This window comes from Heteronotia binoei, chromosome 9, assembly GCF_032191835.1.
Source record: "Heteronotia binoei isolate CCM8104 ecotype False Entrance Well chromosome 9, APGP_CSIRO_Hbin_v1, whole genome shotgun sequence".
Lineage (NCBI taxonomy): Eukaryota > Metazoa > Chordata > Lepidosauria > Squamata > Gekkonidae > Heteronotia > Heteronotia binoei.
Window position 1 is genome coordinate 54,905,848 of NC_083231.1, and position 288,358 is coordinate 55,194,205.

Consider the following 288,358-nt stretch of genomic DNA (forward strand, 5'->3'; position numbering starts at 1 on the left):
AATAGTAGGCATGGAGAAATCAACACTGATAATAAGGCAGTTCTGTATTCAATGCAGGTGTTTTGGGCACTGTCAGATTATTGTCTTGAGCTTCATCAGCTGCAATTCAACAGTCTCTCTTTCTACTCTCCCTTTAAAATTCCTTTGTAAGATTACTACTTTTAGGTCAACAGTTGAATGTCCTGGAAGGTTAAAATGTCCCCCCTCTGGTTTTTTTAATGTTGTGGTTTCTAATGGACTTCTGTCCAAATTCTTTGTTGAAGGGACTGGCCTGTTTGTCCAGTGTAGAGAGTGGAAGGGCATTGCTGTCATGTGATGGCATAGATTACATGGGGAGGGACGGTGGCTCAGTGGTAGAGCATCTGCTTGGGAAGCAGAAGGTCCCAGGTTCAATCCCTGGCATCTCCAAAAAAGGGTCCAGGCAAATAGGTGTGGAAAACCTCAGCTTGAGACCCTGGAGAGCCGCTGCCAGTCTGAGAAGACAATACTGACTTTGATGGACCAAGGGTCTGATTCAGTAGAAGGCAGCTTCATATGTTCATATGTACATTAGAGGATGAGCAGCCATAGGAACCTGAGACAGTATGGCTGATGTTGCTGGGTCCACTGATAGTGTTGCTAGGATCTATATGAGAGTGAAGTTGGCATCTTGGTTTCTTGCAGGCCATGGTACCAGAGTCTTTGTTACTGTCCATGTGTCTCTTGCTCTTTTCTAGTACCTCACAAGCATTTGCTACTGTTAAGATGCTGTTACTTTGTGTGTGTTGTTGTTGAAGTATGCCATCAAAACTTTTTCTTGGTAGTTCAATATATGCTGATCTTAAGCATCTAGAGGCTGTGAATCAAAGCATGCATACTTAAATTGCTAAAGCTTCTTAAGTAAATGTGTTTAAGTGTTGTGGTGTAACCTTTAATTGAAACAAATGAGACTACTTTTGAGTCTACACATTGTATTTACTTTATATCCTGCCTTTCTCCTAGATGGAGACCCAAAGCAACCTACATTGCTCTTTCCTCCATTTTATACTCACAACAACCCAGTGAGGTAGATTAGAGTGTGTGATTGGTCCAAGGTCACCCAATAAGCTTCCGTGACAGAGTAGGGATTCACACTTGGGTATCCCAGATCCTAGTCCAACACTTCAACCACTGCACTAAGACACAACCTGAAAAACAACCCATTGGTTGCATCCATTCAATGTGGATATTGCTGTCTCCTAATGGAAGAGTAATTTTATGCTTTATATTGTGAAAATAAATTAAAATATATTCTTCCACCCATGCAAGTTCTGGTAGAATAATGAAAGCTGCTAGAGCCCTGACCTGGATAGCGCAAGCACGCTCAATCTTGTCAGATTTTGGAAGCTAAGCAGAGCTGACTTTGGCAACTATGTAGATGGGAGACCTTGGAATACCAGGAGTGGGAGGCAGAGGCAGGCTGTTTCAGGCCATTTCTCTGAACATCCTCCATGTCCCAGTAGGGACTGCCAAAAGTTGCCATGACTTCCAGACATACAGCCCCCACCCCACCCCAAAAAACAAAGCTGGAGAACCTGCCCATTGTGTGAACTCTTGTGCAGGCTGACACACAAGCATGTGTGGAGCAGTGCTTTTTATTTTTTTTTTGCATTTCTTTGGATCAAACCCATAGATTTTTTTTAAACTTGCAAAATGACTGTCTTCATGACAAAGCTGTAATATTTAAGCAATGAAATTATATATTTAACTGAATATACAAGTGATTAAGCTATGAAGATGTTGTAACGTGTAACAGCTTTTGCTGCTTGGCTTTGTGTTGGTTATCAGAGTTCCAAATCCATTATTTCTTTGTTACTGTTCTACTTAAAAGACTCTCCAGGTGAGTAACAGCAAAGAATAATTAATGCAAGATTACAGTTATTTTTACACAGTTATTTAACATCGCCATTCTAGAGCAACTGAAAATGGCTGCGAAATAGGGAGGTCGCACCTTCCTTCTCCTGGGAGATGGTAGAATTTAGAACCACCTGTAGTCAGTATATCATCACATGTCACTAAGGATTTTGGTACTTTCAGGAGGCATGAGTCATGGGCTGACCCAAAGCAAATTTTCATGAACTAGAGTTCTATAGCACATCATTGTAGAATGATCACTCAGGGGAACTTCAGGCAAATTCCAAGCAGCCTGCTGGACACCATTCTTACTGTTCCGAAGAAGGGAGCAGATCAGGAAGATAGGCGGGCAGGAATGGAGAAGAATAACAATGAAACCTGTCTCTCCCCCCCTGTCCCTGGTTTCTGATACAAAAGGCTTGTTAAATTTAAGCTGTAGAGCAGGGATGTCAGACATATACCTGAGGACCAGAACCTGCCCATCCAGGACTCTTAGGTGGTCTGTGAGCCACAGGTGCAAGGAAGGGAACAGAAGACTGCTCAGAGAGGAGTGGGTGGAGCAACTCTGATTGTGGCTTCAGCACTGTGGAACAGCCTCATCAGCAGTCAAGCAGTGTGGGAGCATCTGCCCAGTGCTGCATATGCTGGCAGTTCAGTCCACCCTTGTGGGTTTTCCTCTGCACTTGGGGTTTTGTAGTGAGGCCCGTGAGGTTTTGCAGTGAGGATACACCAACTTGGATGTTCGCACACTGCTTTGCAAGCTGCTGTCCTCTTTAGCACTTGGCATTACATTTTATGGCACACATGACCCAGCCCAACAAAGAGACATTTATGTCAGAGCCAACTCTCATAACAAATTGACACCTCTGCGATGGTCAATATACCTAAAAACTCAGTCCTCACAATGATAACAAAATGGTTGCTCATGGCAATCCCGTAACATCTGCAAAGATCCAATTGTGGCTCATAAAAGCTGTTCAGCAGGAAAGTCATCAGCTCATTTTGTATTTCCCGCATAGCCGTTTATGGATTGAGCCCATTCCATATGTTCGGGGGGTTAGGGAAATAGGAAAGGTTCATTTTGGATTAATCTAAGATCTATTAATTTTTATCCTCTTCTTTGAAGAAATTTAAAACAAGCATACATGGGGAGGGACGATGGCTCAGTGGTAGACCATCTGCTTGGTAAGCAGAAGGTCCCAAGTTCAATCCCTAGCATCTCCAGCTAAAAAGGGTCCAGGCAAATAGGCATGGAAAACCTCAGCTTGAGACCCTGGAGACCCACTGCCAGTCTGAGTAGACAATACTGACTTTGATGGACTGAGGGTCTGATTCAGTATAAGGCAGCTCCATATGGTCCATATGGAAAGGTAAATACGGTCAAAACCCTTGGGGAAACTTGGAGACTATTTAAAACTATAATCCTAGAAGCTCAGATAAAATACATACCACAAGTTAGGAAAGCCACAAACAGGCATAAGAAAAGGCCTGCATGGTTAAGCTGTAAAAGGTAAGAAGGACTCCTTTAAGCGGTGGAAAACCAGTCCAAATGAGATTAGTAAAAGGGAACACAGGCTGTGGCAAATCAAATGCAAGACTGTGATCAGGCAGGCAAAAAGGGACTATGAGGAGCATATTGCAAAAAACATAAAGACCAATAATAAAAATTTCTTCAAATATATTAGAAGTAGGAAACCAGCCAGAGAGGCAGTGGGGCCCTTGGATGACCATGGGGTAAAAGGATTACTGAAGGAGGATAGGGAAATGGCTGAGAAGCTGAATGAATTTTTTGCCTCCGTCTTCACTAGGAAGATGAGAACTTTTTGCCTGCCCCAGAACCACTAATTTTGGAAGGGGTGTTGAAAGACCTGAGTCAGATTGAGGTGACAAAAGAGGAGGTCCTACAACTGATAGACAAATTAAAAACTAATAAGTGACCGGGTCCAGATGGCATACATCCGAGAGTTCTGAAAGAACTCAAAGTTGAACTTGTGGATCTTTTGACAAAAATCGGTAATCTTTCATTGAAATATGCCTCCGTTCCTAAGGACTGGAAGGTAGCAAATGTCACCCCCATCTTTAAAAAGGGTTCCAGAGGAGATCCAGGAAATTACAGGCCAGTCAGTCTGACTTCAATACCGGGAAAGTTGGTAGCAACCATTTATCAAGGACAGAATGAGTAGGCACATTGATGAACACGGGTTATTGAGGAAGACTCAGCATGGGTTCTGTAAGGGAAGATCTTGCCTCACTAACCTGTTACATTTCTTTGAGGGGGTGAACAAACATGTGGACAAAGGAGACCCGATAGATGTTGTTTACCTTGACTTCCAGAAAGCTTTTGATAAAGTTCCTCATCAAAGGCTCCTTAGAAAGCTTGAGATTCATGGAGTAAAAGGACAGGTCCTCTTGTGGATCAAAAACTGGCTGAGTAATAGGAAGCAGAGAGTGAGTATAAATGGGCAGTCTTTGCAATGGAGGACAGTAAGCAGTGGGGTGCCGCAGGGCTCGGTACTGGGTCCCATGCTCTTTAACTTGTTCATAAATGATTTAGAGTTGGGAGTGAGCAGTGAAGTGGCCAAGTTTGCGGATGACACTAAATTGTTCAGGGTAGTGAGAACCAGAAAGGATTGTGAGGAACTCCAAAGGGACCTGTTGAGGCTGGGTGAGTGGGCGTCAACGTGGCAGATGCAGTTCAGTGTGGCCAAGTGCAAAGTAATGCACATTGGGGCCAAGAATCCCAGCTATAAATACAAGTTGATGGGGTGTGAACTGGCAGAGACTGACCAAGAGAGAGATCTTGGGGTCGTGGTAGATAACTCACTGAAAATGTCAAGACAGTGTGCGTTTGCAATAAAAAAAGGCCAACACCATGCTGGGAATTATTAGGAAGGGAATTGAAAACAAATCAGCCAGTATCATAATGCCCCTGTATAAATCGATGGTGCGGTCTCATTTGGAGTACTGTGTGCAGTTCTGGTCGCCACACCTCAAAAAGGATATTATAGCATTGGAGAAAGTCCAGAAAAGGGCAACTAGAATGATTAAAGGGCTGGAACACTTTCCCTATGAAGAAAGGTTGAAACGCTTGGGACTCTTTCGCTTGGAGAAACGTCGACTGCGGGGTGACATGATAGAGGTTTACAAGATAGTGCATGGGATGGAGAAAGTAGAGAAAGAGGTACTTTTCTCCATTTCTCACAATACAAGAACTCGTGGGCATTTGATGAAATTGCTGAGCAGACAGGTTAAAATGGATAAAAGGAAGTACTTCTTCACCCAAAGGGTGATTAACATGTGGAATTCACTGCCACAGGAGGTAGTGGCGGCCACAAGCATGGCCACCTTCAAGAGGGGTTTAGATAAAAATATGGAGCAGACGTCCATCAGTGGCTATTAGCCACAGTGTGTGTGTGCGTGTATGTGTATATATATATAAAAAATTTTTGGGGCCACTGTGTAACACAGTGTTGGACTGGATGGGCCATTGGCCTGATCCAACATGGCTTCTCTTATGTTCTTATGTTCTAAACATGACTAAACTGAGGCTATTGTACTTTAGTCACATTATGAGAAGACAAAAGTCACTGGAAAAGGTGACTAAAGGGAAAAATTAATACACTGGAACATTGTTTACTGGAATGTCCCTTTTTCTCAAATGTGAGATTTGTGGATTATTCCATCTCTAGATGCGTGCATCAGTTAGAGAAAAATTGGGGAGACTTTTTTTATATGGTAATAACAACATTATTTTAAGATGATAGTTTAGTTTATGCAGATTGTAATGTGGCACTACTCGAAATCTATAGGTTAAACTGAGTAGTATCATTTTAAGTTGTGGTAACAGTTACCTCAGATCTCTGAGAGCTTCAATTCTGCACTCTTGTAAAATAACTGGTTTCAGTTTTGATTCATCCAACAAGACAATGAAGCTAGGAAAAGTTGAAGGCAGCAGGAAAAGAGGAAGACCCAGCATGAGGTGGATTGACTCAATGAAGGAAGCCATTGACCTCAGTGTGCAAGACCTGAGCAAGGCTGTTAACAGTAGGACATTCATAGGGTCAACGTAAGTCAGAAGCAGCTTGACAGCACTTAGTAATTCACACACACACACTTTAAATGGGAAAGAGAGATAGTTTTCTATTTTGAAAAAGTGAGATACTTTGGTTAGGATCCAGTCAATTGGAAAGAGCTGATGGATGTGGATCTTTGCCTTAGAATAATAGAGTTGGAAGGGACTTCCAGGGTCATCTAGTACAACCCCCTGCACAATGCAGAAAATTCACAAATACCTCCCCCTAAATTCAGAGGATCAGCACTGCTGTCAGATGGCCATCTAGCCTCTCTTTAAAACCTTGAAGGAAGGAGAGCCCACCACCTCCCAAGGAAGCCTGTTCCACTGAGGAACTGCTCTAACTGTCAGGATGTTCTCCAGTAGCCTCTTCCAGTCTTGGGAAAGTTGTGCAACACTTGCAAAAGATCTGTAACTGGTTGATAGATCACACCCAAAGAGTGCTTGTGAATGATTCCTCATCCTCTTGGAGAGGAGTGACAAGTGGAGTGCCTCAAGGATCTGTCCTGGGACCTGTTTTATTTAATGTCCATAAATTATTTGGATGAAAGAATAGAGAGAATGTTTATTAAATTTGTAGATGATACTAAATTGGGAGGTGTCGCAAATACAGCAGAAGGCAGAGTCAAAATACAGGATAATCCTGATAGGCTAGAAAACTGGGCTAAAACAAAATGAATTTTAATGGGGATAAATGTAAAATTCTGCATTTAGGTAGGGGAAATTCAATGCATAATTATAAGATGGGGGAGACTTGTCTTGGCAGTGGTATGTACAAAAAGGATCTAGGGGTCTTAGTGGACCAAACACTGAACATAAGTCAGCAGTGCGATGTACTAGCTAAAAAGGCAAATGCAATCTTGGGCTGTATCAACAGAAGTATAGTGTCCAGATCAAGTGAAGTAATGGTATTGCTTTACTCTGTTCGGATTAGACCTCACCTAGAGTATTCTGTTCAGTTTTGGGTGCCACAATTTCAAAAGGATATAGACAAGCTGGAACATGTCCAGAGGAAGGCAACAAAGATGATGAGGGGTCTGGAGACGAAGTCCTACGAGGAAAGACTGAAAGGGTTGGATATGTTGGATACGGAGACAAGGCAACTGTGATATGATCATCATCTTCAAGTACTTGAAGGGCTGTCATATAGAGGATGGTGTGGAGTTGTCACCTGTTGCCTCAGAAGGTGGTTTGAGAACCAGTAGGTTGAAATTAGATCAGTAGTTTTCGACTAAACATTAGGAAGAACTTCCTGACAGAGTGGTTCCTCAGTGGAACAGGCTTCCTCGGGAGGTGGTAGACTTTCCTTCTTTGGAGACTTTTAAGCAGAGGCTAAATTGCCATCTGATAGCAATGCTGACTCTGTAAACTTAGGCAGATCATGAGAGGGAGGGTAGGAAGGGTTGCATCAGTGCTTAATTCTGCTGGTCCCTTCTTACACACCCAGGGAAATGCTGTTCACCACTTTGGGTCAATTAGCAATTTTTCTCCAAGCCAGTTTTGCAGGGATCCTGAAGAGTTTTTTCCTTTTTCTTTTGCCATCTTCTGGGCTTGGAGCAGGGATCACTGGGTGTGTGTGTAGGAGAGAGGTATTTGCGAATTTCCTAAATTGTGCAGGGGGTTGGTTTAGATGACCCTAGAGGTACCTTCCAATTCTATGATTCCATGAGCCAGAATAAGGCTTCAAAACTGGCTTTGATCCAAGCTGGTATTGTTTTCATGATTTTAAAAATGCAGAGATGCCTGGATTCAGTGAACCATTCAACAACTTCTGTGCAACCAAGAGCCCTTGGGACATCAGTCTCTCAAACAGCTGCCCCTGAGCCACATGGCAAACTCATTTTGAAGTTAAGTGCTTCAAAAGCAATGTCTGACATAGAATAGAAACCAGATTGTCAAATGAAAAATTAGATATTCTAGATTCCAGCCCAGGATATTCCAGTAAGAATTGAAAAGACTTTATAATTCTTTTGGGGGAGATACAGAAATACTCTGTGGGCTTTTGGCCATCTGTTCCACTGATTGTGAACATCCTTTCTACGTTGTGCATTAAAGATGTCCTTGCAGGAAGTAATTTAAAGAAAGTGGCAAAAAGAAATTTTGCTTTGAATGCTTTATTGAGTACTAATTAAAAGAACATTTACAGAATGATAGAAATGAAAGCACGTAATAGCAATTATTCATTTTTAAATTATGTATGGCAAACCAGAGTCTCCCTTCTAAATGTAAACAAGGTTTCCTATGAAATGAATTGAATTAGTGCACAATGAAAAGAGTGAATAACTTCCAAAATGATTTCAGTAACAGATCCAATAAAAGGCAAGGTGGTGGGATGGAAAGCTTTTGTTCTACATGGAGCTCATCTTCATGCTGCCATGTAGAAGAAATGAGTTTGTTTCTTTCTGTGCATTTATTCCATCCATTCAGCAGGTCTGTTAAAAAAATCTCGTGAATAATGGTGTTTGTTTCTGGAATTTTTGGAATGTTGCAGCTATTATCCTAGTTAATGGTGAAAAACAGAAATCTGTGGATGGCTCAGGCTAGTCCAGTCTCATCAGCTCTCAGAAGCTCAGCAGGGTCAGCCCTGCTTAGTTTTTGGATGGGGGACCACCAAGGAAGTTCAGTGTTGCTACACAGAGTCAGTCTTGCTTGAAAACCCTACAGATTCACCATAAGTCACTTGCAGCTTGACAGCGCTTTCCACTACCACCAACAAAATCTGGAATACATTGTAATAATTAAAAGTTAAGTGGAAGGAAAATAGTTGAGAGTTTCTTATAGTTGGTCTTAAGCATGCTTATTCCATTACCTCCCGCTGAGTGTAGTGGGACAGAGATGAAACAGTTGTGTCATTCTAACCAGTTTCCCCTTTCTTGGCCTATTGACTTCAGTGGACTTAAGAAATCCCAATGAAAGTTCACTGGTCAGAAGTCTGAGAGCCCTTCAGATGTTACTTCCAGTCCCTGTGAGACACTTTATGTACAGCTTACTTGCATATAAATTGTCATTCACACATGTGCCAGGAAAGACACAATTGGCTCTTTTTAGTCACAAAGTGCAGAGAAATGTTTGAAGTGCATCAATTTGGATAATAGTGCTGAATGATTTTCTGTGCCACTTCCTGGGCTGTAAAATATATTTTTGACCAGCTTGTCCACCAGGCTCTGTGTGTGGTTTTGTTCATGAGTTCTACATTTAAGCTGCTTTTATGCGGTTGTTAAGTATGGAACAGCATGTTTTTCTAATGATCTGTAATAGGGAAAAGGGTCCCTCTGTGAAGGTTTGCTGACAACATAATTTATCTATTTAATAAGGTTCAGACATTTGGAAATAAAGAATAGTAAAAGCAAGTTTTCACTAAGTTTTAGCTGTATGGGTGTAGAGGAGATTTCCTCCAAAATACAATTATTAGTATAAATATAGAGGATTTACCTTTGTTAAAACACTTGCAGGTTTGCACCTGGAATATGGCAAAAACAATTCTCAAAGGGACTTTTTCCTAAACAAAGTATGAAATAATGACTAGACGTAGGCTTTAGGAAACATGGCCACCTCTTGAATTCTAGACGGAACCAGATTCTGCAGAGGTTTTTGCACAAAACTTGGTCATTAATGATTTCACTCAGTCTCATGTGTGGAAGAGTTTTACAAAGTCAGAACTGTGGTTGTCTTAGATACAGTTCCCCTGTGCTGCCTGTTTTGGATTTAATTATATACACTGTATTGGGCATGATAATATATTCTGGCAGTGTCTAACAACTCTGTGTCAATCAACTTCCATTGCCTTGTGTATGTATGCAGTTTATTTTGGGACCTGCAGTGTCCACTTCAATTTTCTCTTTTTTATTTCTTAAAGATAATGACAACTTCAGCTACTGCTTTATCATCTATACTGTGCAGTTGTAATGGGCAGTAATATTTGTTTATCCTGTCCCTCTCTCCAAATGAGGCTGGAGGAGACTAACAAGCATAGCAATACAATAACAATAATAAAGCCACAATTTAAATAAAACCCAATTAAAAACTCAGCACACAGCAAACTAATTCTTTGGGCATAAACCTCTCTCCTCTGCAACATTGATGGTGGAGTCCACCAAAATTATAACAGTAGTGGGATGCCTGGTGGAGTAATTATGTTGCATGCCTTGTGGAACACAGACAAGTCCTGTGGGGCATGAGTCTCCTCAGGCAAAGCATTCCACTAGTCAGGGCCAGGATGGGAAAAGGTCCTTCCCTTTCTCATGCTCAAATGGGTGAATCAGGATCTAGGTACCACAAAAATCCTATGCATGGCAGAACGAAGAAACAGCAGGGGGTCATAATGGGAGAGACAGTCCTTTAGATAAGATGGTCCTAGCCTATTCAGGGCTTTAAAATTCATTACCAGCACCTTGAATCTAACCTGGAAGCCAGTGCAGTTGCCACAAAATGGGCTGGATGTACTAGGTCAACAGCCTGGCAGCTGTATTCTGAACAACCTGACATTTCTGAAGTAGTGTTGCAGCTGGCAAAAACAGATTAGGCTTATAGTCTGGAGCTTTTGGAACAACTATTTAGTGCACTTTTGTTGGATAGCATGCTTATTGGGCAAGCATGGTGCATTTTGATTCCGTTCTTACAGCTGGGTCTTCTTGGTGTATTAGAAAGAATCTCTCACAGTCTATCTGGAATCAATTCTGTTTGCACATGTATGGGGTTGTTCTGTCTTATTAACTATTCCTATTGGGAAAATTCTTCCTTCCTTGCCATGATCACATGGTTTTCTGATTGAAAAATTGCATTTGACTATATGCAATATGGGGACTATAGAAGTGTGGAATTACACATGGAGCGTGCTTTGGTTACGGTTCTCTTCTCTTTGCAACAGCATCCAGTGTTGAAGCCACAAGCCATCCTTCAGTTTAAAAGAGTGGGTTTCTCTCCCTGGTAGTGAGAATTTGTTGTGGTTAGAAACGACCACTAAGGCTCCAGTGGTGTGCCTGGACTATTTTTGTATAGTCATCTGCCCTCCACAGATCTCCACCATATTTTGCAATGGCTTGGACAACACAGGTCCCTGTATTGTCTGCCACTCTTAGTACTATTAAGTCTAGCTGTTAACAGATTGCAGACATCTTCCACAATAACCTTTTATTTGGGAATACAATGCAATTTCATATGCTTTTGAATGGAGAGGGGTTGGGAAAGAACATTGTTTCCTACTATTAAATGACTGCTAATTTAATCCACATCAGTTGGCTGAACCAGAGACACTGTAAATGATGCATGTTTATATTTGTCTCTTCTTTCAAGTAATATGCCCTCTGAAAAGCCAAGAGCAGTATACAAACCATTTGGGGATTGGTGAATGATTTTTATATGTAAATAATTACCTGTCCATCTTCATGTCATTACACTTGGTGTCAAGGGAAAAACATTTGGTTTCCCTGGGTGTAACAAAAGTGTTCCAGTCATGGCTCCTCATCATGTTAGCAGAAAGTAAAAGGATTTTGACACCAAGTTTCCTGCATGTGTGTATGCACACATCTTTATTGCTAAGTGGTGTCTTCTTTGCTTTAATGGGATTGTACCAATGCAAATTGTCCATAGGTCCCGCTCCAATGGCAGCTGCTCAGAAATGCACTGCTGGCTCTTTCTGAAGGTACCCTGGAACTAAAAGCTCCATGGTTGGCAAAGAGCCCGCTGTAGAAACAGAACTGGCTAATGCATATTAGATGATGGTTAGACAGCTGCTGCATGGGATCTGAAAGGCTTCTAGGGATGCTGCACAGCTGAGTTAGCTCAGACTGTGAGGCAGTAACTAAATGTTTATAGTGCACTGTCTACTAATTGTTGGTCTTTCCCTGTAATGGGTTGGACCCTAAGCACTGCAAATGAAGAGGAGTTTGTTGAAGAATCTTTTCTCCTTATTGTGGGCCCCTTATGTGCTTCAAAAAGCTGCTTCTGGGGGAACTTTGAGACCAGAAGGGGAGTGAGCAGAAATGGCCACTTACTGTTTTTTTCAGGGTTTATTTGCTTCATAGTCTAGAATCTTATTACACTAGGACTGAACACTCAAAGTGAAAGGGATAGTGGCAAATATTGGAAAGAGTATCTGTTGCCTCTGGAAGTCAGCCCTACTTGCTCAGTTCACAGTGCTTAACAGCCAAACCATTAGGGAGTTTGAAGGAAACGGCAACATTGATCTTTGTTCTTCATTGTGTCCTTGAAGCAGTCTTACAGATGCAACTGCACTGGCACAGATGATAACCTTGTCATCTAGATTGTCAAAGAGTTTTCTATACTTCATTTGTTTCTCTACTTGTTTCAGTTTTTCAAGTTAACTAATTAATTAACTTACCTGTATGCTTTTCAGTGATCAATACACAGAAAAAAGAATCTATATTCTTTTACATACAGGAGGCAAATAGTTCTTTTTTGTTAATCAGATAGTTGTGGGATTTAAGTGGAATCAATACAAAGACATCAGTATATTTCATACAGTTGTGAGATAAGTAATTCAAAATTATAGGCTGTGGAGCCCAAGAGTCTAAGGTTATCCACTCCGCAAGGACAAGCAGGGCCATTTTCCACAGGGAAGGCAAGACATCCCAGGATACAGACATGAAAGCAGCCACTTGGTTCTCTGAGCATCACTGAAACATCGTACTGTGATATTAGTGAACAGGAGGGACACACAGGTGGGTGAAACAGTGCTGTGCAGTCATTATATAATATTGCCCACCCCTTCCACTATTGATAAAGCTTGCTAATCTGCATCATGTTGCAAAACAGGATTGTTTTTATCTTGTAATTTCTAACTCTGTACCTGAAGAATCTTTTCTCCTTACTGTGGATTGCTTATGTGCTTCAAAAAGCTGCTTCTGGGGAAACGTTTGAGACCAGAAGGGGAGTGAGCAGAAATGGCCACTTTCTGCTTTTTCAGGGTTCATTTGCTTCATAGTCTAGAACCTTATTTGCTTCATATGTTTTTGTAGAAGTGATGGTTTACCCTACTTTGTTCTTGGTTCCCTTTACCAGAACTGGGTGCCATAATGCATGTCTTAAATGTGTGTCCACACATCCCAGCCAGCTTCCAGTCCCCCTGAGATATGCAGCACAGTCACTTCAGCCTTTTCCACAGAGCCAGCTCTGGGTTTTTAAGGTGGAGGAATAGCAGACAGTGCCCAGGACCCGCATCCTGCCCATGCATCCTTCTCCTGATGCAGGCCCTCCCACTGCCCTTGTTTGGTTGTCTAACTCCTGTCCTCAACAGGACTGGTTGGTGGTTGTAGCTCTCTGAGTGCTCCTGCTGTAGCCACCAGAAATGTCAACACTGTGCACCACAGGCATGCCCTTTGCTAATGATGCTTGATAGCTGTGAGCACAGGTTGAAAGTCTTTGAAAGCAAATGGACAAGTGGCAGGGGAGGTGCAAGGGCATGTGTACACAGGGGTGTCACTGGACCCCCATCAGAAGCCCCATGCCCTGACAGCTGCCCTACCTCAGCTCTGCCCTTCTATTATGTAAGATTGGGGAAATAGCCCCTGGAACATGGTAGTCTAGTGCTGAGTGGCACAACTGCATCTGGAAAGGACCTGTTTTCCCAAGTTAGCTCAGTGGTTAACAGGTCTGGCAGTAAACATGTCTAGAATGTATCCGAAGTAGCTGAAGGGTTGTTTCATACATGTGACTTTATCACTTGTCTACCATATAATTAAATGAACTCTTGAATTTGTGGATGAGCCATCACAGATAACACGGTTTGCATTGCCCAGTTATAACTATGAAAATTCTACTTTTTCAAGGAAAAATGTCCATTTGGCATCTGTCCATTTGACATCTGAAACACTTGATCAACTCCTGTTTGTTGTATCTTTGGCTGAATGGCTTGTATTTTTGCGACTTCTTCCAGCACTCCAGGAACTCACTCTGATACTAGCTAGCCACACTCTATGCCCCACCAAACCCAGCTAAGTATCCTACACATAATGCACAGAGGCCTTAATATCATGGCCTGAAATATATGCACCCCTCATAAACATCTGATGAAGCGCTGTGGAGAACTCTAAAGCTTGTGCAATATATTATTGCTATTTTATTTTGGTTGGTCTGAATAAAAAGGATTATGAAGTTTGGTTTTGTACTTTCCATTGGAGAGTTCACAGATTTGGCTGAGAAATTCACTCAATACACATGCATGAGAACCAGTCCTCTATTACCAAATGCTGATAACTGAAAATTCAACCATTTATGATATTTAAAATGAAGCAAGATACTAAGTATGCAGAATAGTGACCTGATTCTATTTATCACATACCTTTCTGTAGTCACCAGGTGGCAGTGTATCAAAAAAAGGAGCCGTTATCACTTGTTAGTGACTGCCATTTCGTCTGGTATTCAGACTATGAGCATGATCCAGCCAATAATAAGCACCTTTCAGTCCCATTAAAATGAACAAATCTATGCTGTAAGAGTTTATCTTTAAGATAATTATGCTCATAGCATTAAAGGGTCATAAAACAGGGTAACTGACCAGGTAGGAGAAAGGGGCAAAAATACAGGTCTAAAGGCTTTTAAATGCACAAAATATTTAAAAATCTTGGACATATATTCCATAATTTTCCTCCCCAGGAAAAAATCTACAGCAATCACATGGCCTCCAAACAGCAGCATTGTGTGAGCAAAACAGTTCCAGCCTCCCACTCAACACAGCCCTCTTGATCCTAAGCCCTCTTGGGCAACAGCTTTACAAAGCCTGTGCCACATACAGCAAAGGTGATTATGGCTGATAGAATGGAGTCAAACCAATCTCATCTGTTGGCATGTGTGATGAGAGGGTGCCAAATTATTTGAGTGTGTATTCTGTCACAAGCTACCATGTGCTGCCTAAGCAGTTCAACATATTTGGCAGCCCCATAATATGTAGGCTAGGGATGCTGGCCTAAGTTCATGTAACACCATGGCAAAAAGGGTTATAAAAATGAGGAGGGCTACTGACTGCTTCTTTTTTCTCTGCTCTCAGCAATGGCAGCTATGCACCCTCCTAGCATGCCTAGATCTAGACCTTATTGAGTGTCATGGCCCCCAGCAACCAGCTCAGTGACTCAGTTTTGGAGTCCTCCAGGGAAGAGCCTGAGGAACCAAGGCCCCCAGCTAAGGAGTAGCAGCAGGACCAGGGAGAACCTAATATGGCCAGGGTGCCTGCTGACAATAGTCTAGCAGCACTAGAAGCCATCCTGCCTGAGTGTGCAATGGAGACCTTGCCATCAGCCCATGAAATAGTCACCAGGGCTCTGCTGGACAGGCCTTAGGCCCATAACCCACAAGGGGATGCTCTCACTCTTCAGGGACAATGGCGGCAGACAGCCTGGGCCATGGTGGCCCAAAGGAGACACAATTCTTGACTGGCTGCACACAATCCCCCTCCAGAGCCAGAGAATGAGAACAATAATTCTGGCCAAAGCACAGTGCAGCTGCAGGCGCTCAATACCTGCCAGTAGGTCAGCTTAGCCTGATTACTTCCCAGCTGATTCAAGCTGAGGCTTGGGAATAGGGATGGGCATGAGCTTGGATGATGAAAGTTCACGAATTTTAGCCAGTTTGTGGTTCACAAAGTAATGTTTGTGAACTGAAGAACTGCCATGAACTTTCATAAGTTTTGATGCAGTTCATGATCGTTCATGAAGAGCATGAACTTCACAAAAACAGCTGAGTGGCATAGAGCTATTTGGTTTAAGTGGCTCCTCATGACTTTTTTCAGGGAGTAGAAAGCAGGGTTTAAAATGGCTCTGAGACACTTAAACCAAACAGCTGAATGGTAAGCTATTTGGAAAGCCACACTTTCTGCTCCCCATAGCTTTTCACCGAAAGTGGCTCTGAGCCATTTAAACCAAACAGTTTTGCGGTGATCCCCACCGCTGTTCGGAGACCACCACTTTCTGCTTCCTGTAAAAGGCCACTCAAAGCAAAAAACTTTAAATGGCTCACAAACTGATTCAGTTTGTGAACTGGTGTATTGCTACAAAAATGCATTTTGCACCTATCCCTACTTGGGAAAGCTGCCTTGCTGGATCAATCACTTCACTAGGTACACACCTGTGGACCAGTTCCTGTCTCCCAGTGCCTGTTGACACTTCCAATCCTTGTTCTGTAGACCTGAGTGCACTGCTTTGAAGGATACCTGACTGGGGCAGCCTGCAGACTGCAGGACACTGAGGGCCAAGCTACCTGTTACATTTTCCACATGGATGCTGAAGGGACTTGCAGAAGGATGCCAATTACAAGTTCCCCATGGGAACTTTGTTTAGTAGTGCTGCAGGAGACCAATTCTGGTTGGAACCATGGTACAGAGGGAAGATACACTCCCCCCTCCCATGCACACTATTTCCCTAACCTGAAATGGTGCCAGAAATGTTATTTTGCCTCTTAGAGGAATGCACATGCAAGCATTCAGTGCATGTGCAGTACTTCAACAGGGCACATACTGCCTCCTTCCCTCTATGCCACAGTCAGGCTCCCACAGAGCTTCGATGGGGAACTTATGAATGAGGTATGTTGCACATATGGCAACCAAATAGAACTCAGTCTGCTTCTGACCACCATTTCATAACATTTTTGTTATCGTTGTTGTAAAATGGCTATTAGCTGCTTTGGGGACCAATTTTTAGCACAGAATTAGGATCAAGGTACGATTTTAATTATGAGTCAATTCAACAAGTATGCTACAGAACATTACTGCTGCTAAGTTTACACTTTGGAATTAGTACACTCCCAATTGTACCCATACATTTCCTCCTTGAAAACCAGAGAATAACAAGATTAGAAAAGATCAGGCACTCAAGTTTAAATGAAGGAAGCTGCTTTCTCATAAACCACAGCTGTGTCCCAACTTCTCTTCCACAAGGATCTCTGATTCCAAGGACAACAGGAACTGAGGGAGGAGGGTTTGCAAGAACTGATTAATTTTATCTGAGACTCCTTATGTGCGAGGGTTATCTCTAAGGGCACAATTAATTGCAATGGCTAATTCAGCTCATTAAAATGTAAATCATCTTTATGTCATTAGATTATGTAAAAGAAAGCCCACTGAGACTAATAGAAGGATTGCCCATTGGACTTTTAAAAATAAGTTATACAAGGAATTAAATAATAGCAACTGTTCCTAATGTGAAAAATGAACATATATTTCCTATACCTAAATGTTTCACAAGATGGATGGATGTGCTTACATAGCACAGGAGCCCCCATTACATGGGCCTGCAAACCACGTACCTCTGTGCACCAAAACATTATGGAATAGGGTCCAAAGATCTGCTTAAGTTCACACAACAGGCTTGCATTGGAATGTTTTGCAATTTTTTACCTGGCTTCCACTCCTACGCTCAGTCAAAACTCTCTTCAGTCCAAAGCAATTTGTCATATAGCAGAGAAAAGAGGCTGTTCAAAATGTCTTTAGCAGAGCTTTCTTTTTTTGGATAGGGGGGGGGGCATGCAGAATGGAGTTCCAGAACCTCTTTGTGGAAACAAAACCCTTAAAAATGTTTACAAGTTCATGAGGGGCACCAATATGTTTCCCTTTCGTTTCCCTTTTGAGAATTTCAGCACCTCTTTCTCCAGAAAAAAAAGCCCTGGATCTTAGAATCATAGAATCGCAGAGTTGGAAGGGGCCATATAGGCCATCTAGTCCAATCCCCTGCTCAATGCAAAATCATTGATCTTGCAGTCATTTCTGCTGGGGGGCTGGTCCATCCATAGCTCCACAAACATGCTACTTTGAAAGTTAACATCTCTTTGCACTGCAGACAATACAGAACAATTTGATCCCTCCTCCACAGTGCCTACAGCCTACTATCATCTGAATATGGATTACAGGAGCTTTGCAGGGGTCAATATTTCTACCTCAAAACTTAATGTTGAGCTGGGTGTCTATTGAGTATAATTGACACCAGTATGATTCACTATGGTACATAAAGTCAAAAATTAGTTTTATCAGTAGTATCAAAAGTTCAGGAAAATTTATGTGAGTGGCAAAAAAGATTATAGGTGGTGGTGAGAGTGTTTGGGAATTTTGTTATGTTTACAGAAAGATAATTTGACAAATTCCAAAAGTAGAACTTTGGTATCTGAACTTCAGTTGGAATAGATGAGAGTCAGTTTTCTGCCACTGAATCCCTGAGGCATCTTACAAGAATATCACTTCTCACTATAAACAAAAGCAGTCAGGAGGAACAAAACTGAAGGTCACAAAGAGTGGGAGCAGTGAATGATATACAGGCACAACAATGCACAAATGGAAATATAAACAGGCTTAGTATGGCTCAGCTCATGCAAGATCTAATGAAACATCTACCATGTTCCTCCCTCTATATTGCAGTGCCCAGACATTGATTATACACACCTCACGCAGGCAAAAACATAAGTGAGGATACAATAAGTTTTATGTAATGCAACTGACTACTGCAGTCTTTCTCTTGCATTTCCACTTGCAGATGTGACGTTAGTTTTGCGAGTACAGAAAAGGAATTCATGTAAAGTTTTATTTTTCCTGTTTACATTTAGCTCTGTGTTGTTTGAATTAGAATATTGGAAGATATAATTAAATTAGTTACTGAATTGAGCTTGAATTAATACATACCATGCTCTGTGTCTATAGGAAGAAGAGACAGGAAAGAAAAAATTAAGAATTGCTCAAGTCTATATACAATGATGGTATTGACAGAAAAGGGCTTTGTACTCTGTAACGTAATACTGAAGACAAGGCTATAATACAGTAAGCTGCAAGAAATTCCTCACAAGTCATACAGCAAAACAAATGCAACCTCCCTTATTTTTTTTTGTACTTAAATTCTATATCTCATTTTTCTTTAGCTTTCTTTGTTCATGGGGGAGTCTTTAAATGGTCCCTGAACCTAAAAAACAAAGATTCCCCAAAGAGTATCTGTACATTAGATACTGTTACACAGAGGATGGTAAAGAAATTTTATTTAAATAAAATTTAAAAACTCATAGAGATTAAAATTTTGGATACATATGAGAAGGGATTAGTAACTTGATTTCAACATCTCACCAGTAAACCCAGTGGCATAATAGAATTAAATCTCAGGGGATTTGAGTTAACTAGCAAAAAGAGAGCTAACAGTTTTTATTTTGATTTAAGCACGATGCTAGTTAATACAAAAGGACCCACCAGTGGGACTTTGCGCTTGTGCAGTGTCTTATTTAAATGTGCCTGCTACCTAGGCAAAAGCAAAGATCACATTAGATCAGCCCAAAGCTTGAGACAAATAATTAACTTTTTTTGAGGGTGTTAAGATAGAGGCACGTGTAGTTCCATGATTTGTTTGTGTTTTAATCAAATGCAGCTACAGTTCTGCAATTTAAAGGGAGGTGGTGGTGGGGAAGGAGGAAGGAATTATTTTCTGCTCCCACATTATGTGGGGGGAGAAATCTCCCCTTTCTGCTCTTACCCTGTATGGATAAAAGCAGACTCAGCATATGTATGTCTGGGGAGAGAATACATCAACAAGATCTATCTATTGAATTAGTAAAGTTGAGAGAGAGGCTAGAGGAAGCAGACTATGAATTTAGTTCCAAATAAGTATGGTTTGGACTGCAGCCTAAATCAAGCAAACTGCCATGGGCTCCAGAAACTATAAGAGGCTCTGGCTTGCACTACAGTCTTGCAACAAAAATGGGATGGCTTTCATCAAAATTTGATCAACTTCGAAACAGTTTGCAAGCTTTCTTGACATAAAGATAAAATGAATTTTCTGTCCAATTTTATCTTTCACAGATTTGCACACTTAAGGAGTGCAGTCAGATGGCCTGTTTATCCCGCAGTGGCAGTGTTTCTTTTTGTTCTGGGGTGGTTTGATCAAACACCCTGGAGTGGCTCTCTCTAACCTTGCACCTGCTTCACTTGCAGGCAGAGAGGGATGTTCTACTTCCCTCTGGCATACCACCTTCAGGGTTGTGGCAGGACAACCAGCAGTAAGGACCATATTGCAGTTCATTGGCAACGGCAAGGCCTCCTGTTCCCAGAGCCTCACACACACCTGCGGAAAGCCAGTGGTGGCTCTTCAGAGCAGCTGTGGAGGGGGAAAGTGTCTGAGGCACTCGTGGCACATTGGTGGTTACTGCTGCTGCCTCCCTCTGCCACTTTATACTACCGTCACTTTAGTTCAGGAAAGAGATGGGCATTGTGACAGCTCTGGAGGGAGGAGGGGGCTTTCTCCATTTCAACTGAGGACAAACACGTGCTGAAAGGGGTGAATGGAGTGGGAGTGAAGGCGACAATGAAAGGGGTGGAGTGGGAGGGGAGGGGACAATGAAACACACAAGTAGTGCCTAAGAAGCTTGTGGCGCATATCCACTTATCACACATCAGTAACTTTAAAAAATGGTGGCAAAACAGGAAGTGAGCAATCTGACTTCCCACAAGACTTCACAAGAGAACGATCAGACTTCCACAGAAACACTGTGAAACCAGCAGGATCAGTAAATATAGTAAATCAGTAAATATCTCCGGTGTCAGAAAAGTGGGGGGTGAGCATGTGAACCAACAGCTGCAGGATGGAATACAGACATTGCTGTCTGATCATGCAATTAAAATCCATTCAGGAGGAGCAATGACAGTGCATCAAACAGCTCGTCTTATTGCAGCCTAGGTGTTCTCAAAGTATTTGAAATATGTATGGGAGATCCAGTAATATTTGTTACAGGACAGGATAGAGCCATCAGTATTTGAGTGATGTTAATAAAGGATATTCAAAATTAGAGCCCCCTTCCCTGAGCTCAACAGAGCTTGCACCAGCTTTCTGTTTAGTTCAGTCCGTTCATTTTCTTGTTATAACAGAGGGATACCATATCAAGCTTTTTATCTAACCTCAAAAATAACTGCAAATAAAATATAAAAAGCATAAAAATACCATGATCACTCAGATAGATAAGGAAGCTAGAGATCATTATGTAAGGTGGTCTCTTTGACAATAACTTTTGATTTGCTCTTCATTGTTTCTGCTGACAAGGCATTGAAGGCAGACTTAGAAATCCAATTTAAAGGCGGAAAGAAGCCCAAACTGAAATATAAGACATCTTGGTAGTGTGTCCAGCACTATTTTAAGGCTTAGTGGGGTGAACCAAAACCCATTTAAATTATATATGACTGAGTAATCTTTCAAAGAAAGAGCAAATTCCAGTATTTAACAAGGAACAAAGCACGGATTTATAGGCAGTTTATTATTTAAGAAAGCCCTAATGGAAAGCATGCACATATTCTCTTTGGACTTTGTCCTGCTTTGTTACAAGTTGTCACACATTCTTTGTTCTAGGTTTATGTCATAAAGCAGTAGTTTTGTGAACCAAGAGTTCAGTCTTGAAACATAAACCATTTGGCCATTTCCACACAGGTTATTTGCCCTTGTTTTGATGCTGCTGAGAAGTATTTTTTCTAATATCTAACTCACACTGTAAAAGATATATATCACAAGAATTATATTAGCATGGTGAGACATTCATAAAATGTATACTGTTGCTATTTGGACCACATATACCCAGATATGGAAATGTTTGAAGACTGACATTATATAAGAAGTACTCAATTCACTCCAATAAATTCATTTGCTTAACTTGCTGGTTCTTGTGCTTTGTTATATCCTCTATGGTGCAAGCAAGATATGACTGTGCTAATTATGCTTGCAAGCCAATGCTGAAAACTCTGTTGAAACTCATTTGGCTCAAGGCTGCCACACTCTTGTGCAGCTACCCCATAGAACTGGCTAAATGGACTACAGGATACGTAGCTCTTTTGATCTACTTCCAGAGAGCAGAGCCAGATCTAGGGGGCAGCAGAAGGGGGTGCTTGCCCCGGGCGCCACCAGAGGGGGGTGCCAAAGTGGGTATGGAGTCCATTCTATTCTATGGGCCAATAAGGTAGAAAGGGCCCATAAGGGGGTGCCATTTTTTAATTTTGCCCCCCCCCCAAAAAAAACCCCAAATGTAGATCTGGTCCTGACAGATAGTTAGCTACTACTTAGAATAATAATGCAATTTTTATGTGTTACATTGTGACAGTTTGATTCTATCCAGATTCTGAGCTGATCTAGATTTCTGCTGATCCAATGTTGCTGTTTGAATGAGTCCCATTATGGCAAAAACATGGAAATATGTCAGAATAATGTATCCTTCTAAAATTTCTCAGCAAGATCCCCCGAGCTGAGCTAAACTGTACAGATAATCCAGTTTTATGTAACTTCTCCACACACAGAGGTTTGTGAAATGACTTCAAAAAGTCCTTGGGAAATGTTGCATCCTACGGATATCTCCTTCAGAACAAAAATATCCTGAATTTAAGATCCTTATAACTATTTTTAAAGACTTCTCTCATTAGGAAACTAATGTACTTTAAAATACATTGCTACCATGTCGTTATCTGTAAGCCCCACTGAAATGAACATTGCTTACTTCCAATAAACCTACAAGCAGGTTCCCAGTAATAGAGCACCAGTCCAACTTTGTCACAAAACATTTTACTGCAACAGATGCTGTGTTCTAAAGCCAGCAGCCATAATAAAAAAGGGCCTGTAATGAAAGTGTACACCACCACTGCTCTTTCACTGAAGCTATTCACAAAGACCCTGGCAAGCAAGGGAAGGTGGGTTAGTTATTATAGGAACACTTCGCTCAGCCAAGCGTGGATCCTTCCTTTGTCCCAGGAAGACTTCTGACCGAAGGGCCCCTTCTTTCAGAGGGAAGGCTTCCGATTTGGATGAGCAGAATGGTAGGATGCAAGCCATGATTCCTGTGACTTGACTTTAATACAGCATTAATAGTGGTGGGTAAAGCAGTAAATGCATATTGTATTTATAGTCACAGGTTATGGTTGCATTGTACCCAACACTGATGCACATGAAACTTCCCTGCTGCCACTTGATATATGACGGTAATAGTCTAGTTGTAGAGAAGCCACAGAGAGATGCCCAAGCACATACAACCAGAGCTCTCAGGAAGAAAGCTAGAAAAGGCCATCAGGCACGAATTTTAAGCCCCACACAAATTGTAATTTCTGCATGCAGGGTTTTTGTTTGGGGGATGGGGGAAGAATAGGTAAAGGAGAGGGGTGAATGTGTTGTAAACAGATAAGCAGAAACTAGAAAAAATAACACCACAAAACCAAGCTCACACAATACACGTCAGTTCTGTTGCTATTAAATAAATCTCCACAGCAGACTCATCTTTTCTCTCACACCTCAGCTTGCTCAATGTAAACGCAGCTCTGAGAAAACATCCAGCTCCTAAAGGAATTCCGTGCACATTAAGCATTTCCAGATACATGGAAGTGTGAGTAAAAACAAGATAAATCCCAATATTCTTCCACTAACCCAGCCATTTTGTATATTTTCTCAGCAGTGACCTCCACATTTGTACTGATTAAATCAAAGTGCAGAGTACTGCCATTGAGAGACTGACGGCACTTGTTTCCAGACAGTTTTGTTTAGGTCTGCAGCGATTGCAGCTTGATAAAAAAAAAATTACATTTATTTCCTTAATGATTATGGAATAAGCAGGATGTGGCACATTTCTCCAGTGATGTTGTGATTCCATATGACCCAGGCACTTTCCTGTCAAACATCTGTGATTTAGGGAAAACTCATGTGTGTATTAGTGGAACTGGCAACGTTGTGAATGTTTCCTGCTTGGGATTATCACAATAGATTTGCTGTCTGTGTTCTGCACAACCAACAAGAAAAGATTTTCTTTGAAACCACTCTGCCTGTTAAAAAAGGAAAAAGGAAATGGCAGATTGTGGACATGGGGAGGTCAGGCACATTCATTTTTCTTCAGTTTGGGTTGGACCCCATGAATATTTTCTACTGTTATCAGAACAGATCCAAGTATTTTTACAAACACTGCAGTATCTGAGGTCTCCCCGCACTATCTAAGTTAAGGGAATCAATCAAAGAACAAAACTGTCTGCCTGGAGACAGTGAATGACTGGATGAAGGTAGATATTATTTCCTTCATTCATACTCTGTCTTGAAACTTAATCCATTCAAGATGGAAATGCTGTGGGTATGGAATAAGGCTGATCCACCTGCTGGGGTAAGACTGCTCATAAAAGAGCAAGTTCACATCTTGGGTGTGCTCCTAGGTGCCATGTTGTGTTTGAATAGGCAGGTGGCTGAAATTGCCTAGGATACCTTTTTCCAGCTAAGGCTAGTCCACTAGCTGCAATAATTTCTGAAGAAAGTGGATAGAGTTCCAGTAACTACCGGCCTTTTAAACACCAAGGTTAGAAAGCTAATCCTCTACATGGGACTGTTCTCAAATATGTTTTCAAGATTTCCATTGGTGTAAAACTCAGTTGCAACCAGAAAGTGCTGAAATAAGAACATAAGAGAAGCCAGGTTGGATCAGGCCAATGGCCCATCCAGTCCAACACTCTGTGTCACACAGTGACCAAAAAAAAAGGAGGTTCATAAATGGGGCTAGAAGCCCTTCCACTTTGCCCCTCCCCCAAGCACCAAGAATACAGAGCATCACTGCCCCAGACAGTTCCAACAATATGCTGTGGCTAATAGCCACTGATGGACCTCTGCTCCATATTTGTATCCAAACCCCTCTTGAAGCAGGCTACGCTTGTAGCCGCCACCACATCCTGTGGCAGTGAATTCCACATGTTAATCACCCGTTTGGTGAAAAAGTACTTCTTTTATCTGTTCTAAATCATCATCTATATTTCTCTTAGCCATGCATGGGCTGATCTGTGAATATGGATTGGGCCCACAGTGATAGAAAGGAGATTTTCCTCCTAACTTGGGGGACTTCCCAGTTATGCAGAAAAATCTAAAAACAAAATACACTTGGGAGTTAAATTTCCCCCAACAAAAATGTTTTCTGCGTATGAGCCTGGCCAAGCTCCATATGACACAAAGAAGAACCTGGCCCAGCCTCATAGACATGAGGCTGATGGGGTCATCCATCCCAGCTCTGTATGAGGTAGAGTGCTTGGCCTGAATGAGCCCTGTGTCAGGTGAGGCAGACAGTAGCATCCAGTCAACTCAACATGAGACAAGGCAGATGGTTGCATCCAGGCGAGGCAGACACAGCGGCATCCAGCCAAGCCAAGGTGACGGAGGCAGTGCTCAGTCTGTGTGAGAGAAGTGAAGCAGTGCTTGTCCAGCCAGAGGTGGGGTAAGTAGTACCTGGCCAACTGGTTAGGAAGGCTGCCTCTTTCTTTTTCCTTTTATTCCCTGTTTGAGAGGGAAGAGCAGGTTAAATGGCTTGCCTCTTCCTATCTCCTTCCCTCCTTTGGGGGCATGGCTGAGGGAAGGGCCCTTTCACAGGGTTTTTCCACTACCAGTCCAGTTCTGCTCACAGGGTGCTTCTGAGGATAAAATGGAAGGGAGGAGAATGAAGTTAGATACTTTAAGTCCTCATTGTGAACTAAGGTAGGCTATAAATGAAGTAAATAAATAATATAGTTGAAAATGCAGGGGCAAATAAAGGTTGGTAGGTAGGAACCAGAAAAGGTTGTGGATACGAGACTTCTGAGGTGGAAGGGGAAAGGAAATAGTCGGGAAACTTGAGATAGGGGGAAATGGATACTCTGTCTCAACTCCTTGCAGGTTTCCACTGTGCAACTGGGTCTGCCTTGGCAATGAGGGCTGCATAACTGGGTCATACTTTCCTGGGAAGGGTAAGGTGAAAAACTGACAATGGGGAAAAGATAAAATGTAGGTTGGTTGGTGAATAGGAAGGATAGGAGGCATGAAAGGGGGATAAGCCATGGAAGCTTTCAAGGAAGGGAAAAAAGGAAATAGTAGGGGTGAAGAAAATTCACTGCCATGCATCCTTGCTGGTTACCACTTGTATGTTCTAAATCTGAAGGTTTAGAATATAACAGATCTGAATATACTTATATATGGTGGTTGCAGCTATGAACAGACAAGACCAATCTTTCTACAAACCTGAAAAATGCCCCAGGTTTGCAGAAAAATCTGATGTCTTAAAGAAAAAGTACAATGTGGAGTTTAAAAAACCCCAAATGATAAAAGGGGAATGCCTGTAGCTTTTAAAAAGAGGTTCCTTCTGTGGCTGTAACTAGGCAACCACAGCATTCCAGGCTAGGTTTCTGTGAGTAAAAGGCAGTGGAGAGGGAACAGGGCCCTTTCCTTTGTGGGAGGAATCACTGGGGAGCCAAGCCTGGCTAGAGTTGCTGGCTTAGGGTTAGGAAATTCTTTAAGATTTGGGGTGTAGTGTGGGGAGGGGGTGGTTTGTGGAAAGGAAGGGATTTCAATCAGAAATAACGTCATAGAGTCCAAGGGGTCAGATCTCTGTCATCTGGAGATCAGCTTTAATTCTGACTGGGAGATCTTCAGATCCCACCTGGAGCTTGGCAAGCCTAGGTCTGACAACAACTTCTGGGTCTGCGTGACTCAATAAGGCCTTGCTGCTTGCTACTGTTCAACAGCAGCCACCCTATTAAAGCAAATGTTGTGTAGAGGTTAACGCTTCAGAGTGGGGTCTGAGAGACCCAGGTTTGAATCCACATCTTGCCATGGAAGTTCATTGGGTGATTTTGAGCTAGTCACATACTTTCAGCCTAACCTACATCCCAGGTTTGTTGTGAGAATAAAAAACAAAGAACAATGTAAGCTGCTTTTATCCCCGCTGTGGAGAAGGGTGGGATATAAATAAATATACTGAAGATGGCAGGCAGATAAAAGGTAGACTGGTTAATGGCAGAATGAGGCTGGGAGAGGATATGTGGGTTGCAAGGAGGAGTGAAAGAGGAAATAGTGTAGGGAACGGGATACATGGGAAAGTGAGGTGCCACCCCACAAGGCTTTGTGGTACAGGCTGCTGGGGATGGAAAAGGGAAAGCTGAAGACAGAGTGGCTGATAAAAATATGTTGATTTTTGGGTGTGAAGGAGAGAAAAGAAAGAGAGGAGAGGCTATGGGGGCTTTCAAGAAAAGGGGGAAAAAACATGCTGGGAAGGGGCAAGTCTTTGTTGGTTCCTGCTTGTATGTTATACATTATCTCCCAATTAGTTTCCAGGCTCAACATAATGTGCAGATTTTGAATTTTAAAGCCCTAAATAGTTTGAGCCCAGAGTAACTGAAGGACCTCTTCCACATGTATCAGCCCAGGTCTAGATATCCATGCCTTCCTGCATGAACCAGCATTTTGTAAAGCTTGTGTGTGTGTGTGTGTTTATGAATGTGGGTGAGGCTTTCTAGGCCGCTGCCCTAAGGTTATGGAACTTCCTATTCTATCACAGGAGGGAAGATAGTTCCTTTTTCCAGCGTGCCTTCAAACTAGACTGAACAAGGGAGTGGTGTCAGTTACTGATATACCGAGTCTTTTGGTTGTTTCTGTTATGATTTTATCTGAGCTTTTTATATTTTATTTTGTTATTTAGTTGCCTTGAAAATAGATTGTGTGGCCTATGAATTGCCAAACAAACAAATAAATAAATCTATTAAGCAGATAGGTTTATCACTTGTGTTACAAAGTACAGAGGAGGACAACCAAGACTATTAGGGGGTTGGAGCACCTTCCCTATGAAGAAAGGCTGAAGAATCTGAGACTTTTCAGTTTACAAAAGAGATGACTAAGTGGGGACATGACAGTTTATACAATTATACATGGGATGGAGAGTTGGCAAGGAGAACTTTTTCTCCCTCTCCCAAAATACTAGAACTCAAGGGTATCCAATGAAGTTGATGGTCAGTAGGTTCAGTACAGACAAAAGGAAATACTTCTTTACACAGAGAGTGATTAAAATGTGGACTTTGCTGCCAGAGGATGCAATGATGATGGCCACAGGAATAAACAGCTTTAAAGGGGCATTAGATAGATTCATGGACGATAAGTCTATCAGTGGCAACTGAGGGCAACCTTCACATTCAGAAGCACTAAACCCCTGAATTCCAGATCCAGGAAGCTACATCAGGGGAAGGCTTCAGCCTCTCTGCCCTGTTGCTGGCCACCCAGAGGAACTGGTTGGCCACTGTGTGAAACAGTATGTTGGACAAGATGAGCCATTGGTGTGATCCAGCAGGGCCCTTATGTTGTTATGACATCCGAGAAATATGCCTTTGTCCTGTTCCTATAATTCAGCTTTAGGTGCAGAAACAAAGGGCTTGCAATAGACTAAAAGGCATCTTATTCTTAGAAAACTGGACATGCTTAAGATACAACTGTCAGGGGTTGCATTGGATTACAGCACACCCAAATGGCCTGCTGTAAGATACTGTACAAGGAGGCTGAAAGAGTCTATCATATATAAGAAGTAAAAATTGGAATCTTTGTGTTCAGAGGCATCGGGGGGCAAATTTTAAAAAGCCATTCTAAGTCATGTCCCACTTGTGAGTTGTCCCAGATTCATCTGGCTGGCCATTGTACAGATCTTTGGTTGATCAAGCAAAGACAATTACATTCTTATCTGTCCCCTGCACAGCATTTATACACGCTGATGAATACTGCTAACAATGAGATCCGATTCTGGTTTGATGATGGCACAAAGGCATATTCATTGTGTGGATGCTTAAAACTGTTCCTGTATATTCTGATATAATACAAACTGGCATTCTGTAACTTGGTAACAGATGATTTAAAATGAAGCGATGCAAGCTCAGTCATTCCCCTAAAGTGTACCCAGAATCAATAGTGAATCTGGACTCATGACAGAGAGATACTTTCTGGTGAAGACTGGATGCTATGAAGGGGGGGGGGGAGTGTGGAAGTTATCTATCTCCTGCACATCACTGACAAGTCACTTTTCTTCCTCCCTCTTGGCACCACTAGTCACAGAGTTTGTATTCTTCTAGAGGAGATGGTGTCATGCAAAAAAAGCCAAAGACATTTCAGGGAAACAAAGGCTGAAATACTGTGCTCAGCAGATAAACTACAGTCCAAGGGTTGCTGCCATACTTTGTTTGTGGGGGAGCGTATATCACACTAAATGCTTCTGATGTATTATCTACAATCAAATGCTAGGATTAGCATTATAACTGCTAGCGTTATAGCAGTTCAGCTCCCTCTGTCTTCAGCCTGCACCATATCCTACCTTTCTGCCTTGCATGTTGGAGGAAAGGACAATTTCAAAATGAGCACAATGATTTCTACCTGAATGGCGGTGGCAAGACCACTGCTGGTGAAAAGGCAGGTCAGGGTGCAAGGAGATGTGCTTGTTGGAGAATTGCTTCTCATGTACTCTTCTTTTCCTGCCAACTAGTCATTCTTCAAACAGCAGCCTCTTAGTTCTATCCAGTGGCAAACTGAGACACAGGGCTTTCAGAACAGTTTAAGAGTTGGGGTAGAATGGTGATTTGCTATTCAAAGAAGAATTAAAAAAAAAACTGTTGGACTGGCCTGAAGAAGCTGTTTAGATCCCAGCCACTGTCTTAGAGTAGAATTTCAAAGTACATTGACTCTGCTGCTCTCTAACATGGTGAATATAAACCAAAGGAAGTTAGAAATGCCTAACTCCATGCCAGTGCCCAGCATGTCTGAAAGGGCTGTCAAACTAGCTGGGATTAATCTGGCTATTTCTGAAACTGTTGTATGCATAGTGAATGTGTTACATCACACTTTAAATGTAACTGGGAAATTATTTTAACACCACCAATATGGGGACACTACAGTGTCCAGTGCAGACAGAAAGCTAGTTTTGATTTATTTAATTTATTAAGTTCAATTTCTATCTTGCCTGCCCTCTCCGCAAGCGGACTCAGGGCAGCTAACAATCAATACTATAATACAATTTAAAACCAATAAAATACAATTTAAAACATTTTGTGGTGCTATATAACTTTGGTATGGTGGGATCTTTCTTTTTGCTGTTAGTGATCATATAATGTTCGTAACTTCTCAGCAACGTGAGGTGGCAGTTTTTCCCGGTTAGGTGTTGAAGGTCTGTCGGAACAATTTGGTTTTGCAGACCCTGCAGAATTGAGAAAGGTCCTGCGGGGCCTTTATGGCCTCCAGGAGGGCATTCCACATTTCTGGAGTTGCCACCGAGAAGGCCCTAGCCCATGTGGAACACAGCCTGGCTTCCTTTAGTCCAGGTTTTGTGTCCCTGAATGCAGTGCTGTCTGGGGAACATGATTGAATTGTACCCAGAATTTAAAAATTGTGCTGAATTAAAAAGTGTGACTGAATTGAAAATTATACTGAAAGGTAATAAGACAAGGAAGTATCTTAGTAGTTACTGTCACTTTATGTGGCAATTATGAACTTTCTTATAGTGATTTATAATGTCTTTGCAGAAGACTGTATTCAATTTTCCAGAAAGGAAATTTAGGAGTGATCTCCTAGCCATGGAATGATGGGATTTGTCTATGCGAAAAATGTTTCATCCAAGTAGATACCAATACTATTCTAATACAATATTAATACTCTAGTCCTTTTTGGCATCTGTTGACTCTACCCCATACACCATTGAAAATTCATTTCTCCTTTTGTTGAAAATGTAGCAAAGATGCCTGTACTCCTCTCCTCATTCTATGCTCCTCCTACCCTACCCTACTTTTCATTCTGAAACAGTCTTTGCTTGTTTTAGGATTTTTAGTTAATTCTAATTATGGCATTATATTACCATTGCTGCCTGAATACTGACCCACTAGTATTAAGAGAAACATTAACATTTATCTTCAGGAAAACAAGGACCAGAGTATCAAAGGGAACAAAATCCAGTGAGTCTTAAAATGTTCTATTGTTGCAGCTATCCTGTACTGAAACTTTTTTTTTTTTGCTTGCTGCTTCCATTTGTAAGCACTTTCTCTGGCAGTCTCAAAGAGCCAGTGTTTGTCAAAGAATTATGTAGGATACATCACATTTGTTTTTGATCATTAGCACATGGCTCAATTAGATCATGCACTACAAGCTATGGAAATCCACATTTAAATCCCTTCTGTTTCATAAACGCTTGGTCAAGAAAGCGATCTTATACATGCCAGCTTAGAAGCCCCATATTATGCAATGGGGCATGCTCCCAAGGCAGTGTTTTTACGATTGCAGGCTTAAATTGTACAGTGTTCAATAGTACCTGCTCCCAAGTAAAGGGGAACAAGACAGTCATTAGCTTGAGCTTCCTGTTTCTAAGAAGTGAAATACAACATACCACAGATCTGCTGTAAAGACAAATATGGTAATTACTGTAATCGACTGTAGTAATTATCTACAGAGGTTGTAACAAAAGCTAAGTGAGATGTAACAGTATCATAAAGTTTATAATTTCACAGTGGTGTAATTGTACACGAAAGTCAAGTAAATCTCCCTCTAAAGACCTCGTCTCCTTTTAAGTATTGTAACTTCCCAGCTGGGGAGCATATATTCTCTTTATGTGGTTTGGATTATTATTTGCTTAACTATACTGTTACATCACACTTACCTCACTGTGCAGGCACCAATGCTTAGTATGGGCTTCTCTTTCTAGGGTTTTCATAAATAAACCATGCCAATATGGGCTCCATTAATCACTTAAAAGGAAGGAAGAGATCTTAACTATAGAAGCTAGTTGAAGTTCTAGTCCACTAATGGCTTTGTACAATGATTTAATAAAATTTGTAAAGTGCTTTGGCTTCCTTGAGGCTGAGAGGCTTTATTAAAAATGTAAGATTCTTATCATTATGCATATGCATAGACTGGAAGATTAGAAATCACAGTTCCAACCATGCTGCACTGAAATTGAAAAGGTCAAAACCTCATCATCAGATTCTTTCTGTTTTAAGCACCTGAAGTGCAGCTTTTTCCAGTAACCACTTTTAAAATGCAGAATAGGCATGTTTAGCTATCTAAAAACACAAATAGCTTAAAGCACAAATTAAAGCTGTCCTACATCTGGGTGGTTCTGTAACAAATTGTCAATAGAATACAAAAGGAAACAGTAGGGCTTTATGCCCAGGTGGTGTCCACACACTCTCAGAGCCTGTCTTCTAGGCAAGTATGTTTTTACTACTCAGTAAGTACCATGCCCAGGGAACACACCATCTAATCCATAAAATCATAATAGGCTAACTAAGTACTCCATACCTATTGCTGCTTGGCTAGCATTCTGCACCAGTGCTTTGCAGATATTCTATCAGAAAGCAACTGTCCCTTCATTAGGCAGGTTTGCATGCTAACTTTTCTGGATGCTCAGCATTCAGCAGCTCTCCTCCTAACTGAGGAAGTGGGGACACCCCCCTGCCACAGCTTTGCTGCCTTGTCTCCCAGCAGCGGAGTTTGCCCTTTTCTGCTGTCACATGGGGAGGGGGTGTGTTAACAGCAGCTTGAGGGAGCCGCCAGAGCAGGGCTGCAGCAGCCTCAGAAGCAGCACCACGAGCACAAGGCAGGGAGCTGTCCTCTCCCCCTCCCTGCTTCTCTGCACTTGTTCTTCCCAGCCTCAACTTTAACGGGGGAGTCAACGGATTTGCTTCTTGCCGGACGCAGTGACTATAAGCACCTGATTCCAAGCTGCAGGGAAGAATGCAGCTGGGAAACGAATAACGACAGAGAGGCTGTGGTCACTGTGACTTGACCGAGCTACAGGCGTGCCTGCTGGGCAGAGATCTCTTTGCACTCAGGAAAACCAAGATCAGCGACACTGGCTTGGCTCGCTGAGGAGGCGAAGCGACCGAGAGGAGCATGGGGCCCGGACCAGTTGCTCTGGGGGCAAGAAAGGCAGGTACGAGGCAAGGGGGGTGGCTGATGCCACTCTGGCTATGCTTGTGGACAGCAGGAGGCTGCCTGGGACAGGTGTATAAGCTCAGCCTGGCAGTGGACGAAGGCTTGCCGGCAGATACTCTGGTGGGGGACATCAGCGCCGGGCTTCAGCCAGGCCGGGCGCACCCGGGCGGCTTCTTTCTCTCCGAAGGAAGCGGCGAGTCAGCAGTGCTGGCGGATTTCCACGTGCAGACCGACACTGGCATCATCCGCACGGCCCGGCCGCTGGACCGCGAGCGCCGGGCGCACTACAGCTTCGTGGCGGCCACGCTGCAGGGCGAAATGGTGCAGGTGGAGATCACGGTGGCGGACGTGAACGACCACGCGCCTCGCTTCCCCCGCGCCTCGGTGTGCCTGGCCATCTCCGAGCTCAGCCCGCCCGGCAGCGTCTTCCGCCTGCCGGCAGCCCGCGACCCGGACGCCGGCAGCTTCGGCACTCAGGGCTACTCCTTGCTGCCGGGGGGGGAGGAGGAGGCCGGAGAAGAGGGGCCCTGGTTCCAGCTGCGCTACGGGGTCCCCCCCGACACGCTGGATTTGGCGCTCCTGCGAAGACTCGACCGGGAGCGAGCGGACACCTACCGGCTCGTGGTGGAGGCGTGGGACGGCGGGAGCCCCCGGCGCAGCGGCCGCCTGCGGGTGGAGATCCAGGTGCTGGACGAGAACGACAACGCGCCGGCCTTCGAGCAGAGCGAGTACCGCGCCCGCGTGCCGGAGGACGCCCCGGCTGGCAGCGCCGTGTGCCGCCTGCTGGCCACCGACCCGGACTTGGGCGTCAACGGCCAGGTCCGCTACAGCCTCAGCCGCCGCCAGGGCGACCCGTCGGCCGCCTCCTTCTTCGAGGTGGACGAGCGCACCGGCTTGCTCCGCCTGCTGCGGCCGCTGGACCGCGAGGCCCGCCCGCTCCACCGCCTGGCCGTGGAGGCCCGCGACGGCGGCGCCCAGCCCGAAGTGGCCACCGCGCTGGTCGCCGTCGAGGTGCTGGACGTGAACGACAACAGGCCGGCCATCCACCTGCTCTACCTCACCGAGGCCGGCGCCAGCGTCTCCGAGGGAGCCCGGCCCGGCGACTACGTGGCCCGCGTGTCCGTGTCGGACGCCGACGAAGCCGAGGGCGGCGTGGCGTTGAGCCTGCAGGGCGGCGACGGCGCCTTCTCCCTGCGGCCCTCGGGCGACGACGTCTTTTTCCTGTGCGTGGAGGGCGCCTTGGACAGGGAGAGCCGCGACGCTTACGAGCTCCGCCTGCTGGCCGTCGACTCGGGCTCCCCGCCCCTCTCCTCGCAGCGGGCCCTGCTGCTCCGCGTGGCCGACCTTAACGACCAGGCGCCCGCCTTCGCGCAACCTCACTACAGCGCCGCGGTCTCGGAAGCCGCCTCGCCTGGCACTCTGGTGCTCCGCCTCAGCGCCTCGGACGCCGACGAGGCCGACTCGCGCAACGCCCAAGTGCGCTACAGCCTGGCCCCCCAGCAGGCGCCGGCCGCGCTCTTCCGCCTCGACCCGCTCAGCGGCGTCCTCAGCGTGCGGGGAGGCCTCGACCACGAGCGCCAGGCCAGGCTGGAGCTGCTGGTGTGGGCCCGGGACTTGGGCGAGCCGCCTCTCTCCGCCTCGTGCCAGGTGAGCGTCAGCGTGGAGGATGCCAACGACAACGAGCCCGTCTTCCAGCAGCAGGTCTACAACGCCAGCGTGGCCGAGCACTCCAAGCCTGGCCTTTGTCTTTTGCAGGTAACTCGGGCAGGAAGAGGGGCGCTCTAGCAGAAACCCAGGCCTAACCTCGGCTCGCCGTGACCTGCCTGCCCCAACCTAACCCGATCTCCTCAGCTCTGGGAAGCTACACAGGGTCAGCTAGGGATGCCAGCCTCCCGTGGAATTACAGCTTATCTCCATACTACAGAGATCAGTTCCCCTGGAGAAAAACGGCTGCTTTGGAGAGTGCATTCTATGACCCTGAGGTCCCCGTCCTTCTCAGGACCCATCCCCATATCTCCAGAAGTTTCCCAAGCGGAATCTGGCAACTCCACTCCTCCCCCAAATCTCCGCAAGTAGCTTGGAGAGATCTGGCAACTGTAGGGTTGGCCATGGTTAGTAATTAGATTGGAGACCACCAAGGTAGTCCAATGCTATGCAGAGGCAGGCAATGGCAAACCACCTCCAAGCATCTTTTGTTTTGAAAACCCTACAGGGTTGCCATAACTCGTCTGCAAGTTGTCACCACCTTTCACTACCAACTTTGGCTCAGGAGGGCAGACAGGGTGGGTAGGCACCATACAGAAAGAACAATGCTCCCTATTTGAAATAGTAGGAATTTGAGGGGATACCGTTTTTTAAATATTTGTAGTGTGGTACTGTCACAAACATTCCTATAATTCTTCAATGAATTAAAATAATCACATGGCACCCCATGCACACAGGAAATGTAGCCCATCCTTATCCATGGCAGCCAGGCATGTACCATACCATTGCATAGCAGCTTTTTTGCTTGGCACTGCAGACCTGTATTTTGGATTGCATGCAGTCAGATGTGTGAAGCACAATCATGTGCGTGGCAGTAGATACACACAGTTGGCCAGTGTTGGCTGAGACACAACATACAACAATATAATGTAGCCACTAAGACTACATAAGCAGCTGAAATGGTGAAGCCACTAAAGGGTGAATCATTTTGAAATGCTGGGTTTTTGATGCATCATGGGTAGATTGTGAACTGGCACTTGACTACCGTACTTCTTGGGAACAATCCTTCCCCCCCCTCCCCCCAAGCGGTGAACTGTGTTGGTGGTGGAAAGTGCCGTCAACTCACATCTGTCTTATGGCAACCCAATAAGAGTTTTCAAGGCAAGAGGTGTTCAGAGATGGTTTGCCATTGTTCATCTCTGCATCATTCCTCTGGCCTTCCTTGGTAGTCTCCTAACCAGGACCAATCTTGCTTAGCTTTTGAGATCTAATGTAATCAGGCTAGTCTGGGCCATTGAGGTCAGGACTGTCAGCCACATTACCACAGGCTTATAGCATGTTGGAGTGTTTAAGTCACTGTCTTTCTGCACTCAGTCTGTATTCATCAATTTATTTACCTCAGTTGTTTTCCAGATGCCATCTTTGAGAATTTAAATGAGAAAAGGCAATTTATTATGTATACAGATTCTTTTAATAATGTTAGAGGAGGAAGGAAGAGAAGTGGAATACTTTCCAAGAACCAAAGTTTATATTGTGTTGCACATGTGATATTTACTTAGCCTTTTCTGTTGATGTTAGTTGTCTATGGCGATCCTGGAGGAAGAATTCATTTCTCCATATTTTTTCCCCACACAAATTTAGGGGAGGTAGCCATTTGTATTTTTTTTTTGGCATTTTAACTCTTTTACCATCTCTAAGCCTGTAATTATTTCCAAAACTATTTTTTCAAATGCAGTAGCATTTTACATGTCAGGCAATGTTCTCTCTAATTTCCCCCCCTGCTGAGTGGAGCAATTCGCATCCTAAGTGGAATATAACTGCTGGGCAGTGCAGGACCCTGTCAGCTCCAGATTGCTGCTGAGCGAGGCTTTCAGTTGGTCATGCACACAACTTAGAGGGAACATTGATGGCAGGATGCTGAAACTAAATTGTTTGAATATGAACAAGTACCCAAATAGTACACCTCTTCCTAATGCATGCCTCAGAAATTCTGTGGCCCTGCCTCTGCCTATTTTGTGTGTGTGTGTGTGTGTGTGTGCAGGGAGGTATCAGCCTATGGATAGATAGAATGTCTTGCATCCACAACCTCGTTTGACATTTACAATCCATATTGTTATGTCAGATAATAGAAATGTAAACAGGCCAGTAGGTAAGAAACTCTGCACAATTCCAGATTTTGAGGTAGGGCAAAGATGTCAGCTGTCACTTTCTGCCATCAGTCATATGTATAAACAAACTTCATGAAGTTTGGAAGATGACAAACTTTTATACAGCTGATTAAGGGATTTATTACTACGTTCTTTTTAATAGTGTTAGCAGCTTCAGTAGTATTGGAGCTCTTTGATCCTTCTCCAGAACAGCTGTCCAAATTGTGAATGGTGAGAAAGTAGATCACAGGGCACTTGATAAGTAACATCTAAAAACTGGATGGAGCAGGTATAGTTGATTGGATAGACTCCAGACAAGTGGAGTTATTACCACAGCAGAGAGTCTGGCCAGGAACGCACTTTAAAGGGAGTATTTAATCAGTGGAAGAAAGCTGCTGTTGTGTGTGAAAGGTCTGAGTAATTTCTGTGAGTGTAGCCATGCACTTGCTAGTTTTATGTAACTTGAGAGGTCCAGATATTTACCTGGTATGTACCAACAGATATGCAGCAATTCAGTTATTAAAGTTTGTAATTAGCCCTGGAGCTCTGGTGTGCTGCTCTCTTGCTATGTTAATTTTGAGTTTGCTTGATAGAATGCCTCATGCATATTCCAGTGCACTGCCTTGAAGCTAGCAGTTCTGGGTGAAAGGCAGACCTGAGAAATGGTCTGTTTAACCTTTTCATGCAAATATCTATGGAAAGGAGTTGCTGTGTGTGTTGCTCTTTATTGTTGGGAACTTTTTCTTTGCACTAAGTACCCACATTTACCATATTAATTTAAATCTTGCTTCTTGTCCTGTCCTCAGTGGATCTGGTGAACCAGAAAGAAAGTTTCCTTCTAGCATCTGAAAATTGTCAATATAACCTACTACTCTGCTAGGTAAAGACTGAAGCCAGAGCTCTTCACAACCTACAGTCTTTGTACTGAAGCGTCAGCTTCCTTGTCTGATGTATCACTTTTTTGTCCTGGGATCAGCCACGGACACCCTATATTATGTGACAGGAGAGAACAGCATATGACTTTGGTGCTGCATAGCTGCAGGGCTCCCCAACCATTTTGAACCTGCAGGCACCTTTGGGATTCTGACATAGCATAGTGGGCTCAGCCACAAAACAGCAGCCACAAAATGGTTGCTGCAGGAGGCAAAATCCAGCTACAAAATGATTGTCCCAGCATAACTTTAATCACACATCGAAGATCTTTATACTGTCGTAGCAGCTGTTGCTAAAGCAACATTTTAAAAATCTACATAGCCAATGAAACCTGCAGTAGGTAATCAGAAGCCTTTCTGGACAAAGCCCCACCTGGCCTTGCCCACTTTCTAAAAACACTTGGCAATGCCAGAAAATGTGTTGGCAGGACCCACGGTGCCCACAGGCTGTTGTGTTGTGAACCTCTGTTGTGAACCTCTGTTCATTAGTATACGTTTCCTATTTATACTGCGTGTTTCTTTGCTCTGTCCCTGAGATGTTTCTTCCTTGGTTTCCCTGAGCAATAAATAAATACTTATGGATCATGGCACTACTTATTTTGCATGACAGTGGCATTGCAGTAATGAATAAAATTGCAACATCAGGCAGAGCTCTGCAGAACATGATTTAATATACCCAGTTTGACAGCTCATTTGAATGAAATTAACTTTGTTAAAATCTGGCATGTTAGGAGTGCAGTCTCACGTATTTGGCATATAGCTGAAGCGAGAGCAACTGAAATAAAGAATGAGAGAAGCTGGAAATTCTCCTCTTGTGTGCTATTTGTTAGAGCAGTGTTTGTCTGCATCATATATCAATTAGACAAGAATCTCCTTATCTCAGTGTAGTGCAAGTTTCTTGTCTTTCTTGCAACATTTTGGTTCTTTGTGGTTACAGTAAATGTTGATAGTTTATGATTTTGAATTAATTGCCCTTGACCATTGTCTTTGATAAAGTAGTAGTTTCCCTTTCCACCCCTTGCCAATCATATTGGCTACACTGCTGATATCCCTGGCATTGTATGTGGGACTTTTCAGGAGAGTGTTAAAGTGGTCTGAGCTCTGTTTAGTAGACCAAATGCAGAAGATGGCTATACAGGATGAGCAGTCAGAACCCTGGGATTTAGTATGGGAAATGCCATAGGGCCTGTACTGCTTTATCTCCTATGGGAGATCCCATTACTGAGATCATTTGCAGCTTTGTAGCTGGGTGTCATCCATATGCTGATGACACCCAGCTGTATGTTATGTCAAATAAGCTAACAGATGCTGCTGTCTTGGTTCCGGACCAATGCTTGAATGCTTGGTCAAGTGGATAAGGGAAATAACCTGAATTCTAACAAAACAGAGGTGGTACTGGTCTAGGAGGATGGTGTGTTGTTGTCTTCTCTTGATCCAGTACAGCTTTCTTTGAAGGGTTGTTGGAGAAGCAAACTAATATGATGAAATCTTTCTGCTGAACATGACTTGGAAGCTTGTGGCTTACTTGTGGACCAATGGTCTAACCCATGTATTGAGGCTTCATTAATAAAGCATGCTCTGCATGGGGTTACACTTGAAGATAGTCTGGAAATGTGAACTGAAGCAAAATGCACCAGCCCTATTTTCTATCTGAGGCGGTTCTGTGGGAGCATATTACCCCCATTCTGAGATATCTCCAGTGAAGACAGGGAGAAAAGTGGTTTTTTTTTCCTCAAGAGGAGCAGGAGAAGCAGATAAGAAAAGGTCCTCATGCTGTTGTTTTCTCATCCATAGCGAAGGAGCATGCACATATCAACTTATCTTTTGCAGGCAACAGAGAAGCTGCTGCAGTAAATTTGAGGTAAAGGATAAGAAAGTCATTAATTATAGCCACACTGGAGGAAGGGCAGAGAATTACTTGGGTGGAGAGTGACTGGCCATTGCTGCGTGATCTTCCACCTCTCCGTGCTATAATGGGCTCGATAGTTCATTATTAATTATTGGTGCTTTCAGTGTTATAAAGATTTACTTGCTATGCAAATATGTAGGTAGTCTTATGACTGTATGGGACTGTTTCTGTCTAAGTAATAAGCTTTCTTTTGTTTGCTGCAAAATTTATTTTCCCCCCTGACTCTTAGATTGCCAAAATTATGCTACCAAAGTAGCACAGGATGCAGCAGCTTACAGTCCTCTCTTAATTACTGGGAGTATTTGCACATCCAAGTAAACCTGCTTATGATTGCTCCCTTGCATTTGTCAAGTCACTTAGTGTATTTACGTAACTTGCAGGAGAGTGCCCTTAGTGTTTGTAGCCTAAAGCGTTTTCGTTTTTAATTCCGTAAATATGTACAGTTTTATGTACTGCATAATTTATACATTATGTAATATGTGGTTAAAACAGTAAAATAAGTTTAAATTGTTTGGGAAGTAAGTAGTTCATATATTTCCAACCCTCTCCCTTTTCTGTTTTCCCCCTATGACTTTAAAATTTCTTGAAACTTTACAAGTCTAGTTCAACAGTTTACTTTTGTCACTTGGGACTTACATACCCAAACGGCTGCCTGTCCCTGCATGTACCCTCATGGTGATTCTGTTCCATCTGCCTGTGCTTTCTGTCTGTATCCCCTCTGTGGAGAAACGCCATCTGAGTTAATGTTGGTGCTTGGTTGGAGGGGAACATGAAACTACTAAAGCAGGCTTTGGGGCCTAGCCTTCCCTTCATCCCCCCCCCCTTCCAGAGTTAAACCAGCGCCTCTAGGGGGAAAGCCTCCTAGAGGGGCAGGAAGTTCTTTAGCCTTCCCCTCATTCCCTCCTCCCTTCTGGAGTTAAACCAGCAACTCTAGGGGGAAAGCCTCCTAGAGGGGCAGGAAGTTCTTTTGTTCTTTTTATTTGAGTTAGGCGGGAAAGGGGCAGTTCTCGGCTGGCGCTCAAGGAGAGAGGTTGCCAGTCTGTGGGCTCCTGCCTGTGGGATAGGCGGAGTGGCCCCCAGGCAGTAATTCACAAGGTAGGGCAAGTTTACACCAGGGACAAAAGGATGCGTTTAAATCCACCTTTTATTTGTCCTTTTTGTTGCTGTTCAGGTGCTGTGCTAAACTTTTACATGTAACTGTTTTTGTTTTTATTTTTTTCTTTCTCTTATTAAACATTTTTACTGTTTTGAATGCTGGCAGTCAAACTCTGTACCACATAGATCCCCAACCGCTTAGACCACGCTGCTTTATGAAGGGGGCCCTGGGGAAGGGGGAAGGCATGCAGTTGGATAAGGTGCCAGTCCTCCAGGGGTTCCCCGAAGAAGGGCTGTGGTCTCTGTGATACCCAAGTACAGGGTGGCAGAGGACCTTGAGGCCTGGCCTCATAGCTGGAGAGGGGGATTGGGAGTCCTGTTCCTCTCAATCTGAACCCCTAGACTGAGCAGGTGGTGGCAGCGAGCCCAAGTGGCCGGAGGAGAAATAGCTCCCTCCAGGAGTTGGCAACTCAATAGGGAGTTGACGGGACCGGGTCTGAAGGCAGAATCCGGCCGGTTCCGTCACACCCTCCCTTGCTAGGGTGAGATTAGCTGCTACCCAGGCAGAGCCCTTTGCAGTTGCTGTTCCCCTTCTTTGGAACAGGCTCCTAGAGGAGATAAGGAAGGATCCTAACTTGTTGGTGTCTCAGAAAGACTGCAAACCCAGACTAATTAGCAGGGCTTTGAGTCACCAGTTGAAACATATCAATGTTCTGTATTGTTGTCCATTCAATAATATGTTAGCTTTATTGGTTTAATTTTGTTTTAAATGTTGAGGATTTTAATTTTTTTTTGGGGGGGGGGGTTGCTTTGGGTTCCAGCAATGTTAGGAGAAAGCCAGGTCTAGAATGTTATTATTAAGGAAAACATTGTGAACATTGAATCTGTAGTTCTTTCAGTAGGTAAAACTGTGTTCTAGAACTGTTAATAGATTGCAGTATTTTTGAATATTGTTTTATGTGGTATTGAATATTACTTTAGAAAGCAACCAAACAATTTAGTTTTAAACAAAATTTCCCCACCTGCCTCTTTAATTGTGGTGTTCTCTGCAATCTGTTTAAGTCTTCACTTCAGAATTCCATTTCATAATATAGCAATATCTATATACCAACTCTATTATAGTGCTTGTGTCAGCATTTTTCTGGCAATCAGTTTTTAAAATGAGGCTAGTAATAAAACAGTTAAGTTTCTGTGGTCTGCCCTTGCTGGAAATTAGTTATGAGGAGAGAGTCATTTGGGTACAATTGAAATAAAGCTGTGGCTGTTCTATTTTCCATAATAATTTATACCACACCATCAATATTCCCTGTGCCTTACTGGATCACAAGCAAAAGACAGAGCGCTATGTCAAGAAGCTTACAGGCTAGTAGAATTATCTAGCTCTGTGGCAGGCCACTAGGCACGCAGAACAAATAGCGGACCAGGTAAGGATATTTCTCCCCATTTACATCAAAAGATATCCAGCTTTGTCAGTAGGACTTGGATGTGATCAGTGGGATCTTCACAAAGTTATATTTCCCAGTGTTTTTTAGAGGAAAGCTAGGACAGTATAATTGGTTTCAAACTGATTTAACTGTAAGTTGTTAGCATCCTTTGGTTGCACCAGAGGGAAAATAGAAAGATTTGCATGATGTTCAGTGGCAAAAAAATAGTGCACTTGTGAGGATGCTGGCATGCTGGCAAACAAAATGGAGGGAGAGATAAAGGTTGACCTTGTCAGATAAATTAAGAGCAAGTCAAGCCCTAGTGGTACTGCCAACCTCAGGGGCTCACTTGAGACCTGGCTATTGCCTTCAGGACACAGGAAGAAGTTATAGGCATGCCATACCCCCCCAGCTTCTCTCATGCCATCTGCCCCAGCATTGTTGCCAGCATTTCAGAGGTTCACCTCAGTTGCTTGGGTGAAAAATGGCCTTGTGTAGATAGCAAAATAGTCTAGCAAGCAGGTGTTTGGCATGCATTGTAGGGTTGCTTACCTAAATTCTTAAGATTTGGCTTATCAGTAATTAATTTTATTTATTTTCTTTTATCCCATCCTTTCTCCCCAGTGGGGACCCAAAGCAGTTTCCATTGTTCCCCTCACCTCAACTTTATCCTCAAAACAACCACATGAGGTAGGCTAGGCTTTGTGCCTGGTTCAAAGTCATCCAGCAAGCTTCCATTACAAGGGCCAAACTAGACATGACAACATCCTTGTTTTTCCCATGGATCACAATTGGACCCTTGCAGCATTTTTAAATGGTCCCCTGCCTTTATTGCTTTAAAACAGAAGTGCCCACCTACTAGCGGACATGAGGATGCTATCATGTCTAGTTTGGCCTACAGTGGGAATTCGAACCTGGGTCTCCAGATCCCAGTCTGACACTCCAAACACTACACCACACTGTTTTTTATGAGGAAATGTGTACATGGGGAGGGAAATAAATGAGTAGGAATCTCTCCTCCAAGATACTGTGAAGCCTTGGGCACCTTTATCCTTAATCCAGCCTGTGCATTGTTATGAAAAGCTTATGGATATATACGGTAGGAGAGATTCATGGGATATATGAAATATCTGGGCCACCCTTAGTAAAAATTCTATAGATTCTTTGAGTGTAGCATAACATATATGTGCAATAATATTTTATTGTATCTCTGGAATATTGGATTTAACTCTTGTCAGTACATTAAGAATATAGGAATAGAAATATATTTTTACTGCCTATTGGAGCCCCCCCCCTTCATTTCCCCAGTGTTTGAAAAATATGGAGTGTTGTAGACTTCTTTCTTTATTTCATCCCAGAATTCCACTGAATCAGTCTGGTGCCACAAAATCATTACACTCTATGTTAATAATGTTCATCTGATTAATCACAAAATACCTGTTCCTTGCAAATTCTGGTATAAATCCTCACCCGCAGAAGAAGCCATTGATTCCAGTGGGGGTGGGGGAAGTGCTCTGCTGATTGTTCATTCCACGCTGTGTTGCTTGATGCCCTAATTTACATTTTACTGAATTCCCTGGTCCATGACTTGAATTAAAGTTCAGTCAGTTGGCTGCGGCAATATGACCTTCACAGGTCATTTTGTTTTCTGCTTACAAGCCAATCTTTTCTTGTCACTGTATTCCTGATAAACATTCATTTTTGAAGTGGCAATGAGAAAACAGCCAAATATGTCTCATTAGCATATTTTTCCTGAGGTTGAAATGCCTTTCAGATTTAAATAAATATTCAATGCATATGCCGTTACCTTTTGTGGATTTTAAAATGTATTTATAAAGACTTTGTGTCCATTATTTCAGCTTAGGGATGCTTACACTTAGACTAGTAGTGGCTCCTAGACTTTTCAGGAATTTACCGTTGTGGAATTTCACCTGTGTAAATAGGGGCAATGCACATATTGTCTAGCTTTGGAAAGCATGAGCCCATACCCAGAAGCAATCTGGACTTCTGATTAAGTGTACCAGCACTAGAAAATGCATTATCCTGTTTGCACAAAATGGCGTTATTGGGAAGGTCGCAGGTAATATGAACTTTTTTTTTATGCATCAAGCATCAAGATGGTAACACCTGAAATAGTTGCCTAATGAAAGCAATTATTGATTAATCACATTTTTTTTGTTCCAGATATGTTTTCTAAGAAATACAGTGAATTTATAACAGAGCAACTGTGATACCATTATAACAGTGTACAATGTAACAATCAGTTTAAAAGGTAGCACACACCTGTCACTGATTTCTTGACCTGTAAACAAAACCTGTAAAGTAGTTTCATTTATAGGGATGTCCTAGAAAGGAGTCTTTGTAAGACATTTAGAAGCCACAAAAACTACTCAGAATATGTCTTTTCATTGGACATACTTAGAGTGTAAGTTTATGTGTTAATGCACACACAAGTTACATATTTAGGTTTAATATTACTTATTTCTAATAGTAATGTTGCCAAAGAGTGCTGGAGAGGCTAAATTGGACAAGTGCTATTCATATACTCTGATTCTGTACTGATCCACAGTTTGGCTGAGATTAGGTTTTTATCTTCCATGTGATGTCCTCTAATTGTCCTCTTTCCAGGTTATTTCTGTCTTCAGTCTCCTCCCAACTTGATTTACTACAGAACAAAGTGAGTCCACTGGCACTTTTAAGACCAACAAAGTTTTATTCTGGGAATAAACTTTCATGTGCATGCACACTTTATTGAAACAAATCACCTATTGGAATGTATCATAGGACACTTCAAGGAATTCTTTTTTTGTATGTTCTCTCATGGAGAGATGTTTTTTCTAGTGCTGCTGTTGTCTGAGATATCATTAGGAAAGATATTTGTTCTAGTGCTGCTACTGGCTGAGATTAGGTGGGCAGCAACAAGGAGTTTTCAGTAACATTCTGTACCCTCTTAATAGAACACCTTGCCTAAGAAAACTCACCAGGCTTGTATGCTTGTTCTTGTTCAGAAGGTGGTTAAGATCTTACTGTTTAGACTGTTTTATTGTTTTGAGTTTTTATCTTGGTTATATTACTTGATCTTGTCTTGAAAATATTTTTAATATTGACTTGAAAGTATTTTTTATATTGTAAGTTGCCTCAACAGTCCTTGCAATTTTAGTAGTCAGGAGACAACTTCCGTTCAATAGAATGAATGCCAGTTTGTTACTTTTCCACTCTAATGCTTGGTAATTCTCATGCTGCCCTTCCTGTCACTCTTCAGTCCCTTGTGGAATAGACTGATAAAATGACTTGGGAAGTTATCATTTGCATTTGTTAAAGTACTTCAACATTGTGACATGTTTCCTCTTCTGAATAACCTTTGAAATGTTATGAGACCGAGTCAAAAGGAGTGTGTTTATCCTGTGCTGGTAACTACCCATTCTAATGAAGCGTGCGGTGATATGACAGCTTTTGGATGAAGGCAGCTATAAAACATATTGTATGGTGCATGGATTTCAGTAATTGATTTAGTTCATTCTAAGAATCATAAACTCTGTGGTAGAATAGAGGCACTGCATAAGTACAACAAAAAAGCTACTAAAGCTGACCTAGTATGTAAGAAGGGGACTGGAAAAATATTTCGAATTCTGAGAAGCTAGTATCACACTTCTAGGGGTTCAGCTCTGGAGTCTTGACATCATTGCCTTTTTAACAATAATTTTTAGGTACTAATGTTACTGTTGTTGTTTTCCCCAGCCTGGGCAACAAGAAACCTGGAATTTTGCTAGGATTGTGCAGAAATGAGAGTGTTTAAATTTAAGTGGTCAGTCCAAGGATAGCAGTATGATAATGTGCAGGGTTGTATCTTGTGCAAGTATTTAATGACATATACCTTCTGAAAATGTCTTTAAACACTATTTTAAAAAGCTATTTTTTATAAAGCTGTACCGGATTAGATTCAAGAACTCCTCATATAATGGTAAAGAAACTAGATCCAACCCCTTTGTGTTTTGGGGAAAAGATGTAATTGCCTTCTATAATATCTTACTTTTTTATTTTGCTATGCATTTTTGGGTGTAGAACTTATATATGCAATGGGAATTTGTGGTGATGATATTGATGAAGCTTCTGGCTGAGCTGCTTGGCTGTGGTATGAGAGCTGGCAAATGAATCTCTTTCCAACTGTGGATGAATGATTCCCTTTCTAAGGATCTTGGCCAACACTGTTTGAGCTGGTCATACTTTTCAGAAAGGTAGGACAGTCAGAAGGGGCTAAGAAAGGCAGTTCAGGGAAAAAAAATGGAAAGCAGGATTTAGTGGCTTAGGAAGGCAGCATCCTGAGGGAAGGGTAGCCTTTGAAATGAACGGTGAGAATCAGGGTTGTAGACTTTCCATTTGGGGGGGGGAGGGGCTGGGCCAGAGGTATTTATATGCTAGGTTCTTAAAAGAACTGGGGGCCCAGTGATATCATAGGGAGGAGCCAGTGACATCACAGGGAGGGGGCTCCATTATCACTATCTATGAAGGTAGGGGCATGGAAATTTAGGGAGAGGCTTCCCAGAAATTTAGGGGGATTTGGGAACTCCTAGGAACACCCCTAACAATGCCCCTGGGCTGGGCCAAACTCAGGAATAGGGGTTATAGTGGTATCTCAGCCATCTTGGTGTAGTGGTTAAGTACACGGACTGTTATCTGGGAGAATCGGGTTTGATTCCCCACTCCACTTGAACCTGCTGGAATGGCCTTGGGTTAACCATAGCTCTGGCAGAGGTTGTCCTTGAAAGGGCAACTGCTGTGAGAGTCCCCTCAGCCCCACCCACCTCACAGGGTATGTGTTGTAGGGAAGGAAGATAAAGGAGATTGTGAGCCGCTCTGAGACTCTGAGATTTGGAATGGAGGGTGGGATATAAATCCAATATCATCTTCTCTTCCTTCTCCTGCTGTGTCCTATTTTTGAAATTCACTTTTAGAATAGTCACTTTAACATATATGCATATATACATACCATGTGCATAGGACAAACTAATGGTCACAAATATGATAGTAGGAAAGGCAACACAGAGTGGAATGACAGTCTGTGGAAGTAGCAGAAGCTCCAAGAACACATCTGCTACCTCCACAAGCTGTCATTCCACTCTGGGGCCTGTCACTCCAGTCCCTTAAGATTCCATTTGAAATGAGCAGTGCCTAGAGTAGTGTGGAAATCGGGTTCCATATTTCAGCTGTATAACTAATGAAGAATTGTTTTGAAATGTCTTGTATACCCGGGAAGGACATATTGGCTGTTGAAATTTCTCTGGGACATCCTCTGCCTTCTCTTTGGACTTTAGGAGGTCTTTTGGACACAATTATATGAAGGAAAACAGAGAAGTTGCCTATTGGATTCATTTTTACTATTGAAGAATGTTTCTTAAATTGTGATATTTATTTCTTACTACTTGTATCCAGTGTTCCCTCTAAGATGAGTTAGTGTGAGATAGCTCACAGTTTTTTAGCCTCTGGCTCACACATTTTGTCTTAGATCAGGAAAAATGGCCCCAAAGCAAACAAATTTATGCAGTAGCTCACAACTTTAATGTCAGTAGCTCACAAAATAGAATTTTTGCTCATGAGACTTTACAGCTTAGAGGGAGTATTGCTTGTATCTGAATTGTGACCACCAATTCTATTTCATTTTTTAAAAAAATTTTTTTTATTGTTATATATTCCAACACCAATCCACCTCTGTGAGAGTCCCAGGCCATAGATACATTATAATATTCCATAAATTTATAACTATTAACATTTCATCCAAATACAACTCCATCACTCTATTTAAACATCTTATCCATTCATTTTCTTATTAACCAACCAATCGTCTTAAATTGTTTAAACTTTTCCAAATATCTCACCATCTTCCTAAACCACCCCTCCTCCTGTTCCCTAACCTTTAATCCATTCATTCTTCGTATCTTTATCGTTAAATACTCCAAAATAATTATATAATTCATTTTATCCCTCCAGTGATTAATTGTCAATTCCTCAGCTTCTTTCCAATTCCTTGCTATCACTTGTCTTGCTGCTACTAACATCAAATTAATCCATTTACTATCCTCTTTTGATCTTAATCCCACACCATCCAAATTAATAATTGCCATTGCTTTAGATATACTTATTTTCCATCCCATAATCTTTGTCATCTCTATGCCAACCTGCAACCAGAATTTTTTCACTAAGGGACAGTCCCACCACATGTGACTGAAAGTTCCAATTTCTCCACATTTCCTCCAACAATTTTTACTCCCTGATTTAGAGATATAATACATCTTAATGGGTGTATAATACCATTTCTGTATCATCTTCAATCCCTGCTCCTGCACTAACCTAGATGTTGTAACAAAGGGAGGTAATCTAAACATCCTCTCCCAATCTTCATTTAAAATTTTATCTCCAATATCTGTTTCCCAATGTTCCTTCAAAAATTCTCTCGGGGGTTTCCCTGTACCTAATAAAATCTTATACAATTTTGAAACTATTTTTGACTTATCTTCGCTATACTCTTTCACCAAGTTTTCAAAGGGAGTATTAATTCTTTTACCAATATTTTTAAGTTCTTCCTCCTTCAGCAATGAGGAGATTTGACTTTTTAACAACCAAGAAATGAGGAATTGGGTTAAAGATATGGAGATTGGGATGATTAAGATTACTGATCATGCCCCTGTTTCAGCCTTTTTGCAAATAGGTCATTGTAATAGATCTTATAATTGGAAGTTTAATCCATGGTTAGTGGCAGATGAAGAAAGTAAGTGTAATATTAAAAATGCAATGGAAAGATATTTTGAGGATAATAGGAAATCAGATACTTCATTAACAATAATATGGGAAGCAATGAAAGCCACTATTAGAGGTGTGTGTATACAGAATTTGGTGAGATTGAAGAAAGGTAAAGATAGGAAAATTAAAGAAGTAGAAGAAGAAGTTAGAGTATTGGAGGAGAAATTTAGGAAATCTAAGAAGAAGGAGGATAAAGAACAAGTAGTTAGGAAAAGGGAAGAGTTGAATGTATTGGATGTTAATAGGACTACATTAAAATTATGGTATAACAGACAGAAGTATTATGAGTTTGAAGGGAAAGGAGGAAGAATTTTAGCAAATAAAATTAAGAATGTTCAGGTTAGGAAAAATATTAAGGCAATCAGGAACGATATAGGGTTTTTGGAAACTGAACCTAAAATGATACTGGAGAATTTTATAGAATTTTATAATAAATTGTACGCAAACAAAGGGATTAAAAAGGAAGATATAGAAAAATTCTGTGAGGGGTTGGAATTTTTAGAATTAAGTGAAGATAGTAGGAAAGAATTAGATAAGGATATAACGGAAGAAGAAGTTAAGGTGGCTATAGATTCTATGAATATGCAATCTGCACCTGGACTGGATGGTTTTAATGCGGTATTTTATAAGCATTTTAAGGATATATTGGTGCCTCATGTGACTGAATTGTTTCAAGGAATTTTGGATGGATCTCCTACACCGCCTACATGGTTGGAGTCGAGATTGGTGTTAATTCCGAAACCTGGGAAAGATCAGACTTTAAGGGATTCTTATAGGCCAATTTCAATTACCAATATGGATTATCGAATATTTGCAAAGGTTATGGCAATGAGATTTAAAAAATGTATAGCGCAATTGATAGGGAAAGAGCAATTTGGGTTTATGCCTCAAAAGTATTTAGTAGAGGCAGTTAGGAAGGCAGTTAGGAAGGTAAAAATAAGGATTTGCCGCTTACGCTTTTGGCGTTGGATATTTATAAGGCCTTTGATTCTGTGGATTGGACATACATGAAGTTCATATTTCAAAAGTATAGGATTGGGGAGAAATTTCAAAATATGATTGAGGCAATATATTCTAAATCTAAGGCGTTGATAGGAGTTGGTGGATCAGTAGAGGGTTATGTTCAGGTAATGAGTGGTACGAAGCAGGGATGCCCTTTATCCCCTATGTTATTTATTTTAGCATTGGAACCGTTAGTGAATAAATTAAAAAAGGACAAAAGAATTATAGGCTTTGAAGTTCCAGGGAAAGGGAAAATAGATGGGAATCTCTTAACAATGTATGCAGATGACATGATGGTGACAATTAAGGATGTGGAGCCCGCAGTGGCACCTTTAAAAAAGATACTACAGGAATTTGAGGAAGTGTCAGGGTTAAAAGGGAATTTTTAAAAATCTTTGATGATGTGTGTTAATGTAAAACCAGGGTTACAATTAGCAGCTTCAAAAATTTTGGGTATTCCCATAGCAAATAAAATGGTGAAATATTTAGGGGTTAATATTCCTAGGAATATTAAAAAAATATTTGAGTATAATTATAAAAGAATCTGGAGTGGAATTCAAGTTAAAATGAGAGACTGGAGGAAGAGGAAAGAGTCAATTAGTACAAGGAATGCTATGGTTAAAATGTTTCTAGTTCCTAGGTTGACTTATTTATTTTATGTATTGCCTTGGCATATACCAGAATACGTACTGAAGAGATGGCAAGGAGATATAGATAGATTTGTTTTTGCATCAAAGAAACCAAGGACAGCTAATAGGTATAGATATTATGGTATTAAAGATGGGGGATGGGGGATTCCCAATATAATTTACTATTATGATGCATATCAATTAAGGCACTTAATGATTTGGTTGGAGGGAGAATTAGGAGAAGAGCTGAACGGGATAGAAAAGGAAAATTTAGAGGTAGTAGGAGGAAAGGAAAGTTTATTTGAGAGAACGAAAAGGAGGAAGAAGATAGGTGATAAATTATCAACCTTTATGGGGCCCAGTAGGGTATGGGGGAAGTGGAAAAAAGAACTCGCTCCGGAGATATCATCTATTACTAAAATGTGGTATTATGATAAATTTGCTCCATTAAGGGGATCGCTGTCAAAGGAAGTAGGAGATAAACTGAAGAGGATTACGATTCGAGAATTGAAAGAGGTTTGGGGTACTGATGGGGTGAAGAAAGAGGAGTATAATATTTTGAATAATACCAATTCTATTTCATTATCTGTATTTACTATGATTATATTTCAGAGGACTGATGTCTACTGGTACTTGTGAATTTTGAGCATTTTTTGATAGTCTACCATTGTGGTTTTTTTTTTTGCACATTTTACATGCTTGGAGTCCTTATTGTTTGGCCAAGGCCAAGTGTTAGCATGGCCAAGATGAGGAGAAAGGGATCCATTTTTGCAGGACAATCCTTGCAAAGAGGGAAAGCAGAACAATGCTGGATTATCAATTTCATCTGCTACAGGCTAACCTGGGATATCTTCCAGAGGCACAGAAGGCGCACACACAGAAGGGAGTGTAGGGGTTCATGGGTTTCACAGTACCTTGGAGACTGTCCCCACCTGCAAGTGACTGGATTGTTCTGGAGAGCAAAGAAGGAGAATCTACATTGCTACTGGAAACTGCTGCACCAGCTTCCTCTGGAGGGTGCAGGTTTAACAAATCTCATATTTGTGTTCCTCCTTCCTGACGGAGGAATGTGGTTAAGCTAGCAGCAGGTACCATATGCAGACAGGCGAAGAATCAGTTGTCCCTTTTTTACTCTTCAGACAAAATCTCTATGCCCAGATAACCATTGTTTTGGTTTTCATTTAGAAGTAATGCAAGTTAGTTCTTTGACCTTCCACAGATTACTTTGCAGAATCAGCATATGATCCCCTGTTGGCTTCAGTGACCCTGCTGTTCGTCTGTAGTGGGAGTTCCTCTAAGAACTATTGCATTTTTAAAATCTTCCACCTTTCAGCTGTTTTTTTTTTTCATTTTTCAGAGTATGTCAAGATGGGCCTTCATATCTTTCATTGGGACAAGATGTCCTTGGAGCAGCCCTACATTACTACAAGATTAATTTTGTTTTTGTTGATCTAAGTCTTCTTTCTTCTGTTTTTGTTGTCTTAAACTTTGCATCAGTTGAAGGAATGGCATGTGACAGACTTTAAAAGGATGCTGCATCTTTTCCTCAGGAACCTGAGATACCCATATGTCATATCATTGCAGCTGTGACAGAAAGGTCCTACATTAGTAATTCAGACGAAATAGGTCAGCCATTCCCACCCAGCATGGGAGTTACTGCTGTTGGGCATCCCATCCTAAGATGTACTGCCCCTGAGCTTGAGAAAGGAGCATTTGACTTACCATTGAAGGTTTCTTCTACTCTGAGGAAAGAAGAGAATATTCTTTTATCCTAATTAAGTCTGAGTAGATAATACTGACTAATGGACCAAGGACCTGATTCAGTATATGGCAGCATCACATTCTTCATAGAAGGAAAGAGACCTTGGGGTCATAGTGGACAGTTCAATTAAAATGTCAACATGATTTGTTGTATTTGTGAAAAAGTAAACTGTATGATGGGAATTATTAGGAAAAACATGGAAAATAAAACAGGCAATATTGTATTGCCCTTGTCTATGTTGTGGCCTCATCTGAAATATAGTTTGTGGTTCTGGATGTCATATCTCAAAAAGGATATTGTGAAGCTGGAAAAAGTACAGATGAGGGTAACCAAGATGATTAAGGGGTTGGAGCACCTTTTCTATAAGGAAAGTCTGAAGAATCTGGAATATTTCATTTTAGAAAAGAGACAACTAAGGGAGGGCACGATAGAGGTTTTTAAAATTATGCACGGGGCAGAGAGAATGGATACTGGAACTCAGGTGCATCCATTTATGTTAACTGGCAGTAGATTCAAGATGGACAAAAGGAAGTACTATTTTCTCAACATGTGGAGTGATTCTTTCTTATGATCATAGGTGTAGATGGCTTTATTGAATAATGAGACTGTTGTCTATTTTTAATGTACTATAAGAAGTGTAATTTAACTATTGAAGGAGGAAGAGCTTGAAGTTACCTTCCAATTGGAAGTTCTTAGAATTATTGGAGTGTGTAAGTAATGTAACAAGGCAGAGATTTTGTGGAAAGCTCCATTGGAGAAAGGAATGTAGAATGGTCCTTTGCTGGAAGAAACTTCGAAGCAGGATATGAAGCTGGCCTCCTGTACCATTGGAACTCTACTACTGAAACTGAATTATTATGGACTTAGATTTGTGTTGAGAATGTTCCATTTTGAAATGTACAAGTGTTATTATTGGTTTTACCTATAAAGTTGTTATTGTAGTGCATTATAATTGTAGTAATTGTGTCACTATAACCTTTGTAGGTTGTTTACTGGTTACAGTCTGAATTTGGTCTGATGTGTGTGGGAACTGAACATAGAACTCATACCTGACTGCTAGGCAGGATATAGAGTAGGCTTCCTGAACCCATCCAGGGCACTCCATGGAGTATAAATAGGGCATCTTTAGGACAACTTCTTCTTGCATCTTCGTGCTTCTTGCATCTTCTGCATATGCAATAGTAGTACCAGTTTACACTGCAGGGTTGTTGCAAGGATTGGAGAGCAGATGTATGACATTTGAAATTTGCTATTTTAATATCGTTAGTATTTATTCACCCCACCTTTTCCCCCAAGAGGGCTTACACAATTCCTCCTTTTTATCCTTACAACAAGCCTGTGAGGTGGGTTAGGCCGGACACGTCTGTCTTTCCATGGTCACTCAGCAGGTCACCAAGGCAGTCAAGATTCAATTTGTGTATCCTTCATTTGACACTATGATTCCACTAATGCATTATTATGGGTTTAAAAAACATATACTGCTTTTTAAAAAAAAGTCATGTGCAGGGAACACGTGAACGCTAATTGCTATTATTGATTACCTAGAATGTGAAAATCATAGTTTTCAGGGTACTGAAATCCAGTGTTTTACTCACTTATTCCATGAAGTCAATTTCCCCATTTTTTAAATTTCATATTATATAATTTGAGATTTGCATTATACCCACTTGCGTATATAAATACTATCTGTATAGTCACCATAACAGTTTGTAGTGATGAACTGGTGTTTACTATTGTTGGCTAATCTCAGCCTAAGCACTGGTATCATCTCCCCGCCCCCAATATTAAACTAAAATCCTAAAATAATAAACTAGAGTTAAGGTAATTTTTTGTTATTTCATTGAAATATACTTGGTGGAAAAAATTAAAAACATAAAATGAAATCTGACATTATTTGTTACTCCTGTCACACTTTTCAGAGAACAAAATGCTTTTTAGTTTTATTAGACATTCAGAGCTTTTAAATGACAGGACAGAACCATACAGTAATTCACAAGATATTTTTTTTACCATGGAAACAAAGTTGATAACACTTGAATTTTAGAAGCAGGTGCCTAAGATGATCTTTTCAATGTCAATTGAATATTTTGCTGACTATGTGGCTTTTCATGTGTGGTTGGAAAATACATTTCGAAGAGAAGTGAGAAGGAAAAGGAGCTTATAAAGTGAATAAGAGGAAGTATAACCAGTGATGAATCCTCTGTAGTTAACAATGGGAAAAAGCCAAACATCTGGAATGACTGGAATCTTGTAGCCTGTCAAATTCCTAATTGACACTGATAGTATTTAAAGGCACAGGATCACAAAGGCTTTGCTTAGAGGCAGTAGCAATCGGGAAACAGCTATGAGCATTGGAGTCCTTCCCAGGGCCATCTAAGTAGCAAGTAGTTCAAATACAGAAGCAGACAGGCTGAGCAAGGTTTATCAGACCAACAACAAATGTTATATCTAGCACAGGTACAGCAAAGTGATTTTTGACACATAGGGGTATCCTCAGGTGAACCTGTTTGCCATGGCCGAGTCCAAAAATGCACCAGTTTTCTGTTCCCTAGTAGGCAGCAACCTGACTTCCCTGGGGGATGCATTCCAGATCCCTTGGTTAGGCACACTTTTATGCATTTTCTTCCTTCCGTTTCCTAAGTGAAGTTATAGGGAAGATGGTGGCCAAGTGGATGGATGGCATCCTAATAGCTCCCTTCTGGTTCCATCATATCTTGTTCTGAGAGCTATTACACTAAGCGGGTGCAGACTACAAACTGTTCTCTCCCACCCCAGATCAGATGCACAATCCATTGCTGCACCGTGATATAACACAGCTGCAGGATTTGGCCTTAGAGCGCGTCTTTCAGGGAGTAAGAGATCATTCTTCAGGCCTGTAAACTGCCCCTCCCTGCAATATTAAACCTGCAATCCTAAAATAATAATAAAGGTGCTGACCAATGTTTTCCCCTACAGACTGTATTATCCATCAGTGGTTGTTGCCTTTGGTATTGACCAGACCAATGAAATCACCCTTTGAGCCTCAAGCCTCCTGCTCCTTAGCTTTAGTCTCAATAAAGGTAGCATTCTTAGTGGCCATTTCATCAGCCAGAAGAGTGAGAGACCCACCCCACCTCATCTGGTGAGTAGCTTGCTAATGGTCCCAAATGTGGGGTGCATGAGAAGATGGAAGATGAAAACAGAATTGCACTTACCTGTAACTCTTGTTCATTTATGTCTTCTGTGTTGACATACATTCCCTCCCTCTTACCCCACCATGAGCTCTCACAGGGCTTGTTGTGCCATAGAAAGGGGAGCTGACGGCTCAGCTGGAACTGAAGGAAGGGAGGTTCCTGCCTGCAGAGAACATGGTGCATTGGGTGGGAATCCTGTGCATGAGCCGACTCCAAAAAGGGGCTGGGTGCCCCTTCTTTGAGTCTTTTAGCTAGAAAGAAAATATCTGTGGTGAGCCTGTGCAGGCGCCGTTTCAATGTGTGTTTGTAAAGATGTCAATGAACAACAGTTACAGGTAAATGCAACTCTGTTTTCTTACTTTGTGAATGATGTGTTTTAATTTAGTACAGATAAGCATTGTATAACTTGTGAATAGTTATCTTAGGACTGCTTCATGAATAACACTTTTAAACTACATCTTCCCAACATATACCTGCATATACTGAATGAAGTTTGAGTCCAGTGGCACTTTTAAGGCCAGAATAAAACTTTGTTGATCTCAAAGGTGCCACTGAACTCAAACTTTGTTCTTCTGCTTCAGATCAACACAACTGCCCAGTGCCCACCTGAAAATATCTGCATATACTGGTTATATGAGAAAGTTGCATGTGTTCTCTGTGGTCTCATGTATTTGGGGCAGCATGTTGAAATGGTACAATTGCACTTTTATTGTGACTGGCATGTTGTTGTTGTACAGTTTTACATACATGAACAGGAAATGTAATCTTCATAGTCTGAGTTTATGGGAAGTAGAACCATTTTATTTCCTCAGTTAGAAAGAACAGCCTGCTTTCTTCAAGGCGATAACGAGGGATGGGCATGGACTGGGAAAATGGTGGTTCATGGTTTATGAACCTCCACAAACTTTTTGGTTTGCTGAACTGGTTTGTGGTTTATTAGTTTTGTAACTGAGTATCCAAAATATGCTCCTGGGTACCCTTTCCAATATCCAGTAGTTTGCTTCTCCCAATTTGCTGCCACTGGGAGCAAACTATTCCCCTTTTTGCCATCTACCCCCTGGATTAGCACCTTTTCAGGGTGTTGGAGTCCCTATTCTTTCACTGCTCACATTTTCTGGCCCTTTGCCAGCACTGGCAGGAACCCTGCAACCACTGTTAAATTCACTAAATCCCCTTTTCCTTGTTCCATTGCATCAAATCCCACCTTCTCAGCATGATGGGGTGTGAACTGAGTATCTAAAAGATGCTCCAGGGCCCCCTCTCCAATATCCAGGGGTCTGCTTCCTGGCTCCCCCTTCACTACTGTTGCAAGCAAGCCTCACCTTTTCTCCTCTCCCAGCAAAAACACCATCCCAGGGTGCTGGAGTCCCTGCTCTTTCACTGCTTTCGTCTTCCGGCCTTCCTCTACCACCTCCAAGGGTCAACCAGCAGGCATAATCTCCACAACGCCATCAAATCCACCGTACTCCCTTTTCCTTGTTGACAGTTTCTTTCCCCTGTGTCAAGCTCCCCATTCTTTCCTTGCAGAAACTGCCATGGCTCTTGCAAGTGAACTCAGAAGATGAGCTCATTGGAGAGTGACACCACTGTGGTGGTATGACCCATTGTTGCCGCACCAGCATGGCCCACAAACTGAATTGAATGAATAAAAAACCAGGCCAGTTTGTGGGTGATTTGCATACAATGTAATTGTCCAAATCATGCTTTGCAATCCAATGAACTGGCATAGTTCATCATGAAATTCAGTTCATAATTTGGTTCATGCTCATCGCTAGTGATAATAAGCTGTTGGCATTCCCCATGGTGCAGAGTGGTAAAGCTGCAGTACTGCAGTCCAAGCTCTCTGCTCACGACCTGAGTTTGATCCCGACGGAAGCTGGGTTAAGGGTAGCCGGCTCAAAGTTGACTCAGCCTTCCATCCTTCCAAGGTCGGTAAAATGAATACCCAGCTTGCTGGGGGGGAAGTGTAGATGACTGGGGAAGGCAGTGGCAAACCACACTGCAAAAAGTCTGCTGTGAAAATGTCGTGATGGGATGTCACCCCAGAGTTGGAAATGACTGGTGCTTGCACCTTTACCTTTTTATTCCCCATGGAGAGAATGATGAATTGTATTGCCTGTAAGTAATGCAGAATATATTGTAATGGTTAGTAGCATCACAAAGTTTTTATGTTCTCAGGGTCTGTTTGTTTGTTTATTAAGCTTCTAGCCCTTCCTCCCCCACAAGCAGGCTCAGGGTGGGTTACAAAAAAACATAGATATACAATCCAGTTTATAGAACTTCTCAACCAAACATTAAACAACAGTAAAAAACCCTCAATAAATAACAGTCTCATCAGTAACATCAATAAACAAACAATACTAACAGTTGATGGCATTGTCCAACTTGCAAATGAAGGAGTACTTAGCCTTGCAACTTCGTCTTTTTAAACTTTCATGTTATTCTTGTATACTGACTTCAAATTGGGCCTCTTCTTTGCTTGGCCATCCAAGTGTTCTCTGACTTTTTGTCTGTTGGGAACTTTGCCATGTAAACATTGTAGATCGTAAAAATGTTGAAGTCCTTTGTTCTCGCTGTAAGACAGACAGATATTGGTGCAACTCTGGACTAAATTAAGACCACAAGTTTTGAAAACAACTTCCTCTTAAGAAACAGTTTTGTGTGTGTGTGTTTTAAAATTTGATTCCTATCAGAGCTTCTCATTTTAAAAATGGCTGAGGACGTGCAGTCGTGGATTTTCTTGTCTCTTCTGTTTCCTCCCTTTGGGCCAAGCAAAACATTTTAAAAATGTAAACCAGACTATGCTCATTCTTAAAATTTCTGCTGCCTACACAGCAAACTTCTTACATAAAGGTCAGGACATTTTTAGACCTAAGTTGCTTCTCTTTGAAGTTTGGCTTATTTTAAGCATGAAACCGTTAATAGTATCACAACTACTTTTTATATTCATAACGAGCAAATATATGAGTTTCCAGCCTTGACAGATGTATTAGTATCCTGCAGTGACCTTGGAGGTGCTTCAAGTGTGATTTCCTTCCTTCTTACAGAGAATTGGATTGTCATGCTTGTGTCTGCTCCATTTCCAGTGCTGGTATTTACATCTGGCATACTGAAAAGGGTGATGGGAAGGGCAGTTTTTTAAAACCTTAAGACATGCTTGAGACAAACAACTGTTGTATATGCTTTATTGTTTTACCAGTATAAACAAATGCATATGGTTCAATGTAATTTCTAAAGAGCTGGATGTACAGTTCCATTTTCAGAAACTATTTAAAGCTGTTATACGTAGTTTACTCTACATTCTGTGCATCCATTGCTTTGAAGGAGTGAATAAACCTGAAAAAAGTTAGCTAAACTTTCCCCCGTCATATGAATAGAATTGTTCATAGTCTTCACTGTTGCTTAACTAAGCTTTGAATATCCAAAGATTTGGAATGTGTGCTGCAGCAGAGTGGACTGATAATGGCAAGCTCTAGGTGTGCCAGTGCTGACTTTAAAACTTCATGATGGATCTAGTGTCATGTGATTTAACTAGATTTTTTTAGTGGTGGGCAGGGAGGAGCATTGAGGGGGGATGTTGGGCTGTTGCCCACTGACAATGAGTGGAATCCTAGGGAACTTTTCTGTTAATGGCATAGCATTCCGTGCCCATGCAAGAACCCGTTACTCTGGCAGAAGCTCCCAGATCCCTGCATCTGTAGTGTCTGTGATGTATTGGGGAGAAGGAGTTGGGAAGCCTCAAAACTGGGATGGTGGTGAATTCCATCCAAGAAGTATTATCGTTCAGGAAAGATTGTACCAAAGGAACTTTGGAAAAACATGTAGCAAAAATAGAAAGCCTTGGAGAACAAAATGAAGCCAAGCAAAGGCTAATAGAGTTTTGCCAAGAGAACAAGCTGGTCATAGCGAACACCCTCTTCCAACAACCTAAAAGGCGACTCTACATGTTAACTTCACCTGATGGGCAACACAGAAATCAGATTGATTATATACTCTGCAGTCAAAGATGCATAAGCTCCTTACAGTCAGCACAAACAAGACCTGGAGCTGACTGCTGCTCAGATCATGACTTAAACCGAAGAAAACTCGGGAAACCTTTAGGCCATTCAGGTTTGACCTTGATCACATCCCTTATGAATATACAGTGAAGGTGAAGAATAGGTTTAAGGAACTAGAGTTGATAGACAGAGTGCCTAAAGAACTATGGACGGAGGTTCGTGACATTGTACAGAAGGCAGCAATCAGCACCATCCCAAAGAAAAAGAAATGCAAGAAAGCAAAGTGGCTGTCTGATGAGGCTTTACAAATAGCTGAGGAAAGAAGGAAAGTGAAAGGCAAAGGTGAAAAGGAAAGATTCACCCAACTGAATGCCGATTTCCAGAGAACAACAAGGAGAGATAAGGAGGTCTTACTGAAGGAACAATGCAAAACAATAGAGGAAAATAATAGAATAGGAAGGACAAGAGATCTCTTCAAGAAAATTGGAGAAATCAAAGGAACGTTTTGTGCAAAGATGGCCATGATAAAAAATGGTAGGGACCTAACAGAAGCAGAAGAGATCAGGAAGAGGTGGTAAGAATACATAGAAGAATTATACAATAAGGATCTCAGTGTCCTGGACAACCATGACAGTGAAATTGATGACCTTGAGCCAGACATCCTGGAGTGTGAAGTCAAATGGGCTTTAGAAAGCATCACTAATAACAAAGCCAGCGGAGATAATGATATCCCAGTTGAGCTATTCAGAGTCCTAAAAGATGATGCTGTTAAAGTGATCCTACAAGCTAGGCTTCATCAGTATGTAGATCAGGAACTACTAGAAGTTCAAGCTGGGTTTCGGAGAGGTAGAGGAACTAGAGATCAAATTGCCAACATTTGATGGATTATGGAGAAAGCACGGGAGTATCAGAAAAACATCTATATCTTCTTCGTGGTCTCTGTGCCTCACACTCATGGGATAGTGCGCCTGCGCCGATCCCCGAATCGGTATCTGAAAAAGCCCGGGATTTTTCCGCGCTCGGCGCCAATGAGCATGCGCAAGCGACCCACTGCGCATGCCCACCAGCGCCCGCGCGGCAATCCCGCCAGTTCCTTTCTGACCGCTGCGCTGAGAGGTTTACCTTTCCGTTTCCCCGGTCGGTGAGAAGTTTTTTGGCTTCGCCTTTTCTTCTCGTTCTAGCCCGTTTACCGTTGTTCTTTAGTAGTTAGTTGTAGTTCATAGTTGTTAGTTAGTTAGTTTAAAAAAAAAAAAAAAAAAAGCGTTTTGTGTTCGCCCGCCGGACGGCCCTTCGGGGCGCTTCGCCCGCGCTTTTCCCCCACTCCTCTTTTTCTCTCTCAGATTGTTCTGGGGAGTTTTTTTGCGGCTACTTTCTATGGAAAGTCGCTGGGGGTTTTTCAAACGCTGTCGTGCGTGTGGGAAGAAGATCGCCCCTCCAGACGGTCATTCCCTGTGTCTACTGTGCCTGGGAGAGGCCCACCGAGTAGACTCGTGTCCGCATTGTCTCCGCTTTTCGAAGCAGACGAGGAAGAACCGGGCGGCTCGATTATCTGCGGCATTGATCGAATCGGCGCTTACACCCCATCGACCGATGGAGGTATCGGCACCGAAGTCGTCCGAAACCCCGGCCCTGGAGCTCGCATCGGCCGATGCGGCTCCGATACGGACTTTGGACTTGCCGGAAGAGCGTGGCTCCACGAAACGTTCCCTTGAGGGCTCGGTGGATACGCCCGCTAAAAAGCGCCAGGAGGACTCGGGGACCCGACCTCCGAAAAAGGCGAAGTCGAAGGAGAAGCGAAAGCGACCCCGCACTCCTTCCCCATCGGGCGGTGCGTCGACATCGACATCGACAAAACCTCCGAAAAAACCTCGGACGCCTCCGCGCCGTAGCCCAGCCCAGCAGCGCCTGTCGGCGTCGGAACAAGAGCCGGAAATCGACTTAACCCAACGGTCTTCGTCTTCGGGCTCCCGTCGTCGCTCCGAAAGCGAATCGACCTCGGAGGTTGATGCGTCGGCACCGGTGATCGACCCACCATTCAAGCCCCGAGTCAGGCGAGACACATTCTATCATCCTCAACGCTTCCCGATACCACCGTGGGAGCAACGCAGGTGGCAGCCTCCCTACTCCCGGTACGAGACCTGTCGTTGGTACCCGGACGACTACCACGATTGGGAGCAAGCATCCCAATTTTCATCGGTGTCGAGGGTATCCCATCGGTCTCGGAAGGCCTCTGCGTCGGCGTCGGTTCCCCCGGATCGACAGTTGGTTCCGGTAGATGTGGATCGAAGACCACCGATCCTTCCACCGCGAGAATCGACCCCGATGCTCTCGGAGCACTCCACACACAAGGACTCCTCGTCGTCGGAGTCGGAGAGTGAAGTTCAGGGATTGGAGCCTTCACCGGGTTCCCAGACGGCCGAGGATCTCCCGATCTCGCCGTCGGAGGATCTGAAGTCCTATGGGGACCTTGTGAAGCGGATTGCCGCCACCCTCAAGCTGCCTGTGACGCAACCGGAGCCAGTAGTGGACGACAATGTGTTCGATATAATGCAAAGGAACACATCCACTGCGGTTGCCCTGCCAGTGACCAAGGTGATCCTCCAGGTGGTCAAAGAGCCTTGGGCGCGACCCTCCTCGACGCCAGTCTCATCGAAACGGCTGGACCATATGTATAGGGTCCAAGAGACTGGGGCTGAGTTCTTGTTCACCCATCCGCGCCCGAACTCGGTGGTCATCTCCTCCTCTTCGAAGGCAAGGAAGGTCCACTCCTCCCCACCGGACAAAGAAGGGAGGAAGATTGATGGAATGGGCCGCAAGGTCTACTCCGCGGGGGCACTCGGCATAAAGGTGTCTAACTATGCCGCCTGCATGGCTAGATATCAGTATGCCGTGTGGGAACAACTTTCCCCCTTCCTTTCCTCGTTAACTGAGGAAAAGAGGGCTGCTGCAACCAGGCTACAAAAAGAAGGTCTCGCTGTGGCCAGACAACAACTGGCCGCAGCAAAACATATGGTTGAAGCCTCGGCCAAACAGATTACGTCTGCAGTCTGTATCCGACGGCACTCCTGGCTCAGGTCTACCACGCTCCACCAGGACACTAAGACCTTCATCGAAGATCTGCCGTTTGAGGGTGACGGGCTCTTCAGCACCACAACTGACTCGGCGCTGCAAGGGTTCGACAAGAGTGTCAAAACCTCTAAGAACTTGGGTGTCCAATCTGCTCCTAAGGCTTCCAAATCCAAGCAATGGTCCAAACCCTGGACCAAGAAGCCTTATCAGAAGTTCTCTCCGGAGCAATGGCGTCCTCGCCCTGCCCAGTCCGAGCGATCACCATACTCGGGTAACGGCAGGAACCGTTATGGATCACAACCGTCCAGCAAGTCGAAGGGGGTTCGCTCCCAGAAGCAGGGGGTTTGACTTCTTCCAAGCACGCGTCGTCGTCCCCGTTGGGAATTCATCCATCCGCCTACGCCCTTTCCTGCCTGCCTGGGAGTTGATCTCCACAGACAGGTGGGCTCTGTCCATCATAGAAGAGGGCTACAAAATAGAGTTTGTTCAGACTCCAAACCAGTCCGTGGTAGTCACCACTCCCCCTTCCCCACCTCTGCTGGCGGAGGTGAACAACCTCCTACAGAAACAAGCCATAGAGGTAGTTCCACCGGAGGCCAGGACGGGAGGCTTCTACTCCCGGTACTTTCTGGTTCCCAAAAGGGACGGGGGCCTAAGGCCTATCATGGACCTTCGGAGTCTGAACAAATTTATTCTGTACCAGAAGTTCAGAATGGCTACGCTGCAAACAATCCTGCCCCTCATCAATCAGGGAGACTGGATGGCGACCCTGGACCTCAAGGATGCTTATTTTCATGTCAGCATCCATCCCGCGTTCAGGCGTTTCCTACGGTTTGCAGTGGGTGCTCGTCACTTCCAATTCAGGGCCCTGCCGTTTGGACTGTCTACTGCTCCTCGGGTGTTCACGAAGCTGATGAGTGTGGTGGCTGCCCATCTTCGTCTGCAGGGAGTCGTTGTCTTCCCATACATCGACGACTGGCTTCTTGTGGCGAAGTCGAGGGAGAGTCTAACAACCCACATCGCTACCACTCTCCGTCTTCTTGGCACCCTGGGGCTGCAAGTCAACCTGGAGAAATCCCATCTCACTCCCTCAAAGACAGTTCAATTCATAGGGGCTCTGTTGGACACTCAACAACATCGAGCATTCCTCCCTTCGCAGAGAGCGAAGGACATCATCAATCTGGTGCAGCTACTTCAAAGGCGGCGGTGGGGCACGGCTCAGCAGCTCCAGCGGATGCTGGGGTTGATGGCCGCGACGACAAGCGTGCTACGTTTCGCAAGACTGCACATGAGAGGCCTACAGATTTGGTTCTTGCGCCACTTTCGGCCTCTCAGAGACTCACCTCGAAAGAGGTTCACCATTCCACCCGGGACTCTCCGCTCCCTGCAATGGTGGGGAACAGAGAGCAACATCCGTCAAGGGGCCCCTTTTCATCTGCCGACCCCTACAGTAACCATCGCTACCGATGCCTCCATGTGGGGGTGGGGAGCCCACCTGGAGGAGCTGTGTGTGGGAGGCAAGTGGCCACCGAAACTGAGCCGGTGCCATATAAACTACCTAGAACTGCTAGCAGTTCACTTTGCCCTTCGATCGTTCCGTCCACTGCTGGTGGGACAGACTGTGGCATTGCTTACGGACAACACCACTGCCCTGTGCTATATAAACAGACAGGGGGGGACAGTGTCTCGCAGGCTATGCTCACTGGCGATGGATCTCTGGGAGGAGTGTCTCCAGTGGGACATTTTTGTAAAAGCTACACATCTGCCGGGGGTCCTCAACGTACAGGCGGACTCTCTCAGCAGGGGTGGAGCCTCCCCACACGAATGGGAACTGCAATGGAGGTTCCTAGAGCCGGTGTTCCAACTCTGGGGCTACCCACAGCTGGATGCTTTCGCCACAGCGCAGAACAAGAAGTGCCCATTGTTCTGTGCCAGGGGAGGTGCGGATCCGGCTTCCTTGGGAGACGGACTTCTACTTCGGTGGGAGGGCTGGTTCCTGTACATGTTCCCGCCCTTACCTTTGCTAACGAGGGTGGTCCACAAGTTAGTGCAGGAGAAGCCACGTTGCATTCTGGTGACCCCGTGGTGGCCCCGTCAGGGCTGGTTCTCGATTCTGCTCCAGCAGTCGAGGGGGACCTTTTACCAGTTCCCGGCAGAACCGGACCTGTTGTCGGCCCAGGGAGGGCACGTGCTCCATCACAACGTGCCGCACCTGAAGCTGACAGCGTGGTTCATCGACCACTAGACTTCTCCACCAGGGTTCAACAAGTGCTCCAGAGTAGCAGGAAACCTTCCACCCGTGCCTCTTACGAGAGGAAGTGGAAAAAGTTCAGTGACTTTGTGGTTGACTCTCCAATGTCACCTGACACTGTTGGGCTGCCCACAGTTTTTGAGTTTCTTTTGTCCTTGGTGGATGAGGGGCTGGTATTCTCATCCATTAAGGTCTATTTAGCAGCTATTTCTGCTTTTCATGATTCAGTTGAGGGTTACTCTGTCTTTGCTCACCCGCAGTCCAAGAGATTTATGAAGGGATTGTTCCGCCTTCATCCCCCGTCTAGATCCCCTCCACAGCTGTGGGATTTGACTTTGGTCCTGGACAAGTTGACTCGTCGCCCCTTTGAGCCTATGGCGACATGTTCCCTGCAACTTTTGTCTTGGAAGACTGCATTTTTAGTTGCCATCACTTCGGCACGCCGTGCAGGGGAGCTCACGGCGATGCGGTGTGACTACCCATACCTTGCCTTTAGAGAGGCTGGGGTCTCTCTGGCCCCAGACATTACTTTTCTCCCGAAAGTGGTTTCCCAGTTTCACCTCAACTTAGAGGTTTGGTTGCCCACCTTTTACCCTAGCCCTTCCTCGGATGAGGAACGCAGACTGCACGCGTTAGATGTTAAGCGTGCCCTCCTGTTTTATCTAAACCGTTCACGGGGTTTTCGTAAGGACAATCAACTTTTTGTTTCCTACTCTGCCCCAAAGTTAGGGTCCAAAATTTCTTCTCAGAGACTGTCCAAATGGCTCACTGAGACGATCAGACTTTGTTATTTGTTGGCTAAGAAGCCTCTACCTGGACCTGTTCGTGGACACTCCACAAGGGCGATGGCCACGTCGGTGGCATTCCTGAAGGGTGTGTCCCTTTCCGATGTCTGCAAGGCGGCTACCTGGTCTTCTCCGCATGCCTTCATGAAGCACTACGCGCTGGACGTGCATGCTCAGCAGAGGACTCGGTTGGGAGCTGCGGTGTTGCAAGCTGTTTCTTCAGGCTGACCGTCTTCCCGCTTCCAGGTATGCTTTGCTTGCTAATCTCCCATGAGTGTGAGGCACAGAGACCACGAAGAAGATAGACAGGTTGCTTACCTGTAACTGTAGATCTTCGAGTGGTCATCTGTGCATTCACACTACCCGCCCTCCTTCCCCGCTGCTGACGGTCTCTCTTCAGTAAAGGGGCTTTCAGCGGTCAGGGAGGAACTGGCGGGATTGCCGCGCGGGCGCTGGTGGGCATGCGCAGTGGGTCGCTTGCGCATGCTCATTGGCGCCGAGCGCGGAAAAATCCCGGGCTTTTTCAGATACCGATTCGGGGATCGGCGCAGGCGCACTATCCCATGAGTGTGAATGCACAGATGACCACTCGAAGATCTACAGTTACAGGTAAGCAACCTGTCTTTCTGCTTCATTGACTATGCTAAAGCCTTTGATTGTGTGGATCACAATAAACCGTGGCAAGTCCTTAAAGAGATGGGAGTACCAGACCACCTCAAATGCCTCCTGAGAAACCTGTATAAGGGTCAAGAAGCAACTGTCAGAATGGGATATGGAACAACTGATTGGTTTAGAATAGGAAAAGGAGTTCGACAAGGATGTATATTGTCACCCTGCTTATTTAATTTATATGCAAAGTACATCATGTGGAATGCTGGCCTGGATGAAGCACAAGCCGGAATTAAGATTGCCGGGAAAAACATCAACAACCTCAGATATGCAGGTGACACTACTCTAATGGCAGAAAGTGAGGAGGACCTAAAGAACCTCTTGTTGAGAGTGAAAGAGGAGTGCACAAAAGTAAGCTTGAAACTCAACATCAAAAAAACTAAGATCATGGCATCTGGCCCCATCACACCTTGGCAAATAGAAGGGAAAGACATGGAAGTAGTGACAGACTTCACATTTCTGGGATACAAGAGCAGTGCAGATGGTGACATTAAAAGACGTTTGCTCCTTGGGAGGACAGCTATGGCGAACCTGGGCAGTATAATAAAAAGAAGAAACATCACCCTGCCAACAAAAGTCAGTATAGTCAAAGCGTGGTATTCCCAGTAGTAATGTATGGCTGGGGGGGTGGTGGGGGGTGGGCTCCCTCTGGGAATCCTACCCCCCCAGGGAAAGTGCATGCGCAATACATAGCCTCTCCTCTCCCGGTGTAGTGAACGCCGCGTGGTTACTGTCTGGCTATGCCTGGCAGATGGTCACTGCAATGGCCTCTCCTGCATTACTGCATCCGTAGCAACACCTTCTCGCTGGTCCCCCCCCGTTTTCACAGAGTTTGCTACGTCATGGTGCGACCGAATTGTCCGGTGGTATAACCGGATGGGCAGGCTGGGCCCACCAACTTCGTCAGCCTAAGAGAAGGAAAACTCTAACATCAAACCCGGGCAGATAGAGCTCGTTAATGTAACACCTACCACCTGGAGGACTCACTGCCGGCGTCCCGGCTTACTGGGCCATGGCAGATGACCCCCAGGTGAAAGGGTGGAGCCAGTACCGCGCACACTGCGCTTCACCTAAAAAATTCCTCTGCGCAGGCCTGAAGGGCATATCCACACACACAACCCACAACGCATCAAGTCCTGCAGCGATAGGCAAGGGGCGAAACGGCAGGTGGAAGGTGCCACTGGAAGCCGCAGTCCCGATCCTGCATGTAGGCGGTTCAGGATATTGGTCGCCTGATGCTAACCCGGAGACGAAAGCATCTTTCGGCAGCACCCTGAACGACCAAGCAGCCTTATCTAGGGACAGCACTGCTTGCTCCACACGGAGAGGGGCCTAGAAAAGGTGGCCTAAACAAAGCTCGTCTCCCCCACCCCAGTTGGCTAGCCGCGGTCAACGGGCATCCTTACTTGCGGTCGAAAAATAACAACAAAGAAAAGGCATGCACCTGCCTCACAAAGTGTGCAAAGACTAAAGCTTGCGTGTTGGAACATCAGAACCATGCTTGACACAGTAGGCAGTGGTCGCCCTGAACGACGCTCTGCTCTAGTTGCCCACGAACTTCTCAGGTTGAATATCGACATAGCAGCTCTCAGTGAGGTCCGTTTCCCTGAGGAAGGTAGTCTTCAAGAACACGGTGCTGGCTATACCCTCTACTGGTCGGGTAAGTCAAAGGCTGAGAGCCGCCTTTCTGGCGTTGGCTTCATGGTCAGGAACTCCATTGCCTCCAAACTCGAAAACCTGCCAACAGGTCACTCAGATCGCATCATGTCCATGCGCCTCCCACTTCAAAACAAGCAGCATGCAACACTCTTCAGTGTGTATGCCCCAACCCTTCAAGCAGATCCTGCAGAAAAGAACAAGTTCTATGCTGATCTACGCAACCTCGTACGGAAGACCCCTACAGAGGACAAGGTGATCATCCTTGGCGACTTCAATGCCAGAGTAGGTAAAGACTCGGAAGCCTGGAAAGGAGTACTTGGCAAACACGGCATTGGCAACTGCAATGACAACGGGCGCCTCCTGCTAGAATTCTGCATGGAGCACCAGCTCACCATCACCAACACTATCTTCCAGCAGAAGAACAGTCTGAAGACAACCTGGATGCACCCACGGTCCAAGCATTGGCACCTTATCGACTACATTCTGGTGCGCCAGAGAGACCTTCGAGATGTCTTACACACCCGAGTAATGCCCAGCGCAGAATGTCATACGGATCATCGTCTTGTACGCTGCAATCTCCGTCTTCACTTTAAACCCACACCCAGGAGAGGAGGTATCCCTCGGAGGAAGTTTCAGGTTGGCAGCCTCCAGTCAGCCGAAGTTAAAGCTGCCTTCCAGGCAAAACTCCAGTCAAGAATTGAGGACCTCAGTTGCCCCACAGACCCTTCTCCAGAAGCACTCTGGGAACACCTAAAAACTACCGTCCTGCAGATCTCTGAAGAACTCCTCGGGTTCTCCACAAGGAAGAACAAGGACTGGTTTGATGAGAACAATCAAGAGATCCAAGAATTACTGGCAAAAAAGAGATCTGCCTACCAAGCACATCTTGCTCAGCCCTCCTGTCCTGGGAAAAAAGCAACCTTTCGCGCTGCATGTAGCAACCTCCAGCGCAAGCTTCGAGACATTCAGAATGAGTGGTGGACCAAGCTTGCAGAGAGAACCCAGCTGTGTGCAGACACTGGTGATTTAAGAGGGTTCTACGAAGCCCTGAAGGCAGTATATGGTCCATCATATCAGGCTCAGAGTCCCTTGCATAGTGCAGACGGCCAAGTGCTCCTCACAGACAAGGCATCCATACTGAACCGACGGGGGCGGCCCGTCCGGTTCCGCGGATCCCTCGGTTTCGGTCGGTTCCGGTACCTCCGGCGCCCGCATCACGGATGTTGGGATCGCGTCCTCTAGGCGGTCTCCGTTAGGCTCCTCGCTGGATATAGCCTCGTCCGTGTCCGTGGGGGCCTCCGGCAGGGTGCGGCGCCTCAACTGATCAATGTGCCGCCGTAGTACCTGGCCCCCCTCCGTTGATATGTCGTAGTGGCGGGACCCGGTTACCCTCAGTACCCGCCCCGCCACCCAATCGGGGCCCCTTGCATAGTTTCGGGCGAAAACTGGGTCGCCCGCGAAGAAGCCCCGGGCGGCGTCTCGGACTTCGGGGCTCCCGCGGGTGTCTGAAGCCCGGTCGGGATGCAGCCGGTCCAGCCGGGTTATGAGTTTGCGTCCCATGAGGAGCTCAGCCGGGCTGACTCCTGTGACCGGGTTAGGGGTGATCCGATTATCGAAGAGGAACGCGGCCAGCCTGTGGTCCCAGTCCCCCTGTACAATTCGGCCGAGGGCCTCCTTTGTTGTGCGGACCATCCGCTCCGCCTGGCCGTTGGTGGCCGGATGGAAGGGAGCCGACCTTATGTGCCTGATCAGGTATCTTTGCAGGAACGCCTGGAAGTCGGCTGAGGTGAAGGCGGCCCCGTTATCAGAGACTATGGTGTCCGGGATGCCATGTGTGCATAGGACCCTGTGCAGAGCTCTGATCGCGGCTGTGGACGAGGTGGACCCTACGGGGATGACCTCCAGCCATTTGGTGTAGGAGTCCACTATTATGATGAAGGTCTGCCCCTGGAATGGGCCCGCAAAGTCGATATGGAGTCTCGACCATGGTTTCCGGGTGGACTCCCACCTAGTGACGGGGGCGCTGGGCGGCTCGGGCCGGGATTCCTGGCAGGTCTGGCACCCGCGGACCCAGCCCTCGATCTCCCCGTCCATTCCCGGCCACCAGACGTAGCTCCTGGCCAGAGCCTTCATTCGCACTATGCCGGGATGAGTCTCGTGTAGGGATTCTAGAACACGCTTTTGGAGCAGAGGTGGAATCACTACCCTACTGCCCCAAAGTATGCAGCCCTTGTGTGCGGCTAATTCCTCCCTCCTCGCCTTGTAAGGCTTGAATTCTTCCCCCATGTTTCCCTCTGGCCACCCCCTCACCACCCAGTCGAGCACCCGTGCCAGTGTCTTGTGTTTCTGGGTGGCCTTGGCCACCTCCGTTGCATGGAGGGGCGGCTCTGGGAGGCTCTCTATCATCATGACCTGGTGTGCGGGTGCGGGGTCCGGACCCGTCTCCGGAAGCGGCAAACGGCTAAGCGCATCCGCGTGTCCCATAGCCTTGCCGGCCCTATGAACCAGTGTGTACGTGTATGAGTTGAGGAATTGGTTCCACCTCAACACGCGCTGTGAGAGTATTTGGGGGGTTTGTCGGTCTGGGGCCAGTAGACCTAAGAGGGGCTTGTGGTCCGTGGCAATGGTGAACCTTCTCCCATATAGATACTCGTGGAACTTTCGGACCCCTGCCACGATTGCCAGGGCCTCTTTATCTATCTGCGCGTAGTTGCGCTCGGCTGAAGTGAGCGTGCGGGAGTAATATGCGACCGGTACCTCCCTCCCGTCCGGAAGCTGGTGCCCCAGGACTGCTCCCACCCCATACGGCGACGCATCGCAGGCCAGGATGACGGGGAGGGCCTCGTCAAAATGGTGGAGCACCGCATTGGACACCAGGACATCCTTGACCGCCTGAAACGCCGCGGCCTGTCGTTTGCCCCAAACCCAAGGGGCTTTTTTGTCCAGCAGCCGGTGGAGGGGCTCCGCCAGGGCTGCCTTGTGGGGGAGGAAGGAGTGGTAAAAGTTGAGCACCCCCAAGAAGCTTTGGAGCTCCGCTTTACAAGTGGGAGCCGGGGCTTGCACGATGGCTCGGGTCTTTTCTTCCGTGGGGTGGATTCCTGCTGCGTCAACGGCGAACCCCAGAAACTCTACCCGTGGAACCCCCAGCAAGCATTTCTCTCTCTTGACCTTGAGCCCCGCCGCCTGGAACCGGCGGAGCACCTCTCGAAGGCGGTTGCCGAATTCATCGGGGTCCGGGGCGGCGACTAGAACGTCGTCGAAAAACGGCTGGACTCCTGGGATCCCTTTAAGGAGAGCGTCCATTAGGCTCTGGAAAATCCCCGGAGCGACGCTAACCCCAAACTGAAGCCTCTTTACCCGGAAAGCCCCCCTGTGGGTCACGATCGTTTGGGCCTCCGCCGTTTTATTGTCTACTGGGAGCTGCTGGTAGGCCTGGGCCAGGTCTAGCTTCCCAAATATCCTAGCCCCCGCTAGGGCGGCCAGGACATGGCTCACCACCGGCACTGGATAGGGGTTGTCCTGTAGTGCCTTGTTTATGGTGCATTTATAATCGGCACAGATCCGCACCTCCCCGTTTGGCTTGATGGGGGTAACGATGGGGGTTTCCCAGGTGGCGTAGTCCACCGGCTCCAGGACGCCTTGTGCCGTGAGGCGGTCTAACTCTGCCTCGATCTTAGGTTTCAAGGCGAACGGAACCCTCCTGGCCTTGAGCCGAATCGGTCTGACCGTGGGGTCTAGGGGCAGGGAGATGGGCGGCCCCCGGTAGCTCCCTAGGGACCCATCGAATACCTCGGGGAATTCCTTGCAAATCTCCCCGAACCCCCGGGGCGTTATGGTCTGGCCCACCCCCTCCACGCGGATTCCCAAGGGTTTGAACCAGGCCAGACCTAGCAGGGTGGCCAGCTGGCGCTTAACCACCAGGATGTCCAGCGGGCCGTGGAAGGACCCCCGCTCGACTTGTACCCGCGCCCACCCCGCAATTTGCACCGGGTTCTTCTGGAAGTCCCGGAGTATGAAGTCTGCCGGCCGAAGTTGCAGCCGCTGGCGGGGACACAGTTCTCTTAGGGTTTCTTCCGCAATAAGGGAAATGGAGGACCCTGAGTCCACCTCCATTTGGCAGGGGTTCCCCTCTATAAGGACCGCCACTTTGATTTTATCGGGGGAATCGTGGGGCAAGTTCAGTACCTGTAGGGACGTGGAGTCTACCGCGTGGGACTCCGCGGACTCGTGGTACGTGGTCGGCTTCCTGCGGTTGGGCTTGGCTCGGCAAGCCCTGGCAATGTGGCCGGTCTTTCCGCAGCTCCTGCAGTCCCAGGTCCGGTATTGGCAGTCTCTCCGCTCGTGGGGGCCGCCGCAGCTGGCGCACTTGGTGGCCGGGGCTCTCTCCGACGCTGGTGGTCGGTCGGTCGCTCGGGGGCGTTGGGTCGCTCTGTTGGGTGGCCCGGCTGGGCGGCGTAGCTGATGGGCTTCCTCCTCCTCGGGGCCGTCTTGGTCCAGCTCTCCGTGGTGGGCAGCTTCCATCTTGGCCCGGGGAAACGTTCGTGCGGTTCGTTCCCATGCCACCGCTTCGCTGAAGGCGGCCTGGAGAGTAAGCTCTTCTTTGGCGAAGAGCTTCTGCTGGAGCCTCTCGTCGCGGAGGCCCCACGTGAATCTGTCTGCCAGGGCTTCCTCCAGTTGGGGGAGGTTGCAGTTCCCGGCGAGTTTACGGAGGGCCGCCAGGTAGTCTGCGGCGGACTCGCCCGCGATCTGGTCCCGTTTGTGGAACAGGAACCTGCGAGCCACCCGCGAAGGCTGTGGTGAGAAGTGTCCCGTGAGGAGTCGGATGATCTCGTCGTAGGATTTCTCTGCCAGACGGGCGGGTGCCGAGAGACCCTTGGCGATCTCGAACGTGGCAGGCCCGCAGACGCTCATGAGAACGTCCCTCTTCGCTCCGGCGTCAGTGATCTTGTTGGCCCGGAGGTAGAACTCGACCCGCTCCGCGTAGGACTCCCATCCCTCTGGATTGGTTGGGTCGAAGGGCTCGAGGTAGCCGGTGATTCCGCTTTGGTTGGCCATGATGGCGGCGACAGTCGCTTGTTGCCCAGATCTCCGTCGTAGCCGCTGCGGCTAGGATCCCATCCTCGTCGCCAGTGTAACGTACTCGAAGCGGAGACGAGAGTAGGGCAACATGGTTTATTAGGAGCACGTTGCAAGAGAGCGAACACGCGGGCCGGGTCCCGCTTATGTACAATCCCGGGTACAGCCTACTGGGTTGGTTGGGCCAATCCAGCCCCGTTGAACTTCCCGCCTCAGCTGGAGATATGCGGGGACAGGCTCCCGGCGCTGGGGCTCCTGGGACTGCCCAGTTGCCCCCCCCCGTCGGGTCGCATGACATTTCTTGATACACTACACCGGTGGTCGGAGTATTTTCAGGTTCTCCTCAGTGCCAACCGCGTAGTTCAAGATTCAGCAATCCACCTCACCCCACTTCAACCGGTGAAAACAGAGTTGGATGAGATCCCCACCCTAGAAGAGACTGTTAAAGCCATCAAGCAACTGAAAAGTGGCAAGGCAGCAGGAGTTGATGGAATTCCACCAGAGATCTGGAAGCATGGGGGCACAGTACTACATAGCTCACTTCACAAAGTACTTGTCACCTGCTGGGAACAAGGCAAATTACCACAGGACTTTCGCGATGCAATCATCATCACCCTATACAAGAACAAAGGGGAAAAGTCAGACTGCTCCAACTACCGGGGGATAACCCTGCTCTCCATCGCAGGCAAAATCCTTGCCAGAATACTCCTGAACAGACTGGTGCCCACCATTGCAGAAGAACTCCTCCCAGAGAGCCAGTGCGGCTTCAGAGCTAACAGGAGCACCACCGACATGGTATTTGTTCTCAGGCAGCTCCAAGAGAAATGCAGGGAACAGAACAAGGGTCTGTATGTGACTTTTGTCGACCTTACCAAAGCTTTCGATACCGTTAGCAGGAAAGGCCTGTGGCAAATCTTGGAACGTTTAGGATGTCCCCCAAGGTTCCTCAGCATGATCATCCAGCTACACGAAGACCAGCGAGGCCAAGTCAGACACTGCAACGACCTCTCGGAGCCCTTCCCAATAGGCACAGGTGTAAAGCAAGGCTGCGTTCTCGCGCCAACTCTCTTTACGATCTTCTTTAGCATGATTCTTCAAAGAGCCGCAGTAGATCTAGATGATGACGATGGTGTCTACATCCGCTATCGCACCGATGGCAGCCTGTTCAACCTGAGGCGACTAAAGGCACACTCCAAGACAATGGAAAAACTCATCCGAGAGCTACTGTTTGCTGATGATGCTGCACTCGTCTCCCACTCGGTATCAGCTCTGCAGCATATGACGTCCTGCTTTGCAGAGGCTACCAAGCTATTCGGCCTAGAAGTTAGTCTGAAGAAGACAGAAGTTCTCCACCAGCCTGCACCCCAGGAAGATTATCACCCTCCCTGCATCACTGTGGGTGAATCAGTTCTGAAGACAGTCCAGCAGTTCAGCTACCTGGGGTGCATCATCTCCTCAGATGCCAAGATCGACAAGGAGATTGACAACAGGGTGGCAAAGGCAAACCGTGCATTTGGCCGACTGCACAAAAGAGTGTGGAGCAACAAGCATCTGAAAAAAGGCACAAAGATCAATGTTTACAAAGCGGTTGTGATGACAACCCTCATCTATGGCTCCGAATCGTGGGTTTTATACCGTCATCACCTGCGACTCCTTGAGCGCTTTCATCAGCGCTGCCTTCGCACCATCCTCAACATCCACTGGAGTGACTTTGTGACCAACACTGAAGTCCTCAAGCAGGCAGAGGTTACCAGCATCGAGGCACTGCTGTTGAAGACGCAGCTGCGCTGGGCAGGGCATATTTCTAGGATGGAAAACCACCGCCTTCCCAAGATTGCCCTGTATGGCGAACTCTCCACCGGCCATCGAAATAGAGGGGCACCAAAGAAGAGGTACAAGGACTCCTTGAAGAAATCCCTTAGCACCTGTCACATCAACCATCACCAGTGGTCTGACCTAGCCTCAGATCGCAAAGCATGGAGGCACACCATCCACCAGGCTGTCTCTTCCTTTGAGAACACACGCATAGCTGGTCTTGAGGACAAAAGGAGATTGAGGAAGAATCGCACTGCTACAGGACCGGCCCTAAATCAGACTTTTCCCTGCAGCCGCTGTGGCCGGACCTGCCTGTCCCACATTGGTCTTGTCAGCCACCAGCGAGCCTGCAGCAAACGTGGACTGTTGCACCCTTCTTGAATCTTCGTTCGCGAAGCCAAGCCGAGAGAGAGAGAGAGAAATGTATGGCTGTGAGAGCTGGACCATAAGGAAGGCCGAGTGCAGAAGAATATATGGTTTTGAGATGTGCTGCTGGAGAAGACTCTTGAGAGTCCCTTGGACTGCAAGAAGATCAAATCCGTCAGTCCTAAGGGAAATGAACACAGACTGTTCCCTGGAATGTCAGATGCTGAAGCTGAAGCTCATACTTTGGCCACCAAATGACAAGGGAGCACTCACTGGAGAAGATCCTGATTCTGGGAAAGACAGAAGTCAAAAGAAGAAGGGGACAGCAAAAGATGAGATGGCTGGACAGCGTTACTAATGTAACAAACATGAATTTGAGCAGACTTCGGAGGATGGTGGAAGACAGGAGGGCCTGGCGTGACTTTGTCCATGGGGTCACAAAGAGTCGGACTCAACTGTGCAACTGAACAACAAAAATATTCAATCACACAATTCTAAAGACTTAAAGAGCACTTAAGTTTTCTTAAGAAGGGGTGCTGATTTCTGCTGAATCCCTTTTCCAATTATAGAGCCTCACTTTTGCTGTTTCCAGTGGTCTGCCTGAACATCTAAGTTTCAGGGTGCTTGAGGGGGCTATGGAAGGGGGGGCAATTGGTGAAAACTGATCCTTAAGAAAACCTAAATGCCCTTCAGTTTTTTAAAGTGTGAGGTTGAGAACAGGCTTGACTTCACTGGGCAAGGCACTTCCTCCTTGGAATGCCCTTTTCCGCAAGGACTTGTGGAACCCTATCCAGGGCTGGCTTGCCCACTAGGCAAACTAGGCAGCTGCCTAGGGTTCCAGGAGGGGGAGCGCCAAACTGGGCTCCCTCCTGGTGCCCAAGACAAATGCCTGAATTTACCATTCCCCCCTGTCGCCACCGCTAGCCCCCTCCCGTCTGTCGTGTTCCGCCCGTCCCCCCCACGTGATCAGTCTTCCATGACGCTGTTGTGGGTTTTTCTGTTTTTTTTTTTTTGGCGGGGGTGGATTTCCATAAAAATTCTCAAGAGTTCATTTAACTTATACTCTCCACTGTTCAGTGGAGTCTTTCATTGCTATAAGGGAAGGAGAATGAGACATGGAGGTGCTCGGCCCCCTTCCAGTCTGTATCCCATCCCGATGGTGGCAGGTAGTGGGGTCAGTTTGAATTACTCGCCTCTGTCATTGGTATTATGCAATGCCAGGTCCATAAATAAGACCTCAATCCTCAGAGAGTTTTTGCTCGAGCAGGACATGGGCCTGGCTTGTGTGACTGGGACCTGGGTGCGAGACAGAGAGATGGTAGCTCTCTCTCAAATGGCTCCCCCAGGATACTCAATCTTTCACCAATCACAGACTAGCGGGCGGGGGGGGGGAGTGGTGGCCTTTTCATATGAGAGGCTTACTCCTTTCGGGCTCTCCTGGCCCCAGAGATCAATGGTTGAAGTTTTTATGCTGTCAGCCGCCCTGAGCCTGCTATGGTGGGGAGAGCGGAATATAAATTAAATATTATTATTATTATTATTATTATTATTATTATTGCTGCTGTTGTTGTTCTCTGTATTGATGTTCAGGCCCTTTGAGCCTCTTGCCACATGCAACTTGCCCTTACTCTCCTATAAGGCAGTCACTGCAATCCAAAGGTTAGGAGAACTCAGGGCTTTGCAGTTTTCCCTCCCTTTCACGTTTCACCCTAATAAGGTTGTTCTCCACCCTAGTATGAAATTCCTCCTGAAGGTTTGTCCATCTTTTACATTTCCCAGTACTTAGTTCTGCCAGTATTTTCCCCTCCCCTGCATCGGACAAGGAATGAACCCTATACACATTAGAAATTTGCAGGCCACTAATTTTTTGTTTAGACTGTCCCGCATCATTGTGTAAGGAGGACGGCCTGCTGATCTGCTTCACTGGTCCCCCTACAAGAACCTGGCAGCCTCCTCTCACAATGGGTTGTCAAAGCCATTCAATTGGTGTACTCCATCTCCAGGATCGATTGTCCACTACATCTCAGGGTTCACTCAGTCAGGTCTCATTCTGCCTCCACAGCCTTTCTTGTCTATGTCCCCTTAGACAGCATCTGCAAGGCAGCCACCTTGTCCCAGCCCATTGACTATGTAGCACTATGTAGTCAAGCACTGTGTAGTCAATGTCAGTTCCTGACAGGATGCAGCTGTGGGGAAAGTGGTCTTTCAGCCCTTATTTTGCTTAGGATTGCCCTCCCATCTCCTACTGATAAGTCAGCTTGTTATTCCTCCCTGTGGGACAGAAGCCATGAAGATGAAAAAGAAGTTGCCTATAACTTTTGTTAATTGAGTGGTCTTCTGTGCAGGCATACATCCTTCCTTCCTTTCCCTGCTGTGGGATCCTAGTGCTCTTGAGGTGAGAAGGGATTGGGGAAGGAGTGTTCACCGCACTTCATCACATGTCAGTTGGGCAGGAAGAAGCCAGCCTGTGGGGAGAGAGGGTGAGTGCTCCAAAGTTTCTAGAAAGCTTTTAGAAAAAGAACTTCATGGCAGACCTATGTAAGTGTAATCCCATGTGTGCCTGCACAGAGAACCACTTGATGAACAGTGATTACAGGAGGTAAGTGCAACCTTGTTTTCTCTTTAACATCATAAAAGTAGAACCCAGAATGGGCAGCTCCCTTTACATTCCTCAGTAATCTTTAAACCAGAGCTTGAGCAACAGTCCTTCCTTATTACCTGATCTCTGTGGTCTAAGCCTGCCTTTGATCTTCCCAGCAGCTCCCAAAGGATGCTGTCCCAGGTCCTGATGAGAACAAACCCTGTGTGTTCCTTACCATTGCCTGTCTGAAGTCTAGCATGCTCTGCACCCCATTTTCAGTCACAACTATAGATAGTCCACAAGTCTTTGCTTATTGTCCTCAAAGGCAACAGGCAGTGGCTTTCCTGTAGTTGTAGTGATGGAGAAGAGACTAGTAAGAATTCATTAGAACTGTGTAATAATGCATCATAGTGTAAAATATTTTCTAATTTGAATAGCATTTGTGTTGTATTTAAAAATTCAGTTCAGTAGAAAGTCATTCTAAGACAGAAGGCTACTTGTTGAGACAATGGAGAGCAGAGGACTGACATAGACAGCTGTGTTTCTGTGGTACTGAGAAGCCTGAGGAGGACTAAAATTGGACAGCATGCATCATTTGAGGAGATGTCTGTCTGAGGCGTAAACTATAGTTGCCAGTAAACATGTCTAATAGAAGCAAAATGTTATTTGTAACAGTGTAAAGAAAGTAATGAAGAAAAATGAAAGGAAATCTAATCTAATTTTCTTGAAATGCAGAAAGAAGATTTACGAATGGAAAAAAACATGAGAAAAGAAAGACGTTATATTCCTAAAAACAGCATAAAAGAATGGGTTCATGCTGTTGTAACTTCCTTGGTCTTTTGGTTTGATTTTACACAGATAATTTCCTTCTAAACTGTGTTTCAGCTTTTTTTTTATGCCATGGCTCAAAACCAAAACATTTATGCAGAACAAAATATATTTGGTCAGTATTTTTGTTTGTTCCCTTTGATGACTTTTGAGGCAAGGCTCCACTTTCTGGGATAACGTTTTTGTTTATTCGTTTTCTTTTTTAAAGCTGCCTTTGAAGTCCCAGGCTCTAGTATAGTTCTTACGTCACTACAACTTTATAATGGGTTTATGCTGCTACTAAACTGCTTGGACATTCTATTTTCATTATAACGTACCAAAACAAGAGAGCACCATGCATTTTCTCAATTAAAAGCTATGGTTTAAATCTGCATGTCATTAATTAGGTGTTGCTTAAAATCTTTATTTATGTCAGTAGTTTTCAAAAAGCATTTAAGGGGTGTTTTCACACTTAAAAGTTGCAGCAAGGGACTAACTTGTATTCATAACAGCAGCTTGAAACACACTGGTTGCTGCCCCTTACTGCTTTCAGTGAGAGTGGCTATCTTGGGTTCATTCTATGGATATTCTGGCATGATGAGAAAAGCATTCAAGTAAACGAGTTCTAATGTTGGTAATAGTGACCCATACTAAATATAGGCCATCATTGCTGATTTGAGTTGGCATGACCATTGACATTCAGTGGGCTGTATATTAATAGCATTCTGCCCATACTCACCTACTCTGAGGTGAACCGACAGCAATCCATCTTGAGCTAACCTAAGCCTGGATTGGCTTTTTAAGGTCAAACTCAGCACAGTCTCTCATGACATTTAAGAAAATTGTGGTAGGATGCTGCTGTGGGGCAATCCACACATTAATTGAACAACATCAGGCATACTGGTAACAGGTTAGAAGATTGTGGCTGTCTGCCCCTGTCTTTTTCTAACAAAATGGGATAATTTGCAATCTTGTCTGAGTTGGCATGGCCTGTGTACTTCCAGAGCTTTTCTCTGTGTGTCTTCAACATACCACAGCCAAAAGAGGGAAAGGGCTAAGTGTGCCTGTATCTTCCTCCTGCCTGCCGAAGGCTCCCTCCTGTCTCCAAGGTCAAGCCTGTCCTTCTTGGACAGAGAGAGGTCAAGCATGTCCTCCTTGGCTCACATCCTGGGCCCTTATGAGTTCATCCTTTAGGGATGCCCCCATCTCCTGTTTCCTGCAGGGATGGAAGCTTGCAGAAGAAGTGATGGGAAGATATGGCTTTCTGCCAGCCAATCCACCCTTGCAACTGACATGGTGTGATTGTGGCTACCTTTCACCTGGCTGGGTACCCTGCTACCCTGGCCTTCCTAGGCAGTGGGTGAACATACCCAAGACTTGGCTGCCAGGCAGGGTGTTTCCCAGTATCTGAACCTGCCATGTCAGACAAGGGACTGTAGCCAATGGAATTGAGGACACTGTGTCTTGTCTCATCCTGCTTGGATTCCTGGTTAAGTTGGGTGTGTTGTTTGCTGTCTCGTGAGACACAAGGCTCTTGTGCCTTTACAAGTTGCATTGACAAGACCACAGCACTTTAAGTAGAAATGTCCCTGCCACTGTATGCCCATGGGAGAGACATCTCTGCTGATCAAAGAACTGTCAGTCAACTTGCCATACAGCAGGAGTTAGGCCAGAACAAGAAAACTGCAAATCCCACAGTGAGCATCTAGAGGCACACTTCTTGTCACCATCACTACTGGTTATATTGTAGTCTTGGCAGGTAGCATTATGCTGGGAATAGAGTCCATCTTGGCCTCTCTGTCTATTACTAACTGGAGAGCCAGTTTGGTGTAGTGGTTTAGTGTGCAGACTCTTATCTGGGAGAACCGGGTTTGATTCCCCACTCCTCCACTTGCACCTGCTGGAATAGCCTTGGGTTAGCCATAGCTATCGCAGGAGTTGTCCTTGAAAAGGCAGCTGCTGTGAGAGCTCTCTCAGCCCCACCCACCTCACAGGGTGTCTGTTGTGAGGGGAGAAGATATAGGAGATTGTAAGCCATTCTGAGTCTCTGATTTAGAGAGAAGGGCGGGGTATAATTCTGCAGTTGTCTTCTTCTTACATGGCTGCCTGCCATGAGCCTAAAGAGATTCACCAAGTTAAGTTACACAGTAGCAGTAAAGATCTAATGGATCAAAAAATATACACATGGAACTCTAGACAAGAAAACCCTGGCAGGTCTGCAACTCTTCGTTTTACTTAAGTATGGGAAGGGGTCCCCTGGACATGTTTACCCTTACATCAATTATTATATTGCTGAATTTGTCTGTATGATACCCAAACACACCCATGTCTTGGATTAAACATAGTAGGCACTATTTGGATCTGTTTTTTTCTTTATTAACATAGAAGACTACAGTAATTTAAGGGGACGTCTAGATTGTGAATTTGTAGTAGTCAAATTGACTGATCCTTTTGCTTCAGTGGTTATATGATTAAAGACATACCCTGAGTATTTAATATGCATGGTTGTAAACATTTTAAACTGGTGGGATTAAAATGGAATTTTTGTAGTTGCCAAAAAAAGTATGGCAATTTTCTAGAACAAGATGATCCTGTTTTCCTTTGTTTCCGTATGAAAATAATTTAGCATGAGCAAAAAAGGAAGAGAAGAATTATCTGGCAAACACATGTTGCAATGTAAAGCTGGATAAATAATTTCATTTTGTTTAAGCCATAACAAAATAACTGATTTCAAAGAACCAGTCATAAATAAAAACAAACATTTATCATAAAAGCAATCCACCACATGTGTTGATACAAAATCTTGATGTACTCACGCCACTGCAATGTAAAGCATTGTTGGTAGTCACTGAAGTGTCAGTTCCAAGGGATGTGTGAGATGCCATATGAAGTAAGACAGGTAAACATTTTGCTTTGGACCATCATGTATAAGTGGCTTAGGCAAACCTTTGAACAAGAAAGATTCACCATCCTCACATTTGGACAGTACTAATTCCAGTCATAATGTTTATTTATTGAAAGGGAAGAACGTCCAAGTTGCAGACTATGTTGTTAGGGTGTAAGGAAATATGTATAAAACAGTGGAACAAATTCACTAGTTAAAAATGTGGCACAAACTGGATATTTGGAAGGAATGCCAAACTATAGAAAAATGACCAATTTATTAGGACTAAAAGTCATGGTTAGATTTTGATTTAAACAAAATAATTTCCACAGGATTTGACCATGGACCTGCAATAATTACCTCAGAATGTAATCTCAGGTTTTGGTAATCCTAAAAACTTTAGTGTGTCAGAAAATCTCAGTCATTTTTGTGTGTAGATGATGGAGCTTCACCAAGTTGCACTGAGCCATCTCAGCTCTGTCAGCTTTTTGCTATCAAAGGTATAGGCAGAGATATCTGAATTCCTGGTCTTTACCAGCACAGACTGAACAAGCTAGGTCCCAGAGTGGAATGATGCCCCCTGGGAATAGCAGAAGTGCCCTGGGCCTGAAATGACAAATCCCAAAGTGGAATGATGGCCCAGGAATAGAAACATTCTGGGACTGGAATGACAGGTCCAAGGGTGGAATGACAACCCTTGTGATTGAAATCAGTTCTCTGCAGCGGTACTCACAGTACGCAGAGTGAAATGATGGTCCCTGAGGCTGAAATCATTGTAAGGTATTTCATTGCACTCTCAGGTTTGTGAGTACAGATAACTGATTTCAATCACAAGGGCTGTTATTTCACCCTTGGACCTGTCATTCCAGTCCCAGAACACTTCTTCTACCCTCAGGTACTGTCATTAAAGACTCAAAAGATATGTGCCTCCCAGGGCACTGTCATTTAATTCTGGGGGATGTCATTCACTTCTCAGGGCTGCCATTCCAGTCCCAAAACACTCATGCTGCTCTTAGGAACCAGCATTCCACTCTGCAGACCACCATTCCAGTCCCAGAACAGTCTGTTTGAGATCTTTTAAAAACCCATTCCTCATTTTCATTTCAGTTTTTTTTGTGTTGAGATGTGTATTTCAGTGGAATTCATGCAAGTCGGCTGTCATTACCGCCTCTTATTGTAGCCAATAAGCCACCAAGCCATTCCCATTGTTTCCTGTGGACATTTTTTCTTCGTTTTTGTACATCCTACAGCAAAACCACCAGATCCTCCCAAGTACATGAGAGCAGATGTTGTGTGCAGATACCAATCCGTGAGAGAAAAGCTGGAGAGAGGGAAGGAAGGCAGAGAGGAGGGGTAAAGGGGAGCTAGAAGGAGGCAATCTCTCCCTTACCTTCAGCTGATACCTCCAGGCTTCCTCCTTCACTTGAAGAAGCTGCCACTGCAGATGGCCCCACCAGCAGCTCTCATTGATTGGCAGGTAACCACCTAAGCGTACTCATGATGCCAGCTGTGCATGTTGGCTTTGGTGATACAGAAATGACAGACCATTCACACTACATAGTTCTAGCAGGACTGTGCCACAAGAAGACTGGAGATCCATTCTAGTCTTGTATAAAAGTAACTTTTGCTTGATTGTCTTTGTCCTGATAGAATGTATTACTCAAGATATCAGAACTATCTGATTTTGGCTGCTAGTATTTGATATCAGCTGTTTTTTTGGCACTCCTGCATTAGAAGAACCTCTTGCTGGAAACAACTGATGATCTTTTATTTGTGTGCCCTCACAATAATTTCCTTAGAACTAGGATCCTGTTTTGTTTCTATTCCTTTGAATTAAAGTTTTGCCAAAATCAGTTGATTGGAGGACAAAAAAGAAGTAAGGAGCTGCAATGGAACGGGCAATGATCTAGCTAGGGTTGCCAAGTCCAATTAAAGAAAAATCTGGGGACTTTGGGGGCGGAGCCAGGAGACTTTGGGGGTGGAGCCAGGAGACCTTGGGGGTGGAGCCAGGAACAAGGATGTGACAAGCATAATTGAACTCCAAGGGAGTTCTGGCCATCACATTTAAAGGGACAGCTCACCTTTTTAAATGCCTTTCTTCCATAGGAAATAATTAAGGATAGGGGCACCATCTTTTGGGGCTCATAGAATTGGACCCTCTGGTCCAATCGTTTTGAAACTTGGGGGGTATTTTGGGGAGAGGCACTAGATGCTATACTAAAAATTTGGTGCCTCTACCTCAAAAAATAGCCCCCCCAGAGCCCTCAATACCCACGGATCAATTCCCTATTATTCCCTATGGGAATTGTTCTCCATAGGGAATAATAGAGTGCCTAGTAGACATTTCCCTCCCCCCCCCACGCTTTCTAAAGGAAGGGGGAGGGCCTCCATACCAGGGAATTCCCCCCTCCCTGCCCCCTCCCTCTCTCACACACACAAACAAACACTTACCGCACTTGGTCTTCTTCCCTCTGCCTGCTCTGAAAACGAAAGCAAAGAAAGGGCGGGGCTGTTCTCCGAAGCCCTTCCTGTTTCCTCCTTCCTGCCCAGCCTTAAAGGGGCAGAAATTTTACAAACTGCTCAGGACTCAGGAGCTCTACACCAACATGAACGCTTCAGGTATGTTCTCCCCCCCGCTCCACCCCCCACCCCCCCGCTTCCTGATTTCTGGAGACCGGGGGATGAAGCTGGGAACCCAGAAGTCTCCCGGAAAAGCGGGGGGATTGGGAAGCCTAGATCTAGCTTTAGTTTAGGAGAACTGCATTCTGAAATGAATGACTTTGTTCAGATGGTATTAGTTCAGGGGATGACCATTCATTCCTACTCATCATGTATACAGGCATATACTCTGCGTTAGTGCAAATAGGTTATTTTGTACAATAAATACAAACAGTGGTGAGCTCCAAGCTTTTAAAATTGTGTTTGCTTGTCACAACAAATGTTATTTCAATCCTGAGTATTCACATTCATGAGTAGCAGATAAGGACAAAACAACTCTCCCAAGAATGCTAGTGGGAAAATCAGTAGTGATCCAAGTTTTAGAAAAATTTCTTGTGCAGTGCAGGTGGTGCCTTAAATATCATATTATACAGAAAGTACATGTTAGGTATGTAAAAAATATGTTGAAAACAATGCATGCAATTGGGAATAATTTTTATACAATGGTATGATGATTTATCTAGTAAAAAGTTCCATCCTCTTGTGGAATATTTAATGGAACTGTATAAAAAGTTGTACAATTGTATTTGATGGTTTGTGAGATTCACATAGCATTCTGAACTATAAATACTTATTGTTATTTGAGGCCTGTACATCTGAAGATGGGGAAGATGTTGTTTTGTTGGAAGTCCAGAGTTCTCCTGTGTACCTCTTTGTCATGCAGCAGGCCATTCAGTTGGGCCAGCCTTCATCTCCCCATTCTCCATTTACACTGTGGAAGGGCCTTTAGGTTGTACTGTTGAGCCACACTGGGAACATAGCCAGTATATGTTATTGGTGTAAGGCAAATACCCTGATTGTACCCTCTTTGTGCTAGAGTTGTTAATAAATTTACTGGCACTGTTTGAAAAACAAAGTCCTGTCTAGAATGAATTTATTGGAAGTCTGGCTTAAATGTTCAAATACTGATGTTTTTGTTATGAAAATGTTTATATGCTTCCCTAGAATACATAGTTACTACTTTTTATTTGAATTGTTGGAATAATTATAGTTATGGTTTTAGGAATATTAGTCTACCCATTTAGCCCATTTTGGAACAGATTTGTTGTCAAATATGTACCCATATATCCTGAACATTCCCCTCTGTCTAAAGTTAAACCTGGATACAAGAAGCAGACTTTGCATTCTAGGAACTATATCTGTGTTTATTTTGTTGTAGAATTCGAAATATTTGGGATCTATTTTGTGATCCATTTATGTTTGGATCAGAAAAGCTGCCACCTTCTCCTTTTCCCTCAGGTATCTGTACAACGGTGGAAGCTACCCAAATCTAACTGTGTAGGCTGATGGGATAACATACAAATATAATAGCTCTGCAGCCCCCACTCCCCCCGCAGTGATATAAAATTCCAGTTCAAACACTTTATGCCATTGAAATAACCAAAGGACCATGCTTTATTAGAGAATTTGGTCCACTGTCTTCCGGAGTTCTGCAGCTGTAGCGTGTCCAACTGCTTTCATCTGGGAAGCCCCAGAGCAAACAGTTCAGGTTTTGCAGTGAAAGAAGAAACCACACGTACACTCTTGTTGTAAAACTAGATACCTCACTGTGAAATCATGGCTCGGATGTTCCTGAGAAATTTAACAGCTGCTTTTTCCGGTTTAAGAAATTTCTCATGCCACTGTAGTGCTTGTTGGTTTCCGCTCCCATGTGACTGAACCAAATGATTCCTATTTATTCTGAGTATTTTATCTGTATGATAAATGGTTATTCCATTGCACTTCCATTGCAAACCTGTACAAAGTTACTTCAGTGTTGACCCACCGAAATTAATCGATTGAGACTGGAGTAATGCTGTACAATATTGCACTTCTAGAATAGGAAGCACTGTTTTCCTAAGCATTAGTTCCCCAAATGGAATTTAAAAAATAAAATTGTGGACAAAAAGGCTTTAACTATTTAATTGTGAATGTGGATTTTTGTTTAGGTGCTGCATGGCAGACATCGTTATAATCACAATGAAATTTTTTATACATCGTTATACATCAGCAGACATCGTTATAATCGCAATTAAATCTTTATACATTCCTTTGTAGCAGATAAGCAGTGTTGTTAAGTTCCTAGGCTAGTATATTTCTGATGTGCATTTTTTTTACACAGCAGCAGTTTGCTTTGTGAATAGACAAAGCATTGCTGGCAATTAGAAGGTCTGGTCATTGTGTTTTATGCCTGGTATATCCACAAGTTCTGTACATAGAGGCATTCAAGAGTAAAATGAGATATTTCAGAAAGTAGCAGAAATAGGCATATGAAGTAGTGTGCATGGAATCTGTTACACAGAGATTTGTAAAGACTTGCAGCCATAACTTAGGTAAGTGAAGTGTACAGGTTTATTCCATAAGCGGCCAGAACTTTTCTGGTTTAACACAGTAATACTGCCAAGCAGATAAGTTGTCTCTTTAACAGTGGGGATTGCTGTGTCAGAAACAACAAATGATTTTGTCCGTGTGCATGAAAGAATGTGCTCTCTCCCCCCCTGCAAGTACACACACATAGGGTCTCAGTTTGTGTGGTTCTTGTGCATACTGAAGTTGACATGTTCTTTCCCCAAGTTTTTTGTTTCCTTTGGGTTAAAAATCCTCAACTACCTCAAAACTTTTCAGACACGATTATAGCTCCAAATTAGTTTGAAAAGAAAGGGGAAAGATCAACCTGTCTTTGAACCTGCAGGTGGTAGCTACACAAGTCATTCATATTTTCTCCAGTTCCACTGATTCCAGATTAAGCATTAATAGCTTTTCTTTATGGGTTCCACCTAGTCCTATATATGGGAGTGCTTCTGCATAGTGTTACAGAATCCCCATTATGGAAAGGAGGGAGGGGGGGAAGCAGTTAAAGGAAAACAAAACTGTATTATCCCCATTAAGGAAAGAAGGGGGTGGGACAGTTAAAGCTAAGCAAAACTTTTTTATCATGATCAAATAGAACTGCTTTATCTTTACACTCACATACACACAAACTCATAAGAAAGCATACAGTATGAGCAAGGCAAAATTTCAGATATGTATTTATTTTGTTCGACTTTTATCCCACCCTCACAAGCAGGCTCAGGGCGGGAACAGATCTTTCAAAAGAGAGTATTTAGCACTAAATGAAGTAATTAAACACCATTTCTTATCTTGCAGCAAGATAAGAAGTGGTGTTTAATTACTTCATTTGGTGCTAAATTCTTGCTTAAGTGTATTTGATGTGTACATCTTTGAACTTTGGACTGTTTGAAGCATGGACAGTGACATCTTCAACCGAGTTAAACCCTTGAGTCAGTGTCAAATGGAGTTGCATTCTTCTAAGCCCATTAACTTCAATGGATTCTTAGGATGTCAGTGTCCAAAGTGTAAAAATAGACACTCAGACTTCAGTGGTCTTGAAAGAGTGTTTCTCTGCTTGGGCTGCACTGGAAGTCACTTTCAGATTGTAAATGCCTGTGATTTATTGTTAAGATTTTTTTTCATTCTTTACAAAAGTAATCTACAACTTTTAATCTGAACTAGTTTGCTTTTGTATTCTTTGTCAAGTCACTTAAAAGTGTTATTTTCTTAATGCATTAATCTTCAGAATATTAACAATAGTTGAATCTTCAGTTCTATCTTGATTAAAACCATATGTTGTGCTCATCACTATTCTATTTGACACTATTCTATTTGACACAAGAAAGAAATGATGACATGGCTTGTCTTGCTATATTAAAGATGTCAAATGATTAGAAGTAATTAAGGGCTCAGATCAAAGTCTTATCCAAACTGGAAATAAAAGTTAATTTTGTGGTCAATTGAATAAAATCAGCTTTCTGAGACTAAAACCTTCAACATATTAAATGACATTTAATCATTTTCAGTGAATGCACAGTCTCCAGTTTGTTAGCAATTTATAATAGAGCATACACAAGCAATTACATGTACCATTTTTTGTCAGTTTGGGGGCTTAGATTAATGGTCTTTCAGTCCTAGAACCTTTAATGGTTGGAAGAGTCTCCATTATGCAAGGAATGTTCCACCCAGTGGAAGAGCTCCGGGTTGGGAAGTACCTGGAAGCCACTGATAAACCTGTCCTCCATGAATTTGCCACTGTGTGACACAGAGTGTTGGACTGGATGGACCATTGACCTGATCCAACATGGCTTCTCTTATGTTCTTATGAAACTATCTAATCCCCTTTAAAGCTGCTTATTCCGATAGCCATCACTATATATATATCCTGCCGGTGAATCCCATATTTTAATCACTCTCTGTGTAAAAAAGTATTTCCTTTTGTCCGTCCTGAATCTACTGCCCATTACCTTCATTTGATGCCCTCAAGTTCTAGTATTTTGGGCAAGGGAGAAACATTTCTGTTTGTCACCTCTCTCCACACTATGCATAATTTTATAAACCTTTGTCATGTCCTCTCTTTAGTTGTCTCTTTTCTAAAGTGAAGAGTCTCAGGCTCGTCAGCCTTTCCTGATAGAAAAAGGTGCTCCAATTCCCTAACCATCTTTGTTGTCCTCCTCTGTACTATTTCCAGGTCTGCAGTGTACTTTTTGAGATATGTGAACCGAAGCTGTACACAGTATTCCAAATGAGGCGGCTCGGCGGTACTGATGCTGTTAGACCTATCGGCTGTGTTCGATACGGTCGACCATCAGTTGCTAGCCCACCGTCTTGCCGACGCGGGGATTCAGGGGCTAGCCTTACAGTGGCTTTCCTCTTTCCTATGCAGTCGGGGACAAAGGGTATCAATTGGGGGAGAGTCGTCCCAGAGATACCTGCTTAATTGTGGTGGGGCGGTTCTATCCTCAGTGCTGTTAAACATCTACATGCGACCCCTTGCCCAGATTGTCCAGAGGTATGGGCTGGGTTGCCATCAGAACGCTGATGATACCCAGCTCTATCTACTGATGGACGGCCAACCTGACAGTGTCCCAGAAAGCCTAGATAGGCGTTGAAAGCCGTGACTGGTTGGCTTAAGCTGAGCTGACTGAAGCTGAACCCGACGAAGACAGAGGTCATTTGCCTGAGTTGCACCAGCCTGGGCAGAGAACTCCCCCTACCAACTTTGGATGGGGTGCCACTGACAATGGTGCCCAAGGTCAGAAGCTTGGAGGTGCTATTGGAGGCCTCCCTGACGATGGAGGCCCAGATAGCAGCAACTGCGAAATCCGCCTTTTTAAATTTTAGGCGGGCGAAATAGTTGGTTCCTTTCTGTGACCGTGGCAACCTGGCAACTGTGATTCATGCAACCGTCACCTCGAGATTGGGCTACTGTAATGCCCTCTACTGGGGGCTGCCTTTGTCACGAACCCAAAAACTTCAGCTAGTGCAGAATGCGGCTGCTAGGTTGCTATTGGGGCGGCCCAAGTGAGAGCACATACAGCCAGTGCTGCAGGAACTGCACTGGCTACCAATAGTGTACCGGATTAGTTACAAAGTGTTGGTTATTACCTTTAAAGGCCTATATGGCCGAGGACCCGTTTACCTGAGGGACCATCTGTCCCTACATGTTCCCCAGAGAGTGCTGTCTGGATCTCAACATCTAGTGATCCCTGGGCTGAAGGAGGTGAGACTGTTGACCACCAGGGATCGGGCCTTTTCAGTGGCAGCCCCCTCCTGGTGGAATCAATTGCCAGAAGAGGTTAGGGCCTTTCAAGACCTCACTCAGTTCTGCAAGGCCTGTAAGACCACTCTCTTCTGGCAAGCCTTCAGTCGACCATAGGAGAATTCTGGAACAACTGTCATCCAGAGAATATGAGTAACATCAAATTTGTTAGCACCAACTGTATATTGTTTTTAACGTATATTGTCTAATGGTTTTATTGAATTTATGATTGCGATCATAGTATACTATGATCTGATGTAAGCCGCCCTGAGCCTGCCTTGACGGGGAGTGCAGGGTATAAATCGAATTAAACATAAATAGCACAAATATGAGACTACACCATAGATCTATACAGAGGCATTATAATATTAGTTATTTTATGTTCAATCACGTTTCTAATCATTCTTGACTTAGAGTTTGCCTTTTTCACAGCTGCATCACACTAGGTTACTTCCATAAAATATAGATGTCACAGAACTTGGATCTTCAGTCAGAAGCCAGGGAAAAGTCCTTTGAGAAGAGGATATGAAACGGAACTTTCTTTTCATGCTCATGCCAGTCAATGGTTTTAAAAATTCTAAGAGAACACAAGATGCACATTGCTGGATCAGATCATTAAGTCCAACTTCCTAGAGGGCTCATAAACAGGGCATATATAGACTGAGATTTTCTTCTGATGCTACTTCCTAGTATTGGTAATTCAGAAGTTTACTGAATCTGGTCACGGAAGTTCTCTTTCAGCCTCATAGCCAGTAGCCACTGATGGTCCTAGCCTCCATTAGCCACTTTTACAACTATTTATTCTAGTGGCTATTACTACCCTAATCATCTGGCAGTAAATTCCATAATTATCACTTAGCAGAAAAAGTACTTGCTTTGATTCATTCTGAATCTGTTACCTGTAAACTTCATTAGGTTGAACCTGAGGTCTAGTTAGTATTATGGGAGAGTGAGGTAAAGAATTCCCTCTGTCCACTTACTTCATCCCATTCATAATTTTATAAGCCTCCAACATCCCCTCCCCATTTGTCTTTTTTTCCTAAGCAGAACTGTTCCAAACTCTTTACCCTTTCCTCATAGGCATGCTGCTCTGACCCCTTAATCAGCCTGAGCTGGGGCAGCTTAAGTCTGGAGCAGGTGGCTGTGGAGTTTGATTTAAACTGAACTTTGTGATCAGGCTCAGCTGCAATCATTTATGGAAGCTTGCACTTGCAAGTTAACAGAATATCCATTGGAGAATTGTCTGACATATTTTGCAAATGGTAGTGCTTATGTCATGATCAGACTGTTACACGGAAGACACCCCAATGAATGCAGTATAAAAATAACAGTTCATGCCAAGTGTTGAATGCTTCAGTGCATTAAATAAAGGGTCTTTTTGCTTTAGTGTTCTTTCTTTCCGGGCGTTATGAACTCAAGTATGAACTCTGGCTGATGCAGACTGTTGAATACTAACTACTGTTATTCTGTCCTGTCCGAGGCTGGTCAGCATTAGTCATCATGCAACCTTTTCAGAAGTCCATGAAACTGCTGAATTTCTGCCAAAAATATGATTCTGAGTTAGACCATTGGTCTGCCAAGGTCAGTGTTTTCTGCTGTGACTAGCAGTGGCTTTCCAGGATGTCAGACAGAGGTATTTCATATTACCTACTATGTGATCCTTTAAGTGGGGGTGCTAGTGGTTGAATGTGAGAACTTCTGTATGCAAAGGAGATACTGTACCACCGAGCCACAGCCTCTCCCATTGACTTTAGATGTATATACCAGTATGTGAAAAGGATTCACGCTAACTATGAAATACTTAAAATACTGAAATGAGTGTGGATGAATGAACTGAAGTCTCTGGGCAGGGATAGAAGAAAAGGAGTGTAGAATTGGTATTTGGATAGAAGGAAGTGAGAAATTGGGTCCTGTTAGCATCTGTCAAGAAGAAGCTGTTTGGTTAATACATTTTTCAAGGTGGTAATCTGCAGTCTTTTAGGAATCATCAGCACAAATTTTAAAAACATAGCTTTTGGACTTGGTGGAATTTTAGTTTCCATTCCTTGCTCAAAAAGAGCTAGTGTTGTCTTTTTGAAGCTCCTAGCCCCATGGCACAGAGTGGTAAAGCTGCAGTACTGCAATCGGAGCCCTCTGCCCACGACCTGAGTTTGATCCCAGTGGAAACTGGTTCAGGTAGCCGGCTGCAGGTTGACTCAGCCTTCCATCCTTCTGAGGTCGGTAAAATGAGTACCCAGCTTGCTGGAGGGAAAGTGTAGATGACTGGGGAAGGCAATGGCAAGCCACCCTGTAAAAAGTGCCATGAAAGTGTTGTGAAAGCAACGTCACCCCAGAGTCGAAAACAACAGGTGCTTGCACAGGGGACTACCTTTACCTTTTCGTCTGCTCACATGGTCAAAGAGTTTGTTCTACCACATAGTTCTACCACATGGTCAGAGAGTTTGTTGTAAGGGGTTTGCAGTAGCAGCAAGTAGCTTTGGGTGTTTTAAAAATTGTTGCTAACCTCCAAGTAGATAAATGCCACTTATATGTCCTTCTTTATTTCTGCCAAGTTATAGACGTAAGGTAGTCTTGTTGCTTTGTTTCTTTGGAAGAATAACTCAACAAAATAAAGGAGCTATATGTCTTAATCAGACATTGTTTTAAACAGAAATAAAGATATAGAGAGAGTAGATACAGAAGGTATTCAGTTATCCACCAGATGGAATCAGCTGAGATGGAAGTGATCAGGAATATACAGCTTATGATTTATAAGTACAATAAGGTCAAGTTGGTAATGCTATTTTGGCAGTTTTATTTACTTATAGATTTTTCTTTTAGTTACCACTTACCTGAAGGGTCTTGTGGTGACTTACATTAAAACCAATAAGGTAAAAAACAACATAAGAACAAATATAAAATATTGACATTAAAATTTGTCTATCAACATACCATTATTAAAACAGCCCAAACACACAGTTACCTTCCAAAAGCCAGCCTAAACAATTCAGCTTTGCATGTCCTGCAAAAACTAAACAAGTCCAGGAGGGCATGGGTGTCATCCAAGAGTGCATTTCATAGGGTAGGGGCCACAACTGTGAAAGCCCTTCCTCTGGTGACAGTTAACTGAGCCATCCTTGGGCCAGGCACCTGCGAGAGGTCCCTAGATGATGACTGAAGGGACTGTTGTAACGGGAGATGTGCTCCCATAGGTATCAGGATCCCAGTCTGTTGGGGGATCTGAAGGTTAACATCAACACCTTGAATTGACTCAGGAGACTGAGTCAGTAACCTGGTGGCTGCGTTCTGGACCATCTGTGGTTTCTGAAGCATTTTCAAAGGTAGCCTTACATAGATTGAATAGCAGTAGTCCATTCTGGAGGAGACTGTTGCATGGATCATTGTGGCAAGGCCTGACCCAGAAAAATAAAGAGTCAACTGACAGACCTGGTGTAGGTGAAAAAAATACTGACCACACTACCAAGATGGGGAGAAAAGAGTGAAAGACCCTTGCTCCATTCAGCTTTGCTCCAGATCTACTGAGCACTGAATCCACCTGCTATAAACTTGCATCATTCAGAATGCTTCTACATTTAAAACTATGCTCCTCACTTTTTGCAGAGTTTTACTTCTATATTTGAAAAGAAGGAAGGCCCAGGCAAGAATTCCTGCCCCCCGTATGGCAGTGCACACATTGCTGCTATGCGCCGCCTCTTTCACCTGCTTGGGACCCAGGCAGCTGAAGGGGATGGTGGGGCACCTCTCCGCCATTTGGAGGCTGCCTTCCTTTGCCACCACCTCTTTTGCCTGCCTGGGATCCTGGCAGGCCCGGTGCTAGGGCCTCAGGGACCCCAGGCCAGCACCTTCCCTGTGCCCCCAACTGCGCCTGCCCTGCCGCTGCACCCCTGCCCACAGGGAGAACAGGCGCAGCAGTGTGGAAGGAGGGGTGGACAGGCTCTGGCTGAGCCAGGCCTGTGCAGTGCTCTCTCAGAGGCACAAAGCACCTCTGAGAATGCATTGCGGAAGCATTCTCCTCTAAGTCATGCTCAGAGAAGCCGCGCTGATGCCCCTGGCTGCGTTCACCTTGAAGGGGCAGATTCTCCTCTGAGTTGGGCCTGCCTTGCAAGGGAAGCCCGGCTCAGAGAAGCTGCACCGATGCCCCGCCTGGCTGCCTTCACTTTGAAGGTGAAAGCAGCTGGGCAGGGCACATTCTCCTCTGAGCTGGCTTTCCTTGTGAGGGAAGCTGTGCTTGGAGGAAAGCACATGTCAGTGCAGTTCTGAGCAGCGCACCTAGTGACTTCCTGAATCAGTTCTCTTGCAAGTGAAAGATGGATGGGGCTTTGGGGAGGAGTTTTAACGCTCAGAGGGAAAGTTCTGCAGTTACAAACTTAGATCCACATGTTCAGGAAAACTCCTTTTCAAAAGTACTCTTGAGAACTGCAGGCAACTGTATATCGTTTTTACTGTACATTGTTTTTAATATTCGATGTGGTTTTTAAATGTTGTTAGCTGCCCTGAGCCCATTGGGGGAGGGCAGGTTATAAATTTGATAAATACATAAATAAACTCCAGGATTAAGGCATTTTTGTTGCCCATTCAAAAAAATAAATGTAGAAGACTTAAGAAAATGCAAAGCAAGACAGAAGTGACAGTGATATACAATGTAAACGATTACTTTTAAATACACACAGACAGGATTTTCTGCCAAGTGTAGAAACAGCCAAAGAGAAATGGAAGGAGGAAGGTAGACAGACAGAGGCTGCAATCACACATATTAAATAATGCAGTTTCAATCCAGTTTCAAAGCACTTTCCATCTGGATTTTGCCAGTTCACACAGTAAAATCCAGTTAGAAAGTTCACTGGAAGTGGATTGAAAATAGGGTTGCAAATCCCCAGGTGGGGGCAGGGAATCCCCCAGTCTGGTGTCCCTCCCCCCACATTAGGGTCATCAGAAAGTGTGGTTGGGAGGGAAATGTCTGTTAGGTACTCCATTATTCCCTGTGCAGACCAATTCCCATAGGGTATAATGGAGAATTGATCTGTTGGTATCTGGGGCTCTAGGAGTTGTTTTTGAGGCAGAGGCACCAAACTTGCAGAATAGCATCTGGTGCTTCTCCTCAAAAAATGTCCAATTTTTAAAGAGATTCGACCAGGGGGTCCAATTCTCTGAGCCCCCCAAAAGATGCCCCTATCTTTCATTATTTCCAATGGAGGGAAGGCATTTAAAAGGTGTGTGATCCCCTTAAATATGATGGCCAGAACTCCCTTTGCAGTTCAATTATGCTTGTTTGTCACATCTTTGCTCCTGGCCCCACCCCGAGGCCTCCTGGCTCCACCTCCAAAGTCTCCTGACTCCATTCCCAAAGTCTCCAGATATTTCTTGAATTGGACTTGGCAATCCTAATTGAAAGTGTGTTATTTATAGTGTGTGATCATAGCCAGAACGAAATAAAAAGACAGAAATACAAAGATACAGAGAAAGAATGAGAGAAAGAACAGAATGGAGGTAAAAAAAATAGGGGGGGAGTGAGACCAGGGGTCATGTTGTAGAAGAGGTGTCAGAGCTCATTAGCACAACTCATCTGCATAACTCTTTCCATATGCCACACACCCCTACATCTCCAGAAGGTGTACTAAATTATATCAGCTCAGCATCTACTTTAACATGCTTCTTGAATTATAATTTTCATCTTACTCCCATCATGCTTTTAAAATTACCTTCTCCTATGTGGCCACAGTGGCATGATGAAGATTTCTATCTGTCTGCTTTATATGTTTTAGTTCTTTCCCCATTTTTTTGGGTGGGGGGGGGATATTAGAAAGTTTGTCAAATCTTGAGTTCAGCGAAATTCTCACAGGGGGCTTGAACAATGGAGCCCAGAAGCAAGTATTTGAGGGGCAGGGGTTAAAATAAAGAGCACAATAAAATTTAGAGGTTCTGTAAGCTCCTGCCCAAAATGAGACCTGTGAGAGAAGTAAAAAGGAGAAGGAAGATGGAATGAAAGACAGAGACAGAGAAAGAATGAAGTGAGAGTTATGTTAAAGTTTGAGAGAAAGGAATAAAATAAAGGGGAAGGAAGGAAGGGGGACAGGGAGACAGAGAAGTGACAGGAACACAGGCAAGCAGGCAGAAAGGTAGGTAGCCATTAGAAGCCTGCCTTTCACCCCTTCCCACTTGCAGGTGGGGGGGAGTGAAAGGGAGCCTTTAAATGGCTTCCCCTCTCTTAAAGCAAGCAGCCCACTGTAGCCTAATTTGAATAGCTAGAGTGAAGACTATTTGCAGGTGGAAAGGGGGAGTGAGTATAGAGAATATAGAGAGCCTGTTTGTCTGCTCTGCTGAACTGCCTCTCCCCCTGTTGTGATGGAACATTCCTTTTCTGTTGAAGAGATTTAACTGTTTTCTGTCAGAGTTTGCTTCCATGTATATAATTATTAAATGATGTTCAATGTTACTTAAACAAGTATGTGTGCCACATGATATTAGTTGACACTGGATTCAACTACAGACTGTGCTGTAAACGAAGAGGTGGAATACTGCCCCATAAGGAGGATTTTCTGGCATATTTATGAATATAAATACCTCACCTTCCAAACAGTAGGGCAGGGGGAGCATCCTGGGTGAGTGCAGCTTTGGCAGGCAGTGTTCATTGGAGGTGGCAGAATGGTAACAGCATTGTTTTGGGGCAGGGAGATGGACTGAGGAAAGGCAGTAGTAATCAGTAAGGCTTCAGGAGAACCTCTCAGCAGACAACTGTCTTCGTTAGAGGTCAGAGGCTGACTGATGGGGTTCTGGTCTCACAGGCTGGCAGTAGGCAGGTCACAGCAATGACAGGAGGGAGTGGTGACAGACAGAGTGCAAGGCCATTCTTGTGGTAGCCACAACTTCCAATAAAAATTGAGGATCGAGCCAGCCCTGATAGCAGTCCTCTATGAGTGTTCCTGGAGGAACAAGGAGAACCAACTAAGGGCAGTGCTCCTTACTCTCAAGTAGGCAAGGCAATCCATCAGGACCAAATGGTCCAATGTATCGGAGGTTGCTGATAGATCCAGAAGGATCAACAGGGCTGGCGTACCTTTTGTATACTTGTGTACTAAATATTTTTTTAAAATCATTTCAAACTGACAATGTGATATGTATATATTTATTGAGATATTTTTGTGGTATGTGCATATTTATGAATCATTCAAATAGTTTTCTTGTCTCCCACACACACAAAAATTACTTGATTTGATGGAACCTTATGGAAAAGTTTCTGAATCTATTGTGGAAGACGATTAACAGCACAATCCTAAACAGAGGATCCTTTTAAGATTTGAGGATTGCACTGCAATAATCTGTGATACTCTTTCATAGGTCAGATTCTTTACTAACTTTACTATCATTTTGTTTTGAAACAAAAATCTTCAATGTGTCAATAGATGCACTGTTGCTGTTTCTTTTTTAAGCAGTGTATTTAAAACAATGTATTTGGGAATTAATATAATTTGCATATTGCTGTGATTTTCTGGTTTTGGCCAAAGAATTTAATTTATTGTTCCTACAATTTCAGTGATACAGATATTGTTTCAAAATGTCCTGCTAAAGTTGCACAAACATCAATCCTTATTGTTTCAAAGCATTCTTGTTACTTTCTAGGAAATATATTCTAGACAGTAGTGAAAGTATGGCTTCTTCCTAATACAGTTACACTTGATAATAAATAACTTTGCTGACAAATCTTTCAGAGACTTCCCTTGTGCCGCTGGATAATTACCATAATCCACTGCTTGGCAGTGGGTTCTTCTATACTTGCCAATCCTACGTGATACTTGGCAGCTCTGTTGAGCAGTCGCCACGGTGGCGTGGTCAATAAACTACTATCTTTAGTGCTTGCTTGTACTTGAGCTGGCTTGTCTGTTGTCATTCTTCCATTAATGAAGCTTTTAATTCTGTGGCTGTCTTATTCAGTACATGTTTCTTGTTGTCTTTCTTGTTCAGAGTTTATAGACAGGCTTCGTTAACTCGTATCAGCAAATAGTAATGGAGCTCAGATAATTTAATGTTTGCATACATAGCCAAAGGGCATGCTCATCCTTCCCCCACTCCCTAGGGTACATGAATGTGTATTTAATCATAAGTGTAGCATTTGTGTGTAGCTCCATTTATTGGGAAGTGAAATTGTGTAAATCGTCAAAGCAGTCTTGCATTACGCTAACACCAGTAGTTACTAACAGCAACAACTTCTAATGTATTTTCAGTCTGATTTTTGTTTTAGGAAAAAAGTGAATGCAGTAAATTTTTGAAAAGGAAATTTGTATCCTGAAGTTCCAAATCTTACAGCTTCATGAGACAGCTCACAATCATAAAAGTAAAATACAATATATTTATATATAACCCATCTCAGTTAAAAGTCTAGGTGAAAATAATGTTTTAGCTTGGTGCCAGGCTAGAACAAAGCAAGGCTAAGGTCCTGGCAATCCTCCACTAGAATGGAGTTCCATAAGCAGGGCTGCTTTGGAGAAGTCCTCTTTCTTCTGGCTTCCCATCTTCCTACAGCTGATGAATGCATACAGATGAGACCTGTCTGGAAGATCTTAATTAATGGGCAAGAAAGATGGGAGAAAATGAACCTGTAAGCATCCTGGCCTACAGACTGTTAGGCACTTTAAAGGTAATACATAGAAGTTGTAGTTGGCCTTGGAAGCAAATAGGAATCCAGTGAAGTTCTTTCACAACGGCATGATGTGATCTGAGTGCAGTGTTTTGTACCAGTTGAAGTTTCCAAACACCACCATGATTCCACTTTGATACATGATCTTTTGTTCTACAAACTGAACAAAGTTCTGGTCAACTGCATTGTATCAGTCTGACTCCTACTTTGTCATAGTGCATATTTTCAGCTCCAAAAATGTTCAGAAAGGTAGGAAAATACCATGCATTTGGATGAAAGTGTGCAATAATGATAGGGAGAAGATTTCCAAACCTTCCTTAATTGTTCTGAAATTGACAGAAGTGAAAAGCATGTTGCACATACACTGCTGGTATTGGAGGAATGTACTTCCTTTAGCTGAGCCATTACGATATTACCACTGGCTTTATTCTGTGGGTCATTAATAAAGGAGGTGCATTCAAAGGGACTAGTTGAGAGAATGATTTTTTTTTACAGCAGTACTTGTCAAGTTGCAATCGTTGCATTATGCTGTGTGCCTTTTTTACTTTTTTTATTTCAGAAATAGAATCCGATAGTTTGAACCAGTTGGTTACCCTGAAATCAGATAATCTTATTTGCTCTGAATAAACTATTTTTCACTTGTGCTGTAGAAGTGCCACACTTACAGGCTGTATTAAAGGCACACTGTGAAAAACTTGCCTTTGGTGTAAGCATAAGCAGATCAGGCTTTGTGTGTTACAGGAAGCTTCACATGGATGAGTTCGATTTACAAACAATTAAAATATGGCTTTGTGACACAATCAATGTTTTTTTCATTCCCTATGTGGCTATGAAGAGCAGTTATATCCTGGAAACCAGGCTGACTGCTGTCATGGTCTTTGACAGAACGTGCGTGATGTCTGGGCAGGGCAAATGTAGGTAAAGTTTGTCACAGAGAAAGTGGCAAAGAAAATGGATCTATATGATTACAAGATGTCTTGAAAGAAATATCATCCTTTGCCAACTGGGTTATTTATATTGGGAAAATGGGAGAGCCTTTTAAAAAGCAGTTTGCATAAATGAGACAATCTGTGAAGTTGGCAGCGTGTTAAATTTTCCATACACCCCGGCAAAAAAGATTAACCAAAGCAATATGTGTTTTATAATACTCTTGCCTTCTTTGTGTAATTATGGTTGTGATTTACAGACTGTGTGCTTTTACAACTCATCTGCTTTTATTGTGGGTTACTAAACTTTGTTCTCTTTTTCACTTTCAAATGCTAATCATATTACAAAGAGTGATTGTGTCAGGGAGGTTCAGATTTGTAACACCTAGTTAAGCCACTTTTTAAAAAGACATTGCTATTATCTGTATAGGATCAGGTTGGTACCACAACAGCAGGATGTACATTTAAAATGGAGAACAGTTGTTCTCAGTGGGTTGGATCCAGTCATTTTGTTTTGCTAATGGGAGAATGTTCGTATGATGCAAGCATTCCACCAGTAGAAGAACCGTGCTTTCCTGTTGCCAGACTCCTTACATAGTGGACTGCTTTTTGTATTGGAGGAAGGCACCACTTTTAGAGGAATAAAATGTTAATTTCAGCTCTTTTCCATAGTACTCATCATATCAGCTGCACGAAATACTGAGTTTCATATAGCATTGCTAGAAGAGTTACATTTCCTTAGACATTCCTTTGCAACCGGGTATCAGCTATTCGCCTTTACTAGCAAGCTTCAGTATTTAACAGGATTTGGTGTTTTTGTATCTATGTAATTTAGATATTTTTGATGGAATTTATAGAGTTTGAGTAATGATGTGTGACTTGAATTGTTAGTATGTAAGAAAAAGTGGCATTTTCAAGTGAAGACATTTTTGAAGTAACGTATTCTTTTGATATGTCATCCAGATTCTTTCTACTTTCTAAACTCTGTTATGTTTTAAACATACAATCTAACCCCTCCCCCCTGCACCATCACTTGATCTACATGTGTTAATATTGTATTAATGTTTGTTGGATTGCAGTAATATTTCAGTTTATTTTGTGTCCCTGTTCAGTGCCACATTTTTAGCACTTTCAGCCTAGATAAACCAAAAATACGGGGTTGGATTCAAAGGCTTCCTTTTGTGTTAGGGAAAATGTTTTCTGCTTGTGGATACATTTTTTTGTACTTCATGCTAGGATGCCCAAAACTTCTTGAACAAGCAGAATAATAACAAACACTATAGAATCAGTTATAACACTTCATAAATGCTTGTGCCAGGATTCCCAACCTTTTTGCATCTCTTTTGTGTTTAAAACAATTTTATTAATTTGTAATATATTGTTATATTAATCTTTAAGAAAAATTAATACAAACAATACATCACTTTTCCTCCCTCCCCTTTTGTTTTTTTTCCTGAATAAACAATTTTATTAGTAACATATGGTAGCAAAACTATATCTACAACTTATAAAAACTTAAAAAAGAACAAATTTTTCTACCCCATATCTTACTTTTCCCCCACCCCTCCCCCCGTTACTTGACCCCCGCCAGTGTTATTTACTTAAAGAAAACAAATATTAAAGGTACCCTTGTTAGAAAAACCCCCCAAAAGTTATATTCTTATTTTAAAAAAACTTAATCATTATCAAAGATTGTCCAATGTCCTTTTATTTTCCACTCTTTTTCTACGTATCTTCTGAACTTCTTCCACTCCAATTTAAAAAGTTCCAAATCATAGTCTCTTAATTTTCTTGTTAATTTGTCCATTTCACTCCATGACATAACTTTTGTAATCCAATCCCATTTCTCTGGTATTTTTTCTTGCTTCCACGGCTGCGCATACAATGTCCTAGCAGCTGAGAGCAAGTACCATATTAAAGTTCTGTCTTCTTTTGGAAATTTTTCCATTTGTAATCCCAGCAGAAAAGTCTCTGCCACTTTATTGAATTCATATCCCAAAATCTTAGAAATCTCTTGCTGAATCATTTGCCAAAACATTTTAGCCCTTTCACAAGTCCACCACATATGGTAGAAAGAACCTTCGTGCTTTTTACATTTCCAACACCTATCTGGCATCTTGTTGTTCATCTTTGCTAATTTTTTTGGAGTCATATACCATCTATACATCATCTTAAAACAGTTTTCTTTAATACTTTGACATGTTGCGAGTTTCATAGAATTCTTCCACAAATATTCCCAAGATTCCATCTTTATTTCTTTATTTACATTAATTGCCCATTTTATCATTTGAGATTTCACTACTTCATCTTCTGTAGATCATTGTAAGAGTAATTTGTATACTTTTGAAATTAATTTCTCATTATCTCCAAGCAGAACTCTTTCCATTTCTGTTTGCTCTTTCCTTATTCCTTCAGTTCTGATATCATTCTCCACCAAACTTTTTATTTGTTGCATTTGAAACCAATCATATTTGTAACTCAGTTCTTCTGCAGTTTTCAGTTCTATTTTTCCACTTTGCATTTTTAGTAACTGATTATATGATAGCCGTTTTTCTTTGGCTGTTTTAGCCGTTATCTTTATCACTTCAGCTGGCACTATCCACAAAGGATAGTGCCAACCTTTTTGCATCTCAACCTTTGAAATTTTGAGAGAGGTGGTGACTGCTGTCTCCAGATGGCTGCCACAGGAGACAGAGCCAAACCCAACATAGGTTCTGCAGGAGGTGGAACATTTTCTACACTGTGCCACCAAAAAGTTTTTTAGAAAGTTAATCATTGTTATAGCACTATAGATTTATAGTACAATGATGATCTATTGGAGGGACGGTGGCTCAGTGGCAGAGCATCTGCTTGGGAAGCAGAAGGTCCCAGGTTCAATCCCCGGCATCTCCAAAAAAGGGTCCAGGCAAATAGGTGTGAAAAACCTCAGCTTGAGACCCTGGAGAGCCGCTGCCAGTCTGAGAAGACAATACTGACATTGATGGACCAAGGGTTTGATTCTGTATAAGGCAGCTTCATATGTTCATATGTTTTTAGGAATATGGGTTGAGTCCAGACTAGCATTTTAAGCCGCCCTGGAGTCAGCAGGCAAGTGGACAAAAAACAGTGCATCCAAATACACACATCTGCTTCCTGTCCTGCCCCCACCCTCAACCCATCCCTACCTGCAGGCTGGCTGGCTCAAAAAGATGGCCGGGAAGCACCCTGGAAGTGCCTGGGGAGTGGCAGAGGGGCACATGAGCACTCTGGAAGCTCCTCTGGGGCACCTGTGGCCCGTCCCTTCTCCAACAATAGACCATGCACCATCTGGACACTCCAGGGCACTCCTGTTTCTGCCGGCTCACTTCCAGGTCAGCACGCTGCTGTCCTGAGCCAGTGGTCTGGACACAGCTATGGAGTCACTTTTTAATCCTTTCTGTTTTGATCAAAGAGAAATTTGAGAAGAGGAGGGCAGGAAGGGAGAGTCTGCAGATTTCGCTCTGGAGGTGCTGAGGGGCAGGCAATGTCTTCTCAAACCTTCCTATCCTCCTATCAGAACACTGCTTGTGGCCTGTAGCACAAAACAACAATAAGGGATGAAGTTACAAAAGGGTGCACCAAAGATAAATGGAAAAGTAATTTCTCTTTTAAAGCAGAAGAAAGAGAATACGAGGAAATCAGTGGCTATATCTTTTTTTTTTTAAAAGTGAACTTTGAAACAAGGAATTCCCTTCCACATAAGAATATTATTTTTTCATTTATTATTTACTCTTGTGTTTCTTTGTTTACTAACTTATGGTCTGTTCTCCTTCCTGTGCAGCCCACATGTACAAATGCGCATACTCACAAATATATACTTTTGCATGTGTTTTCTGCAGCTAGAATGTTTGAAAAATGTATATCTAATAGTGAAGTGTATCCTGATCTGTGGATACTTCAACCTGCAAAGCAGGGCCATGCAGGGCTTTTGTTGTAAAAAAAGCCCAGCAGGGACTCATTTGCATATTAGGCCACACCCCCTGATGCCAGCCAACTGGAACTGTGTTCCTGCTCAAAAACACCTGGGACCATTTATGCAGAAGTAACAAACTTAGTGGGCTTCTGTTGCTGAAAAATCTGAAAACTTTTTTTAAAAAGGCAGGATGGAGGTTAAATCTTCCAAAAGACAAGTTGCTGGCAGACTCTAGGCAAGCAGGGAAAAAGTTGCTACGGAGAAGGAGCTTAGAGAACCTAAGGAAAAGAGGAGCTTAGAGAACCTCAACTCAGTTCCTGTTGAGAGAGATGCCTGGAGGCTGAGTCCCTTCTAATTAATGTCTTCCCCCCTCCCCACCCCGTCCCTTCCCAGCAGGAGATGTGATGCCAGGGAAGATAGAAGGGAATGGGGGTGGGAAAGTACCACCTTTCCAAGGGCCTCAGAGATAGTGACATGGCTGCACTGTGGATGGGGGAAGAGGAACTGGTGGTACAGCAGGGAGGAGGAGCTATGTGTGAGGGTAAGAGCAAGTGGCCTTGCTAGACAGAGGGATCAAAGTAAGTGATGGGGGAGAAGAAGAGAGATAAGGCAAGAGAAAGAAGTACAGTAGCATAGTCTGTGTGGGGGAGAAGGAATAACAGGCTTGAATGAAATGGAAAAAAGAGACAGAGAGAGTAGACAGAAAGTAAGGGAAGGAGTGGGGAGATGGTTGCCCCTGCAAGTTTATTTATTTATTGCAAATTTATATTCCACCCTCCCTGCAAGGAGGCTCAGGGTGGATTACAAACAAATAATTAAGACATTCAGCTTCAAAGTAGTATGCAGATTGATAAATAGTTGACATTAAAATAAAATAATTTAAAAACAAATTGCACCATTTGTTATGTGCAGTCTCCAAAACTGGTGCCACTGGACTCTGAAGTTTGTTTAATCTGGGTCTCATAGAAGTGATGTCTTCAGCAGGGCGGCCAACTGTTTTATTGGATGCTGTCCACCTCAGCTAAAGGCCTGGTGGAATAGCTCCATTTTACAGGTGAATGGTAAAAGATCCTGCGCGGCCCTGATCTCATGTGGGAGCATGTTCCTCCAGGCCAGGGCCCTCAGGACCTTCTACCACTGCTGGCAGATCACTACTTGTTAAGGAAAATGGAGATAAAGATGTAAAGCTGATGGGGCAGAAAGAAAAAGGTAGGTGAGTGGGAGAGAAAAGAGGAGAGACTGAAAGGGAGGAGGGAAAGCTAAAGATGAGGGGGGCAGATAAAGGTTGGTTGTCAAGTGGAAGGGAGAAAAGGGAGATGCTATAGAGCAGGGGTGGGGAACCTTTTTTCTGTCAAGGGCCATATGGATATTTATAACATCATTCGCAGGCCATAAAAAATTATCAACTTAAAAAACAGTGCTCCGCCAAGGGAGAATGATTCAGGCCAGTAAAATTAATGCAAATAATTGTTTTTTTCTATTAGAAGTCATGTAGGAAGAGCCTAATCTGGCACACAAATGCACACACCTGGCCCGCCGCCCTACGCAAATGCATAGGTCCAGGGCTTTTTTGCAGAAAAAGCCCAGCAGGAACTCAGTAGCATATTAGACCACATTCCCTAGCATATTAGGTCACACACTCATTTGCATATTAGGCCACACCATCTGGGATAATTAAGTGCAAACTGAACTGTGACAGTAACTTTTCCAGGCCCTGCAGCAATTCTGGCCAGCCAGCCAGGCCCCAGGGAGGCTGCCATACAGTACATCTGCCTTGCCTGGCCCTGGGAAGGCTGCTGCACAGCATGGCTGGGCCCCACAATCCTCGCTGGCCAGCCAGGCCCCAGAGAGGCTGCCACATGGCTTGGTTCGCCCAGCAATCCCCGAGGGCCACACCAAGTGACCTCAAGGGCTGCATACGACCCTCGGGACGGAAGTTCCCCAACCCTGCTATAGAGGATGACAGGGGAGGGAAAGAGGAAACAGTATGGGGAGGAGATATGAGAGAAAAGCCCTTCATGAATCCTCATGGGTCTGCTTTGTGTTTGTGTAATTTATTTGGGTCACAGAATCTGGGAACTTGAGAACTCTAGCAATATTTTTAAAATTAATCAAAGAAAAGCATAAAATTGTTTCTGAATGATCAGATGGTTGTGTGGATTTTGTAATGCTGTTATAAGAGTCCTGAAGACTGAAAATAAGACTAGGTTCTCAGCATTTGCTTAAATATGAATCTTTATGATGTTCTAATTCAAGGGGGTTGTTTTGCATCACAATTTAGTTTTTTTTTTAAAAAGAATGATATGTTCCAACAGCATCTGTTAGAATGTACCAGGAATCACCATATACTTTATAGTCAGTACAAGTGGACACGTTTCAGAACATACTTTTTATAATTCATACACGATTAGCTACAGTGTGTTATGTATTGCTCTCTCAATGTAATAATGGCATTAGGTCCTTTAAGCAAAACCTTGTAATTGTCATAATTAACTTAAACAGCCCTACTGGAGTGTATGATGTGGTGGCTGTAAAAAAAAATTGTTCTGACATGAATGTGAAAAATAGGAACGTCAAGGAAGAATACACTAATAATGAGAATCGTATGTTGCTTAACATTTTTACTTGCAATGTTTTGTAAATATGCAGCAGTGCTCAACTGAAATGGAAGAGAAATTTGGGTTGTTTTTAATAAACCTAACAGCTGGGAATCATTTCTATTAAATTCTATGGGATTTGCTCCTAAGCCACTCTGCATAGGCTTTCAGCCTTGCACACATTTTAAATTGATGACAGATTATCCAAAGATGGGAGTTGCAAAGATTTGCTTTACGATGGTAAAAGCAACAGACAGAGGGCACCAACGTAATTAGAGGGCAGGCAGCTGACTATATTCACTGCTGAGTTTACAAGGTAGAGTTGAGTTTCCTCAGAGTCATATGACATCGTTATCCTAACTAGGGTGTTGTAGTTGTTGTTTTCACGGAACCCCAAAGGGTTATTTTTTTCTACCACAGTTTGGACAAGTAATTTTTTTTAGAAAACTCCATTGCAGTGTTAAATGTTTAGCTGGTTGTGATTCTTAGCTCCATTGTTTTCTCAAGGTGTGTGTAGAGAAGGACTGACATGAACATATAGGTATCAGGCTTCAACTGGCACAAAATTAGATGAAGTTAAATTCTTTTCCATATTTTGAAAACTGTTACAGCTGTGGAAAGGACCCTCTCTCTTCCCCTTTCCTTTTAATGACAGAAGCCAGGTTTTGAAGGCTGGCAGAACTGTTGTGGTTGTTTAGCAATGGCCAATTAGGCAATTCATTTCTTAAAGCTATAGGTGCTGCCATTTATTTCTTAAAGCCATAGATGCTACTTCTATTTATTAGGGGGGCTTTTAACCACTACCCCCAATGTATGCGTTCTTTAGATTTCTTTTTGCAAAATTTGAACTTTTCTTAGGTTTGTAGAAAGATCTGCTTTGTTCGTGATTACACTACAGACTTGGCAAGATCTGGCTGTGCCTCTTATTACACCATTTCATTTTGTAATGGGAATTTTTGATCAGACATCCCACCTGAACCAGCTTCACAATGCACTTGCCCCCATGGTCAATCATTCAGATTGTTGCGGCATCCGTTTTTCTTTCACCCATGCACATAAATGTGTATGAAAAGCTCTAGCTTTTTTTTGACAGCTCCACAATCCTCTGCCAAGTACTCCAACCCCTCTCAGCCTCCTTCCCTTTGTCTTTCTTCCTTGGAATACATGGAGAAGATTAAAGTGTAGATTTAAATGAGTAGTCATATGAACATATGAAGCTGCCTTATACTGAATCAGATCTTTGGTCCATCAAAGTCAGTATTGTCTTCTCAGACTGGCAGCGGCTCTTCAGGGTCTCAAGCTGAGGTTTTTCACACCTATTTGCTTGGACCCTTTTTTGGAGATGCCAGGGATTGAACCTGGGACCTTCTGCTTCCCAAGCAGATGCTCTACCACTGAGCCACCGTCCCTCCCCTGACTTGTCTCCATTGACTTCAGTACATTTACCTTTGTGTCAATCATGGGATGCTCTCCAACAGCAACTCTGGCACAGAAACCGGAGAGAGGGGGGGGGTTGAGGGGGGAGGTTTGCAGCTGAAAAACAGCTCCCCTGGGGGACACCCAATCCAGAATGCTACTTGGCTGCAGTGATTGACAGCACCGGGGCAGTTAGGTGCTTATGTGCGCATCACTACCTGATCCAAAAGAAAAAAAAGGAAGCAGAAATGGAAGGTTCAGACTTCCCTTATGGCTTGAGTTCACAAGAGGGGAGTTCAAACAGTTGGAAATGCAGTATGAAAGTGCTGGCATCCCTACAGACCGGACTTTCTCCAGTGTCCATTAACTCCACTCCAGAGATGGGGCAGAAAGGGCTTGTGGGAATAACATTGTCATCACTAAATTCAATTCTCAACGTGGCCAGATCTGTAAATACTTTAATCCAGAGACTATGGCTGCAGTTGCACGAACAGTTTGATCCAATATTGTTATGGTACACTTGTGGATTTAAAAGGCATGATCAGGCTCTTTGAATCCACAAGTGTACCATGATGATATTGGTTCATACTGCTCGTGGGACTGTAGCCCTAGTCCCTGGATTTAAATATTAACAGATCTGGCCATGTTGAGAATTAAATTTATTGATGATGATGTTATCTCTTCCCAGAAACAAATTGAATGGGTGTGGGCAAAGTCATAATTTGCCTACGCAACAAAAATTTTTTGGTTGGCCCCAAAAGAGAGAGAGAGAGAGAGAATCCAAGAGAGAATGCAGAACAGCCAGTTCAGTCACAAAGAAACCATGTGGTCTCCCTTGAACTTTGCTGTTCTTACAGCCCCATGACCTGCTTCCATCGTTAAAGTGCATTTTGTATGCATTGATCCATTTTCAAAGTCCAAGTGGACTGCCTTGATAGTGTTATACTACAGCTATTGCTGTAAAATGTTACAGTTCAATTTTTTTATGCATAATTTATATCAGTCTAAAGTACTTAAACAGAGGTTTGCCAAATTGGCACTTGATATCTGTAGCCTCACATACTGTAACATGCATTAAGAGCCTCCAAATGTGTAGCCCATATGTAAGACTGTCCAAATGTGTAGCCCATAGTATGGATGACAAAGTACTATGTTTATTTGGCAGACTTAAGGTGATCTTTCTGTTATGGTATTTTAAGAGTTTTAATGGAAGGATACATGTAACTAGCAATGTAATTTGAGAGTGAGTATTTCTTTCTATGTTCTTTTTTCTTCTCTTCACCTTGCAATTTAATACTCCTGTCCCTACTCAAACTGTTCATATGAGGAGTATGTGGCAGATTTCTCAGCCTCCCACAGCTCACTGGACTGTAAAATGTTCTGTTCTATCACCCATTTAGTGTCTCTGTGATCCTTCCTTTATGAGGATTCCGACATCTTTATTTCCTCTTGTTTTGAACACAATAATTCATTGTTGGGGTATGTGCTCTTGGTTGTTTAACATGAGATTTACTGTCCCTTAACACACTTTAATTGCTGTGTTGTACTGAACAAAATTCTTGCCGTCCTTATGTGAAGTGAGGTATTCCAGTAATAATGAGGCATCATGATTGCGACATTAAAGGGCTTAGTAGTTTGGAGTTAATTAACTCAAAATATAAGGGCACAGTTTAGTTGGTATTTCTCCTTGGCTAACTTTGTGTATTTCAGTTCTTTAGATATCAGGTTTTTGAATTTTATGTTTTGTGTTTCATCATTCTTGTGATGAAGAATTCTGTAATGCTTTTGTGTGATTGTTTTGTCCCATGTTTCCATTATATTCAGGGATCATTTCATAGAAAAAGAGATGCCGGAGCTCATAACTCATTTGCATATGCCACACATCCCTGACGTCATTGGAAGGTGTACTAAATTATATCAGTTCAGTATCTACCTTAAAATACTCCTTGAATTATAATTGTCATAATAAAACCTTACTTCCATCATACTTTTTAAATTACTTTCTCCTATGTAGCTACAGTGGTATGATGAAGATTTCCATCTGTCTGCTTTATGTGTTTTGGTTATTTTCCCATTTTGTGGGGGGAAATATTAGAAAGTTTGTCAAATCTTAAAGTTTAGCAAAATTCTCACAGGACATTTGAACAATGGAGCCCAGAAGCAAGGTTTTTTTTGTGGGGGGGGGCAAGAAGGAAAAAGTGCAATAAAATTTAGAGCACAAGTGTCAAACTCATTTGCTATGAAGGCCAGATCTGACATATATGAGACCTTGTTGGGCTGGGCATGAGTGTCATAAAATGCCAGATAGCAGAGATATAAACTTTATAAAGGACATAAGCTTTCCCTCCCACCCTTCCTCCCCAAGGGAAGAGCCAATGGAGAAAATAGAGGTTTTCCTCTGTAGCTCCTGTGCAGTTGAGCATGCCTTGCGAAGCAAGCTGTTATACAGGAGGCAAAAGAAAGAAGGAAGCAGATGACAGCCAGTTGCTTGGGGGCCCATTTTGGCTCCTGAGCCACATGTTTGAGAACCCCGATTTAGAGGTTCTAGAGCTCCGCTCCTGTGAGCTCCTGCCCAAACTGAGGCCTCATTATACTCTCCCAGGGAATGAGGCTTTCAGTAGTTGCTGGCCATAGGGTTACTTGGCAAGTTAGATCTTGGCAAGATTTATTATGCAGGTCAGGCCTTAGAATGAGCACAAGCTTGTTAGAGTGCATCTTCATATCTGATAAGGTGTACTGAAGTTGGAAAAGCCAGCTCTCTTTTAACTCACATTACATCTTTTCCAAATTGTGAATGGTTTGCTCCTCAAAAGGCTGAAGTAAGTGCATCTCAGTGGTATGCTGTAACTTGCTCTCAAAACGTTTCCTAAATAAAATTACTTGCATTTGCCCTGGATTAGATGTGCTGTTTTTACAGGAGAGTCACAGAATGTTATTGGAGTATAGTATGGTCTCAGTTGCTTGACCAAAGGATGTTTAAGATTACATGAGAGGGCTTAGTCTGCTAGTTCTCTGCTAAACCTTAAGATCCAAGAGGCCTTGCTTCCATATTGCTTAAGATCTACCAGGGGGAACCTGAAAGGTCTTACAGGGGGCATGTAATTTCCCCTCCCCTATTATTTCCTTTTTCCCTTCCCTGAAAGCCCCATAAACCTCTCCTCTTTTCCTGCTTCCTTAGGGTTGGCAAGTCCAATTCAAGAAATATCTGGGGACTTTGGGGGTGAAGCCAGGAGATGTTGGGAGTGGAGCCAGGAGATACTGGAGGTGGAGCTAGAAGCAAGGGTGTGACAAGCATAATTGAACTCCAAAGGGAGTTCTGGCCATCACATTTAAAGGGACCACACAACTTTCAAATTCCCTCCATTGGAAATAATGAAGGATAGTGGCACCTTCTTTGGGGGCTCATAGAATTGGATGCCCTGGTCGAATCTTTTTGAAACTTGGAGGGTGTTTTGAGGAGAGGCACTGGATGCTGTGCTGCAAATTTGGTGCATCTACCTCAAAAAAACATGCCCCCGGAGTCCCAGATACCCATGGATCAATTCTCCATTATACCCTGTGGGAATCAGTCTCCATAGGGAATAATGGAGCACCCAGCAGACATTCCTCCCCATTTTCTGATGACCCTGAGAGTGCATTTGTTCCTTAAAATTTCTTGGGGTTTTTTAATGCCAACTTTTAAGAGTTCAGATTTTCAGCAGACTGGAGGCTTTTTTCAGGTTTGTACGAAGATCTGACATGTGTTCATGGCTCCAGTCTCTGAATTTAATAATCCACAGATTTTGGTAATATTGATGTGAAACTAAAATACAGATGACAATTTACTCTGTTTCTCCTTTTAAACTGAGACACTAGGTTTGTTGAATATGTGGTTTGGAGGTTGTTATGGACTTGGGGAGGGCCAATATACTAGCTCTCAGTGCAGATAAGACTAAGGTATTGCTGGTTGGCAGCATAGCTAGCCAGAGATTGAGGTTTTCAACTATCATGATTGGGGTTGCTCCTGCCTTGAAAGACCAGGTTCATATTTTGCAGTGTTAGTCTGTCCATGTCTACCGTTGGAGACTTGGATTTTGGCTATGACATGCATGTAACTAATTTTTGTTGGTTTGCCAGCTGTGGCTTCTTTGAAAAAAAGTCTGGCCATAGTGATCCATGCTCTGATCACATTTAGAATAATTTGCTGTTATAATGCCTTTGATGTGGGGCTGTTTTTATAGATTGTTTGGCCAGAAACTTCAGTTTGGGCAGAATGCAGCTGCAGAAATGCTAGCTAAAGCAGCATTGTTTGAAACACATCTGGTCAGTCCTGGAAGAACTTCCCTGGCTTCCATTTTGTTTCTTGGCACTGCTCAAAGGGCACATTGTTGCCTTTTAAAGTCCTAAGTGGTCTGGGAGCAGGTTGACCAGTCTGTTCCCATGTCTGAAATTCTCATGTTTGGAGTATTTGTCTCTGCCTAATCATGAAGACCTTCAGTGGAAGCCCTACCTTCTATAGAAAGGTAGGTGGCTACCAAGGGACAGAGTCTCCTTCAGTCATATCAATTGGTTTCTTCAGTTTTCAGCACCCCATGAAGATGTTTCCCTTTTCATGGGTGTGTGACAAGACACAAAGGAAACTATTATTATGTGTGTGCTTTTATTTCTTGTTCTTTTAAGCATTATATATCTGTATAGCTGTTTAACTTCTTGATGATTTCAGCTATTGTTATAGCTGTTATTAATTTTATGGTATTTTCTGTATTTTAGTTTTTTATGAGCTGCTATATAAACATGAGGGAATTTCTGGAAATATAAAATATGTTACTGAATCATATTGCCAGTATCATAACTGTTGAAATTAGTGATAATTACCATTTCAAAATGGAGGATGTAGATCGATTATTTTGTAGACCTGATTATCACATATGTTTTCTGTTTTTTGTGATATCAAAGCACATTTATCAGTGACTAGCTATCCATATTAATTTTGAAGTAGCTTTTTGTGCACATAGGTGCAGTCCTAAGAACACTTTCCTGGGAGTAAGCCCTAGTGAATAAAATGGGACTTACTCCCAAGTAGGCCTTTTTAGGAATGCTGCTACACTTACTTGTGTTTGTGCCTTTTATGACAAGGAATTACCTTATTTGTAAAATATTAAACATTATAATTTCATAACCTTTTCCCCTAGTAGAATATTTTTGGCAATGATTTTGAATGCATAAACCAGTCGTAGTATGCATATATTAGCTTTATGGTGGGTCATCACATGTTGTGCTGAGACTTGGGATGGGATCACATGAGAGATTTTGCATGATGGTATCTCGGCTAGGAAAAAGCCAGTTCTCTTTGATTCATGCCATGGCATTCACACAGCCCCCGCCCTGCTGTCAGGAGAGGCACGGACTGCACGTGTGCAGGAGGAGCATTCAGACTGCTCATGTGGTGTGGGTGCAGTGCACACCTGGCTATTCAGACAGTGAGGAAATGCACCCTACATACGTTTTAGAAGTTTGCTACAGGGAAGTATCTAGCAGCTATTTAATCTGGTCCCAGCCCATCCTAAAACAAGGTAGGTACGAATGGGACTTGTAACTGCACATGTTAAATCTGGATGATATGTGACTAGGTTGGACCAAATTTCTCACCACAGTTAATATAATATGGGTTTCCACTGATGGACAGGGGAGGATAAAAAAGGCCTCTTTGACTACCCCAAAAGGCTATTCTGGGAATCATAGGACCTCCCTGGACAAATGCCATGTGGACCAGGAGCCGTAGTAAGGAGGGGAATTGACTGAGATTGAGTAGAAAAGCTAGCTAGATATATATGCATAATATTATATAGAAATGTTATGTATATAGTTAATGTGGCATCTTTTCATCCTCACATTGGTTCTGTGAAAGAGGTGTTCCTTTCAGAAGAGAAATATTTCTCATCCATTGGCCGAGTCCCTTAATGGCCATCTGGAGAGTCATACTGAATAAGAAAACAGATTTTCTAGACTGAATGGCTCTCAGGGAATGTTAGGAAAGGTAGATAGTATATATCTCTATGTGCTTTTTAAAACACTAGCAAAATAACACAGAATTCAACTTTGATGCACAGCAGAAGGTGCTTTCCAGGGAATGTTTATTTAGCTTATTTTGTTTATTTGTAATTACAGTTCTAGTACCACTTTGAGTCAGCTCGCAGAATTGATCTCCATGCACTGATAGTGTCAATCTTAACTAGAACTGCATCCTGTTTAAACTGGCAATTGCATTGACTGGCACATCCTCTTCATATTATATGGCTTGTCAGTGCTCACTGTGACATATGTGGAAAGCTGGCATACCAGGATAAAGGTTTAGCCTGGGCTTTGTCTGGCATACTGTCTAATGGAAAGGGGTGTGATGGAGGATTAGTTAATGAATTTCAAAGATTTATGAGAAAAACAACAGAAACCTGTTCCATGCACACAAGTCTGTGCCACACACTTCCATTTTTCAGGTTGGATTTTGATTGATCTACAAGATAAGAATGGCAGAACACTTTGTATGCTAAAAATGCCTAAGGAATGATCCTTAAAAGTTTGATGGTTAAATGATTTGCTATTAATGTGTTCCATCTCCAGTTTGTTTATAAATTGCTTTGACATACTTTTAACTACATGTGCCTAAGCTTCTTTAGGCACTAAGTATTTTAAGGGATAAAGATTACTGGGTGCAAGAGGAGCTCATTGTGTGCCTTGTAGAATAATTAGACACTGCGTCTCTAGTTGTACTGTCATGGTCCTTTTCTTGTGCTGGCCCAATCATGCCATCGTTTGGAATCTACTTGGTTCAAACAGATTCAGGCCACATAAACATTTTTTATGCACTCATGCATTCATTCATCTTTTAAAAATCCGTCTGTTCTTTGTTGGATCACATTTTAAGGTAATTGGGGTGTCTGAAATTATGAGTGCCTGTTCTTTTTATGTGGATGGAAGGCTATTCAAGTGAGACAAGACTTTTGTGTAGGATTTCCAGCCTCCCACTGGGGGCAGTCCCTCCCTCTCCGATTTCAGGGTTTCCAACCCACTGGCACAGAATTGGCTGGCTCCTGAAGAGCTCCATTGGAACACAGTGTGCCCAGAACAATTATGTTACCTGGAAGTGATGTAATCACACTGGGTACGTTGTGTGGGGACACTCTAGCATTTTGGTTTAAAAAACTCCTATGATGCCATAGTCCTCCCACTAGCAGCAAGGCAAGACCTGGCAACCTTGTTTTTTTGTGTGTATGATGACCCATGCCCATGTAACCAGAACTTGATTGATTCAAAGTCTCATCCAAAGCAACATGCAAAACTTTTATCTACAGCTGTAGTTAGGGATAGACTCTCAGTTCTGCCAGCACTGAATGGCATGTTTCACCACTAAAATACTAATAGTGTTCAATGTCATTTTCAAAAGTTGATCATGTTACTCTTGTAAATTAAATTACAAGAATCCATTTTATCTGGACAAAAAAACAATGCTTGTTTGGGATGTGTCAATTTGAATAGGGGAAGACCTAACATATATATATTTTTTCTTGTGCCATTTTCAGGTCAAGGCAACCGACAGAGATTCAGGCCATTTTGGTCTTATCGAGTATTTTCTGTATAATGGATTCCATAACTATGAAAAATCAAAAGCATTCCAGATAGACCCAAGCAGTGGCTACATATGCGTGTCTCAGGACATTGACAGGGAAGAAGATCTTTCTACTTATGACCTTTTAGTGAAAGCTACGGATGGGGTATGTTTTACTCTTGGATTATTCCTCTCTGGTTCTTTTTTCAGATGTAAAGGCTGAGTGTATATTTAGATGGTATTAGAGTTTATTTGCAGGTCTTATATGGCTTTGTTTTAGAAAACAGTAAGAGAACTAATAAAACAAAACCCAGATAACTGATGTGGGTATATCTATTAGCCCATGCAAATTGTCAGCCTGTTCTGAAATCTTTAGCACAGAAATAGACACACAGACTTGGTCCAGCAGCCATATATCTGTGATGCTGTCAGAGAGCTGCAGCTAATTTGAACATCAGTCCGCTAGCAGTTAAGATCATTTTACTTACTTAATTGTATTTAACAATTGTAATTACAACATGTTAACATAATTTTCATGGCGTGTGTCCTTTTTATTATCAACTAAGAAGGCATCATGTTGCTCACTTGAGGAAATGTACATTATTAAGAGCACGAATAGATCGTTCCTGTCATGCACTCCCAGCTGTGGGAAGTTTAAGAGTTAAGGGTATATTAAGCATATATGTGTGTCTGGACTTCATTACCATTGATGTTGATATTTTCCATGAAATCATCTTGATTGTTTGTGAACCCATTTATGCTGCTGATCAACTACATCTGGCAATAATGATTTTTTAAGATCAGTTGTATTCCGTGAGGATATTTCCCCTTTATTTTTTAACCTGCTACATATTAATTTCATGATGTTTGCTTTCATTTTAGGCTGTGACTTAAAGTACCCATGTAGTACATTCAAGGGCTGTACTTACAAACCCAGAGGTTTCCCTCCTCACTGTAGCATCTCTGTAAACAGAACTGCAAGCTGCTGCTCCAAGTCGCTTTCATTGCATCCATCAGATCTTCTTCGTGGTCTCTGTGCAGTCCCACACATGGGTCTTGCCGCAGGCAACGGATCCGTACCTCGGAGCTCCAATAGCTCGTTTATAACGTCTTTTGGCGCGCTTTCCTCCCGCCCTGGGGAGCAGGCAGCGACTGCGCATGCCTGGAGCGGGGGGAGAGCGCCTATTCCACTCAGTTTCTTCCCTTCCGCCGCCCGGACAACACCTACCTCGTTGCGTTCCTCCTCTGGCTCGTCTCTTGGTATCGTACTACTCCTCCCTTTTCTTCACTATTTACTCTATTTTTTCCTTCTTCGTCCCATTAATATAAAAAAAAAAAAAAAAAAAAAAGGTTACCCGATTCTGCGCTTCAGCCTTTTTTCTTTCTACCCCCCCCCCCCTCTTCTCGTCTCTCCCTTCCCTCCTTCCCCTGTCCGGAACGAATGGAAGGGAAAATCACCTTTAAAAGGTGCAGGCAGTGTGGTTCTAAAATTCCGTCCTCGGACGGTCATTCACTCTGCCTTTTTTGCTTGGGGGAATCCCACAGAACCGATAACTGCCACCACTGTGCTTGCTTCGGCAAGCAGGCGCGCAAGAACAGAGCAGCCCGCCTTCGTAGTTTCCTCATGGAATCCTCTCTACGCGCAGTGTCTACTTCAGATCCGCCGCCTCCCCCACTGAGAGCGGGAGATTCGGCAACTTCGGCCCTTCCTACCGTACCTAGGAAGCATAAGTCCGATAAAAAGGCTTCTAAGCACTGTGAGGGTCACAAGGCGCCCAAACAGACTCGTCATGGCGAATCGAGCCTGTCGAAGCCACACCACTCGGGCCCGAAAACCTCCAGCCCGACCACTTCGGCGCCTAAGAAGCATCACGACCCGTCGGCTTCTACCTCCGTGCATACTTCCGCCTTTGCTACGGCTGCGCAATCGTCCGCATCGACCGCCCAAACGGCCTCCGCGCAATCGAATCCGATTCTACCTATTGAACTCTCGGCTCCTTCCGATGTTATCTCGGAAATGCCTCGCCTCACTCAACCCTCTATCGAAGTGATTCCGATTGGCTCGAGATCGCCCTCGGTTCACAGCCTTCCTCCTGATGATATCCTCGACACCGAGGCTCCACTTCTCGGACCCGAATCCTTCCTCGACGTCACAACGCCAGTGCAGAAGGACATTACGACTCCATTGCTTAAAGACACGGCAGCACCACTGCTAAAGGAGTCCTCGACACAAGTTTCCTCTCATCGGCTCCGACCTGGATCCCCACGGGCCCGCTCTCGCTCGCGGTCTCCGCTTCGTCCGAGATCTCCGTTCAGAGATCGTCCCTACTCTCCGCATCGATCTCCGCGTCGTCACGACTACCAGGACCCTCGCCGTGATCGCTCCCGGTCCCGGTATGGTGACTACCTCCGTGACTACCCACGAGACCGTTCTCCTTCTCGGTCTCCATCACCTCGACTTCACTCGCGCTACCATCGGTACCTGCGTTCACCATCGCACCACAGCTATAGGCATCTCTCCGACTTCGATCCCGAGCCTCTCCCCAGAGATGTTTATATGCCTCGACTCAGGGATTATTATTCACCCGGAACCCGCGACTACTACCGTTCACGCGACCAACGATCTCCTTATTACCGCCACCTGTCACCAGATTGCTACGATGATTACCAACACTACTACTCTCCCCGAGAAGAACCAAACCCTCGCACCCGAGATGATGCGGCAGCCCTTCGGACCCGAGACGTCTTCGACTCCCAGACTGCACCTGTGCAGCCTCCCGTGATTCCTCGAAACCGAGATTCTTCCAGAACAGCATCCGCATCGGTTTCCAAGCCACCGGCTTCGCCACTCAAGCGTCCCCGGGACCCTTCACCTGTTGAACCCAAGTCTCCACAACGTCCCCTCTCGGCTTCGGATAGAGACACTTCTGATCATTCCGACTCCGAGGAGGCCCCTGCCTCACCCTCATCCGACCAGCCTCCTAGGCTTTCACCATCCGACAGTTCTAAGGCCTACCTGAATCTCATTACAACCATGGCTTCCGCACTAAACATCCCTATGTTCTCCGACTCACCAAAAGTTTCGGACGTGGTCCACGACCTAGTCCGCGCAGATTTTCCAGATAGCTCCACGCTTCCTATGCTCCCTGTACACCTTGAAGGCCTCCAGGAAGCCTGGGAGAAGCCGGCTTCGATCCCTACACTTTCTCGCCGCCTGGATTCTCTTTATAGGGTGCACGTAGCTGACTGCAAATTCCTCGCATCTCACCCGGCACCCAACTCTGTCGTTGTTCATTCCGCCACCAAGACCAAACAATCTCGCCACCCCGTTCCTCCGGACCGGGAGGGTCGAAAATTGGACACTCTGGCTAAGAAAATCTACAGTTTTTCTTCAACCAACTCCAAGTTGAACAATTATTTAGCCTACTTTGCGGCTTACTCCTTCAACTTGGCTAACCAGATTACCCCTCATATTGCATCCATGCCTGACTCATCTCAGAAGACTGTGTCGTCTCTCGTCTCTGAGCTCTCCCGTGTCAATAAACAACAAATCAACTCTATCCGCCATGCGGTCTCCTGTTCTTCTCGAATTTTTGCAACTTCGGTGGCTTTACGTCGCCACGCCTGGCTGCGCTCTACCAACTTGCAGCCGGACATCAAACAGCGTATAGAAGACCTTCCCTTCGACGGTCTGGGACTCTTCCATGCGTCCACGGACGAGGTCCTTGCATCCGTCGATGACGGCCGCAAAAGAGCCAAACGACTTGGTGTCACACAACCAACCTCACTGCCCTCTAATAGGCAGAGACCGTGGAAGCCATCCTTCCAACGCCGCCAGCGGTCTCCCAAGTCTCAAGATTTCTGGAAAAGGAAACCTCTCCCAAAGCAACCTTTTCATCAGAGGCCACGGGCCCAACCTTCTAAGAAACAATCTCAGACAGGCAAGCAGTCTCTTTGACTCCCCCATCAGGCATACCAGACTATCCCCTTTTTACCCGAGTTGGAGTTCCATCACCACCGACTCTTGGGTCCTCACCATCGTGCGTCTAGGTTACGCAATAGAGTTCGTTTCGCCACCACACCACCACCACTTCATAGCCACACCTCCATCTGCTCTCTTGCAGCAGGAAATTCTGAACTTGCTCCAGAAGAATGCCATAGAACCCGTTCCTCCTCAACATCGAGGCACGGGATTCTACTCAAGATACTTCCTGGTCCCCAAACGCGATGGAGGAAAGCGCCCTATCCTAGATCTTCGGAAGCTGAACAATTTCATCGAATGCAGGAAGTTCAGAATGATCTCCCTACACACCATCCTGCCTCTTATTCCCAGGAACTCCTGGATGGCTTCCCTAGATCTTCAGGACGCTTACTTCCACGTGACTATCCGACCTCATCATCGGAAGTATTTAAGATTCGCTATGGGGCAAGACCACTTCCAGTACGTATCCCTGCCCTTTGGCCTCTCCACCGCACCAAGGGTATTCACCAAGTGTATGGCGGTGGTGGCAGCGGCTCTCAGACTCCGAGACATCACAGTCTTCCCATATATAGACGACTGGCTTCTCATAGCACCGACTCAGCATCGTTTGCAGACCAATATCAGCACAACGCTCTCCCTCCTCGATTCCCTGGGCCTTCGTGTGAACACATCCAAATCCCATCTCGAGCCCACGCAGGACATCAAGTTTATAGGAGCTCTCCTTCGCACCTCTCTCCACCGTGCTTTCCTTCCAGAGGATCGAGCAATCACCATCATCACCTTAGCCAGGTCAATTCAACGACAGCCCTGCCAGTCTGCATTCACAATACAACGCCTGCTGGGCCTCATGGCCGCCACGACTTCTGTCATCCACTTTGCCAAGCTACGGATGCGACATCTACAGCTCTGGTTTGTGAGAGCCTACCATCCTCTGTTGCAACCGCAGAGCACCCTACTCACGGTTCCCCAGAGAGCTCTCTCATCCCTTACCTGGTGGACGGTACCCAGCAATCTTCTCGCGGGCATGCCGTTCCTACCGATGCCTCCAGTAGCTGTTGTGACAACAGATGCCTCAAAGTGGGGATGGGGAGCCCACTTACAGGACAAGACCGTCAGAGGCCTTTGGACGCCCTCCGAGAGGGCCATGCACATAAACTGCTTAGAACTGATTGCCGTACACAGGGCCCTCTTATCCTTTCTTCCCCTGATCAACGGGAGCCATGTCCAGATCTCAACGGACAACATGGCAACTGTCTATTACATCAACAAGCAAGGGGGAACCAAGTCTCTCAGACTTTGCCGTATAGCCATCGTGCTCTGGGAATGGTGTCTGGAGCACAACATCCATTTGACCGCCGTTCACCTCCCAGGCGTAGACAATGTTCTGGCCGACTCTCTGAGCAGGTTTCGTCTGGACGACCACGAGTGGTCCCTCAATCCAACCTACCTCCGACGCATTTTCAGATGCTTCGGAACACCCATGGTGGATGCCTTTGCTTCACGGGACAATGCCAAATGCCCACGCTATTTCTCCAGAAGGGAGAACGACGCCTTCCTACACAGATGGACGGGCCCCCTCCACTACATCTTCCCACCAACCCCCCTACTGACTCGGGTTCTGACGAAGATCACACGAGACGGCACGGACTGCATCCTGGTAGCCCCCTGGTGGCCACGGCAACCATGGTTCATGAGACTTCTCCAGTTATCTCATCACACCTACCGTCGCCTTCCTCTCGTGAGCGACCTCTTGTCCCAAGCCAATGGTCAGATATTGCACCACAATCCTCAAGTACTGGCCCTAACGGCCTGGAGAATTCGACCTCCCACCTCTCCGCAGAGGTAGCCCACGTTATTCTAAACGCTAGGAAGCCCTCCACAAGGCTTTCGTACCAAAGGAAATGGAAACGCTTCTGTTCATTCGCGACTGCTAACCATCTACTCCCAGAATCAGTACCTCTCAATATGATCCTGGAGTATTTACTTTCCCTACAGAAATCAGGACTCTGTTACTCATCCTTGAAAGTTCATCTCTCTGCCATCTCTGCGTTCCACAACCCGGTAGACGGCAAAACAGTTTTTTCTCATTCCTTGTCCAAGTCTTTTCTCAAGGGCATGTTGCACCTCAATCCACCCGTTAAACCCCTTGTCCCAACTTGGAGTTTATCCCTAGTTCTTTCCTCGCTTATGAAAGCACCATTTGAACCTATGGCTACCATAGACCTCAGTCTCCTCTCCTGGAAGACAGCATTGCTGATTGCCCTTACCTCTGGAAAACGGGCAAGTGACTTATGCGCCTTCCGCCACGACCCTCCCTACACCATTTTTCACAAGGAAAAGGTTGTCCTCAGACCGGACCCTGCGTTCCTTCCTAAGGTTGTCTCCCAGTTCCACTTATCGACTGCGACCTCTCTGCCGACCTTTTTTCCAAACCCAACAGATCACGGACAACGGGCCCTGCATTCGCTGGATGCAAGAAGGGCTTTATCCTTCTACCTTGATCGTACACGGCCTTTCCGTAAGGACCCTAATCTATTTGTGGCATACGGAAACCCCTGCAGGGGACTCAAAATCTCTACCCAGAGACTATCTAAATGGGTAGTTAGCGCCATTAGGCTGTGCTACGAACTGGCTAAGCAGCCTCTGCCCGAAGGCCTTAAGGCTCACTCTACCAGAGCGGTCTCGACGTCTTCGGCTTTTTTGCACGGCGTCTCCCTAGAGGACATCTGTGCTGCTGCATCGTGGTCCTCTCCCTCCACGTTCGTCTCCCATTATGCGTTGGACGTTCGTGCAAGACGTGACGCCTCCTTCGGCCAAGCGGTCCTCAGATCCATCTTTCACTGAAATGGGGTGAGTGTATCCGCTTATGTCTCTATGTCATACAATCTTTGCCTTAGGCCATGTGACTAACCTTTTTCTTCTCCAGCACCCTCCTCCAGGACACTTAGCTGGCTAGTCACCCATGTGTGGGACTGCACAGAGACCACGAAGAAGATAAACAGGTTGCTTACCTGTAACTGATGATCTTCGAGTGGTCATCTGTGCAGTCACACACGCCCACCCAGCCTTCCCCGCTGCTGGCTTTTGGTACTTCTTGTCTTACCTTTTTAGTCTCTCTGCCAGTGGCGGCTGGAAGAAACTGAGTGGAATAGGCGCTCTCCCCCCGCTCCAGGCATGCGCAGTCGCTGCCTGCTCCCCAGGGCGGGAGGAAAGCGCGCCAAAAGACGTTATAAACGAGCTATTGGAGCTCCGAGGTACGGATCCGTTGCCTGCGGCAAGACCCATGTGTGTGACTGCACAGATGACCACTCGAAGATCATCAGTTACAGGTAAGCAACCTGTTTTTTCAGGGGGTGATCTCTGGAAATCTGAGGGCTCCTTCTTGAAAGGTCAGCCATTCAGTCCTGTAAGAAAAAGTAGTGTGGTCCGCAGTATAGTATTGGTAGCAAACCCTGTGTTCTACACCAAACACTGGGCAGATGTCTCACCAAGTTCAGATGCTATTACCAAACCATAGTTTGGCTGTTAGATTTGTACTTCAGGCTCACACACTTTGCATCTGTCCTCTTTTGTGCTCCAGTTCCCTACTTGCTTTTATGGTAGTGATTCTGTGTTGTTTGAATTGGGCAAACCTCTCTCTCTTCATTATTAGGACTAATTTCACTTATTTTTCTGTGACCTTGATTGAAGGCCAAACTATATGATACACATGAATCCTGAGTTGCAGTCACATCTTCCAAAGTGCTCTGTTGCTTGATGTGCCTGGGAATGCTGTGTGTGTGAAGGGGGTAGAGTAGGGGTTCTCAACTTCATTCTGTTTTCCCAAGTAGAAATGGCTGCAGGTGGCACTGTTTGTCCTGCTGTGGGGCTCCATGTAACTGAGGAAAAAGGTTCATGAGAGGAAGCTGACACACCCCTCCTTCCCCCTGTGCAGAACTCCTGAGCTGTATCACAGTGGAGCCCATGGTCGGGTGATATATATCATGTAGTTCTTCTCTCAGTCTCATATTATTTTTTCTTTATGAAGTAACTTTTGCCTGTAAATAAATATGGTTAAAAAAGGATAGCAGAGAACAGATAATCGTTGAGTCCTCTCATTTTCTTATCACATGGATTGAATTTTGTAAGTACTGTAATGCAGCAGTAATTTGAAAATTAAAGAAGTTAAAAGGTCAACTGTGCTCAGTTTAACAACCTGATTAAAATGTTAAATAAGAATTATGGGACAATACACTGATAACTCTGGATTTGATGTATTCAGCCTTATTCAGGCTATACTTTTTTTAAAGGAATTTAATTATTTGATAATTAAAGTTAAGTTCTTTGAGTTCCCAAGTGTACAGTTTAAAGGAATCACAACAAAAATTAATCAGATTAAAAGACGCTCTCTTTCATACTGTAGCATAATAGCTCTTGTCAGTTTTGAACAAAGCAAAATTTAATGGCAGAATTCTACTGCTGTAATTCAGGGGGTGATTGTGGAAATTTGGAAGATTTGTAACTGTCTTGACATTTTTGATTGAAGGAAGGATCACTGTTCTGAAAAGGTATCATAAATTAGTCATGCTAGAATGTTGCTTTTCTCAGAGGAAGGTTTTGAATGCTATTTAAGAGGTGTGTTTGCTTTCCCATTTGTTATACAAATTGGGTGCCAGACGAAAGGAAAAAACAGCAGGTACAGTAATCTGAGCTCAATAGCAATTTATCATAGTCACAACTCCATAACTTTCTAAGAACACAAGACCTTGCCTTCAGAATTCAAACAGGAAGCATTTGTTATTGTTCTGGCATGTACTCCATTCTATTTTTTTATAGCTCTATCAGTCAGCAAAATTATCAAATAAAAGTTACTTGAGCTTTAGAAACAAAATTATAGAAGTAATATTCTCAGAGCAGCAAAGCAAAACTTGCAATTGCAGAACTTAAATATGTTATAACGAATTCAGTTTTCTCACAAAGTGAAGCATACCTAAATTGATCTTAATATTTTGGAAAATCTATCATATTTCTCCTACCTTTCAGTGCTAAGGATGATTGTTACGAGACTAGAAATAGCAGCTGTTGGTTCCTGTAACTAGAGATCTTAAAATTACCCCTGCCAAGTTAAGTTTGTACTGTGTAAAAAATAAAAGTTTCACATGCTGAATGCTGACAGAGAGTCTTGTGGCACCTTAAAGACCAACTACAGGTGTCAGCCTTTAGGCAGGGCCTGGGGATCCCCTGGAATTACAGCTCAACTCAAGACTACAGAGATCAGTTCCCCTGAAGATAAATGGATGCTTTGGAGGGTGGACTCTGTGGCACTCTACTCCACTGAGGTCCCTGTCCTCCCAAGGCTCCATCCCCAAATCTCCAGACTTCCCAACCTGGATCTTGCAGCCCTACACCCAGGGTTCATTTTGTAGAAATATAGCTGGTGGAGCTCATTAGCATAACTCATTAGCATGTGCCCCCCACCATCCAAAAGCTAGATTTCCAGCGGATCCAAGCAGGCCTCGCTCACCTGGGGCTCTCCTTGGCCACCCCCTCAGTCAAAAGGCCAGCAAGCCCCCCCATTGTCCAAAATCACATAAGAAGTGGAGAAAGGGTGGCACAGGCTTCTCCAGGGGTTAACAAGGGCTGTTTGGGGTGTGGTAAAGTTCCTGGTGGCTGGCTGGCTGCCTGCTCTCCTAATCCAGGGATTGTTATGCAGCTGCACCAACTATTCAGTGGACAAGGTAGGTAGGTGGGGAGGAGGGGGGCATTATTGTGGCTTTTGTGTGAGCCAGAACTCACTTCATCAGAACCATATCTCTTAGTATGAACCTAGCTATGATCACGCACTAAATAATCCACTTTCAGTGTACTTTCCAATTGGATTTTATTGTGTGAACTGGCAAAATCCAGTCAGAAAGTTCATCAGAAGTTGGTTGAAAGTGCATTATTTATTATGTGTGATCACAGCCCCTGTGTGGTATCTTTGCTCAATAGTTCTTTGTTGATACAATTGTCCGGTTTACCAGAGGAAATTGGGAGGGTGCCCTCTTAAGTATTTATACATTTATGAGATTTATATCCTGCCTCTTTGCCCAGTCAGGGCTACTGATACAGCCAGGTTAGCTTTCAGAAGGTATTGTGAAACCATCCTGTTTCAAAGGCCTGGTTGGTTGAGTGGATTGAGTGTGTGTTTTGCATGTGTATGCTGTTGGTCAACGCCTTAGCTGTCTGGTGAATTTTGGCCCATCTTTCTGCTGTTTGGCATGCAGATATTGGAGAGTATGCTTTGGCTACATACATTCTGGAGCACATATGACATTGACCCTGCTCTGTTAGGCCACCTTGGGTCCCCTTTTGGGCTAGACAGTAAGTTTAAGCATTTTAAATAATATAAATTAAGACTCATGAAATTTTCATCAGTCTGATTGAGTGAAAGCTCATGAATGCTTATGCAACAGTAAAGTTGCTAGTCTTTAAGGTTGTCAGGGTCTCTAATTCTTATAACTAATAAATGTAACATACTAACCGTATGGACTCTTGGTACTAACCCAAAGCTCTTTCCTGTAATGTAGTTACTGTGCATATCAAAAGAGACAGCAATTGGTGTGTAAACATTGTTGATGCTACCAAGGAACAAAAGAATGCAGCCGTTAGTAGATAACTCGGCCACAAGGCAACTTCTCAGGGAAAGCCCTGTGTGAAAGTTTGCACCTCCAACCCCTTGATGTTATGGGAATGGGAGCTTTGTTTAGAAAGTCTTTGATGTAGAATCTTTAAGAATAGTTACCGCCTAGTTCCAGGCATCAGTCTCAATCTCTGTATCCAGCTAGAAGTTTCCAATAAAGTATCATTTTGTTTCAAATGAATACTGACTTGAGATTCCATCGCCTGACATTTTGAGACTGATACCTGAAAGACAGGGTTTATCTGAACCGGCCACTTTGAAGTCAAATAGCTGAAAAAGTTCCGGGGAATGGAGAACCTCCAGGGGAACCGAAAACTCCCCTGTGGCACGTCCTTGGACCGAGACGAGCTACGGAACTCGAGTCCCCCTCCTACATTCAGACGCTATTCATCAGCCCTAAGCAGTGGAAGCCGAGAACCTCCAAAGCCCTGATGGATGCTGCCCCGGCCCGCCGCGAGAATCTTCTCACCCGACCGGCGACGGGAGCTACTGGGGAAGACGTTGACGCTTCCCAAGTAAGCCTGCCCAACTCAGAGGAGGAAGAGGTCGAAGAAGGCCCCGGGGAGGAGGGTGAGAATGCCCAACTTGAAGAGAGAATCCTGGGGAAGGTGAAAACCCCGATGAAGGGGTTGGCTAGAGATCTCCGCGGGGAGATCAAAAGCAACACCGACGCGATAGCCAGGGAGGTGGGGTGACAGATCGACCGTCTGCAGGCCCTGTGGGAGCTAGAGCGATGGCAACTCTGAGGACCGGATCTGCCTGGTCGCCAACCTCTAGCAGGTCTGGCGTCGCCGGTACCTGCGCTGCCGGCCCCTCCTCCTCCTCCGGGGGGTCCCGCACCTTGGGAACAGGGGAAAACCAGAGAACTAGATCACAGGTACGACGGAGATCCCGAAGAAGTGGAATACTTCACCATCCAAGCCACCAGCTATATGCACTACTGGGGGAACACTTTTCCCGACGAGGCGAGCCGAGTGGACTACCTGGGATCGAAGCTGACGGGAGCGGCCAGGAGATGGTACGTTAGCCTGTATGAGACCCGGGATCCCAAGTTGGGAAGTGTACATGGGTTCCTGCAAGCAATGCTACGCCAATACGAGGACCCCCTCCGAGAGACGCAGGCCCTCACGGTGTTGAAAGAATTGAAGCAAGGGAATAAGTCCATGAGAGAGTACATGGCCGAGTTCCGGACCCACAGCGTGAGAGTGAGGGGCTGGAACAAAGCGATGAAGATCGAAGCCTACCAGGGCGGCCTCTGGTCTAATCGGCTCGACTGGGCGCTCCACCAGGCCCGCCCGACCACCTTGGTAGGATGGATGCAGCTCGCGGAGAGGTAGAAACCAACTTGGAGCGAGTGGCCCTAAAACGGACGCAAGAGGGAGGAAAAGGGGGGCGTGAGTCTCGGTCGGGGGTAAAGACTGAGTCCAAGAAGACTACACCACCCAGCAGTGTCACCAAGGGGCCCTCACCCCACAAGTGCTACCAGTGCGGGGACCCCAGGCACTTGGTAGGAGATTGCCCCGAGAAACCTAGAGCCGTCCCCTTTACCCCGAAGACGGTGGCACCCAAGCCAAAGAAAACATCGGGAAAATTGAGGGACCCCAGTCGGGGCAACACTGCACTATCGGCGGTGCTTGATGAGGATTTTACCAGGGGGAACGAGTCGGAGGAAGAGGCGGAGCCGGCGGGAAACGGGGACCACCTGCCCTGAGCGGTGCCAGAAGGTAGGTCGAAGCCGCACCAGCACCACTGCGGGTGAGAATATCCGGAGAACTGTTTCTGGTCCCTTTGACTTTGTTAAACCCCAACTCCAAGAGGTTTATGCACACCCAGGCACTAATTGACTCAGGGTGCACCAGGGAAATTATCACCCCGAGATTAGTTGAAGCATTAGGATTAGCACGAACCCCCCTGCCCCACCCACTCCAATTCGAGCAAATGGACAGGACAGTAATGAAAGGGGAGCCGTGCGTGGAAGAAACCCAATTTTTTCCAGTGGAGATTAAGGAACACTGGGATATGGAAGTGTTCATAATCGCCCCCTCCTCTTTGTTCGACGTGGTGGTGGGGGTGGGTTGTGTCAGAGTTAGGTTTCTTTAAGAAACAAAACTGCTGAGTAAGTGTTATGTAACACATGCTATACAGGCTAATGCAAGTCACAAGAGTAACAGGTGCAGCTTGTTTAGCAATCGATGGGGATTGGCTGGCTGCACTATATCAGGAAAGGTCTACCTCTCAGCTATGGTCGGGTGATACAAGGAGAGAAGAAACTGTGCGTGAGAGAGGAGCAACATCTAGACTATCTGATGGGTACTCTGAAGGATTGGATAAGACTGGCTTTTGATGTAATGTATGGACTGGCTTATTGACTATTCTAACTGGAAACTGAATTTGTACTGTTAACTCGGCTGAACTGATAACTGTGCATGAACCTTGGACTGCCTAACACTGCTTCTATCTTCTTTGCCCAAATATATTTGTTTGACTGGCTGCTTGGAGTTTTGTCTTTCCTGCACAGCTACTGGAGTTGCACATATCAGGTTACTCAGACTGGTACTTCCCACACACACTGTCAGGTTGGCTGGCAAAAAACCAACTGAACATCCAGTGGGCAGAGCAAACCATAGACTTTGATAGCAAAAAGTGCACCCACCACCACTGGTCATTAGAATGGGGGCCCTCACCTCCACCTAAGAACGAGAGACTGTGTTTAACGATAGAAGAGGTGCGGTCCATCCCCAAAGAATACCGAGATTTATGTAGAGCGTTTAGAGAGGAAGAAGCAAACGAACTTCCACCCCATAGGAGCACAGACTGTGCCATAGAACTCATTTCAGGCCAGGAATTACCCAAGGCAAAACTCTACTCAATGGGATGGGCGGAAAAGGAGGAACTGAGGAAGTTCCTAGATAAGAACTTAAAGCGGGGATTCATTAGACCAGCAACCGCACCCCAGAAAGAAGGACGGGGGGCTTAGACTTTGTACGGATTTTCACGGAATAAACGCCATCTCCATGTCAAACGCATACCTAATCCCCCTGATCAAAGACTTATTAAGCACGGTGTCAGAGGGGTCCATTTTTACCAAACTAGATTTGAGAGATGCATACTTCCGAGTCAGAATTAAGGAGGGAGATGAATGGAAAACTGCATTCAATGCACCCATGGGACAATTTAGTGATGCCGTTTGGGGTGCAAGGTGCACCAGGGGTATTTATGAACTTTATCAATGAAGTACTGAGGGAGTACCTGTACAAAGGGATGGTGGTGTACCTGGATGACATCATTATCTATTCGAAAGATCTACCCTCCCACATAAAGTTGGTGAGGAAAGTACTCAACACATTGCTAGAGCACAAACTATATGCCAAACTGTTGAAGTGCGAATTTCACCAAAAGGAGCTCGATTACTTGGCATTTAGAGTCTCGGGGAAGGGGCTAGCCATGGACCCGGTCAAAATACAAGCCGTGCTAGACTGGGAACCCCTGAGAACACGTAAACAACTCCAATCATTTCTCAGGTTCGCAAATTTCTACAGGGGGTTCATAGAAGGTTTTGCTAAAGTCATGCTACCCTTGACCGACCTATTGAAAACCAAGGGGAAGGGTCCGGAGGCGAGTAAACCAGGGACCAAACTGCCGTGGTCCCCCAAATGTCAACAAGCGTTCGACAAACTAAAACAATTGTTCACGAGCAAGCCCGTCCTGGTGCACCCAAATGAACTCAAACCCTTCGTGGTGCAATGTGACGCCTCCGATGTAGCCGTTGGAGCAATATTGATGCAAAAAGATAATGAAGGCAGATTAAAACCATGCACGTACATTTCCAAAAAGTTCTCTAACGAACAGCGCAATTGGTCAGTCTGGGACAAGGAAGCGTTTGCTGTGACGTTCGCATTGAAATCTTGGCGCTCTTGGCTAGAGGGGGCGCGAGTGCCGTTTGAAATTTAGATGGATCACAGAAACCTAGAGGCACTAACTGGGCGCCGAAAATTAACCGCCAAACAAATCCGGTGGGCGGGTTTTTTTGCCAAATTTGATTTGACGCTAAAACACATACCAGGCTCCAAGAACTTTCTAGCAGACGCACTCTCCCGGCTACCGCAGCACGAGAGTCAAAGAGAGGAAACTATAGACTCCCTCATCCCTCTCTCAGCAATAGCAGGGGGGGTAACCACATGATCAGGAAAAAAAACCGGTTCCCCAGAACCATGGTGGGGGGGCAGTAAACTGATCACCGAAACAGAACAAGAGGGAGAAGACCGCCCGGAAGGACTCTCAAAAGGAGAAGGGGTTTTTTGGTGTCATGAGGGGAAACTGTACGTCCCGAAAACCCTCCGCCAAGAAGTACTGCAGCACTGCCACAACAGTAAACTAGCAGGGCATTTCGGCTATGTAAAGACGCTGCATTTAGTAAATAGATAATTCTGGTGGCCCCAAATGAAAAAAGATGTTTCTGAATTTGTAATTCCCATGCCCCATGTGCATTATGGCCAAAAAGAGGGGAGGGAAAACTCCGGGTCTACTTCGCCCCACTCCTACTGCAGAGAGACCATGGACAGTGGTATCAATGGACTTTATAGTCGAGTTATCGGTCTCACAGTGATTCTGGTGGTGGTGGACACTTTCTCCAAACAGGCTTACTTTATTCCGTGCAAACAAATGCCCACCGCCAAGAAACTGGCCCGCTTATTTTTCCAACATATTGTTAGACTACACTCATTCCCCGATAAGGTCATTAGTGACCGCGGCTCGCAGTTCATCGCCAACTTCTGACGGGAGTTCTGTAAAGTGGCGGGCATAAAACAAGGACTAAGTTCCGCCTACCATCCCCAAATGGACGGACAGACAGAGCGTGTGAATGGGTTTCTTGAACAATACTTATGGTGTTATGTGAATTATCAACAGACAAATTGGGTGGAGCTACTCCCCTTTGCAGAATACGGGTACAATAACAGTGTACATAGCTCTACCAAGACCTCGGCATTTCAAATTGTGAATGGCTACGAGGGAAAGCCATTCCCATTGCTACCAACTTCGGAGGGAACAGCACCACCTGTCTCGAGCCAGCAATGGTGTGAACAGCGCCACCTGTCTCGAGCCAGCAATGGTGGGAAACTTTAGCCAAAGGGTGGAGAGTGATCCAGAAAAACCTGGAAACAGCTAAACAAGACTATAAAAAACACTTTGATAAAAAACACTCGCCTGAATGGGATTTCAAAGTGGGAGACACCGTGTTTCTATCCAAGAGGACGGGGAAGATGGACCCAAAACTGTGACCAGAATCGGGGATGGCAACTTCTCAGGGAAAGGAGATAAGCTGAAGCTCTGTGTGAAAGTTTGCACCTCCAACCCCTTGATGTTATGGGAATGGGAGCTTTGTTTAGAAAGTCTTTGATGTAGAATCTTTAAGAATAGTTACCGCCTAGTTCCAGGCATCAGTCTCAATCTCTGTATCCAGCTATGAGTTTCCAATAAAGTATCATTTTGTTTCAAATGAATACTGCCTTGAGATTCCATCGCCTAACAAAGGTGCCACGAGATTAATTTCTGTTGTTTTTTTCCACAGCAGACTCACAGACCTACCCCACATATGTTATGCCTTTGTTTTCACTCTTGTGTGAATATATTTATTTGAACGCTTCTATCCTGCCTTTGAACACTAGCATACCCTCAGGACAGCTTACAATATATACAACCACCAGTACAAAAGTCTACAGAAATACTGAAATAACATAGTGTAAGTGGGTATAATAATAACAACAGGCATTTAGCAATTTCAAATGTCCAGAGTTCTCAGTTATATTTACCAGCAATCAAGTATGGTAGACTGGCCTCCACGCTCATCTGTGTGCCAGGGGTGATTGTTCGTATCCCACTTGCCGGGGGAGGATCTGCTCAACAAGACATGAGAATCTCACATCTTTATTCCCATCACAGGAGAAAAGAGCAGAGATCTGTCATATCATTTGCTGTGTTTTGGAGCAGTCATTGGTATCTTTTGCTTGCTTGAAAGTGCATCCTTCCATTTCCTGACACCATAGCGGGGAGAAAGGGCCTCTCATTATTTTGAGCTTTAAATCAAACAAGCCTAATGTGTAATATATTCTGGAGTTATGTCTGTTATAGTTAATAAAGTGATCTGCTGCAATAGACCTGGGAAGTATTTCTAGCACAAAGGCAGGTTCTGTATATATTAATGCAAATATAATGAAGTACTTTTCTTAGCTAAGATGGATGGGAAAGATAATGCATTTGGAAATGCCCATAAGGGCATAGGACACAAATCCACGTATTAGGCAGACTTTGTGATCCAAAGCAGCACACTTGCAATTTCTGGCATTAGTCATCCTTTTTTCACACCATTTTCCTTCAATCAAGGGAGCATTGTGCTATTGTTTCTCTCTCAAAATCCCTTTCAATACAAAACAAGCTTTGCTACAAAATTCACCGCTGACTTCAGCTATAACATGTACAGAATAAAGTTTATTTTACACAATTCACTTTATTTTCTCTAGACATTTAATGATGATGCTTTGTGAGTATGTCATGACAAGCTCAGTGCCAGCCAGGATAGACAAATGTGGCTGTATGAGCAAATGCAGGAAAAATAAAAGGCTCATTGAGAGATAATGTTGATGATGTCTTGACACCAGGACAATCCATTCTCACAAAATGGAAACAATACACAAAAGATCCTGTGTAGTTTCCAGGGTGATACTACTTTAGAGAGCAAATTTTGCTTGGAGCATTATACTGGAGTGCCAGGGAAGGACTTCATGGCTCTTGACCTGCCAAATGTTAGAAGCTGTCTAACTTCAGTTGTGGAGATTACTATTCATTGTCTGCTGCCATAGTAGACTGTTGCATTCCACAGAGTTCCCATTTTCATATATTGATCCATTCTGGCGTATCTGTCTAGTTAACTGTATGTATGTTTGCCTCAATGCAATAGATTTCCTTTAGTGGACATTGGAATTAACAGGTTCTGTACTTAAACTGAATGTACACATCCTACATTTCATACCAAAGTATGTACTGCAAATGCACCAGATCTTTACCACTTATACCTCCCACACCTTTATATACTTTTATACAACTTTGCTTTCTTTGGTATAGTGGTTAAGTTGGCGGACTCTTATCTGGGAGAACTGGGCTTGATTCCCCACTCCTCCACTTGCAGCTGCTGGAATGGCCTTGGGTCATAGCTCTTGTAGGAGTTGTCCTTGAAATAGCAGCTTCTGGGAGAACTCTCTCACCCCTTCCCACCTCACAGGGTCTCAGTTGGGGGGCAGGAAGATAAAGGAGATTGTGAGCCACTCTGAGATTTGGAGTGGAGGGTGGGATATAAATCCAATATCATCATTGTAAGCCAAAATGCCCTCAAAACGAGGTTGGGGAATTGTCAGGTGGGCACCTGGCTCACTCAGGATCTTTTTACCTGTGTATACAAGATTCCATATCCAGAAAGTAATGCTTAAAAATATTAGGGACTCTAATTAAGTGAAAACAATTAAAATTTATTCTAGAAAATATAGGCATACATACAAGACAATGTGCTCATGAAACATACATACAGTCCTAGGAAAAATAGAGAGAAATATAGAGACAACACATGGGTAGACAAACAGGGTGATATTTAACTATCGTAGTCTTCAAGAAGGCTCCAATGCCGACGTAAGAGGACGGGGGAGATGGACCCAAAACTGTGACCAGAATCGGGGATGGATCTAGACAGCGGAACTGGGGTACTGCTAGATGCACACATGTGGGGAGCTGTGTCACAGGTTATATAGACTACCTTGAGCCCTTAGGGGATGGGAGGTACAGGGGTGGATGACAGGTGGTCAGCTGGTACATGACCTCAGAAAAGGGGAGGCTCTGCAGTGACCATAAGGGCTGGACTTCTGCAGTAGCCAATAGCAAGTTAATTTGTGGCACCTAATTGGGTGCTTGCTCTTGACCAATGGACTTGCTTGGATCCTGGATACCTGAGTGAACTTTCAGGTTGAAATGGACCAAGGGGAGGCTCCAAAATGACAGTTGGGGAGAAGAATAGAGAGATTACTTGGGTGGGGAGATGCTTAGGACTTTTACACTTATCTGAAAGGGTGACAATAGAGAGTCAAATCATGCCTAGGTAACACCCAGTTTGTACAAAGGAACTTGGCTATGGCTGAAGATGATCTTCCTCTTCTTTAGTCTTCTTCCTGGCACCAGTCTTTGTCCTGAGTTTTGTTGGATAAAGGCTTGAGTGGTCTGGCAGGATCCACGCCTAAGATATGCTTGATTGCCTTATGCAGAAGTTGAAGCAGCTGTTGGATATGGAGTCAGGAAAACAAGATGGATTCTGGTGGTGTTAGCCTTTGGTTCATGGAAACAGGCTGGAAACTGCCTGTACAGTTCATGGTGACGTGGCTTCTTCCACTGCAGCGGCCAAGACTGGGCACAAAAGGAGCAGCTGAAAGCTCATCTGTAGTTCTGGCTAACACCCATCCAGAGATGTAGAATGCTGCTCCAAAGCTGAGGCTTATAGTATCCACATAAGCCTTAGAAACCGTGGGCAAAGTCCACTTCTTAGAGCAGATGTGTGCGAGTCAAAACTCCAAGCACCCTGGCAACCATATTGGTGATCACGATTCCATGTATATGAAAAGTAGGGGGCTTTTCCTTGCATCATCATCTTTTTTGCAAAGTTGTGCAAACTAGTAGAGCATTTTAATTACAATTTTCCAATTCTTCAGAAAAGCAAGCTGTAATGAAATACTGCCATTTATTCATATACTGTTAATTAATGAAATTCCATGATTATACTTGGGATTGCACCTCAGGAGAGGTTATGAAAAGTACTTGTGTTCTCATTTGTAAGTAGATGTGTTCTATATGAAGTAGTGGCTACCTTTTTGTGTCAAAGAACTTGGTACAGCTAAAATTAATTTAATATTAATTATTGCCTCCTCTCACAGACAATCAGGACTTTTCATACTTTCTCTAAAACAAAAGTTAGTGTATTCTAAAATCTTCTATCCTAGCAGTTTGATGTAGTGGTTAAGTTCTGGAGAACTGAGTTTGATTCCCCACTCTTCCATATGCAACTGCTGGAGTGAACTTGGGTCAGTCATAACTCTGCCAGAGCTGTTTTGTCAAGAGCAGTTTGTCAGAGCTCTCTCAGCCCCACAGGGTGTCTGTTGTGGGGAGGGGAAGGGAAAGGACATTGTAGGCTGCTCTGAGATTCCTTCAGATTGTAAGCTCTTCTCCTCCTCCTCCACCTCCTCTTCCCCCTCCTTCTCCTCCTCCTCCTCCAAATGACTTGAGCCTGTCAGAATATCCTTCAGTCCATTCTGCTTGGCAAATGCTGAACCTTCTTATTGAGTGACAGTCTGAGAAGGGGTTGGGGTATTGTTTTTCCAATATCTCTACTATGTATGTGGGTAAGGAGTATGTACATGTCCTAACTGGCATTCTGCATAAGAGATTTTTAAATAACACAGGTTATAGCATACTGTTATCCAGAGAGCCTTTAAATTCCAAGTTTCCTCTTAGGCCAACTTAGGTTATCTAAGTGTCCAGCAAATATGTAAAATTTATATTTATGTATTTATTGTTTCATTACAATTATGGCTTACAGTTTGTTTTGGTTTATTTAAAAGGGTGGGCTAAGCGCCCAAGCTTTTCTTCGCATTGAGATAGAAGACATTAATGATAATCACCCTGTCTTCAACCCAGAAACTTACATGACAAGCATCAGCAATCATATGCAGCCAGGAACTGAAGTCATTAATGTTGTTGCTACAGACAAGGATTCTGGGATATATGGAGCTGTAACTTATGAACTGGTACCAGGTGACTTCTCTTCCCTGTTCACAGTGGATACAACAACAGGTATGATACAAGTACCTGTGACATGAGTTTTTAACCACAGAAGATTATTACAGGATCCCAAAATGTAAAAATTAATTGCTGTATCTATAAAATGTCATTCTTTTAGTCCAGGTGCCCTTAAATGACTTTTCTGGATTTTTAAAATGAAAACACAATGTCTGTTAACTGTCCAAGGTTTTCTGTCCTTTCATCACAAGGCTGTCCTGATGGAAGAAGGATCCTAGTATAGCCTTCAACCAGACATGCTTATTTTGAGGGTGTCTTCTATATTTGTGGAATTTCAGATAGTTCAGCAATTGATTCACCACACAGGTTTGCAGATCACGTGCTGCTTTATAAGAATGCAAATTTGGATGTATATGGTCAAATATGCAAACTATTCTATATAGGAGTATTGAAAGAGACCAAATTAATAGGAGCTTAATGTTTACACTTAACAACTGAATATCCTTCAGAAAGCTTATTAGTTTTTTGTAAGAAGCTGGTCTTATCTTTGTAGCTTAGTTTTTCAAAGAAGACCATGGTGTATGTTTTTTCTTTTTTAGTGGGATCAAATCCAGTTGGTTTTTGTTTCTGACTAACAAAACATCATTTAAAACAGTCTGCAGAGGACTGCAGAGGTAAATCTGTGGAAATTGGTAGTAGTGATTTTATCTACCATTACCTTGGAATCACCACTCTCTTCTTCATAATTTTTGGAAGAGAGAGAATGAATATAAAAAAGAAAACATAGAGAACATGTTTATCAGTAAGAATGGGCATGAACTAAAGTTCATCATGAATTTTGGCCAGTTCATAGTTTATGAAGCAATGTTTGTGAACTGGAGAGTTACCATGAGCATCCATGAATTTTGATGCAGTTCAGGGCAGTTAGTGAAGAGCAGAAAATAGGGCTCCCAACCATTTTATCCCCTGCTTTCTGTTCACTGCGAAAAGCAACAGCAAGCAGAAAGCAGGAGGTAAAATGACTTGGGGCCATTTAACCCTCTCCATTCTTCTTGTTGTCAAAAGCTTTCTGCTTGCTGCTGCTTTTGGCAGGGAACAGAAAGCAGGGGTTTAAATGGCTCACAAAATGATGTGAACTGGTTCAGTTTGAGAACTAGTGTATTGGTTTGTGGTTCAGACATGAATCTCAAACTTCAGAAATGCAGTTCATGCTCATCCCTATTTATCATGAGACTGTCATTTCTCCTTTAAAAATATATCAGTCTTGTGGGATGTGTAATCAAAACCCAATTGCAGAAGAGATTTCTGCTTCACAGTGTAAGTGCTCTTTTATAGCTACCAAACTCTTAAGAAGAGTCTCTTTTCAAAGGAACACATTTTTCAGTTTAAAAAATAACTTCCTAAATGCAGTAAGCTATGTTTTTTTCTTGGTTTCATGAAGATGTGTGCAGTTGCACAATTTATCAGTTTGTATGCAGTGACATTTTGAAGTTTGATAGGCTTGATAAGTGAGGCCTGGAGATCTCCCACTTGATCTCCAGCTGGCAGAGATCAGCTCCCCCAGAGAAAATGGCAGCTTTGAAGGGTTTATTATATTGCATTGTACCATACTGAAGGCCTCTCTGCTCCCCATACCCTGCTGTCTTCCAAATCCACCCCCAAAGTCTCCAGGTATTTTCCAACACAGACCCGGCAACCCTACTTTATCAGTACAATCCAGTCCCCTCTGTTCCCCTTTGAAGTCAGCATTGTTATGTCTACTGATGCAGGTGGTGATGGTTATGCTGGTTGCTGCCTTATCAACTGTTTTCTTTTGAATGAAGTGAATTTCCAGAAGAACACTTGTTGGAAATCACGATTATTTATTTATTGCACTTGTATCCCACCCTCCCCAAACGGGCTCAGGGTGGGATGATGGTGGTTTCTTTTTGTGGTATCCTATTGACAACAGAAAACAGGTTCTTTCCTATGTTTTTAATGCAATATGTAAATAGATTTTTTGAGCTGTCAGCTTGTTTTTTGTGAGAAGTGTAATCTTGACATTGATCTTATATAAAAGCACACAAAAATATGAAGAACACTTAGATTTTAATTCAGCAAAGGTGTTTTGAATGATTACAATGTTCAACTTTGAAGCAAAACTTCTCCAATAAAATTGTTAATTATGAGGAAATGCCTGAATGTGGGCCTTGACCATATAACTAGCATTTTGCCTTTTGTCATATAAGGACACAGCTCAGTTTAAGCTTCTCCAGTCATTTCAGTACAGCTTAGTTAACAGCAGGACTTGGTGGGTTGAGCTGTGAAGTATTTTGAACATGAGGTAATATTTCTGATCCTTCATGGTTTACCTCATGGCATTAATTACACTGGCTTATATCATTAACTGTTTAGCAAAGACGGACTTTAAAATGCAGGAGATGTGTTGTGGCACGGAATTTGACAAATGGCGGCAATAACACAACATAAATTAAATTGTGTATTTTCTTTAAGTTTTAAAAATGCAAAGGTATATTTGATTCTTAATGTTTTTTCATTTCATACTTTATTACAGGAAGAATTACTCCTTTTAATTTTTAAACTACATGTGACTTTTTTAATGGTATATAATAAAACAAAATGGATACACACATGAAAGGGTTCATATGAGTAAAGACAGATTGGAAGACTGGAATAGTTTGTTTTGGAACATTTTGAAACCACATCCTTTTGAAGAAAACCTCTTCATTACTTTTTTTGTTCAATCTGCATAAGTAATTGATAGCACATTGAGGCCATTGGAAGTAAGTGGGACTAGGTTAATGCATTTGGCTTTGACCTTTTGAGAATTAGTTGCTTATTCAGTAACAGGAATTCGATTGGTGGCTTGAGTCTAGCCACTAATGGATCAGAGTCTCTGTCAAAGAAGTGCCACAGAATTTAACATAAGGAAGATTGATGTATGTTCAGGTATGGAGTAGGTTGGGAACAATTCAGGTTTGAAACTGCTCAATTGGGAATTTGCAGTAGAAGTTTCTGGACCTAATCCAAAGCTCTCAGTCAGTGAGAATTATTTAGTAACCTAGCCAGAAGCAGACATTTGGTGAATGGGTTCAGCTGCCAAGGAAATTCTGCAGTCTTGGGCAAAGATCTTTGCTAAATTTTTGTTCATTGTTGTGTCTTTAGTGCAGTCCCATATGAGACTGCACACATGCAGGGACAGCCGCAGAGACTATTCTTGTGAGCTTTCAGCATTTCTAGAGATGTTGAAGCACTCCCCTCCACCCAAGCCAAGAGTGGGGAATTTTCCCATCCAAATGGTCACATGTCAGAGGAAGGGAAAGTGCTCCTACTTTGGTTCTCTCTTTCCATCATGGAGAAAGGACGTTTGTTCTTCCAGCAAACAGTGAGTGTCTTTTTCTTCACAGTGAATTCTTCATCTGAAAATTTTAAAAGGAAATAAAAATGCCATTGTTTTAAAAAAGTGCATCCTAAAAATGGCAGAAAATGATGAACACGAGGATTGCCTGTTTTGCTTGGGCAAGGGCCATAACACCTATAACTGCTCAGCATGCCATCTTCTTACACCTAAGATAAGACAAGACTCTTTATGGGAGAAATCCCTTACTGTGACTTATAAACCCACTGAAAAGTCATCTAAGTAGACCCACGCACCTTAAGTGGCCTCAGTCCCTGCAACTCTGCCCAAACCCACTGAGCATGCTCCAATGCTTCAGAGGGCTGCCTCAGAGCCTCCAGCCAAAAAGGCCAAGAAAAAGTCAAGTCACACAGTCTCTAAGTCTCCAGCAAGATCTAAGTCACCTCAGTGCCAAGCATTGAAGTCTCCAGATCAGGCACCCTTACCTTGACGCCAGTCATTGTCACCATCCTTGCCATTAATCATCCTTGTTACCTTGACACTAGAGTTCAGGCTCTCCGTGACCTCAAGGATTACTATCCCTTTGGGTCCAGAAAATAGTCACCTCAATGCTGGATATCATGGTTACCTCAATGTCATTCTCCAACCTTGGCTCTTCCCTTTCCTCAATGCCAATCTCAATCTCTTTAGTGTCATAATCCAAGTTGACATTGAGCTTTACCCACCCAAGCCAGGGACCACCAAGAAGTCTTGACGACTCATCTTTTTTGGGCCTCGCAGACTTTTCAGTCATTGGATGATGATGTAATGGAAGTCTCATCCCCAGTGTGTTCAGCCTCTTAATAACGAGGTCATGGTGTTTGTCCTGATCAGCCCTGCTGTGGTACTCCACTTACCCCACCAGGCTTCTGACAAACCTCATGGGGCTTCTTTCCCCAGATGTTCATACTGGTCTGGCAATGGGATCCAAGGCAACAACAAGTACTATGGCAACCTCCTTTTCATCCACAGAGCCAGCAGCATAAGGGGCACTGACGCCATTCTGGGTCTACTTCTAAAAACTCATCCTTTCTTGCTCATGGCCCTCAGGGATTGGATTTGGAGGAGGCAGAAGGGCAATCTGATGAGGACTCAGATTTCTCCCATATGCCATCACCAGACACTGCCTTGGGTTATCCTGATCCAGTTTCCTCTACTGAGCACTTAAATGTCTATTGTGAGCAACTGATTTGAATGGCCAAGGCTCTGGATATTGATTTTTCTCTCAGACCCAAGGCAAGTGGCATTTCCTGTTATAAAGGGAATTTTAGATATAGCTACAAACGTATCAGAGCTCAACAAAAAAGATTAAAAATTATATAAAATCAAACAGAAAGCTTGTGAGTTCCTCTTCCAACACCCACTGACAAATTCCATAGTGGCAGAAATCCTCCTTTCCAGGCAGTGGTCAGGTACCCATTTGTTTCCTGTGGAAAGGGAAGGCAGGAAACTTGATATTTTGGGGGGGGGGGAGGGATTACTCTTCAGGGGCCCCAGAGCTTAGAGTATTCAACTTCACAGCTAACATGGAAAGGTATCAAATGGCCCAACTTATGGAAAACTTCTAGAGGACAAAAGATGGTAGGAAAAGTCCTGCATGCTAAGGGCCTTGGTTTGGGGAAACAATTCAGTGCATCCTGCCATGTCATGGATTGCTGCAGTAGGACCTCAGCAATAGTGCTGAGAGTTTGGCCTATCCTTTGAGGTTAAAATACTCTTGAGTGACCAAACTGACTCTATCCTGGATAATAGGATCAGGAAAAATAGGTTCACGGCAAAGTCCCTAGGGATTACGCACCACTCATGGTGGCCTTCAAGCCAAGATATTTCCTGAGACATTTACAGCAAAGTCAGCCATACAAAGCCTACAGGTATCAGCAGCCCATTACCAGGGTCAATCTTCCTTTAGAACCGGTCCGTTTGCCTGTCAAAATGTTCTTAAAGCAGGCAGAAGGGCAAACAAAGGGGTCATTCCTCTGGGGACCTTTCCCCAAGAGGGAAAATTTCAGCATGACTAGGTTCTATGGTTCTTTTGGGTAGCAGGGTTTTGCAGTTTATTGTTAAATGCGAAAATGTCTTTTAGGACAAATGGCTGTTGCCTGTAATGAAGTTTGGTTACTTCTTAGAGTTCAAATCAAAGCCTGACTAACTTGCTCCACAGTCGGACAAAGGGTCTTCACCACAGAGTTGGGCAAAGAGGTATTAGAGCTGTGCTCAGAAGGGGCAGCAAATCCAAAGAAGGAAGCAGGAAAGAGCCAGTTGCTTACAGGCAAGGTATGAGCCCTGCAGGGGCCAAGACACCCCTGTTCTAGGTATTCTCTGATCTACAGAAAGAGGGAGGCAAGAGACCAATCCTGGACTTTAGATCCCTTAAACATTTCAAAATTTGGAAGTTTGTAATGTTGCCCTTGACACATCTACTTCCTCTACTGAGTGCTAACATGTGGTTTGTGGTCCTTGACCTCAAGGATGCATATTTTCATACAATAGTTCACAAAAAAATGGAGGAGATTCCTTAGATTTTGTTGTAACAGCTCTCATTTGAACAATATGTTGCCTTTTGTGTTGACCACAGTACCTAGGGTAATTTACTAAATGCGTGGCCATAGCAGTACTCTATTTAACACTCGGTGGCTGCTGCATCTCTCCATACCTGGATGACTGGCTCTTTGTGGATTCCTCCTATAACACTCTGAAGAGCTGCCTCTCATTGGCAAAAGTTTCTCTGCCTGTGGTAGGTGGCATGAAAGACACTGCCAAGCACATCAACCTTTTGGAGTTAAAGGCCTCTTTTGCATCTGATCGTGCTAGTCCCACCGACAAGTTAACAGCAAAATATGACATCTCAAAACAGTGAGGAACAACTCCTCTCTCCATTTGCAAAGAGGCTACATGGATTTAAGGAGTGGGCAGCACAGCATCAGGTCACTCTCTTGTCAATTCATGTAGCAGGCCAAGGTAACATCATGGGAGATACTTTGAGCAAAGATACCTTAAAAAGCCTCAAATGGCCCTTGAACGACAGATGCCTAAGGCTGTGTGGTGGAATTATAGAAAAGACAGGACAGCTCTGTCGAGGTCTGAATTGAATTATGGCTCTGTGTTTGATTCTATTCTCCATAAGGCTTTGCATCTCTCTCAAGCCTAGCCTGTTCTGTCAGTACAGTCTGCTCTAGAAGAATTGTTGACTTCTTTTAGTTTTACCCTCTAAGATGAACAACAGTTACAGGTAAATGCAATCCTGTTTTCTGCTGTTGAAGTTGGGTTGAGGCTGGAACTTTCTGCATCAAAATCAAGTTCTCTGTCACTGAACTCTGATTCTTTCCCTTTCTGGAACTAAGACAATGGCTCTACTACAACTATTTTAATCCACACCCCCTCCAGCCTAGAAATAGCAGCTCTCCAGCAGCCCTGGCCTCACTCAATGCACAGCAGCCAAGAAGGTCAGAGCGCCTGCTCCTGTTGCAACGCCACTGAGGATGTTCTCCGCAGCCGAGAACGAAACGTCTGGAAGAAAAACTTTCTCCAGTAGAACACGGCACTTGAGCCCGAAATATTCTACAAACCCCAATGATGTTACCAGCTGTGAAAACCTGAAATCTTTAATAACTATTTTAAACTTAGCGTACCTTGATTTAGGCCTTTGATGGAGGTGATTGGCCCATACTGAAGCTGAACAGAGGAGGAGTGTTTGTCATTGAAAAGACTACCAGTCTAGAACCATTCGGGCAGAATTAATCTATGGTGTTGCCATGGTTGTTTGTCTGTATTATACACCCCTCCAGTATTTAACTGCTGACTTCCAACTAGGCCATGTTTGATGTAACAGTTGCTTCTGGGCCAGATCCCTAGTTCTCTGTGTCTCAGTTGGTCTTAGCTCCTAAAATATATAGTTTCCCTTACTCTACCTTGTTTCTGTACCTTGATACCAGTTTAGCTCTTCACAGCTCTAGTGGTTTTGGTTGATGACCCCCTGCTTGAATGTAGGCAAAGGTTATGCTTCTCTGTTGCTCCTCAAGGATCTGTCTGCAGCCTTTAACACAGTAGCTATATCATCCTACTGAGGTATTTGGAGGCAGAAACAGATATCAAAAGGATGTGCCTTGGCCTAGTTTGAATTGTTCTATATGAATCGGACTCAGGGTTGACACTGGAGATCAGCTATCTTCAGTTTGGAAGTTATCTTGTGGAGTTCTTTGGGTTGCAATCATCTCTCATGTTATTCAACCTCTTTTATTTATTTATTTAAAGCCTTTAGGAGAAATGATTTGCAGTTTTGGAATTGGATATCATCAATATGTAGATGACACCCAGCTTTACATCTCTCTATCAAAATCCCCAGGACCAATGGAGGTCCTGAGCTGTTGCCTGCTGTGGTCAAGTGACTGAAAGTCAGTAAATTGAAACTAAACCCAGATAAGAAGGAAATGAGTCTGGTAAGGAAGGCAGATGTCTTGAAGAAACTTAATCTTTCCCACTTTCAATGTGATTCAGCTAACACTTAATGTCTCAGTTAAGAATGTTCGGGTTATACTAGATCCATCATTACTGCTTTCTCTCAACTCAGTCTAGCCTGTAAAATGGTCCCCTACCTTGACTTGGCTGATCTATTAACCTGGATCCTTGCCACAGTGTGACAGACTGTCAAGGGTTAATGCCTCAGTTAATGTCTGAGAACCTTTGAGTGACAGGCTACTCAAAGAATTCTGTGGAGAGTATCAGTTATGAAATGATAGATGGGAATTGACAGTGGAAAAAGAGAGAGTTAATCACTGACTGAGGATCAGGAAGGAGGCTAAGAAGGAGTGGGTGGATCAATGAGGATCCTCATCCAAGCTGAAAGGGAAAATTACTTTTAGTTAAAAGAAGTAATTTCTGACCAGTGAAAAGAGAGATAGGTCTTGAAAAAGGACTGATAGCTCTTGAAAGAGGATTTTGGGAGCTGTGTTGTATGTTCTTGCCTTCTAATGTCAGTGAAACTCAGAAACCTACGCTTGAAAGTTAAAGCAGAAACTGAAAAGTATGACTCTTATCAAAGTTTTAAAGACCTTGTTGTATAGAAGAAGTGCTTACTTCTGGGCAGCAAATTATCTGCAGTTAGCATAATTACAAAGTTACCAATGTTCCCTCTAAGCTGAGTTAGTGTGAGCTAGCTCACAGATTTTTAGCCTCCAGCTCACACATTTTTGTTTTAGCTCAGGAAGGATGACCACAGAGCACACTAATTTATACACACAACTTTAATGCCAGTAGCTTACAACTTTAATGTCAGTACCTCATAAAGTAGAATTTTTCCTCACAAGACTCTGTGACTTAGAGGGAACATTGAAAGTTACCTCAGTTTTTATCATCTGTTCATTTTATACGTCATACCCCTGATTCCACCTGAACTTTCCTCCTCTATGTTAAATAAAACATTTTGTTTATTTTAAACTTCCAAAAGCCTCTCATGTGCCATTACAGGTGGAAGATAAGAAGCTGATTTTTGTCTGTTTCATCACTAGCATTAAAATATATAATAAAGTGACAGAGTAGGACAGTCATAGTCAAACAGGTAACAGGAAAATAGATATAGGGACTGCTCAGCAAGAAAGAAGAAAGAAAAGGGAAACCCCTGTGTGTAAGGAAGGGAAGATGGTGAGATCTCCAAACATGGTAATATCTAGACTACACTACTGTAATGTACTCTAAGTAGGTCTTCCTGCAAAGTCAATTTGGAGAGTCCAGTTAATTCAAAACACTGCAGCTAGGCTGTTATTGAGAGCTAAGTGAAACTTGCATATGACTCCCATTCTACAGTCATTCCATTGGCTGCCCATAAATTACTGGATTTGGATAATTGACATTACAATCCCAGGAGACAACAGAATAGAAAAGAAAGAACAGGAGAGGACCATGAAATACCAAGGCCTACAAATAGAATTAGAGTGCCTTTGAGGGAAGAAGGATACCATAGTGTCAGTTGTCACTGGAGCCCTTGGAGCACTTCCTGTGACCATTCATAATAATAATAACAAACAACTTCTTGGCAGTCAGCTCAACATTCAGACCATTCTTGGGCCTTCTGTTATAAAGCTAAACTGTGCGGTTCCAATGCTTCTCCAAGGTAGTGTTTCTGGGCGTTCACCAGCTTCTTAACTGGTATGAGTGGTTCGGCAATGCAGTAGCAGATTTGGGCCCATGAGAACATGAGGCCTGCTGTGTCAAGCAAGAAGTCTTCTAGTACAGCATCCTGTTGATAACAATGGTCAGTCATATACTTCTGGGAAGCCCATAAGTACAGCTTGAAGGCAACAGCTTCCCTTATATAGGTTGTTTATGTCTTAGGTTGCTTGTGTCTCACTTGCTCAGTTTTCTCAAGAGATTGTTGCTTGGTACACAAACTTGTTCATAACAAATACTTGTAGTATTTTTACATAATTCTTAGGACATCAATCAGATAACGTAAGTGTATGGTTGCCAGGTCTGTGTTGGAAAATACCTGGAGACTTTGGGGGTGGAGCCAGAAAAGGATGAGGTTTGGGGAGGAGAGGGGCCTCAGCATGGTATAGTGCCATAAAGTCCACCCTTCAAAGCAACCATTTTCTTCAGGGGAGCTGATCTCTGCCAGCTGGAGATGAGTTGTAAAAGCAGATCTCCAGGTCCCACCTGGAGGCTGGCAACTGTGCAAATGATTAGCCAAAAAATAAACCCCACACCCACTCCACTTTCTGAAAGGTTCCTGGGTATTAGCATTGACCTGCCTCAGTAAGTTTGTTCAGCTGCCAGATTTGAAGGTGAGTTTGGGTGATGAACTATGCATACCTTTTTAGCCATCTGGCTGCTGTCTGAGTTGACACAAATTGTGTTTGTTGGGAGCCATCTGGACATAGTTGTTGCAGATAGTTAACCTCTAATTTTTTGCTTCCTTCTGATTTTTCTTCGCTTGTTAAAGTTGTGTTCTACCGTTGGTATTTACTAATTAGGAGAGCCCTGCTCTAGAGAAAGAAATGCCTTTTAATAAATGTAGTGAAAAGTTTCTCCTCCACCCTTCTCACCAACAAATGGATGCTTAACTACCAGTAGTTAAAACATATGCTGAATATTGAAAGCATCAATTGCTTATCAGGAAATCAGAAGCTGAATAAAAGTGGAGACATCTGCTTGCGAAAACAAATTCAACCTTATATGCCTATAAAGTGATGCTGTGTGGTGAAGAATCAGGAAGCACAGGGACAATTGAAATCAGTGTTCTTAGGAAGGTAACAGAAGGTTGGCAGTGGCTCCAGACCAGCTATGCTACACTTAGGTGGAACATACTGTAGACTAGTTTCTTCTGGAGATTGTACACCATTACGACTTGGGCACCCATTCCTTTAATGCTTTGCATTACTTGCCTTCTATGTCAAGAGGAAGCTGCTGACCAATAAGGTACATACTGATCTAAGACCCACATTCTGATTGCTGGTGATTTGTTGGCATACCTCCTGTGGGAAGATGTGGACTGGGGTTTCTTGGGTTCTTCAAAGGTTAGTTAACTTGGTACAGCTGTCAGCATGTTACTTAGAGATAAGCTGATTTGCATCTAGGTAAATGTAGGCCTGCATCTGAGATAATTCACTGGATGTGAGAATCTGCCTTAGTTCCACTGTACATTTCCCTCCAGAATGCTAACAAAGAAGCAGCAGCTACCATGGGGTGAAACTACTTTACTATACAGTAATTGCTGGAAAAAAGTCTGTGCTAGTGTAACTCTAATGATTAAGCATAGAGTCGACTTTGTTAGACTGGATTAAAAATCAGAATAAAATTCTGAAGTTTTGAGCAAAAATATGCAAACATATTATTTTAACAAGTCTAATTTGTGCAGTGCTATATGTCCCAATGGAATCCCAAAGTTTTGGGTTTTCATAATATGTTTGTGAATCTAGTAAGACTACTCCTCCAAATTATGTATGTCATATATGGTGGTTTTATTGGATAATTTGTTTTGGTTTTCGTTCATTTGGTCATGATGTAAATGATGATGGTCTATAAAAGCCTAAAGTTGTCAGAGGGAAAGCAAGAGAGCATTGACACCCTTTCTCTGAGCCTGGATCTAACTCCAGCTGAGAGCCCCTTCCTCTCGCTTCTAAATGCTGCCAATGAGACCTGTATGGGGAGGGAGGCACACCCATGGAACCACTGGATTTTCATGTCATTTGTTTTGGATTTTTATTCCTTTGAACCTCTCGCTGAACCAATTTGTCCTGGGAAATGGTTGAAAAATAAATACCTAGCTAAAATGAGAGGGGTATTTGGCACAAACCCCACCATTATGCCCTTTGTATTCAGAGACTCTTTCTTGAGTTTTACTGTTTAGGCTAAAGAAAAAACTTTGAGAGAGTGGGATCATGTTCTGTGCAGGTGTGCCCAAAGAAAGGAAAGGCATATGCCATGGTAGGTAGGAAGTGCATTCCAATGAAAGCTCACGGTAGTAGGCAAGATGAAAACATGCTCCTTTTGGAAAGTCTACCAAGCTTTATTGCTGTTCCCTATCCCCATCCCTGATTGACAGGATGAAAACACTGCAAGCCAAATCCTGGTGCTTATTAGTTGATTATTTCTTCTCATGTATTTTTATTTAATCTAATAATAATTAAAACTGCAAATAGCATTATTTGGAGTTTCCACTTGCCACTTCATGTCACATCCTGGAGAAGGCGAGAGGTCATAAGTGTTGCTTAGCAAGCTGAAGTTGGTCATATTATCTCAAGAAAAGCCAAATATGTCATCTTTGGAATATTGTTCTATGGTCTATGTAATCATAAAATGCCATCAGCATACTAAGGAATTGGGGAAGGGGCAATAAAGCCATTTGTTCAAAATGTATCTGGCGACAGCAATAGATTTTCAGTCCATTACTCCAGAGCTACAATAGAGGTTTTTTTCACAATGAAAAACAAAGACCCACTGTTCTTTAAAAAGATATTTTAAAATATAGTCTAAAGTGATCAAAAGGCAGTTTGTTTTTACAATGGTTTGGCATTGTCATAGGAAATTTCGCTAGAGCACCTTTGATTTTTGGTGTTTTATCTGTTTTCCACTCTTCTGGTTAAGAATGCTTTATCCCAAATTAGTCATTCAGCTGGTGAAACAGCTCTAGCATAGTAAAATCAGATGTTTTAATTCTCCTTTGTTCCAAAGCTGACTTTCCTCTCCAGAGAGTATGTAAGAGAGAGTGATCATGTGTGTGCAATAAAGGCAGCCAGATTCCAGAGCACACTCCACTTTTGCTGCTAGTGCTTCTTGGACCATTGTGGAATTTTCTTGCCTTCTGTTGCTTTGCAGCGTCTGCTGAAAATCTAGCCTTGGCAACGGCACAGAAGAAACTTCTAAACATTTCTGTATGCAAGTGAGACCATACTTGTATCGGTTTCACTGAACGATTAAATTGTTTATGTGGCTCTCTCTATGAAACAGAAAAAGATTAAGTATAGAATCTAATATATAATGAAGGTAATAATAAAATAGAAATAATGATACCTTAATTTTATTTGAATTAAAAGGGAAAAAAACTTCATGACAAGGAGGAACATTTATTCCAAGATACCAATCAGTTTTGAAGAAGGCAAGGTGGATATTGAATGGTTTTAATTATGCCCTTTGTAATCTCCAGAGCAGTCAGGGTGCTCTTTTAAAAAAATAATTTTAATGTATTTTAGATGTATTGCTTTTGGGAGCTGTACAAATGGAATGCTTCTAATTTTGGCCTGTAGTTAATTGTATCGTTTACAAAAAATGTTTTCATTGATTTTGATAACTTTTCCCCCCTAATTGACTAACTGTAGCTAAATAATATGCTAGTTCTCTAAAACTAAATTGCTTCTGAACTAATTACTCCAGATGAGGAAATATGTGGACCGAGAGCTATTCTAATCCCATGGAGGGAATAGTAGGGGAACTGGATACACATCCCTGCTCAGACATGGAGTTGCTGTGTGGTTTGAGAGAAGCCACCCCGTGGTTTGATTAGCCTATCAACCAAATGGAAAGAGGAGTAACTCTATTTCACAAGTCATTGTTAGGTTGAACAAAAGCGAGGCTGAGTTTGCACAGCAGATTCTGTTATATGGCTGGAAGGCTGCCTGGAGCTTGAGCAGTTGTCAAGGCTTTGGGCGGGCGGGCGGGCAGGCAGGCAGAGACATCCATTTTATGGTGGCTGGCAGAGATATCCAGTGGTCCTTGACCATTATAAGAAGGTGTTTTGCGGCTAAACTTCTTGTTTGATGTAAAGTTGGTTGAAACAAATTACAAGGAATTCACAATAGTTTTATTTACTTTCTAGCCCTTCTTTCTTACTGAGATTCAAGGTGGATTGCAAAGTATAAAACAATGCAGTCATGTAACATTCATTTACCAAAGCAATAGACCTTGAATTACAGAATTAGAAAACAATGCAAGCTCAAACCAGTATAAGTTATGATATACCATCATCTATGTAGAGAATAGATTACAAAAATAGGCAAACAAGAAAGTAATGTGATAAAGAGGGCAACAGACTGTAATCTGTTCCCTTTATAAAAATGACCTCTTAAACATTTCCGTTTTATGTGTTCTGTGGAATTATAGAAGTCTTCCTAAAATCTTCCTAAAGATGAGGAGTCTTCCTAAAATCTTCCCAGGCAGGTCATTCATAATGATGATGACAACAGCAGCCGCAGCAGCTGCTGGTGCTGCTGTGGGACTTCTGATTTGGATCATTGATACTGCAATCCCAGGAAACAGCAGAATAGAAAAGAAAGAACAGAAGAAGATCATGAAATACCAAGACCTATGGATAGAGTTAGAGGTTCTCTGGAAGAAAAAGATTGCCATTGTGCCAGTTATTGGAGCCCTTGGAGCAGTGCCTAGAAATCTCAAGAAACACCTGGACATTCTGGGCACTGAGCATATAACACCAGTTCAGCTCCAGAAGATAGTGTTGCTTGAAACCGCAATAATCCTTCAAAGATACAACTGCAATTCTGAAGCACTTGGCTAGATCTTGAACTGCAGAATGACATCTACCAGTCAAATGTATGACTGTGACAATTCACAATAGTAATTTAAAAGTTACTAGAACTCCATTCCCTTTCACACTTTTGCTAGTAACTACTGAAGCAAGTTTAGAAAATATCACAGCTGAGCCAGGGAAAATCCAGAAGGTTGGTGGAAACATAATGATGTCATTCAATAGCTCAATTTAAATCTGCAGCAATGGGGGCTCTATGCAGAAGCGAATTTAGTTGACCTTAGCCAGACTTTTCTGTCTCAACTAGTCCAACATTGAGATGATAATGCTGCCTTACCTTAGACGGCTAGTTTCAGTAGTACAGCGAGACAGATGAAAAGAACATTCAGAGTTCAAATTTGTGTACTTAGTAAACTCCACAGAGTTAGAATGCATAGGATTGGGCTACTTGGAAGGTATAAGACTGAAGCTGCTTCCCAGTTTCTTATTTATGGATCTAAAAGTTCTATACCACAAAATAATCTTTAGACCAAGGGTGTCAAACTCATTTGTTAGGAGGGCCGTATCTGACATAAATGGGACTTTGTGTGGCCAAGCCATGCATGTTCTAAAATGTAATGCCAGATAGCAGCGATATAGACTTTATAGAGGACACAGGCCAACACAATTAAATACATCAGTTTTTAACTTAAAATACAAACATGCGTAAAACTCTTGTGATATTTTGTTTAAAATGGAAAGGGGGATGGATAGTGAGATTTTGTAATGCAGTTTTAAAAATAAAACTTCCAGAAAAAGCACAAAAATCACTGCAGAAACTTTGAAAAAACTTAAAAAATGAAATGCTCTCTGCCTGGGAAAACATGAAATAGCAAGGCTTTGCAAGCCTCTCCCCCACCACCGGAACTACTCAGGTTAGCAATGGCTCTCCTTTGTCATATCCCCCTTTGGTTGTGGGTTCCCAACTTAAAGTACTCACTAGGCACTAGTTTTACTCCACTGAGAAGAGACAAAGCTGGCTCAAGGCATCAATGCTTGGGTTGCAACGACACAACTCCAGAAAGCTTCAGCTGGCCAGAGGAACACTGGGAAGCTCCTCTCCATTGAAACACATAGACAAAATTGCAAAGAAAACGTGGAGTGGATTTTCCATTCACCTCTGCTCTGTCCAGAAGCCAGAGTGGGAAATCCATTCCACATTTTCTTTGTAACTTTGCTCTCAGCTTTAGCCTCTGCAAAGAGAAGGCAGGAGCTGGCAATGTCATCGCAACCTTTGGACCTTTGCAGCGTGAGGTCGGGAAGGGGAGAAGAAAGCCCTGTGGGCCTGATCGAAACCCTGGGCAGGCCGGTTTGACCTGTGGGTCGCATGTTTGACACCCCTGCTTTAGACCCTCAGAAACAGCACTTTTCTCTTGGATTTCTCATTCTGTCAGTTTCCATGTAGATAGTGATCAGTAGAAGAAAACTTCTGTTGAAGACACAACCATTTGATTTTATTACTTTTTAAAAACTGATTATTTTAGAAAGTCGTATTAATGTTCTGTCTGGGAAAGACAGAAGGCAAAAGAAGGAGGGGACAGCAAAAGATGAGATGGCTGGACAGCATTACTGATGTAACAAACACGAATTTGAGCAGACTTCGGAGGTTGGTGGAAGACAGGAGGGCTTGGCGTGACTTTGTCCATAGGGTCGCAAAGAGTCAGACTTGACTGTACGACTGAACAACAACATTAACGTTAATAATAAATGTTGTTGACCTACAATAGCATTTTACAAATGTCTGTCTATATAGCTTTCTTTGTCTGAAGAGCTCTTACAACTCATTACAAAAAACCCAAAAATCCAAAGTATCATTAAGCAATCATTAGGATACTTAAAGGTTGCACTTAAATTTAAAGCTTGTCTGCATGAGGCAGAAGTATCGGTGTTCTCTTTAGTTACATTTTTCTCTTTTGCAGGAATTATTTATCTGATATCAGCTCTCAGTAATGTGGAACATAGCAGTGTACTGCTGGCTGTCTCTGCCCGAGATGGAGGTGGTCTTTGTTCAGTTGTTAATGCAGTTGTGACTGTGAGGATCCTCCAGACTGCCATGGCTCCTGCTGTATTTGAGCGATCACGCTATACATTTTCCATCCCTGAAGATATCCCTGAAGGCAGTGCTGTAGGAACAGTCAAAGCAAGGGAGCCTTTGAGTAAGTGTCCTTGGAATTTATTTATTTTTATTTATTTTATTCGATTTATATCCCGCCCTACCCCACCGAATTCATTCAGACAGATTCCAGAACCCCAGATTGCTATGAGTTGCAAACATATGCAGCTGATACAGCTATAGTTATTTAAGCTCTTTGCTTGACAAACAAGCAGAAATCAAAATAATTAATACTAAGCCTTAAGCCAATCCAATAGCTGTTAATTGAAGGGAATGAGAGCATTTTCTCAAGTGTGTTTTGATGCAATGTTTCCTTACAGTTTCTTGGCATTAAAATCACATAAACAGGGTTTTTTTTCTAGTTACAACTATTAGAAGCTTATAGGAAGTGTTGGGTGCAATCCACATGCACTGTTAGGGGATTCCAATTCATGTCTCCTGCACAATAAGATCACATTTTAAAATGGTTAAAACCAGCCCCCCATTAACATACATATCATTAAAATAATTAAAAACACAGTTAAAATACAAACAAAGACATAAAAATGAACAAAACACTGGGCAGGAAGGAGGAATCATGGATGAAATGGTAAATGAAACAAAACAGTCTTCAACAACTGGTGGAAAATGGTAACAAAAGGGGACAGATGTATCTCCCTGGGAGAGAGTTTCAGAGTTTTGTTGCTATGACTGAGAAGGCACTCTTCCACATGTCATAATCTTAGAAGGTGGGTGCACCAAAGACAGGCCTCCAAAGATAATCATCATGGTTGGAGGTACACGATCCTTCAGAAATGTTGGTCCCAAATAATATGGGGCTTTGAAGGTCAACACCAGCACCTTGACTTGTGCTCAGAAGAAAATTGAGAGCCAATGAAAGTGGGCCAAGATTATAATGACATGGTTCCTATGACACACACCAGTCAACATGGTGGCTGCAGTGTTCTGTACCAGTTGAAGTTTCTGAACATTTCTCAAGGGCAGCACCACATAGAGCATATTTCCAAAGATTTATCAAAGGCAGCCCACATAGAGTAATCTAATCTAGACTAGTCAGGGCTAGATCTTTTCTGCCCAGGGAAGGCTGCAGCTGGCTAACCAGTCAGAGCTGGAGAAAGCCACTCCTAGCTACAGTTATCACCTACTTATCTACTAGTAGGCCTAAACCCATTTTCACTGGCCCAAGAGCATCCCCAGACTACAGACCTGTTCCTTCAAGGGGAGTGCAACCCATTCCAGAATGGGTGATACCTTAGATCCTGGGTCAGACCTTCCGTCCATCAGTAGCACTTCTGTCTTGTCAGGATTAAGCTTCAGTTTATTAGCCAACATCCACTCCAGAATCACCTCAGGCACTGGTTCAAGGGGTTTTCAGCCTCCATGGGATAAGCTGAAAGTGTGAGATTTATAATATCTATAAGTAGAATACTGTTTATAAAGTTTCCCCCATGACAATTTGTTTTGAATGGTGGCATTTATGAAACCTTTGCAAAAACATTTTCAATGGTTCTGTCATTAAAAATATTGGTGAGGAAATGGGCATGCTCAGGGGTTTTTTTGTAGCAGTAACTCCTTTGCATATTAGACTAAACACCCCTGATGTAGCCAGTCCTCTAAAAGCTTACAGGGATTTTAGTAAAGGGTCTACTGTAAGTTCCAGGAGGATTGGCTACATCAGGGTTTGTGGCCTAATATGCAAAGGAGTTACTGCTACAAAAAAAGCCCTGGGCATGCTAGTAGGCAAGTTGTATGGGCAGTTAAGGCTGTAATACATATATGCTTTTTTCTGAAGATTTGTTTTGTGGGGGCACTGCTGAATCGTTTAAAATTTGTAAAGCATAGTGGGGTTTTCAGCATAAGAATAGAGGATATCTTTTGTGAGCGAACTTCAGTCTGTGGAAGAGACTTAAATAGTTTAATTAATAAATAATTATGGATACAAAATTATTTCTTTTAGCACTGTAGAGGCAAGTATATTAACCACATAATATTTTACTAAGATTGTAGAATGTGGACTAACACTAGTCCATGTGGGTTTCATTATTAACATTCCATGTTTTCCTATAAAACATTCTTTTCCTTATCCTTGAGAAGCTCTGCCTGCCTTCTCCAGACTCTAGATATGTTATAACCTCTTAGTTGTACACTGGATTCAGGCTTTGATCATTTGGTTCTCACAGTAGCTACACTGAGGAATTAAAATTGCATGGAATATTTTTGTTTCCTTAGTGTAGAATTCTTCAGTTTAAAATGACCTAGCGGGTGAAAAGTTCCAGTATATTCTGTATGAGAGAAATGATGCTTGTTTCTTCACAAAGTGTTAATTCACAGCTTTGGGGGGAAAATATAGATCTAAAAAATGGGTTAACATTTAAGTAGGCTCTGTAGAGTGCCCGTTTCTGTGGTGCACTCCAGAGATACCAGCAAGGAAACTGAGAGCTTAGGCAGCAAACATCTGCAAGAGCGGTCTGAGTTGTTCAGCTTAGTTAGTACTGCCATGTCATATATGTTACAGATGTTCAAAAGTATATTCTGTTAAGTGGAGCCTCTAAACAACCAGATGCCTGACTTTGGTTGTGCTTTGTCTCTCTTACAGATTTCTTGGAAACAATTTCATACAGAATTTCTTCGGGCGATCCCTATGGAAGATTCTCCATTGACCCTCAGTATGGCATTATCCGCACCAAAAAATTCCTTGACCATGAAACCGATTGCCACACAGTTCTTACAGTGCAATCACAGCTGGGAAGCTTCCCTGTCTACAGCAATGCGCAGGTCAACATAACTGTGATAGATGTCAATGACAACCCTCCGGTGTTTGTTATGGAATCTGATATTATACATATATCACATAGCACAATATCTGGCACAGCTCTGTACTTAGCTCATGCAGAAGACAAAGACAGTGGGCTAAACGGAATGATCAGATACACAATTGTGAGCAATCAATCAGGTATTTTTACCATTGATCCGGTTCTTGGAGTGCTGTATCTTGCCAAGTCTCTGGATACCAATAAGCCGAAAGAGTACACAATACGCATTGCAGCTGAAGATCATGGAAGTCCTCCTTTGAGTTCTTTGATGGTCCTGACTGTGATTGTTGATGAACAGAAGGCACGCCCCACCTTGAGTTTTGAAAATTTGGTCTATCACGTGGATGTCAGAGAGACATGTTCCATAGGTGCCATAATTCTTCAAATACAAGCCCAGACATTAGATCCACAATATACCCCTGGGGCATTTGTGTATTCTTTAGAGCATAACACAGATTCTGCTTTGTTTAGAATTGACCCCAAAACAGGAAACATTTACCTACGAAATGCCTTAGACTATGAACTAACTCAGTCACACAGTTTTAGAGCTTATGTTACTAGCCCAATGGATAAGCCAGGGCAAAATGCAAGTACATCAGTAATTGTTAGCGTCGTTGATGAAAATGACAATTCTCCTGTGTTCATGCGTGATGTCTATTTTTTTGAAATTGAAGAAAGTTCATTACCCCAAGGTGTGGTTGGCATACTCACAGCAGTTGACAAGGACTCTGGGAGAAACGGACAGCTCTCCTATTTCCTCTTATCTGGTGGCAAATATTTCAAGATCAATTCCAACACAGGTAAAATATTTTACAATCTCCCCATGTTGTTTATGAAAAGTATAGTCTCTTCCTAAACAGAAGTGATTGAAATATATCTCTTTTGTAAAAAAATGTGTTGCAACTCCAGATTTAGAACTGAAAGCAGTGAGGTAAAGAGATACACAAAGAAAGAAACAGCCTGACTGACTTTTCTTTATTAGTTGACTTTAACTGTTTTATTTAGTCAAGGGTGATTTTCCTCTGCTAAGGTTGGGGTTGTAAATGCCGTTAGAATAGAAGTACTGTGATATGAAGTTTGACCAGAGCGATCCCCACCTGACAGACTGAACCCTAAATGCAGCTATTGCAGGTAAGACTTAAGGTAAACAGTGTGTGTGGGGGGAACCCTTTATTAACTTCCTTGGGTGGAATTAAGATGTTCACTAAAGAGCTTGAAATTATGCCCAAGTGCTGGGCTTGTGTTACAGTATTGCAGAGAGCAGCTATCAGCCAAGGTTTTATTCTTCAGATAAATCTTTAGCGTTTTGTCAACCTTCGGAATCTCACAGTATAAATATAAGCTCCTTTGGGGAATTCCAGTTCTTTAGCTAGCTTTCCACGGAAACTGGGATTGAGACAACATAGGGTGCTTCTTTCACACATGCCAAATAATTCCATTTCAATCCACTTCAGCAACTGTTTGCTAGTGGAATTTACCATTTTACACTGCAAAATCCAGTTGCAAAGTACATTGAAAGTGCATTATTGAGTATGTGTAAAAGTGCTAATAGTTTTTTAGCCTGTTTATACTCAAAGCCAAGCTTTCAGACTGTATAGGAGCTGATAGTTTGACAGATTTATCTCTCCACTTCCACATGAAAGGCTCCTTTAGCCATCTGTCACACCCTCATACAGTGAATTGACAAGATATATAAAAGATTTATAAATAATCAGACCAGTAGATCACATGCAGTGTTCCTATTTTTTTTAACATATGGCTACAATTAAGCTGGGATTAATTTCAAACAAAATGTGTTTGATTCTACTAGTCTTAACTCTGTACAATAAGATATGTAGTTACAAACAACCCACAAAAACATTTAAAAGTAGTACCAGTGGAGACCCTCTAAACTCCTGCAGAACTGCAGAGTCTGGTGACAAAGAGTAGCCCTGTCTTTTCGTATGTTAGTTAAGATATATAAAACCCATCTGGACAATTTACTTTAGACCCTTTGATTGTATTATCAATTAATACCTTTCATGTCAACAACATCTCTTTGAATCCATTCGTTGGACTTCTGTAGATTCCTCTAGAGCCAGTTTGGTGTAGTGGTTAAGTGTGCGGACTCTTATCTGGGAGAACCAGGTTTGATTCCCCACTCTTCCACTTGCACCTTCAGGAATGGCCTTGGGTCAGCCATAGCTCTTGCAGAGGTTTTCCTTGAAAGGGCAGCTTCTGGGAGAGTCCTCTCAGCCCCACCCACCTCATAGGGTGTCTGTTGGGGGAGAGAAGACATAGGAGATTGTAAGCCATTCTGAGTCTCTGATTCAGGGAGAAGGGTGGGATATAAATCTGCAATTCTTCTTCTTTGCACTCTCCTTTCTTTATACATTCAGATGCCCTGTAGTACCTGGTTATGAGTCTTCCTGGTCCTTTTGCCTCTTTTTCAGCTTGTTGTCATATTCTCCCACTGATGACTGTACTTCAGTTTTTGCTCTGGATTTGCTACTAGTAGGTGTAAAAATTAACCTGACTATATTTATACTTAATGTTTGCTCCTTTCAACTGTGCTATAGATATAGCTAAAATTGCCTTTGTGGCCCTAGGCATTAGTTGAGGACATCACTGCCAATATCAGTGCAATCCTATAATTTTTGCCATGACCTTAAGGGAATATAATTCTGTTTAGGGTTACAATGTGGAACTTTGATTCTGCCTAGAATTTCCACAAGCACAAGAGGATGATTTTCACCAATTCTGTCCTTCAGCAGCTCAGAATACCCCCAAACTGAAATTCTGCTTCTAGATGACTGGAGGCTCCAGGATAGCTAGGAGGGAGAAATCAAAGATCTTCTACAGGAGAGAGAAAACAATGAAAATCTGGTATTCCTAGAAATTCTAGGGGGTATCCTGTGTGTAATACTACAATTGTAAATAGAACATAGCCATTTGAAGAGGTGAAAACTATGAAATCAAATGCCTTATCTAAGATAAACAAAGCCAGCTATTTTAACAAGGTAAAATAAAATGCTTGAAATTCAGCAAAAAGGAATGTGGAATGAAAATCAAGCACAAGTGATGAAGACAGCTGGCAAGAGAGGCATTGCATTTTACAGATGTGGAACCTGAGACTGTATACTACACAAAAGTGGTAGTATTTACCATCTGGAGAATGAGTGAAGAAAAATGGCTACTAAAGATGGGTCTGGGGAGACAATGGAGATATCAAAGCAATTTACTGCAGTTCCATTGCAACAGTTTTTTTAAAGAGATACCCATAAAACTGGGATGAAGTCCAAATGCTCAAGCAAGTTTTTGCAACTCTATGGAAGATCTTTTGTCTTATAGAAAAGGGAGGAAAATGCTTGCTCTAGTAGTCTCCAAAGAGGCTGAGAGGTCCCTAGTATGTGATAAGTCAGTCAGCTGGCCAAAATCTGAAATAATGTTCACTATTTTCTTCCATTGGCAGTGAAGGGAGAGCATTTTGGCTTCTTTAGAATGGCCATCTGGCTTTAAGGTTATGGGGGTTTTGGTATGTGACATAAAGTTGCTTGGAGTACACTGAGATTATTATAACCTCAGAAATGCAAAAGTCAGTGCTGACTGATGGGTTCTTGCAAGTATATCTGTAGTACACATACCAAATGGCAGAAGTAGTTAATGGAGTGTGTTCTGTGCAGCTGATTAAAGTGCTTCCCCTTGCTTGTTCTGCAGGTGAAATTATAAACTGGGTAGCATTAGACTACGAGCAACAAGCTCACCACCAACTTGTTGTACTCGTGACTGACCATGGTGCTCCTCAACTTAATGCCACAGTAGCGGCCTATATTTCAGTTACTGACCTTAATGATAACCATCCCTGCTTCCCTCAGTTTTCTGCCGGAACAGAGTTCAGCATCAAGGTGTGTAGTTATTGCTTCTCACCATTTTTTGTTTCTGGCTTTAAAAGGCACCTCTGTTTCATATGTGAATCTTGTTAATGTGGAATAGCATGGCAGAGAGAATATTTAATGGAATGTACAATCCATCCAGTGTAGCTATTGCATTGACATTACAGCAAAAGACCTGTCATGGCCTACAGCCACCATTTATTTGTTTTGAGCACCATCTTGTGGTGACATGATTGAACTGGGAGTAAAAATATGGGTAGAATTTAGCATGTAATTAAAGAAGTTTCACAGGGTAGCTGCGTTCCATCTACAGTAAAGTGGTTAGATTTGAGTTCAGTAGCACCTTATAGACCAGCAAGAGTCTAACAATGGGAGCTTTGCCTCCTGAAATCTTATACCCTGAAACTCTTGTTGGCCCTTAAGGTGCTACTGAACTCAAATGGAATAATTAAGGAAATATGTGATCAACTAGTCAATGAACATAATACTCTTTTACTTATCTTGTGATTGGCAATCATAGCCATGTTATTAAACAGAGGTAACATTCTCCTCCTCATTATCATTGTTGTCCTCTTTCCTTTATAACATCCAGCCTTATGAATAAAGCTTGCCCAGTGTGCTGTTTTGTTTGTTTTTGGATTTTACCATGGGCTAGTGTGGCTACTTACATTTTTTGTCCATATATTCTAAACTGTATTTCATGCCATGGTTAATGTTGAAAACTCAGATTTATGTATGTGTTTTTCGTGGAGACAGGAATACTTTTGACTCCCACCTGAGTCAAATAGCAAACGTCAGGGTTTAAGTCTGTAGGCAATCTGGATATTTTTGATTGAACCGTCTAGAGTATCAGGAGTGGCAATGCTAATTGAAACATCTGTTATCTGAAATAATTAAAAGTATTGGTATATTTATTTAAGATGGGGTCCCCAACATGGTACCTGTGGGCAATGGCTGCCTGCCAAGTATTTTTAGAAAGTGGGTGTGGCTACTTGGGACTGTTGTCCAGCAGATGAATGGTTTCAGCCACTGGTGCCACCACAGGATTCTCTTTTGCTTCTCTTTCCCAGTGTACCATTTCCCCCCCCCCCCTCTCTTGGGTATTCTCCCGGTACATGGCTCTGCCTCCTCCAGTAGCTATTTTGTGGCAGCTGCCAGCTACCTCCTGTGGCAGCCATTTTATGTTTGTGCCCACCACCCTGTGCCAGAACTCCAAAGATGCCCACAGGGTTCAAAAGTTTGGGGGGCCCTGCTTGAAGAAAGAACATAGATTTTTTTGGGGGGGGGGAATTGTACGTTGATTGTAATCTATTAGAATGAATCTGTTTTCTGAAATTCTGTTTTGTGCAAACTTAGCTATTAACTGGTATGGAAGGTCAGTAGAAAAGATGAAGAGTCCAGTAGCACCTTAATGACTAACAAATTTTGTGGCAAAGTATGAGCTATCGTGAGTCCCAGCTCACTTCTTCAGTATGAGAAGTGTCTCACAACAGCTTATACCTGGCCACAAATTTTGCTAGTCTTTAAGATGCTACTGGACTTTTGCCCTTTTCTGCTGCTACAGACCAGTCACAAAATACCTACTGGAGGAGGCAGAGCCAACACAGCTATGCATCTTGTTGGAAGATCAAGTTTGAGAAGTGGCCAAAAAGGGCTATGGTACAGAGAAACTGTAGAAAGAAAGCTGCTTTGTATCTATGGTTGGGGTCCTTCAGCAGACCACAGCTCAGCCCCAGGTAGCATTTATGTTTTATCTGCTTCCTTTATGCTATGAATTTAATTTTGAAGATTTGGAAATTTGGAAAGTTCAGTTGTAAACAAATTGTTTGCCATTAGGTACTGGAAGGGCAACCAGCAGGAACACTAGTTGCCACCATACATGCCAGGGATCTTGATTCCGGAAACAATGGGATGGTGTCATATTCATTGTCATCAGGTAAGAATTCCTAACTTGTCAAATGCAAAGAGAGTAATCAAGTGCAATGTATAGGATAAACGGAGCAGTAATTGTCTCATTGTTCGTACTTGTGCTCAATAAAGCATGGTTACAGTTTTGGCTTCTGTTCCAAACCCTTCAGCATGTGAAGGGGGAGCTCACAGTTTCCATTGTATTTGGTATGCTGTTCATTTATTATGAAGTAGATTCCATGCCTTCAATCCGTAGTATATGGGGGAGGGAATGTGTCATAAAATGTCCAGTTTTCCAACTTTTCCTTTAATTTCAGCGGCTGGAACCATGTGCCTGTCATGTACGATCTATACAACCTTGCCTTTTGAAGGTCACTCCTGTATCATTGGACCCTCGCACTTAAGGGTTTCATCCCATTCTCCGCCCCACCCTTACAGAATCATCAAAGGAAGATAGCAGTTCAGCCAAGAGATAAATGGGGATCATGATGGTGACACTAAAGTATATTGGTGCAGTTTAGGATTTTGTTAATTATAGATAAACGTTTTTTATATCCCACTGGGAAAATGATCCTGCCTTTCCCATGACTGGTTTGAAATCTGTGTGTAGCTATTTGTCTGCATTTGCGACATGGATCAAAAGATAATCCGAACAAACAACGAAGCTTGTGTCTTAAAGATCATGTTTCATCCTTAGTTTGATGGAATATTTGCCTGATACTGTTCTGCAGCAAAGTTATGTTTATCTTTATTCTTGCTATGTGAAAAATGTCATAGAAATAGGATGTGAATGGGGCATTTGAAGGCCTGGTTTTAGTTTATCTGAACTTCCTTTCCAAGCTTGCAGGTCCAGTATATGTATTTCCTTGCAGCTGATATGATGCAGTCATACACTATGTACATTTTATTCAGGAGGGGTCTAAAATGACAGTTATTTGAACTTTATAAACCTTAATCAAGAGAACAAAAGAAGCAAGCTTTTTAAAGAAAAGCTATCATCCTATGATACCATAAAGACTAGCACATTTACTCCCACATCACTCAGGGAGCTTACTCCCAGTAAAATGCCCATAGGATTGCAGCTTCAGTCTTTGAAACAAGATTTATTTATTTGCTGCATCAGACAGTCACAGCTGCTTTACTGGAATTCATTTTTGGAGAGCTATGTAGAGGATTTACATCTGAATGCCATAACAGTATTTTGTATGCACTACATTATTGGAGAAAGTTGTCATTATTGGAAAAAGCTGTCATTCATAGCATATTAAATATCTAGTAATTAGCATTTTTTAAATTGAAAATTGACTAGATTGTGCCTGGATAAGCTAAATGTTATCATTTACATAGGAAGAGCTCAAATCATGTTCCACAGTCAGTTTATACTTGTATTTTTAGTGAAAGAACTCACACTGAACTATCAGAACTCAAAATTACTGTTTTCCTTGAGGAGGGGAAGGGAGTGAATAGAAATTATTACACAGAGTTGTAGCCTTCTCTAGCTTCACACACACTTGAGAAAATGGTTAGTGTGCTGGACTAGCACATAGGAGGCCCAAGTTCAAATCCCCACTCAGTCTTGACGTTCACTAGGTATCTTGGGCATGTCATTGTCTTCTAGTTCAGGGGTGGCCATTGGTAGCTCTCCAGATGTTTTTTGCCTACAACTCCCATCAGTCCCAGCCAGAGTTGTTGTGATGATGGATTGTGGAAGGCAGAGCAATATTATCCTGAGCTCCTTGGGAAAAGGTTAGGATAAAAATGGAACTGATAGAATATAGCTTTGTGAGATTCGTATGTCAACCCTTGAGGGGGAATAAAGTCACTGATTCTTTTTGGTGTGGTCTAAGAAAATGCAGTTGGAGTAGGAGTCAAGGTAGATGCAGCTTTTGATTTATTTGTTTACATCATAGAAAAATACCCCACCAAACTTCATATATGTATATCTAATCTCTCTCAAAAAATACACATGACTGTGCTCTAGGCTGCTTACTATGACCGTTTGCACAGTGACAAGTTCTGAGGTATACTGTTCGGATGCTGAAATTAAATATTCAGGTGAAATTGTTTGCAGAATCTGGCTGGATGATGAAGCAAACAAACTTTTTTACAAGGAAGAGTAGGGGAGTTGGAACTTAGAAATAGAGGCATGTCCATATGTTATAGACAAATGGCTTCCCATGCAGTTGCAAGTTCTGTATTCTGTATTAGGCAAGTCAGTCAGCTCAGTCTTAAAAATTACCTTTTGCTGCAGTGATGCATGCTGTGATTTGTCTCCCTGTCTTATAATTCTAATCCTTAGCTCTGCGCATTGGCTGATAGAGAAGGACCATCTTACTCTATGGAACTTGACAGCCATTCACTTAAATCCTTATACCTTATTGTTACAACTGGAAAACAAACATTTTCTTCCTAAGTAGAATTATACCTTTCTAATTCTACTTAGAATAGCACTGAAAGTGGTTGCACCTGTAGCTCTATAGGTTCCAAAACCCCATATGAGTGCCACGTAAAGAGGATGGAATGGATTTCTTGTCTTTGCCTCTGTTCCATGTACTTGCAAGGGCAAACATTAACTAGCTGTTTGCAAACTGAGAATCAATTTTGCTGTTGCACTGGAACTGATACCCATCTAGGATTGTCACCTTCCAAGTGATCTTGGAAGGTGACAATTACAAGTGATCTTCAGGCAACAGAGATCAGTTCTCCTGAAAAAAATGACCACTTGAGAAGGTGGCTTCTGTGGCATTATATCCCATTGAAGTCCGCCCCCCCCCCCACCAAATCCAGCGCTCTTCAGGCTCCACTCCCAAAATCTCCAGGCATCTCTCAACCCATAGATTGCAACTCAAGACTCATCTGACAAGCTGTGTGAAGTCTTTACTGTTGATAAGAGACAGAAAGTATATGACAAAACTGTTTCAGATAAACTTTTTTTCTGGCAATGACATTCAGGACCAAACTATGTGCTAGGGGATTTCTGATTGATTTCTTTGCTTTACAAAAACAAACAAAAATGCAGCTACCAATTTGATTGGGAAAGACCTTGGTCATTACACCTCCCCAGTCTTTTTCCTTGTGCTGCTTTCTCAGTTGGTGCTTCTCAGTCCCCCACTACCGTTTCCCCTGTGGGACAGGGAGAATCACCTTCTGATTCTCTTTCTACTAGGGATAGAGAGGAAGGGGTAATTTAGATGAGGAAAACAGCAGTGAGGAAAAATTTGAACACTCTCACCCACATTGTTGTTTTGCCAATTAAATTATCAACCCTTCCCCCCCATCCCTAGTCCAGCTACTTTTAGTGTAAGAAGAGGAATAAAGATAGATTCAGGTGGGTAGCCATGTTAGTCTGAAGCAGCAGAACAAAGTTTGAGTCCAGCAGCACCTTTAAGACCAACAAAGTTTCATTCAGGCTGTAAGCTTTCTTGTGCAATCTCACTTCTTCAGAGACAGCCTGTGTCTGAAGAAGTGTGCTTGCACATGAAAGCTTATAGTTTGAATGAAATTTTGTTGGTCTTAAAAATGCCACTGGATTCAAAGAGAAAGAAGGAAGGGGGAAGGAGTCGATATGGCTCTCCTGTTGAAATGTTCACCATTCAGACATGGAGGCTTTGTTTGCTGGCTCCCATTTCTCATTATTAAGTGCTGATCTTCTGAAAGCATTGTTGCTTGGCACAATAGAGAGTAGTTTTGTGTGGTAGATGACATCAGTAGCCTAAACTCCACATTTAAGAAAGTGTCATATAATAGTGCGTAAAACGAAATTGTTCCGTTAACCATATTTCAGCTTGATGATTGTTTTTGCTCCCTGGTTGACCGTTTTCTTTTTGAAATAATTTTAAAGCAAAGTCAGGAAAAGCCGTCTGTATGTGGGTGCTGCGCCTAGTTTTCACTCAACATTTTATATTCTTGCTTCACAGTACATAATGCACAAATGGGTATTTATTTCTGTAGCTTAAAACAATTGGTGTACAGGTTAAGGGAAGAGATATTTTTCATGGTATTTTGTGCATGCCATCTTTTCCAGTGGTGGGATTCAAATAAATTAACAACAGGTTCTATGTCGTAATGACCATTTTAACTATACCAAAAGATATACCGAAAGGCAGTTTAATAATTCACGCATTAAATTATGGAGTTTACTGTGCTAATCCAATGATAATTACACTAGGGTTTGTAGAATCTTTCGGGCTCAAGTGCCGTGTTCTACTGGAGAAAGTATTTCTTCCAAAAAAACTTTCTCCAGTAGAACACGGCACTTGAGCCCGAAAGATGCTACAAACCCTAATGATGATGCCAGCCATGAAAACCTGAAATCTTTGATAATTACACTCTTTCCCCATATGTGAGTTCAAGAATGACTCGGGGATGCAAACAAAACAGAAGTGTTGTAGAACAAACGGAAGAGTGTGGAATCAAACAGGGCATGGGGCAAACACAAAAGTGTGGAACCTGTTGCCAGAGGAGGACTGTGGCTCAGCGGTAGAGCCTCAGATTGGCTTGCAGAAGGTCCCAGGTTCAATCCCTGGCATTTCCAATGAAATGGGTTGAGAAGGACATTGACCTGAGATCCTGGCTCAGTGTTAGAGCATCCGCTTCACATGCAGAAGGCCCCCGGTTCAGTCCCTGCTATCTCCAGTTCAAAGGACAGCTGGGAAAGACGTCTTTCTAGCTGGCACCCTCTCAGTAGTCACAGATGTACTGCATTAGATGGGCCAAAGTTCTGACTCTGTATCAAGAAATATCATACATTACACCCTGACATGGGCAGCTCAGGCAAGCCTGATCTCATCAGATATCAAAAGATAAGCAGGATCAACTGCAGTTAGTACCTGGATGGGAGATTCCCTTGGAATACCAGCAGGTGGGAAGACAAGCTGGATTCAGCCACCTCTCTGAATATCCTCCAGAGATACACGCACGCACGCACACACACACACATACACAGAGACTCAGGGTTGAGGGGGGGCATGATCTATCTAGGTCACCCAGCCCTACGTTTTGCATTATAACCTAACCTGCCATAAAATTAATCAAACTGAAAGAAAAGACAACTTAAAACTTTCTGAGTAGGGTTGCCAAGTCCAATTTAAGAAATATCTGGGGACTTTGGGGGTGGAGCCAGGAGACTTTGGGGGTGGAGCCAGGAGTCATTGGGGTAGAGCCAAGATCAAGGCTGTGACAAGCATAATTGAACTCCAAAGGGAGTTCTGGCCATCACATTTAAAGGGGCAGCACACCTTTTCAATGCCTTACTTTTATAGGAAATAATGAAGGATAGGGGCACCTTCTTTTGGGGCTCATAGAATTGGACCCCCTGGTCCAATCTTTTTGAAACTTGGGGAGTACTTTGGGGAGAGGCACTAGATGCTATACTGAAAATTTGGGGCCTCTACCTCAAAAAACAGCCCCCCCAGAGCCCCAGATATCCACAGATCAATTCTCCGTGATTTTCTATGGGAATAAATCTCCCTAGGGAATAACAGAGTTCCCAGCAGACATTCCCCCCCCCCGCTTTCTGACGACCCTGAAGTGGGGGGAGGGCCTCCAAACCAGGGGATCCCTGCCCCCACCTGGGGATTGGCAACCCTATTTCTGAGCCATAGGAGGAAATTGCAATTCAGTTTGGGGCCATGACTGCGAATTGAGAGGGCGTCATCTTTTCTCGACAGCACCAACAACAGCTAACAAATTGTCAGGATTGGGGGGTGAGGAGAGAGCTGGGGAAGCCAAAATACTATTTTCTATATCACCCTGGGAAGTGCCAGTATATTATGAACATGAATCTACAAGCCTTGCATGGAGCCCTTCAGTGATATACTGGCACTTCCCAGGGTGATATAGAAAATAATTAATATCAACTAACATTTTAAAGAAAATATAACAAACGAAAAAAAAAACCCAAAAGGAACCTTCTGAAGGGAAAGAGCTTCGTCCACTTTTGAGAAGTTCTCCAAGCCGTGGCAGCGAAGCCTCGGTCTCCCTGGAAATCAGCTGCAGACTCTGAGGACGGCGAAGGCGATGCACGCACACGGCACGCTGCTTTTAGAAGGCACACAGAAGCCCCACCCCCTGCAAGCACGCCAAAAGCACCCTAGATTGCCTGCTCTCTCCTCTGGAGCCTGGAGGGGGGGAAATGTCCCCGGCAGCCACTCCGCGATGCCTTCTCTGTGGGGTAAACCTTCACCTTTTCTGTGGGGTAAACGATCTTGCCGCAACGGGCACAGCTGGGGTCATGGCTGCTGGAGCGGAGGGACTGCGCCGCGCTGGTGGAGTGGAAGGGAAAGGGAGGAAGTGAAGAAGGCAGCCTGGCAGCGGCGAGAAAAATCAGTGTGAGCACCTGCAGGGGTTAAATGGCTGCCAGAGCGGAGGAGCTGCTGCTGCCGCCGCGCTGCTGGAGTGGAAGGGGAAGGAAGCAAAGAAGGCAGCTGTGACAGCAAGAAAAATGTGAGCACCTGCAAGGAGGCGAAGGGAAGCAGGCGCCCGGCCAACAACCGGTTCTGTAGAACCAATAGCAAATTAGGTATGGGTTCTACAGAACCGGTGCTAACCGGCTGAATGCCACCTCTGATCTTTTCCCCTTTTGAATATTTAGAACAGATGTGTTATGCTTAAAGGAGAAATGGCTAGAATAAAACATTAAAAAATGGGGAAACCCTAAGCACAACTTGACTCTGGCTTTTCTATACAACAAGCTCCAGTGAAATGGATGTATCTCAGATGGAAATGTAAACTGAATAGCAACCAAATCCAGTGGTAGGAAGGGTCACACTGAATTTGGAGCTGTCTGAGAGGCACCTACACACAGTGGACTTGCAGGGTAGGGTGAAGCAGCTCTTACAACTTCCTTGCTTATAGGAACTCCTTTTTTATGTGGTGTATGAGCAGTTAACAACTAAGCCCAAAGCAAACAAACTGGAACTCATGAGACTGACTGAGGATTATCAATAGCAGTTTACTTTATAATCCTAGTTAAATAATTGCTCCTTGGGCTGAAAAATTAGTGTTACCTTTAAGAGGTGGAGCTCTCTCTAAGGCTTAGAAAATAACCACAGAGTCATGTGGGTTAACTTTGTACATTCTGGCTGCTGTGGCAGTTGAGGGAGGTTGAGCACAACAAATGGAAGAGTAGGGTTTGGGTAGAAAATCACTCATGAGCATTTGACCAGATATTTTTTATATTCCACTTTCCTTAATGTTCAGTTCTATTAATGGTAACATATCTTTTCTAGGAGAAAGTTTAGGTCACTTTCAGATTGACAGCAGTAGTGGTGAGTTAAGAACTACTGAATCTCTTTTATATAATTGGAAGTCAACCTACAGAATGGTAGTCACTGCAGCTGATCAGGGAATCCCTTCGCTTCAAGGACAATTGGACATCAATGTTGAGGTACTGGCTTAAGAAAGTATTCTGTTTGGTCTACAGTGAATGTCTTCAGCAAGAGGCAGAACCAAGACGTCTAGAGCCCCTTCCCTCCCTCTAGTTTAAATGTCTCTCTGCAGAGTGGTTGTGAAAACAGGAAATGTATTATTGGACTTTAAATACATGAGACATTAACTGTGGCCTGAATAGTTATACCTTCTGCTCCATTATGAGGAAGTGATGGGAAGAGGAGAAAAGCTATAAACCTTTTAAGTGTAGAGGAGAATGCAACATGGAAATTTAGCTGAGATGCAAAGGTTAACTGTTTTTATTGTCTGTATCCTGTTGCTTCTTTATCTGCTAGTGCTGACCTGATTAGAGATTTTTTTTTTAAAGGAGAGACCCTAAATAGGGAGTTCAGGATCCACCAAACAGTTCCACAGAACGCACCCATTTTACATCACAATTCTTGGTTTACCGCCTGATGGGCAAACCACAAAGATATGCAAATGTTTAATACATGCATTTTTGTAGCTAGTTTATTTTTGCCACATTCCAAGCCATATATTTTGGTCAGTTATAATTTAATAGCCTCTGTTCACTGAAGACTTACTCATTTCTCAGTGGCCTATTCGTGAAAAGAGCATTAATGGCTGGAAATGGCAGCACCTGTAGCTTACTTCCAGAGAGTGTTAAATTCTACCCCTGGATGAAATAGCATTTATGGCTTGACAGGATATCAGAGTCTGTTAAAGAATTTTGAACCTTTTACAGTTTGTCACTTTTGGTTTCCTTGTAAGTTGGTGTATCCCTATTTCTAGAATATTGTTTCCCCATTTATGGGCTGCCCTTCAAGCCCTTTGTTGAAGACTGAGTACTGCTGATATCTCAGGCACTGGAGCAATAGGTAAATTCTTCCCCAGCTCAGTTTGGAATTTAATTAAACAAGCCTACATATATATTAAAAGAAATCAGTCTGTTTGTTTTTTCCAAGCCCAGTTCTGAGATTCAGTAACCCTGTTGTGCTTCTGATGACATCACTGGGAGTACTGCAGGACTTCCCCATAGCCAGGTTGGTAGATATGTGGAGGGGTGGGGGGAACAGTTTTTCTCAACTTGGTTTACAATCTAAGTTGAATTCTCAGTCATTAATGCTTGACTCAGATTGGGTTATAAACCAAAGTTTGTAATGTGAACCTGGTTAATTATGAAGTTTAGTTACATCACTTATGCATTGCCACTAAGACAGTCATTTTAGTTAGTTTTAAATAATTATCTAGTTTTTCCCTGTGTGGCTGCTGGAAGCATTTCAGGCTGTCAAAAAGATCCTTACTGCAGCAATTCCTGCTGTGATTTAATAACCCTTCCACAGAATTGATTGGCAAATTAATCTGTTTATAGTATGTGTTGTGCTTACAGCTCAAGAGCTCTTTGGGTTACTAGGCCACTGCCCATTTGTAATTAGAGAACAGACATAGACCAGAATCCTCTTGGGAATGCAAACAATTGTGATTTCTGTTCATTTCTTGCAGGATATGAACATTCATAGAAGTGTATATGCTCAGACTATGAATAATTGATGCCCTTTAAATTACAAAAAATGCCAATGCAGTAGAACTTAAAAAAAATTCTTTTGTTTCAGGTGATTCCACTTCCTAAAGCAAGTTCTGCTTCTTTCCAAAACATCAGACATTTTGTCATACCAGAAAATTTTAGGCCTGCACAGACACTGGGCTCTCTAAGACGTCCTGGTCAACATCTGTATACCAGTGAAAAGCAGCGTTATAGCATTTCTGAAGAAGACTCTGATGTTCCATTTGAAGTCGACAGCTCCTGTGGGGATCTTCTTCTTTCCAAAGAAATAGATTATGAAGCAGCATCTCGCTACTTCTTCAGAGTGGTTGTAAATGATGATCAAAACAGTCTTCCACAAAACAGTACTATTTTTGTCAGTATTGATATTGAAGATCAAAATGACCACTCACCTTCTTTCCAGAATGACTTTATTGTTATTGGTGTAGAGGAAAACGTGCCTGTTGGCACTTTGGTATATACATTTAACGCAAGAGATGGGGACGGCAGTTTTCTGAACAGCAACGTACGATATTCTTTACACAGGAATAACTTCAGTGAAAATCCATTTCTCATCCATCCTTTTTATGGTAGCTTAATCACAGACATCCCCCTAGACCGTGAGATGGTGCAATCTGTTATCCTGACAGTTGTGGCAGCTGATCAAGCTGTAAACTTTACTGACCGCAGACAAGATTCACTGACTGCCAAAATAATCATTTTGGATGTCAATGACAACCACCCTACCTTTCTTTCATCACCTCTCTCCTACATCAGAGAAGATGCAGAGATAGGCTCCCCAGTACACTCCATAGTTGCTCATGATCCAGACCAAGGAAGGAATGGACAGATCACATATTATCTTCTCTCGAGTAATGAAGACCACATGTTTTCACTGGACAGATCTTCAGGTAAAGTCAAATTGGCTTCAGTGAAATTTCAGTCAGAATTATCTTAATCTAAGCTTTTTAATAAGACAATAACTGCACATACAGCAAGAATGATATAGAAAGAGGTCTTTTCAACACACCAAATATTTTCTTCCCTAGACTATTTCTATTTGGGGTAACAGCATGTTGAGGGCATGTATGGCAGAAGCTCTTTCTGCTTGTGCGCAGTCCAGCCTACAGTGAGCTCAGCATGTGCCATAGAAAGGGAGAAGAAACTGCAAATTACATGTGATTGTGTCAAATAACAAGGTCCCTACAGACCTCTGCTCTGAACTCCATGATGTGGCAGTCAAACCTTAATAAACGCTGAGGTGAGGCCGATACATAAAGACTGTTCATAACACGTGTCGATCCATGGTTATGGACAGTTAACAGTAGCTTGATGTGATGTCCAAATTGACATTTTGCTGGTTTGTGTCAGCAAATCAGAATTGGAAACCGTAGTTTGACTCATGTTTGTGCTAATTATGACATTCTGTGCCATCTGAATCGACAAGCGGAATTTACATTAGTCATTCCACCTCCAGAAGGCACTGCATCAGAAGAGAAAAGTGTTGAGTATATAAGTAATGGTGATTCCCTAAGCATGACCTTTTCAGTGCTGTTATCTGCCTGCAAGCAAATTCTTCCTGTTGGTAGAGTTTGAGAATGGTTCAGGGTACAGGAATAAAGAAAGACAAACAAAACCAGTGAAACACACTTACTTTTGCAACAAAATAAATAGCAGCTGCAAGTATTTTAATGACAAGCATCCAGCTGAAAACCACATTAATTCTAATCTGCCTGCAAACCCAATATCATGCTCCTGTCTCAGTGTTGGAGCCTCACCTCCAAGCTCAGTTGTAAAGTGTGTGAAAAATCACATGCATTCTCAATTTGGCATACAGCAATTGCTTCTCCAGGTAGTCTGGTGGTATTCTCAGAAAGTTGCTACTGAATTAGAATTCCCAAGGGTAAAGCTTTAGCTCATAAAATAAAGAGTTATCCTTGAGCATTTGGCATCTCAAACCAAATGTTTGGCCTCCAAATTACAGTTATCACAAACCGTAGTTTGGCATTACTTGTGATCCAAGCCATGGTAATATTGTAATGACAGAAGCTGCACTGGAATAAATCAATGTCCATGTGTTGATTCTTCCTCTTTACAATAGGACTGCTAACAATCACTTTTGCTTTGGACTGTGAAAACCAAGAGTATTACAACTTGACCATTGTGGCTGTGGATGGTGGCACTCCAGCACTGTCTGCAACTCAAATTCTGACGATAATTGTTCTTGATGTAAATGATGAGCCACCAGTGTTTACAAAAAATCAATATCAGGCTTCCATCTATGAAAATAAAGATCCAGGAGAAGTTGTCATTAAAATGAAAGCTACAGATAAAGATTCAGGTAATCAGCTCTCTCCCACCCCATCCCCCCAAAAGATGTTCTTGTCATATGGAAAATGTGATACTCTCCTGTCTCCTTTTTGATACAAACTCCTAATTTTCGACTCAAATTCTTTGTCTAGATTTTTTTTACATACGGAACTCCTGCCAGAGTTCAGTTGTAGTTTGTTCACGCAGGTGGTCTAAATTCATACAGAAGTGGTTTTGATTACATTTGTGCATCTATATCTACAACATTAGACTTAAAAAAATGAGTAAAAAGCTCTGAAGATATCCTGGTCTGTTCCTTTTCTGCTATGTATGCAACATTAACTGATCACAGATTTTTGCACACAACAACAGATGGTAGGTGCTGGTTCTGGATAAGGCTCACTGCACATTCCTCTGTAGAACCGATGGCTGGATGTGGATTGGTAAATGTAGCAAGCAGATTACACTGAGAAAGTCCTCCTCGGCCACTTTTTCAGAAGCAGTTTGCCACAAAGGACATTGTACTGATTATTGCAAATACGCAATAATCTGATTTGGCCAGAGTGAGGCACTGTAATCCCAGACATTTTTCATCAACAAATGAACTGATACAAAGGCTTACTTAAAATTTATTTTTCTAGTTAAAAGCTAAGGTTAAGAACAAAAGGAGAATGGTGTGAGCTCACAATATTTTCACACTCTTAGGCTGAAGAAAAAATTATATGGTTTTAGGGGAATTCAATTCTAGAAGGGATTATACAACTCTGCTCTGGTAAGACCTCACCTGGAGTATTGTGTTCAGTTTTGGGCACCACATTTTAAGAAGGATATAGACAAGCTGTCTATAATGCAGAGGAGGGTGACAAAGATGGTGAGGGGTCTGGAGATCAAGTTCTATGAAGAAAAGCTGAAGGAGCTGAGCATGTTTAGCCTGGAGAGGAGGTGGCTGAGAAGTGATATGATCACCATCTTCAAGTACTTGAAGGGCTGTCATACAGAGGATGATGTGGAATTGTTTTCTGTGGCCCCAGAAGGTAGGACCAGAACCAATGGGTTGAAATTAAAACAAAAGAGTTTCCGGCTCAACATTAGGAAGAACTTCCTGATCATTAGAGCTGTTCCTCAGTGGAACAGTCTTTCTCGGGAGGTGGTGGGCTCTCCTTCCTTGGAGGTTTTAAAACAGAGGCTAGGTGGCCATCTGACAGCAGTGAGATTGTGCAAGAGATTTTCCAATACTACATTTTCTCCTGAAGTGATGCTTTGGGGTTAATTCCCACTGAAGAATATGCATAGAAACATATGTTGCAATCATTGTCCACATGAATTTCAATATATTTGGACTGTAACTTTATACATACCCATAGGCAGGGAAATACTAAGCTAGTAATACCTGAAATAGAGCTGCTGAGCTGTCCCCCAGTCTTAATATGCTGTATGGCTTTTATATTCATTTTTATATCAGCAGTATGAACAGAGCTACTTAAAAGATAGACCAGAATACAAAATTATGTGCTGCATAGGTTGGGAGGCAATGCCCCCCTCCCAAAAAAGCCAAGCCTCTCATGATTCCCAACAAATTATTCCCAAAACTGAAACAATTAAGAATCTGTTTCTTCAGCACAGAGAAAGGTTCATTTTCAGGCCGAAACTGCATGTGATGTTACCCAGATGGCCTGTATGTGTATGTATCTTGGCTATAGAAGCATCCCTTTTAACATGTCCAGAACCCATATTCATGTGCGCCTAGGGCACATTACTGGAAACGTTTGCCAAGTTGTATGCCAGGGTCCAAGATTTGAGCTAATGCCTCATATGGGTGTACAGATTCTTAGAAATGGGTTCAAAGTTGAAAGTTTCTGTAGAAAAAAACGACTAGCAAGAGGAATTAGCAAAAATGATACAAAGTTAGAAAAACACCCACACACTAAATAAATGTTCTATAAATCCTAGCATCTACTAAATGCTAACCTAAGCAAAGTTAGAAAAATGGGCTGGGTAAGGAGGGAGTGAACATATGAGCCTGAGGGTGGGTGAAATCCAGTAAGATTCATTGGAAGAAATGAAAAAGCAGCGGTGGAAAAGTGGAACATGGTCTTTCGATGTGCCTGCATTGGAGTGCAGGTCTGATGCACATCCCTGATACATACTTCCACAAGGGGATTGTAGCCATTTACTGGAGCCCAGTGGCTAGAACAAAGTGCTGGGAGATCTGAGGCTATCAGTAGAGGTGCTTAGTATGGCTCTTTGGATCATGGCTATCATATTATACAAATAGTGGACCCCAGTCATTCCCAGTTTAAAAGAATTATTACAGTGGTATATGACAGGTATACAGCCTGCTGTCTATTGTTTTTGGCGGGGGGGGGGGGTTGTGGCAGAAGAGACTGACCAAATTGAAATATTGAATATTTGAAAAGGACAGAAATATATAGTGTTGTGGGCATTACGGAGAAAGTGACTAAAGAGAATTTGTCAACCCTTTCCCAAATCCTAGAGCTTAGTGGCAGCACACAAAAACGATGGGCCTTTATAGTTAGGACAGAGAAAATGAAGTCCTTCATGTAGCACCTGATTAAATTCACTGACCCAGAGTGTTTAGAGTGATTTGGCCATTTCCCACTGTAGCTAAATGAAATCTCCATGAGACAGTATTCCCCTGAATGCCAGGAGCCATGGAAAAGCCAGAGGGAGAGGCCTTGGCTTCTATGCCCCTCCTGGAGCATCTGGCAGCCACTGTGCAAAATGAGATGCTGGGATGCATTGATCAGGTTGAGCAGGCTCTTCTTGCATTCTTATATAATATGCAGTAACCTAAGATGTGCATTCACTGTTCTTTGTTCATAATGTAGGATTAAATTCATTTTAGTTAATAGCATCAGTTATTTTGCTGTGTAGCACATTATGAAAATGATGCCATGCTTTCCTCAAGAGAGCATTTGAGTGCAAGAAATATGGGAGCAATTTATTCCAAAGCAATAAAGGATGAGAGTAGGAAATAAGATTCCCACAACATACAGAAGGCATACAGCTGTATAAAGAAACCAACAGCTGCTAAAGTTCCTAAGTGGCTTTTTCTCCTGCAACTCTCAGGTGTGATAATGATCTCACACGATAACCAAGCAGTTTGAAATACAATATGAACTGTGTAGCTGTGGCTCCCTCTGCTCTTAGTAAAGGCTATGCTGGGGGGAGGCAGAAATATCGTATGGGCTCTTATTGGCAGAAGGAGACCTTCTTAAACAGTTAGAGCCTTGGGTGAACAAAATAGTTTTCAGTCAGTGATGCCACCTCATGGTGAGATTCTTGTGTAACTAGGGCTGAGCAAAGGCTTGCGCAGAGGGGGTCAGAGGGTTCAACAAACACTGTTGGTGTGGGTCACCAGCATAAAAATGGGGTCGATCCCTTGTGGGACCAGTTTCCACCCTAAGTACTTTTAGGATGAAGTTTGTGTTTCCATTTTTAGTCTGTTGTTGCTTTTTCGCTTGTGGGCAACATAAAAAAAATGATGCAGTATGTTCAGAATGACTTGAACAGCTATACATCTGTTCTTATATTAATACCATCTTATTCTTTTATATATACATTGCAGCTCAGCAGCACCTTAGAAACCAATAAGATTTTGGGGATCGGGGGTATGAGCTTTCAAGAGTCAAAGCTCCCTTCAGCAGATATGATTTGGAGTGGAAATCTCTGAGGTCCCAGTAAGAAAGTGAAAGGGGTGCTGCAAGAAGGATTTCAGAACTGCCCCCCAAGCATTTCCTCTCTGCTCCAGTCAAACTGATTACAATGTACACTGTATACTGCACCTCTGCATCCTGAGTCCCTCCTTTGCAACACCCCTCCCACTTTCTGAATGGGATATAAGGACTCAGAGATCTCCATTTTGACTTGATGAAGAGAGCTTTGACTCTAGAAAGCTCATATCCCCCAAATCTTGTTGATCTCTAAGGTGTTAGGGGACTCAAGTCTAGCTGTTCTGCTACAGACTAATGTGGCTACTCCTGAAATTATTCTTCTGTGTTTATTAGACAGTGGACTTGTGTGTAGGTGTTCTCAAGATTTGTACATTTATCAAAACATTGATTTACTGGTGTTGATTACTAAATTTTGCAATGGTCCTTCTCAGACGTCATAGCTTTTCCTTCATATGTAAATCTGTGTCACAACCTGTACATTTTCGTTGCCTTCTTGAGAACCTTGAGACTACTTCTGCAAATACAGGATGCCTTTGATTTTCAGCTCCTGTTGATATCTAGAGTTTCAAGAAGTCTTTTAATGTAATGTAGTATTTTGAGAGAGAGAGAAATCCTACTGGGTGTATGCAAACTCTTGGACAGTCCTGAAAATGCTTTTTAGATCTTCTTTAGAGTTTTTAAGTCCTTCCCCTAAAGCTGCCCTGAGCCTGCATAATAGAACAGAAATTATTTACATGATTAAATAACATGCAGGAAACACTACAGAGATAATTATGAATCTATTTCTATTTCTCTATGAATTTATTTCTAGACTCCTTTGTGTGAAACATTTACTCAAGGAGCTAGCTAATAAACCAGTATGAGATGTTACTGATTTCTGCTTTGTATTTTAAGGAACCAATTCTCTGCTTCAGTATGAAATTCTTCCGGGACCTGGGCATGGGATTTTTCAGATAAACTCTGATACCGGTGAGATTACATCAGCCATTTCACTTGATAGGGAGACACAAGATACCTTCACTATTAAAGGTAAAAATAATTGGAATGTGACATGGAAAGCTTCATGTTATGTAGGCATCTAACTATGCTGGACATGATCCCGTGGACATTGAGTCAGTTTAATGGATGTTGTATAAATTGTGCATGTGATTGAAGTGTTACTTTTTTCATTGGGATTTTATTGGAAAGAAATTCACTGTGTCTTACACTCATTGTCCTCAAATTCAGTGGAAAAAGAACAGTGTAGTATTTTCAAAAATATGTGCTTATGTTTTGTCTTAGGAGGAATCTAGCATTACCAGGTCTGTGTTGGAAAATACCTGGAGATTTTAGGGGTGGATCCAGGAAAGGGCAGGGTTTGGGGAAGGAAGGGGCCTCAGTATGGTACAATGCCATAGAGTCTGCCCATCAAAGCAGCCATTTTCTCCAGGGAGCTGATCTCTGCCAGCTGGAGATCAGTTGTAAAAGCTGGAAATCTCCAGGCCCCATCTGGAAGCTGGCAACCCTAACTCAGGAATATCATATTTAGTTAGCTGTTCTGATATTACAGTTTAGCAGTCAAACTACCTGAATGTGGTATTAAAAATTAGCTCTGTTATGTGCCTCTCTACTCAGTGCTGGCTCGAGACAGTGGAAGCCCTGTTTTATTCAGCACAGCATCAGTTGTCATCAGAATACTGGATGAAAATGACCATTCTCCGAAGTTCCTCCTTCCTGCTTCTGAGATCCAGATTCTGGAGAATCAAGACCCTTCAGTAATATCATCTATACTGGCTGTGGATATGGATGCTACCAATAATGGAGCTGTGCGATGTCACATCATTGGTAAAGTACAGTGCTTTCTAATGACAAACATTTCAAAACAAATGTTTATTCTTTGCAATTACATTTATGGCCCACTGTTCTCACTGAGGTTCAAGGCAGAAATCCAAAGCTATTTTATTTAGCTTTATTTTTTTTTTAAACATTCCATTTATGTTACAAGTTGTGTTCTTTGGCCCATTTTACGCATTTGTTAAAGCCTTGTGCTTAACTGTGCAATCCTAAACAAAATTGCACCCTCTAAAACCATTATTTGTCCGTTTAGGATTACACTGGAAATCACTGTGTCCTGCAATACAGGAAATAAACTTGTGCTTGCTGGAGTTATATTAGGTCAGTGTACCCAGAGTGAAACTGTAGCATCTCTCTTTCAAGCAAATAGGGTCCTGTCTGTAAAAATGTTGCTAACTAGTGCAGCCAGTATGACTTGCACTATGAGAAATTCTGAGCCACATAATTCCTTTCCTTTTACCATTTTTTTTATCAATCCTCTTGTCCAAAGAGGTATTAGTGTAAAGGGATGTTTTTTGATATGTACTGTATTTTAGATGATAGATTTCTGCTACCCACCCTGTTCTGTTCCGGATTCAAATGTGTGTGTCTGTGTTTTAATCTTTGGTCTACTAAGAGAATATTTTGGAGATTTTGGATCTCATTAAATGAAAAAAATGGCAGTGGCTCATAGGGTGTGGCACACTTTATTCACCTCCTCTCCAAATTCAGGCCATTTTTCAGCAGTCCCAAAACAGAAGTTTTTTCATACAGAATATTCCCCAGTCCAACCTCTAGCCTCTGCTGGACATTAGACCGCAGTTGTTGAGAGATATATCTTTCTCTGCTTAAAACCCTGGAAACAGTTGCCAGTTCAGAGGAGACAATTATTAAACAATGGTCCACTGGTCTGATTTGGTAAAAGACAACTTCATATGTTCATATCCCTTTTTTGTTCATACACACCTTTGCCGCAGAAATTTTCTGCTTCGCTTTTTTAAAATTAAAAAATCCTATATTCTGACTTCCCATAATTGCTTCACAATCTTTGTTCATTTTTTAAAACAAATAACATTAATACTTCAGCCCAACTCATGTAGATGGGAATGAGCAAAATACCTCTATGCCTTTTTTGCAGTTAATGTAGATTTGGACTGTTTCACTGATGCTGGCAAATACTGTCTTGCTCAGAAGCACAATTACAACAGATTTTACAAGGTGAATTTGGGGAGGATGGAGGGAAGACATCCATCTGGCACAAGGGTTGCTTTGTAAATTGATGCTTTGCATTTACTGTCATCACTGTCCACAAACTTAAATGAAAACCAGGTTTTTATTCTCATAAAAGTTGGGGATCCAGGTACCCTAAGGCACATTGTTTAAAAAAACTGGATTATATTGCTGCTTTTAGCTGAGTTGGCCTACAGAGAGAGTTTCAGAATTGTAACTAGTCCACTGACCTTTATTTTTTGCTTCATTTTAAAAGATGGAAATGTTAGGGGATACTTTGCTTTGAATGAAACTTCTGGAGCCCTCTCCACCACTTGTGCCTTGGACAGAGAAACTGTCAGCAACTTTACTCTCATCATTGAGTGCTTTGACTTGGGCAATCCACAGAAAAGTTCCATGACCCACGTACAGCTCACCGTCCTTGATGAAAATGACAACAGTCCTTTGTTTTCAAGGAACCACTATCAAACCTCTGTGAGAGAAGACTTTGGAGAAGGATCAGCAGTTCTTGAACTGCAAGCTGTTGATGGAGATGAGGGCCCAAATGGAGAGGTTCGATACTCTATCATGGATGATACCCTTGGAACATTTACCATTAACCGGATTACTGGCACAGTAACTACGGCAAAACCACTGGACCGGGAGAAAAAATCTCACTATATATTCAGAGTGGTGGCAACTGACTCAGGAATCCTGGGACCAAGAAGCAGCAGTGTTACTGTCACTGTGCTAATTGAGGATGTCAATGATAATAGCCCTTTTTTCCTACAGAATCCTGTCAAAGCTTCTGTGCCTTTTCAGACATCTGTGAATCAGACCATAGCTACTGTGAAGGCCAGTGACCTAGACTTAGGTTTGAATGGTGCTGTGAATTTTATGTTTGAAACACCAGAAACCATGCTTCAGGTGGACCCAAATACAGGTGAAATCTTTCTTCAAGAACCTATACCTCATGAGGGTTTTGTTACCTACCTCCTCATATTGGCCTCTGATCAAGGAGTTCCAGCTAGAACAGCTACTGCTGTTTTGGCCATCACTTCTGAAACATTAACAGAGACTATTTCACTCTGTCACAGTCAGTATGAAGTAACCATGCCTGAAAACACTGAAAAAGGTAGGTAGCCTGTTATAATTTGTGCTTACTACACAGTTTTGCTATCATGAATTCTTATACAAAATAAAGCAGCCTATTACTTTGGGGATTTTGAACCTGAATGTCTTTTGAAAATAGCTTAATAGCCATTATGATGTTGGCAAGGTGCGATCTGCTAGCTTTCTTGGTTTTTGAATTTTCAAAGATATACTGTACCACAAATTAGGAAAGGAAATTTGACACTACACCACAGTCTCATCTTTCTGTTCTGCTAATTCATTATTCTTCATAGATAGCCATTATAAGCTTTGTAATTAGAATTCAGCAAGATGACCAAAATGTTGATGCATACTCTTTTAATGGATTTGCCAGAGGAACAAAATTTGAAGTTTAACAAATTGATGTAGTCGCTCCAGGCACACTTGAGGTTGGTTGAATATTACAGTGATTTCTTAAACCTTTTCAAGCCCACTGATTTCAGTGGACTTAGAAAGGTGCAATTATGCCTATAATGGAACAGGAGGTTTTATGTACAGTGGGAAACATACATATGTGTGCTATAATATGTAATTTTCAGTCATTTAAAATCAAAGTTATACAGATATAATAAAGAGGAGGAACCATGACTCAGTGGTAGATCATTTGCCTGGCATATAGATGGTCCCAGGTTCAGTCCTTAGCATCTGCAGTTAAAGGATTTGGCAGTAGGTGATGTACAAGATGGTGAGACCCTGGAGAGCTACTGCGAGACTAAGTAGACAGTACTGACTTTGATGGATTCCGTGTAAGGCAGGTTCATGTTTTCAAGATTCTAAGCTTCCTGTTGAACATAAACTATGTAAAAATATACCATGGTCAAACCCTATTATTTGGAAATAAGTTCTACAAAGCAGCAGGAGTTGCATCCAGATAATGAACATTAGGGTTCAACTGGACAATTCTAAGACTGGGAGATTAGTTTTTATTGTCATTCCATGAACAACATCTATGAACAAAGGAAAACTTTCTTGTGTGATCTTATCTATAAATGTTACAGTCCTTTTTATTATATATTTTTATTTTAATTACCCCAAACAGAAAGAGATTAAAATATAATAGCAGTGGTGGCAGGTTCACAAATATGCCTTTATAAAATATGTCCACGCACAATTGTTATCTATATAGCATATATTCAAATGTTGCTAAAGTAGTAAAGTCCTAGGTCTATTGGATTACTGGAGGTGTGCATGTATTTTTCCAGTGCTGTAATGTAAGTCTTTTAGGAACAGTAAGAGCATGGATAGTCCATTTTAGTTGACCATTAGTTAGTCTCCAGGAGATGGGCAAATAGTTTAAATGTTCATAAGCCTTCTCAGAGATGAATGAATACTGTAATACAAAATTGATATGAGTAATTACTTCTGACAATTTAACTAGAAGCAAAGAAATATTTATTTTTGTCTTTTATTTTTTCCTGTTGTTTTGGGGTAGAAACAGGTTTGTGGTGGGGTTACAACCCTGTGGTGCCTCCATTTTACCCTATGGGAATCAGTCTCCATAGGGAATAATGGAGTGCCCAGCAGATGCTTCCCTCCCCCCTGCACTTTCTGATGACCCTGAAATGGGGGAAGGGCCTCCAAACCAGAGGATCCCCTGCCCCCAAAAGGGGATTGGCAGCCATAAACCTGACATATTATTATGAAAAATATATTTATATAGTTAGCATGAAGACAGACAATTTAATGAAAATATACCACAGATCAAATAGCAAACAAAACAAAAAAGCTAACTTTGTCTACCTAGCTTTGTCAGGAGCTATGTTAGGTGGCGAAGGCCTCTAATGTGCGCCCTACTGTCTCAACAATTACAAAGCATAGTAGGAGTAGGTTAAAGTTGTCAGGCTCAAGTCCTCACTCCAAAAATGCTCCAAAATGAATCCCAACAGACTAACAGTTTTTGCTTTGTTTCAGATAAACCTTTTTCCAGGGAATATTTTGGTTTTGTTGTCATTCCAAAAGGAATTTGGCTGATGCTCTGTTCCTTTAATTTTTGATGCCTCTTCTCAGTCAGTATGGAGTATCCAATTCAATATATTTTCTCACCTGGACAGTTATGCTAATCTCATATCATTTACTTCATGGATGTCATAGCCATTGCTAACATTTAGCTCACATTAATCACTGGACAGACATATGGAGTACTCAATAGAGAGAAAAAGCAATGTGAACCTTGGTGGATGGTGATATTTTGTATTTATATTTGAGTGCAATATTGTAAGAATTTAAACACAAGAATTTCAGTAAATTTATTTTATATATTTAGTTATTGACACGGTGAGATGTTCAGTTTCCAGATTTGCAGTCTATTTTCCTTTGGTCCCATTTAACTCTCTAATCCCATTTGGGGCAGGGGATCCTCTGGTTTAGGCTCTCCCCCCACTTTAGTGTCCAATAGGCCCTCCATTATACCCCATGGAGACTGATTCCAATAGGCCAGGGGTGGCCAACGGTAGCTCTCCAGATGTTTTTGCCTACAACTCCCATCAGCCCCAGCCAGCATAGCCAATGGCTGGGGCTGATGGGAGTTGTAAGCAAAAAACATCTGGAGAGCTACCATTGGCCACCCCTTCAATAGGCTATAATGAAGAATCAGTGGGTCTTGGGGGGGGCTGTTTTTTTGTGGGTAGAGGTACCACATTTTCAGCATAGCATCTGGTGCCTCTTCTCAACCCCCCCCCCCCAAAGTTTCAAAAAGATTGGACCAAAGGGTCCAATTCTGATTCATGAAAGCTAATGATGGAATAAATGGTGGTCTTCATGATGCTACTACACTCCTGTTTTGCTTTGGAAAATCTGCTCTTTTCTCATAGGCATGGAATCCAGCCCATAATTTGCTGAAGATTGGTCTAAGTTTTCCGATGTAGATGTTGCTAAGGTAACTCTGATCACTGATCAGAATAATGGTACTTGTGATTCAGTAATACGTACAGCTGTTTCACACCTCTCGGTTCCACCTTTTACTTCTGAATGGATTCCCATCATTCATGTATTCTGCTTGTAATTTCCTCTCAACATCTGAGCCTTTGCAAAGGGCATCATGTGTATTTCCTACATAAATGTTATTGCTTATGTGGCTAGCTTAGAAGCAAATAGCAAGGCAATTAACATTTCCTTTGTTGTTAAAAAAGAAATTATAGCGTAAAGTACTAAACATGGATTGTTTTGAACTAGCAGGAAAGCCAAACTAGAAGGATGGTACATTCCATCTCCAAAATGAAAGTCTGTTTGTATTTACAAGATGTTTCCTGTAATATAATAAAATCTCATTTGGAAAAGGTCAATGTACAGTAACCTGAATCTATCACAACTGATTAAAATCAATTTCCATGTTGCAAAATTGGTTTCACAACTGGCAGGCTAATTCTTGACAAAATGTTGTTAAAAATATATCATGCTAAATATTTTTTAAACTTGTGACTGTTAAATATGCTATGCTTGGTCAGGATAATGTCTTGCGTTTAATTTATTCTTCCTGCCTGTATTGCAAACTGTGTTTGTTGTGTCTGTTTCTGTGACAGACCAACTTTCTTCTGGACAGTTGTATGCTTTCTCTGATATTAATAGCAAACTGTGCATATCTTCATGATGCATCACCAAGTGCTAGTTTTTACCACACTGAAAAAGTGTATCCTGATGAAAATGTTGACACCCTCTTGCAGTATGGCATGGGACATCTGCTCTTTGAGAAAAATTACTCACAGGCTTATGATTCTTTTGGATCCTAGCTGACATTTTGTTTTTCTTTACCTAATAGTCCTCCTGGAAAAGAACATTTTTTTCCCTCACCTTTCTAATTACTTGAGAATTCTTTCATGATGCCCTCATTAAGCATTGATATCCCCAGTTCTTTCTGCCATTCATTGTAACAAATGTATTCTAAATCCTCTGTAATCTTTGTTTTTGAATTCTACAGTTTTCCAAAATATGGACTGCTGGTGTTCAGTGAGCAGTTTTATGAATGTGCTGGATGGCTGAGCTGCTAAGCACTGTTTTAGAGAACCGGGGGGGGGGAGAACCCTCCTCTTTTTACTTGCATGTAATCATGCGCTTACTCATCCCCTCATGCTCAGAATCAGTTAGTTACTTTTGATATAATGCTAGCCCCAGTTGCTTGTAACATCTGAACTGACAAACTATGGCTGACAGTTGTAGTTCAGAACATGGGTGTCCACAGGGAAGGTAAGGGGGTGCTTAACCCTGAAATGTAAATGTGCTGATTTTTAATGTACTTTGACTCATACAAACTTCCAACTAGAGGTGTGTTGTGATCTTTGAGCAATCCCCCCCCCCCCCCCAATCAGCAGTAATTTCTGCAGGTATTCTTGGTTTGGAGAACAAAGTGTAGTTTGCCAACTGAGATATAAGGGCACTAAATTGGAAGTCACTAGCTGTAACATCCTAAGCAGCGCCACCTGTCTAAACCTATTGACTTGAATACTTAAGATGGCACTGTAATTGACTCTGATATCGCCAGTTCTTTCTGCCGCTCACTGTAACAAATGTGTGGGGAAGGAGCACATGATTTGTTCATGGGATGCCAAACCCTAGTTTGCAGTTACATTTGATCTATACTAAATCACAGTTATAACAGTGCATAAAGTTCTCCAAACAGAAGGTGAATTCCTAAATTTTCAAAGTTTGACCTCACATGGAACAGGTTAAGATAAGCTCTTTTGAAGTTTTAGTTATGGCAGGTTTTTTTTCTTTTTTGTGCTTGTAGGCACTTCTGTTTTCACCCTTCCTGCTTATGACCATGGCTTGCTGGGAAAGAATTTAAAGTACACCCTCATCAGTGAGCATGAAGACATTTTCTCCATCCATCCCATCACGGGTAAATCAACCTATTTATTTGCAGCTGTTCTAAAACCGTTTGAGGCGTTAGCAGAATATTTTCCACATTGGAATTGTGATTGCTTTTGTACAAACATTGTACAAACATTATCTCAGTGGTTAGTGTTAGTTTATTTAAGCAACAGTAGAAGCTAGCCTTTGTTCTCTGACCAAAATGTGTTGCTACAAAATTAGACTTTCATAGGATTGATTTTTCTCCAAAACTGTCTGAAGATTCAGGACCTGAGTCACACTCCCATAGCGATAATGGTGACCAAGCAAACAGTGTAGTAAAACTGAGATAAAAGAGCCTGATGCTTAATTTGACATAGTTTTGCACAGGAGTTATCTGGCTTAAAAAAGAAAAAGAAAATTAACACAAACTTGCTTGTCTTTTGCTGCATTTACCATCCATTAAATGCCACATTTTAGTATCCAGGCGTCCTTCCTTCTATTCTCTATGCAAAATGGTAATAAAAACGTACTGAAGAAATTCTATCAAAAGGCTATATGTATATGCAGAAAGAGCACTCTTGACTCCTTATTTGTTTAAAATAATGATTACAGTGTAGTGAACTCACATGTGTTTGCATTATTCAGTTACTTTGTTATGGGCAAGAAAAATGGGTTTTTATGTGTGTGTGTGCATATGTACCAACATGCATAAAGGGAGTTCAGGAGCCATTGTGCTGCTCCCACCACTGGTGTACATCCAGAGGTACTGGCTCTGTCCCCCGTTAGCCTTGTCCTTATGCACATGCAAGGTCCATCTTTGTGACTGGTATTTGATGGGAGGGAGCTTTGACTCTCAAAAGCTTGTAGCTGGAAAATCTTGTTGATCTCTAAAGTACTACTGGACTGTGATAGCCCTGTGATAAACTATGTTTGAAAAGCATCATGTGTACAGGGTCTCAGTGTGTAGGATTTCTGTGTATGCACACATATGTGCCCACTGCTGAACAAACACACTTAGAGCAGGGCTGGGCCAGCATGCTCTGATGTCATGTAGGGCAGGGATGGGGCCAGTGTGCCTGCTCCTACCCATCTCTGCAGATTGGTTCTGTATCCAGATCTTTCAAATTTTAAGTGAACACATGTCACATAGCTGTCAACCCTCCCAATATCTGCAGCCATGTTGTCAGTGCAGCTGAACTTTTTACACCTCTCTGTCACTTCCCAAAATGTTTCCTCCATGGAAGTGTTTCCTCTCACAGTCTTGCACAATCCTTGTTTAAGGCTACTTCTATAAAATTTGTAGTCCAGTTCCCCCAGATTTAATGGAAGTTCATCTTACCACTGTGCTGCTCTCAGTGTTAATGCTTCCCTAGTCCTCCAGAGGAAGAGAATTGTATCTGAAAGACTAAGACACAGTATGTGCAACATGTAAGCTTAACTTAGCAAATTCTGGATTTAGAGACCACAAGTGAACTTCCCAGCTCCCAGATGTTAGCCAAATTGCCCTCAAGTGAGGTACAGGAATTAATTTAGGTGGGCAAAGATGGCAAAATTATCAGGGTCAACAACCTGTGTATACCAGAGTGGTTTTTCCAAGAGCCCAATCCCAATAATGAGGAGATGGTAAACTTAAATGGGTATTTATTAGGAAAATAGTTCAAACATTCAGAAAAATAAAAATCACACCCACAAACACAGTCGTAGGAATAATAGCAGGAAAACTGGATAGAGAAACACATGAGGACAAAACACAGACAGGGTACATACTTTACCTCTCTTGAAGGCTGAAGAAGGAATGGTCCAGTAGTGAAGACTATAAGGGGGAGGCAGAGATGACAAGCATCACTTGCCATAATAGGGCCCAATTAGGTAAATAAATAAATAATAAATAATTTTTTTATTTATACCCCGCCCTCCCCGCCGAGGCAGGTAATTGGGGATGGCTCAGGCAGCAAAATGGGGATACTGTAAGAGACACACCTGAGTGGTCAAGCACATGGCTTTTTATAACCAGATTCATATCCCCAGCCAATGATATCACATAACCCCTGACATAGAGGTCAGATGACCTGTGACATTGCTACATGTGACCCCTGATGTCATTGTGGGGGCAGGCTCCCAGGGAAGTTTGGAAAAAGGGTTAAGGGTATTGATGGAATTACCTTATCTAAACAAAGAAGCATAGGTGGGGAATTTAGAGTCAAATTGCTATCTTTTTGTAACACCATAGCAAATTCAATTTGGATGGCCTGCATGACAGGATTAAGTCTTGGGCAAGTTGGCTACTTCTTTATGTCCAGTGATCTCCTCAGTTGTTGACAGGAACAGTCTTTTGTTACATGTGCGGACGTAACACCAAGTCCTTTGTTAACTGCCTTGACACACCTGGAGTATGTGGTGTTCTTGCCTGGCTCTCATGTTGTCCAGCAGGAACAAGATGGTTGTTGTTTAGGATCTCCTCCATCATGGCTTCTGGTGAAGGCTGCTCTTGGGCGCTGTCTTCTGCTGCGTGACTTGGCAGCTTCTTGGGGAAGCCTGATCTGGAGTCCTTCTATACAGGGGAATGCTCACAGTCACAGCAATACCAGGAACAGGCAGGGAGCTGGCTGGAGACTGGTAAGGAACAATGCTGCATGATCCACACAGAGTAATAGTCCGTATGGGAGGTGACATAAATGCTTAAAGTCAAACAGGATTCACTGCCTGTAGACAGTAGGCAAGTGGGTATTGGGTATTAATGTCCATACTGGGTTAGTTCTTACACCAAATATTTTCTGATTACCACTGAATATTTGTAGAAGCGGTTTGCTTGTGCTTGCAGTGGCACAGGTCCATAACATAAGTCCATAACAACTAAGATTCCAGGGAGTCTGGTCAGAGCCAGAGTAAACACAGTCCATTAAAGATGGAAGAGGGGGCTCAGGCTTACACAGAGTTCTCTTTAAATCCTACAATAATATATCTCATTTTCTCTCTATTAAATAACATGGAACCTGGAAAATATAACAATGTGAGAAGTTCACAACAGATTTTCAAAAAGTAAACCACAACAAAAATACACAACTTGGCAGCACCAAAAAGATAAATTCTTTTTCACATCAGCCAAAGATTACTTCCCAGCCTCTTCTGACTCTTAATTGATAACTCTTGAAACTCAAGTCATTTTTATTTGATTTCTCTGAAATTCAGACACCTCCTTTTTCAGCTGTTTTACAGTAACAAACCTAAAACTTTATAACTGATTATTAAGCAGCTTTTATTCCAGAGAATTTATGATATGATAAACTGTTGGAACTGTTTTTGTGTAAAATGTAAAACAACCCTGTCATTGAAGGATATTGTAGTCTATCATGATTTATTGTAGCTACCAAATAGAAAAATACAACTAGGAGTCTACACCAAACTAGGGGAAGCAGCTATTCCATTTTCTCTGTTTTTGCTTCCTCCCCTCCCTCCCCCCACCCCTTGTCTCAGTTTCTCTCTGTGTTGTTTTTTTTCGCATTCATTCTTTCTCCCCCATCTCCACTGTTTCTTTTTGGGTTGAGCAGGGAAAAAATGTCTACAAAGGACACATTCATGGTGTTTCTGTGGAAAATCATTATACTGAAGGGGAATCCTGGCCCTGTGGTGATTATTGGGCTCCCACACATTGCTCGGACTGGGCACCACCCCTGCCCTTTGCCTGCACACCCAAGATGAAAGCTTTGAGAAGGCCCCTCCCTTCTAAATGCGCTGAGTCCTCATCTGAGAATGACTCACCTGGCAAAGCACTGCTGCAGGACTCATTGTGGGATAGCGTGGCTTCTGAGATCTTCTCTACTTGGCTCTTCTTGATTCCATGCAGTCAGAGTACATGACCTAGTCACCCAGTGCAGCCCCCACACTTGAAGTCAGGCAATGCTGAGTGCCCTTCTCTGTTCCCTTAAGATGTCCCAGTACTGCTGGGTCCTGCTGATGCAGGCATCCTGAACACTGAATCCCACTATTGGGAAGTGCTGCAATCCAGCACACCCAAAGAGGAAGGCCACAGATTGGTTGGAAGAATTAGGAGCCAAAACCAGGAAGATCTGTGCCCTTATCTGAGTTTATAAGATGAGCTGGCTCACTATCGAACAGCTAAAACAGCCCTTTAGTACTCAATCAAGTAAGCAAGCTGAAGAAGCAGAAAGATGTGATCAAATTTAAAGGGAAGAGTTGGCTCCCAACAACCAGCTGAGCCATAGGAGCACATGGCCGGTCACGCATCTGAGTGGCCTTTAAATCTCAATGAAAGGAAGCAAGCCAAAAAGGCAAGGAATATCTGATTGAATTTAAAGGGACAAGCCAGCTGCTAACAAAAAGCTGAGATGCAGGAGCACATGGTCCACTTATCAGCTGGAAAGCCCTTTAAACCCCAAGGAAGGAAGGCTAACAACAGGTATTGCTTTAAATCCCAAGGAAGGAAGCATTCCTAGAGTGCTTCTGATTCAAAAATGAAGAGAGGGCGAACTAGCCAGGGTGCAGGTTTAAATACCCACTGGGGCTCCACACACCCCATCGTCTCTAGCCACAGTTACGGTAGCAGCTGCCTAATTGCTGCTGCTAGCCCTACCCCTACCAGCCTGTAGGCAGCACAAACTTGTAACCAAGCTTCATTCTGCTTGCCTGCCCACCTTCCAGACTTCAATGGATGTCTTCTGGTGAGTCGGGACCGTATTTCTCTGTCCCCAACCCCATAACTCTCTCTTTTCCATCCAAACACCCACTCTTCCTCTCTGATTCTCCCTCTTCTAATGCATGTCAGTTTCTGGCAATCTCTGTCACCCACAACTCTTGCTGTCACTCTTTCTTGATCTGCCTTGCAATGCTTCTGTCTCTCTCTCTCACTCACACATACTCTGTCTCTTTTACCTTCTCTCTTTTTTGTTCTATCCCCCAATGTCTTCTGTCTGACACATACATGTTCATTTTCTCTTTCTTTTTGTCTTGCTCAGTCCTTTCATGCAGCCACCTTCCCCCCACCCCACAACCAACCCATCAGTGTGTGAATGGAGCAAGCAGCTTACACTGAGGCAGTTGAGGGGGTGGTGGTAGCAGTGCCCGCCCGTCTGTCTGTCTGTGCCTTCCATTCTTCCTGGCCTTATCCCCATCCCCTGCTCTGCCCAGGCTTCTCTCCCTGGTCACTCTAGCCCCTGTCTGTCTTCCAGCTCCCCAAGCTTTAGGGAATGGCATGGGGCGGGGGGAGGCAGTGCCTGCTCTCAGCAGGAGCTTGCCCGTTTCCAACCTCTTCCATGTGCTAAAAGGCAGGTGAATATGGGGCAGTGTAGTGATGTCTGCTGTTGCAGCTGATGTTCCTGTTTTGGGGGAAATTTAATCCCCTTCATTCATTTTTTTTAGAGTTTTCTATGTTGTTTTTTTAAAAAACCTGGATATTCCCCAAGTTTGTAGAAAGATATCCCTTGTGTAAATGTTGCTCTAATCCTCAGATGTAAGTATCCACAGATGATATATGATTGCATAGCCTCTATATGCATAACTAACAAGAGAGAGTACAGTTCTAGACCTGAAAGGGGAAGGGGGGCTCCAGTATCAAAATTAATGTTCACGTGCAAAAATACATGCTGTATAGTAGCCCATCAGGGAGAACGAAGTTGTACAGTATACTATGTTCACAGTACCATCATAACATGAAAAGTGTTTTAGTCTTGTCCATGAGAAGGAAAACAACTCCAAATATTGTGAGTGAACATTCAAGAATACATTTCTACACACTCCTGTTATATGTTCTCAAATATGGAAGATTTTTTATGTTGCAAGTTTTACTGACTGCTACCTTGAATCTCTAAGATGTTGGTGTACTATGCCATCTTTTCCAGCCATGTCAGACATGTAGAAATCTGTTTCTGTATAGGTGTCTGTTTTTCCAAGTTCCCAGTCAATTTCTTATCTAAATCCTCTCCAATCTTCCATTGGCTGAGGGATGTGCATCAACTATTGGCCCATCAACCACCATTCAGGGTTTGTTGCATTCCATTGGCTGAGAATTGAGGCACTGCTTTGCAGAAGAGAGTAAGAAAGTTCCCTCAGTTGGCTGATAGAGGGAGGAATGAAATAGTCACAGAAAGCCTTCCCAAATTGGCTGAGGGCTCCTCCTCCTCTGGGGAGCCAAACAGCCAGAAAGACATAGACAAAAAAAAAGGCATGCCTTCCCAGTAGAACAATGATATTTTATTCTAGATAGAGAGAGAGGAAGAGAGAGAATGTGGTGTCCTATGTTTAAGCTTGGGCCACTGGGGAAGCTGCCTTTTTATTCCCTCAGTACCTGTTGCTAGCCAACCAACTTGGTTCTGTCAGTAAAAGGTGTGGGGGGAGAGGCTCATTCAAGGCCTATTTTGGCCTTTGAAGGAGAACTCATTGGGGCCACTTCTGACTATGGTTGCCAGTTCCATGTTGGGAAATTCCTGGAGATTTTGTGGAGGAGTCTATGGAAGCCACACTTTGAGGAGAGATAGGAGATGCCCCAGCTGGGACCCAATCTCCAAAGCAGGTATTTTATCCAGGATGAGGAGAGAAATCTGTTGTCTGGAGTTGAGTCGTGATACCATGAGATCTTTAGCCTCCACCTGGAGGTTTCCTACCTTGGGCCTGGTAGCACCTTCTGGGTGACTTAATGCCATCTGACTGACATGACTTAAATAGGCTCCTGTTCAGCAGTGACCCCCCTATGACAGCCACTGTGAGGTGACAGTCTGGGGTCTTGCTGTGGAAGCTGACTGGGTGATTTTAGACCACTTTCAGGTAATCTACGTCACAAGGTTGTTATGCTGATCAAAAGGGGGAGAGAAAATTGATGTAAGTTGCTTTGGTTGCCACTGCAGAGAAAGACTACCTTTTTCTTATGTGGAAGCTGCAGGGAGGGAGGAGATAGAAAGCTGAAGTCAGAGGGGCAGATAAGGGTAGGTTATTGGTTATAGCTGTCTTCTCAACATACCTTGCCTCCCTCTATCTTTCCCTTCTCTCCCTGCCTGCCCCTGCCAAAGCCATGACACTCACCCACAGCAAATTTCTAGTACCTGTTATATTTGTCCCCACAACAACATTACTAGTAGTCTATAAGTCATTTGAGATTGCTGATTTGATTCACTGTACTTTTCATGGAAAAAAAACTATTAAGACATAAATGATGATCACTCTGGTAGAATGACTGGTAACTTCCCTTTAATTCTCCAATTTAGTTTGCGATTTTTTTATATATAGTATTAAACCTCAACAAAATTACAAATATTCAAGTGAAGAGGGTTTAAATGTTCTAAATATATTTGTGGAAAATGCATTGTAATATAAAGTATGTCTTTTCAAAAGTTCTCATATAAACTATCCACAGTCTAGATTTTATTAGTAAAGTTTCTGTGTGCTAAGTGAATACCATCTGATTGCTGAAAAGTTTAAAAACATAACTTCCTTTTGGATCTGGAAACAGATTATACTGCTTAGTTAAACCTCAAGTATGTTTTTTAATAATCAATTATTGTATTGACATGACTGTCTTATTTAATCAAGCACACATTTGGAAACATTTACCTAAGATGTTTTCAGCAACTGTGTTGCTAATTGAAAAGAATCAAGATATCCACATGCTGGAAAACTTTATTATCTAATACATCATACCCATTTTTAATCTCCAAGGTACCTCAGGGTAAAATATGTGGTTCTCCCTTCCCCATTTTATCCTCATAAAATCTATGAGTAGGCTGAGAGCATGTGACTGGCTGAGTGGAGATTTGGACTCAAGTCTCCCAAATCCTAGCCTAGCACACTAATTGCTACATAATATAAATAGAGCCCTGCTGGATCAGGCCAATAGTCCATCTAGTCCAGCATCCTGTCTTACAGGGTGACCAACCAGTTCCTCTGGATGGCCAACAACAAGACATAGAGGCCAGTGTGCATCACCAACGTTGAACATAATTTGCCATATTGTCACCCAGTCAGCCTTGGTTTTCACCATCCTGAATAATTCTGTGTCCTTTGCAAACTTGGCCACTACACTATTCTGACTCTCACTGTGTTGGCAGAATAAGGTATAAATTTCACTTCATTCATAACTACCAAAGGATTTCTTCATCTTCGGTTGTTTTATTATTCTTTTAAATTATTTTGAGATATGATAGGAGAAACCTAGGGTTGCCAGTTCCAACTCAGGAAATATCTGGGGACTTTTGGGATGGAGCCAAGTTGTGATAAACATGATTGGAGTTCTGGCCACCACATTTAAAGGGACTGCGTTCCTTTTAAATGCCTTCCCTCCATTCCTTCTTTTGGGGCTCATAGAATTGGACCCCCCAATCTTTTTGAAACTTGGGGAGAGGGATTGAGGAGAGGCAGCAGATGATCTGCTGAAAATTTGATGCCTCTACCTAAAAAAAGAGTCCCCCCTGAGCCCCAGACACTCACGAATTGATTCTCCATTATATCCTATGGGAACCTATCTCCATAGTGTATAATGGAGTGCCCAGCAGATATTTCTTCTGCCCACACACCCTGCTTTTAGATAACCTGAAGCAGGTGGAGGGTCTCCAAACCAGGGGATCTCCTGCACCAACTGGGGATTGGCAACCCTAAAGTTTCTGAGTGTTCATTGTTTTTGATGAAATGCTTTCAGCCTGGAACTAGACCAGCAATCCATATTCCCCTTTATCAATATCCCTTCTTACTCTGCTGTCTCAGTACCATTTAAGTGTAAGAAGTATAACCAGAGTACCAGCAGCTACACTATGAGAAAGTTACTCCATCCCTGGCTGTTGTCTAGGAATTCTTTGCATTGATGCACCTGTACTCTCATATCATCATATGAATGGGTTTTTAAAAATTCAGAAAGGGAAAGACAGCCATTGCAGTTTTAAGTTGTCAGCACATTGTAGTAACAACTCTTAGGACTCTTAAAGTCAACTGGGGCAGTTCTTCATGGTTTACCTACGAGCTGGAATTCTAAACCATGGTTCATTTCCTAGTATAGAATCACAGTTTGTAGGAAAGAGACAGTATGGAGGTATACTGGACAAAATGGAGGTATACTGGAGACTTACAGAATTAAAACACCTTCCATTTGTATTGGGAAGAGGCAGAGAGAGCTTTAATTACATTCAGGTTCATTACCAGTGGACAGTTGTTTGTGATGTCTGAATGCATGGCTAGTTTTCTATGTGGAGAGATTTTATTGGTATAAAGTATGTCACACACATACCCCGTGAAATTAGGCCTGCCAATCCCCAGGTCCCAGCGGGGTTTCTTCCGCTTTCCCAGGCTCCTTCCCGCCCCGAGTCAGCTGGCCGGCGGGGGGAAGCCCCGCCCCCAGAGGACCATGTGCCTTTCTACCTCTGGAGGCTTCAGGCTCCGATTGAAAGGCTTCCTCTTGGAATGGGGTGTCTGTGTTACTTTGAAGAAGTTGGCAGCAACTCGTGAGTAGAGAGGCTAATCCCTCGCTTTGGAGTTGCCAGAAACGGGGAGGGGGGGAGGGGGAGAGGGAGGGAAATGTCTGCTGAGCACTTCATTATTCCCTAAGTGGAGATCGATTCTCATAGGGTATAATGGGGAATTGATCTGGAGGTTTCGGGGGCTCTGGGGGAGCTGTTTTTTGAGGTAGAGGCACCAAATTTTCAGTATAGTATCTAGTGTCTCTTCCCAAAGTACCCCCCAAGCTTCAAAACGATTGGACCAGGGGGTCCAATTTTATGAGCCCCAAAAGAAGGTGCCCCTATCCTTCATTATTTCCTATGGAAGGAAGACATTTTAAAAGGTGTGCTGTCCCTTTAAATGTGATGGCCAGAACTCCCTTGGAGTTCAATTATGCTTGTCACACCCTTGTTCCTGGCTCCACCCTCAAAGTCTCCTGGCTCCACCCCCAAAGTCCCCAGATATTTCTTGAATTGGACTTGGCAACCCTACGTGAAATGTGTCACACACACACTCACACACACCGTGAAATATGGATTTCTGCCAATTAACCTCCATTTACTTCATTTTTCCACTTCCTTCCCCAGTGCATTCTTAGAATTGTAGTCAGACTGGTGCTTGCACAGGGGTCTACCTTTACCGTTTTTTTCTGAAGTACTAGGTTTGAGTCCAGTAGCAGTGGAGACCAACAGGATTTTCAGGGTATAAGCTTTTGAGAGTCAAAGGCACACTTTGTCAGATATGAATTGTAATTTCCAAAACATTTGACATTAAGAAGTGCAGTTCCCAGAATGCTCTGGGGAGGCAAAGAGAGAGCACCTGATGTATTCGCGCAATGTAGCTTCAAGAATACCTGCCATTAATTCCAGCTGTTAGGGGAACTTTAATTCCCTGAGTGAACTGAAGGGAACCAGGTAGAATTTGAGGAATAAAGGAAGATGGAGAAGGCACTTCAGGAATTTTTCTCTCCTTTAGGCTGCCTCATGCTGCCACTGCATAATTTCCCATTAGTAGGATATATAAAGTTGAGTTTGTCAAAGAGATGAGGGGAGAATTTTTCTCTGGCTCAATTCCATCCAGGTCAGAAAGGTACTTGGCAGCTAGGAAGCTTGCCTTATACTCTAGCCAAAGTAGTACATACTTTGATACCATTTTCTAGATCTTGTGGCTAAGAAGGAAGCAGTCATAAGGCTATAAACTCCAGAGTCTAAACTTAATGTTTGGAAGTTAAGGAGATGGCAGAAGAACTGAGGTTAGTAGCTATACATCAGTGATTGTGCAGAATTATTCCACTCTAAGTCAGTTGGTTTCATTGGAGTTGGACTGGAGTAACTGTATGGAATCACACATGCTGATGCTAGCTATACAACTTTGATGCTATGGTGCTAACCAACAAGACTTTGCAAGTTCATAGATTAAGAAAATTGACAGTGCTAATGAATTAATTTATTGAAATGCACCTACCAACATGGAGACCTCTGGAGTAAACTCATTACGTTGATAAAGGTGGAGACAAAATGAAGGCTACTGGGGTAGTAACGATTCAGGAAGGTAAGAGTATGCCATCAGCCATCATCTAAAGCTCTTGCAGCAGCTGATCTTTGGCTGCTGTGCTTCTTGCTTTAGTCTAATAGGGAACAGATGTTCTCCCACTCTTGCATAGATTGTTTTTTTGCCAGATTGCCATTATGGTTTTAATTTATGCACACTGATTTGGAGTGTGATCAGTGTGAGGAAATGAATTCTAGATTTACAGTTTTGTTGGTTTACTATGCAAAAAGTAGCACCATGTTTCTTAACATTTAACTACCTTTGTGGGGGGGTTTGTTTCATTAAAATATATAGGTGTAATCACAGTAGAGAAACCAGAATTTCTTGACTATGAAGTCAGGCAAAAGTTACATTTTACAATCGTAGCTGACAATGGCCTGAGCTCAGTGCTGTGTGGAATGACAGTATTGATAGAAGACATGAATGATAATGCACCTCAATTTCAACAAAGCTGTTTCACAGCATCAGTGTGGGAAGGCCAACTCTACAGCACATACATCATGCAGGTAACTTCAAATATGTGTTTAAACTATGTTTTTCCAGTTAGGGATAGTCATACTTTATTTGGACATTTTCATGAACTTGATCTATTTGAAAAAAAAAAGAAAATAGAAAAACATTACATTGAGGACTACTTAGTCCAGTGGTTTCTATCTAGAGGCTAAATTCAAATCCTGTGTTTTTAATTAATATTTTAGTGCGCTATAAATAAATTGACATATTTTGTTTAATCCATTTTAACGTTGTTCTATTTCCAACTTTGTGGTACCCAATTCAGTTGTTATGTTATGTATTCCCAGTTTTTGTTGTATTCCTTTTGCATGCAAATTGGGAGGGATGGTGGCTCAGTGGTAGAGCATCTGCTTGGGAAGCAGAAGGTCCCAGGTTCAATCCCTGGCATCTCCAAAAAAGGGTCCAGGCAAATAGGTGTGAAAAACCTCAGCTTGAGACCCTGGAGAGCCGCTGTCAGTCTGAGAAGACAATACTGACTTTGATGGACCAAGTGTCTGATTCAGTATAAGGCAGCTTCATATGTTCAAATTCAAATCTGGGAGCTCTCTATGTGCCATAAGATAAGCTGCTAAATGGGCTACCACAACAGCCTTTGGTCAAGTACAAACTGTAATACAGACAGAGTATATCAGTTGGTAATTCAGTAGCCCATTTATGTTCCAGAATGTAAATTTCACCATTTTAGGATAAGCATGAATTTTGTTCCCATTCAGATCTATGCAACAGACCCTGACAGTGGAATAAATGGAGAACTTAAATATTCAATTTTTTCTGGCAACACAAATGAAGCATTTCTCATTGATTCAGCACAAGGAATTATATCAGCCAACATAGTCCTTGATCGGGAAGGCATTTCATCATACAGGTTTGTTTATAATCAATACATCTAATTCTTGGCATGGCCTTGAGGCCATGAACAGACCAGACAGATCTTTCTACAAATCTGAGGAAAGCCTCTGGCTTGCAGAAATATCTGTAATCTTAAAATAATACACTGGGGAAGTTAACCCAACCCCTCAAATAAAAGAAGCAGTTCCCATAGCTTTAAGAAACAAATGCCCTCTGTTGTCATTGGCAGTCAACAACAACAACAGTTTTGCCAGTGTTCAGGTCTTGGTTTTTGTCAGTAAAAGGTGAGCAGAGGAAGAAGGGCCAGGCTTGGCAGCAACAACTGAGCAACTTGTATGACCCACCCAGGCCTGGCTGCTTGCTGCTCTTCAACAGCAGCTGACCCATGAAAACCAGTGTGGTGTAGTGTTCAAAGTTTCAGATTAGGTTGTGGGGGGCTCAGATTCCATTCACTGCTCTGCTGTGGAAATTCATGGATGACTTGGGGACAGACACATATTCTCAACCCAGTCTACTTAATGGGGTTGTTATGAAAATAAAGCTGTTTTGGGTGCCTGTTGTGGACATAAAGCTGTTTTGGGTGCCCATTGTGTGGGAAGACAGCAGGAAAAAGGTAGAGGATATGGGGGCTGCCAGGAGGAGGAAAAGAGGGAATAGTGCAGGGAGCGGGTTAAAGAAGAAAGTGAGATTCCCACCCCCACAACAAGTTGTAGATTCCCCTCTGCACAACTAGGACCAGCTCAGCAGTTTTCCCGAGCCACACAGCAGCAGTGTTGAATGGCTATTTAAAAAAAAATAAAGCAGAGTCTGAGATCAGAACACAGCTGCAGAGTGAAGGAATGGCACCTGGCTGCCCTTCAGTTGTTTTTCATGCTGAAACAGCATGAGGAACAGTGATTTTCCTTTTTTTGCTGCTATAATGAGGGAATACCCCCCACATGCTGTTTTGGTACAGAAGATGGCTAGGGAAAGACAGGAGCCTTTCCTCCCCACCTGGTGGTATTCAGGATCCAACTCTTTAAAAAATACTGTCTGATTTGGCCCTTACCCCTCCAGTTTTGTGAAGCCAAAGGAAATTTAGACCAAGCAGGCCCATCTGAATCTTTCCACCATAATTACTTTGTTTTCATTTTCCACTTCACATACTCTTTTAGGTTTAGGCATCCCACAATGTTAATATTTTTAAATTTTTCATCTGCAGTGACTTGTTTAAAACTTCACAGTTTCCCTCCAAAACACCAAGACTTGGAGATGTATCTATGAGAGAGTGAGTGTGCACACATGTGCATATGTGTCAAGGTTTTTCCCATTCCAGAGTATCCCTGTCCTTCCCAAACAAGCTGAAGATAATTTATCTGCACTATGTTCAGTGGCTCCACACTTGTCCAGTGCTTTTTTGTAGTTACTTGCAAATTAAGCTTTCCCAGGAATTCCCATGGAGCATGATACTTGCCCCTAGCTGCCAGGATTCCAGTCAGAAGGGGTTCCAAAATCCATCACTAAGGAAGAGGGAAGACCATGCTGTAACCCTAGGAAAGTGGCAAAAGATGTTTTATAAATGGCTGTTGAAACAATTTGGCAAAATGATTTTTTTTAAAATTGACACTTCTGTAGTTGTTTATTTTGTATGTATCACTGTAGACTACAGTATAAAACCAAACCATGCTTTGGTATACAGGCAAGCTTGAGATTTGTATGTCAAGTCATCCCATAATGTACTACAATCCTCACCTCCCACTTTCTGTTTTGCAGCAATTGATCATTAAATCCGGCATTCTATTGGATTGATTCATGGTTCCCAAACCAGGAGTTCAGGAAAATATACCTCCTATGAACCGTTATGGAGGTTCATGAAGTTTGAGGTGGGTTCGTGTGGGCTCTGAAGGCATTTAAATACCTATAAAGGCCTTCAGAGCTCACTCGGAATTCAGTCAGGCTGGCCTGACCCAGCAGTGGGCTCCGAGAGCATTTAAACGCCTCCAGAGCTCACTCAGGATGAGGCTGAACTTCTGAACCTGACAAACCGTGAACCTTCAACAAATCTCCATTTTCCTGGTTTATACCCTTCCCTACTGGAAATCATGGAGCTTTAGTTAAGTGAAGAACAACAAACCACAGTTTCCTGGTTTAGGTATAATAGCTGGCTGTGGGTTAGATCCTTTGGAGTGTAAGCAGCAAATATCTTTATGTGCTCCATAAAGCCATGCAACTTAGCAGTGGGTGCTGCGGTTAGGAGGAAGAACTGGGAGATATAAGTCTCAGACTGATTCCTCAGTAGCAGTTGCTCCACACGTGGGCTTCTGCTTGAGCCAGCTCAAGTGATCAGTTCCCCATCATTTGCTGCACAGGTGCCTTTTAATCTGCGGCTACCTCCCATTCGCCTTGCAGCCACCAGATCTGTTTTTTTGGCAATGCGGTCACCGCAAGGGAGATGGGAGGTAGCCATGGATCAAAAGGCTCCCTCACAGCAACTGGTGGGGAATTGATCACTTGAGCTGGCTCAAGCAGAAACCTGGAGGCAGAGCAATTGCTGGTGATGAATCACTTTCTGTCTTTCTCTCCCACCAATGCCACTTCTCCATTGGCACAAGGACAACATGGAGATTTTACTGGACTTCACCTCCTCACTCCATCTCCCCAGGCTGTGTGGTTTTTTTAAATTGATAACCACCAGGTTTTGGGAGGTCTCAGAGGGTTTGTGAAGGAATGGGGAAGCAGAGAAGATCAGTAATCAGAAGCACATTCTTCTTGTACTTCATGGGCTCCAAAAGTATTGTTTACCTGTAGAAGGAAGATATCTGCTGAAATCAGGAGAACTGTCTCCACACAGAGGGGCATCAGAGTTTTTTCTTTACCTACCACAGAGGTTTGTCCTCTCACCTGAATTTTTAGTACCCAAAATGCTGTTTATGAAATTTGAGGATCCCTACAGAATGCCTTTTCATTCAGTATTTGGTCTCAGGTACATCCAGTGCTGCGATGAATATGAGAATTGTTGCATCCTGGCCATACTTTCAACTTTTTTGAACAGGACTTCAGAATTGTTTCATTTAATTATCCTTGTTGCAAACTGCATGTACAGAAATATACAAGTGGGTGGCCTGTGACACTTGTGGGTGGAGAATTCCTTCTTCCCTTATTGTGTTCCAGGCTCCACCACCCATCTTAAGCCTGGCATTGACAACAACATTGAATTATTATTTTTAAATGGTTCCTTGACTACTCAATCAGTAGACTATTACATTTAAAGTAACAACCATTCACAATAGAGGATTCACTTTTTCAAAACTTAAATTAACTGTTATTTCACCTCAGCAGTATACTGGTCTGAAATGTTAAGGCCCTTAAAATAGGGGCTTCAGAGGGGAAGTGCTGACAGAAGTTTAATTTAAATGTCTTGGTTGAGATGTTTTTATGGCGTTTTCTTTTTCACTGAAACCTAAGGAACCGATTATTTTAGTAAATATTTCCATATGTACCTTACTGATATACATTCTAGACAAAATATGAAATTATGTGTGTTTACAAACTCAAATGCAAGTCTGTAATTCAAGTAATATGTTCTGACAATTTTTGAGCCACAAAAACTTAGAGCAGAACTGGTGTGGTAGATGAATGGCAGTGGATTCTGTAGATTAAATTTCAGTTTATTGTGCCCAGCTCTCTTGTGCAAATAATAATAATGCCATTTGTCACTTTTGAAAGGAAGTTGCTGTGTCAAATATGAAGAAGATGAATTCTGCGTATTGGTTTAATAAGTGTATATTCTGGCATCCCAAGTTTTGAAGTAAATTATAATGAAATTCATAATAAAAGACAGGCTTCTAAAGGCAAAGGAAAAATACCGCTTATTAATTTAAACCTGTTTACAGTATGTAAAACATCCAACATCCATGAAGTATCAGTGTCAGTCCCTAGTCTTGCTCTCCCTGCCACCCTTTTTATCAGTTTATGGTTCACAAACTCTGTCTTTTCCCAGAACTATATTCATGATGATGAATTAATATTATTGGTATTTATCTTGACATTCTGAAGCAATTTAATTGGATTGCTTTATTCTTTTATGTGTAACTTTGCAAAAAGCATTCTTAACAGATCCAGAGTGCTTTTCTTTAAAGAGAGGTAACTGTTTACTGTTCACAGCCAGGCAGGCATTCCAATCCAGTGATCATCCAGACTCTCTGTCCACATCTTAATGCAGAGATTGGACGCATGTCCACATCAGACTACTATGGGTATTACTAATCGAAAACTCACTTTGGAGTGTGGATAATTCTGGAGTGAGTCCATTGAATATTTCTTAAAGGTGACAAGAGTGCAATACCTGTAGCTGTTTTGTATAAAAAATATTAAGCATTTTGAGAATATTGATAAAAGAACAATAGGGCAAGATCCATTTTAGCAGAACAATGCTCGTGAAACAAGTGTTCCTGCCTCTCCCCTTCAAGGCTGTCCTGAGCCTCTTTTACCCCCAAAAATCATGTTCTTGAGGAGAGGAAAGTTTGCAGAGAGAGGAGATGATTTCCCTTCCTCTTTTCCCATGGGAGAAAATGTGTTCTGTTAGTGAAAAACATAGCTAGGATCCACCCTACAGAAATATATAGATATTTTATTTCTGGAAGATGTTAACATGATGACCTTGTTGTGGCTAATTTTTAATAGGTTGGTTTTACAAGCTGCTGATGGGGGAGCTCCCAGGCTATCAGCTACGAGCACAATAGAAATACAAGTAGTGGATGTCAATGATAATGTTCCAACTCTCCAGCCACTAGGCACAGTGGAACTCCCTGAAAGTAAGTGGGGTGACTGCTAGGCTGTAATATACATTTTTGAAATGGCAATGGCTGTTCAAAAGTAGTACTTAATTGGGCATTACATGCAGAGAATGCTTCATTTTCTGGTGTTTGTTTTTGTAGCCTTTCCAGACCCATGGAAAGATTGTACACTGGGTCACAGAACCAGATGGAGGAATAGCCACAGAAGTCGGGGGCAGGGTAGCTGAAATAGTTCCTTCTTCTTCCACAAGGGCAGTTCCACTGAGGATAGGGGAAGCGGTCTCTCCTCATCCCCTTGTTCTTCCTCATTCCAGTTTACTGCCTCACATACCTCTTCCTCTGTATAGCTCCTACAACGCCAAGATTAATAATTGGGGGGTGGGGGGAGGGCTGAAAGAACTTCTGGAAAGGAGAGAGAGAAACATAAGAAAATGTCATAGATACTGCCCATTAAATGCTTAATATTCTTGTGGTATATTTATGCTAACTGTTTATAGAAGCCTTTGAAGTCACAAGTATTGGTTAAAATATACTGCTACAAGAGTCAGATGTCAAACGCCTGAGATTTAGTTTTTGTTTCCATTTTGGGAAAATAAATGCAATTCATAAGCCAGTACTCCCTTATTAAATGTTGCTATTCTGGTTTTGTTTACAGAAGTAACACTGATGTTATGAAAATAAAATAACGATAAGGAATCCACTGAAGACAGTAGAACTAAATAGGGATGCTAGAGATCTTCTTCGTGGTCTCTGTGCAGTCCCACACATGGGTCTTGCCGCAGGCAACGGATCCATTCCTCGGAGCTCCAATAGCTCGTTTATAACGTCTTTTGGCGCGCTTTCCTCCCGCTCTGGGGAGCAGGCAGCGACCGCGCATGCCTGGAGCGGGGGGAGAGCGCCCCTTCCACTCAGTTTCTTTCCTACCGCCGCCCGGACAACACCTCCCTCGCTGCGTTCCTCCTTAGCTCGTCTGTTACTTCATCCGCTTCTTTCCTCCTTCACTGGTATCGTATTTCTATCTCTTATATCTTCTCTTTCGTCCCAAAAAAAAAAACAAAAAAAAAACAAAAAAAAAACCCCGTTCTGCGCTTTCTTTCCCCTTTTCTCCCTTCCCCCCCCTCCCTTGTCCGGGGCGCATGGAAGGGAAAGTTACCTTCAAAAAGTGCACGCGCTGTGGGACCAAAATCCCTACTACAGACGGCCACAGCCACTGCCTTTTTTGCTTGGGGGAATCTCACCGAGTCGACTCCTGCCCTCATTGTGCGAATTTCGGAAAGCAGGCCCGAAAAAACCGCGCGGCAAGGCTCCGGAGTTTCCTGATCGAGTTGTCCTTAAGGGCTATGCCCACATCGGGCTCGCCGCCTCCCCAACAACAAGCGGGAGATTCGGCTTCTACGGACGTGTCTCTCGCTAAACAGAAACACAAGTCCGATAAAAAATCTTCGAAGCACGCCGAGACCGGCCATAAGGCTTCGAAGAAATCGCGCCACCTGGAACCCACGGGTCCGGCGCACAAAAAGTCTCGTCATCCCGGATCGGCCGATTCGGGCCCGAGGAAACTCCACGCGCACTTGGCTCCCAAGAAGCCTCAGCCTCCAATTTCGACATCGACCTCCATGGATCCTGTGACTCCAACTCAGCCTGCTCTTCCGCTTGAGTTGACGACTCCGTCGGACGTCATCACCGACATGCCCCAACTGACGCCTCACACATCTACAGCAGTTGAGGTCATACCGGTCCACTCTCGTTCGCCCTCGGTGCACAGCGTGGTCCCGACCGACTTCCTTGAACCCGATCTTACTAGTGAGTCTACCCAGACCTACCTGAAACCCCCGCTTCGAATCGGATCCTTCCGCGATATCGGGATTTCTCCCCTGTATAAGGACCTCCGAGACGTCGGGATTTCTCCCCTGTACAAGGACTCGGCCGTTCAGGCCTCAAACAAGGGGCGCTCTCGCTCACCCTCACGTCGACTACGATCCCGGTCACCGCTCAAGGCTCGCTCCAGATCACCGCGCCGGCGCCGAGACTCCGACTCCTCTGATTATTATCGGGACTATTATGCCCCCAGATACGACCGGCACCACTCTCGCTTTCATCGTCCTTCTCGTTCTCCTTCTCTTGAGGGCTCAGGTTATTCCCCGTACCAATACGAGGACTCTCCTAGACCCCGTGATCGACTCCGTGACTTTTCTCGACGACTCCGCGATTCTCCACGCCGTGATTACTCCCGGGATCGGACCCGACAGCCACGCCCCCGCGGCTTCGACCATGACCTCTCTTCTCCACCCCGTGACCAAGATCGGACCCGTGAACATGCCTATCCTCGGGATCGGATCCGAGAGCCGGACTACTCTCGCTATTCCCCTCGACTCCGCGAAAGGCTTCGGGAATCTGTTCGTCACTCTGATCTACAGCGACCCCGGGACCACTACCAGACAGAGGACGCTAGACCGCGCACTCCATCAGCCTCGGCCGCGATTGCTCCTCCGGTCTCCACTCCTACAGACCAACCTGCTCAGACGATGAAATCTCAACCTGTTCCTTCGGACCCGATCCGACCCCCGCACTCTCCCTCGGGTGAGGATTCCCACTCCGACCCGGAATCGTCAGCATCCTCAGACTCCGAGGACCGTCCTGACTCGGTAGCCTCGGATTCGGTACCACAGCCCCGACTATCTCCATCTGATGCGTCCAAGGCCTATCTCCACCTAATTACAACCATGGCCGAAGCCCTCAACATTACTCTTCCGTCGGACTCACCTAAGGTCTCTGACCTTGTACACGACCTCGTGCAAACGGACTTTCCACCGGGCTCGCTTCTTCCCATGCTCCCGGTACACCTCGAAGGCCTCCGCGAAACCTGGGACAAACCTGCCTCGGTTCCACCTACCGCGAAACGCTTTGACTCTCTCTACAGAGTTCACGCTCCTGAGGCTAAATTTCTTGCTTCTCATCCGGCGCCCAACTCCATTATCGTGCACTCAGCCACTAAGGCTAAACCATCCAGACATCCGACACCTCCTGACCGTGAAGGCAGGAAATTGGACACCCTGGCAAGAAAAATTTTCGGCCTTGCCTCTACAAATTCTAAACTAAACAATTATTTAGCCTACTTTTCAGCCTATGTCTACAACTTGGCTAACCAATTTACGCCTCTTATTTCCGCCCTTCCTGAACCCTCCCAAAGAACGGCCTCCGGCTTGGTATCAGAGCTATCTAGAGTGTCCAAGCAACAGATCAACACCATACGCCATGCTGTTTCTTGCTCGTCCAGGGTTTTTGCATCCTCTGTTGCCTTACGACGCCACGCCTGGCTGAGGTCCACAAATCTACAACCGGACATTAAACAAAAAATAGAAGACCTTCCCTTCGATGGCCTCGGCCTTTTCCATGCTTCTACTGACGAAGTCTTAGCCTCGGTGGATGATGGCCGCAAACGTGCCAAGCGCTTGGGAGTTTCCCAACCGTTTTCCCAGCGTCCCAACCGTGCAAAGCCCTGGAGACCATCATTTCAAAGACGCCAAGGGTCACCTAAGCGTACCGACTTCTGGAAGAGGAAGACTGGCCAGCAGAAACCGCAGTTTCAACAAAGACCGCGGTCACAACAGGCCAAAAAACCCTCCCTTCCTTCTAAACAGTCTCTTTGACTCCCCCGTACCGCTCTTCAACACACGTCTGTCACCGTTCCTTCCGACTTGGAACTCGATAACAACCGACTCCTGGGTGCTGACCATCGTGCGTCTAGGTTACGCAATCGAGTTCATTTCTCCACCTCGCCACCACTATTTCACAGCTACCCCCCCCTCTCCCCTCCTCCGTCAGGAGATCCTGGACTTGCTCCACAAGGAAGCCATAGAGCCCGTTCCCCCCCTCCATCGGGGGACAGGCTTCTATTCAAGATACTTCCTTGTTCCCAAGAGGGATGGAGGAAGGCGTCCCATTCTAGATCTAAGGAAGCTCAACAAGCACATCGCATACAGGAAGTTCAGAATGATCTCCCTGCAGTCCATTCTGCCTCTTATCCCCAGGAATTCCTGGATGGCTTCCCTAGACCTTCAGGACGCTTACTTCCATGTGACAATCCGACCTCAACATCGGAAGTATCTACGATTTGCCATGGGCCGGGACCACTACCAATATGTGTCCCTACCTTTCGGCCTCTCCACTGCGCCCCGCGTGTTCACCAAGTGCATGGCGGTTGTGGCAGCTGCACTTCGCACTCGGAACATTCCAGTCTTCCCGTACATCGACGACTGGCTCCTGGTGGCCCCGACACAACAGCAATTGGAGCACAACCTCGACACAGCTCTCACTCTTCTGAGCTCCCTGGGTCTCCGCGTGAATACATCAAAGTCGCACCTCACACCTACCCAGGACCTCAAGTTTATAGGCGCCCTTCTCTGCAGCTCCCTGCATCGAGCTTTTCTCCCAGAGGATCGGGCATGCACTATTATTGCCCTAGCCAAGGCAGTTCAACAGCAACCCCGTCAGTCTGCGTTCACAATCCAACGCCTGCTGGGCCTTATGGCTGCAACGACATCTGTCCTTCGATTTGCCAGACTGCGAATGCGACAACTGCAGATCTGGTTTGTTCGAGCCTACAACCCTCAAACGCAACCGCAAGCTGCTCTGCTCACTATCCCACAGAGAGCGCTTCTATCTCTCACGTGGTGGACTGTGCCCAACAATCTACTAGAGGGCAAGCCGTTTCTACCGACTTCCCCTACGACCACTATAACAACAGATGCCTCCAAGTGGGGATGGGGAGCCCACCTAGAGGACAAAACTGTCAGAGGGCTTTGGACGACCACCGAGAGACTCATGCACATAAACTGCTTAGAACTGATCGCGGTGCACAGAGCTCTTCAATCATTTCTCCCATTAATAAAGGGCCAGCATGTCCAGATCTCTACGGACAACATGGCGACTGTTTATTATATAAACAAGCAAGGGGGCACCAGATCCCTCCGTCTCTGTCGTATAGCCGTACTGCTCTGGGAATGGTGTGTCAAACACAACATATTTATGACTGCCATTCATCTCCCCGGTGTGGAGAATACCTTGGCCGATTCCCTCAGCAGGTTTCGGATAGACGACCACGAATGGTCCATCACTCCGACCTACCTTCGCAGCATCTTCCGCTGCTTCGGAACACCCGAGGTGGACGCCTTTGCATCCAGGAACAATGCCAAGTGTCCTCAGTTTTATTGCAGGAGGGGCAACGACGCCTTTCTGCACGATTGGACAGGTCCCCTTCACTACTTCTTTCCACCGACCCCCCTTCTGACACGTGTGTTGGTGAAAATAACTCAGGATGGCACAGACTGCATCCTCATTGCGCCATGGTGGCCTCGGCAACCGTGGTTCACGAGGCTGCTTCAACTGTCACGCCACACTTACTGCCGGCTTCCTCCTGCGGGCGACCTCCTCTCTCAAGCCAACGGTCAGGTTCTTCATCACAACCCTCGGGTCCTGGCCCTGACCGCCTGGAGAATACGGCCACCTTCCTCTCTACAGAAGTAGCCAATGTCATCCTCAACGCAAGAAAGCCTTCCACCAGACTTTCTTATCAGCGTAAATGGAAGCGCTTCTGTTCCTTTGCAACATCTTCTCAACTGCAGCCGGAAACGGCTCCACTTCCCCTAATTCTGGACTACCTACTTTCCCTACAGAAATCCGGACTCTGTTATTCCTCTGTGAAGGTTCACCTTTCTGCGGTTTCTGCTTTCCACAAGCCGATCGATGGCAAGACTGTGTTCTCCCATCCCTTATCAAAGTCCTTTCTCAAGGGCTTGTTGCACCTCAACCCACCGGTTAAACCATTTGTTCCGACATGGAGTTTATCGTTAGTCCTTTCCTGCTTGATGAAAGCCCCTTTTGAGCCTATGGCTACCATAGACCTCAATCTCCTTTCCTGGAAGACAGCATTACTCGTAGCCCTCACCTCGGGCAAACGGGCAAGTGACTTATGCGCTTTCCGCTACGATCCTCCCTACACCATTTTCCACAAGGACAAAGTTGTTTTGCGACCGGACCCTGCGTTCCTGCCTAAGGTTGTCTCCCAGTTCCACTTATCAACCTCAACTTCTCTACCAACGTTCTTCTCCAACCCATCCGACCAGGGACAACGAGCCCTGCATTCCTTGGACGTTAGAAGGGCGTTATCCTTCTACCTTGATCGTACACAACCTTTCCGTAAGGACCCTAATCTGTTTGTGGCCTACGGAAACCCCCACAGGGGTCTTAAAATTTCTACCCAACGTCTGTCAAAGTGGGTAGTCAGTGCCATCAGGTTGTGCTACGAACTGGCTAAGCAGCCTTTGCCCGACGGCCTTAAGGGCCACTCTACTAGAGCGGTCTCCACGTCTTCGGCCTTTCTACAAGGCGTGTCTCTAGAGGACATTTGTGCGGCTGCATCCTGGTCCTCTCCATCCACGTTCGTCTCCCACTATGCGATGGACGTTCGTGCGAGACGTGACGCCTCCTTCGGCCAAGCGGTCCTCAGATCCATCTTCCTCTGAAGCCAGGGGTGAGTGCATCCGCTTCCATCTTTACACTGCAGACCACGTCACATGATGGTTGATTGCGTGATTGCATGTGATTTGATTTTTCCTGTGACTAACCTTTTTCTTTACCAGCACCCTCCTCCAGTCCATCCAGCTGGCTAGTCACCCATGTGTGGGACTGCACAGAGACCACGAAGAAGATAAACAGGTTGCTTACCTGTAACTGATGATCTTCGAGTGGTCATCTGTGCAGTCACACACGCCCACCCAGCCTTCCCCGCTGCTGGCCTCTTGTGATTCTTCCGTAAACTTACAGTGTCATTGCCGGCGGCGGCTGGAAGAAACTGAGTGGAAGGGGCGCTCTCCCCCCGCTCCAGGCATGCGCGGTCGCTGCCTGCTCCCCAGAGCGGGAGGAAAGCGCGCCAAAAGACGTTATAAACGAGCTATTGGAGCTCCGAGGAATGGATCCGTTGCCTGCGGCAAGACCCATGTGTGTGACTGCACAGATGACCACTCGAAGATCATCAGTTACAGGTAAGCAACCTGTTTATCCTTCTGTTTCTAGAAATGAAATCTCTTTGGGGTCTATCTTTAGTGACATGATAGTTGCTGCATAATGGCTCTTCCCTCTACACTCAGCAATTCTGGAAGTAATCAAATAGAACAGGGGTGGTCAATGGCATGGCCGATGGCTGGGGCTGATGGGAGTTGGCCACCCCTGAAATAGAAGAAATCTACATTGGGTTGAATTTTAGCAGTGCCCACATAAAAGGCTGGTTTAAGTATGTGTTTTTTTCCTATTGCTCCTTCCCATAGCCTCTGAACCTTAAAATGCTGGTTCTGAAGGTTGTGGGATTTGTAGAAATGAAAAGCCACACCTTCACTGAGGAGGTGAAAGCAATCTGGGTTACTCCTCTCTGCTTGTTCCATCAGTGGAGCCCTTTTGATCTAATCAGTTTTGTGGTTTGCAGTGAGAGAGGTTGCAAAAATGTTGTAAGCCATGCAGGCAACCATACTTATCACAGATTAAAATATTTTAATGTCATATTTTACTGTCATATTTTAATGTCAAATCTAGACTTCATAAAAATAGAATATGTATAAAAGGCTTGCATTTTATAAAACATGCAAAAAGAGCCATGGCTAGGGTCTCACCTTTGAATATGTCTCTTGCAGATACTCCACTTGGCTTCTTTGTGATTCAAGTACTGGCAGATGATATGGACCTGGGCCCACCTCTTCACTACAGTTTTGCTGAGGGTGGTAATCCTGGAAGGAAATTTGCCATTGACAAGTACAAGGGAATAATCACATTGGTGCAGGCATTAGACTTTGAAGAAATTGCTCAGCTTGAACTGTTGATCAGAGTTTCAGATTCTGTGCATCAAACCACAGAAAAACTTTTAGTCCTTATATCTGATATAAATGATAATCCACCAGTATTTACTCAGGATGCATATCAGGTAAGAACAAAAATATTGCCTTGGAAGCTTTTATATGTAATACTTCTGTCGTGTGTGCTTGAACTACTTTAATCTGTTTTCATTTCAGGTGGTGATACCAGAACTCACAGCTATAAATGATTCTCTCTTAACTGTGTGTGCCACAGACAGAGATTCAGGGAATAATGGAAAGATATCCTACAGAATTCTCTCATCCTCTGATGCATTTTCTGTTGATCCAAAAAATGGTGAGTCTGCATGCATTTGGTATGGAATGTGCATTATGGATTGTATGATTGTACATCCACATAGCCACATGTAATTACAGTAGTCACTGGAGAAAGTCAAACTGTAGATTTCAGCTAGAATAGACATGAAACACAGGTAGAAAAACCAGCCATGTTAAAGCTAAAAGACAATGATATTGGAAATCTTTTACCTTCAGGCTGCCTGCAAAGCACAGTGACAGACTTCCATGCTGTCCCTATTCCATGAAAAATGGCAAAAGTTTAAAATTAGACTTCTCTTTTAGAATGCTGTTCAGCACAAATTCTTGGAATTAGTGAATGGATTTTGTGGAAGGGATTGTTGCTGATCCTGAAAGTCAAAGTACCTTTAGGAATGGCATTAGATATGGCACAATGGAATTATCAGAATCCCATCCCCAGTTATGAACTCTTGTTTCATGTGTGCAGGAGTTTGCAAAAAAAGGGGAGGGTCAGGTCTGCCAGTTCTCCTTTTCCTCTGCAGCCAACTGTACTGTTCTTCCAGAAGATTACCTTATCTGCAGGAACTTTTTTTGGTTGCTGTGGAAAATATCAGAAAAGATTGCTTAAAACATTCTTGGTAGCTTGGAAAACCTTATTCTACTAAAATGTATAACAAACATCTCTGCCATGTTTGTTTGTTTTTTAATTTACACATAGTAGCCTATATTTTCAGGTTTGAAATGTTTTCAAATTGACAGGTGTTCCTTCCTCTTCACAGAGCACAGGAACAAAATAAACTGAAGCATGTTTCATCAGTTCATTTATCCATTCATTTAATTCCACCGTTCTCCCCAAATGGGGACCCTATGTGGCTCACTACAAAAACTAAAGTACAATTATACAAAACAAATGAACAAGAGAATGGAAGAGGGAAGGCTTCTAAAATGTAGAGTACTACTTCTGTCTTCCTCCCTCCCAGGAAATATTTCTGCCAGCTCTAGCCTATATCTTCAGGCTAAGATGAAGAGTTACTGGAAGTTTGTTACACCATAATGTATTTTTTGCTTTGTTGTAGGATCCCTATTTTTGACTAAGCCAGTGATGTACCAGGACAAAAATCCAATTATTCAACTCCTAGTGGAAGCAATTGACCATGGAAATCCTCCTTTGACTGCGGTTACTTCAGTGATTGTACATATACAGGATGTGAATAATTATGCTCCTCAGTTTACAATGGCAGCATATAATCTCAGTGTAAGAGAAAATCTGTCAATTGGAGAAAAACTGCTCACATTTTCTGCTCTTGATAATGACATGACACATGAAAATAGCTACATTGAATATTCCATTATTGGTGGTAATGGGAGTAACAAATTTCTTGTGGAAATGTTTGTCATTGGACCACAATCTCCAAATAAAGTGGTTGGGAATCTTGTGTTGAGAAGCCTTCTAGACAGAGAGAAAATGTCATTTTACCAATTATTAATTCTTGCATCTGACCGTGGAACTCCTCTTCTAAACTCCACAGCTACTGTATCCATCACAGTTTTAGATGTTAATGACAATCCACCTATATTTACCAGCTTGGAATACCATGTTCATGTTAGAGAAAATACCCCAGTAGGAAGTCATATTACTGTGGTTTCAGCAAGTGATTATGATGCTGGATCTAATGCAGAGGTCACTTACAGTATTGCCTCTGGAAATGAAAAGGAACATTTTCGATTAGATGGGAAAACTGGCTCCCTTGATCTGGTCCAACCTCTAGATTATGAAGAAACAGTGACATTCAGTTTGACTATTCAAGCCTCTGATGGAGGAGCTGGTCTAAAAAATATGGCTTTTGCTACTGTTTTTGTCAATGTTCTTGATGATAATGATTATGCACCAGTATTTGTGCTCCCCAACCTGGATTGCAGAGTACATGAAAATCTGCCCCCTTTTTCTTTTGTATGCACAATTTCTGCACTAGATTTTGATACTGGCCCCTATGGTCATCTTTCTTATGCCATCCAATCATCATGTTTGTCTGGCCATGGAACTTCTGTTGATGATGACATGTTTCTCATAGATCCTCTGACTGGGGCTGTCTGTACTAAACAAGTCCTTGACTTTGAACATCAGAATAAATATTGTTTTGTAGCTCAGGCAAGAGACAAGAGTGATGCCACAGCAACTGTTACAGTTCGGGTGACAGTTGAAGGAACAGATGAATTTGACCCAGTTTTTAGCCATGACCAATATTTTTTCAGTTTTCCTGAAAGGAATGAAGCAGGGCAGCTGGTCGGCAGAGTGTCAGCATCAGATTATGACAGAGGATTGGACGGTGTTGTTCATTACAGTCTGCTAACAGCATCCCCTTTCTTTTCTGTGAACCAAAGCAATGGGGCTGTCTATTTGACTAAATCTTTTCACAGGAAAAGGAGCAGCATAAAGAGAAAAGAAGGCACCCTTGAACTGCTTATAAAAGCTCATAGCCCCAAACTGGACTCTAAATTTAGCATATGCACAGTTCTGGTGAACATTTCTGATACTCCAGAGAGCTCTTCCCTGTTGGCACCACACACCTTGACCATTGGTATTGCTGCCTTTACTGTACTGTTCCTGTTTCTTGTCATCAGCTTTGCCATGCTTATTGTGAGATACAGACAAAAAGATGCAGTGAACTCCTGTGAGAAAAAAGAGATCCCATGCTGTTCAGCAACAGATTTGAATGCAGATAATGAAAGCAGTGCCCCTGAAGCTGCTCAGAATACTCCAATTCCTGCAGCAAGTACCCTTCCCATGAGCTCCATAGCTGAATGGCTAAGTTTGGTAGGCATTAGAGAAAAGAAGGATATGGCCAATCCATGCAGGCATTCAGACTCCAGTGGCCATGGTTCTGCAGAAGGCGAAACAGCAGAAGATGAGGAAATACAGAGGATTAATGAGCATCCTTGCAGAAAGAGTTCTGGCTCAGCTTTAAGTGACCGAGGCTCACGGATACCAGACTCAGGAATTCCCAGGGACTCTGATCAGCTTTCATGTCAGTCTGGAGAGACAGATGTGGTTGCTGTGAGTCAAAGTGCAGAGACTATTCCACTCTTCAGAGATGGAAGTGGAGGAGAGGAAATAAATTGCAACACAAGGTATACTAGCAATAACATGTCATTACTTCAGAACATGAGGATAAAGGAAATGGACGTCATGACAGACATCACACGAGATTGTAGCTTTATACTTGATCGCCAGAACTCCCATTATGGATCTCTTGCTACACTAGTAGACTCTGATGAGGATCTTAGAGGTAGTTATAACTGGGATTACTTGCTGAATTGGGAACCCAGTTTTAAACCTCTTGCATCTGTGTTCAGTGATATTGCAGAACTGACAGACGAAAGCATGAAAACATACAGCTTACCTAAGAAGAAATCTTTCATTTTCCCCCCTCCCTTGATTACTTCTGTAGCCCAGCCTGGTTTAAAGACAGTCCCCCCACGAATGCCAACTCTACTGCCTGGTCAGGTGTTTAAAAACTGTCCCCACTCACCCCTCCTCCATAATCTAAGATATCCTCCATCAGCCATGACTCCAAGTTTTTCTCCTTCTCTATCCCTGCTTACAGTGCAGACCCCTGTGGCATCCCCACTGACTTCACACCCTAGCCTCAAGGGGATGTGCCTAAGTCGGCTAACATGTGAACTTTCAACAGAAGAAGAAATTCAAGTGTAGGTTTTTCATTGGTACACAACATTAGTTGAACATTTGGCAAAAAGTGTTTGCCATGCTTTTTAATGAGCACAGCATGCCTTGTCTATGTATGTAAATATTTTTATTTTTATGATCTAAAAAGGATTATTTAGCTAAATGTTCTACCTGTCTAGCTTCACATTTTACCATTTGTTTATTACCTTTGTGGTATTCTTTTTTGAAATGCTCGGATTTCTACTGCGAAAAAGTAAATTCTGCATGCTCTTCTCACCAAGGGGAATCCCAGCTGAGGGATAAAAAACTTTCACATTTATGCTTGCTCTTAAAAAACTGGTGAATTGAGTGGTGGTGGTAGTGTTGGTGGAATTTGTTGGATGCCCATGGTCTCCAGGGAGCCAGTAGTTGACACATATGGCTGGTTGCTGCCCTTCAGGCAAGTATAATGATATTTTATCTCCTCCGCTAAACTACTCCTGTCCTTTTGGTTAAGCACACTTCAGCTGGAGCAAAACCGAGCCGTTACATTATATTCAATGCATGCAGAATCATAGACAGGCACACATTTTTGTGTGGTACACATTCATTGTATCAGATCAGCGTATATAGGCCAGTACTTTTTAGATTTTCTTTTGCTTTGATGTATACATAAACACCTTTGCACCTTTTTTTCTTGATAGGAGTGAATATTAAACCAAACAAGCCTAATGGGGAACATTAATTTATGAACTGTATATTTGCTTAATATGTATGCATATAACAAAATATAACCAAAATGTATGGTCATGACAATAACTGATATAATTGCTTAACTAAGTAATGTAACAGTTTTTGAAATATAATTTTTATATATTTTTCTACTGTGAAGCCTTAATTTTTATTCTCATCTTTTCAATATACTAAGGTGAGGTACTCAGGATAAGCAGGGCTAGGGCTTTGTCTGAATCTTCCTCCAGTGGGAGAAATATAACAGAGGCAGAGATTAATCTAATACTGGCAAGTAAGGTGCCTGAGTTTGGAAAACTTGTTTGGCTTACAGTACAATCCTAACATTTTCTTGGGAGTAAGCCAAATTGAATAGATCTGAATAGGATTCTGAGTAGAAGTGTTTAGGATCGCTTCCTTAAATACTATAACCTGTGTTTTGTTCCACCTAGGGTTTAGCCCTAAATTGTGTCAATAGTATTTAAACTAGTAATATATGGATTATTTAGCTTATTTGGTAGCTATCAAAAAAAAAAAAGAATTGCTGCACAGCTTGGAAGCGTTCTGATTGTTCCTGCAGACAATACTTGTCTTTCCAAGCATAGGACACCTCTGCGTTGGAGAAAGGCAGTGATCTCACCAGTGGTATCTAAAAAGGGACTTTGAATACCACTGTTTGCTCTGAGGAGGGGCTGTGGCATAGTGGCCAAGCATCTGATTTGAATGAAGAGGGTCAATGGTGCAATCCCCAGCATCTCCACTTAACAGGATCTCAGGTAGTAGTTGATATGAATGACTTCTTCCTGATACCCTGGAGAGCTGCTGCCAGTTAAAGCAGGCAATACTGACATTGATGGACCAGTGACCTGACTCAATATATGGCAGCTTCTTGTATTAATGTATTTACAACAAAGGCAGCCTTATGCAGGGAAGATCTCTCATATAGTCAGCTTTTATCATAGCTGAGGCTAAAACTGATTACTGATCAAAATTGATTACTAATCATCAGTTGGAACATATTCTTAGGAAGTTGTGTTATTCCTATTCATACAGTTCTCCAAGGCATATTTGTCATGAATTAGTGGGTGATTCATCTCATGTTCTTTCAGTTTCACAGGGTTGCCATATTACCATCAAAAATTCTACTGCATACCATTATTCTCACATTGTAACCTGTGGTATCAAAAACTACCAGCATGAAATTTTTAAAAAGAGGGAGAGACAGAGACAAAAGTCCATGAACTGGCGGAGACTGACCAAGAGAAAGATCTTGGGGTCATGGTAGATAACTCACTGAAAAGGTCGAGACAGTGTGCAACTGCAATAAAAAAGGCCAACGCCATGCTGGGAATTATTAGAAAAGGAATTGAAAACAAATCAGCCAGTATCATAATGCCCCTTTATAAATCGACTGTGCGGCCTCATTTGGAATACTGTGTACAATTCTGGTCACCGCACCTCAAAAAAGATAGCACTGGAAAAAGTGCAGAAAAGGGCAACTAGAATGATTAAAGGGTTGGAACACTTTCCCTATGAAGAAAGGTTAAAACGCTTGAGGCTCTTTAGCTTGGAGAAATGTTGACTGAGGAGTGACATGGTAGAAGTTTTCAAGATTATTCATGGGATAGAGAAGGCAGAAAAAGTACTTTTCTCCCTTTCTCACAACATGAGAATTCGGGGACTTTCAAAGAAATTGCTGAGCAGTCACGTTAGAACTGATAAAAGGAAGTACTTTACCCAAAGGATGATTAACACATGGAATTCACTGCCACAGGAGGTGATGGCGGCTGCAAGCATAGACAGCTTCAAGAGGGGATTGGATAAACATATGGAGCAGAGGTCCATCAGTGGCTATCACCACAGAGTATTGTTGGAACTCTCTGTCTGGGGCAGTATACTCTGTATTGTTGTCCTGGCACCACTGATGGACCTCCTGATGGCACCTGGTTTTTTGGCCACTGTGTGACACAGTGTTGGACTGGATGGGCCATTGACCTGATCCAACATGGCTTTTCTTATGTTCATTGAGGCAAGCCATCCTGAGCTCCTTGGAAGACAAGCGGTGTATATATAATGAATGAATATACCTTCAACTTCATGGCTGGGTTCAGACTGGCATTTTGAGCCAAGATACAGGCGGACCAAAACAGCATGACTAAACGTGTGTGTCTGCCTCCCGTCCTGCTCCTGTCCCCGGGCTGTCTAATTCGTGCCACAAAAAGCTACCACTTTGGATACCAGCCCATTATCAGCAAACTCGCTACTGGTTCAAAAGGCTGAATAGTGGAAACTGGTGAAGCTCTTATGTGTAACTCAAGCTTGCCTCTCATGTTGCTTTGGTGGAAAATGTATCCCCTGCTAATATCTAGAGTAAAGGTGCTTAGTAAAATCTAATTTTCAACCTCCATCATTGTTATCTCAGAATAGGAGCAAAGCCAGGCTGTAGGGAATTTTTAATGTAGTTCTCTCTGTTGTGTACCATATTCTGCTGTCAATGCTATTGTAGGTCTTCTAAGGAGCAGGGGTAGCATGCAGGTTTTCCACTTATGCTTATACTACAACAAAATGGCACCTCCTCAATAGTAACTGGCAAGTCCTTTGTTGCCTCTGGTGGGGTCTCCTTGCTCTTGGATCAAGTTGTTGTTAACCAGTGCCTTTTTGAAAGCATTAGCTCTGCTGATTCCTCTTTTGCCAAATACATGCAGAGGATAATTAGGCTTAGGAAATATTGTTATGCTCACGGTTTTTGTTACATTTTTCTTTTTAATATATGTATTTACTAATTCCATGTCCAAAACTGTGAACTACGTTAAGCAGATGTATTTCAGTCTCATGTGTGGCTGAGCTGGAGGAAAAATGTGAATACACAATGAAAGAGTCTGCAGTAAATCATACGTCAGCTCTTTTCACCTCACTTTTTTATTCTCTGTGTAAACAATGTAATTTGTTTAAATTATTGTGAGTTTAGTTTTCAGTTGCCTCAAAAGTCCATTGTTCTTTACAGATCAGTATACACTAGCAAAGAAGGAACACAACTTGTTAGTGGAAAAATATATTAAGCCCAAAGTGCTAAAGCTATAAAATAAGACAGTTGTTTCTCCTAGAATCTTGGCAACCTGCCACTCAAAATTTGACTTGCTTACAGCCAATGCATACATTTGTTTAATTCAGGACCAAATTCATATCAAAATGCCATATATCAGCAATCATTTTTGAATTGGCACCATAGCAGGTTCTTGCACAAAGAAAAAGCTCCTGGCCCCAATCCAGGAAAACTTAATTGCATTTAAATCCCAGTGATCCAACAGGATTTAGTTAAGATACACTGTCTCTGTATCAGGCTCTTTGTTGTAGGAATTCCAAAGGAGGGGTAGTAGTAGGAAACACCTTAAAAGTATTCAGATGGATCCTGTGAACTGTGAATGGAAGGCACTCATAGAAGTGGATCTTACCCTGCTTTCCCTTCTCCCTAAAATACCTTAAAAGCCAATGATGAAAGTTGAGAAGTTGTAGACCACATGCCACTCACAAAGTACAGGAGACTACAGTGAAGAGGGAACTGGAAAAGTTTGCAGCTGCTTCTTGTGTCAGCAAAAAACTTGCTGGCCTGTGTGTCCTCCACCATTGGAAGGAAGGAGGTGGGACAGTTTGGGCACTTTGTCTGTAATGCACCCCCCACCCCCGCTTTGGCTTTTTGGAGGTCTTGGAGAAATGCTTGGTTGCTTGGTGAGGGGGTGCATGAAATAATGGGGGGAAATCTGCACCCACCGATGCAACAAGCTCTCTTACTTTGTTATGTGGATTTAGAATTCAGTGTTAGAATATTACTCTGTTGAATAATGATGTAGTATGTAGTGATGGCCTACAGCACATTTCATAGTTACTGGACAAAATTGGTTACATTTATTAAAATTATTTATACCCCACCTTTCCACAGGACTCAACCCCAAAACATAACAGAGAACCTAATGTGCCATCAACTCAGTTGTTAAACATTTTCAGCACCACAGCTATAAACAAAACACAAAGTAAGCAGAAGTCAAACAATATGGCATTATAAGAAAATTAGTCAGGAAGACATTTCATTAAAAAGAATAAGACTGTGGACGATACTATAAATATGTATTATTTGTTTCTGTGTGTTCTTCTGCCTATGTAATACCATTTCTTGCATTGTTTAATATGTGTTGTTTAATACTTTTCAAACTTTAAAATCCTAGTATTATTGCATTGTTTATTATGTATGTCTTCATCCTCTTGATTGTACTAACTGGAATGAGTTTCTGGCTTCTACCACAGTAGTATTCACTTCTGATCCTCATCAGCTGGTATTGGTGATAAATTTTGGCAAGATCACTAAGTTTTCAAGATAGTGGAGGAGAATTGGTTCTTTTTATCCTTAACCTTGACATGAGACCATGTGACCAAGTGCACATCCCCAACTGCACTGGCATGCATTTCAGGCATTGTATCTCCACTTCCTCAGTATTCCTTAGGCCCACAACATGCTGTGCAATGCCGTATGAGCTGTACAGCATTGCATGGGGCTGCTTACAGAGCTGTATGGGGCTGCTTACAGCAGAGGTGGCCAACGGTAGCTCGCCAGATGTTTTTGCCTACAACTCCCATCAGCCCCAGTCAGCATGGCCAATGGCTGGGGCTGACGGGAATTGTAGGCAAAAAAGTCTGGCGAGCTACCGTTGGCCACCCCTGGCTTACAGTATGGGGTAGCTTCTCACACTGACTGTTCACCAGTAGTTGCTCTTAACAGAAGTAACACTCACTGGACTAGGGCCTGCACATTTCTTATTGCCTTTAAAGGAATAGGGCATGTTTCTGTAAATTCATTTAGTTAGTATGTTGCAAAAAAGAGAGAATATATATTAAACCCTATCTTATACAGCTGGCTTCGCTCTCCTTAAGTCTTGCTCAACACCCTGTTTTTGGAATGCTTATTCCAGCTTTGAGGATACTGTCAGCCCAAAATAGAGAATATGTCTTCTAAACTGATAAATGTCTTCAGTGATTTTTCGTAAGAGTATCCTAATACATAAAAACACGCTGTGATATAGGCTTACATCTTCACTGTGAATTTATTGTTTTATTTCAATATTTTTAATTACTAAATGATTGTGTTTCTCCAAGATCTTTCCCCAATGTTTTAACTTAGAAAACTGAATATTCTTCTGGCTTGAACAAGTTCTGCCAGGAGAAACAGCTTGCAGCAGGAATTGGATTCATTCCATATGCTGCACCTGGAAGAAATGGTGTACCAGTGATATAATTGGCAGCAATGAATCAGTTCTCTTCAAAGTGATGGATATAAAACAGCAGGAAACATGTTGCCAAAGAGACATCGGGAACCTGGAATCTTGCATAGAAATGTGTGCATTCTTGGAAAAGAGTAGTTCTTTCACGATACATAGAATAAGTACTGTGTTTTCTTGTGTTTAGGGAAATCTCTCTCTTTTTAAATGCAGGCCATCAACCAAGAATGACAGGTAGAAGGAGATCAATTACAATTTTTGTCTGATACATTTGAGGGGTTTTATACACTTCCATTATCAACATATCAAATTCCCAAAGTGGCCCCATCTGTGGATACTTAAATGTCATGGACAGATGTCAGATGTTTCTATATATCTCAGAAAAGCCCCAGGCATGCAGAAAAATCTAAAAGAAAAAGACAAAAATGACACATGGGGGGTAATCCCCCTCAAAAATAGTAGAATTAGAGCTTGTAGCACCAAGAAAAGAATGCTCTTGGGCCATTGCTAGGCAACGATGGCAGTATTGCCACCCTTGGTACCTGTCAGTATAAGGCAGGGGTGGGGGCAGAGCCCTCTCCAGAGTTATTTTGACCTTGGAGGGAGGACTCATCACAGCCAGGCACAGTAGCAACCATTTAACCGCTTGCTGTCACCTGACTTGTATAATTACCCAGGTCTAGCTGATTGCTACCGTTTGACAGCAGCTGCACCAAGAAATCTGATATGGTTGTAGTGGTTAGAGTTGTGGGCTAGGATTTGGGAAATCCAAGGTCAAATCCCTATTATGTCATGGAAGGTCACTCAATGACTTGGGGTCAGTTATGCATTCTCAGCCTAACCTACCTTACAGGATTGGTGTGAGGATAAAATGGAGAATGCTGTAAACAGATTTGGGTCCCTACTTCGGAGCAAGGTGGGGTATAAATAAAAGAAATGATATAGCTGAAGATGGAGGAGAAGGATAAAAGGTTGGTGGGAAGGAAGGAAAACAAGAAGCATGGAAAGGTTCCCAAGGAGTTGTTGGAAAGAGGAAATAGTGTGGGAAAGGGATACAAGGAGAGTGAGGTACCTCTCACAGTATCTGGAACCAAGCAGAGTTTTCCCAGGAAGAGGCTTCTGAGGAGGGAAGGCTGAAGAGTGGAGAGAGATAGTGGTAGCTTGGCTAGTTGGTGGGAAGGAGTGAAGGAAACAGAAAAAGAAGACAGGTTATTGGAGCTTTCAGGGAAGGGAAAGAGGAGATAGTGGGGGAGGGGAGAAATGAGATGCCTCCCTCATCTCCCTGTGGGTCCCTACTTATTAATATATCTAATTCTCAATAGAGCTCATCTGTAGATACTTAAATCTGAAGACTGAGTCTATGCTCCAAGAATAAAGGTCTCTACAAATCTCGGAAAGACCCCAGGCTTGCAGAAAAATCGGAAATCTTAAAAATGTATTGGGAATGGGTTAAAATCCCCAGAATTATGAAAGGAATACCTGTAACTTTCAAAAAACAGATGCATTCAATGGCCATTCTGGGGCAACTGTGATAGTATTGCCAGCCTTCAAGCCTTGGTTTCCAACAGTAAAGGGGAGATGAAGGGGCAGAGCTCTTCCAGGGCTGTTTTGACCCATGAGGGAGTACTCATCATGATAAGGCACAATAGCAACCGCTGAACAACTTGCTGCCAACTGACTTGCATAACTCAATCAGGATGAGCTGCTTCCTACAGTTGAAGAAGCAAAAACAGAACACAATACCAAAAACCACCACGTCCACATCATAAAGTTTAAACTCTTATGTTCATTTCCAAAATAGTTTCAGAAGCTTAGTGAAAAACAGCCAGTTTCTGTTACCTAGACATATGTTTAAATTCATATATTATTGTAAAATACGTTCTATTTTACCACCATATCAAGATTCCAAACAAGAATACTTACAGAAAGTTTACATACAAAAAGTTCCATTTACAAATATTCCTCTCCTCTGTAGATTCCAATATTAATATAAATACCTATTCAGTCAGTACAGCAGAGAAACAAGAGTACAAAAGTTAATTCAGCCATCAATATACCCATTCTGGATAGTTCAAGACGTTTCAATGCATGTCTTCTTTGGTTACTGACTGCTAAATGGAACCCAATTTAAATTCTTTTTCACACAGAGTTCACAGTTTTGCAGATGAATCAGTTAGGTTCTCCCAGAAGGGAAGGAAGGAGAGAAATCAATTGGGATGAATCAATTGGGTTTGCCCAGGGGGAGGGAAGGAGGGAAAGTTTGAATCCTCCTGGAGAGAAGTGAACTGTCTCAAGGAACTCTCCTGGGACCCGTTTTGTTTAATATCTTTGTTAATGATTTGGATAAAGGAATAGAGGTAATGCTTATTAATTTTGCTGGTGATACTAAATTGGGAGAGGTAGCAAATACAGTAGAAGACAAAGTCAAGATACAGGGTGATCTTGACAGGCTGGAAAACTAGGCTAAAACAAAATGAATTTTAACTGGAATAAATGTAACATTCTGCATTTAGGTAGGAAAAATCAAATGCATCATTATAGAATGGGGGAGACTTGTCTTGGCAGTAGTATGTGTGAAAAGGATCTAGGAATCTTAGTGGACTATACACTAAACATGAGTCAAGAGTGTGATATAGTAGCTAAAAAAACTAAAGCAATTTTGGGCTGTATCAACAGAAGTTGATCACCCAAAGTCATGGTATCGCTTTGCTTTTGCTCTGGTTAGACCTTACCTAGAGTATTGTGTTCAGTTTTGGGCACCACAATTAAAGAATGAAATAGACAAGCTGGAACATGTCCAGAGGAGGGCATGAAGATGATGAAGGTCTGGAGACAAAAGTCCTATGAAGAAAGGCTGGAGGATCTGAGTATGTTTAGCCTGAAGAGGAGACAACTGAAAGGTGATATGATCATCATCTTCAAGTACTCAAAAAGCTGTCATAAAGAGGATGGTGAAAAGTTTTCTGTTGTCTCAGAAGATTGGACCAGAACCAGTGGGTTGAAATTAAATTAGAAGAGTTTTTGACTAAGCATTAGGAAGAACTTCTTGACAGAGCGGTTCCTCAGTGGAACAGTCTTCCTTGAGAGGTGGTGGCTTCTCCTTTGGAGATTTTTAAACATGGGCTAGACGACCATCTGATAGCAATGCTGATTCTGTGAACTTAGGTGGAAGGTATTTGTGAAATCTTTGTGGTCTCTGTGCATCACACTTGTGGGATACTGCGCCTGCGCCGGTCCCCGATCGGTATCTGTAAAAAGCCCAGGATTTTTCCACGGTCAGCGCCACTGGGCATGCGCGGGCGTCCTATCGCGCATGCTCACTGGCGCCATTGCGGTAATCCCGCCAGTTCCTTTCTGACCGCTGCGCGGAGAGGTTGCGTTTTTCGTGTTCCCGGTCGGTAAGCTTTGGCCTTTGCCTTTCTTATTCTGTATATAGCCTGTTTGTTGTTTTCGTTAGTGTAGTAGTTAGTTAATTAGTTAGATAGTTTTTTAAAAAAAACTCTTTCTGTGTGTGTAGTTTTGGCAGATCGCCCTCCGGGGCCTTCCCCCCGCTGTCTTCCCCAGTTTTTCCCCTCAGAGGACTCTGAGTGGGTTTTTCCAGCGACGGTTGTCTATGGACAGTCGCTGGGGGTTTTTTAAGCGGTGCCGGGTCTGCGGGAAGAAGATCGCCCCCCCAGACGGCCATTCCCTGTGTTTTCTCTGCTTGGGTGAAGCGCTCCGTGTGGAGGCCTGCCCACACTGTCTCCGCTTCTCCAAGCAAACGCGGAAGAACAGAGCGGCGAGACTGTCGGCGGCGTTGACCGAGTCAGCACTCTGTCCTCCGAAGTCAGTGGCGGGCTCATCGGCATCGACACCGAAAATGGCGGGCGCTCAGGCCCCGACGGTCTCATCGGCCGATGTGACCCAGATGGTGCCGGAAATGCCGTTAGAGCGAAGTTCCACAAAACAATCCCTTGAGGGATTGGTGGACGTGCCTCCGAAGAAGCGTCGGGAGGACTCGGGGCGAGAGTCCACCTCCAAAAAGGCTAAGGCTAAGGAGAAGCGCAGAAGGCCACGCTCTCCATCGCTGGCGCCCGACGCTTCACCACTGGTCGCGACTGAGCCGCCGAGGAAGATCCTGGCTTCTCCACGCCGCAGCCCGTCGACGCCAAAGGGTAGCTCCCATCGGCCTCACCTTTCTGCATCGGAGCCAGAGATCAAGTTAACCCAGCAATCGCCATCGGCGGGATCCCATCGGCAAAGCGGCGAATCGGCTGAGGAGCTAGAGGCAGCAGCATCGGCCGACACTCCTAGATCGACAGGGTCAAGGACCAGGAGGGAGCTGGAACCACCGGTCGAGCCCCGTCGCTTCCCACCTCTCCCCCCGTGGGAGCAGCATCGATGGCAGTCACCGTATGCCTACGTACCAATGGTACCACCCGAGGGAATTCCCGGACTGGGAGCAGCAATCTGAAATGTCCGGTTTCTCTCGAATGTCACACTGATTGAGAAGAGCATCAGTGTCGGTTCCACCGGAGAGGTGTAACCTGCCTTCGGCCGAGCCCCAGCATCGACCATCACCTCCGGTCCAGTCGCCACCGAGGGAATCGACGCCGGTTCTGTCAGAGCCCTCGGATCGACGGGAGTCCTCATCGTCGGGATCGGAGAGCGACGTCCAGGGAAGAACCTGGGAACCTTCACCAGACTCCAATACGGCCGAAGATCTTCCGGTCTCACCATCGGAGGATCTGAAATCTTATGCTGAGATGGTGAAGAGGATGGCTGCCACCATTTCCCTTCCTGTCTCTCAACCTCGGCCAGTCGTGGACGACAACGTCTTCGACATAATGCAGTGTGACACGTCCACGGCAGCAGCCCTTCCAGTTACCAGGGTCATTCTGCAAGCGGTGAAGGAGCCTGGAAGAAGCTGTCGTAGGCACCGGTGTCTTCGAGAAAGCTGGACCACATGTACAGGGTCCAGGAGACGGGGGCTGAGTTCCTCTTTACGCACCCAAAGCCGAACTCGGTCATCGTGTCGTCTTACTCCAAGTCACGTAAGGTGCATTCCGCTCCTCCGGACAAGGAAGGAAAGAAGCTAGACGGTATGGGGAGGAAGATCTACTCTGCAGGAGCCCTGGGGGTGAAGGTATCCAACTATGCAGCCTGCATGGCGAGATACCAATACGCCATGTGGGAGCAGCTCACCCCTCCCCTTTCCTCCCTCAATGAGGACAAGAAGGCGACAGCGAAGAAGCTACAGAAGGAGGGCCTTGCTGTGGCCAAGCGGCAGCTGGCCGCAGCAAAACATATGGTGGACGTGTCGGCTACAGCCATCACGTCTGCCGTATGCATCCGCAGGCATTCTTGGCTGAGATCTACAGCATTGCAGCAGGACACTAAGGCGCTCGTAGAAGACCTGCCTTTCGAGGGGGACGGCCTGTTCAGCTCTACAACAGATAACGCCTTACAGGAGTTCGACAAGAACTTAAAAACCTCCAGAAACCTGGGGGTGCAGGCACCCTCCAAACAGCCCAGAGCCAGACAGTGGAACAAGCCTTGGGCCAAGAAGTCCTATCACAAATCTCCCTCTGAACAGCAGTGGCGTCCTCGCTCGTCTCAACCCGATACGCCGGCCTATGCGGGGAATAACAGGAGCAGCTATGGCACCCAACCTACTGGCAAGTCCAAGGGTGCCCGCCCCACAAAGCAGGGACTTTGACTTTTTTTACCCCACGCATCATCGCCCCCACCAATTTATCAGCTATTCGCCTCCTCCCCTTCCTGCCTTCCTGGGAGCTGGTCTCATCAGACAGGTGGGCTCTTTCCATCATAAAAGAGGGCTACAAAATAGAGTTTGCGCAGATTCCAGAACAGTCCGTGGTAATCAGCCCCCCTCCCCACCTCTGCTGGCAGAGGTGACCAACCTACAGAAACAAGCCATAGAGAAGGTGCCAGGGGAGGACAGGACGGGTGGGTTCTATTCCCGCTACTTCCTGGTTCCCAAAAGGGACGGGGGATTGAGACCTATTATGGACCTTCGGAATCTGAACAAATTCATCCTGTACCAAAAGTTCAGGATGTCCACGCTGCAATCGATCCTGCCCCTCATCAAACAAGGGGACTGGATGGCAACCTTAGACCTCAAGGATGCCTACTTTCACATCAGCATCCACCCAGCGTTCAGACGCTTTCTCAGGTTTGCAGTGGGCTCCCAGCACTTCCAGTTCACAGCCCTTCCATTCGGCCTGTCCACAGCACCTCGGGTGTTTACAAAAATGATGAGCGTAGTGGCTGCCCATCTTCGGCTCCAGGGGGTGGTCGTCTTCCCGTACATAGACGACTGGCTTCTGGTGGCGAGGTCAAGGGAAAGCCTGTCAACCCACATCGACATCACTCTACGCCTTCTCGACACCCTGGGGCTGCAGGTCAACCTGGAAAAATCGCAGCTCGCTCCATCAAGGACTGTGCAATTCATAGGAGCGGTGCTGGATATGAATCATCACCGGGCATTTCTACCTGCCCAGAGGGCAGAGGACATTGTGAACATGGTGCAGTTACTCCAGAGGCGAGGGTGGGGCACAGCGCAGCAGCTCCAGCGGATGCTGGGGCTGATGGCGGCGACGACAAGCGTGCTACTTTTTGCGAAACTGAGGATGAGAGGCCTACAGCTGTGGTTTCTTCGTCAGTTTCGCCCAACCAGAGACTCACCTCGAAAGAGGTTCACCATTCCACCAAAGACGCTCCAAACACTGCAGTGGTGGGTGTCGAAAGACAACATCTGCCAGGGAGCACCCTTCCACCTTCCGGATCCCGCGGTGACCATCACCACGGACGCTTCCCTGTGGGGCTGGGGGGGCCCACATGGGGGGCCTGTGTGTGGGGGGCCAGTGGCCCCCAAAGCTGACTCTGTATCACATAAACTATCTAGAGCTGCTGGCGGTACACTTTGCCCTTCGATCTTTCCGCCCAGTGGTGGCTGGGAAGACAGTGGCACTGCTCATGGACAATACCACTGCCTTGAGCTACATCAACAGGCAGGGTAGGACAGTGTCCCGTTGGCTCTGTGCATTGGCAATGGACCTGTGGTCGGAGTGCCTCCAGTACGACATATTCGTGAAGGCGGCACATCTTCCGGGGGTCCTCAATATTCAGGCAGACTCCCTCAGCAGGGGGGGGCGTCCCCGCACGAGTGGGAGCTGCAGTGGCGCTTCCTAGAGCCGGTGTTTCAGCGTTGGGGGTACCCACAGGTGGACGCCTTTGCCATAGCAGAAAACACAAAGTGTCCCATGTTCTGCTCCGGGGGGGGGGAGGCAGACCCAGCATCCCTGGGAGACGAGCTCCTGATTCCCTGGGTGGGCCGGTTCCTCTACATGTTCCCGCCCCTTCCACTGCTGACAAGGGTAGTCAACAAGATAGCAAGGGAGGGACCACGCTGCATTCTGGTGACCCCCTGGTGGCCCCGCCAGAACTGGTTCTCGATCCTGATCCAGCTGTCGGGGGGCAAGTTCTATCAGTTCCCAGTGGAGCCGGACCTCCTGTCGTCTCAGGGGGGGCATGTGCTACCCCACAACGTGCCACACCTGAAGCTGACAGCATGGTTGATAGACCAGTAATGTTCTCCAACAGGGTACAGATGGTCCTCCTGAATAGCAGAAAACCCTCCACGCGTGCTTCCTACGATAGGAAGTGGAGGAAGTTTTCAAGCTCTGTGGCTGACCGAGGGGTCCCACCAAATGAGGTGGGCCTCCCGGCGATTTTTGATTTTTTATTGTCCTTAGTGGATGCGGGCTTGGCCTTCTCCTCTGTTAAGGTCTACCTAGCGGCAATATCTGCCTTTCACAACCCTGTGGGGGGATACTCAGTATTTGCCCATCCTCAATCTAAAAAGTTTCTGAAGGGGTTGTTTAGGCTGCACCCACCATCGAGATCACCCCCACAATTGTGGGACTTGACGCTGGTGCTGGACATGTTAACAAGGCGTCCCTTTGAGCCAATGGCCACGTGTTCCCTGCAGCTTCTATCTTGGAAGACTGCCTTTTTGGTGGCCATCACCTCTGCACGCCGCGTGGGGGAACTCACGGCGATGCGTTGTGATTACCTGTATCTAGTTTTCAGAGAGACCGGGGTCTCAATGGCCCCGGACATTAGTTTCCTCCCCAAGGTGGTCTCCCAATTCCACCTCAACCTGGAGGTCTGGTTGCCAACCTTCTACCCTAACCCTTCCTCAGAGGAGGAGCGTAGGCTGCACGCCCTGGATGTCAAGCGTGCCTTACTTTTTTACTTAAAACGTTCAGGGGTTTTTCGTAAGGACCAGCAGCTGTTCGTTTCCTACACTGCTCCCAAGCTGGGCTCCAGGATTTCATCCCAAAGGTTCTCCAACTGGCTGACAGAGACGATTAAGTTTTGTTACCTGCTGGCGAAGAGGCCGCTACCTGGACCTGTCCGTGGACATTCCACAAGAGCGATGGCGACGTCAGTGGCGTTCCTGAGGGGTGTGTCTCTGGCGGATGTCTGCAAGGCTGCTACCTGGTCTTCTCTGCATGCCTTTATGAAGCACTACGCGTTGGACGTGCATGCTCAGTAGAGGACCCGGTTGGGGAATGCGGTGCTACAAACTGTTGCTTCCAGTTGACCGTCTCCCTCCTCCAGGTATGTCTTGCTTGCTAATCTCCCACAAGTGTGATGCACAGAGACCACGAAGAAGATAGACAGGTTGCTTACCTGTAACTGTAGATCTTCGAGTGGTCATCTGTGCATTCACACTACCCGCCCTCCTTCCCCACTGCTGACGGTCTCCCTCCAGTAGGAGCTTCCAGTGGCCAGGAAGGAACTGGCGGGATTACCGCGATGGCGCCGGTGAGCATGCGCGATAGGACGTCCGCGCATGCCCAGTGGCACTGACCGTGGAAAAATCCCGGGCTTTTTACAGATACCGGTCGGGGACCGGTGCAGGCGCAGTATCCCACAAGTGTGAATGCACAGATGACCACTCGAAGATCTACAGTTACAGGTAAGCAACCTGTCTTTTCCAGCATTGTGTAAGGAGTTCGACTAAATTACCCTGGAGGTCCCTTCCAAACCTATGATTCTATGAATACAGGCACAGTAACAGTAAGCAGTGTTCCCTCTAAGCTGAGTTAGTGTGAGCTAGCCCACAGTTTTTTTAGCCTCTGGCTGACACATATTTATCTTATTTATTTATTTCCATATATTTATAGGCCGCCCTTTCCCATAGTGGGCTCAGGGCGGCTTCCAACATAATAAAACAAAACAGTTTAAGAACAATTAAAACAGTTAAAAATTAAGACAATTAAGCCACAGCTCACATTAATTAAGCTAAGGTGGCATGGATGGTGTGAACAGATCAATTAGGCATACTTGTCTCAACCTAGATGTTCAAAAATCTCAGCTATATTGATTTTAAACAATCAGTGCAGGGGTGGCTGGTTTAAATGATAAGGATGTCTGTCTCCCTCAGCCATAGGCCCAGTGGAACAGCTCTGTCTTACAGGCCCTCCGGAATGGTAGCAAGTCTGGAAGGGCCCGAACCTCCACAGGGAACTGATTCCACCAGGTCAGGGCCAGGGCCAAAAAAGCCCTGGCCCTGGTCAAGGCAAGCTGGACGTCCCTTTGGCCAGGGATGGTCAGAAGATGGGTGGCCAATTGTAATGACCTCCCGGGCTCATATGTGGAGAGATGGTCCCACAGGTATGGCTTTAAATGCAAGGCTTTAAATGTCAATACTAAAACCCTGAAGTGGATCTGGTACTCAACTGGTAACCATTGCAGACTGTGCAGCATCGGCCAACTGCTCGCCCATACAGGCGATTCAGACAGCAATCGTACTGCCTCCTCCTGCACCAGCTGGAACTTCCAGATCAGCCTCAAGGGCAAGCCTGCGTAGAGCAAGTTACAGTAGTCTAGCCTGGAAGTGACTGTTGCATGGATCACTGTAGCTAAGTCCCGAGGGGCCAGATAGGGCGCTAGTTGTTTGGCCTGCTGAAGAGGGTAAAAGGAGATCGTGACCTGGGCCTCCATAGAAAGGGTGGCATCCAATATCACACCCAAGCTCCTCACCTTCTGAGCTGGTATATGCACCATCCAGAGTGGGGAGCCAGATGCCCGATCTTAGCACCCCCACTCCCTGACCCAAGTACAGGACCTCCGTCTTGGTTGGATTAAGCTTCAGCCAGCTCAGTTGCAGCCAAAAAGCTTAGCTTAGCTCAAAAAGGATGGCCCCAGAGCAAACTAATTTATGCAGCAGCCAAATCGCTCACTCACAACTTGAATACCAGTAGAGTAGCTCACAACTTCAATGCCAGAATTCATGGAGTAGAATTTTTGCTCACAAGACTCCACAGCTTAGGGGGACTATTGAAAGTAAGTTGGAAGAAAGCAGGAAATAGGGAAAGGCTACGTAAACTTTCAGAAAGGGAAACGAAATGTTGGAAGGGAAAATGAGATGCCCCTGCAAGTCATTGCAGGTGCCCCAGTTTTAGTGTATCTGTTTTACATCTCCAAAATCCATGGGTTGGATCCTAAGTGCCAACAGCAGTTCCTCCAGCAGAATGTTTTTCTTTGCAGAGTAGGGAAAGGTGATTTTTGTCAGTTTTTTTCATCACGTGGCCTCCCAGTTCACACACGAGCACAATTTCTTTGCCTCAAAATATAAAGATTCCAAACAGTATTTTCTAAAAAGCCATGTTTAATGAACAGAAAATAATTATTCTACAGCTCACTCAGTTCAGTGGAGGGGTCCTTCTACAACTTCTTTGGCTTTTGAATGAAATTTTTAGTGATGCATGTTGTTCTTTGAGAGTCCAGATGAGAGAACATCGTTATAAATCAGCTTTGAGTGAGCCTTTAGTTTGCTAGATTTGTTACCCCATATGACTACGCAGAAAAGTCTTTTTTCATATATAATTGGAAAATTGCATTCTTTTCTTAATTCCAGTAACTTAATCCTTCTCTTCTTTGGTCTTCAGACCTTGCTTATTTTTGCTTCCAACTCCTTCATTTCCTTTTCTGTCTCTTCTAATCTGTCATTCAGCTGTCCTTTATAGCTGATGCCACAGAGGTAATTTGCCTCTTATTATAGTCTTTAAATGAGTCCCATACACTGTGATTGCTTTTCTGTTCCAAAAAGCTCATCAGTTCTGATTCAGGTATATATTTCTTGCCTGAATTCCAATGTTTAGTATCCTCTGGGATGACTAAAAACTGATTATTAGTGTGTGAAAATATATGGAAATTTCTATTTTAGTACAGAACCAAAATCATCTGCTTGAATTCTTTTGAAACATTTATTACACAGTTTTTTAAATAAAAAAAAGGTTACAAGAATTTTAAAGTGGTGAATGCAAAGCTGTGAGTGCTAAGTAATACTCTTTAACTTCTTTTTACTTTCCCAACAGACATCAGGCATAATTTGATCTTGAGGTGGATGGCATTTGGCAAATGGGGCTTAATTCAGCTGCCTTATGTATTTAATGTATGAAGCTGAAGAGTTTGATGCATACTACAGAAAACACTTTTTGCAGCTGTCTTCCTCATTGTGCTGGGGTGGAGGATCTCATCAGTAATGTAAAGCTTAGTGCCCCTTGTAAACAACTTTGTTTACTACTTCCTACAGTTGGGATGCACTTTAGTCCCAGTGCTTACTAATCGGAACCAAAACTTCCACTCCCCCCCCCCCCATTAGTACATGTGAAAAGGATCTAGAGGTCTTAGACCATGCATTAAACATGAGTCAGCAGTGTGATGTAGCTAAATGTGATTTTGGACTGCATCAACAGAAATACAATGTACAGATAAAAGTGATGGTATCACTTTACTCAGCTTTGGTTAGACTTCACTTGGAGTATTGCATTCAGTTTGGGGTACCACAATTTAAGAAGGATGTTGACAAACTACAACATGTCAAGAGGAGGACAACAAAGATGATGAGGAGACTGAAGAAAAAGTCGTGTGAGGAAAGGTTGAAGGAGCTCAGTATAGTTAGCCTGGAAAGGAGACAACTGAGGTGATATGATAGCAATCTTCAAGTATTTGAAGGGTTCTCATATAGAAGATGGAGCAGGGTTTCCCCCCCCCCCCTGTTATTTCAAAAGGTTCAACCAGAACCAATGGATTGAAATTAAATGAATTTTTGACTAATCATTTGGAAGAATTTCCTGACAGAGCAGTTCCTCAGTGGAACAGGAGGCGATGCACCTTCCTTTGTAGTAGAGTCCAGTAGCACCTTTAAGACTAACAATTTTAATTTTGCATAAGCTTTCAGGAAACAGAGCTCTTTGTCAGATGCATGCTCTCTACTTCGGAGGTTTTAAAATGCAGTCTAGAAGGATGCTGATTCTATTAACTAAGGCAGATCGTGAGAGGGAGGGCAAGAAGGGATGAGTCAGTGCTTGGCTCCTGTGGTCTGTTCTTACATGCCCAGGATAATACTGATTGCCACTTCAAGGTCAGGAAAGAATTTTCCTCAGGGCCAGATTGACCAGGGACCCTGAAGATTGTTTGCCTTTCCTATGGGCATAGAGCATGGGGCACTGGGGGAGTGTGGGGAGGTAGTTTTGAATTTCCTGTGTAGTGTGGTGAGTTGGACTAGATGATTTTTGAGGTCCTTCCAGCTCTGTTTAATCTCTGCTGTTGCCATCTTTCCTATTTTAAAGTATTGCAGTTTCATACTATTCTTTATACCTATCCATTTCTTTAATCAGGCATTCCTCCCCCCCTTTCTGTTCATTCAGTGCTAAGTAATACTGTTTTTCTTTTACATTGGCTGTTATTTCCAAAGGAATTGATTATGTGCAGTCTGTAAGCATAGTAGTGCCACATTTCATGCAGTCTTCAAGTCATTTTGTGATCAAATTATCCTTTAATGACCTTTTGAATTATATCATGTTGTATATATTCAGCAGAGGACAAGGAAGTAAAAACAATATATGCCAAATTGCATGTAGCACCTCAATAAAATTGATCACTCAGTTAGCTGGTCCTGATCCGATTTCATTAGGAATATCACTTCCCTTTCTCTGGCAGGAAATACATGTCTAAGAACTAACTGGTCCTAAGCTAATAGCTAAGAATTAGCATACATAAACAAATTGATTAACTCTGTCATGACTGAAATGACTGTACTTGCAAACTCCAACGTCTTCATACTGCTTTAATGTGATATAGCCCATAGTATTATTTCTAGGAGCATAGTTTTGATTCTGGTCTGGCAATATTACAGGTATCAAGCCAATATATATAACATGCTTCATAGAAACAAAGTTAAAGCAAAATGTATCTTTTTATGTGTCACTGGTCTCATTTGATCTGATATGTGATGGACATCCTTGAGCATTGGAGATATTTCAGCATCCAGATCCAAGTATGATGCATATATGACTTCTGTCTCATCCATGACCTTATCCTTTGAGCTCTGTACATGCAAACAGTAGGTGGTCTGCAATATTGCATCTTATGTATGATAATAGACTAGGTAAAGGGGAATGGGGGACCAGATTTCACAGTGAAAGGTCTTGTGAGAATATGATACCAAGCTCTGTACTGATTAACAAGGGGTTATAAAGTTCAGGAACTGCCATTGGATATAAAGCTACAAAACTGATTTATGAAACTATGGCACCAAGTGTTTTCTTGAAGGAGATGGAAGATTATTAAATTGTTTGAGGACATGTATATTCTGAAATATAATTCAGGTTGACTTGGATGGAAATGCTGTAGTGTAAAAACACTGGTTTAAATAACCTGTAAATAATAGAGAATCCTGTGTTAACCTGGAGGATCTGGTGGGAAAAACCTTGATAGACATTCAGGCCTATACTCTTGGTATTTATGAGCTGCCAGTTGTATGCTCAGTCTACAAAACTATCAACTCTGCTTCAGGATATGAAAATTTTGAAATAAATGCATTACATTTATAGTTTGAGAAATATGCTCTTAGGAATAATTCATTTTGCAAAACGTATTTTCATATGTGCTAATACTCTAGTAACCAACCCATGAGTTGTATCCCTTTGGGAAAAAATTTGGAACGGTAACAGTAGTGCTAGTGTCCTTTACTGGACACTTAAGGAAGAACATTCAGGGAATTAGAGAGATGGAAATGAGTATGAAATTCAGATTTTGTACCATAGAATTCAGTGGGTTTGTGAAGGGTTAGAACATTGTTTTGGAGGACTGCATAATTCATGACTAGAAAAGCAATAACTTGAGTTATGTAGGTCATTGGTAAAGAAATCTCAGTGAATCCTTTCTGCAGAAGCCATTCTTTTTACTGCAACAATAATTTTGAAGTGTTTTAGCAAGTTTTAAAATTTTATTGGTTCTGTTTTTTGTATTTATTTATCCATAAAGCAGACTACCTTTGAGCCAGCAGTCTTAACAAGCCTCAACTCTGTGGCAGACACAGTAAATAATAGATTTTTGGAAAACTAACTCTAAAAGCTTCTTACGCTGACTTCTTTAATATCTGCACTTTTAATGGCCACTGATTCCCAAGACCAACTATAGGTAGAAATAACAGTGCAATATTATTATTATTATTGGGGGCTGGATAGTGGGAGGAGAGGGGGAGGTTCCCAGGAGTTTAATAGGATTAATGGGACTGGAGGGGTTTAAACAAAGAAAAACTACCTTAAACAAAGAAAAGAAGTTGATCAATTTAGAGTCACATTGTTAATCTACTGTAACACTATAGCTTTCACAATGCGGGTTGTCCTGCATGATGGCTTAAGTCCATGGCAACAGTCACTTCCTTGGGCTTCTCTTTTGTCTCCTGCGATCTTCAACAGCTGACAGAAAAAGTCTCTTTTGTGATGTGTGGGCGTTGCAGCAAGCTCTATTGTCCAACCGCTGGTTCTTCACATTTGCATCTGCATTGACCCACCCAGAGTGTTGTCTTAGCTTTCTCCTCCTGGTTGCCTGTGCAGGCCCAAGATGGAGTCTTGATTTCCGCATCCAGCATGGCTTCTGGTGAAAGCTGCTTAGATGTTATCTTCCTTGGACAAGAGTGCAATTGCGTTCTGCATGCAGCTCCTTGGGGAAGCTTGATCTGAAATCCTTCTATGCAGGAGGAATGCATAGCTACAGCACTGGCAGGAACAAGTAGGGAGGCCTCTTAGCCAAGCTGTAATGGTTCCTGCTTGGTCCCACAGAGTAAAATCTCCATATTAAACCTGGCACAGTTGCCAAATGCTTAGAATTACACAGGATCCACTGCCTTTAGAAAGTAAGCAAGTGGGTATTTGTCATTAATGTCCATATTGTGTTAGTTAGGCTTCCCAACCCTCCCGCCCTGGCGGGGGACCCCAAGATTTCCACCCTCTTCCCCTGTTCCCCCCAAAAACGGAAGCGGGGGGAGGGGGTGGAAACGGCGCCGGGGAGCATGGCCAGTCGCCGCATCCCGGAGCCGGCAAGGCAGCCGCGCTGCTGCTGCCCCCTCCCCTCCCACCACAGCTGCTCCTCCGAGATGAGCCCAGGCTGAGCCCATCTCAGAGGAGCAGCCAAGAGACGGCAGCAGCGCAGGGGAGGGCGAGGCAGGCCAGGAGCATGGTGAGCCGCAAATCCAGGCCCTTCTAGGACCCGGACTCGCGGCTCGCCACGCCCCCGGCCCGCCTCCACCCCCACCCTCCGCTTCCACCCCAGAGGCAGAGCGGGCGAGGCGGCAGCGGCACGACGGCCTCTTCTCCGCTCACCGTGGCTGCTCCTCCGAGATGGGCTCAGCCTGAGCCCATCTCGGAGGAGCAGCCACGGCGAGCAGAGAAGAGGCATCAGCTGCGCAGCGGCGTCGCACACTCCGAGACGGTGCGGCTCGCCGTTTCCCCCCTCCTCTCTAGCTCCACCCCAGTGTCTCCTGGCTCCACCCCAAGTCTCCTGGCTCCACCCCCAAAGTCCCTAGATATTTTGGGGGTTCGACTTGGGAACCCTAGTGTTAGTTCTTGTATCCAGTGTTTTCTGCTTATCACTGAATGTCCATAGAAGCAGTTTGCCTGTGATCACACAATATAAGTTCATAACAGTAAGAGTTCTGCATCTCTGACACTAGGCTAGAGTTAACTCAGTCCGTAAATGGTAGCACAAAAAGGGAGTCCAGAAAGTCTGGAACCAGGATCAGAGTGAACACAGTCCATTTTAAAGATGGAGGAGGGGGCTCATGCTCACAGATGTAAACTGCTCTTGGTCCCCATTGGGAAAAAGCTATAAATGAAGTAAATAAATCAAATCTCAATGGTCTTTGCATACCTTCTAAGAAATACTAAGAAAATTGATTATTTTGCCATAGGAAGCCCATTTACTAATGACTGTGTTGGATCGGTTTGTTCCACTAATGCTGGTGCCTTCCTCCAGTACAACTAGCTTTCCTCCAACATTAGCAGAAGAGCCTTAGTGGAACTGATATGTGGGCCACATCATTTTCTTTCAAGCCTGCTATTCTTTATTAGGAAGGCATTTCAAAAGAGGAACTGGATAAATGGGTTCTGAGTATCACTGAAAGTAAACTGAGTGGTTCCCCCCCCCCCCGGGGCAAGCAAAGCACTTATTCACCAAATTACAACACCACATCAGTTGCCTGTTTCTCATCTGTGAAATGGATGTGTTATATTATCTTGATTTTCATAGTCATTGTCTCTGTTATGATATAGTCAGCATTAGTCACTCATTATTTGTTCACGTTGTTTTTATGACTTCACATTTAGCAGGCCCATTGTACCTCCATCGAGGAACACAGAATCAAATACTCATTTCTGGCAAATAGTTGTTCATCACTCACGTACAAACTCTCTAATTTTTGTGGTGTTAACACATCTGTATTACGTTTCCACCTCTCTTAGATATTTTGTATTATTCTCTCTCATCTTTGTATTTCTTCTGTAAAGAAACCTACCTTTATTTTCTAAGTACCTATATACTAATATTCATTAGTGTGTCAGTTAACAAGAAGGGAATGATGACTCCATGTACTTAGTATTTTTGCCTTCAATAGCAACAATCAAATGAGTGATTATTACTGGCATGATACATAAGTGTATATGAAAAGGAATGATGACTCTGTGTACTTAATATATGAGTGGAAGAAATATATTAAAACTATATCAAAAGGGTATGGGAAGTTAGAAATCAGAGTTTCTAAAACAAAATTGCTTTATTTCATAATGAACATGTGAATAAGAAGAGTTACAAACCATTGAGAATGTGGCTCTATTCCAACGTGGTCAAAAAGTCAGCTTTGTTTATTTTTTGCTGAATTGATATGCTTATCCTAAACATCTCTGCTGCTCTCCCAAATTAGACTGGGAATGGTTTACAATCAGGCACTAAAAATTGACTTCAGTTATTGAAGTGCAAATAGTGCCTGCCTGAGGTAACTGTTGTGATACTCTCTGCTTGACAAGTGAGGCTCAGCTGTGAAGAACTGTCTGCTCCAGGAAAAGCATTTTGGGAGGTAGAGCATGGGGCTGCGCAGAGGTCAAAGTAGGTGTGTAGGTTTATTTGTATCTGAGAATGTGCTTAAACAAGACAAGTTTTAGAGAGTCAGTAAAAGTTTTCATCCTTTTGTGTTACTATATATATATCCAGTTTATACCAGAATGTTTCACACTGCAGTCATTTTCTGTCAAAATAATATTGGTGTGTCTCTTAGCGTGCCCCCGGAACTCCTTGTGCCCAGAGTCCCAATAATTGTAAGTTGTCCCAGTCAAAACGGCCCAGCGCAAGATGCTTTCCAGACTGCCAAATGGACCCAGCTTGCAGAGGAGCAGTTTAGAATGCACTTATTTTCTTAATTGCAAAGTAACATTCATTAAACACAAATGAGTAGAAATAATCCATATTTGAATAAAGAGAGATAAAGTAGGGTTTGAACAATGGAACTCCCATGTAGTAAAGAAAGATTCTTCAGCAGCAGGTCTTCTGATCAAGAAGGATCAGGAGCATACTTCTGAATCCTATTATTCATGTCAGCTCTTTTAATTTAATTCCTCAGGTGACCTTAGCCTGAAGCACTCTCTTCTAGTAGGTCCTGTATCATGTGCTGGTGTTGTGACAGACATCTTGTCAACAGAGCCTCCCTCAGAATTTTTGTTATTAAAGCCTGGATTTGAAGGGTCTGGTTCTGATTAGCTCGCAGACTTGTCAGTAGCAGCAGAGCTACTGTCTTTCCTTGATTGTATCTGTAGAAAGGCTATAGGTAAAAATTCATTTACACCCAGTTTCCCTCAATGGAGACCCAAAGCAACTTACATCAGTCTCTACCAGAGATAAGCACAAACCAGGAAAACGGTGGTTTGTGTTGGTTTGTGGTTCATTTGATTTCCCAAACCAGTTTGTTTGGTTCGGGAGGTATAAAACAGCTCTCTTATGAGTCAGAGATGCCAAACTCACTGGAAGTCTTCAATAGGCTCTCCTCCAAGTTTGGCAGATAGGATTTGGAGTGTCCGAGTTATAGCCCCCTAATATCCGAGTTATAGCCCCCTAAAGCAGGAAAGCTCAGCTTCAATTTTCATGACAACTTTCTTTCTTTGTGCTGCAAAGTGAAAGCAGCTGAGTCAGGGGGTCTGTTCCCATAGAGCAGAATGGAAGCTCCCTTAGAGCAGAATGGATTGTCTCCCAGAGTTGCCGATCAAGCTATGGACAACTGCTATGGATGTTTTTAGGACTTCCAGAAGCCTAAAAATTCCAGAAGCCTTTAAGAATTCCAGAACAACCCCCACTGTTGCCTAGGAATTGATTGAATCGGCACCAGGCTGTCTGAAAGAATGAACTGCAAAAATGAACCACCAAGGAACAAACCAGTTTAAAAAGAACCACAAACTAGCTTGGTTCAGCCTTGAACTGTGGTTCATTTTTTTGGTTAGTGCCCATCCCTAAGCTCTACTTTTCTGTTGTATCCTCACAACAATACAAGGTGTGTTAGGCTGTGCATGATTGGCCCATCAGCAGTGTTCTGTTGCAGAATGGGGATTTGAACCTGGGTCTCTCAGATACCAATCTGGCCCTTTAACCACTACACCACACTGACTTTCCATGCAAGGAATGTAATAACTCCAAAGTAAAAATAGATTATGGAATAAATGACTGCACAGCAGAATTCCTCAAGCAGCCTATAAGGAGCAGAGCTACAAAACAGCTTGCTGCTGTTCTGAAGCATCCGGTCCAATAGCAAGAAAACTAGCCAGAAAGAACAAACTGGTGCTGCTGATGGAAAAAAAATAGCTAAAAATCAGGCCTCCAGCACTTCCAGCTGCCACCCCCAGAAAGAAAGGTCTGGTGAAATGGAACAGGGTAATCACATTTTGGCCAATGACCGTGAGTTTGATGTGGCTTTCTTGACTTTTTGTTTGAAAAGGGGGAGTTAGATAGACTTGAACCAACTCTCTATATAGTAGAAAAAACATGTGTATACAGTATGAGAAATGTGTTGCTTTGTGGGTATAAAGGCAATTTAGTTTGTTTTGAGTGTGAACTTTTGATTCTCTTCATAAAGAATAAGACACTCAATTTCCTTGCGTTTTCAATGTATATTGTGTCAGAGGAGAGAATTCCTGGGCTATTTTTTTAACAATGTTCTTCTTGTGAAATCCCTCAGGCTGGTGGTGGTCAGACAAGCAACTAGCTCACCCATACGCCTTTTCTTCCCCCTTCCCTACTTGAGCTCCACTGGCGAAGAAAATAGTTCAAAATAATGGGTATAGAGCTGTTTCCCTTAACACTGTGCAGCATTCCAATCTGATGACTGTAGTGCCAGCAGCAATGGCCTGCTCTTGGAGTAACTGTAGACTCTCTCATGGAGTCCTGTATAGCACAAGAGTGCTTTTTTGGTATGGGAGGGTGTTTTCTTGGCAGTAATACTCCAGCAAGATCACTGTATAGCTCTCACGTTTGGGCATTGATTGTCTCAAGTCTTCCTTTTTTCAGCAGCCTGGGATAGGGAATATTAAATTGCCTCCTTGGCTTTTATTTTTGTAGGAAGGTACAGGACTGGCTGCCAGCCCCAAACCTTGTTTGCCTTGGAGTCAGAGACTGGGATGGATTTTTTTTTTTGGGGGGGGGGGTGTCCTTCTAGCAGAGTTAGTTTGGTGTCATGGTTAAGAGTGTGGACTCTAATATGTGAGAACCAGGTTTAATTCCCCACTCCTCCATATGCACCTGCTGAATGACCTTGGGTCAGTCACAAGTTCTCTCAGAGCTGTTCTCTCAAGAGCAGTTCTTTAAAGAGCTCTTTGAACCCCACCTACCTCACAGGTTGTGGGGAGGGGAACAGCAAGGAAATTGTAAGCTGCTCTGAGACTCCAAGTAAATGGTGGGCTATAAATCCAATCTCGTCATCCTCCTCCTTCTAAGGACTGCAGAGCAATATACATGGTTATGCCTTCCCATTTAACCTTCACACCAATCTGTTATGACTAATAGTTCATTTTTAGAGAGTCTTGAAGTGGGGCCAGAGACAGGGTTCTGCTTTAACCATGACCTCTGTATTTCCATATTGAATGGATAAAAAAAATATAATGGTTGAGATTCAGCAATGAACCTTGAAGGCACACAGAAGGATTATGGAAAAGGTACAATCCTTATGTGCCTACCCATCCACCAGTGGAGGTCTATGGAGCAGGGCCCATATCAACACCAGTCTTTCAGAGTCTGGTATTCTTCAGTCTAAAGATAAATCTTGTTATGTGAACTGTCTGTAAGAGAAAGGTGTCAGTTCTCTACAAAATAATTTCAAGAGTATTGTCCTCTTCCTTCGTTCTTAATCTTTCACCCTAATACCATATTCGCCTCTTTGTGGACATTTTCCTGCCTGGCATCTGCTGTAGACTTTGGTTCCACTATCCTTAGGCCCAGTAAACACTTTATCCTCGAGAACCCTGCAATCCAGCTTTGGAATAGTCTCTAGAGATTCAGCTGCAGGATGTGTGCACATACCACATTTTCCACTTGGAGGAATGACGAGATGATATAACACTCTCAGCTATTTCACTTTGTAGTATAAACTGGCCAGATGTAACAAATGTGAGAGGTGAACAGCAAACTGGAGGTGTTAAGCACTAATTTCTTGTCAGAAAGGAGGTGATTATTATTACTATCATCATCATCATTATTGCTGGTTCAAATATTTTATTGGTTTCAAGATAGGTAAGGAAAAAAGGGAATGGAAGGGGAGGAAAGAAGGGAATACGTTATTATGTTTCTGCATTACACATGTACAGAGAATACGTCAGCTAGGTTGAATTACAGGTAAAAACCTTAACTGTAAGTCGTAAAAAAATATACATATGATCTGTAATCAACATTTTGAGATAAGTATGGATGAGTCAAAATACATAGCTTCTTTCTACTACTGTTCCATATAGAAGCAGGATTTCATCTATGTATCAAACTATGTGTGAAAATGATTCCAAAGAAAGGAGGTGATTATTGGCATCAGTCTGCCTTCATCAGGCTTCCTGCTGCTTCTTGTGTTAAGTCTGGTTTATCTGATACCACAAATGCAAAGCATGAATAAAAATGCATTTGCTGTGTAGGTCTGTGTTAGTGTAGAAAACAGCAGACAAGCAGTCTCCAAAATTCTAGAGACCCTGATGCCTTACCCTGTGGCACATGGCATGGGTCCTGTTTTAATTATTTGTTTGTTGATTAAAATATATATCCAACCTTTTCTCAAGGTGGTTTTGCAAGGCAATTTCAAGGCTTTGCAGGGGTCTCAGCATTATTTCACTTGGCCAATTCTTGGAGTCTGTGCAATACACATATTCTGGTGTTGTGTGCCCTTTCTGCTTTAAACTTTCTGCCTGCAGCCCATGACAGTCTTGCAGCATTTTCATACATACCACTAAAAGTGCCTTTGAGTCTCACCCAGGCCAGTTCTGTGCTCATTGGAATTGAATATAAATAAATTGAATGGAAGAGTCCTCTTCCACATTCACTGGCAAGCATTTGGGGACCTTCTCAAGCTGTTTTACATGCTTTCACTTCTGAAAAAGGAAAAAATGAAAGGTTTTCTTATAAAATGTTTTATTTAATCTGAAACAATCAAAAGGATGTTGATAATTGTAGAGCCTAGTCTTGGAGCAAAGGTCAATGCCTTGGAATGTTGTGATTTTAGATTATCAGTGGCTGTGAGATTACTGTAATTCAAAAGAAACAAATATTGGATTTTTGGATTATTTTCATTCATTTCTTAACTGAATCATTGTTAGTATAATCATAGTAAAAATAGCCAATGTGTAAATAGAGAGGGATTTGGGGGTTTTTTTGCTGCCAAAGCAAATCAACCTTCTCCTACTCCGAGAATTTTCACTGTGAGTGAAGAGCCACACATTTTCATTCATGGATGTGTAGATTGTCCTTTTCTCAAAAATGTTCCTGGTTCTGGTAGTAAATCCTTCCTGAGATCCTTATATCTTGACTTAGAGAGAGAAAGACTGCAGGCATGGGGAAAAAGAAGAACAGTGCAAAGCATGTGATTACAGGGTTGGAACACCTTTTCTGTGGAGAAAGACTAAAGTGTCTGGGGCTGTTTGAGGGCTGCCAACTAGGGGTGTGCAAAAAAAAATAATCGGAAATAATCGGATTCAGAAATATATGGGGCCAAAATATTCGGAATACCGTATATTTCCTAATACCAGTACTCAGAATAGCCATATATACTGGAGATATACAGCTATTTCCAAATATACGGCCCCATTATACCCTATGGGCCATTGAAATCAATGGCAAAATACGGTATATTAAAAGCCGCCTGGAGGGGAGGTGATGTGAGAGAGAGCCCCCAAAGTTGCAGGGGACTCTCCCCTACGAACCCCCCAAGTCTCAAAAAGATTGGGCCAGGGATTCCCATTCCAGGGGCACCAAAAGAGCATTCCCCTATCCCACCATTATACCCTATAGCCACTGAAATCAATGGCAACATAGGGCATAATCAGAGGCTACTGGGGGGCAGGGGGTTTGAGGGAGAGCCCCCAAAACTGCAGGGAACCCGCAGGGGACTCTCTCCTACAAAACCCAGTCCCAAAAAGTTTGGGCCAGGGGGTCCCTATCTTTGGGCTCCCCAAAAGGCCCATTGCCACCAATGCTGGGGAAAGCCCAATTAGCCACTTCCTCCACTATAATTGCTGTGAGGAAAGTGGCTCTGGCAAGAGGGAGATTGAGGGAGAGGCCCCAAAACTGCAGGGCAGCTTCAAGGGACTCCCCCGCATGCAACCCCCCTGGCCCAAAAAGACTGCACCCATCTGTGGGCACCCCAAAAGGAACACTGTTCCCAGTGGTGAGAAAAAACCAATTAGAGCCACTTCCCCCACTGTAATTATCATGGGAAAAGTGGCTCTGGGGAGCAGGGGGTTTTGAGGAGAGCCCCCCAAACTGCTGTGAAGCTTCAGGGCACTGTCCCACACAAAACCCACAAGGCCAAAAAAAAAAAATTGGATCAGGGGGGACCAGGGGGTCCAATTTCTCGGGCACCCAAAGCCAAACCTAACTTCACACCAGAGAATCTCTATAGGACCCAAATGCACTACATCCATCTATCTATTCTATGAACCCTGCTGGCCTGGAACCAATATAAACCCAGCTGCCAATGTCACTGCCACACAAAACACATGCTCAAGGCTGCAGCAAACCCAGATGCCAGCTCTCCAGCCCTGCCCCAAACAACGCGGGGAGAGCCGGCCAAGCACAACAGGCATGCTGGTTCTGGGTCTCTCACCCAGATGCCAGCTTCCCTGCCACAGAATGTGCAATCTACAGATGCCAGCTCTCTAACCCTACCGCAAACAACACAGGGATTGCTGGCCAAGCACAACAAGCATGCTGGTTCTGGGTCTCTCACCCAGATGCCAGCTTCACTGCCACAGAACACATAATCTACAGATGCCAGCTCTCCAGCCCTGCCCCAAACAACACAACTCTCAAACAAGAGAAGCGGTGGACCACACCTAGCTCCACATCATTCTGTATCTGACACAAAGCAAGAAGCATTTAGACTTACCTTGAGTAATGGATGGTTGGCTGGTCCAGTCTCTTTTGCATTATCCAGGGTGTACCACAAGGAGGCGAGCCAGAGTTGCACCCCAAATGAGGAAGATCACTGGAAGGGCCTCAGATTGTGTGAGAGGAAGGGAACCATTCCTTCTCTCTCAGCTCAGCAGCAACACACCAGCTATCACTGTCCCATTAGAGGGATCACAGCATTGGTATGGCTGCTGGCTGCTTGTCATCATCACTGGCACCTCCCTCTTTCTTCCTCCTGCCCCTGAAAAAAAAACTGGGTTATCCTGGCTGGGCCTGTGGGTGCTGTCGGTTACAGTTGGGGGCTGCAATGGCCCTTTCAGTATTATTAGGCATGTGTGGATGGGGACTGGGGAAATTTGGATTGCTTTGCAGATTTTAAATCAACATTCACTTTTGGTTTGGAGATGGATGAGCAGTGGGGAGTGCACTGCCAATCAATTTGTGAGTGAGTTTTTGGGCTGTCTTTGGACTCTAGTCTATGTTTAGTGGGAGAGTGTTTTACAACCACCTTCCAAGTACAGACCAAGAGAGGATGCAGGCACAAGTAGGTGCTCACTTCATTCACTCTTAAAGTCTACATTCAGGGAGCCGAACAGAGGCAAGTTGACCTTCAGGAAGACCAACTGCTCAATTGTCCAGGGTTGCAGGTGATTACGATGTGGGCAGACAATGTCGCCCATATGTGAAAAGACGCGCTCACTCTGCACGCTCGTTGGTGGGCATGAGAGAAACGCCTTGGCCACGGAGGAGAGGGCCGACCAGATCCCCTCCTTCGCAACCCAGTAGTCCAAAGGAAATGTTTCCTGTGACTTGTTGGGCTCTGAAAGATAGTCCCTCACCATCGCAGCACCCATCTCCGTCTCAGGGGCCTACTGCTCCCAGAGCGGCCAACGAGCCACCCGATGTCATCTCAGCACTCTTCTTGGTGTGAGTCTGGTGGGAAACACTGCCTAGCTAGGGAGGTTGGGGATAAATAGCAGTGGAAGTGGCAGATGAGCTGCTTCCACCCCCCTCCTCCTCAGCTACCGGCACTGGGCCCGCCCTGATTCTGCAGTGCTCGACCTTCTGGGAGAGCTCATTTCGCCAGCAATTGAGCTCATTGGCCCACTCAGCGATCGTGCCCTTAAGGCACGGGTCTAACATGGTCACCATCATGTAGACCTTATCCTGTGTGAAAGTGGGGAAGCTGGCCTCAAGCCCTTCCTGCAGCCTAACAATCAGGGCGTGCACCGCTGGAAGAACGTCTGTACGGCCTTGAGCTGGCACTAGAAATGAGGCCAGGTCCTCATGGGCCATGTGGACGACCAGTGCGATGCTCGCTGTTTCAGACAAGAGCATTTCTGTGTGGGTCTTGAAGGGTCCAAGAACCTTCACAATCTGAGAAATGAGCACCCAATCCTCTTAGGTGAGATGGTTCTCATCCCGAAATACCCTCATTTCAGAGACAAAGGCATCCAGGGCTGCTCTCTGCTCCATCATGCGCTCCAGCATGGCACAGGTGGAGTTCCAGCATGTGCTGAGGTCACCGATCAGGCGGTGCCTTGGAATGCCTGTCAGTGTCTGTTTCTCACGCAGCAGATATAAGTCCATATTGCTGCATGAGAAGTGACCTGTGATGTGCCGACACTTCTGGAGCAGAAGTCGGTACTCATGGGTCACGGCTAGATATCGACAATCCTGGCTTTTTGTCTGGCCGAATGCATCCTTAACCACGAGTTGGAGAAGGTGGGCCACGCAAGGAAGGCGTTTTAGGCCCTGACGCTGGACAGCTGCCTTGATATTGGAGCCACCGTCAGTCACCGCGAAGCCTGTGGCGACATCCCTGCTGCCTACCCAGTCCTCTAACTACCATGAGAGGATGGCTCCGAGAGTGTCCACCATGTGTGCGGCATGTCAACTGCTTCTGCATGCAGCAATGCCCAGCGATAGCCAGTCTGGCGGCCCTGACCCTGCCTGCTGCTACTGCCACCCCCACCCTGCAGCTCACTGGGTTGCCACCAATGCACAATCAGGGAGAGATACTTCTCGAACGCATGCTGGGAGCTTCAGATATGAGGTGAAATGAACAGTTCCCCCGGCAGCAAGAGACAAATGCTCTTTCACCACAGATCTGGTCGCCCTGAAAACAGATGGCACAATGGTCCTGCTAATGGTGGTTCTAGCAGGAACTCTGTACCAGGGCGCCAAGTACTCGAGCAACCCTAGCACCACAGGATTCTCGACCACTGAAAATGGAAGCCCATGGGCGACCGACCTGGCAAGGTTCCAGGCGATCACCCTCCTGCCATACCTGATTCCCCCTCTTGGCACACAGGTGCCACCCCCACCAAACATCTTAGGCAGAGATGCCTGGCATCCCTGCCCTGTCGCGGAACTCTCCTGGAGAGCTCTGGAGGTAGTCGGTGGGACAGACATCCTGGCTGGGTGGTGTTGGCCGCTTGGGCACCCCAGCACCAGCCTGCTTCTTTCCCTTAAGAAGCACCACCTGGTGGTGCTTCCACAGGTGGTTCCGCATCCCCCCCCCCCAGAGTAAGGTGGGCAGGGTCCTGCCCACAACTGATCCGGGCCCTGCACAGCTGGCACTGCGCATAGTGTGGATCCTTTGTAAGTCGGAAATGCTTCCAGACTTTGGAGGTGTATGGATGCCCAAGTTGACCTGCAGCTTGGGTGTCCAAAGCCACTTCCTGTAAGATGCTTGGGGCAGACACATCGTGTCTCGGGGTGGCAGAAGGGGCTGGCCACCAGGGGGAAGTGGGCGGCGATGGAGGCACCTCATGTGTCTCCATTACTTTCCCCTCCATCCCATACGGCCTCCCCTCCTGGCCATCCCCTGAAGAACTGCTGGTGCCCGAAGGAACTGAAGAAGTGGGCTGGTCCTCCTCAACCAGCTTCTCTTCTAGCTCCTGCACAGCACTCTGCACCCTCCTTGGGGTGATCGTTTTGGACAGAAAACTGTCCCCAAAGCTCATCTCCAAGGAGGGCTGCTCTTGCTGCCCCTCCTCCAGCTGCTGAGGCCAAGCGACATCAGCTGGAGAAGAGACTGCCTGAGCAGCAGACCCCTGTTCAGTGCCAGCACCTAATGGCACCTCTGCTGGGGGCGCCCCAGCAGCAGCCTCAATGAAGGGCCCAAGGCGGGCCTTCTTCATCACACTCAGGCCAGAGGTCGGAGTGCTTGAAGGCAGCTGTGGAGTGGTCCTATGCACAGGTGTGGGGGGGAAACTTGGGTCCTCCCCCTCCCCTCCACCCCTCTAGTCTTCTCCTTGGCCTTGCCCCCAGGGCCCCTCTTCTGCTGCCTGTCACTCATGTCACAACCTGAACTGAAAGTGGGGTTTTTACAAACCTAACTCACTACACTGTACCCTGAACCAACAGGTGCCCTCACTTCTTTTTAAAAACCCTCCCACCAAAACTTGTTTGTTTGTTTTTTTGGTCGCTAACCTGTCCTTTGGGTTGGAGTAGACTAGGTGATCCTGCCTCTACCTGGCTACAGTTTTTAAAAGGCTACCTTGAGATGAAGGCAATCCTTGTTATATCCTCCTAATTAAACGTGTCCTAACTAGATCCTGGGACAAACCGGATTTCCTTGCAAACTAGAAATCAGGTGTCCCCTATAACTAGAGAGAAGCTGTGGTTTACCCTATGGAACTTTTTAACAATAAAAGTTAGGCCAAATAGCCCCTCCCCCCCCCCCCGAAGAACCAGAACCAGAAGAGAATAGGAACAACAACAGCACAACACAGCAGCAACAAATCAAACACAGAATCCTTTTAAAACAGTAAAAAACTTGACTTTTAACAATACAGGAACTTTACCAACCCCTCCCCCCCAAAAAACCTTCACCCTAACCCCAAGACAGCCAAGCCACCCAAATCAGGAAAAGTAAAAGGACACTGTACTTTTAAAAGTCCTCTCACTAAAGTAAGATATAGACAAATTGGCAACCCCCCCACCCCCAGCAGAACCCCCTAATTCCAAATAAGCTACCCAGTACCTACCCACCCAAACCTGGTTAAGTAAAGGGACTCTGAGTCCTAAAAAGTAAGAAGCCCAAGACTGTCTTACCTTAGATGTCTTCTCTTCTCCAGGCAGGTCAGGCAAGGCTGAGAGAGAGCAGCAGCAGCGGAGGCCAAAGGCCAGCACAGCACAATCTCTCTCACACACCAACACAGCAGCAATGGAATGAAGTCCAGTCAGGCAGACTCCTTAAAAAGGTTCTCTGGCCCTACACAGAGCAGTTTCAAAAAATACCACTGCTCTGTGATTGGCCAAAGAACAGTGTTTACTTGGATACCCAAGTAAACAAAAGAACAACAATGTTGCTGATGGCTGGGGGATTAACCCAGCCATCAGCTACACAACAGCCCTGGAAAGCATGCATTTGCAATGCATTTTGCAAATGCATGCTTTGGATTGGCTGCTAGGGCTCCTCTTCCCCTCCCTCCCTGATCCCAGGGAGGCTATGGGAGAGGCGGGAAAAGGTTTCCAAAGGCGGGAAAGGAGGCAAGCAGCTTCCCTGAGTCTGCAGAAGCTCCTTTCCTGCCTTTTCTATGACTTCCGAATACTTCCAAATATTGATTCGGAAGTATACGGGAGCCTATATGGCTCCCGTATTATGCCTATAAATTGGATTCGGAAGTATACGACGCGGTATACTTCCAAATCAGGGGGTATTCGGAGGTCTATTCGGTTCAGCCGAACCGAATGCACACCCCTATTGCCAAGCTCCAGTAGTATTGTCAACAAAATAAACACAGTGTAACAATTGAGCAATAGCCCTCAAGATATAATAAACAATATATTCAATATCCATGTTGTGGCTTATTTTTATATATAATGTCACTATCTTCTAGTGAAGATGAAAGGTAACAACACATGTCCCAGGTAAAACGAGCATGTTTCAATCTCAGTCTTCTTCTGGTTGCTTGTATCTTTAAGTGGAATCACTGCTATAAGCTAATAAGCATACTACAGTAGTCCTGTCACTAATACCAGCAGTAAAGGTTCTCAGAAGCTAGACAGCAGACTGCTGCAATCAGCTTTTTGGGGTAACATTGTAAAGTGGACTTCAGCATCTGTGAACTATTGCTATATTCTTGGTTTTGATATGAAATGATTCTTTGGTCATTGACACACACCTATATATAAGATATGACAATGTTAATATTTAATATATTGTTTATAGTCAACAAACAGTTAAATTGTGGAATCATTGTCAGTGGAAGTAGCAATGACTGCTGGCATAGATGGCTTTAAAAGACAGATTCATGTAGGATATGCCCAATAAGGCTCACTAGCTATGATAACTGAAAGAAAATCTTCACAGAGGCAGTAAAAACCTTTTAATACCAGTGCTAGAAGGCAATGTCAGGACAAAGCCTTGGCATCTATGCCCTGGTTTGTTGGCCTTCTAAGGCAACTGATTGGCTGCTGTGTGAAACTGGATGCTGGATTGATCCAGCAGACCATTGAAGTGTGAAAGAGACATTACTTCTTAATTTTCATATGGGACAAATCTAGGACTTTATTCAGTGCACCCTGAGTATTAGGATTAGGTGTCCATGCAGTTAACTTGTGGAGTCTTTTACTAGTAAAACCTCTTAAAGAAGTTATCACAATCCAGACAGTCCTATATAAAACTCCTGGAGGACTAGAAAATCAGATGGTACAAGTCTTGGTGCATCCTCTGGGTTTCTGGCAGAAGTTAAAACGAAGAAACAACCCTTTATTTGTTTATGCCAGCATAATTATAACTCAGCTACGACTTCAGTAAACTGTAGCCAATGCAATGTAGTCTCTTTTTGCTAAGAGCAGCCAACCATGAATGAACCTACCATTTGTTTGCAGCTGACCATTGCAGAATATGCCTTTATGATACTAGCAAAGGAACATTAACTAAATATATATATATGTAATTACAGTGTATATACATTGTACATATCACTGGCAGTATACAGCAGATATTAAATGTAAATACAGATCGCATTTTCTCCAGAGGAGCCGATCTCTGCCAGCTGGAAATCAGTTGTAAAAGCGGAAGATCCCCAGGCCCCTGGAGGCTGGCAACCCTATATACAGTGTAATTTTTAGTTGCATTATAGTTAGGGTTGCCAAGTCCAATTAAAGAAAAATCTGGGGACTTTGGGGGTGGAGCCAGGAGACTTTGAGGGTGGAGCCAGGAACAAGGGTGTGACAAGCATAATTGAACTCCAAGGGAGTTCTGGCCATCACATTTAAAGGGACAGCACACCTTTTTAAATGCCTTTCTTCCACAGGAAATAATTAAGGATAGGGGCACCATCTTTTGGGGCTCATAGAATTGGACCCTCTGGTCCAATCGTTTTGAAACTTGGGGGGTATTTTGGGGAGAGGCACTAGATGCCATACTAAACATTTGGTGCCTCTACCTCAAAAAATAGCCCCCCCAGAGCCCCCAATACCCACGGATCAATTCTCTATTATTCCCTATGGGCATCGTTCTCCATAGGGAATAATAGAGTGCCCAGTAGACATTTCCCTCCCCACCACGCTTTCTAAAGGGGGGGGAGGGCCTCCAAACCAGGGAATCCCCTGCCCCCTCCCTCTCTCTCTCACACACAAATACTTACTAGATCTTCTTTCTGCAGAACTCTACTTGCTGTGAAAACGAAAGCAAAAGAAATGGAGGGGCTGTTCTCCATGGAAACTATTACTGACCCTTTCCAATGAAGCCCTTCCTGTTTCCTGCGCAGCCTTAAAGGCACACATTTTACAAACGGATTAGTTTGCAGGTTTCTAAACCTGCAGGAGCTCTACAACTACATGATGACTGTGGGGGTGGGGCTTCCCCCACTGCCCAGCTGGCTGACCTGATCCAACACAATCTCTATGTTGTTATGTTCAGTGCTCTCAAGCAGTTTTTTTTCTTTTAAAGAACAGTGACACGGGGCTCCAATTTGAGTTGGGACTTGAAATGACCTTGTAGAATTTCTTGTCCCAATGTGACAGCATATTGGTTTCCATCCTGTATCACGCAGGTGCTTCCTAGATATTAATTAAAGCTAAACCACTGACATAATAAGAAGAGCTTAATCTTCTTATTATGGAAAGGTAATCCTATTGCAATGACATTCTTGAAGCCAGACTGAGGCAAGGACATTCAAGACAGCATTTTCAGAAGTTCTTTCATATGCAGGGCCAGCTAAACAGCTCCAGGGTGTCAGGGTGTAAATATGTTGGCTTGGAGAAGAAGATTTTAGACCTCTTAAGCACTGGCAAACATTTTTGGCAAGCAAAGTCTGTAGAGAAGAAATAGTTTCCTCTCAGACTACAAATGGAACCAGGCTGCTGGTGTTCAAATAAAAGTCTTGGGATAACCTTTAAACTGATTTCTGAGGGAAGCTGACAGAAACTGGAGAATATGTGGTTCTGGCCTGCTTGCTCTTTTGGAATAAACCGTTTTGGGCCTGAAGGCAGGGATAAGATAGAACTTGGCAACAAGCATGATGAAATGAATAGAAACAATTTAAAAATACTAAATCACATGCATAAAGGACCTTCAAGGGGGGATATAACATATAAGATGTTTATATCTCAGTTCCAGAAGCCTTAAGTAGAGTAAACTGGAACACAAGATATATAGGACATACCAGAAGCCTGTAGGAAAGGCAATATCCTACTTGTATACAAAATTGAAAAGACAGAGGAAAAGCTACTGGGGGCTAGTGTTCTATAAGCCTTAACTGGCTGTAAAATCTAATCAACTACAGAAACTCAAGATGAACAACTCATCCACAAACTCACTGAATGGAAATATCATGCCTAAGAGGTAATACAAAACCTGTGTGTAAAACAACTTCATTTTGAATTACCATTGTTGATGTTCCCTGCATCCTTCTGCCTTCTTTTTTTTTCTGAATGGGACAGTACATTTGTGTTCTAGGGCAAATTATTTTCTGAATGCTCTGTCAAGTGTTGAGCCTCAATTTAGGCTTAGTGAGAATATGGAATTCTAGCTTAATGCAGACAAGATGGAGGTGATGCTGTTGACAGTGCTGATGTTCCATCATTAGATGGAATCTCCATGGTTTTAGTGGGCTGTGTTAAGAGTTTCAGGGTGTTCCTGTGTTGCCTAATTTTGTGGGTGGATAAGCAAGTTATTGCTGTTGCTAGGAATGCCTTCCTTCAACCAGCTTGGAAATCTCACTTCCTTCTAAATACATTCAATCTCACTTAATTGACCCACGCTATTGTAATGTGCTCTAGGTAGGGGCTGTCCTTGGGGAGGGGGAACCTTGGAAATTTCATCCAGGTGGGCAGCCATGTTGGTCAGAAGCTACAGAACAAACTGGAAATTTCAGCACAAAATGCAGCTGCCCAGTTGTTGAAGGAAACATGGTACTGAGATATTGAAACATCTACATTGACTGTCAGTTGGTTACTAAATTCAGTTCAAGGTGCTGATTTTGACCTTTGAGACCTTATTCATTATTCATACTTAAAAGAGGGCTGAGGATAAAGTCTCTACATTACTTGTTGTTCTTCTCCACCTGATGAGTGAGAGAAAGCAGAATTTTGCCAGAATCTAAGTGTGCTTTCTTTTCTAAAATATTAGGTGATGTGTCTTTATTTGGAGACAAAGAATCACAGTGTTCTGCACAAGCATCCATCTGGCATACTGCAGTCCTTACCCAGTTGTACAGGCACTTAGTTGGTCATTTATCAGAGTCTGCCTCTGGCTTTTCAGTGGTTCATCAGTACAAGACAAACACCTTCACAAAACTCCACAGTTTTACATGCCAAACAGGATGTCAGCAGACAGACCATAAGAATAGCAGAAAGATCAGACCATGGGCTCATTTAGTCTGGCACTCATTCCGATACAAATGGTTGAGGGAACCCCCTTACTTATCTCCCTCAGTGTATGCAACACATTACTTTTTTTTTTAGTTTTCTTAAAGCACTTTTCTGAAAACTTATTACTAAGTAAAAACAGTTTTGATAGATACTTTTTGGGAAAGAATCCCAAGAGAGATTAAAACCATCACATCAACTAATACGTAGAACAGGATCCACTACTCTCAGGGCCAACAAATAATAAGGATACCCAACAGTAAAGTTACCCCCAAAGCTCTTCTGAGCTGCTCATCCTTATAACATTTCCTAATGCTGACAAAGCTGGCACTGCCTGCTCTTATTTTGGCAGCTTGTTCTGATGGACTGGGGCTTGCACTTAGCCCTGGGTTGGATAGAAATACTCCTCCACTCTCTTGGTTTTAGGACTACCAAGAAGCCTTGTAGCAATGAGCATGAGGTTCTCTCTCATACCAGAAAGATGAATGTACTAGTGTGTGAGTCCCAGGCTGTTAAAATATAAAAGTTCTGAGGAATCAGACCAGTGGTCTATCTAGCCCAGCATCTCACAGAAACCAACCAGTTGTCCTGGAAGATGAACAAACAGGGCATAAAGGTCAAGGTTTTCCCTGATATTGCTTCCTTAGTATTGGTATGCAAAGGTTTGCTGTTTCTTACCATGAAAATTCCATTTGGTCACCACAGCCAGTAGCCATGGATGGACCTATTCTCCATCAATCTACCTAGCAGTCATCATTACATAAATGTTTAGATAAATATTTCCTGATTCTGATTCTATTGCTCATCAATTTCATTGGGTGCACCAAAGTTCTGATATCATGGGAGAGGAAGGGAAAGCTCTCACTATGGCCTTTTTCACGCTTACTAGAGGAAACTGGGAATAGGTATTGTGTCACCCTGGAGTAATCCAGGACAGGGATGGGAGTTTTCAGACACATGTTGTTGTTTTTTTCCAGTACGGTTCCATGATTGAAGTGAGCCATTTCACACTATTCCGCTTTTATCTCACTTCTACGAGTGCCAGCCATTTTCACGCCCTTTTTTGCCCACCGGCGCACGATCTCTAGCGCTTTTTTGGGGGGGGGGGGACATTGGGCTAAGTTCGCTATAGCGCTATAGTGATGTTTCAAAACAGCAACACCATTTGGATGCTTGGGCTCCACTGAGATGCCTGAGATCGCTGCTGCTGACACTTGGTAACAAGTGCCCCATTGGATGCACAGTTCAAGCAGGAGATCAGGGCACCAGGCTTTGGTCTGTCACCTGTTGCTATCACTTCCATGCCCACATGGGAGTCAGGGAAATGTGATTGGTTTGTAGGTGACTCTGAGGCACATTGGGGGAGGGGGCTGTTGCCATCTGGAAAGGGGATGTCCATAGTTCAGCAGGTTTCGGTGGGAGAACAGACCAACAGTGATTGGTGAGACAGATGTTACTAACCCAGCCTGATGTGCACCCATCCATGCCCATGGGCTATTGGCTGGAAAGTGACTTGTGCCAAGCTGCAGCAGGTATAAATGTCAGGGGGGGAAGCCACAGATTTCTGTGGTTTGTAGTTGGTGAGTGGTTTGTGTGGAAGGCTATTGTTGTATTAGTTCTATTGTTCTAATAGTCATGGTTTCCATCACAACAGTATTGAGACTTCTTATGGAGGTGGTGCAGGTGATGGTCATTAGCAGTGCGTCCGCAATCTCAGGCATCTCAATGGAGCCCAAGCATCCCAATGGTGGTGCTGTTTTGAGACATCACTATCACAGTATAGCGCTATAGTGATCTTAGCCTGCTGTTCCAAAAAAGAAAAAAGCCAGAGATCGTGCGCCCGCCGGCAAAAAGGGAGCGAAAACGGTGTTCCCGGAATAACTATGGGACATTTCACACAGCATCCCATAGTGATTTCAACCCGGAAGGAGAGGCTGAAAACTGGAGGAAGCTGCTCTTTGTTAATAACAGGCACTCCTCACTGCTGGGACTGCTGCAGGACTGTGTGAAAAGGTAACAGTATTCCAGTAGCAGCCAGTAACTAAGTCGGGTCTGTCTGAAATGACAGAAGAAACCCGTTGCTGTTCAGTAACTGACCAGCTATCATACCAGAATATTTAGGCTGTGTGAAAAAGTTATAAGAACATAACATAAGAGAAGCCATGTTGGATCAGGCCAATGGCCCATCCAGTCCAACACTCTGTGTCACACAGTGGCAAAAAATTTTATATACACACATACACTGTGGCTAATAGCCACTGATGGACCTCTGCTCCATATTTTTATCTAAACCCCTCTAAAGTTCTATCCATTTTCTCCACACTAACTTCTGTCAAGTCAACACTTGTCACCTTTCCCCTAAACTGAAAAGTTTCAGATTCTTTTCCTCAAAGTAAAGATGCTCCAGTCACTTTACCATCATGGTTGTCCTGTTCTATGCTTTCTTCCAACTCTGCAATATCGTTTTTGAGATACAGCAACCAGAACTGCACACAGAATTCCAAATGAGATCACAACAGATATCTATACAAGGGCATTACAATATTGGCCATTTTATTTCCAGTCTTTTTATTAACAATCCATGGTATGTAGTTTGCTTTTTTAACCACTGCCACACATTGAGTCAACATTTTTGGGAGTTCATTAATTTATAGGGTCACCATAAGATGGCATTTAACACACAAACACACATCCACTACAGCCCCAAGATTTCTTCCCTCTTACTTTATCAGTTTAGATCCCATCAGCATATATTTTGTTAAGGAATTTTCTCAGCAGTTTAAAAGGTCAGTCCCTTGGTTGGATGATTGGAAATGTTTCCCTAGCATGCTGGAAGCTATGACCAGTTTCGCACTAGGCGTGTTCTGGGTGGAGAGCCTTTTTGCTCCCAGCGCTTCTCTTGGTTTTCACACTAGCCTCCCCTGAACTGCAAGTTGGCATGCTGCTTTTCTGCAGCAAGTGAGATCCTATTACAAGTGGTTTCTGCTTGCCATGGAAAAGTGGTGCGCCAACTCGCAGCTCCAGGGTAGCTTGTGTGAAAATTCCGGGGACAAAATGGCTCCCCACCCAGAACAAGTCCTAGTGTGAAATTGGTCTATGTTTCATGACTTTGCTGACAGACTACCACAGATATTAATGCTCTATGGACTGGATTTGATCACCAATATATGTAAAAGATATTTGCTGTAGAGACAGATTAATACATTCTCAAGCATTGTCTTCCGGCACACTGCTACAATTATACATTATATTGCTGAACATCTCAGCATACCAAGTCCTAAATCCATAAAAAACAGCAAATTAAATGTGGCTCCAGTGGTTTTGGAATTTGACCAACAAGTTTATCTTATTAATAGATTCAGAGAAAAGGTACCATTTTTATTTCAGTGTTTTCTTAATGATAAAGTTCATAATACAATCTCAACCGAGCACACCAAAGGAATGTCAAGACTGCAAGCAATCAAGTCAAATTTGTATGTGTTTGGTACTGGGTTAAGACTTGGCACTGACCAACTTTCTAATTTCTGCCTCTTTTTAAAAAATAACTTTTTTTGTTGTTTCACTGTACTTACTAGTTGACATTTTCTTGGCTTTTAGTGAAATTTTGACACATAAATCCCACTTGTCAAGCGATATTGTAAAACAAGCATCCAAGTGTCAGCACATAGCCCAATAGTCTGGGGACCAAAGAACTGAATAAGGAACACCTTTATAGAGTCTTTCATCTACCTCCAGCCATCTGCAAGTAATTTGAAACCAGTTTCAAAGAGAGTAAAGCTGCTCAGCCTGTTAATGCAGATGAAGCTGGAGTATGAGGCTGGTTTTGTCTTCACTTTATAGACAGGCTAATAAATAGATAAGATTTTTATAGCCCATTCATTTATTTTCTGATGCAAACTTATTCAAACAGAACATTGACAAAATATTAGAAATATAATTTTGAATGGGAGATGTGATTATCTCTCAGCTGGTGGGAAAGGCCTTATGGAAATAGTGAAGTCCAATTTTTCTCTCTTCTTCATTTAAAAATAAAGGAGAAAATGGTGTGGTGAACAAACGTCGTCTTTTGTGCTGTCCTATTTCTCCCAGAGTATTTCTGAAGCATCGAATGGCCCAGGTGTACTTCTACTGTAGTGTCTGGACACTGTAAAAGAATCCTGTGAGAAACACTTATACTACTAACACAACCCAGCTTTTTGAAGTACTGTAACTTTCTTTAGTCTTCACTGGCAAGAAGTAGTCAGGAGCTAAGCATTCTCAGAAGGTGTAAATACAACTTTCAAACATGCAGGGGAACAAGAAATACGAGTGACTCATGATTTTTTCCAGTCTTTAACATCCCAAGTGGGACATTCACCTTGGTGAGATGCAAAAACTCTTAAGTGCGAAGACAGCTTGATAATCTCACTGCACATTGTGTGAATTATGTGGTACGGGAAAGAGACGCTGAAATCCCACTACAAAGCATATCGGAACTGTAAAGAACAAGAACAATTTCCCCTTCATTTATGTAACATCCTATCCCAGAACACCATGTTCATTTATCTTGCAGTGCAGCAATTCAGGAAAGCTGGATTCATTGTATAATCACAGTTTTCATCCTGAATTCCTTTTTAAAATTTTGTGTGAGAGTTTTGAATGTGTGTGTTTATACTTCCATGCCTGGATGACCTCCGGTGACCCCACTGGGACCTGGACGTTTTTCGGAGATGTGGTTTTGATACACCTGACTCTGCATCCCAGCACTGGTATTCCTTTGGAGGTCTCCCTTCTGAGTACTTGCCAGGGTCAGCCCTGCTTAGCTTCTGAGATTGGATGAGATCAGGCTTGCCAGGGCTATCCAGGTCAGAGCCATCCTGAATTCTTCTTATTATTATATGTGTCACAGTTTTTACTTGTCAGGCATTCAGATATCAGCAACAGGGACCAATTCCTTTCTTTGGAATTTAGATTAGTGTTATCAGATTTTAAAAGAGGACTGATATTCTGTAAGTAGAATTTTGTTTGCTTTGTAAATTTTACTCTTCAGTTTATAAGGAAGTCTACTAACAATGAAGTAGTGATTATGTGTGCATTTCCCAGTCAACTAAGAACATAATGCACTGGCTCTCATTCCCTTAATTGAACTTTTTTTTTTTTTTAGAAAAGGTAGTAAAATAAGCATTCCAATGAAAGTTCATGTGAATACTTAGTTATACAATCTGTTTTTATTGAGTTATTTTATTTAGCACACAGTGCCCATTAAATCAAAGTTTCAGTATAACTGGACACATTCACATTTAGGGAAACTCAATTTACTTGCAGGAATAATTACTATAACTAATAGGGAGGGGCTGTGGCTCAGTGGTAGACCATCTGCTTTGTATGCAGAATCCCTGGCACCTTCAGTTAAAAGAATCTGGTGATGTAAAAGACTTCTACCTGGGACCCTGGAGAACTGCTACCTGTCAGAATAGGCAATGATGACCTTTATAGACTGATGGACAGACTCAGTACAAGGTAGTTTCACCTTACTTATTTCATCAACACACTTTTTTCCAGGCAGTATGGAACTACAACTGATTCACCTGTAAAGCTGTGCTGTTTGATAAAGTGTTCTACTATAAAATAAAGCATACAACATAATGGAGAGTACACGGCATGACGGCAGAAACAGCATGCTTCATTAGGGCAAGTTTCTCCTGTAAAATCTCAGAATTGGCAGAATTACACAAGAAATGATTTAGTTCTTCAGTATAAAGAATGAACGTACAGCAACTGGGAAGACAGCTATTGTGGTTTTTGACAATATGGAGGGGAGGCAACAAGACTAAGAAGAATATTTTTAAAAAAATACAAATCTATTTACAGTGCATGTAATTATTGCAGTCCATAAAGAATATCCTAAAACCTAGAAACAGTGTTCCTTTAACTAAAACAGTTAACAGCAAATATACCATCAAATGAACACAAGTTATTGAGGAATACTAAGCATGGGTTCTGTAAGGGAAGATCTTGCCTCACTAACCTGTTACAGTTCTTTGAGGGGGTGAACAAACATGTGGACAAAGGGGACCCAATAGATGTTGTTTACCTTGACTTACAGAAAGCTCTCTCTCTGTGTGTGTGTATATATGTGTGTGTGTGTATATATATACACACACGCACAGAGCTTTCTGGAAGTCAAGAAGATCTTGTGTGTGTGTGTGTATATATATATATATATACACACACACACACATATTGGCCACTGTGTGACGCAGAGTATTGGACTGGATGGGCCATTTGCCTGATCCAACATGGCTTCTCTTATGTTCTTATCAATTAAAGGTTAAAAAAGGTAAACGTGCAAGCACCAGTCATTTTCGACTCTGGGGTGACGTTGCTTTCACAGCATTTTCACGGCAGACTTTTTACGGGTGGTTTGCCATTGCCTTCCCCAGTAATCTACTCTTTCTCTCCCCAGCAAGCTGGGTACTCAATTTACCGACCTTGGAAGGATGGAAGGCTAAGTCAACCTGGAGCCGGCTACCTGAACCAGGTTCCGCTGGAATTGAACTCAGGTTGTACTGTCAATTACAATACCATCAATTACAATACAGCAAATGTTGCAAACTGAACCCTGTACTCACATGAATATGAATATGAAGTAGAAGAACAACAACAAGAAGAAGATGATGATGATGATATTGGATTTATATCCTGCCCTTCACTCTGAGATTCAGTCTCAGAGTGGTCACAATCTCCTTTACCTTCCTCCCCACAGCAAATAGTTTGTGAGGTAGGTGGGGCTGAGGTGGGGTTGAGAGAGTTCTCACAGAAGCTGCCCTTTCAAGGACAACTCCTGTGAGAGCTATGGCTGATCCAAGGCCATTCCAGCAATTGCAAGTGAATTTAGACTTCTTTCTGGCAGGATTTTTAAAATGTCTATGATTTACATAAAACTCTGTCTGACATGGAAAATAGTGCCAGGTCAGGATTTGTAAGATGGAGCAGCTGAAGGCTTCTGAATAATTAATTAATTAATGCCCCTATAATAATAAATATAATGAATAAGAGCATGCTTTGCCTTCCAAAATTAAAATGTCTGATGTAACTTTCCATTAAAGCACTGGCCACAGCATAGTGGGTGTATGCCCAAGCTGGCTAGCTAGATAAGAGAAGTGGCCTTTTAGAGGCGACTTGCTGAAATAGATAAATAAGGGAATGATGTCAAGGAATGTTACTGGGGAGAACTCTGCGAAGGAGGGATCTTTGAAATCAGATAAGCTTGCTTGCTTGCTAGAAAACTCTGTGTATGCAGGGGAAGGCATCTCAGTTCTGTTGGGTCATGCTGTCTGAATTGGGATCTGTTCTGGTACCAGAATAAAATACTTCGCTTCATACCAGAAATTCTGTGCAGACCTCGTTATTTTTCTGCTACACAGCCCTGCGCTAGTCCATTCGGAATCCTACTCGGTCTATTCAGTGAGGCTTCTCCCAGGGCCTACTCCCAACATTTTTAGGATTGCTCTGTCAGTCCAGATCAGAGGTGTGTGTTCTCTTACCTAGAGCCCCTGATATCAATTGCCAGAGCTAAACTCACTGTGAGAGTGAGAACTGAAAGTCCAGCAAGCAGGAAGTCCTCTGTTGACCAAGAAAAGGCAAAAAATCTAGAGTTGGTCTCTCTTCTGCTAAGTGGTCTCCATTTCCTCCAGAGGAGCAAAACTCCTTCCACTGGAGCAGGAGTCAGGACTCCTTAGTGGGAAGAAATTGTGGGATCCAGCACCTAGTATTTGTACTTTGTAAGTCATTCCCAAATCTTTATATTGCCTGCAGAGGCTGATGTGCCAGACAGCAAAACATTGTTTTGAGAGTGCTTTTATGGTATTTTCAAGTAGGTATTTTTTTATGTTGTGAAGGTACCTTCTGAATTCAGCCCACAACAACTGATAGTGATACTATATTCTGGAAGATGACTATTGATGGAGTCAGAAAGGTGAACTTTGCATTAAAGGCAACTGGAACCATGAATTGGTATCAGAACTACTTCTGTATCCTTATGCAAGCGAAATAATGGTAATATTATTAATAGTATACATAGCATTATGTAGTGCTTTGTTTAAAGTGATTCAAAGTTAACCCTTTCAATAATCCTGTACTACTGCATAGGTCAATATCATTTTCACTGTATTGAAATTGTGTATGAGAGAGTAGGACTGAGGTATGGTGTGGCTGCTTGGATTTCTGGCTTGGTAATATTCTTCTCAGCAGTTTCTAGGATTCTCTAGGAAGCTAGTTTACCTTCCATAGTCATAGAGTTTGTTCTTTTTCCAATAGCGGAATCTCTTGGTCACCTTTCAACAAAAAAATCTGTGCTAGAAGCAAGAAAATAATAATGTACACAAGATGCAGTAAAATATAGCAAAATACACACAAAAGCACTGCATAACGAAGAGCCAATTTGGTGTAGTGGTTAAGTGCACGGACTCTAATCTGGGAGAACCAGGTTTGTTTTCCCACTTCTCCACATGCACCTGCTGAGTGACCTTGGGTCAGTCAATTCTCTTGGAGCTGTTCTCGAAAGAGCTCTCTCATCCACATCAACCTCAAAGAGCGTCTGTTGTGGGGAGGGGAACAGAAAGTAAATTGCAAGTGAAGGGTGGGTATAAATCCAATCTCCTCCTCCTTCTCTTCTTCTTCTTCTGTAATTTACCACTTGCCCAATGGTTGTCAGTATTCAGACCAATTTTACTGTGAGTGGCAGTTCACTTAAGGAGCTTAAATGGCAATAGGTAAGGGAACTATACAAATAAAGAATTAGAATGCCAGAAAAGATGGTTTTTCTTGGCCTTCCAGTCTCTCATTATTTTGTCTTGAAAGGCTTATTGGACTTTAGCCATGATTTCAAATCCCCACTTTAATAGCAACACCACTGCTAGCATTAGCAATGGTGTTTTTTTTAATAAAATAAAATAAATTCATGGACATAAACACATTTGAATGCCCTTGATGTTTTTGTTTAAAAATTATCAGTCATGGGAGTTAATATAGGAAATTACTGTCTAACTTTTGAAAGTAGTTACGAGGTGTGGAATACTGTACTTTTCACTGAATTGTTGAAATTACAGTGGGACCAGTTTTAACTCCAAAAAGTCCTCCTCGAAACGCTCCTTGGTGAAAATTTGATGCTTAAGAGTTATCAAATATGTTCAGAATATTCAATTATTTACTTGGTGTTCATCAAATATTTAACGTCATTATATGTTGCTGCAATGTTTGATTATATTTGATCACTGATATTTAGCCATTACTGGAGGGAGCTGATGTGCAACCATATTTCATGAGTGACAATATCTGATAGTTGCATTAAAGTTATTGCTACACTCAAATGTGATCTCCCACTTCCTGTTCAGAGCCATCATCTGAGTTCCTCTTGTATTAAGGCTAGCCCTGACCTTGGCAACTGATGATCAGAGAAAATTACGGACATATTTCATCAGGTTATTCCACAAAGCAAAATGAATTAGAATACATAAATTGCTCCTGATGCATAAGCATAATCAGGTTGTAATTTGAACACCTGAAAACACAGCCTTAGAATTTGTTTTTGATGCCAGGAAGAGCTCTGGATCAAATGAGGTAAAGGAGAGACTCTGGGCACCAGTCAGTCAGTCCTTAAGCATCTGCAACAAGAAGGTCTGCCTCTGGTCCAGGTTGTGCTTTGCCCAGCACCTTTTTTCATTTTAGGAATTAACTGATGTTGAGAATAACCTGATGGGTGAGAGGACAAGTGTGCATTGGCTGGCTCAGATTGAAACTGTTGTAACTACCCTGTTAAAAAGTATGAAACTATTTACGAACAGCCTAGTGACTCTTGTTCCATTGCTTTGTGTCCCAATAATTTCATGCTATCTGTGAAACAAAGCACAGGCTTCTTGCTATCTTGCCTTAGCCAGATCTATCTTCACTGTGGTTCACCCTCCCACTCTCCCAGTGATTAAAAGGAAGGTCAAGGAACTCAAATGTGAGTTCACTGTCTTCAGGAAATTGCATGCTTAACCCCACTCATTGCTGAAAATGGGATCAGCAGGATTGTTAGCAGGTTAAAGAGGGTAATCCTGTTCTTATTTTTTAAATATGGCAAAAAGTGAAGGCCCATCCGCATTGTCATGTGCATGATAAGTTGTAAATCAAGCTAGCCAACAAAGGTCAACCGCAGATGTACTGGAGACATTAGCCAGAGAGCCTGTATGTCTATTGTTTCTCCCTGTCATCAAATGTATATGGTTATATAGTGTACCTTTTATTGTGTCTAGACAGGGTTAACCTTATTCCATCCACTCTAATATCTTTTGGCTGATTCAGTTTCACATAAAAATTTACAGTGAAATATGATGTGAATGTACTTTTTTATGTCTGAGGTTCCTGCATAGTGGCAACAGCGTATCACATTCTCTGTCCATATGATCCACACTAGGGAAGAACAAGCAAACACAGATAACAATCTAGCACTATGTTAAAGTTTCACCCAGAATTTGAACTGAACTGAACTGAACCTCTAGAGATTTAATAGTAAATATTCCCCACAATTATTTTAAATTTCATCTCAGGATAAAATCATTTCTAATGAAGAATATAGAAACATATGATATATTGAATTAGGGAGTATTTGGCTAGGACCCCAAACTGACTAGGACCCACCGTACTGACACACAATACAAAACATGGTTTAGAGGGAAACTTCTGACATTTTAGTGGAATTTCCAAGGTGGGACTAGGATCAGATATAGAATAAAGCCTGTGCCAGATTTCAGACCTTGCTGTATTGTCTGTTTCTCAAAGGATTGTTCCATTGTCCAGAAAGAAGCTGTTCTGCTTTTATAATGAGCTATTTTGTCAGTTCCAGGGCTGAGGCCTAATATGATAAGAAGGAACACATTTTTACAAATGCCTTTCCACATAAAACTTTCCACATAAAACCTCACCATGAAGGCAAGTAGAAGACTAGGAAGTGTTTCCATGTCAACAGTCTACTGTATCAGAGAGAAGAATTGATTTGTGACCTTAAAAAGATGGCAAGATGTGTTTTCTATATCTGGTTAAAACAATTTTTATTTGTAACATATGACAGTAAATCTATAGCTATATCTTACATCTTTTTTTTTTTTAAAAAAAGATTATCTACCCCATATATTACTTTCCACCTGCCCCTCCCTCCGTTACTTGACCCCCGCCAGTGTTATTTATTTAAAGAAAGCAAATATTAAAGGTACCCTTCACTATTAAAATAAAAATTATATTCTTTTTAAAACTTAGTAATTATCAAAAATTGTCCAATGTCCTTTTATTTTCCATTCTTTTTCTATATATCTTCTAAACTTCTTCCACTCCGTCTTTAAAACTTCTAAATCATAGTCTCTTAATGTTCTTGTTAATTTGTCCATTTCACCCCATGTCATAACTTTTATAATCCAATCCCATTTCTCTGGTATTTTTTCTTGCTTCCACAACTGCGCATACAATGTCCTAGCAGCTGAAAGCAAGTACCAAATTAAAGTTCTATCTTCTTTTGGAAATTTTTCCATTTGTAATCCCAGTAAGAAAGTCTCTGCAGCTTTCACTACTTCATATCCCAATAACCTAGAAATTTCTTGTTGAATCATTTGCCAATATAGTTTTAGATGTGTTTTCTATATCATCCATTAGTTTATAGATGAAACAGGGACATCATCCTACCTATTTGTATTATTGTGCTAAGAATCAGTAGCCAACCCTCAGTTCCCAGGTATACAGTATGGAAGATCCTGTGCTTTATTGATATACTAGGAATAAGGCCCATTGGCTCTGGGTGAGTGCTTCCCCTTACTGTCTTCCCACCCACTCAAGTGAAGGCTTTCCCTCCCCTCACCTAAGGGGAGCTGATCCGTACCATCTGAGCATTCTCCAGTCCTCACCTGGAGATTGGCAACAGTGGTTCCCCAGGAGAAAATGGCATTGTACCTGTCTGAGGTCCCATCCCTCCTCAAACTCTGAAGAGGTCCCACCCCTCCACAAACTCCACCTTTTCCAGGCTCCACCCCTTGAGTCTTCAGGAATTTCTTAACCTGAGTTGGCAACCCTATTTTCTTCCCTTTATCTGCCCCTCTGATTTCAGCTTTCCTGCATCTCCCCCACCCTCTCTGCAGCCTCTACATAGGCTGTCTTTCTCCACAGTGCGGGGGGGTGTGGGACAAAAGCAGCTTACATAATTCTCCTCTTTCCCCTTTGATCTGCACAACAATCTTGTGAGGCAGGTTAAGCTGGAAGTCTGTGACTGGTCTAAAATCACCCAGTCAGCTTCCACAGCAAGAACCTGGGTCTGGCAGGCCCCACTCTGAAGCCCTAACGCCTATGCGCTCCTCAAATTACCACAAAATCTCCAGGAATTTCCCACCAGTCATAGTTAGGACTGGCCCCAATGAGTTCTCCCTCAGAAGCCTTTAGAGATATCTTTCAGAGCAGTACTCTCTCTCTGGTAATGTTGGTCTTAAGCACAGGACTTCAGTTTCTCTCAGCCTCTCACTTTCTCTCCCTATTTCTCTCTGTGTATCTGGTCTGATGCTTCAGGATGCCATTTCGCCCCCTATCTCTGACTGTTTCCCTTCCAGAGGAGGATAAGGAGGAGCCCACAGCCAATCAAGGGAAGGTTTTCTCTGGCTCTTTTCCTCCTCCCTCAGTCAATTGAGAGAAGGCTTTGTTTCTGTCCTCTGTGAAGCAGTGCAACAGGCGGCTCAGCCAATGGGATAGTAGGGAGAGCCAGAAACTGCCAGAACCAAGGTTGTTTGCTGTTTACTGACAGCTTGGCTGGCAGGCAATAGCCACTCAGGCAGGAGAGAGGAGTGGACTTAACCAATGGCACACAAGTACTCTTGATTTGATGGTTTGACGGACCAAAAGTTGATGCAGCACAGTCCCAACCAATCAGGGTTTCTGTTTTGCCACCACAAAAGGGCTTTTATTATAAAGGATTCTGTTGTATCTTGTCTTACATGGTTTACAGAGTAAAGTGGGTGTTTGTTCTTTAAGGTTAAAAATATGCTAGAAAAGCAAGATTACTCTATCACCTGTTATCTTCCTTGTACATATTACTAAAAGTGAGGTTTATGTTGAAGCGGCAGGCTATGTACCACAAGGGTCTTTATTGCTCATGCCTGAATATTTACACCCAAGATGCATCCTGCCTCCCATTCTCACCCTGCTGGTGACCTTAGGAGGGGAATGAATCTGAGTACAGCTAACAATTTTTAAAAGATTAAGAAGAGGAACCATCATTGAATGAAGACAGATTGTAGAAAATGGTGACTGCCCCTGATAAAACAAGGACTCTAGTTCAGATAAAGGCAGTTTCAGCTGAGTCTTTGCCTTTGTTAATCTAGAGTTGGCATGGCATCTCATTGTCATGGGCCAGCCAGATGGCACTTCCTCAGAGGAGGAGGAATCTTCCACATTGGTGGGATACCCACCTGAGCAGCTGGCATGAAAATCAGACCCAATGGGGGAAGAATCAGGAAGCAAGAATGCGTCCAGGTCCCAGCCAGGCTGTTCATTCTGACAGGAGTAAAAAGAAAGGACACAGAGGTCACAGCCTCATCCCCACCAGGGTCTTCTGAACCAGTGGAGCATGAAAAAAGGAAGGAGTACTTGACAGTTTTAGAAAGAAGACTGAATGCTCGCCTAATTGCACAGCAGCAATCAGTGTTGGTTCCTGGAGCAGAGTTTTTACTGATAGAATTAGGACTGATAGAAAGCAGCAAGGACCTACACCCAGGGGATGAGGAATCCACTGGGAACAAGCAACACCTGGGCTTTGAGGATGAGGTAGTTAAAAGGAACACGCAAGGCTTGGTGTGGAAGCAATCTTGACTGGTATCCCCTCTGTGAGCTGGTCTGCTCAGTCTTGCACCCTGTCCTGCTTAACCTGTCCTTGCTTTTGCGACTAGACACCCAGGCCCTGTAGCCTGCCCTGGTTTTCAAGTCTTGGACCTTGAACTCTGGACCCTCCTTTCCCATGACCTTTGGACTCTCTGACTCTGGACTTGTTTGTAGAACTGTGCTCTTGTATTTTGGATGCCCCAGGCTAGCTCAGTTGCATCAGATCTCAAAAGCTAGGCAGGGTTGGCCTGGTTAATATTTTGATAAAACTAATTCCAGGGTGGCTGTGCAGATGAAGGCAATGGCTACCCAGGGTTGCTATAAGTTGGCTATGTCTTGATGGCACTTTACACACATGCACAAGAAAATGAGGGATGCTTTGACAGTGTATGAACTGTGGCCTTGATTGTACAGATAATTGGAAGCAGCCCTGACCCGGATAGCCCAGACAAGCCTGATCTTGTCAGATCTTGGAAACTAAGCAGTGCTGACAAGGACTTGGATGGGAGACCTCTAAGGAGTTCCGGGGCTGGGATGCAGGGGCAGGCAATAGCAAGCTGCCTCTCTGAATATCCAGGCCCCATTAGGGGTAACCAGAAGTCAACTGTGACTTCCAGGTATGCCTCACACACATATACACTATATATGTAGGGCCAGCCATGGATGAAATCATAGGGATAAACTAGGAAAATTGGATTTCTTGGAGCCATACTTTTAAAAAAGTGAGGTGTGTATGTAACCCATTCAGAAAGAAATGGTTAGCTAATGTGTAAACATGTTCCTAGCATTACTTCTTTTCATTTAAACCTCAAAAAGCTAATTAAACAAGAAATGTTTAGAAACAGTAAATGGCTTAAAACGTTTGTAACAAAGAGACCTGATTATGCCACATAGAAGTTCTAAACTAAATGGATTGTTGGCATGGAACCCACTCTTTTATTTTAAATGTTCAAGCCTTTTGTTCCTGGACCCTTTGTAGTGTTCTTTGCTTCATTTTCTCCCTGCAGCCAAAAACAATTTCTTCATGTCTTTTGAAAGGCCAGTCAGCCACATACACCTCAAATGTTATACATCTTGCTTAAACTAGATATGTTTGCTCAAGATGGAATATAATTTAGTGCTGCTCCTGCAAGAAGTTCTTGTTTTTGCTTTCAGCTTCTGAGAACTGTTCTTTAAGTTTAAAAGAGCTATGTTGCACTTTGATGGAGGGCAAATGGAGGAAACATGTCCTCAAGTTTTGTGCTGTGAGTTTTAGATGTTCTTCCAGTCCCGCTAGATCCACTTATCTATTATGAACACCTGTGCAGCTGGGAGAAAGGTTAAATGACCCAACCACATCGGTGGATGCTAATCATATGTCTTTCCCATTGCATCCCAGAAAGGTTGTTATTGCTGTTTGTCTTTACTGCTTCTGAACCCACTCAGGTCTGAACAGGAGGCAACTGGATTGAGTAGCATTGCCAATCCTTGTTGGGGGCAGGAGATCCCCCAGTTTGGAGCCCCCCTCCCACTTCAGGGTCATCAGAAAGCTGATAGTCTGCTGGGCTTTCCATTATAACCTATGGAGAATCAGTCCATGGGTTTCTGGGTCTCTGAGGAGACTCACTGAAAATGTCAAGACAGTGTACAATTGCAATAAAAAAGGCCAACGCCATGCTGGGAATTATTAGGAAGGGAACTGAAAACAAATCATCCAGTATCATAATGCCCCGTATAAATCGATGGTGCGGTCTCATTTGGAATACTGTGTACAATTCTGGTCACCGCACTTCAAAAAGGATATTATAGGACTGGAAAAAGTGCGGAAAAGGGCAACTAGAATGATTAAAGGTTTGGAACACTTTCCCTATGAAGAAAGGTTAAAATGCTTGGATCTTTTTAGCTTGGAGAAACGTTAACCGCAGGGTGACATGATAGAGGTTTACAGATTATGCATGGGATGGAGAAAGTAGAGAAAGAAGTACTTTTCTTCCTTTCTCACAATGCAAGTACTCATGGGCATTCAATGAAATTGCTAAGCAGTAGGGTTAGAATGGATAAAAGGAAGTACTTCTTCACCCAAAGGGTGATTAACATGTGGAATTCACTGCCATGGGAGGTGCGGTGGCTACAAGCATAGCCAGCTTCAAGAGGGGTTTGGATAAAAATATGGAGCAAAGTGGCTATTAGCCACAGCATATTATTGGAGCTGTCTGGGGCAGTGATGCTCTGTATTCTTGGTGCTTTGGGGGGGCAAAGTGGAAGGGCTTCTAGCCCCACTTATGAACCTCCTTTCTTTTTTGGCCACTGTGTGACACAGAGGCCGTTTTCCCACTTAGCGTTTGCTCCCCTTATTCCCCGGCGCAATTATCTCTGGATCATTTTTCTCGTTTTCCCACTAGTGACTCTTTGCGGAGTCGCCTTCCCTGAAGCCCCGGCTCAAATCGTTTTCCCACTGGCATCGGCTTGAGTTCGATGCCCTGTCAATCATTTTTTTTTAAGCGCAAGTCTGGTTGCGTAATGACGTACTAATTTACTAACGTACTAACGTAACATTGAGCTGTTCCCTCCCCTTCATTTCGTGGACAAACCGCATCACGTGTGCTGCTGCTGCTCATGGATTGGCTGCAGCTGTAGAGTCCTCCACAGTCCTTTATGTATTAACAGAAGCATTCCTAGCACTATATTCCCCCCCCAAATTCTGAATTTGCGAAATATCGCAATAACGAAGAGAGAGAAATCGAGGGGTTTGTTTGTGTGTGTGTGTGTGTGTGTGTGGCAGCTTCTTCCCTTTGCTCCCTCCCGGGTGGCGAAGCTGGGATTTCCTCCGCTCTCTTTCCCCTCTCCGGCTGGCGCTTGCAACGGGGGACCTGACTGATTCCTGCTGCCAGAGCTCCCCCCCCCGCCCCATTCTCTCCTTCCCCTTCTGTGGCGGGTGTGAAGAGCGAGCTCCGTCTATTTTCTAACCGAGCGGAATGTAGCCAGGGAGAAGAATGCAGGACTCCAACTTCCCATTTTATACATGGCGATTTTGTGCAGGTCCAGAAATCCTGGTGGCACAGCTGAGGGAGGCATTCCGTTTTTAACACACACACATGAACGCTTTGGCCCGCACCGGCACTAGATTCCCCCCCCCCAACAATGGAGAAGCGCCGCCGCCGCCAAATGTCTCTGGGCGGCTGGGCTCCCTTTGCCAAGGCGGCGGCGGCAGCGGGAAGCCGGCGGGGTCAAGCGGGGCGCAAATGGAAGTGAAGTGGGGGGGTTTGAGCTGGGGAGAGTCGAAGCTGCCGGGGCCCCTCCGCCGGCCCGCTGAAACCGCCTCCTTCCCGCTCGCCCTCCCCAAACTAGACCCGAAACGAACTGGCTGGAAAAGGCCTGCTGGGGGGGCTGCCGCGGTCCCCCCACCGGGGCCCCTAAAGGGAGAAGAGGCGGGGGATAACGCAACAGCGAAATAACGCAACTATTCCAGGAGGGTTTTTTTTTTCCCTTTGTTAATTTCGAAATATCGCTATTACGCAAAACTGTGAAGTTTAAAAAAAAAATGGCCGCGCCGGCACTTCGGGGAAGCGCCGCGAAAGGCTGATGATTGGCCAAGGGGGTGGATGGGGTGGGAGGACGGAAAGGGAGAGGGTGCCGCCCACAAAGCAGTCGATCCGGCGTGGATGGATTTCCCACAGCAAACTCCGCTGAGTGGATCCGGAGTGGATCCGGAGGTTTTCGGAAACTCCGGCAACATGCTGAAAAACATACTCCGGCGTAAAATCCCTGTAGCGCCGGAGCAAACCGCAGCGCCGGAGCAAGATGTGCGAAATCCAAGAGAAGATCCGGAGGTAAATGGGGCGCTACGACGGAGCAAACGCTAGTGCGAAAACGGCCAGAGTGTTGGACTGGATGAGCCATTGGCCTGATCCAACATGGCTTCTCTTATGTTCTTATGTTAGGCACCACATTTTCAACATTGCATCTGGTGGCTTTCCTCAAAATACCCACTAAGTTTCAAAAAAAGTTGGACCAGTGAGCCCCAAAAGAAGGTGCCCCATCTATTATTTTCAATGAAGGGAAGGCATTTAAAATGTGATGGGCTTTGGAGTTCAATTGCACGTGTCACAACTTTGCTCCTGGCTTCACCCTCAAAGTCCCCAGATATTTCCTGAGTTGCACCTGGCACCTTAGGAGCAGGAGCTGGCTGTATGGTGATAAGAATGTTGTCCAGGAGCAGGGTTGGTCAGTCATAGAAGGGCATAAGCTTCAGCACCACTTAATGAACCCAACTTCTCACCTGGGCCTGAAAGCACATAATTTTATTTCTCTCAGTCTGACTAGCTAATGACCGGTTTATACTGCTATGGTAAGTAACATGTCAGATAGCTCCAGTGGAGCATCAAATGTAAAAAGAAGTCATGTCCTATTGCCTGAGAGATCTATTTTTTGTTGTCCTCTTAGCAGTGCCCTATATCTGTAGTCATCAGCTTGTGATCTGTCTCTCCACTAAATAAAGCCTGCACCCTGCCTCCCTTCTTTCAATTTAAGTGGCTTTACTGTTGGAGTAAGAGCCACTTAAGCTGGAAGAAGATTCCTTAGGCTGGAGGAAGGCATCAAGCTTTGCCGAGTGGAGCAGTGAGATACAAACCAGCACTTAGTAATACTTATTATATCTATCTTAATCCCACATTTCAGCTGTTAAAGAGGCTCAAGAGATAAAGAAACCAATACCAAGCCTTCCTTTGCAAGTGGATTCTCATCTGAGCCAGATTTAGGCATGCTGAGGTTTGCCTGGCTGCTTCCTGCTCTCTCTCTCTTTGATGGCCCCATTGATGGTCACTGAAAACACTTTAAAACCAACTAATCCTAGTTTGTGGGAGACAGGACTGACTTATCTAGTTTAAATTAATTACAAGAAAACTTACCTTGTTTCTTGCAAAACAACCCTTCTTGGATGTATAATTTCATAAAAAAGGTAGAAAAGGCTGAACTTGGGTTCACAGGCCTTGTCAGGTTGTAAGTGCACAATAATATCTGGAGAATGAAATTGCAGTCATTTAATCAGGGACGTTTTCAACCTACATATCCCACTTTTTAGCATCAGTTTTTACAATTAGATTGAACATGGGGACTCATGTGCCAGTGATTACAATCGGTTATGTTAAGCTTTGTGCTAATTAGCGTTTAAAAGGCTGTTGTCCAGAGCTCATGCTTTTGAACTATTCAAGTACTTATTTGGAAGGGCGAAGATGGAAAATTAAGTCTACGTTCCTTTGCAACACAATTAGATCATTGGATGCATATTATGGAGATAGACATTTAGATAAGGAGTTTATATGCATACAAATACGCATATCCACAAGCACAAATTTAGGCACATCCCCCCCACCCCGAGGTTGAGACATGGTCAAAATCTATTTTGTCTCAGGTTCTTGACAAAATCTATAGTTACAGAGGGTGCTCAGTTGTTGGGGAATATCCAATCTAAGAAGACTAGAGTTTGTCTGCTGTGCACAAGCACAACAGAAAATCAGGACAGTGCTACTTATTTCAGGGGAACCTTGTGGGTGACCTTTAATGTTGGGGTTGGTATAGACAGTCACCATAAGAAGACACTTTTTCCAACATAGAAAATGCTGAACCATCACAAGGAAACATCAGAGTGGTACCACTTTTTTTTCCTGTCACATTGGCTGCTGAACCTCAGGACAGGACATGCTCTGGCAATTAGATTCAGGGATCCTGCCATCAGGGCCTACCCTAGGCTGTCTGACACCCTAGGCAAGGCTAACTTCTGGTGCCTCCCCCACACTGATAACGTCACCGAGTCACATGGGGAGGTGCCAAATTTGGCACTCCCAGAAGACCAGTGCTCTAGGCAATTGCCTAGTTTGCCTAGTGGCAGGGCCGGCCCTGCCAGCCACTGGTGTCACACTCAGGTGCGAAGTAAAATCCAGGTATAGATCAGTTCCTAGGAGTCCAATGGACCAGAAGAAGCAACATGAATCCTGAGACCAACTGGGACTAATGATAACAAGGTAAGCAAACTAGGTGAGAGTCTAGTCCAAAACAGGATAGGGCTAGACAAGTTGTTTGGACTGATAAGCAAGCTCTGAGCCTAGATTCCTGTTGGTCCTCATGGGAGAGGGTTAGCTCTGGAGATCAGTTGAACAGGCAGAGCTGACACTACAGCCTAGGCAGCATTCTTGATCCACAGACTGAGTATGAAGGCAGAAGTGATAATGAAGGCTGGATGGCATCCTGAAGTGAGTTTTACATGTTTTTATGTATTTTATTGTATAATAATTTGCAACCAAGATTGCATCCGCAAATTCGCGCCCAGCACAATTGTTTAGAATAATTGGGGATCTTATAACATTGCCACAAGGCAAACCAAGGCAAACCAAATATTAGGGAATTGGAGATTGGCTGTGAGGCATTTGCGAAATATTTTGCGGATAAAATCTCACTGCTCCGCCAAGACCTGCCTACCACCTTGGAAACAGTGAGTGGAATTGAGGCTCCGTGCCTGTCTTCGGGTTTGGTTCTGGATCACTTCGATCCGCTCAACCTGGAGGAAGTCGATGGGATCCTCTCCGCTGCTCGCCCAACAACATGTGATTTGGATCCTTGCCCCTCTTGGCTGATTAAATCCTGCCAGAGGGAGCTTAGATGTCCTTTACGGGACATCATAAATAGATCCCTCGTAGAGGGGCATTTCCCAACGCCTTTGAAAGAGGCGTTGGTTCGCCCTCTCCTAAAAAAAAGTACAGCAGACCCGGCCGAATTGGCGAACTACCGTCCGGTGTCTAATTTACCATTTTTAGGTAAAATTATTGAGAGGGCAGTGGCGCTGCAGCTACAGAGGTTCCTAGATGACGCTTCCGTTCTTGACCCGTGCCAGTCTGGGTTCCGGCCGGGCCATGGGACGGAGACAGTGCTGGTCGCCTTAGTGGATGACCTCCAGCGGCATCTGGATCGGGGCGGCGCTGCGGTACTGATGTTATTAGACCTGTCGGCGGCATTTGACACAGTCGACCACCAGTTGCTAAAGCGCCGCCTCGCCGACATAGGGGTTGGGGGGTTGGCCCTACAATGGCTTTCCTCCTTCCTCTCTGATTGGGGACAAAGGGTGGCCATTGGGGGTGAGCGATCCCAGAGGCGCACACTTGATTGTGGGGTGCCTCAGGGAGCTGTTGTCTCCCCAATGCTGTTCAACATTTATATGCGCCCCCTTGCCCAGATTGTCCGGAGGTTCGGGCTGGGTTGCCATCAATATGCAGATGACACCCAGCTCTATCTACTAATGGATGGCCGGCCTGGCTCCGCCCCAGGGAACCTGGATCGGGCCTTACAGGCTGTGGCGACGTGGCTCAGATTGAGTGGGTTGAAGTTGAATCCAGCGAAGACAGAGGTCCTTTGTGTGGGTCGTGGCGCTCTGGGAGGGGAAATAGCTCTCCCAACTTTCGATGGCGCGCCATTGGAACCAGCGCACCAGGTAAAAAGTCTGGGTGTTTTACTGGAGCCTTCGTTATCAATGGAGGCCCAGATAGCAGCCACTGCCAAGTCAGCATTCTTCCATCTGAAGCGGGCAAGGCAGTTGGCCCCCTTCCTGGAGCGCTGCGACCTCGCAACAGTGATCCATGCAATGGTCACCTCAAGATTGGACTACTGTAATGCCCTCTACTTGGGGCTACCTCTGTGCCGGACCCGGAAGTTACAGCTGGTGCAGAACGCGTCGGCCAGGCTACTATTGGGGCTCTCGAAATGGGAGCACATACGGCCGGGGCTGCGCGGACTGCACTGGCTACCAATTATCTACCGAGTCCAGTACAAAGTGTTGGTTATCACCTTTAAAGCCCTATATGGCCGAGGACCAGCCTACCTAAGGGACCGTCTCTCCCCATATGAACCCCAGAGGGCACTGAGGTCAGTGGGAAAAAACAAAATGACTATCCCTGGGCTGAGAGAGGTCAAACTCCAAAACACCAGAGTACGGGCCTTTTCAGCTGCGGCACCTGCACTGTGGAACCAGCTTCCGGAGGAAGTGCGGGCCCTGCGGAACCTCGACCAATTCCGCAGGGCCTGCAAGACCGCCCTTTTTAGACAAGCCTATGGTGACACTGACTGCTGAGTTGCATGATACAAAGAACCGCCATCTATTAAATATAAGAACACTCATATAAGATTGTCTAAACTGGCAGAACCAGCGCTATAATAGTTTTATTACTGCCAGATATATATATAGTGTAATGTAAATTATGTATTTTAACTTAACTGACTGGTTTTTATATGTTTAATTTTAATTGTTAAATTTAAAGTTTTATTATTTATGTTAACGTGTAAATTGTTGTTAGCCGCCCTGAGCCGCCTAGGCGGGGAGGGCGGGATAGAAATAAAAGTTATTATTATTATTATTATTATTATTATTATTATTATTATTATTATTATTATTATTATTATTATTATTATTATCAATGTATTATTACTGTATTTTAAATTGAGTTTTTAGTTTTTGTGTTGTAAGCCGCCCTGAGCCCACCTCGGTGGGGTAGGACGGGATATAAATCGAATAAAATAAAATAAATAAAATAAATGAATCCTTGAAATCCAGATCTCAGTCTGCCAGGCTGTGGCTACAGATTGCCTGTGGTTCATGTGCAGCCTGACTGTTAGTCCTTGATTCAAGAATCCCCTTGGCACCTTAGCCCAGTGATGTAGTGCTCAGTTAAGTACAGCCCAGTGATGTAGTACTCAGTGAAGAATCTTTATTCCTTTTTAACAAACCAGGTTGTGGGACTGACATTTTATCCAGTGAGTTAACGTCTGAGTTGGAAACTCGACTGAATTATCCAAAGGGAAGGACTATACTTTGAACTAAAAAACTTTATTTTGTGCCATAGGACTCTTTATAGGGTTTTTTTTGCAAAAGACAAACATGATTGCCCTTTTGGAATTTGTCCACCATCCAACTGTTTTCACTTTGGGGAAGATCCTTGTGATATGGAGCCTAAAGCATGATTTGAAAAAAAATATCATCCTTTTGCTTCTTGACGTTTTCACTGGGGTGGTCTTGGCAAATGGCTGCTCTCCTTCTTCTCCCTCTCCTTTACAGATGCCAATCTTCTCCCTCCCTAACTCACTGAACTAGTCTGCATTCCTCTGTACAGCCAAGGCCAATGGGCTGACACATATAATTCTGTACAGGATTGCAGTCTTAGTATCTCTGCATCCCATGGGATAGACATTTTAAAAATATAAGCCTTTTGAAATTTTGGCATATAGCTTATAGTAGAATGTGTTTAGAGAAGACAAAGTGAATAGTTAGAAGAAAGTTGCACCATGTAACACTGCTGTAGGTATTAAAGCTTGTAATATAGGAATCTGTGCAGATTTTTTTTTAACATCAGAAGATAACATAAAATAAAACCATCTGCACAGCTCTTAAAAAATGCTCATTGTTCTGGTGAAGATTACTTCAAACAAGCCCATTACATAAATCATACAGATAGATCCCAGTAGGCAGCCATGTTGGTCTGAAGCAACAGAACAAAACAGTAGACAAGTGTACCTTTAAGACCAACTAAGTTTTATTCAGAATGTAAACCTTTGTATGCCCTTAAGACTTCATCAGACATATGGGAATGGACGCAGCAATTCTTAATATAAGTTTGCAGTGTGGAATCATGGGAATGTCTTTAGCAGATAAAAAGAATCACAAATAGGACCTGTGTTTGTTTATGTAGGACAAAACGGCTGAAAAAGCACTAGGTGATAAAAAGCAGACTGCTGTCGTAGGAGTGCCATAAATCTAGGTAACATTCTGACTTTGTTAGTTTAAATAGAGAGCATATTTACTCAAGAGATTATAACAACCATATAGTTTGCCATAGGATGGGTTGTATATGCAATAAGACAAACAGCCAATATCCCTCATTTGAGTATGTCAATACAAGAAAACAAAAACAAAAATTCTGATATACTGTTCTAAAAGAGAAATAATATGTCAGCCCTTATTAAAACAGGGTGCATTAAAGTATAGTGGAAGGTGGGTTAGTATATGTAATGAGACAAACAGCCCACATCCCTTATTTGAGCATGTCAACACAAAAAAACAAACAAAAAACATTATTCTGATACACTGTTCTAAAACAGAAATACATTGGAACACTGTGGATGCACAGCTATACTCAGTGAGAGTTGGTTTAGTATATGTAATGAGATAAAAAACCAATATCCCGGGTCCTGGGGAGGTGTTTGTTCCAAGTTTCATGATAATTTGTAATTCAGCAATTTCTCTCTCCATTCTGTTCTTGAAGTTACTTTGCAGTAAAACAGCTACTTTGAGGTTACACAGGTTAATTGTTTACATAAAAGCAGATGTGCCAGCTTCCTACCAGAACCTTCATTCTGACAAAAAGAAATGTTTCTTCTTCAAAGTCAATCTCTTGCCAGGTCAGAGATTGTTCTGATTAAGTCACACAGATGCCAAATAACTTCTCCTGCCTCCACAGAGTCTGCAAGCACACTCAGATTTATTTATTTTATTTTTATTTTATTTTATTCGATTTATATCCCGCCCTACCCCACTGAGGTGGGCTCAGGGCGGCTTACAACATAAAAAGCTAACAAAAATCAGTTTAAAATACATTAATAATTATACAATAAAATACATAAAAACACATAAAACTCACTTCAATATGTACTATGCTACCTTTCCTATGCTATAGGTTGTGATTCCAGGATTTCAAATAAAAAAACTTGACAATGTGGGTGACTAAGAATCTTAAGTGTCCCTTGGACTCAGTCAGTCCTAAGGGAAATCAACCCAGACTGTTCCCTGGAAGGTCAGATGCTGAAGATGAAGCTCAAATACTTTGGCCACCACATGAGAAGGGAGCACTCCCTGGAGAAGATCCTGATGTTGGGAAAGACAGAAGGCAAAAGAAGAAGGGGACGGTAAAAGATTAGATGGCTGGACAGCGTTACTGATGTAACAAACATGAATTTGAGCAGACTTTGGAGGATGGTGGAAGACAGGAGGGCCTGGCCTGGCTTTGTCCACGGAGTCGCAAAGAGTTGGACTTGACTGTGCAACTGAACAACAAAGTGCACAATAGTAGTTCTGAACTGTTTTAGGTAATGCAGACAGCAGACTTGTTTGGATTTTTAAAAATTAACACAGTGGTGGTAACATTATAACATATTTAGAAAAGTGACTAGGTTTCTTCAAGAGGAACAAATTATAATTAGCATTCCCTATAAATTTGGCAGTCCAATCTACAATCAAGGAAGTCAAATTGCTTAGATTTTGAATTGGTTCCCATGACACCCTTGCCAGAGTGCCAGGAGTTTTACATGTCTGCCACTGTGAGTCCTTCCCCCAATCCCAATTCCTAATTGTCTGGCAGAAACATGTGAGCCTTAAGGCTGATCCAGATAGGTCCCATTTACTAGCAGATAGCTCTGTGATTTTGGTGTCTGAGGAAAATACAGCCACAATTTCAGATGTAGCAGGTGACTCACTTTATGCAGTATCTACATTCTCCCTCTTCCACATTATTCTGCACTCATGGAAATAATCTTGTGGACAAATTGAATTTGAGAACTGTAGTCATAGGTTGGGACCCTACAGGTGTTGGGTACTGAATGAAGATTCTGTTCTATGGTTACCAGGTCTGTGTTGGAAAATACCTGGAGACTTTGGGGGTGGGTCTGAGAGAAGGCAGGGCTTGGGGAGGGAGGGGCCTCAGTATGATACAATACTATAGAATCCACCCTTCAAAGCAGCCATTTTCTCCAGGGGAGCTGATCTTTGCCAGCTGGAGATCAGTTGTAAAAGCGGGAGATCTCCAGTCCTTCCCCCCCTGATGGCTGGCAATGGCAACCCTATTTTGTTCCTTCCTGCTGAAGCTTTTTTTTGCAGAGTCAGGTAGCAGAACTACATGAAAAGTACTGAGAAATGGTATGTGAAGTGCTTTCAGTTTGCCAAAAGGTGCTGTAAGTTGTTTCAGTTTGGGTCCTGCCGAATGGAAATACAGAATCTACCTCATTAATAGGGCTATGGGTTACACTATGAGGGATTGGAGAAGAGATCACAGTAAGAATCTTCCCACTCTTTAAGCAAATGTCTAACTTGGTCTTCGCGTTCTAGAGATTTGGAGTCCAAGTCTGTTTGGGAAACAATGTCCTCTAGGTGGCAAAAGCACTTAAGATATTCTTTAAAACACGCAGCCATAACTCTTTCTTAAGAGACAGGTTTATGTTTTTGTTTTGTTTTGTTTTAGTTTTCTACTATGCCAAAAGTATCCATGGGCTAACTATTGATTTCCGTGTAAATAAGAATTCAGAATTTAACTGTGATCTGAAGGAAAGCATATCAAGAATATAAAATACTTAACTATTTTAACATATTTAGATTTTATAGTCATTTAAAAGTTAAGATCTTTGTATTCAGGGCTGCCAACTCCAGCATGAGAGATTCCTGGAGATTTCAGAATGGGGACAGTGGGGTTTGGGAACAAGAGGAAGTTCAGTAGGAATGTAATACAATAGAGTCTGGCTTCTGAAGCTGCAATTTTCTCAAGGGAAAATGATCTCTAGTCTGGAGATCATTTATAATTCCAGGAGGACTGCAGGCGTTGCCTGGAGGCTGGCAACCATGTTTGTATTGTTGGCACTCCTAATAAGTCTTCTCATATTTTTAGTATTCTGCTTAGTAATGTATCTTGCTCCCCTTTTGAAAAATAAGAGTAAAACAGCCCAGACTGGAGACAAACAGGTCTCTAAATGACATCCAGAAATAGATCTGTCCATATGGAGATGGATAGTTTAATATTCAGAAGTCAGATATCACCCACAGGTTTCTTGATGGTCATGCAAACTGTAAACTAAGATTAGAGTTAGATCTGTAGCTGCGAGGTTGCATCCTAGCTCCCATATCAGACTATTCTGCATGCTTTTCATACTACAGACCAAGTTGTGTTGCTTTGATATAGCCCCCACTGATGATCATTTTAAAGCATTTCTGATGAAATAAGACAAAAAGAAATATTACAATTTGTGTCAAGAACCAGATATAAAAACTTGAACAAAACTTGAGGAAATCTACCAGCTGTACATACAACAGTTACATATAAACCTACATCATCATCATCATCATCATCATCATCATCATCATCATCATCATCATCAGTGAATTGCCTTATCCCGGACAATGCTGGGCTCTAGGCAATGTGCAGAGGTCCATCAGTGGCTATTAGCTACAGGTTATTGATGTCTGGGGCAGTGATGCTCTGTATTCTTGGTACTTCGGGGGAGGCAACAGTGGGAGGAGTTCTAGTGTCCTGGCCCCACTGATGGACCCGCTGATGGCACCTGGTTTTTTTGGCCACTGTGTGACACAGAGTGTTGGACTGGATGGGCCATTGGCCTGATCCAACATGGCTTCTCTTATGTTCTTACATTGACATAAATATATATAAAATCAGTAAATCCAATTAATTAAAAATAGTTTTCAACCTGATGGCATCCTTTGAAACAATTCAGTTTCCAAGGCATTGGGAACAGATAATTCCCCCTTAAGGCATGTGAACCTAAGTTGTATAATATATTACTGTATTATTAGATTCTGCAGTATACCTTACACTTTCTATGCAACAGAAAAGGAAAAGTGTCTTCCATAACTAGATCATTACAGTATGAAGTGTGAAAGCCTTGAAGCCATAAGCCACTGAAGCTGGGTAAGCACATGTTGTGGGGCATTTTTTTGTAGGTTTCATTCCAACAGTTACTGTTCTTCCCCACTAAGCTCCCATTCAGGCTGTATCTATAGTCCTCCTATAGGTGATCTATATCATATAGTTTTTTAGATCATGGATTTTACATTGCTCATGTTTGGATGTCTGCACACAGGTCTTTATAGAAATAAGACCTCAGGGATGAGTGGGGCCAGAGGGTAGAGTCCCAATGTTCTCCTCCATGTATTCCTTAGTATATTTAATGGCTATCGGTAGCAGGCTAAAAATGGATGTTTATGTTTTTTGTTTTAAATTTTTAAAAACATATTTGGACACAGCTAGAGAAGTAATAAACCACCTCAGGTTTCCTATTATGTAAAATCTGATTATATTAGCTAGAAATATGCAATAAGATAGTGAGAAAGCGTATGCTTTATTTAGTGCTTTAGCAGAAGCAGGGCGGAGGGGGAAAGGAGGGAGTAGCAATGGGAAGAAGAGAAGGAAATGGTGGAGGAGGCAGCAGCCCCATGCTGGGGAGGGTGTGTGTGAAAGAGAAGGCAGAAGATTACTGGTGTTGGACAAGTCAGAGGAGAAGAAAAGAGTACCGGGGGTATAATATTTCTCTTGCCCTGTGGGTCCCCTAGTTGTAAAATTCTATTTTTATATTGCCTGACTTATCTGTCACTTCTGGGTTTTCTGCTTTCTTGTTACATTAGATGTAATGTGCAGATTTTAAGATCCACTCATGAATCATCACTTTGTGCAAGTTTTCCGAATGAACGGTTTTAGTGACTGTAATAGACTATATTCCTGATTTATTGAGTATTATGTAGATATTAAAATCTTGATTCATGTTAAACCCAAGTCTTTATTCAGTCTCAAAGTTTGAGAGTCGTCGTACAAATGCCTGGTATGCAAATCCAGCCACCAAGTATATATAACAAGAGACTAGTCTGAGGGAAGATCCTGAAAAATTTATGTTGTTGCCTCAGTTTTTTAAGATTTATTTTTAATTGATTAAAAAGAAAGAAAGCTTAATCTAGCCATTATGACTGCGAAGTGTCTAATTCTTGTTCCAATATGAATGATCTATTACTTTGCTTGAACAAGATATAAATATTTTTCTTGAGCTTTGCTTTTAAAAATTCCTGAAACCTCCACACTAAATAGTGTGAGTTAAACATCTTTGAGATGTCCCTAGTGCAATCATTGAAAAAAGATTAGAAGTAGAGTTCTGGTATAATGTTTCCTAGCACAGCATACTCTGGTTCCTCAGATAACACATGCACTCTGTTTTATTGCCATCAAAATAATCAGCACTGTTGCTTAAATAAAAACACTTCTTCTTTCAAATCAGTTGTAAACGCAAGAACATTCATTAAGTAAGAGGCAAATGCCTTTGTGTGTCCACCAAATTCTAGAGAGTATTATACCACTGTCACCACAGATGTGCAATGCAGAATTTGTTCCAGTGCTGGTTGGAAATATTTAGTCTGTTTCCTTCATTTTAGCCAATCAAGTCCCCAAAGTATCCTCAGTTGGCTGAACATTTTCATGCTGCAGGATGATAGCTATAGGTCAAAATCGTTGCCAAGACCTAACTTGTTAGCCACTCTGATAGAGTCAATTCCCGTGCCCCCCTTCCATAGATCTGCTCTGGAACAGTTTCTTTGAGATAATCTGGTTCTCTTTGGATCCAACCACAATAAAAATTTACTACTGAAGTTGGCTTTAAATTGGCACAATATTGGATGCACAGGCCAGCTTTAAACATGCTCGAATGCTCACATAAGAAGAACAAGCACATCAAGCTGATGATTGGTTGGTGATTCTATATTTGCTATTTTGCTATTTTGTTTCTGGAACAACAAATGGGAAGCAAAGCAGCGTTTAGCCACTTTTGAATGAGGATTTAAATTTAATTGACTTGCAATATGCAGAATAGATCCCAGGTTTGATTCATGGGGTATTTATTTTTATTCTTCAAGATCGCCATATTTAATATGCTCTAAAGTATCACATCTCAAATGATATAATATGCACTCTGTTAGAGCCTTTAATATATAGAGCTAGACCCAAGGTACATCATTGGAAGATAAACGATAGGGCTATTGAACAGACACGCTGCTTTAAGTACCTAGGGGTAGTCTTTCAGGCCTCAGGGGCCAGGAAGGCACATGTGGAATATGTTACAACAAGTGCAGCAAAAAGTTCAGGAGCCATAGAGAAATTCTATTGGACCTCTGGGGGGCAGAACGTGGTGGCTGCAGTTAAGGTCTTTAAGGCCAAGGCCCTCACCCAAATTCTATATGGGGCACCCTTGAGTATAACACCATATCAGCATCTCTGGTATTTAGCGGAGAAAGTGCAATCAAAGTTCCTTAGGCATATACTACAAGTCCCTCCATGTGCTCCCAACTCATTTATCAGAGTAGAAACGGGTATGGTCACTGTGAAAGCAAGACTGTGGATTGCTGCTATTCTTTACTGGTATAAACTAATGACTCAGCCCACCAGTTTGGCGGGGCTGATAGCAAGAGACGCATTTGTGCCTCCGTGGATTAGAGAAACGGAGTCCAAATTGGGTTATTATGGATTATCTAAACAATATTTGCTCAACATGGAGTACAGTCTGGTTAAACCCTTTCTTAAACAGAGAATCTTGGATGTCGAAAGACAGCATGATTTGAATCAGCTTAAAGGTTATTTACCAGGAATAGAGGAGCTACATAAAATAACACCGGTGCCATACTTGCATAATCTTGATAAAGTTGAGTATAGGAGAGCATTTACCCTTCTCATATTTGATATGTTACCGTCAGCTATTATTGAAGGCAGATACACAGGACAACCATACAAGGAAAGATTGTGTATTTGTGGGGACAAGAAACCGGAAGATAGGAAACATGTATTATTCCAATGTAAATTATATCAGTGTATTAGGGCTGACTATATACTCCCGATCTGTTCCAGTGTCCCTGGGAGAAATATTAGATATCAGCTAGACAAATTATTGGCGGATAGGAATAAAAGAACCACTTTATGTGTGGCAAAATTTGCTTCGCGAGCTATAAGTCTCCGGAAGCAATTCCTAAGGGAAATATCCAACTGAATGCCTTGGCTATGGAACCTAACTAGTATTCTGGAGGGAAATTATATACTGTGTATGTTTTATTCTGATTATTGTTTTACCTGATTGTATTTTATTAAGTTATTTGTATTTAATTTGACTGGTCTATGACCGTATTAAACTTGATCTATAGTGATCTATAGAGCTAGTCCTTCTACTTCCTAGGTCTTCTCTATCTGAACAAAGTCTGGAAGGAATTTTTTTGAGTGAAAAGCCCATGCTCACTGATCTTGTTTTACCTTCTCAGCAAGTGACAGATCCTTCCTTATTCTCTATTAATTATCAGATAAGAGTCCCAAAGGATGAGACAAAGCAGCTACGGGACTCCACTTTGGACTCCACTTTGAATAGAAATCAATCTGATTGAATCATTTGGGGCTTTACATTTTGGCAAGCAAACCCACCTAATTAATAGATTGAAAACTCTTCAGAGAGACTTGGAAAGAATCTCTTTCTCTAGAGTAGAAGTTAACTCATCTGAATTAGCTCAGTGTCCTAGTAAGCCAAAAGTAGTGCTGGAGGCCCCTACTGAGCCACTGAAAAAGCAGGGATTTTTAATTTTGTTAGTGTGTGTGTGCATTCATGTGCACATACGTGCACGCTTGCATGCAGAGAGGTGGCTGAATAAAGCCTTCCCCTGGCTTTTGGCTCTGGTATTCCAAGGAGGAATGGATGGAAACTGAAATGTTCATCCCCAGAAACTGAAGAACTATTGGCACAAAATGACTTTGTGTTTCTCCAGGATACCTGGGCCCTAGAAAAAAAAAATTCTCTTGAGTTTCAGGCTTATTCACATAACACTATTCAACCTGGAGGTAAGAGAAGACCCTCAGACGATCTCCTAAGTTTGACATCATTGTCATTATGTTCCAAAAATTTTCCATTTTCCTCCTGAGTATTGTATTTCTTATAGATTCTTATAGCAAGCCACCTGGTGGGAAGGGTGGGATATAAATTACAAATAAATCCTCAGCATTGGTCTTAATAAACATTTATTTGTCTCCACAGTGAGTGAAAAAGTCAACTGTTACTCTTTGGGAGTTAGTTTGATACATACACTATTTGACTTGCAGGTATCCTAGGGCATCTTTTATTTTTGCAGGTGACTTTAATGCATGTACTGGTACTGCCCTATTAGTATTTCATTTTGTGACACCAGAGATATTAATGGAGGAAATGTTTTAACTACCCTTATAAATCCTCTAAGTATAACAAGATCAATTTATTTGGTAAACTAATGACCACATTTACAGACAGCAGAAAACTGATTATTTTAAATGGTTTTAGGAAGACAGCAGTCCATGGGGAGTTTAACTGTTCAAACAATTTGGGGGCAAGTGTTATAGGCTGTTTTCTTATTTCTGTTGATTTGTTTAATCTGGTAAATTATCTTGAAATGAGGGTAACTATTGCTAGTAATCATATACCCTTATGTCTATTAATAAGCTTGCCTAATGATTTTGGTGAAATTGCCTGTGTGTTCTAAACCAATCTATCGAGATATGGCCTTGAAAGCAACAAAAAAATAGCTGGTTTAATCGTAAATGTAAGTGTCTAAAAAGTTTGCTATCAGGCACTTACAGAATACAGGTTTGCTAGCTTTTCAACTACACAAGTTTTTCTTTTTTTTGAAAAGGTTTATAGACAAGCTATACACAACAGCAAAGAAGAAGCTTGCCTTACTAATTGGCAAAAGCTAGTTAGAGCTGCCAGAAATAATAGAATCTGAGTGAATTTTGGTAGTTGGTTACATACTGCCTTCATGGACTGCTAGCTTTGATTGAGATTCTGTATTCTAATCCCACTGCAGAAATTTGCTATGGGTTTAATGGATAACTTTCCAACGTAATTCCCCTACAGCAGGCAGAGTGTCAGGGAGGTGTACTGACCCCTTTATTGTCTAATGTATATATCAATGATATGATTTCTGCTCTCTCTGCCCAGGACTGTTAATCTCCATCCATTGCTAATGTTAAAGTTTCTGTTCTACTTTTTGTTGAAGATGCAGTTCTATCAAGAATGTCAGGACTGTGGCGTTTGCCTTTTGCTGTCTGGAATAATGCCTGATTGTTAACTATCAAAAATCCAAGGTTGTGGGAGGGGGGGTTGGGGGGTATCATGTACAAAATAAGTGAAGAAATCATGGTAATGATATTGAGGGAATCTTCTGTTTTCAATACTTAGGGGTATGGCTTGACCACAGATTAACTTGGTCAGTGCAAGCTGCTCATGTTAAAAGATTGGCATTCTGCCCCCTTCCACTTCCCTCCCTCAGAGGCAAAATTTTCCCTCTGTTTTTCTTTCCCTTTCTCACTAAGCTGCCATAAGTATCTGTTTTCTTCCTTCCTGAATAACTCTGTTTTTTCCAACTTGTCACAATACAATATTTTGGCTGTTGGCTTGGCCCAGGAACCTGAGAGAAGCATTGAGAGCCCCTTTCAACTTAAATGGCACTTGAGGCACTTTAAATTTCAGATTAACTAAATATTTTATTCATTATAGAGGGGAAAATCAGGTGTAAAATTTCTGAGGAGACTCAATATAGAACTCGGATGTAAATCAGTATATGCAAACTTTAGTTCATATGTTTCAGGCTATTGCGAGTTTCATAAGCTTTTCACAGTGACCTAGGATCTTAAAGATGCGAGGCTTTTGTTCCAGTGTTCCCCAAACAATCCAATACACTTTCTTTGAGTATTCATTTACTATTTTGGTTTTCAGATGGCTGGGGCACTCTACCCAGTACCCAAACCCTTTCTCTAAACACTGCAGTAGACTTCTTGTGTTTTAATTTTCTCTTAAGATTTCACAACACAGTTTCTAATGACACCAGACCAAAAATCTCGAGCTATCTCCCTAGAATATCTATCCCCCTTTTTTCTGGCTTGAATGGGAGTCTTCTTCTAACTACCCATTCCTCTTGCTGACCTCAGGCATATAAGCTGTCATCTCCCATCTACTTATTCATGAATATCATATCCTACTTTTCTAAAACTAGACTCTCAGGGAAGAGTGCTGGCATCACTATGCATTGGATGGCTGCTTCCCTGTATGGATGATTTGGGGCATGCTACTTCATGATTAATGGATGTTGTTGGTAGTGTTATGAGCTCCAATATAGTTGCTATGCTCTCAGCTATTTGGAATTGTTATTGTTGTGCTATTTCTTTACTCCACTAAGGGAGTATAGGATATACTGTGTGACACAATGGAGTCTGAATTTTAGGACTGAACTCTAAAAGAGTTATATGGCCTGACTCTTTCTCAGTTGCACTGGAATGGAAAGTTCAAATGCTGAGAGTCCTGTTAGTGCTAGGGGACACTAGTTCAGCTGGACTAGGTTGGTTTGGCAACAAAAAGCTTAATTTGAAAAAGTAAATCTTTCAAACTTCCTTCTGTGCTTGGAATCCTTGGCTTGGAATGCCTAAACAGTCCCTCCCTGAAGTTTCTAGTGTGATACTTCAGAGTATTCCAACAATCCATCACTTTTTAAACGGTGGTGTTGCTACCTTTCCACAGACTCATGGATATTAGCACTGGAACCAATTTATTAATAATTTGATCTTCCCTCTGCCAGTAGAAGATAGTTCATCACTCAATGGATTTTCCATTACTGCTGTCTAGTTCAGTTTAGTTTTAAATGAATTAAATTATTAAACTTCTCTCTACTTCTTCTCAAGAGAATATTTCACAGACTTAGGCCTTGCCAGTAGGACATTTTCCCTTAAATATTTTCTATATTTCTTTTTCTTTTCCTCTCTTTTTTACATTGTATGTCACTTTAAGGTCAAATGAAAAACAAGAAGTCCAAAGTTCTCACTATCTTTAGCTATTGCTCACATATTGCTGTTTGGAAAATATGCTGCTTTACCATTGCTTGCAAAACCAGCTTCTTTTCTTACATGAATTACTTTATTTTTCACTGGCAGGAAATAAGGTAGCCTCCATTGAAGACACATGCAACCTGTCTTCCTGCTTCCGGGATTTGTGAGGTTTATGATGTGGTAGAACAGCCTCCTGGCATTCTAGAGACACCAAACTCACAGGGAATCTCTGGCTGGCTCCCTTCTACCTGTTCCCCGTGTTTGGTGAGGATTAGATTTACAGGGTCTGAGTTATACCCCCGCCCCCTCAAAGAAGGTCGCCACTGGAAAGTGCTTTCTGGGGAAATGACAGGCATAGGTTCAGGATGCTCAAGAGTGTATAGAACAGACCCTGTGCAACCTAGAGACATCACACTAGCAGGGGATCTAAGGTTTCTGAGTTGTGGCCTCCCAAAAGTGCTTTTGGGAAAAATGTCATGTGCAATTACTATAATGCAAATTACATACATCAACTGCACAGGGAAACTATTTGTTTCCAAGGCTGGAGAATTTCACACATACACACAAACACAGTTGCTTTGAAGTTTGGGAAACATTTTGTTTGAGCAGAAATAGTCTATCAGGAAATATATCCTTTGATGAACTACCACAAACCATTTGGGAGTTTGTGGAAAATTTGTGCCAGTTGACCTGCCATGAACTTCATTTTGCAAACGAAAAACTGCCCAAAATTTATCATGAACTTTATTTATATTTATTTTATTTTATTTATTGGCCACCTTTCCCTGCAAACAGAGCTCAAGGTGGCTTACAACAATATATGTCCATGCCCATCCCTATATTTGACTTCTTTTAGCCTGCTGCTATCCTAGACCAAGTCTCTCTTCCAGTTCTTCGGCTTCTTCTTCCCACACCCCCTAGTTCAACAGTTTTATTAAAAAAATAAATAAATAGTTACAGAATTAACACACATGGAACAGTGTACAGAAAAAAAACAATAAGCAAGTATTGACAATTAATGCAATGCCAATAATGATAATTTAGTACTATCTAAATGTACATCATGCCCAGACACAAACACATAATTCAGGAAGGGCAACCATTTATCTAATAACAAATGAGGTCCAGATTTTTTACAGTTTAGATAAGATAAAGATAAGATAAATTTACTTTTATATCCCGCCCTCCCCCCGCCGATGGCGGGCTCAGGGCGGCTCACAGACACCGTGATATAAATAAAATACCGTGATATAAATAAAATACAATATAAAACAAACAATTTTAAAATACAATTCAGTTACAATTCAATTACATAGTTAATTAAATGGATAAAACGGTGCTATAAAGTGCTATAGATCACAATCATGCACAAGATGGCTGGATGGCTACAGATCCGTTTAGCCAGGTTCTGTCCCAAAAGCAAGCTGAAACAGAGAGGTTTTGCAAGCCCTGCGGAACTGGTTCAGGTCCCGCAGGGCTCGCACCATCTCTGGAAGTTGATTCCACCATCAAGGGGCCATTGCTGAAAAGGCTTGCTCCCTGGTTGTCTTCAGTCTAGCCTCTCTTGGCCCAGGGATTTTTAAGAGGTTTTGGGAGCTAGATCTCAGTGCTCTCTGGGGAACATATGGGGAACATAAAGTTTACCATTACAATAGTATCAGCTAATTTATCCAAAACAAAGTATTCCCAAATAGTATGCCAAGTTGTCAAACTTGGAGGCTCAACTGCCTTCCACCCTATAGCCATGGTACATTTTGCTGCTATCAACATCAATATAATTAATTCTTTAGTGAATTATAAATTATAAATTCTTTCCATATATTCAAAAAGAGGATATGTGTAGGAATGTCACACGACTCAGGGTCGATGTTCTCACACCAGTCTGTCCAGTCTCTGCTGCTCTTCTGACTGTCATTGGCTGTGTTGCTTTATTTATATACATTATTCTTTACACAATCATTTACTAACAATGTGCAGAATGAAGTGACCGATGTTTACCTTAGCTTGTTACCACAAATGTGTATTCCAGGAAGGAGGTGAAAAGGGCAGAACATTCCGAGACCCTCAGCATTCTTGCGTA

General features: G+C 43.4%; 1 protein-coding gene across 1 annotated transcript; it reads left to right on the forward strand.

The window, feature by feature from the left end:
• The first annotated feature begins 32,607 nt into the window (after positions 1–32,607).
• On the forward strand, positions 32,608–213,811 carry DCHS2 (dachsous cadherin-related 2). Its single transcript, XM_060246623.1, has 20 exons — positions 32,608–34,356; positions 114,482–114,673; positions 134,801–135,032; positions 151,306–151,542; positions 154,096–155,112; positions 158,009–158,196; positions 160,021–160,120; positions 167,322–167,479; positions 169,095–169,935; positions 171,126–171,365; positions 175,924–176,058; positions 176,644–176,853; positions 178,328–179,185; positions 183,923–184,033; positions 195,265–195,476; positions 196,197–196,348; positions 200,995–201,125; positions 208,793–209,079; positions 209,168–209,306; positions 210,343–213,811. Exons 1-20 carry the CDS (start codon positions 32,623–32,625, stop codon positions 212,976–212,978), a joined length of 9,810 nt encoding a protein of 3,269 aa, XP_060102606.1. The 5' UTR covers positions 32,608–32,622; the 3' UTR covers positions 212,979–213,811.
• Positions 213,812–288,358: the final 74,547 nt, after the last annotated feature.

Excerpts from the sequence above, each read along its gene's own strand:
- DCHS2 (XM_060246623.1), top strand. The coding sequence starts at position 32,623 with ATGCCACTCTGGCTATGCTTGTGGACAGCAGGAGGCTGCCTGGGACAG. Across the intron at positions 135,033-151,305 it reads CACAGTGGATACAACAACAG|GAATTATTTATCTGATATCA; the intron begins GTATGATACAAG and ends TCTCTTTTGCAG. Across the intron at positions 179,186-183,922 it reads GCCTGAAAACACTGAAAAAG|GCACTTCTGTTTTCACCCTT; the intron begins GTAGGTAGCCTG and ends TTGTGCTTGTAG.